This window comes from Chaetodon auriga, chromosome 4 (assembly GCF_051107435.1).
Source record: "Chaetodon auriga isolate fChaAug3 chromosome 4, fChaAug3.hap1, whole genome shotgun sequence".
In the NCBI taxonomy this organism is placed as follows: domain Eukaryota; kingdom Metazoa; phylum Chordata; class Actinopteri; order Chaetodontiformes; family Chaetodontidae; genus Chaetodon; species Chaetodon auriga.
Window position 1 is genome coordinate 14,753,808 of NC_135077.1, and position 288,358 is coordinate 15,042,165.

Consider the following 288,358-nt stretch of genomic DNA (forward strand, 5'->3'; position numbering starts at 1 on the left):
GCACCGCTAACTAGCAAATGGAAACTAGTAGCTACAGCCAAAGATAGCTATAGTGAGCAACAGTTAGAGGTCATTGTGATGATACGTTGCACCCAGTTTGTTTGGAGTGACACATTACACCTTTAAGACACTGATGATTGTAGCTTCTGGTGATATTTCATTGTTTTTACACTTCATGGTTACCCTTAATGGGTTGAATGCATCTGCCCACATAGGCTTACTGCAGACATGTAGTTTATGTGTTGACAAGCAGGGAAACAGATGGCAGGTGGAAAATTATGAATAAGTGTGCTTGCTGACACATATCGCTTCATTCAGTTCAGTTCAAAGAGTCATTGTCACTGAGTATGTAGATATCCACTGTGAAAACGTACTCATTCAGTCAGTGACAATGAGGACTCAGCGTTGCAGATTCAGATGCATGCACACATTTCTATAAACAAACACCGCAAACAAACACAGCTGTCCATTTGTGTGTTGCCCCCCTCATATGTGTGTATGACTGAGCATGTCCATATGTGAATGAGTCAGTGCTTCTTTCTCCGCCAGCACTGATGCAGAGGCCATCACGCTCCCTTTGTCTCCCAGTCCTTGCTGGCTGTAGAAGGAGGACGCCGACGTGCCAGACCGCGCACATGCTTGGCGCCTCCACACAGCTCATCTTTAAGCACTTTCTCCCATTGTTTCTCCCTCCTGCTCCATGCTGAATGTGGCATCGGTATGTGAGAGTTATGTTAAGCCAGAGCTGGAGAAGGAGGAGGTAGGGGCGGTAATTGCATGTTGCATTGTGCAGCCTCCTCCTTTTTCTGCCCTCAATGGCCTCTTATCGTGCAGCACACCACTGACAGAGAGGAAACACACGTATAGTCATTCCTCTGATTAATTGGCTCTCTACGGCCCACCAGTTCACTCTCTATGGCCTAATTACGTTTTTTTTTTCCTTTTTTTATGGGAATCAAATTAAATTGAGAGACCTCTTATCTTGTTATTGCACTGTAAATTCTATCAAGTGGTCACACGTGGCTCGTCGGTGATGTGTGTCTGTGTATGTGTGTTCAGTCTGACGTACCTTTAGTATTTCTCCAAAGAAACTATAGCAGCAAGAACTGCTCTTGACCCTGTTGCTTCTTCTCAATTGTCCACTTTGGTATACAAACTGAAGAATCTGAAAGCAAAACAAAACAAACAAACAATTAAAATTATACCCTTATTACTAAACTATGACCAGCACACTTTTCTAAAGGGGGTAATTTTGTGGTTATCACATTATGTTCTAATCCACTGTTGGAGCTGCAAAGTCACAGATGGTTGGATCGGAGCTGGTTTTGTAAATTAGCTTGTGGGTTGGATTCTTTATCTTAAATTATTCTTCAGAGGAAAATATTTTTAAGAGGCATTCGAGGCAATTAATCCTCATTATGAGTCTGTTAGAAGCTCGAGTTGACCAGCCTGACTTGAGTCAATAATGCAAGAATGACATTTCTGTTTGTGTCGGATCACTGGTTACTGAAACTGTGTGGCATTTAACATTCAGTGCTGACAAGAGCTGATTGAACATTTCCTTGTTAAATGTCCTAATTAGGAGGTGTTGGAGCTGACTGCAGGTGGGCTCTCCTGACGTGGCAGGTACAATCACTGCTGATGGCGCTTTTTCGTATATGCTGTGAAGTCTGCCAACATAGATACTTCATACACACAGAAAGCACTGAGGAGCAGATGTGGAGCAACAGTGAGAACAAGAGGAAGCTCTTGAAGACCCCACAGCTGGTCAACATCGGATGACATGCAACAGCTGGTGGCTGACTTCTATCTCTCTGTGCGTCACAGTGTGAGAGGTCCTTTTGAACTAGTGATGTGCTGTTAGTGAACGAGTCGGCCACTTGAAGTGAACACTGGGAGGGGGCTTTTAGAATTTTCCTTATTTCAAGAGTTTTTGAGTTGTGATCCTTGAACCATTTAAAGATACAATAACGAGAACAGGAACAATAAATACCAACAGCAGATAAGCAAATGCTTTTAAGGTTGATGTAACATTGAGGCAACTCACCGATGACGTCTCTCGATGTCTGTCAATAACACACGGTGTGGTAACATCAACAAAGGTCCAGATGATTCACTGCAGGAAAAATATTTAGTCCAAAAACATGATAATAATCCACAGAAGGATGTTTTCTCCTTTCAAATTAGATTCTGAAGTTATGGAGGCAGCAAACACTAATTGTGCAGCTACTTTGTCCAAGAAATGTAACAGAATTTTTCATCACTTTAAATGTGACACACAGTAATGTGTTCCATTTGTATTAAAAGTTACTTAAAAGAGCTCTGGGGAGAGAGTTAACAGTTAAGAGCGTGTTTCCTGTGAATCCCTCTAGTGAGAGCAGCAAGCGAATGGTGGACTCTGCCACTAAAGGCGCTTGCAGACAGTATGTGGTCACCGTGATGCCGATGTCCAGCAGGCTGCTGCTCAGTTGCTCTGGCTCCCAGCTACTGTGCATCCAATCCTCCCATCCTGCACACCAGAGGCTGCTACTGTCAACTATCCACCTGGCATAAGCTCTTCACACAGCTAAGTGTTTGTAATAGATTGTAATAGAGAAAATAGTTAAAAATATGCCACTAAGGTCATATGGTATTAGAATATATATTAATCAGATAAAGATTAAAACTCGTAAGAATTAATGTAAGAATTCTGACCTTTCCCCTCCTGTTTTTGATATCTACATGTTAATCAGCAACTCTCTTAAAATAGGTGTATTCCTTCAGCTCCTAATTATGTTGAGAACTATCCATATTACCAAGTAATGTAGACAATTATCAGCCCTAAAAAGTTTTGCTTTCCTTAAAACACTTTTAAAATGTTTCTTCACTTGTTTTGAGAAGATACAAATTCATCAACTTAATAACTTAATAAACTTAATAAAATGGACAAAAATGGATTTTTTTAATTTATTTTTTTGGTGTCGTCAAATTATATTTTCAGGCCAGGCAGTGTATTAAAAACTAAATGCTCTTTTGGAATCACTTCCATCCATGCTATTGGTCCAGAAGGCTTAAGCACGATTGATATGGAGAAGTTTTACCACCAGCAACACCCACTTCACAGTCATCCATTTATGCATTCATCTATCAATTAACCCATTGATCCCTCTTTCCCCTCATTTAGCAAAGAACTGACAGGTCCATTATACCTGGCTTCATCTATCAGCCATCCTCACCAGCCTTATTTCTATTCACATTCTTCTCTCAGGTGTTGGATCACTCTGCCTGAGGGTCTCAGCCTGATTCCTGGTCATTTTCTATTGACCAGCCTCTCATTAAAGACTGCTGAATTAGTTTGGACACCCACACTTGGGAGCCTGTTGTTTGCTTACATGCTGCCTTTGATTAGAGTATATTGCAGATGCCCAGATGTGTGAGTCTCAGGTGTGAGGTCTGCTTCATGCTTATTCTGAGCTGGACTAATTCTGAGCTGTAGGATGGCTTGGCACAAACTCAAGCAGTGCCTTAAAGTGTGTGTGTGTGTGTGTGTCAGAGTGTCTGCAGAAGCTTGCTCTCCATGCATAACAGGATTGGCCTTGCTGGCGGAATTTTTTAAATGACTTAACTCAACCAGCGCTGAGCCTTTTCATGTCCTACAACCAGAGAAATATTTTGTTGTGTTTACTCAGTTGTGAGTGCAGGGCAGCTGGTTGTAGGTGAACCTCCATCGCCAGTTAACTACATCACCTCTTATCTATGACAAAAAACCCCACCTGTCGCTCTAGCAGTATTGGCAGGAGACCTAGTGCTTCTTTCAAACTCACCTAGTACAGATGTCTTGCTTTACCAGACCTACATGTGCTTTCACAACATATTTGCACTGTGCTTATTTAAGAGCGTGTCTGCCACAAGGCAATTTCTTTCTCTAATAGGTTAAAAAACATGCTCAGAGTTCAAGTCAGAGTCAGGAGGAATACACCAAAACTGCACAGAACTCATGCAGAGGTTTCTTCTCAGGCTCGTCCACATGTACAAGTATTTTTTCTTCTTTTTTTAAAACCTAACTTTTCTATGTTTCAGCTTTTTCATCCACAAACAAGCTCACACTGTTGTCATGCAGACAGGGAAAACAGAGTTTTGGCTTGTGATGACAGAGTGTGCACCATTATCTCCTTTGTTTACATGAGGTAATTTTGTGCAGTGGCGGATGTGGCTAAGATAGTGCTGGTGCTAAATTTGCTAACAGGACTTTTGTATATTACAGTTAATCTTCTACTATAAAGAAGAACAGAGGTGCCAGTCACTGCCACATAATCCAACACTACCACAATACAGATCTCTAGTTTTATACCTTCAGTTACAGGTAGCCTACCGCTAATTGTTTTTTTGCAGGCTTCTCATTGGCCAACATGGCATAGAGTTATATCGCTGCCTGCTGGTTTGGCATGCTTTTCACAGCACTTAAATTGTGTTTTTGTGTTTTAATATGGACTGAGATTTTCTTAAAGCAGTGTTTGCGTCAACAAGATTTAGTTTTTTTGAGGGAGAAGGTGGAAAAATACTTGCGGAGTAGATCTCAGCGTATTGTATGATGATACAAATTATGTTTTTGTGAACTTTGCTATCATGTAGATTGTTAGCTTTACTACTTGTTGTTAATGACAGGTTTATCACAGCAGATCACCTATGCTAAGTTAAACTGATAAAATGGTAGTATAGAAGTCCAGTTCTTTAAGACTGAGTCAAGAAAAGTGTTTCTTCAAAATAGCAGAAACACTGAAGAAAAATGTCCTTCTCTGAGCAGAATGCCATTGTCACCAGCCTCTGTGCAGCACTTTCCATTGTGCGCCAGCTGTGGCCAAAAAACCACCAACAAACAAACAAAAGAACACAACCCTGATGGATTGCTTTACAGCACAAAACTGGAGGAGGTTGTTTTAGTCGTGCTAGCACCATAGCTCAAGAGGCGGCAATGTTGGTCTGTCCCTTGATCCACCACTGTGGACAGAGATACCAGGATAACTATTGGGTGGACTGAGCAACATAACATGGGTGCAGGTAATACAGGAGTAGTTCGCTTTCTGGAGCTTTAGGCAAAATATAATTAAACTGCACTGTGTAGTCTGCTGTGCACACTGCACTCGATGGGCATTTGGAGGCGTCAGGCAACATACACAATGCAGAGAGAATAAAGGGATTGAACCACGGCTCATTTTTGCCCCAGGGCTCCCCACTGTTTTAATTCAGTCATGCTTACAAATGTAAACGTGTTCTCATTCAGACCAAAGACAGGAACTATATAGGTGTGACTACATGCTTGAGTTTGCAGATGTGATTTCTAATAACCTCTATACATATTCCTTGTTGGTGCCACATGTCTGCTGGAGGATTTATGAGAAAAGTTCCACTGCTTTGTTATCCAGCACGAGGAAATGAGCAGAAAATAGAGTTAGAATTAATTTCTATGGGGTTTATGTGATAGCAAAGCTGTGTCAAATATATTTCACTAATGGCGTTTCTCTCGGAGTTGGCAGCTCCTCACTGTAATGGCCCAGGCCTGAGTGAGATCAGAGGAGAAAATAAGAGATGAAAGGGAGAAAGTGGCAGCAGAGGGATGAGTGGAGGTGCTTAATGCAGATTGATTGAGATTGAGTGTAACTGAGGTTGGATGGATGGACGGACGGATGGGTGGGGGGTTGTCAAAGAGAACGTGTATGGATGCACAAAGTAACGAAGTAGAAAGTTAGGTTAGGTGATTTTCCTGCATTAAAGTGTGTGTTGGTGCTGCCATGCTAGCAGCTTTGTGAGGCTGTACAGTCTCAGTGCTAATACCGTTATGTTTAGCAGGTTCAGTATTTGCATCTACAGAATAGCATACTTACAATTGCCAGATGGGAATGTTATTAGTTTTGCAGCTATTTGGTCATAAAGTATTGGACAAATTAAAATTTTGACTTGATGATGGTGCTACATATAAGGTTTGGATCACTAAAGTTGTCTCAATGCATCCCGTGGAGGACATAAATGTGTGTACCAAATTTCATGGTTATCCATCCAATTGCTGGTTTAACATTTCACTTAACACCACAAATGTTAACTTTCTGGTGGTCGGAGAGGAAAAATCAAGTGGTCACCCAAGTCAGGCTTCATCCTCTGGACATCATGCATACATGATTTCATGGCAATCATCCAGTAGGAAGATCTGACACTGCCATCCCTTGAGTTGGTTAAAACATTTTATTAGAAGAAGATGAATTTTCCTCATCAAATCTTTTACCACAGAACGATCACATTGCTTTGGAGATAAGAGAGAACAAATTAACATCATGCAGCCAGAAATAGTGAATTTTGGTGTTTGAAAATCCCTGATAACAACTAGATCAAAGATGAATCAAATGTGCAGTATTATTATAGCTTTGTGATTAACTTTTCTGGGTCAAAGCTTTAATGTTTGTGAAGTAAAATGATTTACAGCATTCCTGAAAAACTGCTTCCATTCATCTGACAGCACCAACATCCAGCAACCAAAACAAGCTGCAGGGTTGTTTTTTTAAATCCAGCAGACTTTCCAGAGTTTTTTTTTTTTTTTTTTTGTGGATGGAAAAAGAAGATTAAATATGAAGCAGTAATAGCAGAGCCCAGATCTGTTGTTTACAATGTACAAATATTTGTCAAGGAGATTATTTCCCAGGATCCCCTCAGACTAAGTACAGCAGAAAAGACAGCAGGGATTTCTTATTGTGTTTGGACAGAATTTCTTTGCTGAGCTGCAACGAAATAACGCTGGAGGTAAAAACAGACATGTGAGCGCTTTCATTTTCATCTAGTGAGCGAGGAATTTTATATTAAAGAATCAAAAGCTTGCGTGACTTTTCACACACAGTAATTGCTGTAGATCCATAAACGCCTCAGAAGTCACACTTTCAATGCATGTTAACTGAACTGCGGCTTTGATCCAGCCCAGAGAGGAAAACAGCAACCATTAGTTCACAGAGTTATCATGTAGCTCCTGTTAAAGGGAAAACTAACAGACAAACAGTTTCTGCATTTGGGTAAAGATGCCAAACAGCAGTGTGTGGATGCTTTACTCCTGCAGGTTTTTTTTGTGGATAAGAAAGGAGCCACAACTCAATTAGCTGATTGGGCCACACAGGTGTATCTCATATATGCCATGCTATAGATGATCATTAAAAGTAAACTAACGTTAATACAATCTTAGTTGGACAGTTACATCATATTTAGTCGCCATTTTTAGACACGATCTTAGTCTTAGTTTAGTCAGTTCTCCATATTTGTTGAACAGTACAATCACAATATAATGAAGAATACTGTCTGGCAAACTACATTTTGTCATTTTTTTTTTCATGTAAATAGACAAAAACTCAGATTTAGGATGTATTAAAGCTGCAACAATCAATCAATTAATCAGTTGAATGAGAGAAAATTAATCAGCAGCTATTTTGTGAATCAACTGAGTCCATATATTTTCTGGTTTCAGTCTCTCTAATGTGAGAATTTGCTGCTTTTCTTTTTGCTTTTAAGATGGTTAAACAAATATTTTGGAGTTTTCATTTGAAGATGCCACTTTGATTTTTGTATATTCGTGAAGCTCATATTTCACTATTTTCTGACATGTTATAGGCAAACACAATTATGTGACTAATCCAGAAAACATTGACACATTAGACTTAGTTGGAGTCCTAGTATCTATTGCCCTACAAGGACAAATCCAGCAGTAACAGAAATTTAAATGATGAAAGTATTTGCTGCATATCTGCTGCAGATCAACATTTATGAAACTGTGGGTGCAACTTAGACAAAGATGGCAAAGTCAAAGTTGCAAGCCTTCAAAGTTGCGGTCACAGTTCACCAACACCACCACATGTAAAACAGAGGCCATACCACAGCAGTGCAAAGGTGAGGTGTATCTAAATACAACCACGATAACAACTTTAGCAACAGTAAGACTATCATCCATAGCCGGCTTGAAAGGCTGACTGAAGCTGAAGACCTTTAGGGTGGAAGAGTGACAAAATCCACTCACACTGGAGCTCTGCAGTTTGAGAGGAATTGTCCAGAACAATGTTTTCTGTCATATCCACATAAATCTATGTTAGATAGCATCTTGTTTGACAGGCAGGAACATTTCATTTACCTGTTGCCACTTGCCGGTGATATGAGCTCAAATTCCTCGTCTGTAACTGGGTACAAAGAAATTGGACAGATCTTCTTCAAAGCAGCAACAAGTCTAACACTGCACCACATCATTTGTGTTTAAATCGACCATTAGCAACATTTATCTGCGCCTCTGATCCTGCATACAGGGAAAATGAAGCTGTGTAAAAAAAGAAAGACAGGTTAAACATGAAGTACACAAAACTGGTTAAAGTAAATTTCGCATTTCTTTAAGGACTGCTTGTCTAAATGGTTTGGGCTCTTCTTCCTCAGCACCATTGTTGGCTGTATGAATGCCAGTTTGTTGAGAGTCGAGCTCTACACCACTTCAAGGTAGACAGCTTATCAAAACAAATGAAAGTGCAGTTGTAGGAACTTCAACAAATGTTGAAAAAGAGGACCGAAAAAACAAAACACTTACCTGCTTCAGGGCAAAACATGTAATGCAAAGTGAGGCATAGGGGAACAACTTTAAGAGGAAATTTTCTGTTACATTAATGCATGAAAAATAAATGAAGTTAAATCCTCAGTCTAAATTATTCATTCAGATCAATTTAATTTAACAAGCTATTGCTACCAACTCTGCATCCTGCCATTCCACAGGGGACACTGCTTTACAAGATTAATAACACTTTTGAACCGTGAATGAAGAAGGAAGTTTGGACTCACATTAAGCTTTGACACAACCTTGAAGGAAAAACTTCAGGAGTCAGAGATCGAAAAGCTATCTCACTTTTATATGACACTAGAATGACATTTAGGAAAACAGAAAAATAAAAAACCCACATGCATTTTGGAGAAAGAAAATCGGGCTGGAAAGATGGAGGGAAAAAGAGAAAACACACTCTCTAACACGCTGGAATACATGAATACATCATCATCCTTTCAGTGACCTTTGAATCTCGGTGACATTTTATTCTAATACATGAATTCATAAATATAATCTTCTCTCACCATATTCTCTACCTATATGAGTCTCATACATCTAACTGTACATCTACTGTAGCATATTGCATATCTCGAATAGAGGGGCAGTCGTCAATAGTCATTTAATACTCCAGCTTCCCTGCGGAAGGGAGATAATATAAGTGAATGAGAATAAGGAGGCAATGAAGACGAAGTGGGGAAGGAGATGAAGACTGAGATTTCTTCTGTCTCATCTCCAACAACAGAAACATCCTGCAGTGTTTGGACATTGACATCTTTGTATGATATGTATGACTGTTTGGGTATGTGTGCTTAACGTGTACTGTATGTATGTGCTTCAGTGTGTCGTGCATGTGATGCTGTGTGTGAGTGCATATAGGTCCACCTGAGGTCTACCTGCTCTGGATTTACTTACAATACTGTGACACAAGTATATGATATGATGGTTCATCACAATTTGTCAAACTGTCTGACAAACAAGTGCTCAAAGTTACTAGTTACACTCATCTGGATCACATTGCTTGCCGTAGTCTAGGTTTTTTCTAAACTCTTGCTACACTCAAACAGACCTGAGTCAAATAATCATTTGGGTTTAATGCTGCGAACAAAAACGATGAATCCTGTGAGTTGTCTGAATTCCTGAAAATCTGACAGCACGTTGAATGTACAAGAACCCCACCCAGGGTCTCGCAGACATACTGCATGCTGGGCAACCTCGAGAGTATTATCGGGTGCTTTAGCCTACTCTGGGCCATTCAACGATGACAGAAGGTTTTAAAGGCAGTTTGATGTCATTCAGTTTGCATTGAAGCTCCAGACTGACTCCAGAGCAGCCCGTGTACCGTGAAGCTAATGTGCTTTGAGCTAAAAGCTAATGCTAGCATAGCAACACGGTCACAATGACAATGCTAATGTATAGCATGTAGGGTTCATTGTCTTAGTGTCACATGTTACTATGCTAACATGGGCTAATTAGCACTAAACATAAAGTCCAGTGGCCTATTGCACAAGTTACTCATAGTTCTGTCTTTAGTTTGGGTTCAAAGTCCATACGGGAAATGCCAACTGCTACTTTATGGAGCAGTTTAAACATACTAGGGGCTAACTAAGCTGGAAACGTTTCAGCTGGTGCAAACCTTCAAAATAAAAACTAAACTCCTAAGTTAAAAATTACATTCAAACTAGACTACATTTGAACTTACGCATAGCTGCATGGTACAACCCAGTGCAGTTGAAGCTGGCAGAAATGTCATTCGTTCTGCAGAAGAAACTAAAACATTGACACGGTGAAGGTGCTGGAGGAAAAAGTAAGGCGCCGTTAAAGTTCAAACAAATCATGCAGATAAGTGAAAACTTTGACCTGTTGTAACTGCTGGGCAGTTATCACGTTAGCAGGAATTTTCTTCTTTTCATCCTATGATTCATTGAGTACTACTGGATGACATCAATCTGTCTTCTTCCATCTTTTAAGCATTTAATGTACCTCTTATATCAATTGTACACCCCCTGCCCTGCAAAGTATATTTTTTGATCTGTTGGAATCGTTACAACCCATTTGACATGTTCTATAAGCAAAAGGTGCAGGTGCTGAGAGAGTCTTTGATGTGTTGGGTGTTTTAGTTTAGTTTAGCTCTTTTTAGTTTAAATCTGTTAAATGCAGTTTTTAGTAAATTTTAAATGATTTTCTGAGCATTCAGATTTATAGTTTTACAAGTCAGTGTTCATTTCAGTGACATATCTGTCTTACACGTATCTGTTATGAGAATCAGAAAAGTCTTTAAAAGTGTCTTGAAGGTACATCTGTTACTTTCAAACAGCATGTTAGGTAGCAAGATTATATGCCAATTTGGCCCAGGTCTGCACTCTGTACATTTTAGCCCTTTCATGGGTATGTAGAAAGCACAGAGCCCACTCTGACAGTGGCCAATGCTCCCACCAACAACCCACATATATTCTCAGCAGCAGTCACATATCCATTCTTCTATTCAAAGAGGTCCTAGTCAATTTTCAGACTAGCCAGTGAGCCAGTATTTTAAGACCAAGACAAGCAAAGGATGCTTGCTTGTCTCCTCACAAACGGAGACAAATGTGTCTACATTCACGCAACTTCAATACATTGAAGCTGAAACAGAACACAGAAAATATGCAACCTTTCGATTTTCTGTTACCCAACAAATCCGCTAAAGAGGAAAAAAGGTTGGTCGATGCTACTGTTAGCGATGGTTATTACAAAAAACAAAAAAAAAAAAAAAAAAACTGTACAAAGTTCAGTTCTTCCTCAAAAGAAGCTTCAGAGTTTGCCATCTGTCCAATGTTGATGACACTGTTTTTGCACAAAGGTTGAGGGCACGTTGGGTCAAGCCAGTTCCGATTTGGAAATTAAATTTTTTTTTTAGCAGTTTCATTTAAATAACATCAGCTTATAATATTCAGGCCTGTCTCTCTAATGGATTTCCAAATATACTGTATTTCAGGAGGTTCAAATGTAAAGCCCAGGACTGCCACATCTTTCAAGGCTGGATGCTAAAAGGCTGAGCGCCTTGTCATTAAGGTCCTTTCAAAAAGCATCCACATATCCTGTGGAAAAGCAAGGGTGTCAGAACTCAGAAGCAAGTGTAATCTTTTGAGAAATGACTGATCCCGAGCAGCCAGATCCGAGGAGGAAAGAGGGAGGACAGACGCTTCAAAGACGAGAGAGAATTTCAAAATGGGGTTCACAGGACATGTACTGTATTAAAAGTCTCTCCCTGCTCTGTCCAAGGTCCAGAAATGCAAATGTTAAAGACTTCCACTACAGAGAGGCAACAAGTGTTTCATCTATTTTTCCTGGAGCTTGTGTCTGTGGGTCGGCTGCTGCTTTTCATGCTGAAGCCTGTGATATCACTGTCCTCCCCGTCATTTCTCGCCCTTCCCTCCGTCCAAGGGTTGGACAAGTAACCATGGGTATCTATGCCATAGAAGTGGCGTCCATCTTTACTCCGGGTGGATAGGTTGGTTTGGTCCAGTGAGCCTGTGCTGTTACATTTCTTCACGAGGGGGGGTGCCAGAGAGCCTGGGGTGAGCAGCGATGTCAGCGAGAGGCTGGTCAGTGTTTCTGACAAGTGTTCGCTGTCGAGGGTCTGACGGCAGCCATCTGCACCCGCCCCCGTGCCCACTTCCTCATCTGAAGGATCCATGGAGTCCTGTCGGGGGCAGCCGGGGCTGGTGCTGCCACCGCCGCAGCTGCTCTGACTCCTCTGGTGCCCCCTGGTGGCCTGGAGGTTAAAAGTAGTACTGCGTCTCTTTAGTACAGGATGGTCCTGGTCTCCCGTTTCCGGTCCCTGGGGGTGTAAAGGGTAGCTGGGGAGGGGGCAGAGGAGAGGCACGGGAAGATCAAGATCTCGAGGTGGGGAGATGCTGAAGCTGAGCCCTTCCTCGAGAGTGGTCTGCAGGCTGCCCTCTGAACTGCCTGTGGCAAGGGAGGAGTCACTATGGGACGGGTGCTGCGCAAAGAGGAGGGAGGTGGTGAAAAAAAATGAAAGGAAGCAATTAGCCTTCAGAAGGACCAACCAAGGACCAAGGTTGTAGATTGACTCAAAGCCCCCAAAATACAGTATGAAAAATTAACTGAGGTTTGTAGCTGCTGTTCAAAGCTCTGAACACCCATGTTTTCACTTATTCTGGTGAATCAGACCTCTTCTTAGGCTTACACAGCAGAAATATACTGGTTACTGGTAAGTTGTCCCACCTTAACAGGGGCAAGAGAAGACCTGTGTGGTTGACCCACAGGCCTTTCATACAGCGCTGCCCCATAAATTGAAAGTATTAACTTGCTTCACTGGCATGGCAGAAAGGCTGAAATGTCCAATTTTGACGATATTTGACTGGGTTGAGTAATTGTCTCATATTTTCCAGGGGCTGTGCTGACTTTGCCCTATCAGCGCAGCCTGTCAATGCAGTCATTGTTGAAGTTTTTTAATTAAACAGCACCTTAACAGTTCAAACAGAGATAAGAGTTTAAACTGGAACTTGGAAACATGGAAGAAAAGGGCAGACTTTAACCTTATATAAAAGGAAACATAAACTAAATTTTAAATTAGGTTTAAGATATTGGTAGAATAGAACTGTAAAGTTCATCCTGATTGGTCCAACCCACCTAATTTTCCATTAGCTTTTCTTTCATGTTACATGGGCAGGAGGGTATTAGTCATTGTTCTTAATCCACGCTGCTCACAGTACAGACGACCACAGGGGAGAGAAAGAGATTATGGTAAAGGACAAAATTGAGGGACTGGCAGAAAAGAACCAAAAGATAAAGGATGGAGAGAAGACACATAGAAAGAAAGAACACCAGAGAAAAATGGCAAGAAATGAAAGAAATGCAAGAAAAGGGAAAGACGAGAACGTGAACGTGAGCCAAGAACAACAGTGTTCACAGAGCCGGTATCAGGCTCAGGGCTGGCCAGGCTAATTAGCTGAGTGCCGCAGAGCATTACTGTAGCAGCTGAGGATCACAGAAGCACTCAGACACGAGCTAAACAAACCGAACAGGTAGAGGAGACAGAAAGAAAAATCAGTCTCCATGGTTACACAGGGACAAGAACTAAAATAAGGGTCTTTTCACTCTTGTTTGTTTCAAGCAGGAGCCAACAGTGGGGAGGTGTTAGTTTCAGTAGCAATCTGATCCTCGCTTTAATTTTAACTAAATAACTTCACCAGTTTCACACGACAGTAGGACATCAGTGGCAGGGGGGTAGGTGTCGTGCATATGTTCACAATTGGGCAGTGCAATGATTTGTGTATATTCAGTTCGGATCAGCTGGTGAAGCTGTTCTGAAGTCTTTAGTTTCTGAATGATAAACCACACAAGTAGCTGAGTGACGTCTGATCAAATCGCTCGTCGGTGAAGTTCTGATAATGAAACTGTTGCCACCTTCTGCCAAAAGGATGCTAAAATACATCATTTAAAATAAAGATTTATGGTCAGTTATTAGTATTTTTGTTACTATGCATGCATCAGGCCTCCAGATTGCTATATTTGGGCTTACAAGCTCATTCTTATGCCTCATTTGACAAATCCCATCTGACTGCGTGAAGTGTTTTTGATGCATGACAACTTCAGTTCACTGCATGTTCTCATAGGAATTATCTATTTACTCTGTTCCATCAAGTCTCTGATGTGTTGCACAGAGAGACTGATGTCAGGTCCTTATTCATCTATCCATCCATTCATCCATCCATCCATCCAGACACACATGAGTCCATTCATCTGTCCATAATACCTGTGAGCTCAGAGGCCTGCTGTTCTCTCTGGGTGAGCGGAGGGAGGCCCAAGAGGCTGGAGAGGCCAACCTGGACGGCCCTCTGTCCCCTGGACTAACACCGTGCCCAGGACTGCCTGGATGAGCCGCAGCAGCTGGGTGGAAAAAGTCTGCAGGTAGGTGGAAGACGGGTGAAGACCCGCCACCACCTCCACTGCAACTTCCTCCATCTCCATCTGAGAAGAGAGGGTTGTTGTTTAATAGAGCTTTGCCAGTGCTGATGGTTCTAGTTTTGTTGTAAGACTTTCTTGTACAAGCATGTTTATAAGCCACTTCAGTAGAACTAGACTGGTTTAGGTCTTACCAAACAAGTCAAGACTACTTTGTTTCCCTTTGGCAGTTCTGTTCAGACAGAGAAAGTACTTCTTGTGACGTTCCTCAAGGTTGAGTCCTGGCCTCATTCTTTTCTGTCTTTAAGTGCTGCCATTAGGTTTTTCTTCTGCAAACATTAGTGGGGTTTCCATGGCTGCACAGATGACGCACAACTCTGTATCTCTGCTTGACCTGATGCTACGAGCCCTATTGGCAATCTCATAAATGGCATTTCAAAAATTAGTGATTGGATGGCTCAAAGTTTTCTTTAGCTAAATGAGGTACAGGAAGTTTGTTTCTGCAACATCATTTCATCTTAGTGCATCAATGTCAAGAATCTGTGGCTAAGAATCTGGGAATTGAAATGAAAGCACACATTTGGACCCTTTTACCACTTCAAGAACATTTTCACATCGTCATACCAACTCTTTATTAGGACAACTGGGGAAAACTATTTAATGCTTGTGCTTACAATCAGTTCACAGGCCTGCACTGCAGCCTGGATCCTCAGCAAAACTAATATAAAAAAAATAATAGATAATGACTCTCGCTCTCATTATTTCTTATCAAGACAATTCCATCATCTTGGAATGAAGGTCTGAAACTCGAACATTTTGGTCAAAATTAGACCTCCTGTGCTCAAACGAAGAACAGCAGAATCATCAGAATCATCAGAATCATCAGAACAAGACTCAGTACTTTGGTTTTTACTTAGACATAAAAGGTGAGCTATAGAGCAACTATTCCATCCTCCAAACTGATAAAATTTAGGAAATTAAATCACAGTTTGAAGAGTCATGTAATATTTTTTTTGGATATTTATTTGCTGTCCGTAAACATACCATTAAATAACTGCTTCATGTCTTTAAGGACATCGTGTCTATAGCAGTCTGTGTTGTACGCGGTTGGACAGTCCCCCTGAACTGACTTTGCCTTACACTGCTCCATCTGTTCCAATGATGATGGTCATGTGACAGAGGACAATGAGCGATTAGCGCACCATAACATATCATTCATCAACATCTATGTGTCTGTGTCACCACTGGCATCATAAATCACTTCTGCTCTTACAGTGGAAGTCAATCAACTATGTGGAATATGAGACACCTCCTTGTGTGTCTGTGTCGGCTCCGGAGACGTTCAGAAACAACTTCATCTGATTTAAACGATACCAGCAATGTCACGTCAAAGTCATGGCTTAATGAAATTGTGGTGGTTAAATACCAGTGAGGGTCACAAACAACACCGATAAGGATAATAAGGAACGCTGATGAAAGGCAACCCTGTGAGGAATATTTTAATATCACTGTAATGAGTGAGATTCGTTTAAAGAATTTTGCTGCTGTTGGATTAAAAAATGAATGACAAAAAGCAAATTATAATAAAAAGCAATATGTAATCATTGAAATTTTTATTATTCTATTTTAGGACAAAAGCTCAAGAGTCACTAAACAACAACGGAAACTCTTAAAATATAAAACACCAAAAAGGAACCTGCCTTGTTTTTATGATTCATAGTGACTTTGACTGCACAGATTATTGTATTTACATTACTATTATTATTGTGTTTTATGAAATCAGTTGTTCTCAAACTGGTCTAAGAAGCTGAATGAATATGATTTACTTTGGGAATATTACATATTTTATTATTTAGGTGTGAGAACTTGTTAATTTCAGGACCCGTCATAGACTCTTTCGCTCTGGATGAGTATCTCAGGTGCTGTACAACCATCATGTGTAACTCTTGTACCTGTGCAATATCCCGGGCTCGGCTGCTCCAACGAGGGAGTGTTCAGCTCAGGTTGGACGTCCATCTCAAACAACTCCTGGACCCCCTCCTCGCTCCCTGAGCTGGAGGGACGAAGCCCTCTGTAGCCCTCCTGGGTGGGCAATTCCCCCGAACTATGGGAGTCACTGCTGCCCCTCTGACAGTGTGATGCATTATGGGATAACAAAGAGAGAAACTGAAGATAAGAGGAGCGAGTGAGGGAGAGACTAAGAGATGCAGAGAGAATAAGCGTGATATCCAGGTGCACTGATGCTCACTCCAACAAGAACCATATCAAACTGAAGCCTTTCATTTCCCCTTGTCATAATGGAAATCTGAGTACAATTTGTTTCCAATTTCAAAAAGCTCCCTTTTCATGTCCCTTCCTTTATCAATCTATACAAGTCTGATTAATACTGGATGTCGTAAAAAGAAAGTAACAGCAGGCTTCAAAGCTTCAAATTGCCTGGCTGTTGTTGATGGTTGTAAAGTGGATCAAATGAACGGGCCTTCAATAACACAGTGATGAAACAGGCCAGGTGGAACCGCTCTGAGCTGAGAGAGAAGTGTTCATGGCAAGATATGAAAGACGTGCGCACACAAACACGCACGCACGCACGCACGCACACTCACCCCAGCATGCCCACATCAAGAGCACATAGGGAGGCAAGTGTTTTAATCAGCCAGTAAAGCATGTAAACAGTAATTAATGATGATTAGCAAGATGGAAGGGGTGCGATGACATGAGCTATGACTCCCAGAAGCTCCAAATACAAATAAATGTGTGTGTGTGTGTGTGTGTGTGTGTGTGTGTGTGTGTGTGTGCCTTTAATGCCCGGCTGACATATATAAAAGTGTTTAAAGATGCTGTAATATTCATTGGTTGATATTACAGTCCCACACATATAGATAGTTTGCATCCTTGTACATACACATATGTAGTGTATGTAGGCATTGATATGCTGCTACCGTATAACAGCCTCTGCTTTCAGGCTTTCCATAAGCTTTCTGAATCTGGCTGCCAGGATTTGCTCCCCTTAAGACACTAGACCACCTGTGAGGGCCAACACTTAGCTGGGTGATAAAGTCTGGCTCACAGTTAGAGTTCCAGTTAATCCCAAAGGTGTTGGATGGGGCTGAGGTCTGGGCTCTGCGCAGGGCAGTCATGGTCTTCCAAACAAAACTGGAAAAAGCATTTCTTTATGGACCTGGCTGTGTGCATAGGGGCACTGTCATAATGAAAAACGAAACGGCCTTCTTCAAACTGTTGCCACAAAGCTGGGAACAGAAAATTGCCTGAAATATCATTATATGGTGTCGCCTTGAGATTTCCCTTCACTGGAACTAAGACACGTAGTCTAAAGCATGAAATACCACCCATGACTTCAGGAACACAGAAGCATGTAAACAGGGATGCCTGCATACTGATGGCCATATGGCAAAATGTATCCAAACCATTGATGTTTAATGCAGTTTTCACATGTATTTATTTACAGTTTGCTTTAAATCATTCATTTGGACAGTGGAGTTTTGTGTGTGTATGAGTGTGTGTTTTGTCACCAGGCATGCGTATGTCAGAGTAAAATCCATATGTGTGAAATGGCACATTCATATGTGTGAACGTGTGTTTCTGTGTGTTTCTCTGTGTGTGCGTGTGTGTGAATGAGTACCTGGCTGTCTCTGACCAGTAGCTGGTAGCTGCTGTGTTCGTCCAGGCTGAGGTCATCAGGTAGCGCCAGAGACGACGACTTGTCTGACAGCTGCTCTGACATTAGCGACGCCTGCTCCACCTCCGCCAGTTGGATCTGTGCGACAAACACACAGAGCACACGGTCAAGCTGAATCTACAGTGGTGAACGCTACAAAACCCAAACAGTATGAATACAGACCATGAAAGCGGGGCCTCACGACCCTTCTGCCTTTTTGGGTTTCCAGCAGGTGGTGTCAGAAATGTTAGCACAGGGTAACTGGGATAACTGGCCTGTGGCAGCCAAAACTGACCAGTACAAAACACTTTTATCAAGTCAGACAAATCTGCACTACATTTAAGATAACTGAGGGCTTTTATTGCTTTTTTCCTTGTTTTTGGGAGATGAGTTTTTGCAGTGAACACATTGCTACTGAGTTTGAATAAGAGGAAGGCTGTTTGAGATGTCCAAATACAAGGTGCGACTTAGAATATATATTGATGCCCTATTTTCTTAATTTCAGCATTGCATAATTATTAGTATTATCTAATAACTGTATTTTATTTTTTCCACCAATCTGTAAAATCATGGAAGATTTTAAGATAAACAGTAACAGGGCAGAGGGAAAAGGGATAAAGAAGAAAAAAGGACCTCTCCTTTGTTCTCTTTTCTTCTTAAGTCCTTCTTTATATTAGCTGAGAGGAGAACAAGATGACTGCAGTGTATAAGAAATTAAGACCACATTACATTAGAGCATATTTGCATTTTAGCCAACCTCCATGCACGTCCATACATTTTATTCACACCAGCAAATATCCTGCTAGTGAGGTCCTGGCTCAGGCAGTATATGTTCATAGATGGTCGTGCCAGAAGAAAAACAGCCACCCAGGTAGATCACACCTCTTCACTAGCATCCAAAACACATCAACAATAAGCTGCTGTGACTCATAAAATGACCCCCACGCACGGCTACGGATGGAAATATGCAATCTGCACATGTATCAGGTAGAAATCATGGAATCACCTCAGCCCGGTGCCGAAATTGCCTTTAGTTTTTATGTGTGACTGATGTTTTCACATGTCTGCGTGCGTCATGACCAAATGTTGATCAGCCAGGTTTGGAGTGTAAATTGTTTGGCAATGAAATGTGTGATTGGACCTCTCAGAGAGACATTGTATGATAGTATGAGGCAGAGCAAATGTCTGAACAGTCTTAGAGGCTGCAGAAATGAATACGGAGTGAATTCTGACAGCTAAGTCCTGCACTGTTGGACACAGCTGTTTCTAGAAAATAAAATCTGGGTATTAACTGCATCTGATTTCACTGTGAATGAAGTGAAATCGTGCAAAATGGGATGATCAGACTATTAAAAAGCCATCTGAAGTGTTCATATCATGAATTGATTTCATCAGCTAGTCGTCAGCATCTTTCATTGATACGTGTTTGGATGAAGGTAGCGCGCATATTGCACAGCGTCACTGAAAGGAAGGACAATGTCCACAGGAATGTGCTTTTTTTTTCCAATTTATTCAAAAAGCACAGCAATTCCAGAGCTATAAAAATACTATTACAACACTGTACAGCATCTTGATTGCAATGCAACACCAATCTGCACAGCGATTGCAAGTATATCGACCTTCCTATCACCTTGCTGCGCTCTACTGGGAAAAATGGTTTTAAGGGTTATTCACATTCATCTGAGCAGGTTTTTATCTCAATCTTGGGCATATAGATTGCATGTGGAAGATGTTTGCAGATTCAATTTTAAATGATTACAGCTTCTAGTATGGTGACTATATTGAATAATTTATGTTGATTTTCTTCATTATGGAGCAGAAATTACCACAGCGAGAGTATCACCTTGCTCAGAGAACAAATACAATCAGAGTGTAACAATAATTTAGCTGTTATGTTGGTATTGTGACCATAAAAAAAAGAAAGAATAAGTTAACACTTTCTGTCTGGGGATACATACACAAACACATAAATAGATATCATTTTCTCGTGAACTGAACCATAAACAACCCGGGGAAATGGAGGATGATGTGGATTCACTGAGATGTTTGATCTTACATTGACTGGAGGATACAGATGTATGCATTTGTGGGATTTACACACACACACACACACACACACAAACACACACACACAAACACACACACACACACACACACACCGGCTTCCCACGAGTGAAGACTTATGTGTGAACAGTAGAGTTCAGTAGAGCCAAACAGAGACACTGCAACCAGGCATTAAAACCAGGTCTCTGGGCAAGTGCCTTTTCAATTACTGAGCTCCTGTATCTTTAATGACTTCTTTAAAAAACTGTACATTTAGTTTAGACTGAATTGGCACAAAGGTATGAAGTACCTTTAGCTATTAAATACATATTTGCAAGTCTTACCTTGCATGTACTTGCACCCTAATGTCCAAATGTGACGTGTTTGCTGATGCATACGCTGCATGTTTGTTGGTGGATGTGAGTACAGGCAACAAAAATGGCAGTTGTGAGCTTCAAACATTGCTCTCTTTGTCTATGTGTGTATAAGCATACCCAAAAAATGTTTAGTTGCTCTAGATAATAGAGCTTGGTGTGATTGACAGCTTCGAGCTGCCTCAGGTTGATCCCACCTACTGTTATTTGAGTACTGTGAGCTACAAGGTGAAACAACACATAGATGATAAAAGGCGAGAAGAGGGAAGAAAGTACAACAAAGAGATGTAAATCTAGACAGTTAAAAACACGACTGGCATCGCACTACTTAGCAGAAATAAATCTGTTGTCTGATCATGGGCAAAAATGTTTAAAAAAGCGGAAATTAAAGCACAGCGCTCATTGGTAGAAAAAAAAACACCCTTCATTAACATGGAGACACGACTAAAAACAAAAGCTTTCTAGCCAGAATGAAAGAGACAGAAGGGTGTGTGCGTGAGTGTGTTTGTGTGTACGACCTCACTGACCTCTTGCGGGTGGCTCTTACAGTCCTTGCAGACAGGAGGAGAGCAGTAGTGGTGGAAAACTGACCCGGAGAGGTTGTCAATCATGTCCCCTTCCAACGAGTCCTTAATCAGCAGAGACACACTGTCCAGCCACTGGCTCTCCTGCAAAACACACACACGCACACACACAGTCGTGTTTCCATCATTTGTGGAGACATTACATAGACTTACATTCATTTCCTGGAGACTAAACTAAAATTTAATGATTTACATTATGGGGACCTGCAATTTGTCCCCACAAGTAAGGCAAGTCCCAACATTGTGACTGTGTAAACAGAGTTATGTCCCCACAACTTGAGTAATACATGGCCACACACAGACACACAAACACACTGCATTGACCTTTTGGTCTGTTTGTAATTAGCACAGAGTATCAGTATCTTTGATTAGAATTCCACAGGAGATCCTGCACATTCACTGCGCACAGCTAACGTGCTACAGATGCATCACACTTATTAACCCAATGGAAGCAGAGGATTCAGGCACACATCGTACAGCTGAAGAAACTTTGTCGCTCTGTTTTTCTTCTCTTTCATTATTAGTATTGCAACATGTCATAAAAAAACACATTGAGAGGACATTATTTAAGGGAATAATCGAACATTTTGGGGAATATGCAGATTGTCTTTCTGTCAGAGAGTGAGATGAGAAGATCAATATCAATCTCATGCCTTTATCACAGAATGTATCTGCATCTAGAACTACAAACTGTCATTTTTACCTTTCTTTGATGTTACTGGAAAATACAGGTTGAACAAATAAAATAATGTGTTAGTGTGCTTTAAAGGTTTTCACCAGGCTTGCTGTTTCCACCTCCATCCAGTCTTTATGCTAAGCTAGGCTAACCATGTCCCAGCTGCAGCTCTGTACTTAACACAGAAATGACACTGGTTTCAATCTTCTCTGGAAGACTGAAAATTAGACATAAAACATAAAAATACAAAACTGTAATAACACACATGAGAGTGGCATCAATAAGCAACTAACTGCCAGCAAGGAAGCGAATAAGCGTATTTCCCAAAATGTATTACTACTACAAAATGGAAAGTTATCTACACCCAACCACAAACAAACAAACAAACAAACAAACAAACAAAAAATCTGATATGCCTCAATGTCTTGTACAACATCTGTAATACAGACAAAACCTTGTGTTGTTTAATTAACCACAATCTGTTGGACCTGGTGTGATTCTCATTCGCCGCTGACAGGCCCAAACACATATCGATGACTTTTGCCTGCTTTAAGCCGAGCCAGAGGGGCAGATGAATGTCAGTGCGGTGAGATTAATTGCATGATCCCTTTAAAAATAAAAACTGCTTTAGGCGAGCTGTAGCTGGCTTTGAATTCCCTCTGAGTGGCACTGGAGAGCCTGAAGTAATTGGCAGACCGCTGTGTAAAGGATGTTTTGAAGAAAAACAGACGAGAAATCAGGGAAAGGTCTTAAGGGTTGAATGTGGACAATAAATGAAGAGCCGTTAAAAAGACATGACATGAGCGTCCAAGCTGTGTGTCTCTGTTTTCACTCCGGCTTCTCTATGCTGAACTATCCGCCACCCTGGGCGCCTCTTTCTAGAAGTTTTGGGTCTGGATCTGCCTCCTCCAGGAGATTTCCAGGCCTCTATGGCGGACAGGAGGTTGCGTGGCCCAGGTTTGTTTGGAGACACCTGAAGTTGCTCAATACAATCTGTCTAAAATTATGTTATCCTGACATCTATTGAATTGCAAGAGGGATGCATTCGACCTCTTCCAGGTTTCTTCTATTTTTTTCCCGTTAAATGTTCTTTTGTCTGGAGAGTTTTTCCTTTTCTAAATCTGGGGTTTCGGTAAATTTGTGATTTGTGATATTGATCTATATAAATAAAATCGGCTTGACTTTACTGTTCAGATCTTTTTTTAAACTGACTGATTGACTGAATCTGTCTTCTGCAGTGAGCCTCAAAAGATGTCACGACTCATGACAGTGACTATGCAAGCTGCACCGGAAAACACGGGAAAAACAAACAGGTTTTTGTTCATTTTCTCAGCAAAAGAGATCCATGAACCACCGCTGTGGGCTATCAGTCTTGAGCTGTGGTCACTTCACAGCTTAAGACTGATAGCCCACAGCGGTGGTCTGCAGTGGGGAAAAGTAATACACCAGCAGCCAAAAAACACAGACACTTTCTTTTGAGGTAAAGCTGGAATAAATGCAGCCTAAATGTCTCCAATAAACCCTTATTTCATGAGCTCATTGTGAGTTCACACCCACTCTTATACAACATATACAATAGAATGGGTGCAGTGGGTGGGGAGCGTAATAACTTTACTGTTTGTCTTTGCTTTCACTTTTAAATAAGTCTGGTTATCCTGAGGGTTTATTGAATATTTGTCTGATTGTCTGACTACTTAAGTTTTTTGCCCATCCGACGCCTCTTCAGTGACTTTTCTGTGTAGCATCAATAACCAAAATGACTCAAATATTGGAATAAATTGGAATTATTAAGTTGTGGTCACTTAATTGTTTTAACTGTGAAAAGTTGGACATAAAGTATTTCATAATCTTTGCACAATGTTAAAGGTTGCACGCTGATTGATGTTTTAATAATGTACTGTATAATTTTCGGATGGTGCTGCGTGCATTATTCATCATTTTGAATGACAGGAAATGTCGTTGGAAGCAGGTAAAGGTGAGGTACAAAGCAGAATTGGGGTATTTCAGGTGTCATTTTAGTTACTTCGTTGCTAATTAGCTGTTGAATTTCCCTTTGAAGTCAAGAAGCCGCATGAAGGTGGAGGTCCACAGAACACATGAAGGGCTCTCTTTCTCTTCCTGCTCTTACTTTAAATATTGTTGGTTTCTCAGCTTACTATCCTCTTTCTCTCATTACACACATTGCATTTTTCCATGTCAGCTCAGCTCACCTTCTCCTGCTGCCATGTCTAAAGTTTAAATTGCTTGTTCCTCGCAGTTCCTGCTCTTTCCTACTCTTTCTCTCCATGTGAGAGTTACTGCCGAAGGGTGTGAGGTGAAGAGGGCGGCCACAGTCGATAGTTAGACCTCGGCGGCACAGATGAATGTACTATACGCACACACATACACATTGTTTCAAGTGTCGGGAGATGCACAGCGAGGGGTGAGGCAGCCTGATTGATTGGCTGAACTGGAGGCCTTGGCTGTGGTAAATGGTGCCCATGACCCTGTTTGATTCACTGCACTGCCATCTGGTTTCTTTCATACAGATACACTCTCTTTCCAGATGTTCCTCTTTATTTATTTATATGTTTTAGTCCCGCAAACTCTTTACATGATGATCTGAAGACATTTTAGTGTCTATCTATTTCCAGGTCATAATAACTGCCAAGCCTTTCAGTATTTTACCTCCTGCACACTCCTGTTATATACGTGTTATTCCGACAAAATTCAGAAGATCATCTTCATCTGTATCCAGAAGCTATTAACTTGTTGCTTGACCCATGGTCTAACTTAGCAGCACTTACCATATCTTTGAAATCTGTTAACAGGCTTTTTCTAACAGCAAACAAACCCAACGCACAACCTCTCTGGTGGAGGTACAGCAATAAAAATGATGAATGATTATAAATGCCTTTAATAAAACAATCATACTAAGATTCAAGGTCCATTAGTGGCTGCTCTGGAGATTTTGACTGTATCACACAAATTTTCTCAGCAGATGGATTTTATATTCTAAATGCTAGTTAATAAGGTTCTATATGCTTGCGTACCTATATTACCTTACCCTGTTCTTGGATCGGGAGATTAAGTTAAAGTTTTTTTAGTTCCCCAGTTGCTGCTTATTAACATTACCACAACTGTGCTGCTATTCTTGGATATTAAAGTCTCATTTTGCATGCAACATTTATGGTTTGGAAATCATCGTTGTGGAGCAACACATTAACATTATATGACTTTCAGTCAGTGAAATTGCATGGACAAAGACACACACACCCAGCTTGGCACAGCAGAGAGTGTGGAATGACGATAATTATGTACACTCAGAGCCTACAGGTTGATGCCGGGGTGGAGGTAGGTCCAACCATCTCTGCTCAGCTTTGAACAGCAGCAGCAGTGAGTGATTGTGGCAACAGGCGTGCGAACAGCTGAAGTACACCGTCATGATGAAAAAGTGCATTGGAGATGTTCCAGTGAATACACTGCTTGATGGTAGCACTGGCTGAACTAGCTTGCAGGCTTTGTTTCATTTATGTGCCACCGATTATTGTTCACACTACATGGGACACATAGGAGCAGCAGCACAGAGGCAGCAGCTGAAGTCTTCCTTCAGTGTCCACTTTGAACCTGTTCAGCCAAAATATTGCTGCCTAAAAGAGGATACTTCCAGTCAGAGATACATACATAGTTGTGAGTGACATGAGAGACATCATGCATCTAGTATGTGAGGTGCAGCATGGAGTAAAGATAGAAATCTGTAGTGTGTCTGTTCCTGCCTACTGTGCACTGTATATAAACACACAGTGGCAGTATGCCAGTTTGTTTGTGTAACGGATGGATTTGACCTGCATTACATGGAGGGAAGACTAATGAGGGACAGGTGAAAGTAATTTGCAACCACAAGGGCAGGAAGGAGATAAAGACAGGAAGGAGATAAAACACAACACATGAGGAGGAACTTTTAAAAGTAACATTACCCATCACTACTCCCTGAGATGAGGACGTGAAGTGCTCTACTGCCTCTTAACTGATCACAGTTCTCTGTGTTTAAGTACTTTCATACTAAGTTTTTATACTTCTTTTGTAAACTTATTTTCCATCATGCTTGTCTTGATTCCGGATTTGCTGGCTTCTTTGGGAGAAAACATCTAAATCTCAGTGTGAATGCTCATAAAAATAGGCCAAACACTGTGTTAACAAAGCCATTTGCTGGCTAATCAGAAAAGAGACTTAAAATACAATGGATATGGGGTGACACGTGAAAAGAGTTCCACCTCTTTCTCATCTCTCTTTTTACTCCCCTTCAGGTTAAAAATACCAGTAGGCTGACAGACAATGAGCTATAAGCACAATGAGACTGTGGCGGAGCCTGCCACCCACTCACAATCTCCCTGTGTCTTCCAACCCTTCCAACATCAGCCTCCCTCTCTTCTCTCCTCTCTCACCCATTGATTCAGTGTCATTCTTTAAGATGGATGACAGAATTAATTTCCCTAGGTCTGAAACAAAGTACAGAAGATTACTGAGGTTCATTAGGGCCACATACGCAGTTAGAAATGTACCAGGGCTTAGTGGCGAAAAAGAATACAAACAACAACAAATAATCCCAGAAGAAATCGACATTAGCTAAAGGGGTGGACACACATTACAATTGTTGGGCTGATTATAGTTATGATATTATGACAAGTGTTCTGACAAAGTTCATCTGAGTCTCTCTCAGTTTTAGATGGTGTTGGTGGGGGAATAAATCCGTACAGTCTGTGTGGCAGTAATGCATTTTTTAGCCACTTGGTGGCAGCAGAACACAATACTGACATATTAAGGCTATAATAGCAAAAATATTTGTAAACTATTGCCGATAAACACACAGAACAATTCATTTGGAGTCGTCTTTCTAGCCACTTGAAGAACTGTCCAATATTCACTCTCCTTTGACCTCTGTTTTGATCTACATTTATCTCTAAGGAAAATATATGAAACAGCTGCTTGCTGCAGCTTGAAGAGCCAAAAATCAAAACGATCCAAAATAGAAAGTGTGCAATTAGATCTAATCTAACCTTTTACAATCCAGTTCATCAGGTTTCAGTATAGAGGCAATTAGCCTGCTGATCTTGCAGCTACTATAATCAATGCTGAATATATATTGAACCAATGATCTAATGTTAAAGTTGCTTGCTAATAAAGAGGAAACCTCAGAGAGTTATCACTTCACTTTGCAGTTCATCTCAGCTCCATGAGGCATTTCAGCAGCTCATTGTTCTGTTTTTTCCAGCCCACAACTTGATCACTTTCTCTGTTCCCATCAACTTGTTTTCAGCTTCAATAGGCAGCTGTTGTCAGTGAAAACGCTCTGACACCTGCCCAAACAGCAGACAGACAACATCAGGGACTATTTGGTGAACGTAGTGGAGGATTTAGCAGCTAAAGAGACTGATATTTCCCTCAGGAGCTGATAGAGAGCAGAGTAGGTATTAGAGTTATGTTCATCAGTGGGACACAGATAAGACTCCAAAGGAATGCTAATGTCGTTCCATGTCTGCTGAATGGGTGATATCATGCAGCTGTTTGCTAAAAAAAACCTGTCAGTGTTCAAGGAACAGCTTGTTACTGCTGCCCCGAAGTGGCCATGAAATCAGTTAAAGCCAGTTTAAGCTCACATCACTGTTAGAAAGTTCATCCACCTCCAGCTCTCCCAGCAGTTTAGTCCTTATTTCTAATGTTACAAAATCATAGTATCTCAAAGTGCTACCCCTGAATATGACATGAAATGCATATTGTAATCATCTGCCAGCTCATTTCAATACTTTCAATAATCTGCATTTCATAAACTGCTCAGATGCTGTGTCAAACTGCACCCCCCTTGCAGGCATCAAGCTACCAGTTGCATGGCAACAAATGGTAACTCATGGTCATCAATGCTTGTACTGTTAAAGTTAGCAATGTTAGTGGACAACAGAGTTTAATTTGGAAGTGATATGGACAAGCAACCACAGAAAAAAAAAAAAAAAAAAAAAAAAAAAAACATGTAAGAAAAGGAGGTTCCAGGAAAAATGGATCAACACTGACCACTAATGAACAGGTGACTTTAATGTTAAACACCATTAAGTTATGTTGGTGGTAATGTTTGGGGTTTCTTGCCTCTTTGTGTTTCTAGAACAAGCTGAGCTTTAACACGACAGATGAACTTTGTCTGTTGAAAATGTCAGACCATATGAGAAAATTATTCGCATTAGTCCAGACTGGCCCTCTGTTGTTATGGCTTTCTAAGTATAAAGCAGAGCTGGCAATCAGGAGCCAACACCCAGCTCCTTCTATTTCCACTAATCAGTGTTTATGGGGTCATTTCTAATGAGCCACCTTGCAGTTCACTTGTCACCTGCCCAAACACATTAAAGTGAAGGAGCAGACCCTCCACCGTAGACTCGTCTGCTGCAGCCACACCTCCAGACTCTCCTCAGAACCACTCAGGCAGTCAGCTGCAGCAGAGCAGTCGGTCACTCAATAAGCTCACACAGTTTGTCAATCACTCAGCCACTTGATTACTGACTTGCTGCAGCTTGTTGTCGCTTGCTGTCCTCTCATTTTCTCTCTCCCCTTCCCTTGCTCTCACTTGTCATTTATATTTATTCTATTTTCCCTGTCTCCATTTCCAGATTTTTCCTTTCCGCTGCCTCTCTTGTGTTTCTGCCTTTGTTTGTTTATTTACTTGTTTCTTTCCGCCTCGGCAAGCGTACTTCTAAAAATACCTGTTCTCATCTGCAGGTGCTATAATTTTATGTGAGTGTGATTATAGATGGAGCTTGTACTGACTTGCTGGCTGAGATGCAGCAATCAGGGAGCTGACGAATGAGAGGCACCGCCGCCACTGCCCGCACTCATGGTATTTTTAGATCGGTGGGGACAGCGGCCATTTCATATCTTTGCACGTGTGTGTGCATGTGAGGCCTCTGCAGAAGTTTAAGGGTTGTGTGGCATGTTCATGTGAAGTGTGCAGAAGTCATCAGCATCTTGTCTTCGCACAAGTACGGCTGTGGCGTTTCATGAATGAAAACATCTCAGATGCTGAGCAGACCCCAACTGTTGATGAAATCCTGACATAAACAGCACATACAAGCCAATCATGTATTGTTTAGTTTAGCACATAATATATCCACAGCCTGTTTTGGGCCTCATGCAAGAATATTTTTGCCATCTTATCCTAAACTTCTTTTTTTCTGTGTGATTTGTTCATTCAAGCGTTCCAAGTCAGAGTCCCCAAACTCTCTTAACTGCACAGACTTGTCATAAATAATGTTACTTCTTTCAACACCATCACTGCCACCTCTTCAAGACGACGTGCGTGCTTGTCAGATAGTTTGCATAAATGGCAGCACCCCCTCCCAAACACACACACACACACACACACACACACACACACACACACACACACACACACCTAAGCTACATATCACAGCTGCATCAACAGCACTTATTTCGAAGTCCTAACAATCGTTATCAAAGTTATATAAAGGCTTGACACAAACTTTTCAACTAAAGTTTTCCCAGTTTACAATATAAACATGCAGCGGCACGTGTTCTGACGAAAAGCAGACAGAGAGCCCACATTACTCCTGATCTTAAAATCCTTACATGGGTTGCCTGTCTGTTTCAGAATTCACTTTTTGGCTTCTAAATCACTGAATTGCTTTGTCCTGTCCTATCTGTCCGACATGGTTGAGACATATGTGCCTGCTGGGTCGCTTAGATCCTCTGACTCAAACCTGTTGACTGAACTAAAAGGCACAGACAGGCAGCCTTTGTTAATTAAGCCCTGAAACTCTGGAGCAGCCCCCCTGAAGGTCTTAGAGGTTCTAAATCTGCTTTCTCCTGAAGGGTCTTTTCTTTTTTACCTGTTTTATGTGAAGCATTTAGTGTAATTACTATTAATATGGCTCCAGTGAAAAAGAAAAAAAAAGTGCATGTCAGGTACAATAACAATGAAATACCAGTTATACTAATTTCACAGTGATCACCATCATCAAAGGGTTTACATAAAACTTTTCTTTAAAAAAGAAATATTGCAATTTGCATGTTAGCAACATGCAGAAACAAACTATATTGCTTAACTCTTTTCTGCATTATCAAAAGAGGAAGTGGGGCTGTATCAGCAATATCTGCTCTCCTGAGTGGCTGAAGGTCCACGTACCTGCGCAGGAGAAAAGAGCCGACATCGACTGTGTGCATGTCCCTCATGAGCTGTACCACCACCTCCTCCTTCTCGTAGCGGTGTGATCACCCCGCTGCCTGAACACCCGACCGTCCCCGCTGTAATTATACCAGATGCTCCTCCACCCACACCGGCCCCGCTTGCAGGGCCACCTGTGGCCCCCGCGATGGCACCGATGCCCCCCATCATGCAGCAGAGGCCTCCCTGAGCCAGCTCCAGCTCGATCTCGGCGTCCATCTCGGCGTCCTCCTGCGCCTCCTTGTTGGAGTCGTCCAGATGCTTCATGAGCACGGCCACCACCACGTTTATGAGGACAAACTGAGCCGTGAGCACAAAGGACACGAAATACATCGGGGAGATGAACTGTAGTCCAGCATGGCAGCCGTAGTCGCTGCCTGGACCATCCTGAGGTGGGCACTCCCTCAGTGTGTCCTGGAGGGTGGTGGGGTTTTGGGAGAGTGTTGGGGTGAGGAAGACAGGAGGGATCAGACAGAAGAGGAGGAGGAAAACCAGAAAAAGGTAGAGGGGCAGATTCATTAGCAGAAGAAGAGTTTATTGTAAGTGAACAGAGAACAGCTGGACCTGATAATGTTCATCATAGACTGAAGGTGCCCCGTGGACAAAGTTCCAAGTTTACATCCAATGTTCCTCACCAAAACACGCCGGTCTCTTTGCTTTAAAACAGCTGAGCCAATCACAGTGACGCATGAAGACGACAGGTCATGATTCAAATGGGAGATTTAGCAACACATCTGTCCCGCTGCCTTCAGGTGGTGCCATTTTATTCAGTCCCAGTAAGTCACGACAGTGTGATAATGAGTCACCATGCACAATACCAGGACCCCGAATAAAAGGCAGCTAAATGGAATTCAGCTATTAGCAGTTTTATTTACACCTGTGCTTTTCCTGCTGTGACAAGTCAAAATGTTCTGCATCAAAAAGGCCTGTTTCACAAAACTGAGTGAAGAATAGAAGATCCTCACATTGATTTCACACTGAATTCTGTCCGGCGACTCATCAATGAATAAACACATTGTTTCTGAACTAATGAAAGAAAACCTAAAGCAAAGATTAGGACTTGTAAAAGGGTTGAAACTGCTAGTGTGTTTGTTTCGTGAGAATCGGAATAGTTTTACGGGAATAATCTGATGAGTAATTCCTTTATGTTCAATAAAGGAGACTCAGACTCAAACACTGAAGCTTTTAATGAGCACGCTGTCAGACCCACAATCCGGCTTGTTGAAAGCTTGAGGGCTGACAGATTTTCCTGTCCATCTTCCTTTCGTCAACAGTCAGTCACTCTTTCTAAGAGCCTAATCAGCACTGATTAACTTAACCTCAGAAATGGGCTGTGATAAAATTTTAAGAGCTCCAGGTACTTGAGAGTGATTAGAGTGAGAGATGAGAGAATGACGAGGGGGATCAAATATGCAGATTACTGTGAGTGGAAATTTGAATCTTTATTCATCCATGGAAGGTTTTTGTTGAGTGCACATTTACGATTTCAGCACCATCTTTGCTAAAGGACATGCTCATTACTCACTCATGTCTCCTTCCTAAATATCATCTGGTCCGGGGACCTTCAATTACAGTTCTTTTTGGCCTGAGTCTGTGCTGAGATTGGTGTAAAATAGGTTTGGGCTGCTCAAAAAACAGCTTGCATGCATGTCTAGACTCTTAAGAGCAGCTTTGGAGTGCCCCCTGATTGACTCTGATCTCAGAAAATGTGTGCTGTCTCCACTGGAGGAGATGAGGTGACAATGAGAAAAAGTGAAACCTGATCATCTTAGTTGATTACATACAAATGTCAAGAGACAAGAGCGATACAATGTCACTCTGCAGCTATAAACTGAAGTACCTTCATGATGCCATTCCAGTTGTCACCGGTGGAAACCTGAAAGAGCGTGAGGAAGGCCATGCCGAAGTTTTCAAAGGTGGCATGCCGGCTCATTCCTTCACAGGGGTAGTCAGCGTTACACACTGATGAGAAAAGACAGAGGGGAAAGGAAGAGTTTACAGAGATCACAACGTTAAATTGGTTTCTTTGATCAAAATAGTTGTGAAAAAGTTCCCCTCAGTAGACAATCTGAGGGAGGATAAGGGAGGGATGCCACCCGTTTTGTCAACAAAATGACCAAAATACATCCACCTTGTTAACCTGCCATCCTCCCTCTCTATCTCCTAACAGCAGAGAGAGCGAAGGGGCAGAGGGGCTCTTTGGTTGAGCGTGTTAGTCTATTTAATCCTTTATCTGACTGTGGTTTGTGCAGGTTAGACTCTATGGCCTCGACCACGGCTCTGAAATATCAGCTGGGCTGCGTATTGATAAATCTGTGGAGCTGTCCATGGTGCTGAAGTAGCAGACAGATTTCTAATTGCGCCTTTTCTCTCAGATTCCGCCCTTCTGTCAGTTTCATCTTGGATCTATAATATTCTCTGTACTATATACTATAAATGCTCAGGTCTAAGGTATATTGTAGCCTGTATACTCCATAACTATCATGATTAATATGACAAGTAGTAGAGTGTAGTTGCAGAAGAGCAAGAGGATCATAGAGACACACTGCTGCCTGTTGTACTCCCATAATATTCCGAAAATATTTCTATGATTACTCAGTAGCCATATCTTGCAAACAAACTTCATGAATGAGTAAAGAACTGGAGCGCACTGAGTCACAGCCTGTAAGACCATTATGTCTGCCACACACGCCAAAAGCCACATGGACTCACAGTTCTGGTAAAGCGTCTTCAGGTTCCAGAGTTTGGTGGCAAAGAGCAATGGAAACCAACATAAATCACGTCTCTGTAACCTTTACTACACATACTGGACTTGTGTACACGACAAATTGTGTTTCATTTTCATTCTGGTGTTCACTGAATACTTTGCCTGATTGATAAAAAATTTCACATTGCCTGATTTTAACGCAAGGTTTGTCCTTTTCTTAATTTACTTCACAACAATACAGAGGAATAAAACTATTTTTAAGATAGAGATTTTAACACATTATTACAAGTCTTGAGAAGAAGTTTCGTATTTCCTTCATTTGACCAGTCAACAACGAACTGGAAAGCTACTTTCCTGTTCAGGTCCAACAGAGGGATGGCTAAAGAAAAAACACAACACTGAAGAGCCACATGGTGCTGTGATCGCTAGTGGAAGTGCTCGAAAAGCAGCTAATTTGACAAGGAATTTGTTGGGAGCAGAGCAGACTTACCCAGCTCTCCAAACAGCTCCACTCCCAGAGCTGCGTAGATGAAGAACAGCAGCATGAAGAGCAGGCCAAGGTTTCCCACCTGTCACACAGAAAGGAACATCGTGTGAACAGAGGTAACTCATGCAGTTGCTTTCACTCTATTAAATCAGGTTCGTTCTATTGGTATGTGCAGTTACGTTGGCTCATATTTTGTATACATTCCAGCAGCTTAACCCTTCCTACTGCTGTTCCTTCTGTATCTTTGAAGTGTCAGTTAAATAGCACAAAGTAAACTTTTGTGCGGCTCACCACATCACACACAACATGATCTCAACATTTGTTACTGTCCTTCGCACCCAAAATAAACAGATTCCAGTATTTTCCCCCATCAGTTCATTATCTCTTGAAGGCGTTCACAGCATTTACTGGTGGTGTAATTGGACACCAGAGGCAGGTTTCATTGAAGATGTCACAAACCACAACCTGTGTAGCTGCTAAACAATTCATGTTGCGTCAGATCTTCTGTGAAAAGAGTCTCCCACTGTGCTGCCCACCAGACAACAATCTGAACAGGAAGCTTTTACATTTCAGGGAATATGAAAACAGGCTTATTTTGTGATAGATGTTCATGCATTTTTGAAATGCTGCATTAGTTTTTGAATGTTTGTTTTTGGCTTAGAGGTCAACAGGCTCATCCAGGATCCTGCAAAGATCTCAGCCAATCAGAAATAGTTGCAAACAGCAAAACTGGGGGTTAACACAATCCCTCCCTGCCTCAAATCAGGGATAATCACTCTATTACACGGTTTGGGGGAAATTTTACTTTCTGGCTTCTTAACAGGCTTGAATCCATCCGTGTAAGAGTCAACGCGTTCACAGATAGAGATATGCAATGCAAATGAGTAAAGGACTCCCCGGGGTGCTATAGCAGGCAATAAGCAGAATGCCATTAGCTAAGTCACCTCACAGGGAAGGCAATGAAGTGCATTTGAATACATGATTGTAGAATTTCATTAGATAAACAAATACAGTGCGAGAGCGAACTGGCAAAGAATAAGACACACAGGTTTTTATTGGAGGACAGCGTGAGCGAGGAGACAGGGAGAGAGGGAGAAGTGGGGATGTTTGGAGAGGTAAGGCAAAGCCTGAGGACAGCGTTCTCACTCTCCCCGGTCGTGCATGTTGCTGTTTCCTGGTGGATATTAAAAGCAAGGATTTGGCCTGAAGCAGTTAGCAGCTTGTAACTTAAGCTCATCTGATGTCTTCAGATCCCTCGAGCAGAAAGCAAAAGCACACCGTAGGGATGAGGACGCTGTGGCGTAAGAAACACCTTGCTGGATGCTATGAAGCATTAGAGCCGGCAACTAGGCAACAGAAGCCTGCGAGAAACACAGAGCAGACTTTGATATTTATACCTTTGGTTTCCATAGAGAACAATGGCTTTACCAAACATGCTCTTCTCTGCACTTAGACTAATGAGACCTCGACTCGGTCATCTGCATCATGGCAGGAAACTTTTTTAGTTACAACTGCGCTGTGAATTTGGCACATAATGTGACACAAGTCAGGCTGACATACAGAAGGGTATTAGCCCCATCTCAAACTGAAAAAGTCTTCAGAGAGTGTGGGGATAAAATGTTCTCAGGGAAAGCAGGACTGTGACTTTTTCCCCGACAGCGAACAACAGGAACAGAGACACCATTCAGTCTTTATTCATCTGAGGAGAAAGAGCATCCTCATACTGTGTGTGCTCCAACAAGAGTTAGGTTATCAGAAAAAAGAAAAAGGAAGAGGTCCCTGCGACCATGAGTAATTCAGATGTCAGAATGCAAGTTATTTATACGTTTCTATGTTCTCAAATGGTAACTTTTTCAATCCACAGCATTAAAATGTGTCTCATAATTTCTTTTCATCTTACCTTTATTTGTTTATAGTGAGGTTCAGTGAGGTTTTGCACGATTATAGATAACAGAGATAGTACTTTGAAAAGCAGTGAATCTACCTTTAAACCTTTAAAGACACGCAGCGTATCTACCCGTTTACATCTCAAACATTTTAACCTACAGAGCGTCTCAGCAGAGAAACATTACGAGAAACCGATTAACAGGTGAGAGCGCCAGCACCGTGACAGCAGCAACTGTGCTGTGTAACTACAGCAAAGGTGATACTGCGGGACTGTTGAGCAGCCATTAAGGCACCACAGACACTTTTTTTTTTTTCAAAGCACAAGATATCCATGTTCCAAATGTCTTTCTAATTAGATAAAAAACATTTGTCGCCTCCTATTGACCTGTGATGCCCTGTGTGTGTGTGCTGCACCTCCAGTGACGCCCTATTAGCTTGATGTATATTTTTGTTGTGGTCTAAACTTTCACCGCAAAAAAAAAAAAAAAAAAAGCCAACAAAGGCAATAAAATCTGTTCCAACGAGAGAGCAGGGACTGGAAAGAAAACAATTTAAAGTGGATGTAAAAAAAAAAATGGGACTATTGATTTTGAGGCCTCACTAAAGCCGGGGAGATTTCGGTGACTCTAATGTTACGTTGCTGTGTGTGTCTGCATCTGTTTGTGTTAATGCGTATATCTGTGTGTACATATTTTTCTGGGCAAATATCAGGAAGGCAAAAATCCTCCCTGGGTGAGCCAGGGCATTGATAAGGCAGCAGAACTGAAAAAAGAAACTTCTGGCTGCACATGACTCACTCCTTTACAAATGTCGTTAATAAAGAGCTGTTTTTAAAGAGAACAGCCAGTCCAGATCAATTAGTGTATTTTTGTCTTGTTCCTTCACATTAAAAAGAGATTTGGAGCTCACAATGTCAGGAAGTCAAACAGAGGCATAAGTTCAGTTACATCTCAACTACTGCTACTTTTCAGTATCCATCAAAAGATAAAGAATATGTATGTATGTATGTATATAGAGACAGGAGACGCAGAGATGAATAATGATATCATTTTATCTTCTTTTATTTCTGCAGATTTTGGTCCTGTATTCTCATTTTGAATAATCTGCTGTATTTTATCTCTGCATGCATCATTTTTAAAAATGCTCCACTCTGTTTTGAGGCACTACTAGAAAATTTGAAGTAACTCTCTAAAACATTTACAGCTTAGTTGCAGCTCAACACAGCGTTACATCAAGAAACTATCAGACATAAAGTTTGATGAATGGAGCTCTTTGATGCTGTTGTGGTGCATCTATGTGCAGTTTGTTGCCTGTATGGTTTCTTTTTGACTCTGTACTGTAAACTGCAGCGAGCAGCTGGCCGCAGTGACCTCACAGCCTCCTGTCATCAGAGTGAGGTTGCCTGGTAAGAAACGCTGTGCAGCTACATCCCATAACTCACCAATAAACAATAAACTGGCATAAAGAAGTCTGCTTATGCATTTTGTCCACGAATCCCAAAAGCAAAACCGACAATAAAAACCATCATATTGATAACTTATTCGTCTGTGTCACAGACCTTCACTGTTTTCTGACTATAGCGACTGTAGTTCACTCTGGTCCCGGTGCCTGAAGCACCACATCCACACCTGAAAATAGCCCCCAGTGGATTCACTATTTACTCCTGTTTGAGCAACGTCTCTTAAATACCACAGCGCCAAGATGTTTTAGGATGGTATTTAGCTTTTTGTGTTGAAATGAAAGTATGTATTTGTGACCCTTTCTTAAACATTCATGTCTACAGTGGGAGTTAATGGGCTTGTGGCTGGTGATGGACTGACGCATTGTTGATCTTTTTATGGCATTTGTTGACAATAGAAAAAAAAAAACAACCTCAACCCTTAATGCACCCACTGAAAGCACCACATTTGAGCATTTGTACATACTAATGGCAGAGGGTATGTCATCTCTGGTAGGCTGTACAGGAGTAATGTTTTGTTATTACAGAACACCCAAAGCCACTTATGATAAGTTGGGCAATTTGTCAAAGCAGATGTGCCAAAGATACATCATCATTCACCTGACAAAAATCCTTTCTGGAACTAACTGGTCTATACTTAATCTGTCTTTCCTATTAAATACAGCTCCTGCTTCAGGCGTAGGAAACACAGCTAATTAATAACTGAACTGATGGAGGCAGACAAAGACAAAGTGACAGTGATGGAAAGATGTCCAGCTGCAGCAGCACTCAGAGCACAAGAGGAGGAGGGAAATAAGGCTGTTGTGGAAAATGTTGTGACTGTTCCATGATTTCACTAAGCAGTTTGTGAAAAAACAAAAATATATTTTCCAGTGTGTTGATGTTCCTTTCAGACAAATTCAGAAGGGGTAATGTGACTAATGTATGGGATTCCAGGCTGAATACTGCTCTCAAAAATCCAGTATTCCAGATATTCCCGGACAAGCAAAAACTTTGAATATATGAATCTGAGTAAAGGCTAATGAACAAAAAGTCTTCTTATGCACCGAGGGAGCAGAACTTTTTATCTGCTCTTCTCACCAACAGCAGTGGGAGTTAAAAATCTTAAATTAATGCCGCAAAGGTCTTTATATTTGCTGAATAAATGAGAGGAACAGTGGAAATTTAGCAAGGTGTCGTGCAGTTGGGGGCAAAAATGTAGTCATAACCCGACTTCCTGAAAGTCATAATTCTCAGGGAGCCTCCATTGATGCCGATCGTTTATCATTCCACAAATGTTAATTAACTCCTGTGTGTCCTTGTGATAAGCTGGAGGAGGGTGTGTGTGTGTGTGTGTGTATGTGTGTGTGTGTGTGTGTGTGTGTGTGTGATGACACATACCTGAGGCAGAGCCTGGACCACTGTGTCTAGCAGAGCTCTCATCCCGGTTGCCATTTTCAACAACTTCAAGACTGGAAAGAGATGGCAGGGTGAGAAAATGATAGCATCCACACACACAGTACGCCCGTGTGTGTGTGTGTGTGTGTGTGTGTGTGTGCGCTACTTTAGACATAAGTGTTGGGGTGATAAACAACAGGCAATATCTACAGAGGGAGAGAAAGTGAAACAAAGGACAGGAAGACAAAAGACACCACAGAGATAGAAGGGAACGATCAAGACAGATAAGAGGTCGGCAGAGAACGGGGAGAAGAGAGATAACGAACGGTCGATAGATGGAACAGGTTCCCGACTCTCCATTAGAGACCCTGCACAATTCCCTGCAGTCCTGTTTCAGGAGGAACATGGCTAACGATGCGGAGGGGAAAAAAAAAAACACAGTCATATTCTGATGGGAAACAGCCGCTCAGACAGTAAAGCCTCCTGGGAGATGGCCCTCTGTCAGGATGGTTGGTGGTGGTTATATATGTGTGTGTGTGCGAGAGAGAGAGAGAGAGGAGGTGGTACATGGCTAGAGCAACTCTAAATCATTAGCCAGCGCTGTATATCTTCTATAAGAGTCTTCCCTCCAAATGCCTTGGTGACATCGTTTGTGCGAGTGTTGGTTCCTGGGCTGAACGTGAATCCCTGCAGCCGTGCAGGCGAGTGAAAGAGAAGCAAGCAAGAGAAATTGAAATTAGAATTTACTTTATTTCTTTATTGTTTGAATGAGGTTTCGTAATAACCTCTGCACTTGGACTGCGTCTAAACATTATGTCTCACATTTGTCTAAATTGTAAACAGCCTCGTTGAACAGATCTGCAGGGGTTGTTGAGACTTCGTGGAAACCCAAACATTTGTAGTTCCTGAGTGTATTTCCTCGGGCTCCGTCGTTCCAGATCACAGAGCTCCATTAGAGTCTCTATAGGTGACACTTCTCTTTTTCCAGCCATTGTGGCAACAACCTCTTAAGGTTAACTACCCACTTGCCCCTCACTTATATTCCATTGTAGCACAGCAGATTTATCTGAAATACTGCAGATACTGAACTTTGCAGTGGTTGTTGAATCTATGGGTCTTTGACTTAAACAATAGCAGATCACTTCGTATTTGTCGCCAACCATGATCGTTTTTGCTGGTTGAAATGATGCCTGTTGCTACCATTTGTAGCTTTTATCAGCTATGGCCAGCGAGCAACCTGTTGGTGATTCATTCATAAGACACAGAAGTAAAGAAGCAGCATTGTTGTTATATTGCAGGGTAAAGATTAACCTTAGCACCACGGTAGATTTATGCTTTCAGTGTTTGTATTTTCAAAAGGAACGCTTTTACAAGAGAAAATGGTTTGAAGATGAGGAATAATTGATATCATACCGCCGTCTAACACTACGTAACCTTTAAACCCACATTATCATACAGTTGGCAATGCTCTTGCCTTGCCGTAGAGGAATACATGCATGGAACTGCTTATTACATTAAAACCATTCACCCAGCATTGAATCTCTCCTTCTGTTTGGTGTGATTTCAAATTTTAACCCCGTGACAGAACCAGATGATTGAGAGCCATGTTGACATTCTTTCCCACAGCCACATAAGTTAGTTAACATTCAGGCAGAGCGCTAAAAATGTTATGAGAGGAGAGGAAAGACTATAAGTCATCAGCAGCCCTCACACTCATCATCAAATACCTCACCTGCTTGTTAATTACCATCGTCTGCTGTTTAATCAGCATATTACCCGTGGGTCCACTCAACGGTCCCTGGGCAGTATTATGGAGGGCAGAGGGCGATGGTAAGAGGGCGAGGCTTAAGTGAGATTGATGTAATTAGCCTTTATCCTCTGCAGTGTGAAGTTAAAAGGAATTGCTGCAGCCCTGATAGCTAGTCCTGTAATTTCCTCCGAATAATAAGAACAAAGGTGCTGAATCAGAGCCATATTCAACAGGAGAGAGACTGACAGATAGAAGTGGAATATCAGTTTTACTTTTATTCAACGGGAATTAAGACAACAATAGGACTGTAAATGAGGTGCGAGAGGAAAAGTTTTTTAATGCTTGAGTTTCAACGAGCCTTGCCTCCATCATTAATCCATCATGAGTTTTGCTGAAGTTTTATTTAGCCAAACCTCTTAAAATTCTTCGTGTTAGCATACATTTTCACAGCAGTAAGTCCGTGAACAGCAGCTTGGGCTTAGAAAAAAAAAAATAATGTTCTCTCTGAATACCTGTAATTGATTCTACTTTGCCATTTTTTTTCATTCAGTGTGAAGCTCAATACTTCCTGCTAATGTTTCGCATTAAATGTTTCAAGGAGAGGGAGAGATTGAGTCCACTGACTGCTGCAACGCTTTTAATGCAAATTATTTGTGCAGGAAGTGCTGAGTTTCAGCAGCTTGACACTGACTGAAAAATGGCACAATGGAAGCAACTGGAATCAGTCAGTAAAAGAGAGCAGTTAAATCAGTTAAATTATTTGTGAATTAAGTATATTTTTAACGTATCCTAATAAGTGGTGAACATAAAAGTGGTGTCGAGCATGTACTAATAGTGTAAAGATATGAAAAAAAAAGGGGGAAGGTGACTAATATCAATGAAGGAACATACCATGGTGGCATGTAAGAATTTGTCTGTTTGTGTGTGTGTGTGTGTGTGTGTTTGTGCGTGTGTGTATGTATGTACCTCGTGCTATCCTGAGAACCCTCATGATCCTGATGATGGTGGGGTTGATGGGGAGGGACGCGTTGATTTCAATCTCCTCCAGGGTGATGCCCATCACTGACAGCAGCACAATGGCCAGATCCAACTGGTTCCATCTAAACGCACACACACACACACACACGTGATGTTTTCATCACTTGTGGGGACATTACATAGACTTACATTCATTTCCTGGAGACTTACCCTAACCCTAACCCTAACCCTAACCACTATCTGCCTATTCCTAACCCTATACCTAACCTAACCTTACCTAACCCTAACCCTATCCTCAGTCTTCACCCTAAAATGTAATGATTTAACTTGTGGGGACCTGTGTTTTGTCCCCACATGTGACTGTGTAAACAGAGTTTTGTCCCCACAGTGTGAGTAATACATGGGCACGCACACACGCACACACACGCCAAAGTGGCAGTACATGGCTTAGGACTTCATGGCTACACACATCAGCATCTGTGTTATGTTAATTTTCCAATGAATATTAATCTTCTACATCAACTTTATGCTTAATTTGCATGTTTCTCCCACGAGTGGCTTGGGTAACAGACCACCATTTCCTAAAGGCCTGCTCCTGTCATGAATATTTATGATAATACTAGAAGAACAGCTTCAATACTGTGCAGACCTTGCAGCTGCAGAAACATTATTTCCTGTTTGTCTCCTGTCATTTCAGGGCTGAGCAACAAGCTGCATGTTGAAGTGCTTGGATGTGATCTTGTTCTGATCAGCATCAGATGCAGCTTTTTTTAATTAATACAGTGGTCGTATTTTTTGATGAGATAAAGCAAGTTTTTTAATCTTCATGGACTTGTTTAAAAGCTCACACTGGTCTGCACCCCACTGTGTGTGAGGGTTCATCATCACAGCCAATAATTGTGTCAATATACTCTGTAACACTTCTTTATGCCAGTTTATTTTCTGAGTATCACTCGTTATATTGTCATTTTCTCTGAATATGCACTAAATACTACTAATGACATTAATTCAGCTAAGTGAGTACTAAATTGTGATAGAAAGGGACCCACTCGATGCACTTGACCAGGCTGCAGCATCTGCAGAACTGTGCACAGCACACCACACTCTTATTACTGATCTTGTTGACTGTATATTTCAGTTATCGCAAATTCTAGGCTGAGCAGCCCACAAAAACAACTTTTTAAAGTACAACAACACAGATTTCACCTGACCCAAGGCTATACTTTGTGAGACATAGAAAGGAAAGTGAGGAAGACCTGTCAACTGTCAAATCTACCCTTGGTCAATACCTCATTTTAGCCATACCGCAGTGCAACCTCCTGGTTCGGAAGGCAGTTATACTTCCTTAAATACATGTCTGACATTTTTTTTTTTTTTTAATCCAGTGAAGTTTCTTTCATTTTTCACTCAGTTCAGTGCAAAATTGCAGCCCGGGGTATGTTCCTCCACAGTTAATATGTCTCGTCCTAGATAATATCTCAGTTTCAGAGCAGCAGAACTGGCACACAACTGGCTCACAGGCTGTAAACATACACAAAACGGGGTCGCCTAATAAAGCCAGAGTTTTCCAAAACCATACAAGAGTGTGATGGCAAGAAAACACAAAGGGATAGAGAGGCAAAGGTAGAAATTACAGTGAAAGATAGAGGGAATAACACGACTAAAACTGTTTCTGTTGACATAAAGAGAGGCAGACAAAGAGGAAGGGACAGAGAGACAGAAACAGTGAGACAGGCAAAGAGCATTAAGATAGCTCGGAAGATGTATTTTGCAAAGGAGGGGGGCAGAAATAACCAATAGCAATTTCCTCCAGCACGCCCACAATTCTAAAAATGGATCGGAAGCTGCAATAATAAAATCTACATAGTAGGGTATCTCAACCAATATTCACCATCACCATCACAGCTGCTCCGTAAGCCTGTGCACATGGCAGGGAGAGGACCCCCTTATTGGATTATCATGGGGTTGGGAGTAGATATTGAAATCTATTAAAATTCAAGCGTTTCTGCACCTGTACAGCCTGAACGTGAGCCATTTATTTAGTCTAAAACACGGGAAAACCAGCATCTATAGGAGCTCTTTTTAAAACAGTAGTACTACGTGTAACTCTGTAAGTAATGTCATCACCACTTTGTTGAGGAGCACTGTAGCGTGCAGAGAGAAAATCATATATTTCCAAATCTTGATGTAATCATTCGCTTTCGTCACGCTTCAACAATCTTTGGTGTTATCAGAGATCCCAGTGTGCTCATAAACAAATCACTTTCATTATCCATCCATCAGAAGAACCAACCCTGTCTCTTAATAATTAGGTTTATGCACGACTAATTTGAACATCCAATACCTTTTTAAAGTTACGAGGAGCATATTTTCTGTCAACATGAGGAAAGTCACAAAATGTTGATGCCAAATGCATCTGCAAAATGTTCACTGGCAATGCTTTTCATTTGTGTTCACACATCATCCAGTCTCGCAATGCAATATTTGCTGTCTTCTCACGGTTATGATTGAACACTCTCAGCAGTGATTGCCGAAACACAAGAAGTCAACACTGATTCTGGTTGCTTTCTTAACCGAAACCATGATCTTTGCATATATTGAAGTTCTTCGGTTGCCTAAATTCATGGACTAAGGATGAGAACTCCAGTGTGAGGAAATCATTTGCAATACAAATGATTAGACAAACATAATTACCAGGCGACAGGGTTGACGGAGCAGTAGTTCCACTCCGACTGTCTCGATATTCATCGTTAGAGATGCTGAAGGATTCAAGTTTGATTCTCCTTGAATATGTGATTTTGTTTTTTCTGTCAATTCTCAGAACTCATGTCCATAAAGTAGAAAACAGTTGTAACATAGTACATTTAAGATTAACGTATATACCTAACAAATGGGGGGTTAAGTGTGTGAGGATTGTGCTAACAAAGGTATTAGAAGTTCCATAAAGCTCTTCATTACAAGTACATACAGTCTCAGTACAGCTGGAAGTGTCCTCTTTGTACCTGTCCTTGAAGAAGCGTCTAAAGCCGAAGGCCACCAGCTTCAGAGAGGCTTCAATCACAAAGGTGGAGGTGAAGAAGTAGTTGCAGTACTTGAGTGTAGTCTCAAGAGACTGAGGTAGAACAGGGACAAAACAGGGGACAGAAATAAGAAAGCTGAGAGACGAAGAGAGAAGATAACGTAAGTAGAGACGAGACGTGTTGTTCGGTGAATCTGCTCTGTCAATGTGAGAAAAGCATTTTGCCAATCAATCTCTTTTAATAAAACAAAGCTTAATTGAGACAGACAACTACATTGTGTCAGACTCTGGGGAGGAAATGAGAACTTTTTTTTTTCTTAACTACACTGGTATCAATGATTGTGAGACTCAAAATGCACATCAAACCTGATTATCATTGCAGCCCAATTGAGAAAGGACAAAAACTATGTGGTAATCTAACAAACACAACCAGAATGAAGAGTTTACACATGGTCTGCTGATGTTCTACAGTCCCTGAAGCTGAATATGAAGCCGCAGCCAATCCAAAATGCCTTTACATTTTCTTTTTAAACAAGGGAGATATGTGTTAATTACTGAGCTTTAAGGGTGCTAGCAAGTAGAATATTTTACCTCGGACAGAGCTAAGCTAACTGTTTTCTCTCTTCATGCTAAGCTAAGCTAACTGGCTGCTGGCTATAGCTTTGTCGTTAGCTAACAGACGTGAGAGTGGCACCGACATTCTGATCGAACATTGACAAGAATAAGTTGTAATAATGTTGAACTGGTTCTTTAATTACCTGAACATACTTTAGCTTAACAAAGTAGACAGTGTGACTGTGACTAATTTACACATTTACACACAGTATATTGTGGTCTACATTTGTAATAATCATGTGGGGAAAACACTGAAATCATGAGAAGAAGATATGTGATGTTTCTTTTAAGATATTGAATCTAACCAGACTGTTTTCTCGTTGGATTACTGAAGGTGTAGAATTCTTTCAAAGCAGACAAAATGAATCTTATTGGTTGGCTTTTGCAAAATCCTCTATGTGTGAAGTCAAACAGTGATAGTTTCTTAGAGCCCTGAGACACATTAGAGCAAATCTGATGTTTAAACAAAAGCAGTGTTTTAGCTAGTTATCTTACTGTTCTGTTTTCACTGGGCTTCAGTCCAGTGTTACATCGCTAATAAAACCTGCAGCCTGACGTGTGGGTGGCAGCTTTGAACATCACTGGCAGCTCAAATAGTTGCTAAAGTGTCAGTATTGATAAAAGCTGGCTTAAACAGGTAAAGATAGCTGAAAATAATGAGCTGTGTAAGTTGTCTGCATGCAGCTTGCCACTGCTAATATGTTCCACCTCCAGCTCAGGCATAATGTTGTTAAAGATCAATGAAGTTCAGTTCGACACTGAGACCCAGCGGAAAGTTTGAGGAGAAACAATGAGCACCTACTAGAATTAATAATTATGTATGAAATAAGTTTTAATTTTATTTCAATGTTCTGGAGGTAGTAGGGGACGTCACCTACATTTAATAACTGTTTGATTTACCATTTTGTATCTGGTGGCACCGCTGCTAAGACGTGGGCTCATGCAGAACGGAAGACAAATTTTCCAGTGAGGACAGTAAAGCATCAGAATCAGGATGTAGCTGTGTGTTTCACTGCTGTCAAACTACAAGCCTGCTTTTTTTTTTTTTTTTGCTTTTTTTCATCTCAAACTTCATTTTCTGAGAAAGATTTTTACATAACTAATACCCCAATCTGCCAGACGGTTTGTATTCCAGCACGTGGATAAATGTTTTGGTTGTTGGCTGTTTTTGCTGCTGATTCAGAGCAGCAGGTTGGCAGACTGCCTCTGGGAGTGCCCACTTAAGAAAAAAAAAAAAAAAAACTCTGCCCAGATGGTGCATCACCACCTACTCAGAAGCCCTTGAACAAGTCTGCTGTATCTGTCTCACTCTAACACCCACGCCCCGACCATCCCTCCATCCCCATCGAGAAGCGTGGTCACCTGTGGCTGGCTGTAGTGCTCCAGAGACATGGTGATGACGTTGATACAGATGATGAAGGTGATGACCAGGTCCAGGTAGTGGCTGGTGCACAGAGTGTGGATTGCCAGCCGGGCTGGACCGTATGACGCATAGTAGGGCAGCTTCTGGGCCTCTGGAGAGAGAGAAAGTAAAGAAGAACGAGACAGAGGAAGAGAAAAAGGAAAAACAAGGGAGAAAGGATGGTGAGAAAAAATGTTGTTGAAAGCATAGACAGATGGAAATAGAGGGGTAGAGGGAGATAAATGGGGAAGTGAAAGCAAAGAATCAGAGGAAACAAAAAAAGACAGGAATAACAGAGGAAAAATGAACAAAGCAAGGGGAGGAAATGTAGAACAAAAGAAAATTAGATATGGAAAAGAGAAACCGATATTTGGATTAAATAACGAGAGGAGTGAGGAAGAAGTGCAAAAAGAGCGATTCATTTAGGCCGAAAGAGATGAAAAAGGACGGACAGAGCGGATGAAGAAACAGCAGAGCAGCAGATAAAACTGTGAGACAATACGAGGAGAAAGTTTGATAAACGGAGCGTGAGGTTAAGTTGTTTTAAATGAATTGAAATTATGACTCAGTCAGGGTCAAATCTTTGAGGATGTGTAATATAAAACATCAAATTAAAAGTCCTGGACATTTGCCATTTGGATTGCAGCGTCTTTCCAAAGTCGAGTCAAGGATGACTTCTTGTTTTACTGCTGGATCACCTTTTACTCTGAAGTCCTAAACTAATATTTCTGAGAGCAGAAATTGTTTTTAATATATTTGGATATTGTATATTTAATCTATTCCTGTTTTCCTCTTCTTCACTCTTCCGCTCTTGATTTATCGATTTCCTCCGTTCTCATGAGGCTATTCCTCTTTTCCACGAGGGTCACATTTCTCCATCGACCATTCTTCCCTCCACTCATTATTAGCTCTCCTCTTCAACACCTGAGTGCCTATGTGCCCATCTCCCTCCCTCCCATCTATCCTTATTTTCCTTGACTCCTTCCATCTATCCTCCTTTTCACCTCCTCTTTGCTTCCTCCTCTCTTTTCTTTTTCTTTTCTCCCCTGGGTCTTACTTCTCCTCTTCTTCTCCATGCGACGCTGGCGTTTCTCCTCTCGCCTCCTGGCCTCCTCCACCTCCTGGTGCTGGCGGCACTTGTGGAAGTTCTCCACCACTACGCCCACGAACATGTTGAGGACGAAGAAGCTGACGATCAGGAGGAAGGAGATGAAGTAGAGCAGCATCCATGGGTTGTTGTTGGTCACCGGCTGGAGGAGAGGAAGAGTTGGGAGAACAAGGTCAAGAGGAATGAGAGGAGAACAGAGAAAAGGAGATGAGACAAGGGCCTACTGGGAAAATGGTTGAGTAGCTGAAGGGGAGATAAAAGGGAGGCCTGGCAGAAGTCTTTCTGGGAAAGAAAATGGTGAAAGAGTGATGAAGCAGAGAGAAAAAAATAAGCAGGGTAACTAAGAGAAGCAGAAAAGGGAAGAAAGGATAATGGAGAAGAGGAAAAACTGATGAAAAAATCTGAAAGTGAAGAGAAAACAGACGAGTGGATGTACAAGATGTGTATGGCAGCGTGGGTCAGAAATATAGAAGAAGCCTGGAGGAAACTCAAGGTAGCAACAGCCACCACCAGAAACCTCCAAGCCAACAAACAGCGCGTTCATCTTATTTAATGGCACTCAGTGGAGCGTGAATGTGAAGAAGCAGAAGTTTGTTTTATATCTTCAACTTATAAAAGTGAAATATTAGTAGACCACAAAAACAATATGACGTGGTCGTGTGAGCTGGGATATTCAATATGTTTTTTTTGTTTTTTGTTTGGCATTTTATGTCTTTATTAGATAAACAGGCCTGAAAATATAACAGGAAATGAATGAAGAGAGAGAAGCAGTTGCAGTTCATACACATTGACCTACTTCCATATCAATATTAAGGCGGCCTTTAGATGCTGAACCATTTAAATCTGAGTTAGTACAAAAAAAAACCCTTAACACAACACAATGCAATGAAAACAGTGATTAACTGAGAGAGACTAACACTGCAGCGTTGTATCATTTCTTTTGTTGTAAAAATGTGAAAGCAGAGTCTCCACAAGATTTATATGTTTTGATATTGACACTAATAACTACAAAATAATGGCCCAGCCTCGCTAGAACTCAACACTGAGCATGTGTTCGATGGTCCAGGGTTTAAACCCAGAGTGGAGTTTTTGTATCCCTCCCACGTCTGCTTTGAGTTCAGGATACACCTTTAAAGCAAAGCTTTCAGTACGTCTTTTTCAGAAATGCTTTTCAGTATTATTAAAGATACAGAAATCCTAAGGCTGATGAGGAAATATAATTATATCTGACAGATGAAGTTCGAATATCAGGTAATTCTCTGCAAAATTCAGTATTATTTTATCATTGTTAAATGGTTAAATGTAATAACCAGTGAGTGACAGGAGCTCATCCATTTCTGTCCAGTTTTGAGACATATGAAATATTAATATAAGCCTCTCACAGTCTTCCAATTAACCAAGCCACACTACAGCCAGAACAGTCCAAAAATCCTGGAGCTGCCGCTGGTGAAAAGGATGACAGGGGATCAGAGGAAAAGGCAGGAAAGAGAGACGGTGTGAAGAGAAGATTGGGATGATTGGGGATAGAGGTAGTTATTACAGGGAGTCATCACAAAACAAAAATCAAGTTCGGGTGCAGTAAAACCGGAGATGAGAGTCAGATTTTCAATTTGGAGGAGCGTTTAGTGTTGAAAGCGCAGGGTGGAGTGCAAATGGGATTAGTCATTCAGAGCCATGTCGGACTGCAGGGAGGTATCTCCCCGAGGCGGAGACTGATTCACCCAGAATGAGGCCCTTTCTTTAGTACATTCCCTAATAGATTTTCAAATAAAATCAATTCTAAAGGGCGTCTGTTCACTTTCTAGACACTTCAGAAGATTAGTTTGCATCATGTCATTGGACTTTGATGCCATGTGTGGGAATGTGCGCATGATTTGTGAGGTTTAAGGGAAGTTTACTGAAATTTAAAACTTCTCTGAAGCACTCCATTATGCACTGTTTTACAATCACTAAAACCATTCTCAGTTGTTGTTGTTGTTTCAGTGCACTGAGGCCTCTTTGTTCTTGAGCCTACACCAAGTTTGGACGAGTCTATCTGAGATGCATGGATCCAACCCTGGCAACCAGGCGCTCCCCTCGCCCACCCAAGGAGAGTGACTGCAGTTTTTCTAATATGGGCAGCGTAGCTCTGTTTTAAGCTTCACGTTTGATGGTATGATGGAACATGATATCATCAGACAGGTTGCTGCAGAATCCACAATTCTATGAATAGTGCTCTGAAATGATATAAGGGGATCTGAGTTGATCCTTCATCAAAACCTAATTTTCCTTTTCAGGGTGTTGGGGCCCATTATTATGTCATATTTTAATGATATTGCTCAAATATGAGATAACAGTGGACATTTTCAGCCAGTCTTTTCTGGATGGACTGTGTTGTACACAATAGCTGCATCAAGGATGAAAAAAAAAAAGAGTTCAAACCCAGCCTTATTTGTCATCTCTGCACAGCTGACATACAGCAGGAAGTGGGTGTGAATGTCGGATTGTCAATTTCTGAAGGTCACAGACAATGTCGGACACAACCCCTCTACAATCTGACATTGGAAAGGAGTTTACTGTATGGAGCTATTCAACTATATAGTGGCATCTTAAAGGGATGATATCCAGCAAACCTCCACCAGCTGTAATCTTAGACCACCAACTGTAAAAATATGGTGTGCAGAGTGGAGTTAGTTGAGGTGGCTAGTTGAGAGTCAGCCTGGAGTAGCATGCTGACACATACTGTGTGTTCTACAGTGTAATTACACAAGTTTGTACCAGTGCTGTGTATGCCTGCAGTATGTCTTTGTTATTACCTGCTGGTCTATTCCCACTGCATCCAGTCCATGGTACATGATGTTGACCCAGCCGTCTTTTGAGGCCAACACAAACAGGGACATTAGAGCCTGCAGGAGACAAACACACAAACATTCAAAAATCCACAAAACTTTATTTACATCTGGATGATGCTGCTGATGATATCAGTGTGATAAAGTGCTTCCAATACAACGACAAAATAACAACATAACAGTTCATAAATACACAATTTACTTCATACTCAAAACTGCTTAAATTGTGTATCTGAGCGTTTAGTGACAGCATGGGAACTGGCCTGCGGGCCATGTGCGGCCTGCCAGACTGTTTGATCAGGCCCACGGGACAATTTGTAAATACAAAAAAATCCTCTGGACAGCCATTATTTTTTTCTGTGATAACAAAAAGTAGACTAGCTTCCAGGTGGTCCCTGAACGTAACCCGCTTGTAGTCATTATGTGTCATTGATGACAAACCATGAAGAAACGCACCCTGAAGACATGCAGTCTGGCGAAGATTTGGAAAAGAAAGACGTGGAATCTCGTGCTCTCAGAGAGAAATGGACAAATGATTATTTTTTGTTGGAAGCCAAAGGTAAGCCACTGTTCCCGAGCTAGACTTTATGGATGAGGTCAAGTGGACAAATGGTGGAGTTTTGATGCCCAACAAGCAGATTTCAAACCACTTTCTGACAGAGACCATTATCTGGAATAATTCACAGAGATGAAGGAAAACCTGACTTGGAAACTCAATGATAGCAAGTGTCTGTGTGACTTTGGCCTACATGGTGGACATTACCAATAACCTCTCAGAGCAGAACCTCAAGCTCCAGCCAGCTTCTCAGCTCTGTGCTTCCACATGTGAAATCATCTGAAGTGAAATTAAACTGCGACGGGTACAACTGCATTTTCCTGCTCTGCACGAACAAAAGCCTGCTGTGACATCAGAATATTTGTTGTGAAAACTCTTTCAGGACATGAAAAGTAAAGAAACGGAAACGAACATATTTTCTTTTTAAAGTGGAACCAGCTGATGTGCCTGACAACCACCAACATGAAACCGTTGAGAGGCAAATCGAGGACGAGCTCATCATCACTACAATCAGATGCCTCGTCAAAGAGAAGCAGTTCCAGCTGCGGCATGAGAGGTTAGTGTGATATGTGTTCAATAATTGGCCCTCGAAGGATGTTAGAAAAATGGAAATGACCTTTGAAGGGAAAAAGGTTCCCAAGCCTTGATCTACACTATCACTCTCTTACTTTATCTGTTCGCTTGTCAATTATTATGTCATTATGTCATTACTTTAATGCTAAGTGCTCATTGGTGTTGTGTTTGGTCAAACCAGCAAGGCAGTTCTTTGTTTATTTGTTCCAAACAAGCAGCCGAACTTCAAAGCGTTCCTGTGTGCTGGAGGACTATTTTACTTTTATGTTGAACTCCTATTAGTGATTTCAGTTAGTAAGAAGGGACATAAATCTATACGGAAAAACACACTTACTAATATCAGCTGTGGCAAAGTTTTTATTTGTTGGCGTGTTAGCAAGCCATTCTCACGTCATCACACACAGACGTTTGGTTGAGACCCCCTTTGGCGTCACTTTTTCCTTTTAGTGTCATTTTTCAACATGCAGGATAGTCCAACAGACCTCTACAGACAGCCCGTTCTCATGCCCAACATGTCACATGCCGTGGCATAAAGAGCAAGAAAAGTCCACCTCCAGAGGAAGTCGACATGGTTGGATGGATCAACATAAGGGCTTTCACCCAGGAGACCGGGGTTTGTGTCCTGTGTGAAACCAAAAGTAAAAGCTGATTTTTTTTTTTGTAAGTAACAGCGTCTGTAGCTCAATGGACGTATTGTTTGTCTGTAACCTTTTCCTTAACCCAAGCAAGCAGGTGCCTAAACTTAACCAAAGCGCGACCATTTCACAACGTTAACCACGTGTTTATGACTGTTTTCAGCAAGCTTTGTTTTAGAAGTCCAATAGGACATGGCTAACAGGACGTTGCATATCTATTAGCTAACTTGACCACAGAGGCCTGTACGTTGAAAATGATGCTAAAGAGGTACCCAGTGCCTTTAACAGTGACACCGAGGGGTCCTGACCCAGCGTCCACATGTGACAAGTCGGAAGTAAGAATGCGTTGCTGCTACAGTATGACTTAACTCAACCTTTTCCAAAAGAAGGAAAAGCACATTTTAAATAACTTTCTTCATAAATATTTGAAAATATAGCTTTTCTCACCACTTAGAAAAATTCCTTTTGTAATAGCCTGCGTGTTGTTTACTATCCATCATGCCTCTTTTTTCTACATGTCATAGGAGAAATTATACAGTGGGCCACTCATTATTATACTCATTATTATTTTTAATAGTATGTGCACCATTGTTTGTGTTTACATTCAGGATGAATAAGTTCAAAACAATGTGTTTTCCCTGTCTTGTACCTGTCCAAGGTTGTCAAAGTTGTATTTGTGGTGAACCCATCGATAGTTGGCAGCCAGACAGTCGGACCTGTTAGTGATGTTCTTCACGTCAAAGCCCACACAGTAGTAGAACTTTCCTTTAAAGAGCTGGGAAGGAAAGCACACACAGAGAGAGCCATGAGAGACAGAGGCACAACAAAGACACAACCTGATGAAGCCCTGACAACACTTGTGGGGAGCCACTTCTTTCACGCAGCTTTTGAAGCAATTTCATAATTAGCATCTGTAACCAGCGTGCGGATGAAGACCCCAGCAGCACTTGATATCAACAGTGTGTTTTTTCTTCAGAGGGAAGATGTTTTTAATTCTCAATCATATTGAACACATCAAAGAGGGGAGTGAGTAAAATAATGCATAGGTACGGGTGCAGGCAGGATAATAACACAAAGTGATTTGAGGAAGAACAGGATGGAACTGACAGCTTGATGCACAAGAAAATAAGGGGCTGCGCGGACTAAATAAAAATGGGAAAAGCAAGTAAGTTGTAAGTTTTCAAGACTCATGAACTCATCTGTAAATAGGGTAAAAAGTATAAGTAACTAATGATATAGCCCGTGGTACAGATATTGTTAATACCGGCGGACTGAGGATTGTAGTTTTATGAGCCATATCTGACAGTACAGCGGAGGAGACTGAGGGGAGATTTTAACGAGATTATTATAATTTTTTTTCTTGTTTTGTTCTTCATGATTTCTAAATTGATTTAGGGTTACCTCTATCTGTGCTCCTGAGTCTGTTACTTAATAAAAAAAAATTCATTCCACAACATACAGATGTACAGTACAATTTTACCTAAAAGGAAAGGATTGATAAGGTTGTGGATGATTGTGCAATGTGCCAGGATATGTGGAGAGCAAACCTTAGTCTTCTCAACTCAGTCTGTTCTTTGCTTTTGGGAGGAAAATAACAAACCACTGTTTGATTTTGCAAGCTGATGTGATAGCAGGCGGTGATTTGAGGGAGGATGACGGGGGATGCCATCCCCTTCCACCCCCCGCTCTCCATCCTCTCATAGCAGAGAGAGTGCCAGGACAGAGGGTTGGCTGAATATGTTAGTCTAGTCTCTCTGACTCACTGATGACTTTATCTAACTGGGGTTTGGAGTTCGAAGTTAAAATGGCATTGATGAATCCATGGTGCTGTCCGTGGTGCTGAAGTAGCAGACAGACTTCTAATTGCACCTTTTTTCCTCTAAATCATGCCCATCTGTCACCTTCATCATGGATATGTGCTATTTTCTAAACTCTATGCTATATTGTGGTCTATATACTTAGTAGTATTATAGTAGTCTTAGTAGTAGAGTAGTGACTGTCAAATCAGTGACTGTGTGCTACCAGTATACCTGCTCCTGTTGGATTCTTCTCTAATTAGCCCTCTTAGTCGTGCTGTGAGAACATGATTTCTTTGCGGGTGCACGCAGGGCCACACAGGCTCATCTCATTGTCTTCACTGTTCAAGCTTAATCTTCCATCGCTTGGTTTTATTTTTTGTTCTAGTTGGAAAATTAAGAGTAAAACTATGCCTCAGGAAGCATTTTTTTCACCCACTTAATTCTCATGTGAGTAAAAGCTTAGCAGGGCCAAGGTGAGGGAAGGGTTGCAATGTTATATCATTTTATAGTTGCAATAGTTTGACCAGCTCAGGTCCAACTAAAACTCTTGCAGTGAGCCCTCATAAATTCTTCATGGCCTGTGAGATTCCCTGATTAATAAAAGAGGGAGACAAAGGTGGAGAGCATATGAATTCATATTTAATGATGTTTACCTGAACACCAAGAATGCCAAAGATGATGAAGAAGGCACAGCAGATGAGGACGATGTTGCCGATGGGCTTGAGGGACGTGATGAGGGTCTCGACTACCAGCTTCAGTCCTGGAGCCCTGCTGATCACCCTGGAGGACGGAGGGGGAGAGAGGGAAAGAGAAAGACGAGTAAATGGCACTTTCAAAGAATTCACAGTTGAAGAAGCTAAAAAATGTAAACTTACAGAACGCTTTTATAAAAAGAAATGTGAGTCATCAACCTGAAAAGCTGCAATGAAAAGGGCAACTGTGTGCTTCACTTTGATGCAGGAGACACAGTTTAAGCAACACTTCCCTGTAATAAGTTCAGTTTTATATGGTGTTTTAAGTACTAACACTGCAGTATCAACACAGTTTAAACAGAGATTAAATAGAGAATAGATTAAATAGTGTGTAATTTGAACTCTTTGAACATTAGTTCACCTGCTGCTTCCATCCCAGCTATTTTCTTACTGTCAGATAATATTAGACACTAAATGGTTAAAGATCCCCTCCACACATGTATTAAGACATACATAAAACTGTCCAGTGTATCTGACGTGGTTTTTGGAGAGTACAAGTATAACACAAATACCTTTAAAGTCGCACCCTCTCTTTCTCCATCATGAAAATGTTCATTTCACAAGTTTTTCTCACTTTTATTTCACTGTAAAGTCCATTCTCACTGTATGCGCACTGGAGGCTTCAGGTTGACACATCACAGTTGGTCTTGCTGAATATTGGACCAGGATTGGCTTCCAAACTATTTGTAATGTCTCGAATCATGCTAGTATACCCGCCTAAATTAGCACTAAGAAAATTTACAGTCAGCAATGTCAAATTCTGCACATACATCTTTCTGCACAGTCCAGCTCAAATATTCAACTGTCAGAAAAGATAATTAAAGAGACATTTGATTTGAGCAAGACTTTAAAAATGTACAATCCAAAAAGTTTGGAGAACGCTGTCTAAACCACATATAATCAATACAGTAACATGGATAGAAAACCAATGGCCAAAATATGTACTGTTTGCCACTGTTTCCGGTCTTTATGCTAAGCTAAGCTAACCATCAAAAGAGAAGGAGAGCATTTGCTTTAAGAAACAATCCAAACAAATGATGCCCTCCTAACCTGAGGGGGCGTAGCGTCCTGAGCAACCTGAGAACACGGAGGACCCCCAGGATCTTAGCTCCACCCGCCATTGACACCACGATGTCAATGAGAGACACAAATACGAGGAAACCGTCCAGAATGTTCCAGCTGCTCCTTAGATAGGCTTTCTCCCCCAGGTACAGACCCATGGACACCACCTGGAGAGATGAAGGGAGAGAGACGAAAAATCCCACACGGGTAATGAAACAGTGGCCAGAAGGCAGGCATGCAAGCTCGCATACAGACACACACACACACATGGAAATGCACACGCACCCACTTTGATATTCAGATTTCTTATTTAGCTTCTCAAACAGGTATTTCATTTCATGTATGCTCCTTTCTAGAGGAGAGGAGACGAGTGGAGAGAAGAGACAAGACCAGGAGGAGAGAAGAGAGGTGAGGAGGCATGAAAGTAAAATTTATTGGAGGATGAGAGGTGTCTGATTGAAAGAAGGAGGTGTTAAATCCAAAAGAGTTACATTTCTAAGCAGGTGGAAGGAGGAGAGGAGAAGAAGAAAGACAAGCAACAGCTCCTAAACCCCAATGAGGCAGCGACTGTTCAAAAAGAAGAGGAGAGGGGAGGAAAAAGACGATTAAAAAGGAAGCATGTCTACTGTAATTTCAGGCGGCAGTGGAAATCTTCTACACTGGAGACATTCAAATGAAGCTCTGCTCACAGCAAAATCAAAGTGCTGTGGATTTGTCTGTGCAGGTACGCAGCCTTTATTTTGACACAGAGTTTTGTTAACTATACTGTAACTGAGGGAGACGTCGATGATTAAAAGACGAACAATTCAAGAAAAAGCTTTACTCTGTTTAAATTTCAGTTAAGACATACAGTGTTTTGGACTGCTGACACTGCACTGTGCCCAAAATCCTCTTAAAGCAGACACAGTGTGGACTCTCAAGCAGCCAGGCCACACGCGACAAAGCACTGTGAAGGTGTGTGTTGTTGTGATTAGAGTTGCAAACATTACAGCTGCACATATTTCTGTTTTAGATTTATAGTCTGTCACCCTCTGGTTACAGCTGGATGGGAGGTCTCGCTCACTAGGTGAGGCTTAATGGTGAGGGAGGAGGAGGAGGATAGTCAGGAAAGAAAAGGAGGGTACAGGTGAGGTGAGGTGAGGTGAGGGAGATCAATAATTTTGTGGAAACAGCGAGACAGCTATCGGAAGGAGGAATGAGAGGTGGAAGAAGAGGCTCACGGGCAAAAATAGAAAATTTCGAAAATCACAAAGTTGGTGAGGTTGGAGGGAAAAGTCGCACAGCAGATGTTTCGACATCGTTTGACGCCTGCCATGTGCTTTCATGGCAATAACAACTTGGTGTGGCTGTCATGTCGAAACAGCGCTTTCAAAAGTGCACCGGGTTCGTCTGCCTTGTTTGGCAGAAAATGCCACCAGAGAGATACGTGGAACGATGAAACATTGTGGAAAAGGCGGAATAAGTGATGGTGTTTGTGCGCCTGTTTGGGAACGCCACACATACACAACAACGACGGCACGCTGCTTCAAAATAAGACACTGAAAATGCAACAAATACTCTCCTCCTGTGGGCTTGAAAAGAGGCTCTCAAACTGTGCAGCACGCTCCCTCATGAGCTGCAGTCGGCTTGGATTCACACCAGTTATGATAGATTCCAATGGTGACCCAGAGTTGTTATCGGAAACTTGGCAAACTGTTTGAAAACGTCCGCTGAGACTTCTGAAATCACTCCTGCAGAATAATCCACTTCTCTGTTGTTACTCTGTACTCTCAGTGCTGCCAGCCTCTAATATTCAAGAAATGGCCCTGCAGAGCTGGAGAGCCCCTGCAGTTGTAGAAACAGCAGTTACTGAAGAACAGTTTAGATGTATGCCTCCACGAGTTTCAATGACAGTCTGTGTGTGTGACTACATTATACCCAGAGCCATAGAGAGAAAGGATGAGAGTTAACCCCCTCTTTCAATGGCGCTGGTTATACCTAACAACAACTTTTTTACTGTTACTGTTTTGATAACTGCCTGTAGCGGTTAACTTAATGTTGTTAAGTTACTGTTGGCGAGATACCTTCAATGAATAATGTCATCCTGTCCTTTGTAGCACTCGGGGAAGTACAGTAACTATAACTTGGAGTAGCTGGCAAGCTTTGGCATGAACTCTTTTATCAATGATATAGTGGTTTAGATCTCATTCATTCACTGTTCCGTGTGCATGAAAACTCGTTAGATTTCAGTGGCACAATTTCAACCGCAGATCTTCAATACATAAAACAATTTTGCTTTTCATGTGAGCAGTGTGTTTCTGGCCTACATTCAGTCAATTGAATGTCATTTACTGAAGGATAAGTAACAATAATGATGGCTATTCTTTGGGCGTGGCTCATGTTGTGGGGAAAACTTAATAAACTGTAATATTGCTGTGTTGTAAATAAAGTTTAAAAAAGAAACTGGTGGTGCATGTGTAGAAAAAAAGAACAATGAAGCTACTTCCAGAGGAGTTTTGTAGATGTCGTATTAGCTGATCCTATGTCCTGATCACGTCATGTCATTCAGACAACTTTTACAAGGAGTGAGATTGGAAAAACATTCACATCAGCCAAGGTCGGGTCCTCAGTCCATGCAGTAATATCCTTTATACGATCATGCGTTCACAAAGTGGTGATCCTCGCTCCATTCTTGCTTGATGCCCCTTTTCACACTCAATCATGATACTATCACCTGTCACTAATGAACCTGTTTACATGTGGAATGTTCCAAACAGGTGTTTTTGGATCATTCCACATCTTTCTCAGTCTTTAGTTGCTCCTTTCCCAACTTGTTTGAAACGTGTTGCTGCTACAAATTCAGAATAAGCAGATATTTACCAAAATCAGTTAACCTGACAAGGTAAAATGTTAAATATATATGTTGTCTTTGTTGAGAATGTCAAAAAGGATCATATTCTGTCTTACAGTTTGTGTACACCGTATAGGCATTCTTTTTAAGGTTCAATCAAAATTGACTCTTTGTACTCTAGAAATACTTGTAGAAAACTCCTGTACTGTATGCTGGAAACCTTCAGCACCATATCCCACAGACACCACCACTGTCATCACAGTAACTCAAAGTGAGTGACGGCAGCAGCAGCAGCAGCAGCGGAAGCATGATAACAGGCACTGCCATGCCAACTGTTGTCAGGGCATTCTAACGCTATAGTAATGTAGGATGACAAAGACGGAAAATGTAGAGAAATGAAGAAATGAACAGAGAAAATGAAAGGGCAGGCAGATGAAGGGAAAGAGGGATGAGGAAAGGAAAAGATGGCGACTGTAAGTATCGGAATACTAACTGAAGTAGTCAGCTTGCAGAATTCCGCACAGCTCTGTTTAGGAACAGACGAGCCTTGTTTTGACAGCTAACATAGTCCAAAACTTTAAGTGTAAGAAAACATTTCATCTGTCGTCGCTGTTTACATCTACACAGCAGCGAGTCACTGTCACATCCTATACGACAGGTCTTTTGTCATGTCTGACACGCGGGATAGTGAGCTATAATACGTCTGCTGTGTTATTAATAGCAGCCGGCTATACTGAAGCACCTCTGGGACTATTGGAATGCCGTAAGGCCTCCATTAAGCAGATCAAATATCGCCATGATAAAACATGATCCATGGGAAATCTATAGCAGGTTGGTGCCAGCGCTCTCATCAAAGCCCGCTCCTCTCCTCTCACACTACCAGCTGTCCTTCGGCTGACAGTGCGACTATGTCACATTAAATTCCAATTCAAATTACATTCAAACTCCATTTGCAATATCACTTAGCAGAAAATATGGCAATTATTGTACTTGTCGCCTCAGCGTTATTTTTGGAATCTGATGCTGGAGATTTTTTTTTTTTTTTTAAGATCACATCGCTGTACATTGACTTGAAAATTACCATAATGGATCTCTGATGGGCTTCAAATCTTTCCAAGTCTCCTTCCAATATTCCAACACTACTTTGTAGCCAGAATGCTATAATACTGTAATGACTTTGGGTGATGTGTCTGACTGAGTCTTCATATTTGTTTATGTCAACCAGACAAATTTGATCTTTTCAGCCAACTTCTTCGATGGCTGAGTGGGGCTGAGTGGGGCTGATTGTGGCTGGGTTTTGGCCACCCTGGCCTGTGGGCTGGCACCAGAAAGCCAAATGTGAGCTGGCTCTGACCCATACAGTATAAGGCTGCTAGATTTGACTAACTTTCTGGGTAGCTCAAGTGGGCTGAGAATCAGCTCAGTTTAGCCAATCTTACCTCCTAGAAATTCCATGCACTTTTTGCACTACTTCGTAACACTGTCTCGTGGCACCTATGTCCAGTTGGACCAGAAAGTTGCATTGGGGCACTTTTTGTTCTTGTTCTCTCCCATCTAGAACCTTGCTTGTGTTGTATGAAAATCTCATATGTACATCGCTTTGGATACGCTCATTTGGCCGACACGCTCTGTATGATTGTGTCTTTGCAGATTATGCTCAGAAAAAGTGCAGGCATACTTGAGTCAGGCTGTTGTTTGGTCAAATTACTAAGTATTAAGAGTGTTTATGTCACACCTCTTTAAACATGTTTACCTGAGTGAGTAGTAATTAGTATTTACGCTTCATTTAATTATTACATTTAACATTTTGAATTTATTAGCTTTGCTCATTGAAAAGGTGGTGGTGGTGGTGGTACACACATATCACCCAGTAAATGACATGAGTTTGGCTACATGTTAATTATTATATTTAAAGCTGTTATGAGGGCAAATTTGCTGAGAGTTCATATCTTTATCTTTAGCATCATCACTCCTCCTGTAGCAGATATCAGCTGCCCAGCGCAATCACAGTTTTGCAGCACAACACAAAGCAGCTCTAGAGTCTTTCTCTCAAAGGCACTCGCTTTATAGAAGCGAAGCGCACGAGTCATTTTCACTGGTCAGACTTTCTCAGTTCGACGTGAAGTCTTAATGGAAGAGTTCTTACCAGCTAACACTAGCTGTGAAGCCTTTGGAGTGCGCTTCAGAAAATGGCATTCATTGTGCTCATCTCTCCAATCTGCACGTCTCATGCTCAGTAATGCCTCGTAAAGCTAAAAGCCAAGGTCTCAGACTCTGTTCTGACTGCGTTTCTCTCAACTTCTGTCGCAAAGCTCCTCAGTAAGTGATATGAAGCCATTTTAAAGAAAAAAAGCATCCAAGTATTTGAAGCTGTTACTATATTTGCAAGTTCTGCCTCAGCCTTAAGCTAATTGCTGTTTCATGACAGTCCCACAGCTGAATAACAATGCTGAGGTAAGAAATGGACCGAGTGAAATGGGAAAATGTAGAGCTGACACTCTTTACTCCAGTGTGATGAAAAAATTGCATAGTGTGAATTTAAATTAGATATGATGACAGTGTAAGCACATAGAGTAGAGCAACAGAATGAATGCCAAAGTGCTAGTATGAAACTCTGTCTGTCAGGCCTGCTCAGATCTTCTAACACTCATCAATTTTACTGGGAAAAATACACAATGTGACATGAACAAGCCAACTCTCAACAAGTTTGTGTGTGTTTGAATGTATGTGTGTGTGAGAGAGAGAGAGAGAGAGAGAGAGAGGGGGAGGGGTGGGAAGATCTACCCGATCTACACCCCCCTCGTTGCTTCTAATTAGAGGCCGACGTTCAAGGTCAGATTCACTGTGTGCAGGTAAGACTGTTTACACTGCTCATGTATGGGTGTATCTGTGTGTGCGTGTGTGTGCGTGAACAGGAAATGAGAACAGGCCATATCTGTGATGATGGTGTGCGTCTCTGAGAGGAAACTCCGTTTAATTAGTGCTCTTCAGAGTGAGATCAGACTGACCAGGTGGGAACGGCAGATTAAGAGCAAAGAAGAGGAGAGGGAAGGAAGGAGGGGGAGACACAGCGAGAACACGATCATGTTGGCACAAAGCAAAAACAAAAAGCGCTGCAGGAGATCATTACCTCACCTGCCATGAATGAATTCGTTAGTGTTTTGGTCCTGACATTGTTTAACCAAGTCATACATTCACAAAGGGCGTAGCTGCTTTTTTCTCAGCTCATCGCGTGAATGTGTGCAGCGTTTAGTTAACAGATGACAGAATGAAAATAATCTGTTATTTATGCCGTGAGAAACTAAATCACTTACAGGGTAATTCACCTGACATTTCAAGAGAGGAACTGTGTTTAAAACTGCGTTCAAATTGTGAGAGAAAGCAGCCAGAGAGGTGAACAGCAGGAAGATTATTATGAAGCTAAAATAGTACTGAATGACTGACAGTTTGACAAAATTACTGGAGCATTAAGAGGAAGTAAATGGGGAAGTAAAAAAAAGCATACAGCAATGAAGTAAGTGGGTCTGCAAACAAGCAAATATTAAGAACTCTTAGTAAGCAGTAATTAATTAAACAAGCAAGTAAACTGTAAATTAATAAGAAATTGAATAAGTCAGTGAGTAAGCTATTACGTAAGTTACTAATTATAGACGTCAGTGTGTAAACAAGTGATCAATCAAGCAAGTAAAGTTTATTTTGGCAGCCTTCCTTCCTGAGAAACATCACAAAATGACTCACAATGAGGACATAAAAATGCTAAAAGATAAATAAATAAAGGCAAATGTAAACTCCTCACATCCTGAGTGCAAAGACAGAGAGAGATCCAAAGTTTAGAGGCACAGACTGCGTGAGTCTGAAGGCTCGAGTGAGGAACAGCTAACGAGCCCTGATCAGAAAACCATCTATTGGTGATACTGCTGTAGTATTTAATACAGTAATTGATGTAAGTGGTCACATGAACGTGCAGCGCTCTGAAAGTGATTGCTTTATTATGACTTCAGAGCTGTCTCCAAACAGTGCATCAAAGTTACGGGTAAAACACACCTCTGTCAAATAAATTGTGGGTTAATGGGCAACAAACAACGTGCTGGAAGGCTGTTTATGTCTGACTGGGACATGAGCAACTTTTACAACAGCATTAAGATGAAGTACCATCAGGACTGCGAGGGCTGTGGTTTACATGGTATACACGTGTACCACTCTAGGTCATTCCTTGGGTTCTGTGAGATTTTAGGGTTACATGTGTAGGTTACGATGCTTTCAGAAGTTTTTCCTGGGCTTGTGCTTGTTCAGGAGCCATTAATGCTGTGGGCCTATAAGCCCACTGAGACATTATATGTGATATCTGGCCATAAAACCAAACTATCATGACTTGATAAGAATATTAATGAATGAATAATAATTGCTTTTTCCTTTTATTGTACTTAACTTTTTGTTAGGCTTGTCAGCTTTAAACCTTGTCACTGAGGACATTATTTGTAGATGCGGACTCCGTCTATGTTGCTGTCACAAGTATAATAAGACAAATGAGTCTGTGTGTGTGTGTGCGTGTGTTGGGGTTTTGACAACACAAACAACTGCGGCTGAGATAAAGCTCATGTGCAAATTCAAGCAGAAGATTAGTCCCCTGATTTTGTGTAAGTTCACTGACAGGACAAACACTTCATAACAGAGCGACGGCAACAGTCACACCTTCGATTCCACTGTGAGTGGAAGTTTGTGCTGCCGTACCGAAACTGATGTGCTGTTTGAGATAAGAAAAATGAGCCTCAGACGAGTGCTGGGACCAGGATTTTGTGTGCAAATGAGGCAGGGCACAGATAACAATGGAGCAAGGCTTATTAAATTACAAATGGAGGGACAAAAGAGCAGAGAGAATGATAAGATGCATGAATATGAAATGAATCAAATGAGCGGCGCAGAGGAGATAAAGCAAATGAGAATGTGAGTGATCTGAAGTCTGATCGAAGGAGTAAATAAAGATGCAAAGAAGGAGATGAAGTCACAGAAGAGGATAAATAACAAACTGAGCAAGGTTCAGCCGGGGGCCAGATGCATATGTGTGCATATGTGTGAACTCTGTACCACCGCAGCACCAAGATGATCTACATTTGGAATTTCTGGAATTTGCCCTCGCGGGGCAAATAAAGGAATATTGAATTTCATTGTGCTACACATGTTTTCATTATCTTCATTATTCCTGGTCATAAATAAATCACTATAGGGTTTCTACCAATGCAGAAAATGCCTGGAGACACAAAGCCCTCAATAATGGATGATGCCTTGTCTTCTGGACAGCAGATTAGTGGATTAAAAGGAGTGTGCGTGTGTGTGTGTGTGTGTGTGTGCGCGCGCTTGTGCATAAGTGCGCGTGTTAATCAATGGGAAGTCCAGGAGCAGCTAAAGGCCAGCTGAAGAGAGATAGCCTTCTAATTAACTGCATTATCCAGCTGCCCATCGCTAATGGGACATGTGCAACTGATTAAACGGCAAGTTGCAGAGTTTTCAAGAAATGGGGAGTAGAGGAGGGACTGAAAAAGGGATGGGAGGAGAAAATAACAGCTTGACATGAAAAGAGAAGAGAGATAAGTAAGACGAAGAGGAGAAGAAAGTAGGAAAAGGGAGGGGAGAGGTTAAAGAGAGAGAGAGAAACGTAAATCAGATATGAGAGGAAAGCAGTGGACAGGAGCAAGAAGAGGAGGTGAAGACATGAGAAAAATGATGTGCAGAAGGATGGGAGTTTTAAAAAGGAGCAGAAAGGGTAGCAGGAGAGGAATGAAGAGAGGGAGACGAGATATGGTCTGATGATGAGGTAGATGAAGTCCACTCAGGAGTGGCGAGGAGGAAAAGAACAATGGGGAAGGAATGCAAAAGAGAGGAGACAGATGAGGAGACAAAAGGAGATTGAAGAGAGTAAAGAAAGTCGAAGAGAGCGACAGAAGAAAGGAGGAGAAGGGGAAAGACATTTTACCTTGACAGTCATCTCCGCAACAAAGATGGCGGTGAAGATGTAGTTGGAAATTGTGAGAAACACCCTTTCCTGTAAGAAAAGGAGAAGAGGACAGAAACAGAGAGAGAGGTTAAAGAAGGAGGGGGAGATGAGACGAAGGAGAGACGGAAAGAAGTGGCAGAAACACGGCCTGAAAACAAAGTTCACGGACTTCAGTGTTTTTGCTATTAAATTAAAATTACATCTTTTTGGCTAATTCAAATGCCAAATTTCAAGGAGCTGCTATGCGTTAATTTGAACGCTTTAGATCACTTGCTTTGTCAAGTGCCTTCCATTCAGTGTTCTGCTGCTGCTTGATTGCAGGAAAGTGGCTTGATGCCAGACTCCAATCAGAGCTTGGAGCAAGGAAGGCAAAGTGGCATTTTAAAGTAGATTAATTCAATTAATCTAAATAACTGCTGGTTTATTAATCGTTTGTATAATTATTTCATTCTAAATGAGCAACAGCTTGTTTACAAGAAAGAGAATACATTAAAAATCGGTCATTATTACAACCACAATCAGACACTGAGCCTGTTCTCATATTCAATTTTTGACCCTGAAACAGCGTGATAGGAAATAAAAACCAAAGTCCAGAATCAAGATTTAGCTCTAAAGTTTTAGAATATGTCGATTTTGTTGATAAAGAAAAACCCTATATGTACATATAACTCTGTAAAATCATTTCTAACACTGTTTAAATGGTCCAGTGTGTAGAATTTGTTTGAATCTGTTGTTGTTACCAGACTGCCTTGCAGTATCTTCGGCCTCTCCAGGGCCACTGTGATGCAGTTGAGAAAGATGAAGGCCAGGACCACGTAGTCAAAGAGCTTATGGGCGATGATGGATTGGCAGAGGAGTCTGAACCTGACAGGGAAAAGAAGATATGAGGAGGATGTAAGATTTGTTCAGGTATTGCTTATAAGGACATATGTTCATGTGCAAATGTGTTAAAACAGCAAAGAGTTTACTCCAAGCAAACTGTCTTACAGGCAGCCAGAAAGCATACAGGACCTACGGGTGAAAGGGAATATCGCTTACTGTTGAGATCTGATATTCTGCAGTGACTCCTCTGTTGAAAGCTTTGTACGATTAAATGAACCAACAGCACAAACAGCTCCATCCTGTCTACCAGACAGACTGTAATCCTTTTAGTTTTGCTACCAACATCGTTAACCCCACAGGATGAGAAGATAAACCTCTCTCAAATAAATAAACATCTTGTCAGCTATTGTATTTCCTGCTTACATGCTGTGGTTCACTCGTAGTTGGGCAGTGTGAATGAGAATTAAAGTCCAACCTTTTTTTTTTTTTTCCCAATTAATGGAGAAAAAATTCTATTATATAAATTCATATGACTTTTTTGGGCTTTTCTCTAAAGTTTTTTGTGAAATGTTGAATATTTTCTCTCTCCTGGCCTCTTACAATTACTCAAATGAAACAATCTGACAGGTTTTAAGCAGAGAAACTGCTCACCGGACACACATATAGCGTTCACAAGTACCACTGGTGCTGGGACTTTAACATCCACAGACACCTGCAGTGTTGTCGCACAGCTGCTAAATACAGTAAGCACCTCCTGAGTGAAGCCCTCAACCATCTCAGCTCATCTGGCAGCTACAGAGGGAACAGACTATACCTACTGCAGCACCAGCTCCCTAGGTGAGGAAATCGATGTTTTAATCTGACTGCTTTTCCTCCAGACCTGGCAACCCTGTCCCTTTATCTATTGATTCAAATCTGGCAACCCTGTCCCCTGAGATCGATCATGACCAGCGGCATCACTGGCGTAGGCACTTATCCCTCTTGAGACACAACTTCTGTTGTTTCTCCTTTTGTTTCTTTGTCTGCTTCCCTCGCTTTAGAGCAAGCACACATATGCTGACACACACACACACACACACACACACACACACACACAATCAAGCATACATAGCACACTGAGGCATAAACATGGCATAGAGGTGCATATGCTCACACGCTCCCACATGCACATATGCAAAGTCATCCACAAACACATGCATGAACGCTACCAGCGATATGGTCTGACGCTAGCACACACACACACACACACACACACACACACACACACACACACACACACACACACACACACACACACACACACACACACACACACACACACACCGCCAACACACACAGCCCTTGCTTGACAGATGGCACCTGCCAGCATGCCAAAACACAGCCCTGGGTTCTGGCTTCCCTTAAGTGGCTATCAGCACGCAGGGAATAGGGTGAGCGAGCGAGTGGATGACTGAGTGATTTTTCTTTCATGTTGCTTTCAGGGAAGTTTCTACCAGCAATGCATTGACGGCTGGGAGACAACATAATAACACTGACAAACACTGACACGCACACAACTTGGAGCCCAGAGTGAATAACGCCATCGAAAAGGAAAGAAAAAAATGCTCTGGAGGAAGCACACAGTGATATCACTTTAACAAGCTATTTGTGAAACCTGAAGACAGCAGTTTTCTCTGTATGAACAGACAAATGGTTTGACTGTGCAGCTCACTGTTCTTCCACATTATCAGGACAGACCTGGTAATGTTCACTAATCTTTGTTTTCAGGGCCATTGGTCTTACTTGTCGACTCGTCTTTCCACACTCGGTTTCTCTGCGATTCAGTGCTGCCCGATAGAAACACTTTGGAAACCATCACACAGGCAGACACATCCGGAAAGATGGTGCTCACTTTGTTTTCTCGCTGAAAGGTTAACCTGTGTTACAAATTTTCACCATTGTCAAGTGGACCAAGGTTTTAGATAAAGGTCAGTGGATTTTACATGACAGTCGCTTGTTGGAGAGCATATGGAGTCTGCACTCATGAGGGCATCAGCATCTCTATATCTAAAGCCCTCAAAAACCTGATTAGTGCACTGAAGTAAATAGCATCAAGAAAGAGAAATATAAAAGTCTCCTATGTGAAATAGCCAACCATAACTGTCTAACTTTGTCTTAGATGCTCTCAGGCTTTGGTGCCTCATTCCAGATGTTTTGGATCTGGATCTTCAGCCTCCAGGAGGATCTTTCTCTCTCTCTCTCTCTCTCTCTCTCTCTCTCTCCCTCTCTCTCTCTCTCTCTAAGCTATATTTTCCTTTCTTCTCTTCATGTAAATGGTGTGATTGAGCTTTCCCTCTTGTGTGTTTGCATTGTCTGTCTTCTTCCTAGGTCTCCATGCTGGAGACGAGGTCAAGTGGCTCATGTCTGTTTTGCAACCCCTGGAAGTTGCTCCATGTTTTCCAGGATCCATATTCTTGGCATAGGTTTACAGCCTTTCTATAATTTGTCATCATCATTGTACCACTGTATTTTATCTATTGCAAGTCTGTCTTTCCTGGGAGAGGATCCCTCCTCTGCTGCTCTACCTTCTTTCATTTTTTCTCCTGTGAAAGTTTAAGGGTTTGATTTTCAAGGCAGTCATATGCTGCACAGATTGTGAAGCCCCTTGAGGCAAATTTGTGACATTGAGCTATATAAATAAAATTGGCATGACGACCAAAGTCTGAATGACATCTAACTTTGACCAAGTAAATATGACTCTGTAAGTAGAGGAGTAATTCACAACCAACATTAGTAGGATAAAGGTAACTGGATTTCACAGCAGTCACAGCATTCCTATATTCAGACTGGAAATGGGTTCATAGTTTGGGTCATGCTGCATCCCATGAGACAGTATATGAAAATGGACAACATCATAAGTGAATGCATCTTCTGCATGTGTGCCCTCAGTGGAAACTCTCCACCACAGCTAAAGTGTACCATATTCCCCAAACCCGAAAACCATTAATCTCCAATGAAGGACGTCCTCTTTATTTTTGAATGCTAATTTTCAGTAGTTTTCACTGAAGTTGTCAACTCACTTGTTCTGTGGGGAGAACATGTAGACGGACCAATCCTCTCTGGTTTCGCACCAGTCTGGCTTGTACACTTCCATCATCTTTTGGATACGGAAACACAAACTCTGGAGGAGAGAATCAGTGATATACATCATCAATTCTGTGTTTACATTCCTGTAATTCAGCTTGCTCGAGCATCATTATCCCTGTTCTATCCATACCATAAATACTGTTATAATGATTGAAAATGATCATCCAGAATTAGAGGATCTCTAGCATGCTTAAAAATGTCATAAAGTGACTGCCAAGTCACTGCAGAGGTTAGAAAAACCAATAGTGCTGTCTCATTTCTACACCAACTCCCACAATGATTATGGTTTATGTTTTTTTCAGTATTGCTTTGGCTTATCTAGGAACCATTAAGAATTCCCCATTCATCCACTGCTAACAGCATCCTTGAGTAGAACCATAAAGCTCCTCTCTCACTTTGAAACAGAAACAACAACAACAAAAAGGCACTTTTTTTTTTGCTTTTTTAGCATCTCTCCTAAAGCTAAAGTATCTTCTGTAGCACCTTGTCGCTATAGAGTCAACGGAATAAAGTGCTGCAACGTCCTCTTTAGAGGTGATAATCATTGGTTTCATTCATTTCATTGGTTTATTGTTGCTCTTATGGCATTTCTTTTTTATTGACTTGACTCACATAATCTGTCTCTTCTTCAAGGTCTGCTCTGTCTTTGCGAGCATTGACTTGAGGGAAAACCTCAGCCATCAGCGTGTGGGGACCTGGTGTCTTGCCGTTACAGTCTCGGTGGTCCATTCCTAAAACACTACCAGCCCCAGACCCCCCAGTGATGGATCCCCCTGCCCCAGAACCACATCTCCTCCCAGGCTCGGGGTGGACAGGGGGAAGGCCTGGGGGCTGTCCGCCTGCCCGAAGCAGCTCTGGGAGCTCCAGGGAAAGAGCACGTCGATCCCTCCTCGCAGCAAAGTGCCTGGAGAGGAACAAAGGAGGTGGAGGTGGATGATGAGGGGGTAGAGGATGTTGGGAGTGGGATGAGTGGGAGAGAAGGGACTCCTGCTCGGCGGCATAGGTGTAGGAGTGGGGGGAGTGGGTGCTGTGTACACGGAGGCTGCCTCCCACCAGAGGAGCCCCACCAAACCCGTAGCTCCTTCGGCCCAGACTGTTTGAGCTAGACCTGCAGAACCCAAAAGATCGGAAGTGCAATTAAAAGGTATCTAATATTGATGAACATTTTATTAAGTGTCAATAGGAAGAATCAACATGATTCTACAGATCGAGAGTTTAGTCATGAAGTTAATAAAGGCATGACATGACAGCACAGGTTTAATGTTTCCATGTTGGTAACAAAGGCTCAATAAGGTATTAAGGATCCATTAAAGCAATAGCTGAAATCAATCTTTGAAAATAAATCCAATGGTCTACCTGCGGCTCCAAGCAGACTGTGGATGGAATGGGCGCCCCCAGTTGTGGTAGTTGGGATTGCGACCGTGACGCTAGAAAAGACACACAGCAGTTCACGGTAATTATCAGCAGTTTGCATCTAGTAAAACTAGATGACTGTGTGCTTTAAACAAAACAGCTTTGAACGGCTTGTCTTTAAACTCATCAAAAGTGAATCCTCCTTCACTTGCTCGTCAGAAATGCTCTTAAGCAAGCATCTCCCACCTGCTCCAGTGGAGCTGCTTAGCGACTGCCAGCAGAAGAGTGGATGTGCAAAGGAGGACCGGTGTGTTCATATGGAGCTATAGGGATAAGTGTCACATTGCCTTCAGTCTCTGACCTGCTGTCATTCCATTCATCTGTTCACCTGCTCAGCCAGTACTTTTCCACTCTCGCTCCCCTTGCCAGCCACACCTACCTGCCCACTCACCCGATACTCATTCCCAATCAGCACAGTGTTTAAACTTCCCTCCCACACTCACTCATTGCCAGATTGTTCTTTGCTTCCATGCAAGACTCTCCAGCATGAACTGTTGGACTGATCTCTCACTGCCGAACCTGCCTACCTTGGAATATGTCTGCTCTCCTGTTCCTCGGTAAATACCTCAGCCTTCTGCCCCCAATCATGAGGTTTGCTGTGCACTTCCTGGTTCCTGTTTGCCTGTGCTTGGTTGGTGTTTGCCTCATCAAACGTTTTGAGAGACTTTGAATCTACCTAAAAAGACTGAACGGAATGGGTTTCCTCTGCTCACATGGTTCTTTGCAGCTCTTTTCTGTTTCCGCCAAGTCTGAGACTAAAGTTGGTACAAGCTATTTCTTTGGTCTGGTGGCACTGCATCTGGGTCCTAAACACTGTTACCTGTTACAGTAACTGGAAAAGATCATGCCTGCTACTGCAGGTTAAACAAATGTCAATAAATAAATAACTGACTGAACATATGAAATATAAACCGGGCATTTCAAATGAGACTGCAGTGCACTCAGCAGGCTGTCATCGAGTTTAATACGCAAACCCATGGAGTGCCAGTTCCACTTAGAGGTACATAACTAGTTCTGTTTGTTTCCGCATGTCTAATTCCGTCAGCGTGACAGACCTAATTATATGTTTTACCCTTGGAAAGGCACATGCCACCAGTCACAGCATGAGTCGAAGCCGCGTACCAAAGAATCTATGCATTTGTCTCGACAAACTGTAGTGAAGTGTGCACACTAGCTGTTAAATAATGCTTCGGTCCACACAGAACTGCACTGCAGATCGCTCAAGAGGAACATTCAGTGTGTGTGTGTGTGTGTGTGTGTGTGTGTGTGTGTGTGTGTGTGTGTGTGTGTCTTAGAAATTCAAACATTACTGTCAAGACAATTTGTTCCATGCTACACGGCAACAGCTGATACTAATGCACTGCATATTATGTAGTCAGGCTCATTCTTTGCTGCCAAACATGCCATAACTACAGAACCTTTCTCTTCTATTTAATGTAATCAGATGTCAGTGGCTATATAAAATCACAGTCTCATTACATCAAACCAGCAAACCAACAGTTTATCTCCAAATATCTCATACACCTCTGCACCAGTGCAATGTGTTACTGAGCATACGGCTTTTATTTCCAGTCAGTGAATACTGTTGAATAGTGTTATTGATTTCTGTTTAGGTACTGGACAGTTCTGCTGACACGGAACTGAGGATAACCATTGCACTGAAAACAAATTCCACCGATCCAGGTTGTGTGGCCGGTAAACATAAATGGGATTCTTAGAGAGAGTTCAAAAAAGTCACAAAATGTATACCGTATACCTTAAGTGCCAAATAAATATACAATAATTTCCTTTGGTCGAACCTTATTAGTCAACTGGATGATTTTACATTATTTTTTATTTGTTTGTTGATCTGCAGTTCATTTCATTTTATTTTATAGTGTTCAAAAACAGATATTTAACTCTGCTGTGTTCTTTCTTTTCCCAGTTTTTTATGCATCATCACCTAGATGTCTAAGACATGCAGAAAAACAGCCACAACGAAACTGCACACCCATTAGGCTGATTGTGACTTGATTGTGCTTCAACAGAATGCATCACTGGTCCTGAATTTTTTCCAATCAGCCCAATCAGCAGTGTCTGATTCACTGCAGACAGTGACACAAACAAAGCAAAACTGACTCACAGTTCTGACTCAAAGTGTGAGTTCATCAACGTAGGCCAAACGGCCCCAGAGCTGCTGATGAGACTTCAGCAAAATGTCAGTAAAAGTGACAGCACTCATAAGCATCCTTCTTCCATGCTTATTATTGTGTTACTTTTGCTCCAAGTGGTGTTACTGGTGCCTTCTGATATCAACTAACTTGTGCTCCGAGAGAAGAGGAGGAGACCTCACAGTGAAGTGGATCTTCCACACGCACTGTGTTTAACATTATAACCTCTGAGGTAAGAGCGTCGCTAAACTACGGCTTATCGTCTCTCGAGTTTCCACTCCCCTCTATCTTCCTGTCACTGCATCACCTTTCCTGTCTCTCTCTGTCACCATCTCTCTGCTCTGTTTTCGCCTCTATACTTTTCTCAGTTTCTCTGCGATTGAATAGAAGAGGGGAATAGTCAACTAATATGAGGTGCTGTGGCAGCTGGATGCTGAGCCAAACCTTGTAGAACTCTATCTCAAAAGGTTTTGGTTCAGAGACAATCTGTTGTAATCCTGTGTTTCAGTGACAGAATAAAAGCGTTCTGTTTGGAACTTCAATCCATGCCAACCTCTGGCTTCAGAAGTAGCCCTCCTGTTAGCCTTTGACTCACGCTAATTTCATGTGTGAGGACAGAGTGGTTTATACTAGTTTGGTAAAAACAATTTAATTTTATCTTGAGGTAATCTGCCATGCTTGTTATTGTATTTGTGAAGCAAAAGCTATTGAAATGTGCCCACTGAATTTGGTCATGGCCGCCTAAGAATAGTTGCTGATTTTTCTTTTGATGCATGTTTTGCTTTTCAACTTCATTACATACAATTGACTTACATTTTAACATATACCTATGTTGTTTATGCAAGGAAAAGACAGAGTAGTAGTGCTAATATTAAAGGAGTTTTCAGTGTGTTTTGTCACAAAGTTTATGTTCTACCATGCAAAACCTGCCTTTGAAACTAAACTTTTAGATTGATTAATACGTTTTTATTTTTTTCTCCATTACAGGCAGCTGCCAATGTAGAATTATCAGCAGCATTTTCCTATTTTCATTAGTTTTCTTATCGTTAAAGTCTAATGCTGCTCTCGAGTGAATAGCATGTAAATGGGAAGCTTGTGGGATTTCAGTCAACGGCAAACTTTTTCACTAAGAGGCCACCAAATGCAGATCAGTTTCACAGAATCTGTCTTGATTCTGTTCGCCATGACTGCTTTGTCTGAAGTTAGATTTTTTTTGGCAGACACACTTACTAAATCTCATGAGAATGGTTGGCAGTGATGAACACAACATTTGAAGTGAACAGGCTGACATCATTTTGGTCCTTTCCCTTAATATTAACTGATATGTCTACAAATGCACATATGTTCGTGGAGAAGAATATGACTACATACCAGAGAGAGCGAGCGTCTCTCCAGGCTGCTCTTGCCCAGGCTCATCACACTGCTCTTCCTGGACTCGATGGTGAAGCTACGCCTCTCTGAGGAGTAGGATCCTCTGGACCCTGAAAGACCACCCAGCTCCAGGTGGCCATTGGGTGTCAGTGTGCAGATCCTTGGGTCTAGAGGTAGTTGAGAGAAAGCAGTAAGTTTTTTGTTAGTTTATGTTTATTCTCAAGACAACCAAAGGTAATACCTCTGCACAGTGCAAGTGGACGGACAGTAAAATACCTTGTTGCATTTCCACCTATGAACACTGCAGGGTCTCATCTTTTGCTTACACTGCACTGCAGAGATCACATCTCCTCTGCAGCAGTAGCCCACTCATACTGTATTGAAGTGATTCCCCCCGTCTCTGAACTCATGTTTAATCCTCTCTGAACTGCATTGTTTACTGGGTCTGTGCAGGATATCTGTATGTCTCATTGTGAGCTCTGGATAAAGATAGAGCTCATTCATATTTCAAGACAGCTGGCTATTCTCCGAGTTTTAGCAAGTTTGCAAGCCTTTGGCACATAGTTCTGTCATCCTTTTGGTTTTGGGTAGAACACATCTTCTTGAAAAAGCCTCACTGGAAAAAAAGACTACTGGCCTGAATGTGAGAGAGGATTTAGCTACTTAAAATCTTAAAACCACTGATTTAAAATAGAAGCGTGTTGTAAATTATGCACCCGAAACAAATTATATATTTGCAAACTGCGCTTTGAATACACTTAACTTCCACATTTGGTTAATAATGGTGCTGAAAAATTGGAAAAATGAAATGGAATAAATGAAAAATTACTGAGATAATAAGATAGAACGACAGGTGGAGTGATGCGGGCGTTGTGCCAGACCTTTGCAGAGAAGAGGGAACAAAGCTTTCAATTTACCAGTCGACCTACGTTTCAACCCTCACCTATGGTCATGAGCTTTGGGTAGTGACTGAAAGAATACGATTGTAGATACAAGCAGCTGGTCAGGTGGCTGAGCTTGACCTTACAGATAGGGTAAAGAGCTCAGACATCCGGAGGGAGCCACTGCTCCTCCACGTGGAGAGGAGCCAGCTGAGGTGGTTCGGGCATCTGATCAGGATGCCTCCTGGGTGGCTTCCTTTGGAGGCTTTCCAGGCACGTCCAACTGGGAGTGGACCCCGGGGTACATCCAGAACACACAGGAGAGATTATATATCTCATCTGGCTTGGGAACGCCCGGGCATCCCCCAGGAGGAGCAGAAAAACGACATCTGGGCTACCTCTTTTTGCCATGAAATATACAATAAACAATTTCCCCTCGGGGATCAATAAAGTATTTCTGATTCTGATTCTGATGACCCGGCTATCTTAAGACACAGGGTCAGCAATTCAAAACAACTCAAGCTGTTGTCGGATAAAACTTCCTTAAAAAATATACTAAGGGGAAACAGCTCACCGGATAACTTTATAGAGTCGTGTTTCTCGCTCTCGTCAAAGTTGGAAGAGGAGCGGTCGTCGTCTGAATAAGAACGATTGGCATCACCCTGGACACAAAAAGGACGTCAGAGACAGAGGAGACAAGAGAAAAAGGAGACAGGGATTTACACAGGGCTTATGCTAAAGGGGACTCTCAAACCATACTCTAACAGGTTTTGACTCAGGACCTCTGATCTCCTGTGTGACATCAGTCAAAGCAACAGACTGCTGTCTCACAGCAGCTGACACACATATCTGAGGTTATCAAGGCGAGTCAGATCTGTGTCATATCTTAAGATTAAATACTCATACAGTACTCTAGTAACCCCGCAGGTTCGGTTAAAACCAATGAAATGTCCACTTTGGCTGTCACAATGGGAAACTCTGGAGTGAATTAGCTCAGTAATTTTAAGTGTGTAGCAGCAGTGAACAGAGTGTAGATGAGGGGAAGAAGGTGAGTGTGCCGGAGGGGGACAGAACGACAGCAAGTGGAGAGAGAGAGAGAGAGAGAGAGAGAGAGAGAGAGAGAGAGAGAGAGAGAATGCAAGGCAGAGATACAAAAAGACTGATGGCCGTGTTTTGTTTTGGCATTTCAAAATAATCAATCATAAGGCTTGGGATTTGTGTCAGTGTGTCCCCTTCAACTCACACATCATAACTACACGGCATGAATACGGTAATGCTTTGATCTGTGTACGAAAACTCAACTGGATTACTGAACTGCACAACAATTTTCCAATGATACAGCTGTGAGTTTGACAGTTGATGGCAGACTGACAGCTGCATTTTACAATGCTTTCCGCTGAGATGGATGCTTCAGAAATTACACGGTTCTGTTCAATACACAGTTATTATTTTTTGACTGCTGATACATCCACTGATAAATCCCAATTGTGACCAATATTGCAATTATTATTTCTACAGTAGAAACTTGATTTTAGACCCTTTGAAACTTTTTTTCCCTGGCTTTCACCTCCTATGGAGCTTATAGGATAGTCAATACAAGCTTGGCATGCTATAAATCATTTTCAGAATACGTTAGGCTAAGCAGAAGTAGCACTAATACACAGGATCTAAAACTATTTATTGAAAAAAAGAAAATTGGAAGGATTTACTACATAGCAAGTATTTAACATATCGTTAGCCTCATAGCATAATTGCCTAAGTCATTTTTTGGCCAAATTGAGATATCTGCCTAAATCTACTCTCTTGACACTGCTGCTTCATCCTGCCTTATCGCCTATGTCCTCAGCAGTTAATTGGTGGTCTAACAGAATAGCTGACTATCAAAACCACTAGTTGACACTATGCATTATTATTATAGACTAATTGTTCATATTTGGCTTTTGCTCAATGCATAATAAAGTAGTGGCATTGCATCTACAGCAGATATGAAGCTGGGGGCGCTGTAGGTAATTGTTGCAGCCAAGTCATAGTTGTCATGCAAAATTTAAATAATGTGCGGTGTGCAGCAAGAGCAAGAGGCGGAAAGAAACATGGCTGCGCGTCCAAATGCTCGGCTACAATCAACAGTGTGGAAACACATTCCCAGCTATCCCTGCAAAAATGTGGTCGCGTTGTTACTGCAATCAAAGGTCAGACAAGTTTGCCAAGAGTTTAGTAAAATCAAATCGTCTTATTTGTAAGCAGCGTCTCAGAGCCAATTGAGGACTCCGCTATTGCACCTACCTCACGGCTGTTCCCACCCACACAAGTTAACCTTTGGTGGTTGTATTTGAGACTTACGTGATGAGAATTGATCATTGTTACTGGGTGGAAAAAAATATATCTCCCACGATAAATTGACTACTTGACTGCTTCTTGAGAGTTGATGACGACTAAAAGGCAGCAGTCATGAATGCCTGACAGTGAATGGATAGAAGAATCCGTTAGTCTTCCAATAATATATGGAGCATCAAAGTCATGTTACATTAGCTTTATTATCATTACAAGTTCCTGTTTGCACAGACAACAATCACCTGGGTTACTTTTGATACTGAAAAAAATGTCCAAATTTGATCAACATGAGCCAGAATCTGAAGTTAAAAGGAACATCTTTTGTATGTGGTTTCCAAGTGGATTTATGGATGTTCTTCCTTGAATTTACTGTATATGGAGACACCTTCACTGGAAAAAGGAAATCCACATAACACAAAATGATGTGTGTGATGTCTGGGCATTCTGCGCTGACTGAGTTATGACTCTGACAACAAGGGGTGCAATTTAGCACAACTCGTGGCTGTGAAAACAAATCTCTCTCTGGCACAGTCTATCCATCTATCAATGAGATCACTGGGCATAAATATGACTGATAAACTGACTTTTCCATTTTTCTCTGACTGGGAAATACGCGCCTTGTTTAACTTTGTCCTTGAAATGACAAATTTTGAAATGCGCCTCAAACAGTTCAATTATCAATACGATCTAGCTCCATAACATGTCATTTTGTGTGTAAGGGGGCAGAAGCACACATAAAAAATAAAAAAACAACACTATGTCATAACTCACTTCTCTATTGTGGCCCTCACAAAAACTCTCTACACAGACAAGACCTTCCCATTCACTATTCAGCACTGAAGGATAATGACATGAATGCAATTGAAAGACCACATGAGTCTAGTGGTTTGTTTGTAAGCATTTGCTGTATTTGAGTATTTCGGAGTGTTTCATTATTAGCAACTCTCTCCTTGTCAGTGTGTTCAGTGCTGTGATTATGAAAATCCACAGGACACAGGAGCCCTGGCTTATTTTTGCTGTGAAGGTCACTGCCAAAGGTTAAAGTCTTTAGTCTTGGAGAAACACAGACAGATGGATGTCGGCTGTCCATAGCAGAGGACGCTGTGCGCAGAATGAAAGGATGGATGGATTGAGACAAGCTAAACATAGAAGAACTGTCAAAGTTCGAAGGTTTATGTTAATCACAGTCCACTGTAAGAATCTTTCAACATATTAAATTTACAGGCCACGGTTTGTTAAATAATAATCAGTTATCACATTAGAAATTTGGCACTTGTTTGGAGTAAATTATTCAACGATTTTGAGGTAAGAGCTTGTTAATTTGCGGGACATCCTTGTCTGCTATTAGATGGCAAAACATTGATAATATGAAATATATCACCTCTCCAGATGCAGCTGGAACCCATTAATATTCTTAAAGGGATCATAATACATAAAATCAGCAAACCTGGTCTGGGCTTACATCCTACGGCTGGAAGCCATGTGCCATGTGTGCTCTTACCTCAGCCTGAAAGCCTTCAACCAAGATGGCCACCAGCAGGTTGAAGAGGACGTAGTTTCCAAAGGTCATGAGGGCCACGAAGTAAAGAGCAGCAAGTGGTGAAGTGGCTGCCATACCATTGTACAATACAACATTCCAGTCCTCCTGTGTCAGAATCTGACAGGTTTACATAGATAAACACACACATACAGGGCATTAATAGTAAGAGTTAAACTTCCATAAAAATAAATGCAGAAATGTATTGAATCTTAAGAAATATGTGCAAGTCATCTGCATATATAGAGAAATGGACATCATAGGTAGTTATGTACAGATGTGTGCTAGTGTGCTTGTGTGCATTCCTATCCAATTAGTGATAAGTTGATTACCTGGAAAACAGTGACAATAGCCCAGAGCAGGGAGTCAAAGTTCTTCCTGTCTGGTACTGTGTCACCAGTCTCTGTCTTGAGACTGAACTTACAGCCAAAGATGTGCATCCCCAGGATACTGCAATACAACAGCAGAGCCTCTGATGATGTTAACATCCTGTACACACTGAAAATGTATCATCTGTTTTACCCAACTGAGAATTAATGTGGATCTTTACAGTTTTTTTTTTTTCAGGCACATTGAACAAAATCAACTTTTCTCTTTATCTCAACTGCTTCTTATGGTATAAATGCTACCTTTTATATGCAGCTCTGTGTGATATCAGTTGTTGTTGTGCCCTGACTGCAACTAAACACTTTATTGCTAGGATAATGGACATAAATTTAAATGTTTGACTGTGACTGAACCCTAAAGCCCAGGTGTCATCTACTCCAATGATCTTGTTGCCACTCTAAAGTACCACACTAAACATTTCACAGTAATGCAAGGGTGTTTAATTTGCAATTAATTGCACAGAATTTATAGGTGAAAGTTATATATAATAATCCCTTGCAGGGTACCCAGGAGCCTTACAATATCAATGGTGAATTCCTTTCAAATTAACAATTGTGAAATGTGCCTGTTGTAACCAGCACCTGAGAACAGCATTGTCATGGATAATGTTTCTAAAATTTGTTTTAGCAACCAGACCATTAACATGGAGTTAAATTGACAAAGCAAACATGACATGAGCAAAAGCTAATGGTGCAACGTAGCTGGGATGTGACATTAGATTACATTTACACACACCACCTCAAAAATGACACCAACCCACAGAGAACACACCTATCATAACAGCAGCTCGTTACAAAAGTAAAACAATATTAACATAGGTGCTTGCACTTACAACTTGACCCTGTATGCATATGTCTAAACACTCAAATACAGATTAACTCAGGGTCAATTCTTACCTTACAAAGCAAAATTACAAGAACTGGCTTGATTAGAAAGGCAAGGTGAGAGGGAAGGGAGAAAAGACATTGAGGACTGAGGCCATTGATCACTTGCTAAAAGACCTTTTAGGCCTTCAGAGTGCTGCTGTGTCAGTTCTTGAGAGCCTACAAATGTCTGCTTGTTATGTTGCTCCAGTTCTTTAAGTGTCTGCTTGTTAAATTCTTACCAGATCTTCAAGTGTCTGCTCGTTATTTTGCACCCAGGGTTAATGGCTGCAATGGAACTGTGCCCTTCTGTGTTTCAATGGCAGCTGTTAAGCAGGTGCACAGAACTCGAAAAAAGACAGAAGCCAGCACATACAAACACACATAAAAGCAGAGGATGAAACAATGATCTCTCTCTCTTTCTCTCAGTCTTCCCCCTGAAAAAAAAGAAATGGTCTCCATGCCTCGGTACAGTCGTCAGGTAAAAAGTAGCAGGGGAGGCACAGACAGACTGTCTTGTCATCTGTGATCTGCATCAGTATGAGACACCGCCGATATCGTTATACAGCACGTATACCTATAACCTTACCTGAAGATGAAGATGAAGAGCATTAGCAGCATGCAGAAGGTGGCTACATTGTCCATGGTCTTCATGAGGACCACCAATTGTCTCCTCAAAGCTGGCATGAACCTTACAAGCTTCAGAACCCTCAGCAGTCTGAAGGTCCTCAGCACAGACAAACCACCGTCAGACTGGCCGACAATCTCACATACACTGAAAAGAGAAACAGACAACCAAGCAATGGAAGAGAAAGAATGTTAATAAATTTACATTTTTATTTATGTGCACATAAAAAGTCATAGATTAAAAATGTCTTATTTACTCTACCAACCAGTGATACAACATCATAGAGATTCAACATAGGAAAGGAAAGGATTTCAAAGGTGTTATGATTCCCAAACCTACCACCAGACAAAAAAGTTGCTATTATGAAGAAAACAATCATTCTGTCATGTGATGAGACACAAACTCCAGTCTCCTGCATGAAAGTCAACTGCATGCCCATCCACCATCCAAACCTCCACACCTTCACCATCCACCCCACCATATATAAGGCTCATTACTTCACGGCTTCACTTTACTAATTCCTGGGATACTGGGCTGCCATTCCGCTTGTTGTCTGTTCATAGGTCAGGAGTTTTACATTTTCTGACAGCAGCTAGCAACAACAACTACAGAAAAACACATAGGTAGCCTCGGCAGCAACTGCCCGAATGGCTGGAAAAAAGAGTTCTTCAACAGAAAGAAAAATGCAAAACTGACTTCAAATTTCATTTGAAGAAAGACAAATGTAAGGATCAGAGAATCAAAGGACAGTGAAGTGTAGTGGCCCTACTGGCTGACATGTAATTATGTCCTCCATGCAATCAGTGGTATCAGAGTCCATAATTGCCATAAGCCATGACATACATTCATTTGGACATTGGATGGTCATTAGTTGTAATGTTCAATAAAGTTGTTGAATAAATGTAAGAACAGGTTGACAAGATGAAATGAGCTGAATTCATCACAAATTCTCGGGCAACATAAGGAATTCTTGGTTTATCTTGCAGTAATGAATGCGTCCACTTAAGAGGTTACTTACGTTTTGGACATTATAAATCAAGCTTAAATACTTAATGACTTTCTTAATTGCCATTTGCTTCCTCAGAACAACAACAGAAGTTTTATCTTTCCTTTGAGTTCTGGTAGGTATTTATCATCAGCAGAGAACCATTCCCCGGTGGAAAAGCTGGATTTCAAGAAGTTCGTCCTCTAATGGAGGTGCTTATCAAAGGCTCCACTCAGCACATGAAAATAGCATCAAAATAGCATCAGCTCAGCTTTGGAAAAGATTGAATGGGGACACTTTTACAGAGCAGCTCTGTATGAATAGCTGAAGACATTCAGATATGTGACGAGACGGAAATTGGTAGTGAGGCGAGAGATAAGAAGACAGATGTAGATATGTTCAATCAACAATCTTCTGTGACAGGCTGCACATTTGATCTTGTTCAGTTTTAGTCACTTTGATGTGTATTTGATCTCAGGATTATAATAGGGATCACAGACAAAGGCGCTCAGCCAGATGAATTGGAAAAAAACGCTGGCAGATCAAAGGCAGAGCCACTCACCTGAAGCTCCAGGCACACACAACAAAAGACGCAGCCTGTTTGCTGCTGTCTGACGCTTCGGCATCCAAAAACACACAGGTGGTACATTTCAACCAATGTACGACGCACATGACAATTTGACAGAGTGACATGAAAAATTTCAGACGCATCTCTTTCCAGAAAAGCCTGGCAGACCAAAAAAGTATGCTACCTCAATTACACCAGTCAATAATTCAGACACATTATGTTTTGTCCTCCAAAAGCTTTGTCTTTTGTTTCCCCCCGTCTCTGTCACAATACCGTATATTCAGGATATTTATGTCACGTAATTACCTGATGATGACGATGACTCCATCGAAGACATTGTAGGGGTTTCTCAGGTAGTTGAAGGAGCCAAATGCAGTGATTTTAAGGATCATCTCCAAGGAGAACATGCTGGTGAAGACGATGTTGCAGATCTCCAGAACATTAGTGAGCTCCTCTGGCTGACAAATAAAAAGAGGAGACATTGGATGATTAAAAAGAAAAGAATGACGAAAACATACCAGAGAGAGTATGCTAACATGTAAGCATGTCAGCTAACATTTAAAATGCTGCTATATTGACATGCTTAAGATCAGCATGTTGGCATACATAGAGTTAGTATAGAGAACATAGCTAACATTGCATGTTAACAATAACATTTAAGCTTGTTGGCTAAAATGTGAACATATGCTAGAAGGGATTTTGTCATTAATTTGTGAGGTAGCTGGCCGTGATGTAAAGTGTTGGACAGGTGAAAAGTTCCACCTGTTGGTGGTGCCGGATGAAAAGTCACAGGTGTTGGACAAACAGACCAGCCTGTCGGTTGATCAGTTAGCCATTCTTAAGGCCTACAGCTATGCTTTTAAGCACAAGCATAACTAATTATAATTAGGAATTAAGCTAAATTGGAAATACAGGAGAAAAAAGTGCAGGCAGACAGCTAACAGAACAAAAACAGAACACAGGTGAGAGAAAGGGAAATAAGGAGTAAGAGACTGATACAAGAGGAAATGAGAAGCAGTACAACAAAAAGGGGGAAATTAAGTGTGAATGTGGACATTATCTGCAGGAACATCACGGCCCCTTCTGTCATATATCCACAAATAACAAGCAGTCGCAGTCAATCAATACTTTGAGAAAATAAAGCGATCATCTAGCATCATTTACACACACTCCCCTAGAGTGCACATGTACAACACACACGCACGCACGCACACACACAGCAAGAATAAAATGCTTGGAAACAAACAGAAAGATGTATATACATTCAGTCCTTGAAGTAACACCATCAAACCAATTGTTAATTGTCAGTGACAATTAGAAATTAGCACATGAACACTAATTTCACTCAGTCTTGGTAATTCGTGAACATTGGCAGGAATGGTTGGACATATTTATTTTTTGCCTTTCACTGTATGCCTTTACAATATATTTCAGTTTCTTTCACTTGCTGTCAGTTTCACGTTGTTAATGTGCATCAATGTCTGTCTTTTCAGCTGTCTCTGACACTGTTGGAGTTCCTCTCTCTCTCTGTCTGGCTTTGCTCAATATAAGGAAGAACACACATTAACACATACATACACACACACAGACACACACGCACGCACACACACAGACACACACACACACACACACACACACAAAGAGCTAAATTTGGCACAATCATGATTTCCAGCACATCACTATTCCACAGAGCTCCTCTGTATTTTCAGCGATGACGCTTCTGACATTTTACCACCCTGGAATCAATGAGCAATGTGTGTTTTGCATTTACATGTCTATCTGTGCGCATGAGTGTGTCTGTTTGTTCTGCTGCATGTATATATGTGTGTGTGTGTGTGTGTGTGTGTGTGTGTGTGTGTTTGTCAGTACTAATGAGTGTTTAGCTGTGTGAAAACACGGACTAATGATGCGTGCCCACCAGTGTCGGTAACGATGTGATGGCTGACCGCTGTTTGCAGACCAGCCAAACAGTGTCGACAGCCCCTGGAGATCCATTACTGCAGTCTCATTACTGCAGACCTGGGAACAGATCTAAAGACTTGCGTTTTCTGGTCTGCTGTTGTATGAAATGAAATAAGAAGAGTGGGGGTATGAGATCACACTGAGGACTCACGGTTGACTTAGAAAAGTGAGCAGCATGTTCAACCTCAGCAGCTTGATGTGAAACAAAACCTAGAAATACAGTTAATGCTAGAGTCTAAAAGGGTAATGGTGAACAAAACTACTGTGTGTATGATTCCAGCATTCCAGCACACCTAACGTACAACAATAACCTAAAATGTGTATCAAGAGTAATTTGGCTGGCACAAAATTAGCACTGGCATGGTTTTTAAAATGCAGATGGAGAAAGGTAATTCTGCCTCCCGAGTAGCACATTTAAAAACATTAATTAATCAGTGCCCATACAAAGGAATAAGTGGGGTTCACCTGAGTTGCTCTGAACTGATTAGTAACAAACTTAACTGATATTTTTAGGTCGGCTTAAGTGAATGTATTCTAGCTTGCTACTCTTCCAGCATTAGATGTGAAAATCAGCCATATTAGCCAATATGTCAAGTCAACGTTTATTACATCCCAATATCACAAAACATGCCTCAAAATGCTGTACATGTTCTGTACAGCACATAAACAAAAACACAGAATGAGTGGACACGACTAATAAAACTGTTTTCCAACCATTGATGGAGGGTAAAAAGATGGTTGATCTGGTTAACACAGAGCCACATAGAAGACAGCGTCTGGCCAGATTCTCAATATTTAATGCTAATCACTCTTTATGCTAATGATGCTTTATTGATTGTCTGGACATAAAGTCATTTGTTCCTGCATGCACTGCGACTGTGTGTACTATTCAAAGGCAGTAGGTTAAGGCACCAGGAAGAACCACAAATCTGATAATTAGCATTGTTGGAGAAGGTAGCTTCATGGCCAGAGGAGTTGGCTGTACTAGCAGAGTTACCGGTTATCTCTGGGACTAACACTGCTCACAGATACTGAGGCTGATAGTCGGGGATATTTGCCACTGGGAGAGTTGGAGAAGCTGGGCGAGGGGTGCCTTTTGAATGATGCTGTAATTTGTTTGGCAATGAGAGCATGAGAAAATGGGAAAACTGGGCCATTGGTGACCTCAGCTAGAGGAGCAAAGTGGTTGAAGAGCTGAAGAGAGTTATTTCTCCATTGGGATTGTAAAGGGAAAGGGATTACTTCTTCCTGCTTTTCACAACCATTACCCAGAAGAAGCAACTGGAAGGGCGGGGCTACTGTCACCCCCCCAACGGGGAAAGACAACCTGGCTGTTTTAGATAGGCTAAATGAGAGGAGAGCTGTGTTTGTCATTGTAAAAGATCCATGATGAGAAGCTCAATAGGCTGCAGCTCAGTTTATATGTCTGCCACAGCTGATGTCAAAATCATTCTTCAGAGGGAAATTTGGACAGTTCAGAACAGGATTGTCAAAGTAGGTAAGGAGGTTTAATCAGGTCATGCTGTTGTGGAAATAAATATATCTATTTAGCTCACAGACTCACAGTCAGTGCCAGCAAGGAAAAGGTGTATAATGTACTGCAGTATGTTGCAGGCAGTCAGGCGAGTGAGATGATCTGGAGGTTGAAAGCGTGTGAAATTACTTTGTTATTTGCGTTGATGTAGCTGTAGCAATCAGGCAAAAAAACCATCATAAAATGAAATAAGATGCTGTGGTCCACATGGAGAGTGTTTTCTGAGGCAACCCTCACCAGCAACAGGCCCAGACAGGCCTGGCTGACATGATGCAGCTCTTGATAAACACACGTGTATGGTTTCAATCAGTATGCTTTGTAGTCAGATTCAGATTCAGAATCAGAATCAGAATCAGAATCAGAATCAGAATCACTTTATTGATCCCAGAGGGGAAATTGTTTAAGTCTGTCTGGCAGTCTGAGGAGGTGTGAAGAGGGCTCACACAGGAGGATGGGGGGGTAAAAAGGTAAGAAGGGGTGTCCTTCAGGATTTTTTTTACCGGGAGCTGAAATATCCAAGAAGTGTCCTCCACTCAAACCACTGAACGAAACAGGTCCCCCTTCAAAAACAGCCTTTCACTAAGTCTGTTTGGGGGCGGCTGCAAACTGAGCTGTTGCCATTATTTCCTCAGCATGTATAAGTGAAAAAAAACAAAAACAAAACTATTTTGTTGTTTAGTAATAGCACATTCCTGTGATGGTCTCATTTGTGGACAATTTTATTAACTTTTTGTAACAAGCTGAGCCTTTTCAATGTTTTCACTACTCCAATGCTTTTAGCGTCTGATGCACGATGAGTCTGACCCCTGTTAGTGCTACACCTTTTCACCCGTCTCATTTAACATTCCTGTGATAGCTAACAATCCAAAGCCACTGCTGTAGTATCATGCATAAATATCAATATTCTAATAATGAAAATCACAACACCTAAATTCTTCTAATGTCTCTCCCTGTGTCAGTTCTGAAAACACTGTGTTTCTTATCAAATCTCTTAAATAAAAGCTGTTACATGTTTCAACCTTAACTTTGATTATTAACGCTCAATGCAGATAATGCTTTTTTTAAGGCTTCTCCCACTGGCTGTTGATTGTTCAAGAACTGGATGGTTGCATTTATCCACAACATGTTTTATAGATGCAAGCTTTCAGTAACTGCTAAATTCAAATCCCTGTGGATTGTTCTCATTTTCCAATCTAAGACATACAACTTTTTTCTGTGTTGATTTATTGTCCTCCAAAACCCACTTAAGATTTTGTTTTTGAATCCTCTGGCTTACTTCCACTCATGATTACCAAATAGGTTTGGTTTCTGTTGTGATTTTAATTTGCCTGTGGGAAACACAAAAACACAAAGAATCTGAAACTAAAATACGTGGGTGTTGTTGAATATTTTGACTGAAACCATGGTATCCCCTGCCATATCAATCCAGTAATTTGCTTCTGTTTCAATCTTGACATTTTGGCAGAGAAAGACAATCATTTAACAGTGTTGTTTGATCTTTATCCATCCCTGTCAAATCTCCAAAGTGCCCATCACACTGCTGCATTATTAATTCCCAAACAGCTGTTACATTCTCTGAAGTGTCTTCTCACTGGAGCAAACCATCCTGTTCGATGGGGGATATAGTCGTGTACTTTCAGTAACTCTCATGATGCCACTGTAGCATCTAATGTCCCTTCAGACAATGACTGAGTGCTCCAATAATCCCAAGAATGATAATCATATTTGTGATGTGGACAACAATTTGAGGTACACTTGGCACTGATGGAAATCATTTAAACTACTGTAATTATATGAAAGAACTTTCAATATCTGAAACATTTCATCTCAGAAGGTCAGAACAGTTTCCTTTTAAAACTATTACTGTAGCTAATAATGTAGGCTCAATCAAATCATCTGTGCATGTGTCCCTATTGACTGCACCCGGCCCCCTTTGTTACTATTGTTAAACCTGCTTTGTATTCGGCACAAAACTCAGTTTACAATAATAACTGTGGCAGATTTAGTGCTTGAAATTCAAAGTACACACCAAGTGTAGCTAGCTAGGTAATTAAATTAGCATGAGCTCAACAAGTTGGTTGGAATTGCTGTCCCTGGCCAACTTTTCAATGATCCCAACGAACACATTTTAAAAGAACAATCTTGCACAAGGGGTCTTAAATATGCACTTGATGGCTACATGCATCATATTGGGCGAAAAGACTGAGAGCAAGGTTAAAGCTACAGCTCAGCTACTGAGATCAGACCATCATAAATTCAAACATAACCCTGTTTGGCTGCTTCGTGTACAAACTTGTTCGTGTTTTCAAATCATAGGTCTTCACTTCCAACATGACGAGAGTTAAGGTTTTCAGGATGAAGATGATAACTATCCAATGCATTTTGTAAACCTAACACTATCTTGGTTATGTTGGTCAGGGTTGCTGCAGTGCAGCTTTCTCAAATACAACAAAGTGCAGGACAGAGACGCTAACATCACTCTAAACTCTGATAGCATCCAGGAGAGGTTTCCACACAGTGGGGTAATACTACACAGTTCACTCCAGTCATGATTTTCTAATTCTTTACAGGCAACCTGTAACTAACTACAAAGCATGTCGTACTAACAATTGTAGCTTATGTATGAGCAAATAAACAGCAGAAAACTTAATATATTCATTACACTTTTGCTCTTGTGTGACAAGAGGAAGCAGACAAAGTTTGTTGTTACTATAAAATGTGTGCGGAAGACATCTCAATACATCTAACACTTACTTCTGTGGAAAAAACACACTCTCCAAATTATGTCTGGTTGCCTGCCAAAGTCCCTGGTGGCCTAATTCTCACCTGCTACAACCCAGAAACTTAAAATAAGAAAAAAAAAAAAAAAAAAAAGCTGTCGGCTAGCATTTCCCCGTGCTGGAAATCTGTTGTTCCCACACCCACAGGCCTATAGACCTAAAGCTGTAGCGAGACAGGTGGAAGCACCTCTCTACAGGGTGAGGATCTGAGCGATAAGGCAGATTCAGCCTTGGATACCACTGTTCAAACAGACGGAGGCATGACTCCAGTTTGCTAAACAGGCGGTGGAACCACAGACATTCCAGCTCGCTATTTCCTCCCCATTAAAGGAGCAAAATCTCTGTCTGCCTCTCTCGTTCTGTCTCCCTCTATTTTTAGCCGCCCCTGAGATGAGAGACGACCCACCACTGTGGCGGTGGCAGGCGTGAGTGGGCGACGGTATAGCAAGAGCGAGAAATATTGATAGAAAGACAAAGAGTGTACGAAGCAGAGCAACAGAAACAGACAGGAAATGGGGAAAAAAGTTGAAGTTAAAAGAAAGCATGAGGCATCATTCTTTATTGGTTGGAGATCTTAGTGAGTGTGATCTGAACCAAAAGTGTTATAATGTTCAGGTGGGTCTACCTATAGCCTGCTACCTAACCTGGGTGGGTTCACCCTGTTGGCTGGAGAATCACATTACACAGGCAGATGAAGGAAAAGCCATGTAAGAAAGAGGGGTGGATATACACAAGAAAGAATATAGAGAGTTGACATTGCGGAGGAGTGTGGACATTGAGTGACAGGGAAATGAGACACTAAAAGAGACTCAGGCTGAAAACTACATGGTTGTTGGTTCACTCTAAAACAACTGTAGGTAGAAAGAGAGGCTACAGCTTGTGCATCTGCAGAGTATTAATGAGGCAAATCATTTATTTTAACTCTTATGGATTCCTCCATTCATCAATTTACATTGTTAACTTGCTAGTACTTGCTAATAGGGTCACAGTAAGTAAAGATAAACACACGCACACTCATAATCAACAAGACAAATACTGCAATATATTAATTCCAACATTATCGCTAATGGAGGAAACCTCCCTCCAAGCACTGTTAGATTGTTGTTCCTAAATTTGTAAAGGAGAGAGTAGCTAAGGATGTTTCTAATTGGGTTCTCATTATTTTTCCACTCCTCAGGAGTTGTTGACAGAATAAAATCACACAACTGATGAAAATCAAAAGTTGGAACTAAATGTTTCGTAGTTACAAGCAAGCAACTCCAATCAAGAAATGCCCAACACTGTTCCCAATGATCTCTACACTAATTTTCCACAAAACAAAAGTTGTTAAAATCAGTTGCCCCATGTTTTTGCTTTCTTTCTGTTGGATTAATGGTTTGTTATAATTATTTCATGGCAAGGTCATGACTTATTCCTGAATTCTGACACCAAATCACACGGTAATATTTCAACACAAGGAGCCACATATAAGAAACAGCAGGTTGGACACTTCTGGAAAACTGTGATGGATCTCATTTAAAACAGCTACTTTTGATGTGCCGTTAGTTATTACATTGTGTTTCTATAGACAACAATTTGTGCTTTTTTTGTGAGGATGAACACTTCTGTGACACTGAAAATAATTGTTTAAACATGAATAAACGGACAGCTGTGGAAAAGAGACAATCTGACAGTGACAGAGGTGGAGCAGAAATGAAACAGGCAGAAAAATAAATGACCAAAATAATAAAATAAGGAAAATGATGACCAAGGACAGTTATGCAACACAGAGCGGAGCTGCGGCTGTCTGTACCTGCTCATGGTGCTCGATGCCCATGCTGATGGTGTTGATCAGGATGGCAATCATGATGCCTCGGTTGAAGTATTTGCTCTCCACGATCCCCCACAGCTTCATCCTCATGTCGTGCCACAGCTCCCTGCATCGCTTCTTTGGACTGCAGCCTCCATGTCTCCCTGGACCCTGGCCTTTCTTACCCTTCTCTTTACCACCAGGTTGCACCCCTTCCCTGTCCGTTTCCTCCACAGCTCCCTCGTCTTCTTCATCGTTTGCACTGCGACCTGGTCCCACGCCATCAGTGAGCGACAGGGCTGCGGCGCACTGAGGACAGCTGTCGGTGGCAGTGGTGGAGGCGAGGGCCATGGGGGAGGCGGGGGAGGTGTGGTCAGGTTTATTATGGTGGGGACAATGTGCACCTGAAATGGTGCAAATGGAGGGTGTCAAAGGGTAGTGTGTAAAGCATGCATCAAAATACAGCTGAATATTTTTACAGTTACACACCATGCCTCCTCATTGCTCTCCTCTCACGTCCTCCCTTTCCATTGGCTTTCCTCTCCCTCCCCATTTCTCCTCCTCTACCTCTTCCGACGCCCCTGAAGCCACGTGGTTTGCCCCGCAGGGTGTTGAAGAAGGCAACAGTTTGCCTCCTGGCCTTGCGGATGACGTGGCAGACCAGCTGAAAGAGCTCCTCGTAGCAGTCCCCGGGTTCACTGGCCAGGGTGGAGGAGGAGGAACACTGTGCTCGCTGCTCCTGCATCAGCTGGTGCTCCCTCTGCTTGGTCTCTGAGAACTGGGTGGCGATGACCACGAGACACAGGTTGATCATGAAGAAGGAACCCACCTGGGAGGATGAGAGCCATATGTGGAAATTGAGTTTTTAAGATTGATGTGGCAAAGCTTAGACTCAGACAGGAGTATAATCCTGGAACCTCATGTGATTTAGGGATATATCCCACAGGTTCCCTGGATTTGTCTCTTTTATCAGTGACACATACACTGTAACCTAGGCTAAGAACAGTAGTGTCGAGCTGCAAGGTAGTGGAAGCTCTTTGGGGCAGGCCTGGTTCAGAGTTCAAGTCCCATTCATTTCCTTCGGAGAGTGGCTGTTACATGACTCACAGTTGGAGTACTTCCACAGACTGGTTGAATCACCAGAACAAAAGATGATGTGTTGAAAAGTATCTGGTCATTCGCTAAAAGAAATAATGGTACAGACCTACAGTATGTATATAAAAGTGTGAGATTATCAGTCAGCTGTGACTGCCAATATGCATTCCAGGGGGAAACAGCGCTTACAATTTTATTACATGAGCTGCTAATGGTTTACCTTGCAAGACAGCTGGATTCACAAGATCACGCAAGATGTCCAGCTTCTAGTTATGTGCTTGTGGCAAAACGGCAGGTGATTCAGACCAATCAGAGGCACTAATGGCAGCCCCAGCCGGGCGTTGTTTTCATTTGAAAGCAAAGAACAGCACTGAAGGCTTTTCTTCATGGAAAAGATGTTTTCATCTTCTCCTGACTCGCTTTAGCTAAATCCCCACTACAACATCATCTGGTTCATTGATCTGCTTTGTACAAGTTAGCCCTAATAGATGGTGACAGACCAATGGTTCTTCCAATCAGCTGCCAAGCATTTTTTGAAAGTGTCAGCCCTTCTCCAAACATTTTCCAAGGACAGTTTCCCAGATGGTTCTGTCTATCAAACCATCTGGTGCGTCACGTTAGCTAACGGTGGACAGAAGCTAAAAACTATGCTAAACTGACCATACAGCCTTGTTTCATCTCATACTGCAACAATGACGTGTTTGGAATGTGGTACAGCTCTGATTTGTACCTCTGACTAGCTTATTCGCCATAGCAGTAGAAGCCAAGGCTCATGGGCATTTAGAGTGATTATATCAAAATAACATAAAAACATATCTCAGAACAGAGGTTGGAATAAGTAAAATTGATGATCAAATGAAAAAAAAAAAAAAAAAAAAATCCTCCCACTCTGCAACTATACGGCCTAAATAATTCTCACCCAGAACAGGAAAAAAACACAGAAAACCAGAGCAATCTTTTAATTAATTGCTGATATAATTAATTAATGCTACTTTACACAGAGGTAATGTTATCAGATGACCTTGGTTTTAGGAGTAATATGGTTGGGGATCTGCACTGAAATTTTCACCTTACAAATTAAACACATTATGAATTCCAGTGGGGGGGATATAGCGCAAGTTTACTTAATTGTATTGTGACAGCTTGAATCCAAGTTGCCTGCATGTGTTAATTAGCACCAGAGACCACCTTACTCCTAATCACATGCAGGTCAGACATGTAGATCTCACCACAGCATGGTGAGATCTACAGAACTTACATAGCATACACCAGACCTGAATGTCACTTTATTTACTACCCAGTAGTATACCTAGTTCAGGCTGTCAAGATGTGGTGTCTGATGCTGGTTCATTTTTACTTAATTCCACCCAAAAAAGTTTCGGAGCACTTTAGAAAATTGACATTTGTTTCAAAACTTCCATGTAGCTCTGCAGTTTCTTTGCACAACCCGAAGCGTTAATTTTGAAGGGAGAGTGAATATCTAACACTGCACATAAGAGTGAAAAGCTACCACCACGGGGCCAACTCCATGTTATCTAAGCTTGTGGAAAGGACTTATGGTAGGAAGAGTGACGGATGACTGCATGGGCAAATGAAACCTGGCCTTGAGCCTAGTTGTACTTGATTGACAATAAAATTGCTGTTAGCAAGAGAAAGCCTTGTGAGATTTAAGTATAAAAGAGCAATATTGAACAGCTATCAAAGACAGACAAGGAAGAAAGAATCCATTCTTTTTGCCCCATTCTCTCATTCATAGTCTCTTTCTATGACTGTTAAACTCACACTAGGATATCTTCAACATAAAGCTGATCTTATGCTGCAATGCTAATTAAAATTAACCATGTGTAAGGTCAGCTAATTTCTAATACAGCAATTGCTTACACTTTTGACAATGTGAAGATGAAATATATTTTTAGAAGTGTGTCAGAATGCTGGGCGGTATGCTGTGTTTGATGTTTGAGGCTCACTTTCATTACAAGAGGCAGCAGGTGAAACGGATATAGAAGGAGAGAGAAAAAGAGAGAAGAAAAGGGGGCAAGGTCACGCCGAGAAGTAGAGCCGATGAGGAAAAAGAAGAAGAGAAAGAAGAGGAGAGAGAAAGCGTGAAAGCAGAGAGGAGGGTGAAGTCGAACGGTCTCTAGGCTCTGATCAATAGTGATTGTGAAGCCTGATAACCCCCTTCTGCTCTACATCTGAACCACTGTGACAAAGAGTGTGGAAGAGCTGGATAAAAAGCGTGTGGAAGCGGATGAGTGTGTGTGCACGTTTTGTGTGTGGAGCTGCTCTTTATTGATCCAGTGCAGAGATTTGTGGTTAGACTAGCTGGTCTTTCATGCCAACTCTCTGGACTTGCAGACCAAAAGGGAGGCAGTGGGTCCCAGCACCCGTTCAGCACCCTCGCTGATCCCATCAAATATTTATGCTCACACCCTGCTGGAGCCACTGAAATACAATTAGATTAGTGTGTGGGGCTGTGTGTGTAGCTTTAGTGTCTGCAGCAGAGTGACACAATGACAATGTGTGTATGTGTGGATTACAGTGAGTGGATGCAGTGTGAGTGTACTGTATGTGTGTGTGAGAGAGTTTGAGGCTAAAAAAGAGAAACTGAGACAAGCCGTGAAAAGAATTACTGTGAATATAATACCAAAGCTCTGATAATTAATATTTTTTTAACAAGGAATGTCAAAGGCATTGCATGCAGTGTCAAACCCAGAGGGAGTTACATCAGCTCTGCAGAGCCTTTGAGCCTCTTTTAGCTCATTATTTCATCTTTACGGCACATTTTTGTTTGGTTAGGTGCGATCATCAATCCAGTGTCCTGCAACGAAAGGCTGATGTTTTCATTAGACTGCAGACAGACAAATTGAACAACTAGCTGGTGAAGAAGAGATGCTAAAAGACCAAGGCTAAAAGAAGAGTGGATATTGGTATTAATGTCCTCAAAGGGGTTTTCCAAAAGAATATGCCACAAGACAACACAGTATTTAGAGTAATGCCTGGATGGGAGGACCAAGAAATACTTTTCAAATATATTATTTACAGCTGCCTTAAAACTATTCAATGGCTAAAACCAGATCTTCCCACTTACAATATGTGGATCCAAACTATATGGGACCTTTGTCAGAAGGGGCAAATTACACACAGGCTCCAAAAACCCATATTGATTAAACTATGGAGTCCTGTCAGTTATTAGTCAGTGGCGCTCAGCCCTGCTATCCAGCTCTTTCACACCCTCTAGATACATTTATCACATAGCTCACACGTAACACACATCTTTTTCCAGCGTGGCCTGAGTATCACCTGGGTGTTACTTTTTCTAAGGTATTTTCGAGAGGACAATTAATAGTATCATTTTCTTTTTTTTCTTCCTGTTCCTCTGGATGGCTGTCTTTATGCACGTATATTTGGGAGTGGCTATTTAAGCCAGTGTTGTGCCCCTAAGTTGCAAAATAAATAAAATAAAATGAGATAAAATGAAAAATAGTGGCGCTTTAAGCTATTTGCATGGACAGTGAGAATACTTAGAGGCTCGGGAATAACCACTATGTGGTTTAGCTCTTATATTGGAGAAAAAAATGTTTGTCATTATATCCGCTGCATCTGCAGGATGCGCAGCACAAAGCATGGTTATATGAAAGTAAAATAGTTTATTATTCAGGTCTGATACGTGGACGCTGACAGTGCTTAAGAAATAAAAAACACAACCTGTTCATATCACAGTGACTGGGAAAATGTTCCAACAGCAGGTGAAGCAGCAGCTCTACCCTGACCACACACAAACACTGCAATCCAATGAAAAGACAGCACATGGAAACAATCGATCAGCTCAATGTTATGTGTTAACTGTGTTAAATGTTAACTATCTTACTCATGACAGATTGTTTAGCAATGTAGTTAAGCCCCCAGTGAAGTACTGTTTATGGCTTACAAATGCAGCAAATGTGACTTCAGCTTCATTTCACTTATGTGTTTCATCATTTATTACAAAAGTAAGTTCCTATAAATTGCAAAATTGATCTAAATTGAATTTTGAAGATTATAAAGTTCTTAAACATATACCACAGTCACATTACAGGATCTCTGGGTGCTACTGTCTCACTAATCAGATATCTCACAAATGTCTTTTTGTGTGCGACCGGGCAATAAAGATACAGAGATACAGATCAGATCAGCTAAACCACAGACAAATTTTGCTTCCATTTAATACGCCGAAACACAGCAACACGTGGGGATATTACATGAGATAAACGATCAGGTGTCTGTATCCATATCCACGAATGGGCTAATGTTAATACCACGTCTAAGGGAGGGTAAAGGGGGCTTACACAGTGTCAAATCAAAAGGCTTATCACACTGTGCGGCTCTGTAACAAAACAGGTTGAGGCTGGCATTTCCGGATGTTAAACCTTAATTCCACAGGGCCAAGATATTTTCCGTGGAAAGCCTTTAATTCCACCGAGTCCTCTGGTGTAAACTGCTCTACACGACGGTAATAAGCAAAACAGCATCTCTCAAACTCTCTCCATCTTTATCTGGCTTTTTTCATCTGTCTCTCCATCTGTCACACTCTCTCCATCGCTCATCACTGTTTTCATCTAGCTCCCTCATATCACTCACTCTTCATCCCACTCTCTCTCCCCCCCCCCCCCCCCTCTCTCAATTCAATTCAATTTAACACACTTGATCTGCATGAATGTTGCGCGAGTGAAATCGTCAAAGCATCTACACATGACCTGAACCTCTCTCGCCCCCTCTCTCTCTCTCTCTCTCTGCCTCTCCTTCTGTGTGTCTCGGTTGCTGTCGCTCGCTGTCTTCCGTCTCTCCACGCTCAGCGTCGTGCAGTATTAAAGGAAGCATAATTAAAAGTGTCCTCATCTGTCCGCTAGTGAGATGAGGACAAGTGGGGATATGAACAGAACTTTTAACATGTGAACAGTAACGCTTAAATCACTTTCCTGCATGAAGTCTGTTTGTGAGACAAGCCTTACAAAGCCGACATGAGCCCGACAGTGAAATCTCCACTCTGTGGGGAAAAGCGACAGATATGAAACAACTGCAGGGAGTGAAATCCTGCCATGATGCTACAGCGCCACAACAGCTTTAAGCATAATGAATGAGAACATATTCATCTAGAGAAACTTTAAACAGTGGTGATTTCCTTCCTCGTTGACATGTTGTTCAAGCATTTATGGTAAAGTGGACAGACATGAGGGCACATTTTTGTTGAAATTACAGCAACTGAATTGATTTTGAGGCTGAATCTGTAGGATGGTCCTTCAAATGTTTATGTTTTAACACAGTGTCCACACTATTTTTGAATCTGGGTTTTAATATCTTGGGTTTCTCAGTGAGGTGATTAGTTGTGTCAGATTTGAAGATTTTATACATGTTACATCGGATACTGGATGCTGGACAGGGCTTTCTCATTTTAATTAGACATAAATCCTTTATTCGAGATATAACACCGTTATTCATGTTAGCACTAATATTAGCTGCTGAGCCATAGTGATGAATTCACCAGTGATTTTTATATCTTGTACGGACATCATGACAAGACACTGACGCATGTCCAACATTTCTAGCTTTTAGCTGTCAATCCAAAAAAAAAGAGAGAAACACCTCTGGTCATTTACTGAAGACGGTGATCAGGAAGTGGTCTGCTAACCATCCCAGAGTTCACGTTCTATCTTCTATCCCTACACTGTCTTTAAATCCAGATTAAAGACTTTATGTTTCTTTCTGTTTTAATCTTTTTAATTTACCTTTAAAATGGTTTCTGTCCTCTTTATTTGTACTTTAATATTTTATGCTGTGTCATAGTTTTATTGCACCATGTAAAGATCGGCCTTTGTTTCTGAAATGTGTTGCACAGTATATGTAAACTTCGCCTTCCTTAATACTAAATGATTTTAATTCTGAAGGCTGGGGGACGGAGGGACATATTGTATGACATACTGTTAAAGCTGATGCTGTGATCAGTGTGTCTGCTCCAACCATGTGAGCCTGGAGGACATGCTGAGGGATTCGCTCTAATTAATAACATTTCATTTAAGATCAAAGAGGGGGACCAACATGTGGTCGCTTCCTCTCTCCCGTCCTCCAATCCTCTCTCTGATTTCATGCAGACACTCCAGTCGATCATCGGCCTTCTGGTTTCTTCTCGTTATTGATCCATCCATCCCTTTCCCATCCCTCCTCCACTCCTTCCCACTTCATCACCCTCACTCTGAAGCTCACTCGCCATCTTCCTCCTTGCTTTTCCTCTCTCCTCAATTCCCTTCCATCCCTCTATTTTCTCTTCCATTTCATCATCCGCCTCTTACTCTCCACCAACCCTTACTACAATTATTTCCTTCCGTCCTCTCCTCCTCCTCCTGCCACCCCTCCTCAGTGATGTTTTTGCATCAAAAGGCAAGTACTATATCATGAATTGTCTGTAGAGAGGCAATTTTAGGGGCTTGATGAAGAGTTGAGTGGGGATATAATGTCCAAAGGCAAAGCTGGAAAAGTCTGTGGGAAAGTGTCCTTTTTCATATGAGTGTGTGTGTCAATAAATGTATTTTCTCATATAACTGGTAACTACTTTTAAGACTGTGTTGCTGCATAAGAAGGGATGACAGCTGGACTACTGAGTGGGTCGTGGCATTAAGATGTCTGCCAAGCCAGCAGGGCCAGTCACAGCACTTTAGCATAAGCAGATGCAACACACATTAGATATAAACTGCGGGGTACTTGCTCTTTGGTTGGGTGAGAGCAGGAGTTAAAGGTGGCTTAAAGGTAAGGTCGAAACCTGATTGAACAACGCACCGGGCTCACCCAACATTTGGCACCTTTTACTGTGTATTGATAACTGGAAGCGTGTGCCTGTTTGCAAGAGTATGTGTGTGTGTTCCTGTGTGACTGTGAATAATGAGTCGAGTGACAGATACATGAATGATGCGCAGCAAGAAAGGGGAGATGAAATGAAGGCAGGAGGGGAGTGGATGAAGGAAGCCAGGAGGGGGTAGAGATGAGAGGAAGGAAAGAGGCGAAGGAAGGGAAGGAAGGGTTTGAAGGCAAGGATTGATAGAGGGCAGAAGGAGGTGAGAATGGCAGGAGCAGAGATTGACAGATGTAGAGAGTAAAAGGAGGAGGAGTGAAGGAGTAAGAGGGAGGCAAGAGGAGAGGAGAGGCAGAGCTTGTGTCTGAATCTAAAAGCAGGCAATTAAAAGTTTAATAAAAAGACAAGACAGCCCCTGGGTTGGGGAAGTAACCGGGACTGGCAGTCACACTGCATTATGATAACACTTTCACACACACACACACACACACACACACACACACACACACACACACGTACTCTCTGACAGGCCGAAAAAGAAATATACTGAGGGGAACATGCATCAACGCTCGCTCACAAAAGCATATACACCCACTGCGGCACACATACAGACAGAGGCTAAAGGACTGGAATTAAAAAGTGTTTTATCGGAACAAAAGGGGGATTCTTGAGGGATTTCGGCTCAGCTTTCGCTCTGACAATGACAGCATCGCATGTGTGTTTCTGTACCTGTGTGTGCATAGGTATGTAGGGGAGAGAGAGAGAGAGAGACGTGTGTATTAGACCTCAGTGTTATCTTTCTTCAACTTTAAGGGGGATTGCATATAATAATATGATTTCATCACATTAATGAGCAAAAAAAGGAGGAGTTTCGTCTGATGTCATGCCAACACATCCCTGTTTGTATTATGTAGATATCTGAAAATATCAGTATTACAGCCTTACAGTGATAATGATTTCAACCATATCACCCAGCCTTACGTGTGTGTGAGTGTGACTTACAATAATCAGTAGAATGAAGTAGATGAAGTTGTAGAAGGAATGAGCATCCATCACATAGTACATGATCTCCACCCAGCCCTCCAGAGTGATCACCTGCAGTGAAGGTGAAAGGTGACAGTGAATAAACAATAAGAGTATTCACAGGAGGTCTCCTGTAAAAGGAGCAGTCTCACAGTTAGAAGACCACTCTCATGTCTGTCCATTAACAGCCTGTAAGCTCCTTACTGGAGTCTCCACTGGTTGCCTTGTCCGACACATAACTCCTCATAAAACAGCGACTTAGTGTTTTTACAAGTTGGTTTATGTATGGGTTCAACAAATGCAATATAATGAGTTAATTAGTGAACTTTCGAGGTGTTGTGACATTTGGACAGAGCCAGGCTGGCTGTTTCCTCCTGTTTCCAGTCTTTGTGCTAAGCTAAGCTAAGCTAAGCTAAGCTAAGCTGTTGCTGGCCACAACCTTACATTTGACAAACAGACATGACAGTGTTATTGATCTTCTTTTAACTTTCTGTAAGAAATTGAATAAATCTTTCCCACTTTAAGATCAGTGCAATACATGCACATGCATGTATCACCAAGCAAACAAGGACATATGGAAAAGGAAGGAAAGGATACATGGACATGCTATGAATGTGAAATTTTACCAGCTCCTTAATTTGTCCTGGTTTTTGTAACCAGTATCTATCTGATCTGCATTCATGATAACTTCCAAAGCTTATTTAATATGAACTTTTTGTATTCACCTACTCATTTGAGTTGCTGCTGTCTGTGAAATGATTGCTGGATGTACCGTCAGGTTCTTATTCCATGAAGCTAGAGGTATAGTTGCTGCCTAGATGCTGCCAAGTTTACCAGAATTCTCACCTGGAAGATGACAATCCAGGCATAGGCGATGTTGTCAAAGTTGATAGCTCCTTTGTGGGGGTTGCTGTGCCCAGTATGACACCGGGTGTAGTACCGGTTCCAGTTGACACATAGCCCTGCCACACTGACGCTCCCATTGTTCAGAGGCTCGGGGCTCAGGCCCAGCGACTGGCGGTAGAGGGCGTCGTCTTTGTCCAGGCAGCAGGCCCTGCCTCCCTCGCGGCGGGCCGGGACGTCAGAGCAGGACATGATGCCGTTGTCAACCGGCAGGGAGCAGATGAAGGGTCGCTCATCATCCTCGTCAGCCATGTAGTAGGGCCGAGGTAGACTGATACCCGTCGCCCTGAAAGTGTTAAAGGAGAAAGTGGTGAGTACAAAAGTAACGATTCGTAGTATGTGAAGTACGTAAATCTCAGTCTAATAAATATTTTCTTGCTAGGAACACTAGAAAAAGTGAGGGCACATTTGGAAATCTATAATATTTGAGATGAGAAATTCTCAAAGACCAGTCATCTTACTGCTTTGCCTTGTTTTAAACAGTGACTCATACTAAAGGCCATGGAAAAGGTCTGTGATATAGTGCAATTTGAAGCCGGGCGTAAACTGACTGCGCCTGATGAGTAACCGGTAAAATCTGAAAATCAATTTTAAACCTGGCCAGTGCAGATATGCCGTGAATAGAGTTATGTAATTTGGTTTGGTTGCTACAAGAGCCTTTCTGACACACGGGAAACCTGAGACAGAAGAAAGAATAAAAACACTTCCAAAATATTTGCTATTTTTGTTCCATTCTTGATATTTGAATCCATTTCCACAATAACACAGAGGTTTGTAGTAAGACATGCCATCAAAAAGAAGTGTGTGTGTGTGTGTGTGTGTGTGTGTGTGTGCTTGCGTGTGTGTGTGTGTGTGCGCGCACACACATTCATGCTAACTTATTTTGAGAATTTCACACAGACAAAAAAAAACTCCTGTCCTTCAAGGCTATTTCCAACACTTGTGTGGTGTGAGATCAGAACAGAAAGCATAATGGCCACAGAGAGAGAGATGAGTGGATGAAAGGGTGGAGAGAAAGAGCAGGAGTGAGAGACAGACGCTGAGAGTGATGATTATGTTTGTGATGGTAAAATTGAAAGAAATCGACACCAGAATAAAAGCACTGATGGAGACACACCAAGCTAACAGCAGCTGCCATTGTGTATGTCTGACCATTTCCTGTAGTATTTGAGCTGTGTCCGGCATCATTGGCTGTATTCTTCACATATTTGTTGTGGTCAGATGGATTGTATATAGCGACAGCAGTCTGTGAGAGCTGCCTGACTGACAGCCAAGCGAATCATTTGATTTCAGCCACTTAATGTGCTATCAGCTTCTACCCCTTTTCTTCCTCCAGTAACAATGGCAGGCTGAAAAACACACGTTTGTTCTGTTTGTCTTTCTGTGATATTCTGTTTTGTCTGCAAATGCTGGTGAGTTTATTCCCTTTGACACTGGCACAGGCAGACCAGTGGTCAGCTGGCTTGTCAGCTGTAGTTTTGGAAAGTATACCCTTCAAAGAAGAGCCGAATGTGAGGCAGCATCAAGCATCACAGGGTGTTTGATCTGTTGATTATTGCCAAAATTATGTTGTTGCAGTTGACTTGAATCGGCGTTTTTACAATGACCCAGAAGCAGCGCATGACTTTACTACGAAAAATGAGCTCCAGTGAGAGCTGCAGGTCCAGTTTTTGCCCTGGGAGATATTGGAAGTGAAAGGGAGGGACACAGATACACATTGAAGCCAGGAATAAAGTAAGACAACTGAATGAAGTCAAGAAGGAAGCAATGAGGGGAAGCAAAAACAAAGGGAATGAAGCAAGACAAGAAGAAAAAGAAAAGACAATAGAGTTAAAAGGAAGGAAAAGAGATCAAAACTGAATCAATAACTGGAAGACTGAAGCTAAGACCAGGAAGAGAAGAACAGTATGCGTGAGTAAAAAAGAAAGAGAGAGACTGTAAAGGTGTTTGCCTTGTCATTACAAAAAGAGCAAGGCAGGCGCTACAGACAGAGAACAGCAAAGCTCTGTGTGTTCTCACTGTAATCTGAGAGTAGGTCGCTATTTAAAGGGCAGACCGCAGAAAGAGATACAGATGAATGCAGACGCTGGTTAGCAATTACATGTGACCCGGTATTTGAGACGGCTCGATAACAGCAGCATCGTGAATACCACCCTGCCTCTCAGTCTGTGTCTTCGTCACACTCCTTGTAAGTCTGTCACTGACTGTACTGAACAGAACCTTCAGTTAAGTTTACGAAGTAGCTCTGGATATTTCTGACCAGGCGTGTATTACCTCATCTTTTTTCCCCACACATCAGTCCTCATTTCCATCATATCTATTGATTCTGGTCTGAATCTCCTCAGTTGCATCATCTGATCTTGGTTGCAACTATATTGGCTCATGGGGCTTAACCCAAATATGCCACAAGCATGTCTGTGGACTTTATATTACAGAAATAGTTTGATATTTTAGGAGTTTTTGCAGTTCTTGAGTTACATGAGAAGATTGATATGATTCACATCTATTCAGTAAGCTTTACTTTGCTCAGAGGTAAAAGACTCCACTAGTAAAAAGTAAAAAGGCCCATATCCAAGTAAAAGTACTCATTGTGCAGTAAAACGATCATTCTCAGTGTTTTACTATTATATCAGCTGTTTTTGTATTGATGTTACTGCTGCATTAATGTGTATGTTGCACTTTACTGCTGTAGATGCTTATGGCTGAGCTGTTTCAGACTACTTTGTGCACTGCTGGGCTGTATAATCTACAGCAACTATCTTATACTTATAGTATAAAAGTGCAGTACTTGAGCAAATGTGCTTTCCACCGCTGACTATCATCCACCTTTGCAACTCCACTAAGCCTTTTTACCTCCCTGTTTTGGCTTCACAGAACATTTGTCCCTATTTCCACCAGGCGGATGGATAAAGTTTGCAGTTAGTCAGCTGGTGACACCTCAGCCGCGACAGCTGAGAGCAGCTGTGAAAGGCCGGGCTGTGGGTTGTCAGCTTGTTGTGGGGTTCCTCTGCTTCTGCCCCTAAATTGCCCCTAAATATCAATTACTGCAGCTTGAAGTTGAACCTTTATGGACAAAAACAGCTTTAGCGACAAACAACTTTGTGCCAATACAACATTTAGTGGAGAGTGTACACCCAAGCACACTATTTAAACCACATTCAACAGATCTGCAGGAAGAGGACGCAGCAGCTTTTTGCCCACAACACTGTTGTCGTCTTCTCTTCCTCTAAGTGCTGAGGTCTTGTTTTAGTCTCATTAACTGTGCACTTTGTTAAAAAAGACTCTTTTTTTAATGTCTGATCACTTTTTTATTGGTTTTTCTTTATTCCTGAGGGTGCAGTTAAATGACAAGCACCCTTGCCAATGTCTTTGCTGGCCAAGCAAAGCTGGCTACCTAAACCAAACACAAGGCCAAACAGGAAGGCGAAAACGTTTCTGGATTTACTGAGTCCCTTAATTACAAGTATGTGCTGTATGTATGTTATTTGTAGATTTATAAATGTGCTGCCATCTTTTTGTCTGTAGTATGAAGAATAACACAGCTAATTTGTGAGGCATGCTACGTACTTTTGAGATTCCTTGTTGTGTCACATGAATCTCAGGTGGCTGATGAGGTCAGTTTATCAAACAAAGTAAAAACAGAGGATGAAATAACCAATTGCTACTTTCTATGATAGTGAATCAGAAAACTTGGCTCCTTTCTGTGAGCGTTTATGACTCTTCTTCCCTGGATTTGCTATCCTGTCCCACACACAGGACGGCAAATAAAAACTTGCAAATGTTTTTATTAGCAAGGGATTTTAGTTGGTGGAGAAAGTAACAAATTAGTTTTTATGTTACCCAGGACGACCAAGCAGTATGGTGAAATTGCTGCTTTTTTGAGACTTGTTCAGCTCATCACGGCAGGTGGGAGATAAGTCAGACATTCTTTGTAATTGCCACTTTAAGGCGATATTTGGTTTATCAATGAGAAGACTCTGCATCTGACGTAACATGAGCCTTGCAAAAATAAAAATAAAGTCAAACTCCTCTCTATTCATCTCTATATTTCTAGTTGTGTTCTCCCGTTGAGCCCCCCTGCTCAGCACTCTGATTTCAAACATGAGCTCAGCAAAGTTCTGGTTTCTTTTATTTGTTTGCAGAAAGAAACTGCGCTTCAGCGCGTCCCTGCATGAACGAACGTGAGTTCCCAGATATCATTTCCCATTAATCATCGTGGGCTCCTTTTGTTTGTACCTTTCAGATGCCTGGGAACAGCAAATATACATAAAAAAAAAAAAAGTGACCGTCCTCCCACTTGTTCTACTCAACTTCTCATCGCTCACTCCACCCACGGATCTCCAGAGATTCCCTCTGCCAACATCCAGCGACAGCGGGTTTCACAGCCTAGCTCATTATCAGATTGGACATCGGCCGTGTGTCTCCGTATACTGAGGTGATTACGTTTGCTACCAGATAGTGTCAGACAGCAGTCTTTGCACACATGATGAGATGCTGGACTCCTGACAGCAGAGACACCGGCCAGAGGTGTGTGCCCTTTTTCTGGGAAACACTGATTTACAGCTGTCACACATGCTTTGCATCAGCTTTGTGGCAGAAAAAAAAAAAAGTCTGCTTGTGTGCCTGTTTTACCACCATTGGATGACATGACTGAAATTAACTCAGGTGGGTCAGGACATCCCGTGATTACATCCCGTCTCCATCTCATCTCTGAATTGGTTACCATGGTGATGGCCTTCCCCAAAGACTCTCATCAGATCATTATTTTCTCTCTGGGCTCGGCAGCGCGAGCCGCCGTCCAGCCCACTCCTCAGTGCAACCAAACGGGCCTAATCAAAAGCTTGGCTCCTGATTTGGTCTCCCCGGGCTCTCGCTCACCACCGACCGGAAGCCATTTCCTGGCTGAGCTCTGTGTATTCACAGTGGTATTAGCTGTACTCTTAATCATAGAGATATTTGGGAACAAACAACACCTGTTAATCTTCCTAATTCAGACCTCCCTTTTTTTTTTTGGATGTTATCAGGGGACATGAAGAGTCATTACCGACTGGTGATTTTTTATTTTTTTCTGCAAATGTTGAAGAAATTCATAGAAATGTTGGCCATCACCATCTTGGTTTTTCAGAAGTGAACATTTTTGGAAGAGAGGGTGGAGCTGGGGAGCATACACATTGCTACACCTCTGTCCTGATTGGATCTGACTAAGAACCAAGGACACGCTGTGGTCGGGACTTATCAACCACAACATAGCTACACCCCAAAACATACCCTGCTTTATCATCTATTTCACTCTAAATGGGACCACAATTTACATGATGTCCAAAAAACTAGTGAGTCATCAAGCGAAGTTGAAATTCTTCAAATATGGAGAACACATTTCCTAACGGAGCTGATTTTACTCTTTTGTAAAACAGCTTTTTATAGTTGAATGTACAAACACTGAGTTTCTTCATTTATGCTAAATATAAGAATGGTTGTAAAGATGCTGCTGAGCACTTATGAGGATGAATGTCATGTATTGTTTTCCCATGGGGACAGCAAAGCATATCTTATCTGATCTTTGGAGAATGCCATTCTGTAGTTCGGGAAACTTTTGCAAAAGCTTGCCAAGTCACTTAAATTGTTGATCAAATTGGAGTTTTGGCATAAAAATGATAAATCACTCAACCTTAACATCACGTCATATCTCATCTATTAAGTTATCTTGTGAGTGAACTGTGGTGTGGTGTTCATGGAGCGTGAGAATGTGATCAAAACCAGCTGTGTGAAATCACCAAACGATGCACAATTTTTTCAGGTAGAAACTGAAGGACATTGACGTTGGATTGACAGTTTTTGTTTCTGCTGCTGTGCACAAACAGATGCAGTTCACAATCTAAAACACAGAAATATGTGTGATGGCTGTGCAGTTGAAGAGCACAGACAGAGAGTGTATCGGTAGCTGCCCAAAATCAACAACAGCAACTGCGCTCCTCTGATTTTGAAAGGACATGACAGAAGAGTAATTGAGGTTCAGACACTTCCACCAAAATAAACAGCCCACAGCCACTGAGACAGAGAACATTAATCCTGGAAATACCATGCAATACAATCACAACAATGACACACCAAAAGATTTCACCGCAAAGAAAGGGAAGGAGGACAAATGGAGAGGTGAAAAGATATCAAAAAATAAAAAGTGAAGTGCATCCAATTGTCAAACTGTAAAGGTTAGAGGTAGCAGGAGCTAAAGGTACAGTACAAATAGTTCGTGTTATTAGCATTCTAAAGCTAAGACCTTTTCCAAAACCCAGACCCTGCCGTGTGTATCAGTGGGGCAGTTTCTGTTTGTATGTGTGCATGCATAAATGTGCACCTTAGGAAGTGTGTGTGTGTCTGTGTGTGTTTCAGGTGAGTGGATGAACGAGGGCATCTGTGTGACCGAGTGCGTACCCGGCAGGGGATGATTTGCCACACACACAGCTAATTGCTAATATATATGAAGATGAGGAGAAGATATTGAGAACAGTGTGGAAAAAACAAAATGTTTCCTTGAAAGAACACAAGAAAACGGGTCAGTGGGTCCAACTCGTCTTCTCAAAAGAGTCGACAGGGGCGAGAACATTTTTTTTTCACAGCACAGTTTGGGATCTGCGCCCTGTAGAGAGACTGAAAACGCAAGGCAAGGAAATCTTTTGAAAGGATGCAAAAAATAAGTGGAAAAAAGTGGAATATCAAACACATGAATGATTCTGTCTGACATTGTGAAGCTGATGAAGTATTAATGAGATATCAAGAGTAAAGTAGAAGAGGTAATAACTGGCAGTCTTTCATTGCAAATGTAGATTTAAGTGAAGAATAATAAGAAGAAATAAGACTTTGATGTTTGCTCTGATTATTGCAGTTAGCCTGAACCTGCAGGCTGTGCTGCCTGTCGGAGCCATTTAACTAACAGTGTTAGGCCTACTATACGCAGCAATATTAAACCATTCTAAAACACTGTTAATGAGTTGTGTTCACTGACCTTTCTTCTGAAGTAATTTTTGTTTTCTGTCATATTGCTTTTCTTTCTCATTCCTGTCTTTAGTCTCTTTTATTTTGCCAAACTATGTCCCTGTATCTTATTGCATCAACGTTAAAATAATATTAGTGCTTTCACAGAGGTTGAGATGAGAGGTTAAAAGTGATGGGAGGGTGGGGGAGGCGGGGGAGAGAGAGAGAGAGAGAGAGAGAGAGAGAGAGAGAGAGAGAGAGAGAGAGAGAGCCTTCATTTCCCTCTATTGTAATATCAATAAATTGAGTAGATGATGTTATTAATTTTCTAGAGTCACACTGAGGGAGGGCAGATAATGAGAGGAGAGGTAACAGACCCATGTAAACACACACACAACGTAAAACGCTCATGTAAAAGCACGTGCCGCGGCCAGTGTGCTCTCAATGTACATCACTTACTTTCTCATCTGCCACAACAGGTACACATTCACACAAGTTCTAGAGCATGAATTTTAACAAAGAAGTTTTGGCACCAGCTGTCTTCTTTCAGCTGTAGCATGCTAGTTAGCTTAGCTGCCTGATCTGTACCAGAAACTCGTGTGAAAATGCGGCTCCTGGGATCATCTGATCCCTGTGGATATGCAACCAAACTTGATCTTAGGGAATGCAGAATTAAGCATATGGTCAAAGTGCATGAGTAATAATATGCCAAATGTCATATTTGCATTTTTAGGAAATCTGTTGTATCTGCAATTCGTTTTTTTTTAATGTTGTGTTGTTGACAATATGACAGTATTTGAGTGCCTTTAATGATACAGTAAGGATTATGGACAATTAGCCGGGGTTGAATGTTTCAGTTTTTCAGAAAAAGTGACAAAAAATTGTGTTTTCTCCATTTGTTTTGTTTTCCATGCTGTTCAAAAACATGCTGAATTGTGACCCTGAAACCAAAGTACATACAGAACTGCGAATTTTGTGTACTGTTAAACCGTCAGTATGCAGTATGATGGAAACACTAGTGTGCAGATATGACACCCACTCAGACAGGCAGATAAACTATGAAGCTGACAGACCAACACGTCACAGATCTTCGAGCACCACATTGTCTCACACTTGGTTTCTCTCTCGTGCTCTCTTGTTCACACGCTGACACACACACACACACACACACACACACACACACACACACTGACAAACATGCGCACACACACAGCAGGCGGTGACTCACAGTGTGAAGTTCTCCTCCGGGTAGCAGCGGTTCCTCAGCAGACCCGCCCACAGCTGCACTCCGATGATGCCGAAGATGAAGAAGACAAAGAAGCAGAGGAGGAGGACGTTACCCAGCATGGGCAGAGTGTCCAGCAGCAGGTTCACGAGGATACGCATGCCTGAGGATACAAACATAAAAACACTTACACTGTGACACATGCCGAGACACTTTAAAGCACATGGTGGGTTGACCATCTCAAGTAGTGTCACTTGTCACCTGGTCAGAAGTGAGTCCAGCAGGCCTGGACACTGTAGGACAGGGACCTGAACTTGAAACTGCATCTACATGGTTTTTTTTTTTTTAAACAGTTAACAGGAACACAGCTGGTCTACTCACACATCATCTTTCCTCGGAGGCAACCGAAATGGTAGAAATACATCTGTATAATTTGTGTGCACACACCTTTAAGATCCCCTCCTTTCCACCTAACTGCATCTCTCTCCTTCACACAAACATGTTCTAGCTCATCCCTCCCACACTTTTGCTCATGCAGAAATGAAAACATTATACTGGCATTTCCATACAAGCCGTCATATTATCATAATTAGCTAATCAATCCCCAATCACCACACTAATTGTGATCCCACGGCCCATTGCTTTGCCTCTGATCTGTCTAAGGAAGCTAAACCAGAGGTTAAATTCTATCTGTAAAATAGAGTGAGGATTGATGAAGCATTTAGTTGACTAATCAAGGATAAGTGGGCAGGCGGTCCTCAGACCTTCTCCCAGGGGTCTTGGCAAATAACATAATGATTTAAGAAGATTTTTCAGTCTGAAGAAGCAGAAGACAAAGAAGCTGCAAGGCCTTGAACAGCCAAAATATCTGCTGGTGCAAGGCAAGATTTTGCGTTTTTGTTGGGAAAAATGTAAGATGCTGTATGAACACAGAGAAACTCCAACATGATCTTTGGTGAACAGTATGCTGAACTCAGTCTGCATTCTAGTTGTAAATATTTAATGATTTAAGGGCATGAAATTCATCAAACTGTTAGCTCTCACTGCAGGGAAAAATAATTACAAAAGGTGCCCAGAAAAGCATTTTACCTTGATCAATTTCTATTAATGGCCTTATTTTTGTTTTGTGCGATTACCCGCATTAACGACACAAAAGGCCATTAAAATCATGCTAAATTACAAACTGAACTTTTGTCTATTGGAACTGACGTCTAGCGCTGGCAGTGTGTCAGACATTACACATCACATAACCTGATTTCCTTTGAGAAAGTTGAAACAGATCAGTCTCTTTTCCTCGCAACGAAGTCTGTTTGAAGTCAGGAGAAGTTTATAGTGTTAAAATATTAATAATTAATAAAAAGTGATGACTTCATGTATTGTTTCGAAATGCAAAGAAGTTACTCATAAAAAGGGGAGAAGGAAACAACAAGGGGAAATGTTAAAAATGGCAAAAGAGACATATGAAAATGAAGCAGGGATAAAACAGGACATAAAATGGACACTGTACAACAGCTTGAGATGTGATTAAAAGATGAGAAGATTCAAAATTGTCCCCTTGAGGAAGCAGCGAAATAATCTGATGAAGGCCCTTTTACCGAAACGTCATTAACAAATTGTCCCGATTGCAAGTGTAGAGGACAGTGTGTGGGAGTCTTTTGTTTTGTCCCTCGGGGAAGTAAAATTAAAGTCACTTTCACTGGAACGGTAGCATTAGTCTGACCATATTACCAAGTGTTGAGAGCAACAAATGTTTGTTTTACAGAAAAGGGAACTTAGATCATTTTAATCATTGAGAGCAGACTGCAGACGGAGGGAGGGCGGCGTGAGGAGCAAAGAAAAAGGAAATGAGCCGAGTGCAAACTACGTTAGAAGTGAGAATAAACAGAATATAAATCAAAAGAGAAGGGTGGCAGAGAGAGAATGTGCTGAGGTCCGTTACCTTGACTGCTAATACAGCCTTCTCCTGGGGGGGTTGTAGGTAATGTAGTAAACAGGCCCAGTCCTTTAAGCTGTGGCCAGTGGGAACCAGGCCTGGATAATTTCCATTAGCGTCCCATTAACTGACTCCTCTGTTCACTTCACACATCCTCTATTGAATGTGTGTGTGTGTGTGCGTGTGTGTGTGTGTGTGCGATCAGTCAGTACGTGCCTACAAGTGTGTGTATGCAACTATTTGTGGCTTTGCATATTGCCTGTGCGGTGTGTGTGCATAACGCTGGCGTGTGTGCACGAGCGAAGCGCTCTGTGGCTGTGTTTGTGTCTCTTCTGCAGCATGGAGATTGAATTACCCCTGAGATGAGCTCTGTGCTAAATTGTCTTTAATAAAGGAGAGAATTGCTTCTTTAGTCATCCAACAAATAAAGACGAGTGAAATAACAGGCTTCCGGAAGCTGGCGAGGGCGCAGCACACGACCGTGTTGGTTATTAAGCGACCTTTTCATTGTGTGGCCGCTGCAGCTTCGCAAAATGACTTGATACTTTCATATTTATGCTCGTGACTGTCCTGTCAATACTCGATGAAGCATAGGTGAGTGGTTCCAATAGAGCTTTCGTGGGCCGACCCTTTCAGCAGACAAACGCTGATGTTAGGTAAAGATTGTGTTTAGTGAGAAGGTAAAAGCTTTTTTCACACGGTAGGAAAAAAGCAGGTTTAAATAATGAAATCAATGATGGCTGAATTCCATTTAGCTGCTTTGGTTCCAGGGCCCTGCTGTTACTCATGCTTTGCTCACTGCCACACTGTCGTGCCTTACTGGGACACTGAAATATAACATCATTAATGTTATTAGTAACGCCTGTACTTTTGTCCACTGTGAAAAACGTGCCTGCTAATATTCTGTATCTTCTGTTTAGGTAGCCTAGTTAAGAAGTAATCACCATGAGCCTCAGATTTGTCTGCATTAAGGGCTGACTCACTGAAACGACCAAATTACTGGAAACGTCTTGAAGGTACAGTAGATGGGACCATTATGGCTTCAAGTGGGGTGTGTGTCTGGGTGCTGCTACCTCCCTTAAACTCAAGGTCTGAGGGAAATTGCAACATTGGGATTTATGCAGCAGTTTATGAAAGTTGAAGAAAATTTATGGTTGTGTGTGTATGAGTGTTGGGATAGTGCTGTAAAAACAAATAGGTGCAATGGTCGCATCGCCTCTTCTTTGTCTCTAGGATCTAATCATCTCCCTGCTCTCATCCGATCTTCCACTCTCCGGCTCTCCGTCCTCGCTGTCCCTCGCTCATTTTATTTCTATTCATCCGGCGACTCCCTCCATGCCTTGCACTTGTCTCCTCGGCTCTATCTATCATCGTAATAGCCTGCTCATCTGAGTCCCCCCGCATCTCTCCTCTCATCATCCCTCTCTTCCTCTCGTCCATCTTGGCCTAGCCTTCATGGAGCTGGATAATCCCCTTTCCCCTCCCTCGTTTGTCTCTCTTTGTGTCTCTTTTTTTCCTCGTCTCACACGCTTCGTCTTCTTTTTTATCCTTCCTTAACCCAAATGCTGTGTCCTTATTGAAACGTAGCTGAATGAACCGTAAAGAAAACATCAATGTCGTGCAAGGGGATCTAAGTGTTTGGTAACTTTCTTCTGCTGCCTCTTTTCTTGCTTATTTCTAAGCTCTGTTACATACAGACCAATACAACAGATTCACATTCTTAATGACAAAAAGGAGGCTTAGTGGATAGATTAGTCACCCCTGCTCGTAGATTTGCCAGATTACATAGTTTAGACTTACAATTCATTACTGTTTCTGTTTTCAACCCAACAGAGAGCTGTACAAAATAACCAACACTGGGGCTAATTAAGTCCACTTTGTGCAAAAACATTGAAAGCCATTAGGGATGTAAAGAAAGTTTGAAACACAAAGCTCTGCAGTGGAACATTTTCTGTAGTGTCTGTAGTGCTATCGTTGAATGTTTGCTTTTATGCACCGAGGACTGAAAACTTAACGAGATTTAACTTTTCACGTTATGACATCTGGTGACTGAAGCCTTTAGCAGATGTGCAGGAAATAACAAAACAGTGATTTCCAACGTGAAAAGTTTTGTCATCGTGATTAACAAAAACAGCATCACAATAGTTAAAATGACGGAGAAAGAGTTATTATTCCTGTGGTGACAAGACACTAATCAAGAAAACAAAGGCGCAGGTGCTTTGAACAAACTACCAAAGCTGTTCATTTTCATGTGAGGATAAAAAATGACATGCGTGTGTGAACAAAACATAGCAACAAAAAATGAGACAAGATAAAGTTTCCTGATGTGACGCCGTTGTCGGCAGGACAGGCCTATATGCGTTACTTAATTGTCATTAAACACGCATAAATAAAGGCATTTTGGCTGAGACTTTATATTAAGGCACACGTATTCACCAATAACTCGTTTCTTGTTAGCAAGCACATTAATAGCACATTGGCTCTTTAGGGATTATGGTTGTTCATGCCTTATTCTGGGGTTTAGAGGGTTAGGTTATTAAGATCATAATTCATGTACAACAACTTCCTTACTTACTCACAATAAACAGTAATTAGGAGGTTACTTAGAAACCGGCCCTGATTGAATGATTTAAAGCAGAAAACAGAAAAATCACAGAGAGAAAGAAATAATAAAAACAGATAACGGAATCTACTTCATCGGAGGCACAAAAATAATGACGACTGGATACCAACACACTGATCACTATGCTGGATATGATAACAAGAAAATAGAGATGTCCTTGACTCTGAGCATATCAGCGGCCTCCCTGTGGAAACATGTATGTTTAAGTGCTCTCCATGTGTGCATACTCATACATGTTCTGTGTAAAGATGTGCCAAACATAGCAATGAACGTGCATTTCTGTGAGCAACCTAACTCACTGCTGCTGCTTCCAGAGAAGAAAAAATTGGTCGGATAGTTTATGTTGCAGATTTATGAGCAGTGGGAGGTTCAGCAATTATACTTATAAAAGAAGCAAAACAACATTAACTTCAAGCACCAGCATATCGGATTCAGAGAGTACTCGTGGCTTCTTCAAATGATTGCCTGCGAGGCATAATTTAGACACATAAAGCACAAAAGCGACTAGAAGCAAGCTCTGATCGTTGCCATCAAAAAGGACGGAGGCTAAGAGACACTCTCGGAGCCGAAGTGACGGGCTCGGGGCGCTCAAAACACTTCAGCGACGTCGCTTCAGAATGGGTTCGGGAGCGGAGGAGATTTTGTCAAAATTAGAACAGTTCAGGGTGGATGGAATTACTTTGAAGGAATTTAAATATCCCTGTGCGCCGGCTGAACAGAGATGAAATGTGACCTCAGTTAGGCCTTTTTTTATTCTTTGCATTTTCATTCATCAGAGGCACAACTGCACCTGTAAAGCACCGGGCCAGCTCACTGAAACAACAGCTACACAATCAGAATTACATAATTACAGCCAAGACAAACACACATTTGGGCTCCGTTTGGCAACCAGGCTGGTGTCGTCATATACGGCGCAGCAGTCACAGCAGTGCTGGTTTCATGTGGCCCCTTTGAAGTGCAATCTGCACAGCGACAATTCAGAATTGTTCAGGTTGTTCAACAAAGGATTTAAAAGCATTCAAAGAAAATCAATCAAGGAGTTTTAAAACATTCTGCAACATTTTCCAGTCGAAGAGCACAGAATACCTAAAAACCTTATTCCCACTCTGTGTGCAAACATTCGGCACAGACCATTCGTGTTCTGTGAAATCCAAAATACACAGATAAAATGGGAACAGCCCAAGAATTGCCTTGTATATTAAAGTATACCAGTGTGTGCATTGTGTCGCTCGCATAAATCATTTCAACTGTTTGCTTTTGAGTCTGACCCAAAGCAAACACAGAGAGAAGCCCCCTGGATTAGCTATTGTAGCTGACTGCACAGGGATCGGCTTTCAGGGCATCTTGCCAGTGGACAACCAGCTGCTCACTCATGTGCACATGCTGGTTTGTTTACACAAGGGAAAGTAAAGTCTGGGAAAGTTTGTGATAGTTGGTGAATAAAAAAAATACACTGATTTCCTGTACGACATGCAGCCAGGGGACTACATTACACCGAGTGCCCATTCAGATCCTCATTATAAGCCTTTTGCTTACCTCTGCTTTGAAACACAAAGGTCTCTTTGATGCCACGGTGGCCAAATCAAACCAGTAACCATTGCATTGTAGACTAAATCTGATGTACTGGCTGAATCCATTTGTGTTATTTATCTTGAGTGTCTTCTGCTGACGCATTCTGGAGCCTTCAGACCTCTCACATCATCTAGGACAGTTTGCTTACTATCCCCAAAACTAAACATGAAGAGGCAGCGATTCATCTTTAAGCACCACTCATCTGGAACAAACTCCCAGAAAACTCCACCTCTCAGACTTTTCTGTTTGCCGCTGCCTTTCATTAAATTAAATTAAATGTGGGATTATTTATTTGTCCTGTAGTTGTGCTGTATTTTTTATTCTCCTGTTTCGCCAGCAGTGTTTTATTTCACCTTATTTCTATCTTATATCCTATTTAATTGTGTCTTTTCATATTGCACTGTGTCTCTTTTTATATCTTATCTTAGTTCTTAGTTAGTACTTCTGATACAGGCTGTAGTTTGTTACATTATGGCAAAGTGCACATGAAAAAATGTAAAAGTAACTTGATAAGTTTTACACTGCAGTGGTTGAACATCATCTAATCAGCTTCAAATCAAATCCTTCTCCCTCCCCCAGCTTGTTGCCATCTAATCTGAACGTGTTCACAGTCGAGGTATTCTTGGCTCGGTGATTCATAATCAGCACCTCGGACAGCGACCAAGCTTAGCCGGCTCTGGCTGGTCTAGCAGGCAGCTGTCCATGGTGCTGAATGAGAGCCACAAACAGCATTACATGAATGAACATCTCTCACTTTTCAAATAAATAATCTTTATGTTTTTTTTTTTTTTTCTTGAGCATGAAAAATCAGTTGATGACATCAGTTTGGGGACGGGCTCTTTGCCAAACTTAGAGATGAACACACAGCTATAGTCGTCTGTCATGTGCAGTTCACTCCCTCCTGTTGGCTTAAAATTGTATTATAATACATTTAATTCAATTCACATGCAGGAAAACACAGCCTGAAACGGTGTTCGAACTTACTTGGCACCCTGTTGATTGCTTTGAGAGGTCGCAGTACCCTCACTGTTCTGATGGCAGTGAAGTTGATGTTCTGCAGGTCCAGCGAGTATTCAACCATCCTGGAAAACACACAAAAAATACAGAAAAACTCATTAACATCACACTTCCAGATGTGCCCAGTCTACAAGGGGTATCGAAGGCAAGGAAAAGAAACCTATGTAATCATCACTGAGGAGGATCTGAACTTACAAGTTGTATTGATTTAATATCGTCCTCCCTCCACGTTTGTTCCTATTAAAAAGCCTAAATTGAAGCACACACACCCTCACACAGTCGGGGTCCTGCTGTGCCGAGCCTAATATGAATTAATGAGCTGGAATTGTGCACCTAATAAAGCGAGACAGTCAAAGAAACGGGTCAGTGGCAGACGCCGTAACATTAGCTGACTGCGCTTGCAAAAAGAAACAGCTTCTCCGTCTTTAAATGCACCACAGGACAGCACAGCCATTGATTAGTTTGCAGCTGTACATGAATATTAATGAATTCAAGTGTTATTGCTTTACCTGACAAAGTAAGTACAGAGTGATGCAGTGGTATTAAAAAGCATCATTCTTAACACAGATGTACAAGTGCAGCAGACCTCCAGCATCCCTGAAACTGGATATACCTTTTAGCACATGTAGTGAAAGCACCAAATTGTATCCTATTGGTTTGCAGGTGCGCTCAAGCATGAGAGGCGTGGGATTAAACCTGCAACCTTCTGAGATGAAAGCAAAGCCTTCTGAAGGAGCAGGGATTGCAGGTGGGGGGAGTAAACACTCTCGAAGTAAGACTAGGTGTGGAAAAATGGAGGCAGAGAACAGAAGCAGAGAGGGAGTATTTTGCTATTTGACCTATTTCTGACAAATTCATGACAGGGAAAGCCTACTTTCCCTGAAGAATAGCAAGACAGAGAGACAGAAGGAGAGAGAGCACTGATAGAAAGAGAGAAGAGGAAACAAAGGGATGACAGGAGATGGATACAGCATGAGATAAGGACGGATAGATCAGAATCCAACGTGAGTAAAGCTCCACGGGATGATTAAGTGCAATATAATGATGGCAATAAAGTGAGATTGAGAGAGGAAGAGGGAGCCTGAAGGTTTTATCAAGTGTTGGAGATAATTACAACGCTGGGAACAGAGAGACAGAGACAGGAGAGCAGTATGCACATACCTCACTGAGCAGAAGAAAGCTGCTCTCAGGCTGGGGGAGGGAGGGCTGGTGTCAAGTTGTTGGAAAAAGAAAATTACTGAGAAACTGAGGCAAGTTTCAGGTATTTTCACCAATATTCTTCTATATTCCAGTCCTCCATAATAAAAAGCTCATTTCAGTGAGAGGTTGAAAAGCCTATCAGATGATTTTTCAAGAGTTTAAAAAGCGGCACCCAATTATATGCTTTTGACCTTTCAACCTACACTTCTGGAGATGAGCATCCAAAAAAAAAAAAAAAAAAAAAAGTTGGACAGCAACAATGAATCAGATAGTAACATAGAAATCCTCCAGTTTTCCAGTGTTCCAGAGAGAGTTTCACAGTTTGATTGGAATCCTGCAGGGTTTCAAAGTTGGAAAACAGGTTATGCAAGGATGGAACTCAGGAGGTTGGAAAACTGGGAAAGCACAGGCATGGTGAAGTTTGGGGAAATGTAAGGACCGCCAACTTCAATTCAATGCCAAGTTGTAAGAGCAGAGGTGTTTCCAGAGCTGTACTTTGTTTAGAAGCTGGGAAAACTTGACCCGGCCAAATTTCAAAGCTGAAACCTGCAGTCGCACCGTGCCTCCAGTTTAGCTCAAAGGTGAAACTCGACACGGAACAGTTTGCTTTATTATTTACAGTCCAGCAAGCAAACCTCAGTCCAGCGACCAAACCTGTGCACATGCTTCAAAGCATCCGTAAGGTGTGGATCTAACTCAGTGAGCCATGAAATACGAATCTCCCCTCTCGCAAGCGTATCACCGTAACCTTGGTGTGACAGGAGCAGGCGAAGCCCCGATTCTGCCGCAGCTCCCCCACAAATCAGACAAATCCGCGCCAGTAAAACACGCCGACCGTAAGGTTGGAGTTCACAGAGTGCCTGGATGCTGTCATATCTGTGAGAGATCGCAGAGGTGGGCTCCCTGGTGTGTGGCCATGATCTAATTTGACAGGTGGTTTTCGATGAAAGGAGCAGAGATCAGAGCAAACACGTCCTCCACTTCAGCAGTAAAAAAAGAGTGTTGCATTTGGGAGCTTAAGTCAGAGCACAAGGTGGAAAGAGGGCAGGTGCAACAACAGAGCAAGATATGAATGGCCTTAATAGAAAATGAAGAGGAAAGGGAACGTTTAAAAGTTGAAAAAAAAGTAAATAGAACTATTCATTTTGGAAAAAAATGAAGAAAGACTGAAAGAAAGACTGAAAGAGAAGGTGAACACGCAGTAACTTGGTACATGAGTGGGTGCAGACCGTGGCGTAGTCCTGTCAGAAATCAGCCAGAGTCCCATACTGCATCTATTTTATTTGTTCGTTAATGATCAGAATCTACACTTTGTAGCTACATGATGATGGTACATTGCTGGTAATATATAGGTAGCGTGTGTGTGTGTGTGTGTGTGGATGGGAAGATACTGTATGCGCTAACAGTTTGGCGAGTACCCTGAGAGAAAGGACAAAAACAAAAGGACTGAGAGTGAGTACAACTGCACTGCGATACTTCTATAGCTGCTGTTTCAAACACTGTGTGTTGACAGGGCAGGTGCTTGGGTGCACATTTGTGTGTGTGTGTGTGTGTGTGTGTGTGTGTGTGTGTGTGTGTGTGTGTGGTGGCAAACGTAATGGGGATTTGTCATTTTGAGCAATTTTCTGCTGCAATTTTAGATAAGACTGCTCATTTTGGTGACAAGCACACACAAGATTACACAAAAGCAACACGTAAACAAACAAATGTACTTGAGCACACAATGACATACACACACAAATGCAAAGAAACAGTCTATTACACACGCAGGCCCAATAACACACGCGCACAGAAAAAGCATTAGCCCTGTTTTGCACACACTGAGCAGATGTACAGATGATAACCTCGGTGTCACACCCGTTCACACGCACACGAACACACCGAGGAGGGAAAGTGCTCGGGGCAGACTCTGGGCTCTCACAAAGCTGTGTCAAATCAGAGGAGAGAGGCCACACACACACTCTCTCTCACACACACACACACACACACACACAGACACTTCCTGCCTTTCTCACACTGATACACACTCACGCACGCTCCTGAAGAGTGTAATTATGTTAGCTGTGAACCTACACACACTCTTACAGTACGTGCACATGCAGACAGCGACTCTTAGACACTTTTACACACACACGCATGCACGCACACACACACAAACTAAATTTAGTGTCTGTCTGTGTTTGAGTTAGGACTGCTCTCCACCCAAACACTTCATGAATATTTGAAAGGAGGAACTAGATTACTTTTGTTCCTAAGCGACGTTAGAGGGGGAAATGTGGATTTATAAGCGCTTCTTAAACATCCCCCCTCTCTTTTTTGTTTTTTCCCCCTCTGGTGCATCTTCTCTTGAGGGAGCTGCTCTGTTTCCGCCGTTTACTTTACCCCAAAAAAGTGCTGTTACAAGTTCTCTCAGGAGCCACCAGAGATGAACAGCGGGGAAGCTTTGAATATTGAAGACATTACAGGACTTGTGAACACATCTTTGTTGGATGGACCAATTCCAAATCAAATGCCAAAGTGAAATTTATTCATTGAATTTACTTGGCATTATTTCTTTTTCCTTTTAAGAACGAAATTGTAATGGTCTGAATGGCCCAAAGGGTCAGTTAATTCAGCTGCTCTCCCAAAAACAAAGACTGCTAATGCACATGACTGATAATCAGAGTTTCAGGTCAATTGTGCCTATAGTGAGGTTGTTCATCACTAAAAAACGACCCACTCATTACTTCCACAGGTGAGATTACTCAAACAGAAAAAGACATCGGAGGTTTCTCTCATTTAAAGTCACAGGTTATTTTTTCTCCTCTCAGTCACTCAGTACACTGAAGAATCCAAGTAGATTTGGACATTAAAGTCAAAGTGGGGACGAAGGTCATGTGTCTGGGTGCGCTGGGAGCCCCACTCCAAAGCACTCTCAGTATTTTTTCTTAATTTCAGTGAAATGAACTACGTGTTCCCAGCAGTGTTAATTATTTTGACATGGCGCAGTGATCTTGAAAAGCCACATTCACATCAGTCAGTGTCAAACACTGCACTCCATCTTTAGAGTGTGCTACAAATAATGGCTGTTTCTTAATGAGTACAATCCCAAGAGACAGAAAAATGACACTCTTGGCTGCAATTTTTCACAAAAATAACTTCTGTAGTTTTTGACTTAATTTTAAATGAGCTTAACCCACAGTTTGAATAGATCATGCCATGTGTTTGCACATAGAGCAGGTATGTATTTAGGTACAGCTGCGCTTTGAACTGAATGCTAATGTCACCATGCTAACATGCTAACAATGACAATCTTGCAGTTGTTCAGCATGTTTCTCATGTTCACCAATTTAGGTGTGTGAGCATGCTAACATTTGCTTATTATCAGTAAACACGAAGTGCAGCTAAGGCTCATGGGAATGTCATTTGTCAGTTTTGCAGGTGAGTCAAGTCAGGTGATCATTAATGTTTATTTTTCAATGTTTATTTTATTTTTATATTTAATCTAACTCTTAGTTCAATTAACAGAAGTATTAACTGCATTGCTTCCCATGACAACATTTCCCCCCTCGCCTACGGATTCTGCATTCATATCCAGATACCTGTTTACAGAGATTATGCAGACACTTAGAACACTTCCACGCACAGACATTACAGTTTACCAGCATTAACAGCAAAAGTTCATCAGTTTTCAGTGCAATTAGGTGCAACATATATTAGGGAAATGCTATTTAATGGGTGATCCAGGCCAGGTATGGCTTTGGAAAACAAAATAATGCAGCTAAGTGGATACTTTCAGACCATTTCACTGGCTGTAAACTGGCCTACCAGGCAAAAATAAACTAATATGGCAATTACCAGAAAGCACTAAATGTTTCATTTTCTGCCAACAGTCCAGGCCCAGCTCCCCCTGGAGAAGATGGCATCAATTATTAAAATAAGATTAATGGATGCAGTAGATCTTCTCTCCCAGAAGAGGTTTGAAAGTCAGAGAAGATAGAGGGCCACGCACATGCACACAGACAAGTGAGCACACAGGACACACACTCATTTACAACAGCTCTGAAGTACTACTCTCCCTCTCACCTCCTCTCTCCCCCCCTCCTGCTTTAGCCTTTCCTCCAGGTTTTCCACCACACAAGCTCTCCCTTAAAAATCTTCCTTCATTGCTTAAATTCCATCTCCACTTTTGTTCTTTTACGTCTTCATCCTCTTTATTTCCTCTCTATGTCTGTTTTGTTTTGTCCTCTGTGTGTTTTGTTTTCCATTCTCACATTCCTACAGTGTGCTGTCCGGTGTCAGAGCTCTAGTGAGCTACTGTTACACCTCCAGCTGCGGACAGATGCTCATACACATGTCCGTGTGTGTGTGTGTGTGTGTGTGTGTGTGTGTGCGTGTGAGTTTTATATGGACATGTGAATATCTTGTCAAGATGAAAGCCAGCTCTGTGCTGAAACTGTTGTGGTCACATTACTCATTTCTCTTTCCCCATCAAAGGTGCCCACTGTCTTTTCAATGATACGTAGCAGCTGGAGCGAGCAAACATGAGAGCACATTCGGTCACTTATAGAATAACAATGGCGAGGTGCTAATGTCTGCCCAAAAAAAGCCATTAGATGTGTTGCTTGGCTGCTTTAAAAAGGTTCAAAGAGTGTTAAACCTTCTACTGTAGCGACTGCATGCTGTGTATGTAACTTAGAGAAACTGTGATTTAACGAGAAGTTAGCACATGTACTGGAGCTGTTACTGACGTCAGCCAAGCCGTTCGCAGGTCTAGCTCTCGTTGATTAGTTGACATTCTTGTACAAACTGCCGTCACAACGCTTTACCCCCTGCTTCCAGGGCTTGTGCTAAAATAAGATGAACATGTACCAGACCTGAACTCATTGTCCTCATGAAACGATCTGAGATTACAATGACCAATGTCTAAATCTCGCTGTCGCAGTAGGAGAAGATCATGTTTTCCCCCACTATCAGAGAGAAAAACAACACAGAAATAATGCCGTTTACATGTAGAATATGCTTTTTGATGCAGTGTACATTTTAAGGATGGGTGGCCTTAAGTCTTCACTGAAGCTCTGACCCTGTCTGTGTGCTCTTCCAGTTATGCTACTCAGTCAAAGTGCATCCATCATCAAAGTGAATGCACGACATCCATGGGGCATTTTCAGAAGATGTAAGGGAAGTATTCCATACTCAAGGGGACAGCCTCTAAGTAGTAAGGCACATCATTTTCATAGAAATGAATTTTATGACTCACTCCTGATGGTTTTATATATATAACATCCAGTTCATTTAAGCCCTTTTAAAACCATGCCAGGTTTATCGGTAAGTACCTGGTAAAGGTACTTGTATAACATATAAAAGCTTCTTTGACTTCATTCAAAGAAATGACCCTCAGAAATTGGACTAAACATCTGAAGAGTCATTGTACTGACAAGGGAAAAAACAAAATCACGAATATGTATGTATATTCTACATTAGCTGTATGACATCACAATTTCATCATAATCAGCACACACATCTGTATAGACAGTTGCTGCTATATGATACCAGACTGATTCCCAGGCTTCATTTACTATACACTTAGTGTCAAATACGATTCAGGATCATTAACTCATTAAACTCATGCCTCATCTTCCAATTACAGTAATCACAGTAAGTGCATATGGCAACATGTGCACCCAAACACACACTGCGCAGTAAATGGAGCAGTCCATATACTGCATGTCCATCATCCATCGCTCTAAATACGCAGTGTTCGTATTCACGGTGTATGGACACAACAAAATCTGTTCTGCGTAACATAAACTGTTTGTACTATTTGCTACTTTTATGCTTCTCATTTACCATATGCTATAATTAAATACATGTAAACTGTGCAATTACAACGTGCTACATGTAAGCAACGTTAATATGGTTGTGCTATTATAATGTCATGTGCAAATACCCCTTTGTGCAACATGTTACAATATTATCTACTCCCTGACTTGTGCATTATTTGTACTCATACATAGCTTTGCAGGGTTTTAATTTTTTATTTACCTAATGTTTTTTTACACTGTCATATTGTCTCATTCGTAGTCTAGTATAATGCTGCCCTTGCACTGAGTTTACTGCATTATAACTGCATAATCAAAACAGCTCATTCATACGTCTGCACCAAAAAGAAACAAGAGGATCATGGATTTGATGAGACATCGACAAAATGCTCAGCAACTCCTTTGTGGAGCAGTAAAGTGTCTTGTCCATAAAGGATTTGCTGGCATTTGTCCTTCTCAATGAGGCTGCAGACTGTTCTGTTTTACTGAGTAATGACTCGATGATAGAGTGCCTGATTCAGCACTACAGCAGCACAAGTCCTTTCTCTACAGAGCTGGCAGGACGGTAGATTCACTAAAAACAATGAGGTTGCGGCAGCATTTGCTATGTGAATCAAAAGTGATGTACTGACTCAAAGGTTTTGTCAAGGTGAGAGTGGTACAGTGCAGTCAGATACAAACCCCTTTATGTACCAAGAGAGTTCACCTGTATCATATTAGTAGCCACCCTGGTCCCATTTTCATTGATTCTGACAATGGGAGATTTTAGTCATATTAAATTAGAGAGGACATCTGAAGTAAAAGCAGCAAGTGAAGGTCAACACTACAGAAAACAAACACTAAAACAGAGCTCCAGTGTGAGACCACAGTCAAACTGTGGCTTAGTGGATGGATGGATGGATGGATGGATGGATGGATGGATGGATGGATGGACAGACGGACAGACGGACAGACGGACGGATGGATGGATCAAAGTGGTCTGACAAGTTTCTACATTAAACGTGATTCCATTGACGTAGATTGTAAGAACTCAAGCTGCTTTCTATGAAATTGTGTCTTCTCTCAAATATCTTTCAATTCTAAACAGTAAATTAAATGTTCTGTTTCAAAATCAGATTTGCAGATGATACTTTGGTGTCATCGTCATTCATTTAACTTCAAGAACAAGGCCGCTTCCATCCAATATTTCAGACACCTATAAGAACAGACAGCACTTATTTCTGTCAGGACAGGAGAACATTTGATATATGTCTAAATATAGTTCTGCCAACGCAGATTGAGATCTATTATGGTCTCCCATCTGCTCTGCTTACCGGCACAAAGTTTGGCAGCTCAGAGTATAAAAGAAAGGCAGATATATTGTACTGAGAGCATATGTTTGATACAAATGCAAGCACATGCACATATATTTTTAGATATATTTGTATTCAAAACAATACCTGAACAGAGATAAACAGATGGCACGGACCAAAAAAAAAAAAAAAAAAATCACAGAGACACTGACACACACAGACAGACACACACATTTAGTTAGACATGACAACATGACATGAGTGTCACACTCAAGCAGTAATTCCTTTGAAATCTCTTCTTACAACCAAAGAGACACTTAAATTAAACCAGTTGTTTGTTTTACGACGTCTAAATGTCAAACCAGATGTCTATATTCATTCTGAGAAATGTAGGACTTCTTAGAAACAAATACAACCAACATTAGTGAGACTGAGATGTTTCATACTGTGTGTTGTACTTGTGGAATTTCTGGAAATGGCAAATGAGCAAGTGAAAAAACAAATAAAGCCTGCAGCTGTAAAAAAGCCACTAATTAAATAAGAAGCAGTTATGCTATCCTTAGTTTGACGTGAGATGGATGATTTTATCATCACCTCAGTATACAGGACTGTTACAAAGGTGCTACAAAAAATGATCAACGCTTTGGGTTAATTATTCACAGATGTTTTTTTTATTATTATTATTCGGAGCATTTTAAAAAAAATGATTTTAAAATGATTTTATTGCCTGAAGGAACTGACTGAAGGCTGATCAAAAGCATAAGCAGTAGCTGAATATTGTGGGTTTTGGACAAACATAAGAGGACCACGTTTACTTTAAAGTGCAGTGAACAGCAGGAAACTGAAAACTGTTGCTTTATTCTGTAGCGAGAAGAAATACGGTTTTATTATGACTATCTAAAATCGTGTAATAAGATTTAAGGTGGCTGTGAAAGCTGATAAATCCTTCCTGCCTTCAGGACCAATTCACATGACAAATGCTCTTACTGCAACTCTGCAAAAAAAAAAAGCCTATTTTACCAGGCAAGATTAAATTATGCGTGCAACACAGGATCATGTGCCACTCCGGTGACGCTCTCAGCATCTGCGCAGCATCGCCCATCAGGAGCCAATCGTGCAACCAGCATTTATGGCTGTAACAATAGTGGCCCTACAGCAAGCTATCGGCAGCATCAGATTGCCCACCGAACAGTGGAGGTTGATAAGATGGGTGACGCTCTGAGCAACAGAGGACACTGTCCCGGCTGTCACTCTTACACTCGGTTTGATAAGAACGCGTCTAAAGCACAAATGTGTAAATTTATGAGCCCTGACATTTCTCCATTAATACGCTTTGATGTCCTTTTCTTTCTGTATTATAGTGCTTGTATTTTTCATTCATGCTCTCTCAACACATCAGCGTGTCTTTACCTCCTCCTCCGCTGAGTGTTGGAGACAGATAGAGGGCGTGAAAGGAGAGAGGTGGAGCTGCGAAAATGAATGGATCCTGGGAGAGGAGGTGTAAAGCCGGGCCTGCGCTCGCAGATAGCCTCTCCGACACTTCCCCAGATGACAGACAACACACAAAGGGATGCACGTGCATGTTTAAATATACAGGAGGCACACGTATGCGCTCGCATACACAATGCATCATGACGGGCCAGATTCCAGTTTGAGTTATCCAAACATTTCTGAAGCAGAGTCGCTTTGTGGTGGAAAAAATAAGAAAAAGAGGATGAAAAACTGGTTGTCAAGCTGAAATGGATGAAGCTATAACAGTTTTCTCAAAGCAGGGTTAGAGACTGAAGGTCATACATTGGAAATGGAGAAAACTGTGAAACTTGTAGCTAAAAACAATGAAAAAATAGAGCTTTACTGAATCCAGATAAGGCACTTGCTGAAGCTGACCTTCAAAAGCATAAACAAGCAAACCCAGAGATTCATAGCCAAGATGGTCAACTCTAACCTGCTTCCTTTTAAAGATCATTGGTCATTTCTGAGTCACTTTCCTTCACGCATTTAATTTACTGTTCATTTTGACGAGAATGCGTTCATTCATGACTGCCACTTAACTTGTTCTTCCACTATTCACATAGAAGTGACTCCAAGCCAAGGTCTTCTTTGCCTCCGGTGCAGTTTCACATCCAAAAATGCTTCTACAACTAAACCACCAATCTCCTCCTGCAGGCAAGGCAACAGCCCTACGCTGGCAGGAGCCAGCAGTAAAAAACCGAGGGCAGAAAAGACAAACTCGTATCACTCTCGTGCCTCTTTGTGGTTCGCTGTCCTTTCTTTCTTTCTGCTCCTCCCTGTCCGCTCTGCCGCAGGCCAACACAATGCTGCAGCGGTCCAACAAATTAAGATCAGCGCCACTCATTAGAAGTAATGTTATTACTGTGACCGAGAGCCACGAGCAGCTGTACATATAATCACCGCACATCACCGGGATTTGAACACTGAGAGACAGATATCCTACGGCGCTGGTTTCATTGTGCCATTATCATCTCAGCTGTAGCTTTGTCTGGTCAAAACAAATTACGTTTTTATGCTCCATATGTTTACCTTTCACATTTTTTAGATTGTATCTAAATGTTTTTGACCCATATTGGCAACGCATCCGAAACGACAGAATAGGTCGATTGCCAATGACTCTCATGGAGAGTACCAGTGAGAGGTGTACTGGACCGTCATCGTCATGTGTTTAACACTGTGAAATGGTTTGGTTTGGTTAGGCTTCGGAAAAGATCACGGTTTGGGTTAAAACTGTTACTGTTATGTGTGTTCGGCCCATCCATCCACCCCACATTCCTCCACATTCACACTTTCTTGGTCTTTATACTACTGACTTCCTCCTTTGCTCCCGTCATGGTTACTACAGCCACTTGAAGTCGCAGCCTGACGTTAAACGTAAATATGGGTCGTAATAAACTTCTTCCACAAATGACCTATACAGCTGTTTCTGGTGAGGACGGGCTGATATTCAGTGCTGTACTGCTGTACAAGAAGCCGAAACAAAATATGAGGCAATCCTGCAGATAAATAAAAGAAAGACGATCTCTAAACATATATTATAATGTATAATTTACAGGTGCAGCCTGGTTTCTGCAAACACATCCAGCATCACTTGTCTAATGCTTTGTAAGATAAGATAAGATATTCCTTTATTAGTCCCACAGTGAATTCAGTTAGTCTTTTGAATGTTTAATATCACCCATTCCAACTAATTATTGTAGCAGAGGTCTGCAGACAAAAATTACATTCAAATAAATACTGAGCGTAAACAGTGCCTGTCCACTTTCTAAGAATTTAAGCATAATGTCGCTAATTAGTAGGCATGGAAACGACTGTATCTAGTGAACATCTAAACCAATGGAATACAAATACCATTTGTTTCTTAATGCGCAGCACAATACAATACCAGTGCAATATGTCAGGCTTTCAGTTGGAGCTCTGCTTGTCAAAATTGAAACTGCCTAACAAATAAGCTCTCAGTAGGGGGTTGTGCCTGGGGGAGAAGTCGCTCAAAAAGCAAGCTTCTGGTTTAACACTTTGGACACCTGCCTTCTCTGCACCAGGCAGGCACACACAGAAACATCACGTTCACACGTACAATCTAACTGTGAGCAGGGGTCTGGTTCAGCAGAACAGGCAAGCTAAGCAGAGCCTGGTGTGGAACTCACGCTGCTCCTAATCCCTTTCCTGCAGCTCGCCTACTGTTTGTGTTTGCAGCACACTAGTTCCCAGGGGTGCAACGTTTTATCACACCCCCCTCCATGCAGCTACACGCACTGCATGTGGTGGATGTAAGACTGGGGAATAATTGGTGGTGGTGGCGGTTCCTCGCAGGAACGCACGCTCTGAGCATTGGGGTTTGACGCACAGAGACGAGGCAACAGATCTCCGCGGCTGCTGCTTAAAGGATGGTGGCTGAGGGAAAGTCGAGGAGAAAAAGGGCGAGGAAAGACATGCGAGCTAAAACGCTGGGATCAGAGTCGAGGAAATGTAGCAGATAAAAGCAAGATGGTGGCAGCAGTAGCTTCTGTGGCCTAAGGGGTGGGAGAATGCGCTGGTGTCTGTTGGAATTTATGGAAAATCTAGAGAAAGCAGGGCAGTAACAGGGAATGAAAAATATTGGTCTTCCCTTGAGGGGAAAAAAAAGAAGAAGGGAAGAGAATGGAACTGAAAAGTAAAATGTGTAAAATAGAAAAATGCAAGTTAAGTTAAAAATAGTGAAAAACTACAGGGGGAGCAGTGGAAAGGAAAACTTAATAATTCATCAAAGGATGTAACAGAAATACAGAAATCTTAAGTACAAACGTTTAAAACAATTATTTGAATATCAATTAAAAATTAACATACTGCTTTCATGTTCACATCAGGACCTCTTGATATGTTGCAGAGGGCATTGTGGGAAGAGAAAAGATACTTATATCATGCAGTGTAGTTTATAGCGCAGTTTGTGTTGCAGACATTTTTGCAAGCAGATGTGTTTCGGCAAGCATCTTCATGTAGAGGTGTTAAAGGAAGACATTTTTTTAGTTTAATCTGGCTATTAGCATTTTCAGATGCTTTTCACAGTAGAGTTGACGTGCACTCCAGGGTTGTTTTGGCATGAGGGCAGGGAGCAGTGCTTGCACAGTAACACAAAGTTACACCCTGGTATGTATTCATGCTTGTTCTTTGGGATTTTCATAAAGCCTTGAGACGTCCACTAAAACCAAAGATACAGGGGTACTTTATTCCACTGTTTACACACCAATTAGCTCATTAGCAGTAATATCATGCAGCTGCAGTCTGAGTCTGAAAACAGCTGTTTTTTGTAGATCTAGAGGAGCTGTTGAGTCAGACAATCAGCATGTAAGTCTTGTCTTTGTTCTGGCAACCAGGATGAAAGCAAAATGGAACATGCCATTAATGCTCCCCAGGTACCACATGTACCAGTAGCATGGTAAAAACATTGGAATAATCATAAGTAGGCTTGCAGCCATTTGCAGCTAACAGATGGATGCAAATGCATTAAAACTCTAAGTACAAACTTGAGGAGTGGAGTTTGGGGCTTTTTGTGTATATACTATAAATTTGGCCCATTTGATGAGCAGATGATGACTAAAATCGTTTGAAACTTTGGTACTCTTGATAACTACTAATTGTTCCTGTCAAAGTCAGTTATGAAGTTTGGAAAGTCTCCATCATGATGGAAAATGCCTCTTTTTAAAAGCTTCAGACAAAGATGTGAATTAATGCAGCATCCCAACCTGGGGGTGTCATCTCCTTTAAAGAGGCTCTGCTCAGCGATCGCGGGGGGCTCTACTCTGCATGCTGAGAGCACATAAATGATAGGATACAACTTGATTGTTTTGAGTCATCAAATCATGTTAATTACTTTAATTTGTATGTGCCAAGAGATAATGGTGGCACTCCAGCTTTGGTTTGGAAAAATCTGTTTCTTGCCAAAGATTTTTCTCTATTTTCTTTTTTTCTTTAATTTTTTATATAGTGAAATTGCAAGTTAAACTAAAAGCCTATAATGAGTGATGAGCTTTTGCATTGTCCAGTGAAGGAGTTACTGTCAGCTTCTCTGGATTCCCGGTTACTTGTCTTGTCGCAGAACTAAAAGGCAACAGTATTTCCCCCTGAGTCTAGACCTGCTGAACTGAACTACAGGTGTGAAAGCCACCTTAATGTGTTTTGGCAGGAGTTGCAATACTACAGACACAGACTGTAACTTCCAAACAAACATTTGCATTCCTTTGAAATCCGAACTCGCATTTAGAAATAGAGATTTCCAGTCCTTGTCCTCATCAAGACATAAGACATCAAATGATTCCAAAATGGCAGAGCATCACTCAAGAAAGTGAAACAAGATGTTCAAAGGAAAGTGAAAGCACTAAAAGCAATGCACTGCCATCAAAACAGACTGCAACAGGTGGCCGTAACAGGTGCTCCGAACAAGACGGTGAGATAGGGACTCTATCAGCTACAGCTATCAGCTGAAAGCACAGCTGAGTGATCTTATTTCACCATCCAAAGGTTTCGGCTCATATTCGTTAAGTCAGCAGTAACAGCATGACCATGTGCAAAGAGATGATGGGTAATTTCAGGGCAATAATTAAATTACATCATGGTGATTAGCTCAGCCGAATTACATTATCATTGTGTTATTGTCAACCATGTCCCAGGTGAAAGCCAGTGACTATCATCACGTTAATATTTAATGTCATATTACATATTTAACACTGACATGATTGGCCATGCATGGCAGCACAGTCGACCATGAAGTGTCGGGGAAAAAAAGCAGAGCTAAAAAATGAGATTTGGAGCCTGGCCTTTTAAAAACACTCACAATAAACCATAATTAAACATTTGAACTTTTAACGAATTCAAACGAGCTTTGTATGGAAGCTGTAATTATATAGAAAAACACATTACTGGCAAAGAATGAGCTTCTGTTCACATTGAATCCAACATATGAGTTTGATAAACAAGAATTGTTTTCACACTGTGCTGTATTTCACTCAGCTTTGCAAGACTTGTGTTTGGAACAGAACCTGCCATTGTTCACACTCATGAGAGTTCTCTGATGTGCAAAAAGGATAAAATATAAAGGGAACAAGAGCTCCTCACCCTGCCATGACGATGAAGAAATCCAGTCGGTTCCATGTGTCCCCGAGGTAACAGCGCGGACCAAAGATTCCCAGGGCGACCATCTTTATAACCATCTCCATAGCGAAGAAGATGTAGATGAATGCATCAAAAGCCTGACAGAAAGGAGACAAAGCGACAGAGTGTCAAGAATGAGAAATAAAGAAAATGCCATTCACAAGAGATGTGAGATGAATCAAAGGGGTCGCAACAAGGAAAAACAAAATTCTGCTCTTATTCTCCAAACTTTTCTCTCATATCTTCATTGATCTATTGGCTTCTAAATACTAATACTCAATATTCAAATTGACATGTTGAGGGAACAGCTCACAACGCTTTGGCATTCATCCTGTGGTGAGAAGGTGCAAGAAGACATCGCTTTGTGTTACACAATTTATAGTATCATGTGATTGTTAGTGCAGGTTCCCTTATTTAAAAACAAAAGCTGAAATACTTTGACACCTTGAAATAAATGTGTTAAGATTGGGTCTGCAACAGCAAGTGTAAAAACACCACATGGTGCAATGTGGCTCAGGTCAGAAGTCGAGGTCAGTGAGTCCACCCTTCCTGCTGTCAACAACATCACGAAGGATGGAGAAAATGCTGTTTGTTTGACTCATCTTCATCAAATGAGCATTCAAATGCCAAGATGGGCGCATTAGATCACCTCAGGATTACTCCAGCAATATGATGGCGGTTGAATCCACACTTCCACACTTAACTGGTGCATACCTGTGAAGTGTGGAGCGACAGGAGCCGTCCAAATCCTCAAGTGATCAAGTTTGTGAGGAGCCTCAAGTGCACATCCAGCTGACATTTTGTGGACTACAACAGAGTCTGTTTCGGGTGCAGACCTCATTAGATTCTGTCTTTCCTTAAGAAATAGATATATAAATGTTTTCAGTTGGTTTATATAGTGGTGCTTGACACTGCACACCAATTTGTGTGATTCCATTCAGAAACAAGATTAATTATAACGTCGTTATTGATCAGTGCCTACAGTACAGCCTTTCTGGCACTAGATTAATTGTCATTTTTCAAGCAAACTTTCACTGGCTCCAGCATCTCAAATCTGATAATTAGATGTTTTTCTTTGTCACATATGACACCAAACTGAATGTCTTAGGTTTTAGATTGTTGGTCGGCTTAAACGGGCAAACTGAAGAACCCACCTCGGGATCTGGAAGATTATTATGCGCATACCTCTCTATTTGCTGACATTTTACAGACTAAACACTTGATCAATACAGCAAGCACAGTGAGTAAAGGCAGTAAGCACTTCGGTATGAAAAGCAAGGGTCAAGACAGCAAGTCCAGAAGGTGGAGATTTGGATTCAGCCAATTACTTGAGCTCAGATTCCAGGACATCGACCCAATGGCACCTTGGGGATGGAGTGGGTGATACCCTGATGTGTTTCCAGCACAAATTCAGGTTGTAACGAGGTAAACTGTGATCCAGCACCTGGAAACTTTAGGACACAGCTTTCACTCACCCTCTCTCTTCCCTCCCCTTCTATCCCAGCCTTGTCACCCTCCCTGGCTTCTCTTAGTCCTTGTCCTCCATGTTTCCTTCCACACGTCCCTACCAATCACTTACTTCCATCTCTCTGCTCACATCTGTTGTATTTATCTTCTCTCTCCCCTCTTTCAGATCTCCATCAGTCTGTCCTAACCTCCTCTGTATTATTAAACCTTTATTTTTTTTTTTACCTCACCCTCCCTCACCCTTCTCCCCAGTTGAGCAGTTTGCCCTAAACGGTGGGGTAATGGAAAATAATTTGTTTGAACAGTAATCAGAGATAAGCCCCACATCGACATTCCCCCACCTCACTTGCAGCTTTAATCACGCATCTAATTAAAGGAGGAGAGAAAAAAAACTCCAAATAAATCAAAGATGTCAGCCTGCTAATGCGTGTTATTGCTGTTGTGAGCAAAAAGCCTAGATTAGCTGCTGTTCTTTTCTGTGTATAGAGGGGGATTAGAGATGCACTGACGCGCTTGGCGTTGCCTGTAATTTGATTTTCAGAGGGAAGTACTGTAGGCAACATGATCTGAAGCTGAACCATCGATGTGAATCTTTGTTTTGTCATTATCTCGCCTCTGAGAAGAAGCATCCTACTCAGCAGTCCTGAAGGTGTGCAGAGATGCCAGACTGGCCTACTAATGTAGAGGAACGGCCCAAGTTTGCAACCTTGACCTTTGTCAAACCAGAAAGATGGACAAGGGCTACCTTTTGTAAAGTTCGCTGAACCAAGGGAGAGCAAAACTCCACCAAATGCCAAAAAACATTCCTCCTCTGACATTTCCACATCTCTTTTTCTTATTTCTCTCACTCTATTTTGCTATTTCTGCCAGTCTTCTCATCTCTGGTTTTTCTATCTCTAAACTTCTGTCATTATACATCTCTGTTTTTCTCTTGTTTGGTGCACACCTTCTATCTGTCTCTATTTTGTTCTTAGCTTTTCAGTATATTCGTCCTGATTCAGCTGATACTGCACGATAATCATTTTTTCCATTAACAAACAAGAGCACATTAGCGATTTGAGCTGAATGCTAAAATCAGCATGCTAACACGCTCAATGAGAAACACTAATTTGCTGATGTTTAGCATGTAAAATGTTTACCATGTTCACCATCTTAGCTTAATGAATCCTCATGCTAACATTTGCTAATTAACACTAGACATAAAGTATAGTTGAGGCTGATGGGAACATCATTAGTTCTGCAGGTATTTGGTCATAAACCAAAGTATTGGAAAAATTGTGAGTGCCATCAGAATGGCTAAGAATACTTAATTAGCATCTCTTTAATTTGTTTTTTAAAGATGTGACCCAGATATGTCCTGAGCTGAACACTTGACAGTTGTAAATAATTTCATTGCTCTCTAGTGGACAAACGATTGAATGGTGACAGTTTCTAAATGACATCAATCATATCTTTGACATTTCTGTACTCCGATTTTTCATTAGTTATCGACAGACATACACGCCAATAGTGATATTTCTGTAATGAATACAGCGCAAGTATTGACCAGTATGTCAACATCATCAGTCAGGCTGTCACTGGCAAAGTAAATTAATCAGGAAATCAAGAATCACATGCATATCCATGATTCATTTGTAATATTGGGTAACAGTTATCTGCATAAAAGACAAAAAAGTCTCTCTCCCAATTTTTCTTTGATGGAGGATGTATCATATAAAAAGTAGCACTTCATGATTGACTTCATTGATTCAACAAGAAGTCATCACTCTGTCGCTTGGATTAAAAATGAAAAAGGTTGCTAGGGAACAAAGATGACTACAGTGTCACAGAATCATCACCTATGCTGCTTTGAAGACTGCTGTAAATTCATAAAATGCCCCTGTAATGCGTCTATGACACTGTGGAGGCTTTGACCTTTCTAGGGCAGGATTTGGAAGTGGAGGTCACAAAAGGGAAAACATACCTTTTGATATTTTATACGCCTTAAACTGTGCATGACTACAAACTGGTGTTCCACATCTATCTATTCAAATGGCAAAACATTGTGACATAAAAAAAGAGTCTCAGATCTTCCACATCTTCAAAGTATTTTTCAATCCAACTTAGCAAGTTATCAGATCAAAGAATTCTGCTAGTATAAAAGACACTTTAAGACACAAGTGTATCAGCCTTGGTAGGTTTGTGTCCAAGCTCAAGCATTTATTTCAACTTGAAATTTGTGATGAGGGACGTTATTTGCATGTGGTTCTGTTTCTAGGGGCTTATCACTGATTCTGTTACATTTCCTAATCAGTCAGATGAAAACACTGCTGTCTCTGCACAACAACTTGCCATGTCTATGAGGATTCTCAGCCATCCAGGTCACAGGATAGCTAGAAGGAAGTCAAATGCAAATGAAATTTCTGTTTGGTCTTGAGGATGTTTCAACACACATCCAGGAGGTGTTAGAGCTGGATAAAGCCTTCAATTTTTGTTGCCTCCGACTCTTATAGAACAAACTAAGACGCACAATGCAGAGAGAACCTGGCCTTCAGTTATCATCCGAACAATCATTTTCGCATTTCATCCATCCACCTAAAAGTGGCATACGAGCTGATGAAATAACTAGCAAAGCCTCCACAGTCTTTAAGTCCACATTTGTTAGAGCTTATAGATTCTGCTGGCGAGGGCACCATTGAAATCGTGGTATTGAACAACGGATTTTCTGAGAGGAGTGTATTGACTGTGGCGCTGCAGCCCACTAAATCCATGCTGATATTGAATGGGGGTCTATAGATACTTGGAGGAGAAATTCTCTTAGGTCCAACTCACCAGCCACCTCCCCCAGGGAGCCGAATCAATCTGCCGTGCGTGTTGGTTGTTATATGATGAGTGTGGTGCCTTGTGTGTGTGTGTGTGTGTTTTTGTGAGAATGTGAAAAACAGGACAGCGGGGTGATTCAACAAGCGCTTTCACACCATCAGACCGAAGACATACGTGCACATGCTCGTGCACAGATGTTACACCCACTCAGGCCACCTTTGACATAAGTGAGAAGGGATTCAGTGCCTTGCCAGATGACGGGGAAAGTTGCCGAGGTGCCGTGCGTGAGAAAGGCATGCCCGCTCCATCATAAAGACCACATGCTAGCAATCAGTCACTGCAAAGAGTTACAAGCCTCAGCACGGAAGGGAGAAGGCGAGGGGAGAGTGAGATGAGAGCAGATTGATAGGAAGCAAAACAGAGAGGAAGAGAGAGAGGGAGGGCGTGTGTGTGCATGTGAATTAGTGTTTGCATGTGTGCACTTTCTATGAGCACACTCTTTGTGCTCTGCTTCTAGGAACGTGAAAGCATGTATGTCTGTGGATGCATCTGTTCCCACACATGCTATGCACTGCTGTCTTTGAGTGCTCATTTAGCATGTCTCCTTTTGTGGGGGTTATACATAAAATGTACGTCTGAGAATAAGTGCATGTGTGCAGGTTTGCCAACATATGTTTGTAAGGGCTTTTGTACAGCATGTATGTAGAGCTTCTGATCAAATATATATGATCTTGTGTAACTAAGTACACTTTATTTATAGAGCACTGTAAAGAAAAACAAGTGCTTCAGAGAAGGGAAAAAGAAAAGTCCTCAGGCACACTAGCAGGTGTTATAATGCTTGTTGTAAAGAAGGTTGCATTGTGTAAATAAAAGTTGAGGTCCAAAGTTAACTTGGTTCCATGGCAGTGGTGGTGAAGTAAATACATTAGCCAGAAGGTGGTGTCACCATAAATATCAATAACTAGCTAACTAGTTAGCTGCGGAAAATGTCCCTCTTCACTGGATGAACAGTACAGTGCATTACTTGTTCAAAGAAAAACTTCAATAAATGCAATAAAATACTACAGAGCAGTTTCAAGCCCTTGCAGAGCTGATCGAGCTGTGCAACTGAGGTGCCACTACTGAGGGCCGGATGTCTCAATTGGGTCTTTTTCACTTACTTCCATTTTTACTTCTCTTCCTTGCTCCTTACATAGAAGGAACTAAGACCAAGTAAGCAGTGACACTTGCAGGTATGCTAATGATACCATGGTGACAGTGGCAAAGAATAAGAGCCAAGTGATTACCAAATTTATTAGTTTTCATCCTCTGAGGGCTAGTTTCATGCAAATCCAACCACGAGCGATAGAGAAGTTTCACACACAGACTGGCGGTGCCACCTCTATATGGCTTGTGTAAAAACATCAAACCGATAATGTGCAAGCCACAAAATCCTGTGTAGTTATCACCATGAAGAAGAGGTTTGAGGTGCTTCATCAAGAACGTGCAGAGATTTGGCCTCTGCATCACTTTGGGGGAGGCAGCTGGAAATCTGAGCAGTAACAATGGCAACAGTATGATCACAGCGAATGTGTTTGTGTGTGCTGGTATGTGCGTGTCAGTGTGTACCTGAAGTATCTGGCATCGGTCTGAGGAGCAATCGATGTTCTCACAGGGCTGGTACATCCCCAGGGTCATACAGTTCAGCAAGATCACCATAATACTCACGCGTTCGAACCAGGTAGAAACATGGGCTGTTAAGGAGAATAAAACTCAGAGTGACACAGAACAGGACACAGTATAAGAGGACAGAGAACCAATGACTTTTCTGTCATTATTTCTTAATTCAGTGTCATTTCAAACTGATGTGAGCATGACCGCGACACTCTGTATTCAATAATGATGACAGAAAGTGGTGAGAATGAACAAAAAACAGATCCTGAATGACTGTGAATGTGACACCATACAGTTCATCTTCTTTTTTACTCCACAAGGTCAAATCTCTCCAACAGGCCTCTTTCCTGTCAGTACTCTAACATACAAAAGAGCCCTCGAAGTTATCATTACTGTGAAACTGCAGTGACTGCAACAAACCAGAGCTACATAAGGTGAAGCCCTCAGGGTCCAATTCAGGCACAAAATGTTATAGTTTTAAGATTACGGCCTTGACTTTTAGGGCCTGTCATGATTGTTCTTCGGCCGCTGCTCTCTGAATGTGCAGACCTTAAGAGCAGCTATAGCAGAGGATGCATCGTTCGCATTAGCAATGAAAAACAGAATAATATGTTTACAATGTGCACGCTATTAAACAAGCAATTTCCCAGTTTAGTGTATCACTCCCTAGACACTCACTCATACACTCCCAAAGAAACCCAAATTATAAAGCTAAACAAACTCTAATAGATGCTATGTACATTTCCCAGAATTTAATTCTACCACAATCTACCGTCCTTGAGCGAGGCACTAAGACCCAACTAGTTCAGTGGTTACTATGAGTTAATCCCATGTTATTCAGCTCGGAATGACTAGAGAAATGCTGCAGAACAAATGTCAGACAATATCTGGGGTGTGTGCCAAATGTTTTGAGTGCCACGGCATGAGCAGTAAAGGTTAACGGAGTGAGCAGAACATGCAAAACCCAGCTGCATGCCGAAGAATAACCACAGAAACAAAGCAACAGAGTGTGACGGAATGATTGAATATGCATTCTTGGTGTGTTGAGGGAGCGAGCACGCTGCTTGGCTAACAAGCCTGTGAAGGAGGATGAGCTGTAATAGCCCAGGAGGTCCAATCCCTACCCGAGGCAATACAGCACAGGATGCTGAAATTCTCCCCCAGCAGCCTACGACACAGTACAGGAGCAGCCTCAGCAAGAAATGAGGAATCCGTTCTTCTCTCAGTGAAGCACACCACAGGTTTGAACAGACAGAATTCCCAGAAAAGATAAAAATTTCAACATGTTTCTCTTGGCCCTGCCTGAACCCTCCCCAAAAGACATGGACTACTGTGGATATCACAGCATGGATAAAGATAGGCTATGAGTGGGCAAAACACATGCAGTCACATAAACACACAGACAGAGCCTCGCACACATGCACACAAACACCCACTCATCGTCACACACGAGCAGAAAAGCACGCATACGCGAATATGCACGTGCAAACTAACCGACGTGTTCAAAAACATAAACGCTCACACTCACCCACCCACACGTGAGCACTCATTTCACACGCGCACGCACACACACACACACAGTTGTGCACATTAAGTCTCAGACTGAATCCACATGAAATCAATGTGTGTCAGCTGATGGGGACCATTTAAACAGAAATATTCAGCACCGCAGGGAGGCATGGTTAATATTGATGTCCCGCACACTAATAGCTGTAAAGCAGACATGTGATACAAGGTAAAGAGGCAAGATTTGTCATTTAATATTTGTTCGTCCGACCTCACAGAGTGTAATGCCAAACTGACATCACATATCTTTCATTTGTGTAAGGATTCTGTTGAACACAAGCCGCATGTGTAGAAAACATCTCAGACTTTGGTCTTTTGTACCTGTAGGAGTTAGAATAGCAGGATAATAGTGGGGCCGGAGTAGACTTTTGGCTGAAAATGGGTGCATTTGATAAAGATGACCTAAATATAAAGCACATTCTCAATTCAAAGCTGCTTTAAAAGTTTTGGGAGTCTCAATAATAAAACATGTATATATATTGTTCATTCTCAGCCTACTGTCGCTGATACTCAACACTCAACATGAGGAATTTGGCTTGTTTAGGTAGCGGAAGGCTTTAATTTTTTAAGGCTTTAAAAAAGTTTTAAGTTAATTAAAATTAAATTAAAATTGATCAGATAACAGGGAGAGATTTTAATGGAAATATGAGATATACTTAAAAAAAAAAGAGAAATAAAGGCCTGCTTCTAGTTTCAGTTGAGCTAAAACATTCTGGGATTAGATGAATTTTGCTTGTTTAAATGTATATGACATAAACACAGTGTCATATAATGATATTTCTCACTTATATGTTATTAAATCAATTCTGGGTTCACTTGCAAATGATCCACATATTCAAATAATGTCTTTATTCCTCGGGCAGGCTCTACACACACGTACACTTTTGCCTCTTCAGCTATTATCTGTAGCTAGCCCTTCTTAATGAGGACAGAGATATCATCCGCAGGTGTCACCGAGCTCATGGTGAGATCCTCCAGGCTGCGCCGGCGAACACACCACCTCGAAGGCGCAGTCTTTCCAGGCAAATACACACTTTAATTTGAAAAGCATGGCTGGATAAAACTGCAGGTCAGCGCTTTCTTATTTCCCAGTCTAAGTAATGATGACAGCCTTTGGGCTAATGCTATAAGGATTATCTTGGGGTTATTTCCACTGCCAAAATGCATTCTTAAAAACAGCCTCTGTGAGTTGCCCTGCTCTTCAGCTTAGCTTCTCACGCACGCTGCCTATACATGAGCTGCTTTTAACAATGTGCAAGTGTCTGTCTGTCTCTCTCCACTTCTGAAAAATGAGTCAATTAGTGTAGGTGCCTTGGAGGAGGCTCTGTATCTTTTTTTTTTTTTTTCTGCCTCACACAGACACGCGCACACATACTGCACATTAACACAGCAACTGGATGGAGAGTGAGGTGGAATTCAAAGCGCAAAGCTCTATTACAGACAGGCTGCTCGGAGAAGATTAACTCAGAAATTGTTTTATAGAACTGTTTCACCTCCGGAATTTTTTAACCTTCTTTTCTTTTTTCTTTACCAGGGATCGCAAAGTAGGTTGCTGTTTTTCAGCATGCTCTGCTTCACATTCATGCAGCGGCTGTCACTCACCGCTGGAAGCTGCTGGGAACACCTACAGTATCACAATGAGGGCCACTGCGCAGCGCCATTATCATTGTTGGAAGTACAGTTTGACAGATAGGGCTTTCTGATAGCTCCCTGATGGATTTTCATGTCAAAAATATAGTATTTAGGGCTTTGCCTGATAGACATTTTGTCATTGGTAAAGTGAAAAGCTTCTAAAAGAGCATTTGAGCAATATTGGCACACATTAACCCTTCAATAAAATCCATATGAATGGAAATGTGAGAGTGTGGCATGTGTTTTGAGTCATATATAACACAATAATTTGCAGTGGTCAACACACTGGCTATTATTATTATTATACATATGTACTGCATGTTTACTGTCAAAGACCTCAGTTAAAGATGCTAGAATATTGACTGTAAAGGTGGCAGAACATTTTATGGCTCTAACTAATGAATATTTTCACTCTTTGATTCATCTGGAAAGAATCTGTTGAACCAAAGCCCAACAGGGAAAAATGGCCAGTGTGTTCGACTAACAGTCCAAACCTCAAATACATTCAATTTGCAGTAATACACTGAAAAGCATGAGGCATGTTTTCAGCCCTAAAACAGCCCAGAGTGAACACCTGCAGAGTAAAGGTAGGACAGAGTTTGATCCGGAGCTTCGGAGCTCAGATTCAGTCACGTCATACAGCTGGCAGGAAACAAATCCAAGATTTTTAAAGGCCAGATAAAATTCTGTGGCACTGGAGACCATTCCCCAACAGATCTGGATGTGTGGAAAGCATCAGCGTGACAGAGCTGGAAAGAGCTGGGAGGCTGAAAGTGCGAGGCAGCGGGAGCTAAATGAATTCTTAATACCTCACTGCATGGCGTCACTCTTTCTAACCCTTTCTCCATGTCTCTCTGCCTTTTCTCTCTCCCACCTTCCCTCTCTTGTTTTTATTGTATCCGAAGAGACACGCAGGAGGCAAACGACCTCCGGTTTCCATGGCAACCGATCGACTATCAAATGAAATAAATAGTCACAAAGGGAGGGAGGGGAGAAGGGGAGAGAGGGAGAGAGAGTCAAGTTATTTTGGTTCAGGGCTTTTGGTTTCTTTAAGTGAAACCCCCATCATGTCATCACTGACTGCGTAAATGTCTCTACCTAATGACACAGGAGCAGCTCTGTTAGCGATTTAAGATAGAGACATTTAGCAAATATGATGATCCACCATGGAGGAATAAATAAGAGTTCAGACAGAAACCTTAGAGTCCAGTGTGAGTGAGACTGGAATAAAAATCTTGAAATATCAAAATATATTGGAGAGAAACATGAGAAAATGCTCTCCAGTGCTCCCTCAACGAGCAAGCGAGGCACCGGACATACAGCTGAGTGTAGCCTGCTCGCTGCTCAATGCTTAAGACTGTATGAATGTGAAGGAGGATTTCAGTATGATTATGTGCTTTATGTCCACAAGTGGGTGAGGAAGATCAATACCACTATGATATCTATATGTTAAGTTAGCTGGGGTTAGGAGGTTTTTGGCTCAGCTTGGCATACGTGGGGGAAAGCATCAGTTATATTAGAGGTGGAGAGTATTTCTTCATTGCTCAGCAGCTTTGACAAGAGTCCTATTACAACATATGGTTCGTTGATCTGATTCGTTTAAGATGACCTGTGATGGACGGTGATAGACAGATGGTTCATCCAATCACCTGCCAACTATTTTTTTTTAAAAGTGCCTGCCTTTTCCAAACACTTTCCAAGGACGACTTCCCAGATGGTTCTGTGCAACAAACCATCTGGCGTGTCAGGTTAAAACTTCCCCCAAAATTGTCATTTTTAGATTTCTGTTCATGCAAAGGTTAAACAGACAAGAGAGGCTGAAGCAAAGACGGCTTCCGAGTTTCACATTGGGCAGAGCCAGACTAGCTGTTTCCTCCTGTCTCTAAATGTAATGCTAAGCTAAACACGTCTACTTATCACACAAACAATAAAATGTTGAACCGTTCCTTTAAGCTAATGTAAAGCAATGATGAACTAGTTCAAACTGTTGCTGAGCAGGTTTGAAGTGGTATAAACTCATCATAATCTGATGGGAATTTATAACCTACACATTTACATCACCTCAAACTGCTCCTTCTATCTTCTCCTCCATCACTCTATAGTGTTCAGAGAGGTTGGCAGGTCATTTTCTTTCCTGGAATTTTCCATCAGGGGCACTTCGATCCAGTACAGCTGACTGGATAAAGGGAGGATGGAGTGTTTTGTGTGTGTGTCCTTGTGTGTGTGTGTGTGTGTGTGTGTGTGTGTGAGGGGAGGTGATGGTGTGTCCGTGTGTGTGTGTGTGTGTTGGACAGCAGTAAATGTCATGGGATATCACACAGTAATGCTTCACGGCATCTCATGTCAGCTCTCCTTTTCCCTAAGCTGTCAGGTCAGGAGAGTGCGCGCACATACACACATACACACGCGCACACACACTCAGACACATGGATGGTAAAGGTTAGGTGGATAATTGTCAGGATGACAGTAACAAATTAAGCTATTACTTGTTCTGTGAATCACTGCTGATCAGCCTGCTGCCAAACCGTCATTTATGACTTTTGTCTTCACTCTCAATTAGACTGAAACTTATGTTTGGTTAAAGGTGTGATATGAACCTTTTTAATGATGAGTCATTAACTCACCAACTCCGCAACATTAGTGTAATAACTATTAAAAAATGAGACCATCGCTCACAACACTGGCAGCCTCTGGTTTGTCTGACTAATGCTGACTGTGTGCTACAGTGAGCTGCATACCGCCGTCCACATGTCCCTTACATTAAAACAAGGGTACACACAGTGAATCCCGAAATCACCACCAGGTAATAACTTGCTTTAAAATATCAGAGCAACAAGGATCGGGTTAACTAGCTCCAACATTAAGTGGCTGCAATCAGGTTGTCAGAATCCGACGACTGGCTGAAAGTGACATGCTGTGAACATGCCTGCATTATATATTTATAGATTTATGGGAAAATATTTGAACTGAAGGCCAGCGGGAGAGAAAGGTAAAATACGAGTGAATTCTGGGAAAAATAGGAGGGTTGACAGGTCTGAGGCGTTATTCTCTTCACCTGCCAGAAATACCTTTGAGTGAGGGGCACAAATGCTAACAAGTTAGCTCTCCAGTGAAAAATGAATGACAATGTATGTGATGATTTCACAGCCTGTCCTCACCACAAAAATACCCATACTCAACTGGCCCATATTCAAGTTTGTTAGGCGACATCTAGTGACCGAAGTAATTACGATGGGAGCAAAGGAAGAAGTCGGGTGACACAGCATAAAAAGCAAGAAAGTTGTCACATGGAGAAGACGGAGTAGATGGATTCACACAAACACTGGACTTTAACAACACGTAACATGTGACAACAAAGGTCTAGTACGCTGGTATTATGGTGAAATCCTGTTAGTGCAAGTTGAAAAGGTTTAAGAAGAGAAAAATGAGGATCTGGAATAAAATAACAGAAACAGGAACTCCTAAGTTTAAAGTATCCCACAAATGCATGCACTACCCTCTAACTAACCCTCTTTCGAACTAAATCCTGTTTATTTTTGCCATACGATGTAGTTTAAAATTAATGCTAACTTATCTGGTGCGAATGCTCAGCTGGCTGAGAAGTGCTTTTATTGTGTCTTTGTGGAAACTATTGTCTTAATCTTAACAAATACAGTGCTTTACAGAAGAGCCGCGTCAGAGGTCTGAGATCAGAGATCAGCCGAAGGCCAGTCGCTGTTTACTTCTGGGATCGTGAAACTGGTTCCTCAGATTGAAAAGGCCCTGCTACAGGGTCTCAAACTGGCTCTGAAACTCTAACAGATCCTCAAAAAGACTACCCGATTCAATAAATGATGAAGCTTTAGTCATGGAAAACACTTTTAAGAATTACTCAACTTTCCACCTCCTCAAGTCTCTGACTTGTCTTTCTGTCTGTGTCTCCCACTCTCTTCCTCTCCCAGATGGCCAGTGTACAGCTGCCATAGGATTCCTTAAGACAAGCTCTGCCCTGTTGCTGTGGTAACCAGCGCTGACAAAAATATTAGGAAGCCTCTGTTGGGTGTGCATAAGTGCATGTGTGCGTTTGTGTTTGTGTGTGTGTGCATTTGCATTGTGAAAAACACACGTTTCGGCCACTTAAACGATCAGCTCATCGGTCGATATCTTGATTTAGGATCGATTCTGGAAGAATGTGCTACCCGATTAAGTCTCAATTAGCTGCTATTCCTCCAAGACCACAGCTTGGTTTAATAACATGTTATCACTCTTTCTGGAGAGGAAGATGCCACTTAAGATTGAACCCATTTAGCACAACTAGCCCAAAACTGTGCACACACATGTCCACACACATACACACACACACACAGAGAAGGTGGATAAATGATTGTGTTGACATTATCAGTGTTCTTGATTTAATTTAGCAGTCCATCGCCTCCTGGAAATAGACTGAGGTAGAAAAACTGCAGCGACAGGGACGACCGAAGGCATGGAAAGGGATAGATTAAGTTCTACTGGTCCACTAACAGCTGCCAACTCAGGTGCCGCTTCGCAGTGATGATGAGATACGAGGAATGGAGGTAGCGGGGAAATACCCAGTGTGTAATTACAGATAGACGTCTGCATGCAGGACAAGAAAAGACACAAGCGTGCACACAGAGTCTTCCTTTAGACCATCTGTTGCGCGGCGGATTTTCTGTGCTTTCTGACCCGCTGTCTTTTTTTTCCCTCTCCCTCTCTCGCTCTCTCTCGCTCTCTGTGATGTAGCATGGTGGTAATATGATGCGAATGTTAAGTGTGTAGGTTTCCTCTCCTGCCCACGACCACTGTTACACACTATTTCTATCCTCCGGCGCTGCCAGGCTTGTGTAACTGAGAGCAAAAACCAGAGGAACAGACTGACCAACCAATTACGCAATACAACTACTGATAGAGCTAAAAAATAGTGGAGCCAGTGGGATTAAACACATACAACACAATAACAAGTCATACAAAAGTTTACTAAACCTTAGCTGCTTTCATTTTGACTGCAGAGGACATGGCTACATAATCGGGCAAAGTCATGAGACAACTCACTGGTCAAAAGCAGAAAACGTGTGTGTTTTGTAAACTGTGGGCAGCAGCAGCCAACAGCAGACACATAAGCCTGTAGATTCACAGCTAGCAGGGCCAGCCGGCACGGCCACAGCAGTGTGTGTTCTCCCGGTCCACGTCGCCGGGCTGGATGCTTCGATTTTGATGTGGGTGCGTTATGAATATTCAGCTTTGACTGCAGCTGTAGCACCTGGCACACGAATATTATTTGATTTATATTATAATGGCTTTGAAATGTTAAAGTGAACTAGTGGTCCAGATTTTTTTTTTTTTTTTATGTTTCAGTGCTCGTCGTTAGCCTTCTCCAGCAACATATTGCTTTCATTTTTCATGCTGAATAATATTACACACCTGATGCTGCCTTCATGAAAGGTATTAGGCATAATCAGAAACAAATTTCACGTGTGGGCTTTTTATTTTCATGCACATGGGATTGGAATTGGCTACATGAGAGCTTAATGAAATGAGAGATGGTGTAGTGGGCATGTTGGTTGTTTTGAGATTACGGAGGGCATGTTTCTCCTCTGATTTCTGTCAGCAGCCGTAGATAAATAAAGGTTCATCTGGAGGCTGATGAGTTTCAGTTGTGAACTGAGGTTTTACAGATAATGTTCTGCTAAACTGCGACAGTATATTCTGCAAATCAATTATATCTGGTGCTGCCTGATCTGTCGTATTCTGCTAATCAGATTTTCTGTTCAAAGCTGTGTTAGTAGTGTCACGCATTTCTGAGACATTGACCTAATAACACAATATTCATAGCTTGTGGTGAAGCAAGGTCTACCTGCTGCTGTCTTTTTTGTTCTGGGAGAAAAATAATTCAGATCTCAATAACTATCAAGTTAAGCCTTAAAACATCCTTGAGGAAGTCAAGTCTCATAGCGATGAGATGAAAGAAAATGTGAATGAATGCTGGTTTCCACTACGTCTCTGCGATTAGTCGAAGCTGGTTCACGACAAGAAGTGGGTGGCGCCAACTCTCCAGTCGGAAAATAGTTATACCACTACAGAAGAAGAGGGTGCAGGCAGTTAGAAGAGCGCCAGTCAAACCTCAAAGTGGGAAAAAATGTAGAAAGCATGACAGAAATATGAGATTTGTGTTTGTTTTATGTATCACTGTGAGGAAGCTGACATCAGATCTGTGTGGATTGAAGAAGAGACCTTTTAATGTGCGTAAACAACTTCTTCTCCTGCTCTCAGAGCAGAAACAGCTGGTCAGTGGTGACTTATTTGAAAAAGGCATCACATTAACTCTTTTTCAAAAAAGGCATAAAGCACCTCAAGCGAACGTAAAAACTTTTAGCAAAACTGAGGAAGTTCTTTCAAATGTCTCCGTTTCCATCAACCTTTTCTAATGCTGCACTTGAAACACAGCTAATGAGTGTCCTCCGCATTTCTCTTTTGTTTGCCATCATCATAATTTGGCTGAGACATAACAAGGTGACACATTAATATTCATGGTCTTAACCACAGGAACAAAGTGCGGTATCTGCAGGGACGAGTATCACTTTCAGCAGGGACTACACGCTCCCCAAATTGAGACGCTAATTTCGGTTCACAGAACAAAGGTACACAAACATGCACTTGTACACACACAACACATTAATGGATGCCAGTCAACGGTTCCCAAGATAACAGCGTGCAGCTAGCAATCATTGGAGGCGGGTGTTAATGACAGACTAATGACTGTCATTTACCAAACTTGGGAGAATGTCTTCATTTTGACAGTTTTTCATTCTTCGTCTGTGTTGAAATGTGTCCTCTCTTAAACTGTATTTCCATAGAATGAACACTTGTTTCCTTACAAATAAAGCTCATTTTATTTTTTATGTCATTTACCAATCAGTAGTGCAGTCTAAAGTCTTATCTGTCCAAATATACGCTTGAACACATGTGCTGCAGTGTTTCTTCACTGCAGAGAGGAAGGCTTTGGAAATTAAAAGTGTGTTGCCCCCTTTAGCTTGAGAAGGTAATGGAAGATTTCCTCTCTATACTCATGTTCTCACACACCTAAGTTTGGATTAATGAAATACCTTCAGAGGAAAATGTAACAGCATCTAGATTCTGCTTTTTAATCTACATACCAGGAGCTGTGTTTTTGCGACCTAGTGCACGATATTGATCCTCCTCCATTGTCTAAGTGTCTGTATTCTGAGTGAGAAAATTCTGCACTTTCTAGTCTCTTTAAAAATTCCCACGATGGAACAATAAAAGCAGAATCCTTGGCATGAACACTACGCTACACATTACAGCCGTGCAACCATTCACCTGTCAGCGATACGCAGAGTGATGATTCATAAGTCTCGAATTTTATTGAGTGTCTATTATATAGGTAACAGTGAATGATAAAACACAGACAGACAGACAGACAGACAGACAGACAGACAGACAGACAGGTAGGTGGGTTAGACCTCTGGTCAGGTTGAATTTGGTGGCAGTACGCTGGAAATCATGCACAGTCACCAAAGTTAATGGACCAGAAAGAATAATAAAAGCATCAGTTTAATAGGTGCAGCAGAAGAATGGGGAAGAGGTCATTAAAGCACAGTCTGTGCACGCACGCACACACACACACACACACTCTGTCCTGAGAGGAGGTTTAATCAGGTAAAACACCGGTGTGCACCCTTAACAAGTCACAAATTTTGACTGCCATGGTGGTTTATGGTAAGTTCAAACTGCACATACACACAAAAAGGGCATAAAGGTCAGCAAACTCTGTCGACTAGTTTTCATTTATTTTCCCTTCAATATCAGCTCAGTAACTACAGCATTAGGTTAAAATTGGCTTGCATCAGGGAAACATGGTCATGATAAATACAGAATTTTTAAGGTGGGTAACAAAGGTGCTTGATTTAGTCAGGGGAAACTTTGTGGTCTTGGTAACATAAGAACTACCGCTGGGACTGTCCATTGGAGCAGCATGCACATGATTAAAAGGACATACTATATCTACCGTTCTGTTGTACTTGTACTTGACATTTGGTTTTGTGCTACTCTTTGTGGGCTGTTCGTGTACTACAGCTGTACTGCAGATGCAAATTTCCCCTGGAGATAAATCAAGTATCTGTCAATCAAGATGGGGCACATGTTTCAGTCTCCCGTGCCCAGTGAAGGACTAAGTTCATCTATCCACCATGTATTGATGCAGTGCAAAGGGGACAGGCGTGGACAATGAGCTGTTTTAAACTTTAGAAAAAGTCTATTTAGTTCTTAGTTTACGGGAAATGCACGCAGCTTTGTGATAAACAGCAGAAAGCTCAGACTGTTCTTCTGGACTATTACTACTACCAACTTCATGTTGTATCCCTCCTTCCCTCTGCTACTCTTTGTCCCACATGAAGTCACAAACATATAAAAATACCAACATTTATTACATGACAGCTTTTCCACCAGCATTATTCCAATAAATCATTGTTTCAATAAAGCATTTTGATTTTTTTTAACTATATAAAGTGAAAGTGAAAGTCTTTATGCTCTGAGGATAGCCAGGCAGGATCTTACAATAACACACACACACACTAACACACTCACATATCCAGGTCTGAGAGAACCCATAACCAACACAGGGTTAGACCACCTGACTCCTGTACATCACCATGGCGACACAGACGGCTGCGAGGTGTAGGAAAGCAAAAGCGAGTGATGAAAGGATTGAGAGTAGACAGGAGCAAGTAAAACCAGGTGAAAAAACAAAAGAGGTGAAAAGACACACACACACACACACACACACACACACACACACACACACACACACACACGCACGCACGCACGCACGCACGCACGCACGCACGAACACGCACACACACTCACACATCCAATCCCATGTTCAAGAACCTGCTGTGCTAATTACTGGTTCTGCAGTTCTCTGAAGGCTGCTGCTCACCTTAGATGACCCCTTACCTATTCACACACAAACACACACACACACACACACACACACACACACACACACACACACAGGTGCTGTACAGCCTCTACCCATCTCAACAGGATCCATTGTGTTATTTCAGCACCCGCAGGCTCAGTGGGCGATGCCAAGCTGACAATAATATGTATTGGCTGCAACCAGCATGAAAGCAGAGCAGCAATACATGACATCAGCAACACAGTGTCGTATGGAGTGTGTGTGTGTGTGTGTGTGTGTGTGTGTGTGTGTGTGTGCGTGTGTGTGTTGATGAGGGGCGTGGGGTTAAATGCAAAGATGACATGACACACGGGGAGGAGCTGTAACTTAAATCTGTGGGAACATCATCTCTCTGTGATGTCACTACTTGCTGTTGGTTTAGTTGTTACTGTAGCTGTTAATGAGACATTGGTGCACTGATCATTCACAGAGTACGAGTGGGACATGCAGCCTCCACTTGCTTTCAAACTGTGATTTCTTGACTTGGCACTGGGTTTGGTTTTGCTGAAATTTATGGCACAGAACTAGAGGAGTGTGCAGTTTTGTGACTTTGACCATCTGGCTAATGTGAAATTTATCTCCTTCAGCAACAGTCTAATGTCAAGTCCAACTAAATGTAATTATTACATAGCAGTAGTGAGATGTCAAGATACGTAGGTGGTTGGTTCTTTTTTTTAATTAGGCCTAATAGGTATGTAAATAATATGTGAGCTTTATGCAAAAGTAAACCACTAAAAGACTTCACATGTAATCCATCACCGCAGGAGGGGAAACATTCAATTAAAGAACCTGAAGAGTTCACTAAGGCAGCTTATTCACAGACAAAGCTCAGTGCTCAGCTCAGCGCTGACAAAATCTCAAAGGAATACACAAAAAAATCCAGCCAAACCACATCTATGCATCTTCAATCAATGGCATCCAACTGATGGCGCAGAGAACTATTGATGCGACAATTGAATTATTGATAGCTTCTTCTGAACAAATGGCCTAAATATTATAGATGGCAGAAGACGGCAAGAGACCGAGGCAAAAATAGGATAAACTAATCGATGAAATTGTGATTAAGTGGATGAAATGTTAAAAAAAAAAAAGGTGGCTATGATGGTAAACAGAGGAATTTTTTTTCTTGCCTCTATCAGACCTGGAGGTAAAGGAGGGTCATGGGTGACAGAAGACATAAAGGACCATTGATCCAACCTGCAAAATGTACACATGATGATAGGGGAACACTTAGAGATTGATTTTTGAAATGAAAGAGCTGAATATTTATGTTTATGCCCTTTGGCCATTGCGAGAAACTGAAAGCTTTAGCTTTGATAATGTCAGTGTCCTTTTAGTGCCTGGTGCCATAAAGAAATCGACGATTCAAACCCACCGACATGAAATTTACAATGCAGTAGAGAGGAAGAGGCTTCCATCAAAATAAATATGTTTAAGAGGCTAATTAGCACTGTTGCTTTTAAAAAGATACCACTCTACATTACCAGTTTAAAATTGTAATTTTTTCTTATCTCTACCTTTCTTTCTCTCTCTAGCGCACTCCAAGCCACCCTCCACTCACACCAGTGCGACTCAGCAAATTAAACCCAAAAGCACCTGTGCTCTGTTCCATGGCCCTTGGAAATTTTATTAAGCAATCTCATTTGTCCTTGCCATCGCCAATACTGGCTCTAACTGCTGTAAGAAGTGAGACTTAAAGATGTAACAGATCGGTTAAGTGGTGAGAGGTTGACCATTAAAATGAATTGCAGCTTCTGCTGTGGAACAAATTGTCCAGTCAGTGAAATGGGATCCGCCAATGCTGTGAAAAAGGACAGTGTGGAGCGTGCAGAATATATTGCACGAAGGTGTTCATCCTCAAGCAACTTGTCTCCATTTTGGAAAGAAATTGCTGTTTGCAATTCAGCAGCTTTCATTTGAAAACTGAGTTATTATTTTCACAAATGCACAACTGTTTCGCAGAGAGACAGAATGACACATAACTTTGCTCGTATCACACATTAAATGGAGGATTTTATGATGCATTCAATCATTTTCTCTGACTGAACTGAATCTACTGAGTAATAACTTCCCCCTCTCTGTATAATACCACTGAACGTGTCAGCACCTTTGGTTGTTTTTTCAGGATGCTGGCCAATTTCTACTTTCTGATACATTCATAATTAAGGGTTTGCAGCTATTTGTGCAGTTAATTACCACTTAAATGTAGTTACATTACAGCTTAAGGAAAAGGAGGGTGAAGGTTTTACAGCTTCTGGTTAATATAATGATAAATCAGAGACCCTGTGCAGACATGTTCTGCATGACTTAATGAACAATCATATCTTACTGTATACATCTCTTACAAAGCAGGAGTTTTAACCTTTCATTGGTTATATTCTTTCATCGGCTATAGTGACTTTAACGCTACAAAACGAGATGAGTTGGAACACTTGAGATAATTCCAGTCTATTATGGCTGAGTAATGATAAGGGAGTGATTACAGCCAAACAAAATACCAGTGTAGTTTGATGGCCTTAATGCCTAATAACAGGCCTTTATCTCAGAATGCAAACAATGGCGACACTCAATGGACACTCAATGGACACAAACAAAGCGCCAAGAGGAAGAGAGACAGACACACCAAGAGAGGGGTGTGTTTCTCAGAATGAGGGTGAGGGCAATACTTTTTAGTGTATGTGACATAATTCAGAGACCAATTAATGTTATAGATCATGTTATAGAGCGTTTTTGTTAATTTTCTTTATATTAGGTGTAATTATGTGCAGCCTTTAAACTGGCGACAGCATTGACTGTTTATTGTTGAACTACACACGCGCATTTCTATTTTCTCCCCCATTTCTTTCTTCATATTCTGTCTCCCCAAACGATGTCAAAGCTGTGTTCCTTGCAACAGAGCCTTTTTTAACTGTGGAGAACAAAGCAGCAGCAGCAGATGACAGCTTTTATGAATGGAGACGTAACATAGTAGTAGTAGTAAGTTTAACCAATCAGCTCCTTTAAAAGAAAATATGTGTATTTTTCTGGTGAGAATTGGCAAAAAAAAAAAAAAAAAAGTGTGAGCTTTAAGTATTTTACACCTGAATTGCACACAAACACAGCAGAAACACACACACACGCGCGCACACACGCACAGGATTTCATCACTTTTGGGGATATTACCTAGACCCGTGTTTCCCAGCCACTGTGCCACATAAGTGTGCCGTGAGATATCATCAGGTGTGCTGTGGAAGATTACCCAGTTTCTTCCTGTGTGTCTTTCTTCAATTCCTGCAAGAATATCAGCTTTGTGTTCAACTAAACAGGCCCAGGTTTCACACTGAGTAAGTAAATTGAGTAAACTGAGACTAGATTTTCATTCTATTTCAATAAATATACTTTTGTGACAGTTTTGTTTGGTGGTGTGCCTTGTGATTTTTCTGATGTAAAATATGTATCGTGGCTCAAAAAGGTTGGGAAACACTGACTTACATTCATTTCCTAGAGACTTACCCGAACTGTATGCAGTCATGCATGATCGCATACAGTTCGGGTGACACATATGACTGCTCTTATTGTGTCTGTCCCGCCCACACAACTGAATGTAAAAGCATCATAAAAACATAGCTTTTGGTACACAGATATTCTCTCTCTCTCACACACACACACACACACACACACACACACACACACACACTACTACACACATCAACAGGGGGATTTCCTCACGAATCCTACTACCTGTCTGCAGCACTCTGCTCTGTCAATATGGGGCAACAGACATTGGAGGAGAGGGAGGGCAGGAGGAAGGGAGAGAAAGGAAAATAAAACAGGTTAAAAAAAGAGAGAGAGAAGTAATATGTAGACAAATAATACATCTTATCAGAGCTAAACTGGCTAAGGAAGAGGGCCTTGGCTTGAATGGGGCTTTTAAGTATTTTTGGCTGCAATTTTTGCTTGGGAACTCCAACTGTGTCTGTTCAGTTATGTAGAAATTTAAAACAACAGCGATAAAAGAAGTAGGAAAAAAGCAGGGGAATGGTAACAAGAAGCTGTCCAGCGGAAGAAAGGATAAAGAAAAGAAGAGAAGGGAAAATGAGGAGGAATAATTTGAACATGCAAATATAGAAAATGTGACTAATACTATATTTAAATTTAAATATAAATTGGAATATTGAATACATGAAGGGATAGAGGGAGTAAAAGAGAAGAGGAAAGGACAGGTCCTTGAATGCAGCCTTTCCACCAGTTTGACAGGTAGGTACAGTGACATTAGCATAGTGATTAACAGTGACATTAGCATAATGATTAATAGCAGCATTTGCATAAGCACCACAGCTGGGGAAGCATGGGAGAGAGCCAAAGAAAGACAGCAATAGAAAGGGGGAGTAAGAAAATGATGAGGAGTGGCAGAAGAAACTGGAGAGCATAGAAAAAAAATAAATAAATAAATATATATATATATATGTGTGTGTGTGTGTAGAGAAAATGTGATGGATGAAGACAGAAGATGTCTTCTTTCACCTGCGCTGACAGCTTCAGCACTTTCCATTCCAACATGTCTTCATACATGCTACATGTCCAGTTATGAAAGGAGTGTCCCAAAGAGGGAGACTGGCTGTCAGTTCTATTCCCCCTGGCATCACATCCACAACCCGTGTCCATTTCTATAGGTGGAAGCAGACCACTGCATACATGCCCTCTGACAAAGCTAACAGAGCCAAACCTTCCAGAGTGTAGACTGAAAATAGTCCAATAAAAGACAGTTGAGTCTTTGGGTGGCCTGAATCTGATTTAGGGTCATTTCCTGGATTCCACTGTTGGTTAATACAAAGGGACATACATAGATAAAGACCCATGCTGTCACAAGTGCAGAGTGCATTAGTTCACATGTAGTAAAATGTAAACATGTATAACCAGCATTGTGATGAAAGTGCTCATCTCCTCATCCACACTGAAGACAAACTCATTGATTGTGTCTCTGTGTGGATTCATAAACTAGAGATGCAAATACATTGGAACATCCCCTGCTTTAGCAAGACAGTGCAGCAAACAGATAACCCGGTCATGACGTGCAGAAAGCATCGCAAGCTGAAGTTCAGGTGGCACTGAGTAGCTGGCGCTGCCGCCTCCACTGTCTTCGATGTAGACTATGCTTCCGTGGTCAGCTGCAAGGAGAAGGTGGGCGGCTGCCGCTCTTCGTGAACGCGCACGGCTCTTTGCCACGGCATTCAGAGTTTATGATGGTTCAACTTTTTCAGCTCACTGGCTGTGTGGCCATGGCAACAACAGAAACTACAGCGAGGGAAACGCCACAGGAGCTATACAGCCTCAAAGTCTGACGACTCTGTCCGGGACAATGAACAGCCTTTACGACACAAGTTGGCAAAACTTGAATTAATATTAGAAATAATTTCCTCCATTTTAAGCTATAACCTGCTCCATTAAGATGTATGATGAGATTACATTGAGTTGATTGCAGCAGCCAGTGATATATGGTACAGGCTGGTAGGATCACAGGTAGCCACAAGCTGCTGTGTTCGCTTTGCATCCTGCTGCCGTAGATTTAAAAAACAGACCGCTGAGGCAATGACTCATTATCTAAAAGCACCTTTACGGTTCTCCAAAGATACACGTAAACATCTCTGTGGGTCTTTACAGAGAAGCATCTAATGTGTAGCCATAGGTCACCAAGGTTCAAAAAGGAGCAGATGGTCATAAATTTCAAATCAATAACACATTGTGTGGGCCTTAGTGTCTAATTCCTGTCAGGAACACCAAACAGTAAAGAAAAACCAATGTTACTGTGCACTTAAAGACCATACAACCATAACAGCCATGTGGACATTTCCACATAAACGCTGGGCATGTGCACTTCTGTGCAGCCAGAGGAAGTGTGTTCCATCCTTAACGGCCCAACGTGAAGCAAAAATCCTGCAGGATGCAACAAAAACCAAAGTATCAACCCAAAGCAGATGGAGGCGACACAGACTTCTGCCAAGAGCAGCAGCAATGCTCGTGCCATCTTACAGTGCCCTGCCAGGACTACTCAGGTCTGGTCAAGATAAGTTTGTTCATATGCTGTAGACCGCAGTTATAGCCTCAAAGGCCTTCACAGGTCAATTTTTACTGCCCCGGAAAAAAGTATATATGCCAAGTGGGCAAATTATCAGAACACCAGGGCGGCCATTAAGATGCTGCTGGTTCAGATTACGCAGTGTACAAATGCTGGCTCCTTCACAAAGAATGGGAGCGGGCTCTACCTCCAACCTCACACTTCTGTAACCAAAACCAAAACTTACTAATCTGCCCAGCTTGGCAGAACACTTCCCCTGCCGAGCACTGCTCAGCAAGCGGTACCTTCAGACATCATGAAAGGCGACACTTGCAGCCACTGCCAGGAAACTAATTTCCCAGTTTAAACCGATGTCGAGCAGATGCTTGTATAGCATTTAGCTGCATTAATCCAATGATCATCCAATCATAACTCAAAAGGTATTTCACAGCTATTATCTTGTGTTTAATGGTTAGTCCAGAACTGTCGATTTGCATTAAATGCAGCTGAGTCTCATTTTCTTGTTGCAGGGCACTGGAAAAGCTGATATGGTAGAATATCCAATACCCAGCCTGACCTGTAGGCCCACCCCTCCACACAGACAGCCTATTAATTACTTAAAATAATAGTTCATGTAATGAATGCACCCTACACTTGAAATCCGTATCATTTTAGTAGCAAGACCTTGTCCACATGGCCCGTGATGGGCATTAGAAGCTAACCTGCAAATGATGAGTGGGCTTAACAGGATACTAATTAGAAGTATCACTCCAGCAGAGTAGATGAGTAAAGGTAAAACATCAAAGGGGTATCTTGAGCTTTTTTTTTTTTTTTTTAATATGGCTGTGTGTGCATGTATTTGTGAATGTGAGAGTTTGTGTCAGAGTGTGTGTATGTGCAATAATGCCAGTGGCACTGAGGGCCACATGTGTTGGTCCAGAGGAGATTGAAAGTGAATTGGAAGCTATTAATCTGACCTTCCCTTGCTATCAGGTCTGGAGCAGAATATAAATTCACTCCCCATGCTCTGTTTCTCTCTGCACAGCCTGCCTCTCTTCTCTCCTCTCTCTGTGTCTTTATTACTGCCTGTATCTCCCTCCTGTCCGTCCTTCTCTCCAGTCCACAGGTACAGGTTTAGATGTGGAGAGCAGCATTTCACATCTCAGCCTTTGAAATGATCTCTATTGTTTCCTTCGCCCATGCTGCTCTGATTATCCCTTCCCTATTTGAATGAACTCGGCTGTGCCTGTGAGCTGGTTAACGTGATACTTGCAGCTCTGCGCTACGCTGTACTTTCACTTTCAGCCCAGCATCAGTGGAAACACACAGATGTGGATACGATGACAGAACTCCCTGTTGGAAACAGCTTTGTTGTACAAAGTAGGGAAGAGAAACCACAGAGCGTGACAAGTTTGCCTTGACGTTTCACTTCTTATGCAACTTTGCAGTCGATTCAGCATGGGAAATGTACAATTTAGCAAAAACAAATAGCAATTTTATGGGATGGTAAGACTGCTGGCAGTGCCTCAGTTTGAATATGTGACACTGTGTACACCTAGAAAAATCAGTTCGGAATAAAGTATTTTCCTGAGCCACTTTTGTCCTGGTTCTTTGATTCAGTAAACTGAGTTTACAAGTGCTCTCCTACTGCCACTTTCAATATAGCACAACAGGGAGGAGTGCCTTTGGGCAGCGACATGGTTAAGATTCAATAAGATAAAGCTTTTGTTGTAGCTAGCTGCCACCGCGAAACTGCTTTTTGCTGCCTTCACTTTATTGTTTTGAAAGTTACCATAGCTGATTTGTGGCACTGACCCTCCTACCTAAAACCAACCTTGCAGTACTTGCGCATCTCTTTCAAAGAAAACTGGGGACTGCTGAAGGAAGTTAAATATCTCATAAACCGAGAAATGCAAAAATGTTCTTAGCAGCTGACCAAAAGGTGAAGCCAAACGGTGAGTGAATGATGGACTGACATTTAAGAGGCAGACAGAAAGACAACTCCATAGGAAGCCATACTGTGCAGCCACCCACAGAAACTGGTCGATCGGCCCCTTGTTGCTCCTAAGTGCGTGCTTTAGTATAAAAATGGTTTTAATCAGCAGCAAAAACATATTTTTAGACCATCTACAACTGGTCTGTAACATATGTTATGTGACCCTTTAAGTGGAAAATACAGTATTTCTCCACACTGACAGCAAATAAGTACTGTATATAATTTTTTTTACAATGTTTATTATTACTTTAAATGTGTGTTTTCATTGTGTATTTTGTGTACTTTCAATTCCGCAGTAATCAATATGCTGTAGGTATATTCTGAATGCATTCCTATTATGTTCATGGCAGAGTAAATGTAAATGACTTGTATGTTTAGCAGACTTCAGTGGTATTTTCACAATATATAAAATTGCACTAAACTAATTGTTAAAAGTTATTTATTAGATTTCTGCAATTACATGAAGACACCAGTGGAGTTGGATCACTAGAACTATAACAGCAAACTTTTCACTTTTCACATCAAAGCGAGTCATTTGAGTTCATCCCAGTTAAAATATTGTGTTGAAGAGCAGTAACAACAGTGTTTTTGTAGGCCACTGAAGGACATTACATTAACATTATTCCTGTGATAACTAGTGTTATGCAGCAACCCAGACATATTCCCGGGTTAAGATATTCATAGTTTTGCTGTTACAGCCACAATGTTCTCCCAATTGTGCGGGCTGTTATTTCACGACTTGGCAAAAAGGCCCTTTATGATAAGCACACTTTCAATCAAAGTTTATACACTTATGCCCACTTAAACCCAAGCGGAGCAGAAATACATCAGTGGTGTTGATGAGAAAACTTCAAGCATATACTTTAAAAAGTAGCACAGCTCAATTTGCAGACCGGAATATTAACCTAATATCAAGACAAACAGCAAAAGAGTGCATTTAATGTTGCTGAATGTATTGTACATTTTTAATAAAAAGCACTAAGTACACATATTAAAGCACACTTTGATACTTAAAGTATAATTAAAAATGATGTACCATTTCGGTATCTGATGGAATACAAAAATACATGAAAAATATGCACTCAGTTGCCAGTTTATTAGGTACACCTCGCTAAAGCTACAATCAGTGACATCTGCCTTCTGTATAAGAGCTCTGTTGTGTCTCAAAAATAACTCCAGGAAGGTGGATTTGCCTTTTTTTCCCTCACAAGGACAGAATGAAACAAGTGTGAATTGACATTTTGAGTGTTTGTTAGAGTGGATGGCAGGCAAAGGGAAAGACCTGCGCAGTGATACAAAAATGAGCAGATGAGTAACACGTGAGCCGACCAGCCACAGTAAGCGGCAAAGACGAGAAAATGGAAAAATTATGTCACACAATAAGTGCAGAACGGCAAGAGTTTGATCAGTCTATCAGTGCAGATAGCCAGAGGCGCTCTTTTTTTTTTTTTTTTTTAATGATGACTGCCAACTGTCCCACTCTGCCTCACTGAGGCTTCTCTCTGCCTCTGCGAAGGATTTAACACAATGAAAACTACAAATGATTTACTGTCTGGAAGGGAAGAGGTGAAGAAGAGTGACAGTGAAGGGGGACGAGGGGAGGGAGGGGACAGCTTAGCCAGCAGCTTCACAACTCCTTAAACCCTAATAACTGCCTGAGAACTCCTCTTTTTCCTTAAAACTCTGTCTACTTTTCTCTTTTAAGACCTTTTCCACACCACGCTCTTTCAGCCTTCTTTCTATTAGCTCTTCAGCTTGAACTGTATCTTTTCTGACTGTGCCCATATACCTCTCATTCCATGGAAACCCCCTCTTTCAAGTCACAGTCCTTGATTTTGTTCGAGGGCCCTCTCGCTACAGTTCACTCAACCATAAAGTTATATTTTCAATTTCCACCCGTATCACTATAGCTTTATTGACTGTTCTCAGCCTTAGCCATCTTGACTGTCAGGGGCTGAACAGAGTTGTGGAGCTAAAAAGAAAACCTTGTAATGACATGTTTTTCTTGTTTGTTTTGTTTTACTGCTTGTGTCTTGTGAAGCCACAATTAACTGCAGTGAACAAAACATCTCTAATGGTCCAATTTATTGTAGTTTAACCAGCCGGTATCATGATGACATACAGTATCAGGGACATGTACAATGGACACTTTGGTTAATAAATTGAGTGACTGCAGCAGAGACATCATAATCAACAGCAATTAGTCTCGCATAGCCAGACCTCCACACTTCATTTCAGCCCTGGAGAAGGGTCTGGATGAACCCATTATCATTCTGGAATAGGGGGGGGGGGGGAACGCTCTGGCTTGTTTGCATTTCTTTAAACCAATCACAGTCATCTTGGTCAGGGCTTCACAAGGATACAGCAACGGTGCCCTTGCAAGCCCTGAAACTAAAATGGCTAATTGCTTGCAAAAGAACCAGGTAAGCCTTTCTTGTTGCACAAAATCTTTGGATCGATTCAGGATGTCTGTTGCTGCCTCGAAGCTTGTTGTTTCGTGTAGCAACAGGGACTTAAATAATGGTGGCAGGGAGGAGGTCAATTCTATGAAAATAAGGCAAAGGCTGGATAGGAATAGTATTAAGAGTACGTCCAAGAAGTATGCCTTCTTTCAAATACTCCCACACAATTCTGAACTGTACTGGTGTGATGTTGGACAGCAGCGTCTTAATTCCTTCCTCCCTTTAATTGGTGAAGTAGATTAAAGAGTTTATTTATTCTCACTTAAGTTCCCCTACTGTACTCCATTTTCACCAAAAAACTGCCAATATCCCTCCTGAGTGAAATGAAGCACATCCACACGCACGCATGCAGGTTCAGAGAGTGGACTGAATATATTCATGCACACAAAGAGGATTTTGCTTGTGGATCAATCCACCGCTCCACTCGATCTGAACTTGCAATGTGACAAAGTGGACCCGGTCAATACAAGCCTTTTCATTTTAGGGAAGTAACAAGGACACACACACACACACACACACACACACACACACACACACGTATATATACACACATACAGAGAAGCACAAACCCCAATAATCACTCATATTTCCTCCAACAGTTACAGTGATTTGACTGAAAGCTCAGTGCTGGTAAAGTGTAAATCAGCAGCTGTGCCAAAGACAGACTTAGAGGTTAGCGTCACTCAGCATGAGAACATATTCACGCTTTTCAAGACCTAAATCAAACACAACTACACTATAAGTCTATAGCCAAACCCCATTAGCAGCACAGTGAGGCTACAACACTTGGCCACCACAATAAACTACAACTGCAAATCACAATGAGCCTGCTAAGCCTTAATGTGCCATCAAGAAGCATTTCACCATGCTGTGTCATTAGTAAGTATATATCAATGGTGGAATGGAGCTATAGGTACATTTACTCAAGAACTGTACTTAAGTAAAAATTCAGCATATTTGTATATTTGTACTTTTATATTCTGAATGATGAGATGTTACTTTATGGGTTGAGAAAATCCTCCCACTTCTTAAGATGAGTAAACTCTGCAAAAAGCCTGTTGGATTGGCTGGAAAATGCTTTGTCACAAAGCTGAAAACAGGCTGTTTCTCTGAGATACGTGGTGGACAGCAGCACTACAAACATATGATGATCTTCTAGAATATGATGCATTGCTGTAGATTAAACTACCCAACAGTGACAAAAAGTAGTTAAAATGAGCTTAGCTTTGAACATCTACAGCAGTAAATTGGAGCATACACATTAATGCAACAGTAATATTAATGCTAAATATTATAGGGACCAATTGTCTGCACAATTTACTTTTTTCGAACACTGAACTCTTACTTCTACTAGAGTATTTTCACAGTGCAGTATCAGTACTTTTGCTGAAGTAAAGGATCTGAATACTTCTCCCACCAGTCGTATATATCCTGTCATAATGCAAAGCGTTAAACATGTTCAGATTTTGATCTGTTGGTGTAACAAAGTGGAAAAATATCATTCAATTAAATATTCATTCTCTTGGCGCCACAACTGTCCAACTAACAAACTGACCTGATCTCACCATTCTTAGCGCCAGGCTGCTAGTGTAGCTAAAAATAGTGGGCTACCATTACTGTGGTAGGAATATCAACAACCTGGACAACTGAAAAATGTGTTTTTCAGATCACATTAGCTTCCACAGCACCCCACGGTTAGCAAAGCAGCAGTAAAACATCAAAAGCAGCATTGAAAGCCTGAAACACTGAACCACAGTTTTGCATTGCACTCGATCTGATTTGAGAATACGGGGCTTTAAAGCCTGCCAGGCTCTGTGTTTTGAGTCCAGATGAACACCCCTCTGTTGAGATCATATTCTCTGTGACATACATCTCTGACTTGCGCATAATCACCATAATTGCACCACAGGACTGTAACAGAACCTGTGTTTGTTCCTGGCAGTCAGTCTTTTCACGACACATGAGCTTAGTTAGTGGAGAAAATGATGCTTAATTCACATGTGAGCCTTTCAAGATTGCACAGGAGGCAGGACTGGAATACGCGTAACAGAGACAGAGGATGGCAGAGAGAGAGAGACTGAAAGACAGAATGAAAACACAAAGCCAAATGTTTTTCTCTGACTTCAGAGATTTTCCTCAGGAAGATGTATCATTTAGACCTGAACGTATGGCTTGCCTCTTAAGCAACTCTCCAACTCCATTTCTTTTTGCCTCTTTCTCTCTAGCTGGTTATAATTCACGTCAGGACCAACCTGAAGCTGATGTGATGCCTGCTTAATGGAAGCTAAGAAAGCAGAGTGTCGACAAACAGAACATTTATCTCAATCTCACTCTTTCCTAAGTGTCTGAATATACGCACACACATTCAGACTACACTTCCTGCATCCCTTCTCCCACATTTATATGTCTCTTAAACCTAATCTGGTGATAGAAGCAAAGTAGAAAGAAGGAAAGTCTGTGTGTATTTCCATCATTATATATTTCTTCCATTTGGCTCCCTCTCACTGCATCTGTTTTCCCTTTATTTCTCTGTCTCTGCTCTTTCCCTTATCATTTTCCTTCACTCTCCATCTCTGCTTCAATGAGCTTCAACCAGCCAGTCATATCTCTGCTCTTCCACGCACTCATCCTCACTCTTTATGCTCAGCAGTGTTACTACTCGCAGATAAATAACTCTGGCGAGTCTGCATATGTCTGAGTCACGCATGACTTCAATGTAAGCGCTGCTCTTGAGGAGCTTGATAAGCGCCGTCTGCTGAACCTGGGGCAGCTAACACTGTGCAATGCCTTCACTGTAATCTAGCTCTCCTGTCATGTCTTATAAGAGGCACTGCAACAGTTTGTGCTTGTGTGTGTCTGTGTGCATGCACTGGTGTGACAGAAGACGCAAACATAAAGGCATGAGTCCTACAGATTGAGGATGAAAGTATTTCTTTCATAACCTAAAGTAGAGCAAACCTTTTTTAACAGCAACCTGTGACCTGTTTCTTAATGTTTTCTTTGTAGCCTGGAAGTGGAAGGATGCTGAACGATTAGATGGTGGATTATGATATTAAAAGACGCCACACCATTGAAGATAATCCACACGCTCGACTGTGATCATTCGCGGTGTAAAAAGGATATGGGCTGGAGACCATGCGGATGCACCAGCTGCGGGGACAGGTCGTCTGCTTGAGGCAGAAGAAGACCACAGGGACCAGCTCGGGGTAGGGCACAACTAACACACTGGTATCACTGCTGCCATCATCGTCGTCGTCGTCATCATCTTCATCGTCCCCATCACACTCCATCACTCCCTCCTCCTCCTCCTTCTCAATCCTCTCTTCCTGAATTATTCCTTCCTCCTCTATTTCCTCCTCTTTCTCCTCCTTTTCCTCGGGACACGGGCGGTGGTACGGGGAGGGCCTGCGGGGGGAGGAGGAAGTGATGGCATCATGGCTATCGCCCCTGGCTATGGCTGTTGTCACCCTGGAGATCGCTGCCGCCGACGGTGTCGTTGCTGTTGAAGTTGCAACGCTGGGGCCCTCCTCCTCCTCGCTTGTCATGGCAACGCAACGGTCTGAGATGACAGACAGAGAGAAGACACACAGAGACAGAGAATAATTTAAATTTACAACCACTTTATGGACTTCAAGTTACAAATCAATTCACAAAGCAGCAGTTCGTGGATCAGGATAGACAAAAGTGAGTTTACATAACCTCCACGACAGACAGAAAACACCAGGAGTTGGCAGGAGTGGAGTGCAAACAATGGTTACACACTTCTACACCTCCTGCCTCAGACTACCGTGCGTCTCCTTTACAGGACAGACAGCCTGACTGAATTATTATTCATGGTTCTGACGTCCTCTGATGAAATCAACATGAATACCAGTCGATGATGATACCCATGCTGTCGGTTTGGCGATATCAACAGACAAAGTTAAAGACAACAGAAGGTTTCCACACAGTCAGCTGTGACAGAGACACAGCTGGTTACTCTGCCGAGTGACAGCCAGCTCCACCTCCATGGTCACCTGCACTGTGAAGGAATGCGGCCACATTCACAATATGGTTGCTCTCATTTACTTTGAATATTTTTGTCTTTCTGTTATCAGACAACAGAGCAAGTGGAATTGTTATGTAATTATCTGATAATTACTACCCAGTAATGGTAACAGTGTCTGACAAATTCTGGATTGAATAGAGGTTATTGACCACATCTCTGCTGTGTATGTTGACAGCAACAGAAAGTCATCTAAACTCTACTGGCAGACCGCCCCTGACCCTCACTGGACAGGCTTACATTGTCGTTTTGCAAAATGATGACCAGACACACTGAAACACCAAGCCAGAGACTTAAGACTTACACACTTTGGAAATCATTTTGGAACAATCTCAAATTCTGGGCAAGAAAAATGCTGTTTTAGTCTGGAGGGAGGGCTGACATGGAGAGAAAAAGATGCGTTTGCAAATAATATGGGCATACTTAAAGACTTTTATTGTGTGAAAAAAGAAAGAAAGACTATCTGCCCTCACACAAATCAGCATAATAAAGTAAGAATTCTGACTGTTTTAAGATTAGAGACAATCCAATGTCATTGACTTGAGGCGTTGCACTTAACTTAAAGACGATTAAACAAGGCACCCAGACAACGTTATGCATTACTTCTCAGATATTTCTTTCAAATCTGCTCACTGGCAGAAACAAGATACGGAGATAGAAAGGGAGCCCAAATGAGAAGTTGTAAAGACAGAAAGCGACAAACTGCCGAAAAGTTGGGAAGAGAAATAACAGAGTAAGGAGAAAGAATGTTAGGAGGGAGAGTTGAGTGGTTTAGTCAGAGGCTTAGTGTGAGAGGAATCAATACTGTGGAGCTACAGAGAGAATAGAAGGAGCAGAAGTCCTGATATGACTGACTGGCACCTGCCCATGGATTTCCAATGAGTGAGCGGAGCGCACAATTCCTAAGAAAAGCTCCTGAAAGCTCATGTTCACTTCAGTCATAGATGAGGTCCCTGAAGCAGACTGTGTTCTTTTGAGTTACAGGATAGTCATTTTTAGGACTACAAAAGAAGAGAAAATGACTTGGACGAAACAAAAAAATCTAAATCTGCGTTCCCTTCTTACACAAATCAGTTTGACAGTGGTCAAAGAATTGCGTCATCAACTCAAAAGCAAAGCTGAAGCCATTCCTATCCAAACAAGATGCCGAAAAACTTGTTGATGCATTTATTTCAAGTAGATCAGAATATTGTAATGCTCTTTTTACCGTCCACAGCAATTCATTAATAAACTACAAGCACATCACCTGAGTTTGACCTCACCTGCACTGGCTCCCTGTGTCTTTTATATTTTATTGCTCTTATGCCTTCCTTTGTTTTATTTCTATCTTTTACATATCTTATTGTTCTCAGCATACTTCTTGTTACTTGCTGCCTCTTCTGTTTGCTATTCATTGGATTGCTTGGTTTTATCGTGTATTATTTGCACTTTGAGCTATGCTCCTTCTGGCACTTTGAGCTGTCGCCACTATATGAAAGTGCTATATAACTAAAGTTATTATTATCATTAGGGACTGAACAAGGAGTTCTTAGTGCAATAAATCTCAGCACCTAGCAGAGTATTCATCAAGTCACTGGTAAGATAACATAAAATATTATAGAACCCCGGGGAGAAATTTAGTTGTTGCCACAGCAGCAGAGAAACAGAATCCCTGCAAGGAAAGTAAAAGACCACTACTAGAAAATAAAAGTAAGTAATGTATGGAGAGAGAAAAACACATGCAACAATTGTAGATATATGTAAACTCATGCTGCTGATTAAAATCACAGTCCTGTCATGCATGTTGGGAAATATGCTTATTTGCTTTCTTGCAGAGAGAGAGAGCTGAGAGAAGATTGGTACCAGAAAGCAAATACGTTTATTTCCCTGAAGCATTCTTTTGAAACCACCAACTGTGGGTGATCAACAGTGAGCAAGACTATTAACTTTTCTTGTTTTCACAGTTTAGAGTTTCTGATTCCACGCAGCTGAAAACAGGATTTCATTGTGTTCAAGAACTTTTTCGTGCTCAGTGCTTGTTGTATTTAAAATTGTGCATCTTGATTTTGTTAATTGTGCATGACAGTTTGTTTCATAGCGATACTTGCAGAGGGAAGCAGCATTGCAACAGCTGGCCGCGATGCAGAACCACAGAAGCACTCATCAGCGGAGTCTTGTGCTCATAGAGTTGGATGAATTGGACAGAAATTGAAAATGCAAACAAGCTGGAAGGGAGATGAACTTCTCAGCATGGATATTAGGTGCATGATTCATACTGACTCTATTAAACTCTATAGAGTCTATGAAAAAGCCCGACCGGAGCACTCCCTGGGACCCTACATCTGCAAGCCTTTCGGGAAAGTGAGTCATATTTCTCCAATAATGAACTATTCTCCGAAGTTCTTTGGGGCCCAAAAGCCTCTGACACCTTATATGTGGAAATCCTGTGATTTTGCCTTTTCATAAGGTTCCCAAGTTTGAGGCATGCAGTTGGACCCTGCGATGCAATGTGCTTAGTGCTGCCACTGGTCATCAATACATTAGTAGTGCTATGATATGAAAACTCATCAGTCAGCATTAAATACTGAAAATGAACACTTTACGCCATTCAACATCATGATGCTTGGTGTCACAGCCTTGATTAATACAGAAGCATTATCTGCTAATGCTAGGCTGTGACCAGCAAAGTTCACCTCCAGATGTTAGGGTGTCAGTGTTTTGTTTTCTTTGTTTTTCAAATGGTAACCCTGGCATAATGTGCTCAGTGTTTTCCCAACAATTCAAATAGTGGCATATGCTGCAAAACAAACAACGAACTGTTCAGCATTAACGGTGTTATGTCCAGTGGCTGCACATCCAGAGGCTTTGCAGGATACTATAACATACAGAAACAGAAGGACGGTATTCAGCGAATATAAAATGTGACGGGAGAATGGCAGACAATAAACCTTGAGTACAGACAAAGTGCATCTGGCAGCCTTTTCCTAATAAAAGTCCTATTCCTATTAAAATGCAAAGTGCAGGATTTGGTGACACATTATTGCTCATTAGGGCCAGTGGGACACGCAAGCTGCTGTTTACCGTCTGCAGCAACACATTGCTTTGGCTTCACTGCTGGGTTTGCAGCTGTGGTGACTTGTCCTTCACAGCAGAAGCAAGTAAGGCGCTTTGTATTGTGAATGTGTCCAGAAGTTTCCAACTCCTGCACCTTTGTTAAGGAGTTAATATTTACTCCTTTTTAGGTGCACTGGGACTTTAACATGCATGATTGCTCTGTGGATTCCCAGTCTCTGGATGGTGGATAGACTGGATAATGCTCTGGTTTTCTGCATATCTCTGCCTCCCTGCAGACTGGCTGGTGACGACAGTTTGACACAATGACTCTGTATCTGAAAGAGATACTTGACATATAGTTTGGTGCTTGTTTTGTTGGTTTTTATCTTCTTTGATAGATCACAGACCATCAACAATCAATGAAACACAATCAGGTGAAGAGGAGAGAGGAAATTTTGGCTGTAGCCAGATAGCCAGGTGTGACTAATGAAAGAGAACTGGCCATATCGATCAAGATAGCAATACAATGCAATTTCAAAATAATTCTAAGCATCTTCCAGCCTGTTGAGGAAACTGACTGACACTTGAAAAAGAACTTAAATGGAAAAGAGAAATTCTAGTCGATGCTTCATCCAGGTGATAATTCATGAGTAACTCAGACAAAGGGAGAAAAACGTGGGAATCAGTTTCCATCAAATATTTTCACATGTGCTCTAGCTTCAGACATGCTTGAATTGACTAAACTTGTACCTCTGGGAACAAAAAGGGATACGTTTGAGCAGCAGTGAACCCTTAGCAAAAGAAAGTTCATGGTCAGTCAAATGTTAATGATCAAATTCCACAATCATTAACCCCGGGGTGAGGTTCAGTGACGACGTGATGTATGATGGGGCATGGCTCCTATTAATCTGTCAAAGACATAATAAGAACACAGGCTCTAACATAAAGATAATGATTTCAGCCTTGAAAACAGAAAAAAACACAGCCTAAATGAGATTAAATGCTACTTTGGCAGAACAGCGGGACTAATGTCCCTTTGATTATCATGGAATAATCCCATGCCCCTTGGTGTGTTACTGGTTTATTCAGAACAAATGTCAGCAGATTCCCAAAAGTCAAGGGCGAAGCAAAACTATTATAATAGTAAATCATACAGAGAAAGAGAACACACACTTCAACATCCAGTGACCTGAAAAACGAACAATTAATTCTGAAGAACAGTGCTGTCTATGTGCATGTGTGCCACCTTGTTAAATTTGAACTAATGGTCCATGTTACTGAATCACACTGTTGAATAATAGCAGTGATTTCACCAGGACAGCAGACAGCGGCTGTTACACAATGTTTTATTCCACCCTTCACTTACAACAGCAAGTAAATTACACCTAATTGCAATGGCGGGACAAACTAATCATTCAAGTCACACATAAGTCTCAGCACTAAACTCCTAAATTTTAAGTTTTGAGGGATAAACAAGCCACGCATTTGTAAAGCAGTTTAAAAATTGTGAGCTAAGAAAAGGAAAACTAGCAATAGCTGGCAAATGTATCACGAGTGAGTATGGCTGTATGGATGGTAAGCTGCTGATTTACTGGCTATCATGCTCTGTGGACAGCAAAGCTAATTTTCTGCCCTGAATGTGTTGGGTTGGTACTCAGCTAAAAGGCAATAAAACAACACAGCCATCTCCTAGATGGCGTGGTTAACTTTTAGTGGCACATATGTGTGATTAACGATATGTGTCAGGCTGCAGGTTGACCTCTAGTGATCACCTGTCAGCAGGCGGCTCATATATCACAGGCTTGTGCTAAGCTAAGGGTCACAATGAACAGTACCACTTGCCATAATCTCACACACACACACACACACATACACACACACACACACACAAACACAAACAAGTCTGTACAGTGTATTAAAATAGTACTAAAAAGATTTTCCTTCACGTACTTTTCATTTATTTTAATTTGAGCTACAATCAGGCTAATGCATAAGAGGTACAGTATGGACTGTATACTGCACACATGCGCAGCTTCCTGGCAATGCTCAGGACAATTTAAGTAATTGGCTTAGTGTGTTTATATTTAATGAACATATGCAACATTTCACAACCATGCATGTGCACTGAAAGTCCTGCAGTATGAGTGGTTCCTTTGAGTCCACAGTCAGGTTTTTAATCAGCCTCAGATCACCAAGTTGTGTTGTTTTACTTTTCTGAACATTTAAGAGAAACATTTAAGCAGTGACAAATGAATGAGCCATTAAGATGAGCAGTCAAAAAAAGTTTAGATTAGGTTTTAAGCTCATTCAAGCAAAGATGACAAAGCATCTCTTCTCGAATTTATAGACATCTTGACACTGTGATGAATTTCACTGTATTTACCCCATCTCCAACTGATGATGCTGTTTTCTGAGTGCAGCTGTTTTGATTGCTACCTTATTCTAACCAATCCCCGTAAAAGGTGATGGGCTGTGAAGACTTTTCAGCATGGTGGCAGCATAGTCTTGAGGAGCGGTATGATTCAGTTTTATCCCATCCATGTCTCCCATATCCCATTCACAACAGGAAGTCAACCAGCCTGGCCAGTAGAAGTCTAAGATGCACTTTGGTCTCCACCAGATCAGCTGGAGAAGGACTGTAGGGAGAATGCTCTATGGGAACAAAAATCCAGAAGTGCAAGGAAGCCTGTGAGTGCTTGTTCCATTTGCTTCCAGTGAGCGACTTTCATAGAAATCAATGGGGTGCCATCCTTGAACGCGAGAAAAAAACTTTCCATCTCAATAAAACACTCTATGAAATGGGTGGGTTGTGTTACATCAGTTAAAATATTTTAAGGTGGTCTGGGTTATTACCTTCAACCTATTTCTTGCCCCGTTTTTGTGGATCTTCAATTCAAAAGACAAGATGTCTGCCTCATCCTGTGCTGTAAAAACTGAGCTTCTCCTGGTCGGTCACAACCTCAATTAACCCGGCAGAAAGTTTGACGTTCACCTCGCACTATAACATCTCCATTTGATCTAAAAGCTAAACACCTCACAGCACCTCAGTGACTCCGTAGACTAGAGGAAATCTGACATACACCAAGCAAATAGCTGATGGCGAAAGGACAGAAGACGAAAGTGAGGACTGAGCACAAACTCACATGCAAACATGGATAAACCTTGATGCACACACAGTTTGCAGAAGTCATTAGCCTCAAAGCCAGCTTGTAACTAATGATAAAGTGATGCACTGTAATAGAAAATACAAAGAAAATGGCCAGATAACCTACATATTCACATACTGACATACATCTACACACACACTTTTAGCTAGCGGTTACAGTGTCGGAGGCTAACGGCTAGCTAACTAGGCATGGCGCTGATGTGTTTTGATGTGACACAGATCCTCATTAGCAAGCTCCAGACTGTGCTGAAGGCTTAATGGTCCATAGGCTCACTTAGACACGAGCATTCTTTCACACACACCCAGACGTGTGCGCGCGCGCGCACACACACACACACACACGGTTAAAATTATTATGATATACAAACTCATCAGGACCAAACTGTAACACATAAATGGGTAGACAGATGCATGAACACACTCAAAAAGACAGATACACACTCGTTAAGACTGTACCCTCGTACCACACAGCCTCAAACAAGCCCACAAATCCAACTGCAGGCACCAAAAAGCAAACACGGAAGGCTCTTAATGATCTTGGCTAACTCAGATGAAAGGCTTTAGCAGCCCCAGTACAGCCCCTACTATCCCCCATTGACATTTCCTTCAGTTAACAACACAACCTGTTTGCTCATCGACTTTCCCATAGAGACACAAACACTGACAAACGAGTGCTTATCCCCATTCACGCCAAACATTCCCACTTGCTCAGTACAGAAATGTATTTTTAAGCAACTGAAGAGGGAGCACAGCAAGGGGAGCAGAGTAAGGGGTTCAATTCCCCGTGGGAATCTGCAAGTGGAGCAAGGCACTGCAAATCCAATAAGCATTAAAAAAAAATAGAAGAAATTACCTGTTACCTGATGTTTCTCCTGCAACATTTTCATGTCCCCTGTACTTAACAGTAACCAGAAGATGGCAAGGAGGCTTAAAAAGGACACATGAGACTATCTGAACTCGATTTGTTGCTTGTCTTGCTTGATTAGCTCTCCCAGCTGAGTGAATATGCAGTGATTTCTTTTGTTCCCGACAGCTGATTTATCAATCTCCTGAGACTTGTATGTGAGACCTTTAATTATCTAAACTGCATGAAGGTTGTAGTACTATTCAAATAGTTTTGTGGCATAGCCAAACACATTTGTTGTGCTCTAAGGAAATTATTACTTGTTTACAAAATGTTCACTCAAGTCCCATTTAAAAGTTTGTATAAATACTCACTATTTCAGGCAATTTTCAACCTAATTAGACTATTTTGACTAACAAATGAGCGCCAGTGAGAGTGACTGCTGGAAATTGCTTGTTAATGCATTGTTTGCACACAGTAAGGGGCCACGCGAATGCTCTGCTCATATATTCGAAATGCGTAATTTAAATCTTCTTTGGAAAACACAAAAAAAGGAAAACACAGAGAAACAAGTTTCTCCTGTATCCTTAAATATCCGTCTATCCACTGATCCATCTGTGTAACCATAGAGAGACCCTTATAAGCTATAGGTGAAATCTGTTTCAATGTGCCACACCTGATCCCTGAGTCCCTGTGAACCACAACATGAAACATCAATCTTAAAATCTGAGTTATTCAAAGTCATAATGATGCTAGAGTCTGGACTGATGTTTGGCTGAAGCCAAATGAAATGGAGGATAGTTGAGCAGATAATGGTTTGGGTTTAAGGTGTATGGTTGGTCTATCTCTGGTTCTACTTCCTGGTTGCAGTGCTGTCCATCTTTGGACAACACAGGCCAGTTAGGAGAGTGGTAGTAACCACCATAGCACAGTTAAACAACCAACTTATCATGTGTCCTCCTGAAGACTGTTGTGCATGCCTTAAAAAACAGAAAAGACTTGCTAAAAGGAGCAATTTTTGCAAGATAGAACCAAAGTCCTCTGTGGTTTCACCACTGAAGAACTCTTCAGGAGGAGCGAGCAGGAATTCAGCAGCTTGCTGAAAGCTACATTATAGCTGCTGACGAAAGGAATATAAAATGCTTTCAATGCAGCAAGAAACGTCTATTCACTTGGAAATATATGGCATACGTTGGTAAAGCAATCCAAGATGTGTCCAACAACAACGTAAAGCACTCGTTTTATCCACAGATGCTGCACTGAATTCAACCACTGTGGCAGAACGAGCAGCTGTGAGTTGAACATATCTGTTGTGGGTCATAACTCTTGTCAGCTGACTACAGTATGTCTTGATGCTGGATTCCACACAAGCCAGCTGGCTCCCATCCATAAACTGCAATCAGCTCATCCCTCCGTCTTTTTAAAAAAAAAAAAAAAAAAGAGAAGAAGAGAAAGAAAATGAAACGCTGCTGAGTACTAAGAAGTTGTCTGGCTACCGTGGCTGTGCTGGGAAGGAATCATTTCTGTGCTGGCTCTACCTCAGCAACATTTCAAATGAGAAGCACGTGCGATGGCCACTGGGCATGTGCTTTTCAGGGAGAAACTGTTGCCAGTTTTCAGTGATTTCAGGGTTTCAGTGATTGGCTCAAAGCATCTTGATTATATTGCAAGGAACTTGTGCTGATGTGTGCATGCATGTGTGCAGGTATGCCAACTCTGGAGGTGTTGATGAGTCTGCAGTTGGCAGGACTTGAAGCTATGTGTGGTTTCTGTAAGCGTGTGGCAAAATGTTTGTGTTTTACCACTTTAACGTGACGAAATCCATCTGTGTGCCCATCTATGACCAGTTTAAGCAGTTAGGGGATCCCAGGACAAAAAGTATTTTTTGGGTCCCTGCAGGCCCTCTAACCCCAACCCAGCGGACTCTGCAAATTGTGTATGCACCATGGGTTTAACTCCCTTGGCACATTTGCATTAAATATTTCCATTACTTTACACCTCTAAAATGTACTCACTTGCTCCCAATATCCCTCTAAGTACAGTGCACACAGCGAACTAGGCTTGGTAGCTTTAAAATTATGCAGGACCAGCAAAAGCTGATGCAGTTTGCTGTGGCATTGTATTAAAATTCAAAATTTACAAATTACTCATGTACTAATAATCAGTGACACACATTCAACCTGGGACTTTTGGACCCCACGGGCAGTTGCCTGTTTTGGCTGTAGATGACCTTTAAAGTGCCCCTGCAGGTCTGGGTGGCTTTCTTTCTTGCTTATATTCTTCTACGTATTCTCTCATCCCGTGACATAGAACACAAGACCTTAACATCATTCACGTAAAAGATATTCAGGTAAGCAATCTGAAGTATTACACTGCAAATGTGTGGTGACTGGAAAGTGACATGAAACCAATGAATTACTCACTGTCCAAATAGTTCAACAGATCAGGTATGTGGGCAGCATTCTAGCACTGACACAGAGCAAAGGTTCCTTGGTGTAATTTATTTGGCTTTTATATTTGCACCCAATTGTTTCCACCTGGTTAATCTTCTTAATATTTGCTATATCTAATATTGTTTCTTTCAAAGTCCCACAGTGTGTAGGTTGTAATAGAGATGACACTTCTTTAAAATGAGCTGGCATTTTCATAAGCTGAGGAAATACCCTGGTGCTCCATACACGACAGCTAACCGAATTAGCCTTTAATTGATAGGGGAGTTATCACATAAACCTGGTAGAGACAAAGATGAAGGCCAACAAGGGTTGAGGGGGAATTAATTTGTGGAGCTGATGTTATTTACTGTCACTGTATGATGAGGAGGATGACCAGAGGGAGGGAGAGATGAGAGGATGAGAATGTAAGCAGGGTGAGTGCAAGAGATAAATAATCATTTAAATTGAAATTTCTCTCAATAGCTGCTCAGGAAGCATGAAAAATCTCAGTGATTGAGATAAACCTGAGGGGGCGAGGGCAAAGATACAATTTCTTTTTGTGGTTAAGCAAGCTAAATTGAAGCCCACTGGGGGAAAAAAAAAAAAAAATAAAAAAAAAAATCATAAAGATGAACAGCCTTTGCGTTTCCTGCTGTTTCCACTTTTCACATTCAGTGGTTCCAACACGTAGTCTGTGCAGTAGATAATATACCTACACCTTGATATAGGCTCGTGGATACACGCACACATACACACAAATACAAACCGAATCCAATTTGCCACGGCACGCGGCACACAAAACACATGCTGTCTCGTTATTGCCCTTTACCCCCTGTCTCTTATACATATAGAGCAGCAAGCAGTGCACACACACTTCCCTACATGTACTCAATTATAACTGAGCAAACACATGCAAATGTGTAAAGGTCTATCCTATACTGAAATCAAAATCATCAAAAACTGGTTAGGCAATCCATTACGAATCATCTTATGGGCTAAAAGCCTTGATTTGCAGTGAGGAGTAGATGCTTTCTTTTTTATATGCCAATAAAACATACTTCTTTGGTATTGCCACTGATACTGACCTTATTAAGATGGTCAGGTATTGGTTTACTGTAATGGCCACTAAAGGTTCACAATCATCAAAGACTAAGATAGCGACAGCATCTTCATAAGCTGTAACCAGTTGCCTAAAATATTATTTCAAGCAATGCATTAATTATCAGAAATAGTTGCCAAATAACTTCCTGTCACATCGCGTAATCCCAGGGTTTATGAACACGAGTCTTCATGTGCAAGCACACTGAATATGTGATATGTAGATGTAACATACTGTGAGTACAAAACGCCTGAATATTTAGCAAGCAAATGTCAGCAGTGTGTCTTCAGCAGTGATGCAACACTGGAGTTAGAAAACCAGTATTAGAAAAATAATTGAATATTGAATGCAATGTATTGTAAATGTGATACAATACATTATATTGATTTGACAGACGCTTTTGCCCAAAGCAACTTACAATGAATGCATTAACCTTCGCAGGAACACGTTCAAGATGTCGTTAAAGTATGCATGTGCGTCCTTCCCAAACACACAACCAAGAGTGCATTCAATACTATAATTAATTAAGATGTTTTTTTGTTTTTTGATTTTCAGCGAGCACCCAAAGAAACACATTTAGCACTGCATCTAGTAGCAACCTTATAACTGAGACCAAAAAGAGTGCTTGCAGTGCAGTGCTGTAAAGGTCCAACCGAAACAATCAGACCATTGTAGTCTTTTGAAAGTCCAGCTGACAAAATCCATTACTGGCCACATCTTGAATGACAGGAAATGGAGTTACGGATGAAGAGAATTCACTTCACCGCCCTCCTGCTGTATGAAGAATGGACATTTTGGTTAATTAAAGAGACTGAGAGGGATTTACTTTATTTAATTTACATTATGAACTGCAGTCTCTCACCTGCAAACCAGCAGCACTGCTTCTCCATCCACTGTCTAATGATCTCCACAGTCGTCACCACCCACCCGTTCTCTGTAATTAACCTCCTCTGCTTCCCAGGTCTGTCCTCACCCTTACCAACATGAATCTGACTGAGCTGAGTGCGTCTGTGTGACACCGAGCTCAATAAAACTGCTCATCAACACTGTGCTGCACAGAACAGCAGTGGCTGCGCAGAAAACACTGAGGTCCACATTTAAATCGGAGTTGCAGCTCAGAACACCAAACTATCATTAGCCTTCAGTGTCGAGCCAAATAAATAGAAGACATGAACGCAAATGTCCATTGTATTAAAGAATTTCATTTGGTTGAGTGATATCATTGTCACTGCAGGCAGCTTGTTTCAAATACCCCAAGAAACACTTAAGCTTGTAAGGCACATAACTCTTTTGATCATTGTTGCTAGGCAGTAACAGTATTATTGTGTATCTGTACAATTCCTGGTTTGTTCTGTACAGCCACACTGCCACTGATTATCTCATCCTTCTGGTTTTTCCCAAATACACTCCTGTTTGCTACTACTGCAGGCGTAAAACACATGTATCTCAAATACAGTATAATACAGATACAGCAATAGTTAAAGCTAGTAGTGATAGCTAACAAGGGGCTGCAAATTGATACTCATGTAAAAGATTGCCTCAAATTAATTCTTTCAATGGACTCAGCCCACTCTCTTGCTCTCTTTATGGCTTCTGTAATTAACAGACTCATTCAGCAGGTAGTCTTCATTCAGTTAGCCAAACATTATAACGGACAGGGATGAAAAAGAGGAGAGGAAACAGAGAGAGAGAGAGAGAGAGAGAGGAGGATGGAGGCGAGCAGGAGCAGGGGGGACAGTGTGAGTGAGGATGGAGAAAGATGTCTTGTCAAATCGGGGTGTACTGACATGGGAAATGCTACAGGGTGCTGACACAAGCACCAGTCTGCTCAGGGGGCAAACAGTGGGGCTTCAACGATAGCAGAGAACTGCAGCAAATGGGGTGACTGGTTGAGAGCCCGTTGAATTATTCAGCTCCTTGTTCAACTTTTCAACAGCACTGTTTTAGCCTGTCTGCATCCTCCTTTGACTGGGACAGGTACCTGGAGGTGTGTGTGTGTGTGTGTGTGTAGGTGTGTGTGTGTTTGCACTTTCATGAATGGAGGAAAAGTCGACTCAGCAAACTGTTTTTTTCTTTTTCTTTTCAGTGTTCAGTGCCTTGCTCAAGGGTAAAACCTGCCTGCTTGTTTTGTCACGAGGCAGAGCTGTTCATTGGAGCTTCTATGCCTCCCTTGTCCAGCTTCGTTTGTGTGTTCTCTGAAGTGCCCGGGGCTCTCCTTCAGGCCATCTCTCCATGTCCTTAAGCAGACTGGCTGCATTTTCACTGATTCAGGCGTCTTGTAATGACAGCACTGACAGGTCAAACAAACGCTCATCTGGACTTACTGAGTCCATTAATGATGGAGAGAGAAAGAGATGAGGAATCAAAGTAGAACAGGGCAAGAGGGAGAAACGATGAAAGATTGAACTTAGGTGGAGAGAAAAAATGACAGAGCTAAAAGGAACAAAGAGAGAGAAATAGAAAGAATGGGTTGAAGTTTGAGGCGTCCTGCTTTAAAATAAGGTTTTATTCCCAAAGTCAGCTCTTCAAGGTTCACATTAGCCTGAAGAAAGCTTCTGTGTTCATGAAGAGGATTGCACAAAGACATGCTAACATTCTGATGTTTAGGTATAATGTTTACAGTGTTCACCACGTTTAGCATGTTAGCATGCTAACATATGCTATCCAGCACTAAACACAAAGCACAGACATGGGAATGTCACTTTTCACTAAAAATCAGAAATGTCAACCTCATGGTGGCAGTAGAGTAAAAGTCAGGGGATCAGCAAAGTTTTTAGGATACAAGGCCTGCCAATGCAAATGCACAAAATTTGGGGCCACTCTGTCTTTTAGGTGTTGAGATATTTCTTAAAGTAAAAACTCCAACTCAAATCAGTGTGCTTCATTTTTTGGGAACCATGAATGTCTGTGCAAAACTTAACCCAGACAAATATCAATAATCGACCAACATAGAAACAGGTTTGTGGATTTGGGCCACATAAATCGCACATTGAACATGACTTCCATCTTCGTTCTTTCGCACACTGACAGATACAGAGACAGGAACAAAACATCCTGTTTGGCCTGCGTGGAAAAGAATTTTATTTAAGTTTCACAGAGAGCAGCATCTTTAACAGAGGTCTGTTAAGCAGAAGCATTTCTTGGATGGTTTGGAGTACAGTGGGCGTACGTGACAGCTGCATATAAATAGGTTTTTAGCATATTAATGCCGTGGATAAGAAAATCTAAATGTGTACCAAAGAAACAAAAGGACAAAGGATGCACTGATCCAGCTTTTTCTCTCCCGATGCCAATGCCAATACCTCAACTCTGGGTATCTTCCAATCTTCCAAGTTACCAGTGCTGTCATTTTCCCAGCTGTACACATTACATACCTCACTGAGATTGAAATAATTCATGTGTGAGGTAACATGAGGCCAGGGAATACTGTGGCACTCCAATTCTGGGGCCTGCCAAAACTGAATGATTAAATGTACTGTTGCAGATAGGAAAAGCACAGATTTTTTTAAATGACACTGATCAATCATGGCATGGCTGCTACTCGATCCGCTTGATAAGTCCGGTATCAACACCAATATGAATCCAAAATATCATGTTGGTTCAGCCCTACAGAAAACCATCAGAGCCATATGGTAGATTTCAACAACAGGAACAATAAGAAGCTCTTAGGACAGAATATTCAGATGGCCAACAGACACCAGTTTCACAGACAATATTAAATTGGGTGGAATACAGAAAATGTGCTTGAGGGTTGGCCTGGTGACAGCTCCAGGAGGAAGTTCGCAGGGGTCACCAAAAATCAATGGGTTTGATCCTGTTGGGAGTTTGATGTGTGCAGCAAATGTTCTGAGTTCACAAGTCAGGGATCAAGGAATGGGATGATTTGGAAATGTAAGGGCTTGGCTGATGGTGGTGTCAGAGCAAAGGTCATGAGAGACAATGTAATCAATGGGTATCTTCATCTAAGCATGTCAAATTTTACGCCAATGAAGCCAGTAATTTCCAATATGCTGGTCAGAGACAAAGAAAACCAGTGAAATGGGTGGGTCATGATGGAAAGTCATAAAAGTCATTAGCTCTTCAGGACCATCACAAAACATAAATAAACCATTAAGTGCATGGCGTCAGTAACTGGACCTAACTTTGTTTTGACTTTACCCCTAAAATCTGTGTGGATACAATACAACTGACTGACGATGACCAGTTAAAATGAATGTTAATCAGGCTACAACAAAAATATGACAATAAATATTTTTCTGTTTTGATTCACACCACAGAAACTGAACTATTATTATTATTATATCATTTTCGATGTATTGTAAACTTTGAGTTTAATGAAACGTGTGAATCGCATTACTTCAATGAGTTCTTGTTTAAGTGTCCTTACCAACCAGTGATACTGTAAAGCATTGATTCTGATTTATTTAAACAAACAGCTCTACTACTTAATCTTCTATATTAAAAGGGCTGAGCCACCCACCTTACCTAGAACTAAGAGTATCCAGCAATGCAAATAGTTTTGGTTTAATTTGCCTTCAAGCAGACGTCTCAGAGATGGATATTTCGGCACTTACGCAAATATAACCAAAAACTAACTGCATGACTAGATAACACAGGGGTAAGTGAGGAAATCTAGTTTTTTGTTTGTTTTTTTTTTAAATCTCTTTCTAATACCTATAACCAAACCAAACCTATAACCAAACCTTTGAATGATCAGGCAGGTCCTGTGAAGTTGTTTAAATGTGAAAATATGAGCGTGAATGCTGGGCATCTTTTTGCAATAGTGCTTTTGGTGCTTTTAAAGCAATGGTGAAAATCATGCAGGACCATTCAATACTCAATGATGACACGTAATGTGACAATTTGGGATAGATTATGTGTGCAGATGCCATTCAGACCCAGTGTTATGCCAGCTTCATCGAAGAAAGGGGGATGAAACCTTCATTAAAATGAGCTGAGAAGATGAAAATGACTTTGCAAACTTGCACACTTTAGGGACTTGTGAATTGCATAAATGCATAGATTTTGGTTTATGGAAATCCAGAAGGGCATCAGGTGTATGTGTGTTTATCTGTGTTGGCATGTTTGCACTGTGCATAGTGTGTGTAACTCCATTTGTGTGCGTGGGTGTGCAGTATTATCAGTGTGGTTCTCAGTGTGTCCTCCATTACTCTAGATGTGAGGGTGTGACAGTACGAGACCAATAGGATCTATGGCTGGTAAAAATAGACTGTGAAGCAGCTGTAGCGCTCTGTAGGCTGGTACTAACACAATCTGTCTGTAGTCACACTATCAGTCTGCACTGCTGAGGGATTCAGGAAGCTGGGCCCATAAATCACACTTTTACTTCCTGGGTTAAAGGATCCACAGATACAGCAGAGCTGTTAGGTGAAGTGTAAATATACGCAACCTAGTTAGTGTGAGTGATGCATCACTGTCACTGACTGGGAGAACTGGGAGGCGAGCAGCGTTTAATGGCTGCAAATCGCAGAGTGCCTTAAATTCAATATTTTGTATGGATACAAATTTGGCTCAGTGAACACACGAGAGATAACCTCCACGCTTTGAAGAAGATGATTGAACTGAGTACGATAACATTTTAAAAGGTGTTTGGTACAGAGCCTGACTAACCTGAGAGGAGGAAAATACCTGATGTGTTCCTTCAAATTAATAATTTGTAGCCTCAGCTTACTGAATTGTGCCCTCACATTACTTGATCCATTGCCTAAAAGTATTATCAATAGCTTGTTGGATAGACTGGAGCTGGTTGGGAACTATAGGGAGGCACAGCCAGTGTGATAGAAGCAGTGTTAAAGATCCATTGTTCAGGATTTAGGGGGATCTATTGGCAGAAATATAATGTAACATTCATAGTTTCATTAGAGTATAATCACCTGAAAATAGGAATACTTGTGTTTTTGTTACCTGAGACTGAGCTCTTTATTTGTACAGAGGGAGCAGAACTTCTTCCATGGAGTCCGCCATGTTGCAACATGTTTCTACAGTCGCTCAGGACAGACAAACCAAACATTGGCTTTTAGACGGGGCCTTTCAGGTTTTTTGCACCCACTGTCGAGGAGAGGAGGAGGTGAGGGGTGTTCAGTTGGTTCAATCTGCAACCTCACTGCTAGACGCCACTAAATCCTACCTCATAGTTTATCATTTGCTGGCAGTAATATGATTGTCTCTGTCCTTGCATTACTTTCTTTGTCAATGACCAACATAGTGACTGTGTACTCAATGAGAAAATGTTTAAATGGACATTGCAAAATAAATGAATAAAGAAATAAAACTTGACATGCTGATGATTTACTTGTCAGCATTTGTAGTGAAATTAGTGATATGTTGATTGTGTATTATTTTAATGCGATGCAAATACATTCCACAAAAAAAAAAAAAAAAAATCTAATTCATTTTCACAATCTGGCTTGGTTTTTTTAATGAGGAACATTAATTAGGGGACATTTAACTCATAAATGACATGACACTCTCTATTTACATCTTTCCTTGGTATGGAAAGAAAACTGTTTTAATTACTTTTTAAGTCCTGTTGAGATCACAAATCTCTTCTTCAAAGGGAGCCCTCGCCAAGACAGTCGCGTTGCAAGCATTAAAAAACACAAAAAATAAAACATACAGTATCAACTGGCATCACAGCGTTTCAAACGACATACATGCAAACATTAAAAGCACAAAAACAAAACATACTGTATGAGCTTATAGATCATATGTCTAAGAAGGCAGGAAGAAGATGATCAAGCTAAGGAGGCGATTAAAACTTCCAACTGAAATTGCCACCAAAGTGGGATCAGCCTATCCAGCAGCAGATCTGTCTGCAAGTGGTTTCAGGCTGCAGGGACAGAGAACATGTTTTATGTCTGTGTGGTACATTATTAATATTTTGGTAGTTTCCCAATAAAATTGAAGGTAGTACTCCATCACTGCAATCACAGTGGAAAAACAAACAGCATGAGTCACAAAGTATTTGCAGATTACGGTAATGTTTATTTGCTCAAACGGGGCTGAATAAAACCAAATAACTGCTTAAGCATTTCAAACTGATTATGCAAATTTATTTTGGTATAAGAAGTAATTTCTGCTGTTAATTCTACTGAAGTAAAACATACAGAATACTGTGAAAGAACTGTTTGCTTTCTTACCAGCGATTTAAAAAGGCAACTTTCGGAAAATCTAGTCTTATACTTGCTAATCGAGGCGTTTTGTTCAAAGACAGTCTGGGTCTGTAATTAGCCATAATGAACACGTGAAATGGAGTCAACGGCTAATTGCTGTATAATAAAGAAAACAGTCTACAGTAACACATCCACTATGTGAAAAATGGTCCATATTTATGAAATAGAAGTGTGAGATAATTAGCAAAGGGTACTTGTTAAGGGGATGTGGTAGCTTAGCTTCTTGGTTGAAAAATGTCACTACTTCAACACATTCTGCAGCATTATAATGAAGTATAAAACAAAACTGAGATGTGTACATCGTGATTTGTTAAGCTAGAGGAAGACAGCAGTTTGAATGCTATTATGACTTTAAGATGAATCAACAGCCTCATAAGACTAAAAGTCAGTAGCCATGCTAGCTTCTCTATGAGGCTGCACTTCAACACAGCAGTGCTTTGAGCTGATACTAATAGTAGTATTTACACTGCAAACACAATGTTTTGGCAGATCTTACATCCTGCTAACATTTGCTAATTAGCACTACACACAAACTAGCTGATGATGACAGAAGCATAGTTACTTCTACCTGTATTTAGGAGGAAACCAAATACTTGAACATCATAAAAATTTGAATTTTTCCTTTGGGCACCATCCGAAACAAATTTCATGGCAATCTCTGAGATTGGTGTTGAGATATTTTAGTGGTGGACCAACCCACTGACAGAATGCCATAGCCAAGAAAGAGAAGATAAAGAATCTCTGAGATAAATGAAAATTGCAGTCTCGCCTTTGACAGAAACATAAGTAATTATTGGTTTCTTCTTCTTCTTTCATTTTAAAAATACCAGCCTTTCAGCCTGTGAACAAGCAGGCCATCCTCTGCTATAACAAATGACAGCTCATCACATCAGTGAGTCACCATCCCCACCAGGGCTTCTCTAATGGCTTGGATTCAGTCCCTAGCACATCAGTCAAAGAGAACAAAAGGGGACGCCGCTAACACCTTGCAGCCACAGCCTTGAGACTAATGAATCAACAGCAGCTAAATATCGACAGAAGGACATACAAACACATGCAACGGTGTGAAGAGAGGGAGGTCACGGGGCAGAGTGGGAGGTTAGAGATGGGGGGTGGGGGGGCATAAAAGATGGCGGCAAGAATGAAAGCAGGAGGAGGTTTAGAGCAAGGTGAGCGAATCCAAAGAGGATGAGATTGTGGATGTGAGATTTGTGTGTATGTGAGAGTGAAAGAGAGAGCGAACGGGGGGGGGGGGGGGGGGGGGGTGCAATGATGGATGGGAAGAGAGGGGAGGGTGCATGGGGGTGATGTGACAGATATCCAGTGAGTAACGGTGGGCTTGGGGCAAAATAACTTCTTGCTAGATTACACAGGGGGGGTCCTGAGTGTGTGACTGCGTGTGAGTGAGTATGCATCACAGAAGCAGTGGAATATACTGTACACATGCAGATTCCTGTATGTACTGTATGTCTGAGGTTCTGTGTGTGTGTGTGTGTGTGTGTGCGTGTGTGCGTGTGTGCGTGTGTGTGTGCGTGTGTGTGCGTGTGTGTGCGTGTGTGTGTGGGAAAGATGTGTGTCAGTGCAAGGAACCATGCAGAGACAAGCGGCACCAGCCAGCAGAGAGAAAAAGAAAGGATGACAACCACACTCCTGAGAGTAAGACGAGAGAGAGATGAGTGGGCTGAGGGAAAAAAAAGGAGTGAGGAAGAAGAAGATGAAGAGGGCAAGGGGGAGGATAAAACAACTGCAAACAGATAAAGAGGTGTCCCAAGGTGAGTTATAAAGAGAGGAACCAACAAGACACAAGAACAGAGGGACAGGGACAGGGACACACACACACATGCACACACGCACGCACGCACGCACGCACGCACATACACACACACACACAGCTGAGCTCGAACACATAATGATGTATTGACACAAGCAGGCTGGAGGTGAGATTCTCTGCACCTTTGCCACAGCAACTAATCCTTCAACATACTCAGACACGCTGGGTCATCATACTACATCACTGAACTAAAGAAGGAGAGGGGAGAGAGGAGGGAGGGAGGAAGGGAGGGAGGAAGGGAGGGAGGAGAATTAGATGTGCCCTCATGTGTGCACAAAGAAGGAAAAGAAGGTTAGTGTGACAGGGATACAGTCAGAGTAGACTGACAGAGGCGAGATGAGGTGACTAGGCTGCTTTTCATATTTGACATGTGATGTTTGAATGGAAACCAGATTATTCAGCTCCCTGTATGATTCTAATAACATCCACATTTCTGATTGTCTGTGATGGTTTGTATGTCTGACAGGGGAGAAGGACTGAAAGTGAATAAATCACGCTACGCTGTCTTTGCCACTTCTGGCTTATCGCATGTCAACACTCCGGAGCATATGAATTGCTGGTGGCAAGAATTGTGTAAACAAGCAAGGCGCCACTTCATGTTTGCTCATCTGTAATCCCTGAGGCAAGGGTCATACAGAAAGAGGAATTCCAAAAACGGCTCTTACGCACTTCTCCACAGACATTCACTGCATCCACACCTGGCAAAGACAACTTTCCAAACACGACACTGCATCACCTACAGTTTGTATTTGTTTATTTTTTTGGCAAATAACTGCAAAACTTCCAGGTGAATATTACCCTCTTTTGCAGACAGTTAAAAATGTTCACCTTCTGACTCACCACAACACCACTTCTTATACCACAAGGCCTTGAAATATGATTCACACTTCCCATAGAAAATAAACAGGAGTGAACCACTAGCAGAGTACTACAGCTATTTGGGTTTCTCAAAAATCGCATGAAGGCAGAAGGTGTTTACGTGTGCCACACATGTGCCTGGATACTCCAAAAACCAGATTATAACTGGGAAACTGCATCCCAGAGTCAAGGAATTCTGCAATCATGAGGACATCAGCAAGAAATTAATGAAGACAGGAAGGGCAAGCAGGGAGGGAGAGGAAAATTATGCAAGTGTACGAAGAAAATGAGGAGCTGTTGACAGACACTCAGGAACCAAGGAAGGAAGTCGCAGTGAAGAGAAGAATAGGAAGGGTGTGGGTGAATATACAGGAGATGAAACTAGGAAAGGAAGGAAGTGATGAAGACAGGGAGGACAGTCTGTAGGAGTTAAAAGGAAAGTCAGCTGGGGCAGTTAGACCTTCGTTAGGAAGCAAGGAAGAAAGGAGGCCAGGGAGTCAGGGAAGTGAGCAACTAGCCGGGGAAGAAAGCAACAGGGCAAGAAAGAAACAACAAGGAGTAAGACAGGAGGAGGCCAGAAGATTGGGAGGTGAAGTAGAAAGGAAGAAGCCAGACAGGAAACTAGAGCATCACTACAGAAGAGACAATGGCAGACTGAACCGTGACCACATTCAACACCAAGACGTGTCCTTTGCTCTTCATCTCTCCTGCACCTGCCGCTCGGCCACGCAGTGCAGGACAGTGTGTTCTTCGGCTCAGAGGGAATCTGTACAGCTCTGCACTAACAGTGTTTATTAAATAAAAACACTCTGCTTGATATGAGGATTATAGGATTCACACTCCACACTCCCATAAACAGGCTGCAGAGTTCTTAGGCATAAAGTCAAAAAAGCAGTGCTGATAAATACACACACTGCACTGCACACGAGCACACACCCACTCACGTTCAGCGCTATAATCGGCTGCATCCTTTATTAGGCTCTGTCAAGACTTTTAGCCCCACAGCCCACATGCAGGCAACATGCAAACACATACACATGTATGAGCACATACACAGAGCATTCACATTGTGTAACATGCCGGTTTTATGTAAGCGTGTCGCACACCCACTCCCTGGGAGTTGACACTTTGCAGTGCACAGAGGTAAAGAGGAGGGAGGGAGAAAGAAAGAGATGAAGGGAAACCATGACAGAGGGAGGTGCAGAAATGGAGAACATTGAGAAATGTGGTCCAGCAGCACAAATTCAACCAAGATTTTCCAGCTTCTTTTTCAACCAGGACATCCAGTATGTGAGAATGCATGAATGCACTGTACAATCAGATATCAAGTAATAATGCCAAGGTTATAATGCAAAAACTGCTGCTCAGACTGTGTAAGTTAGAGCATCTTTAGCTTCTGTAATGCGACATATTTCAGAGAGAAGTAGCGTATTCAGGCCGGAGATGTATTCCAAGTGGGATTTTGATTTCATCGCTAAAAAGCAGCTGTGTCAACAGGCATGAAGTGTCTGGAGAGCCGCAGTGATTCAAGGCTTAAATCACCTGCTATAGAGGACTGTCCGCCTCCACCCATGCATGCCTCATCTGCACTGCTACACCAGCAGGTGGGGTTGAGAGAAAAAAAGAATATATTTGTCCAAAAGATTGGAGGGGTTTTATGTGAGGTGACCTCAGCTGAGGGGTCACAAGAAGTCACATTTAATTACATCCAGTTATGTTTACGTCCCCAAAGGCAGGATGAGTGAATAAGCAGAAGAAGGAGGTCCTAAAGAAGCTCCTCACTCACCAAATAGCAAGATGGCAACGTACTTTGTTGGTAGTCCAGGTCAGACCGTGATTCCATCTCCGTCTAGCTAATAACAACCGTTGATATCACTCATCTCGTCACCCAGTATGTGGTTATCACAGTGAGGTTGTTTTGGTCCAAACCTGAGTGCGATTGCTGTGTTCAGATCTCCCCGAATGACTTGTGGGAAAACAAAACAGAGTCCAATTCGACCACAGCAAATACCACAGGTCTGAAAACGTCCTTAAAGTAAGAAAGGAAGCAGCCATTAGTGGCAGCCCTAAATGAATATACTGTTCATGTGTATACAGACATTGTCCTCGCCCCTTTCTTTCCATTTGTTCATACAGCTAGGTGCTCCTGGTAGTGTGGTGGATGAATTTCATTGCCTCACAGCAGGAAGGTTGCTTTTTGTGTAGAGTTTGCAGGTTTCCTGGGTTGCCTATGTGTTCATTTCCACTCATTGTCTGGAGATTTAAAATTGCCTTTAGGTGTGTGCACGAGTGTGCTTATCTGCCTACGTGGTAGCCCTGCTGAGAGTTCCTACGTGTCTTCCACCCATCACAGCATGGGAAACCAAATGAATGAATGCACTACGGTCTGAGTGATCCGTCTAACACCAACAGGCATATTCAAATACTCCCCTTCAGTTTGATGGAGCAGAAAATGCGAGCCGATTGCATCATCCGTTTTCCGCCAAGCAGGGTGTTAGGTTTCCTTCCATCTGCTCCCAGTGAAATATGTGATGTTCCACCATCCATCAGCACAGATTCTCATTTAGCCGGGACGCTTCTGCTCAAGCTGTGCGACAGTGTGCCCGGAAAAGACGTCTAAGGTAACACAACATGTGTAAACAGTTACAAAGCATGCTCAGTGTCTCGGCCCATCTCCTTTACCGAGTGGAAATTCAGAAGGGGAATTTCACATCGTCGCTAGGACTTTGTGTCTGGGAGCTTCGCTTTCAGACACATGCTGTATTTCACAAGAGGGGTCAGAGGTCAGACGCAGTGAAGTGAGGCATCCCTGGAGCAGGTTCAGCATCTTAGTCACAGAAGTTTTAATAAGGAAGAAGCATCTGTTTTGTTTTTTTGGAGGGATGAAACTCTTGATCTTCCAGCTATTCCAGACAGTTTTCTGCCACTTCTATGGTTTGCTTCTATACTTCCTTGAAAATAACTAATTCATTATGACTGCTTTCAATAGACGTTGGTTGGGTTTATGCTCTAAAAGTTGCTCAGAGAAGAGTTTCCCATGGTTTAAATGTTATTTCAGAGGAGTGCATATTGAATCTTTCAATGATTCCAATGATATGATGGAGTAATCGTTTGTGTTATAGCTGTTCAGTGATGCTTTCCTTTTATTTACCTTGAATCCGTTACGATTTTCATTTCATTTTTGAGTATCCAAACTGAATTTCTCATGAGCAGGTTCAACTGACCATGTGAAAAAACAGAGCCCTTTTACTCATTTGAATGGAGACAGTTCATCCAGAGTCTCTGGCACAACAACTCAGGGTCATTCAGCAAGATGTGCTGCAGCAAATGTTGAACATTCCTGGTGAAGTACTTCATAATGTGAGCATCATATTGTCGACACTAAAGATAAAATTGTTGCCACTTTCCAGAGTGGTAAAATCCTGTCTGTGAGTATAACAAACCGTTGTTCAGTGTTACGGCATCTGATAAGCATCCAAATTCATTAATCTGTTAAAGTGCAGCTGCCTACAGTGTTTTAATGCAGACCTGTTTTTGGTCTGAACCTCCACTTAGTGCCCAGTGGTGCTCACTAGAGGTAGAGTATGCATTGGGCGTGCTGGCCCAGAGGACAAAGGACAACTGCAGCAGAATTCTGTGGTTTGGCCTTTACCGCAACATTATTATGTGCAACCACAGTGCATGCTGATCCCCCTTCAGATTGGTGTACAATATTACACCACACAGGCACCAAACTGCAGCAACCGATCGTCTTTCAAAATGGCCTCGGTTGATTCACCGAATCTTACTCAACTGTTGACTCAAAGGAAATGGACATAGAGATGTCGACCACAACATGGTTACTGATCTGTAAATATGTAATATATTAATGAATGAGCAAATTAAAAGGTACAGAAGACAACAAGAGCAATCAAGAGGCAGAAGTCACTCCACACTACAGCCAATTACAACAAGCTCACCATGCAAGACATGCTGCCATAGGAAAAGGTCACCACAAACATGCATGCAATGGGGATGTGTGATGGATGCCTTCTACAGCTGTTTGTGTTTCCCTTAGGTTTCATGCAGAATTGCTGGTGGACAGCAGGACACAAAGCCAGGACCTCTCTGCTTCTGTCCGTTTCCCTTTGAATCCAGTATGACTGTTGATCTGAATTAAAGAAAGATTAATAATACTACCGGGTTTGACATTGACTGTGGCCCGATGCTGGGAGGAAGTGAGGGAGCAAGACAGATCATGTGTGAGGCAGAGGCACAGCGCTGAAAGCCAGTGTTAAAACGGCCCCGGAGCCAAATTATCAAAGGCGGTAGTACTGATAAGCTCCAACGTTAGCAGCTCTTTCATCGGTACTTTTCAACATTTTGGTGTAATTTATTATCACGCTGCAGCATCTCCCCCCCGCTCTGTGTGTCGGGGCTAAGCTCCTCCAACAACAGCTGATACTGTCAGTGCAATAAAACCCCAGCAAATAAAAAGCCAATACGTTATCAACACACCAGTTCAGCAAGCTGAACATGTAAACATGCAGAAAAGCGATCTTTCAATCTGCCGTCCGCAGTCTCTCATTCACCACTGCTGTTGTACACAAGCACAGCGGCGAACAGCAAACTGTTGCAAACAAGCTAAAAGAAAAGCTGTCTGCATGCAGTCTAGCTGTTCAGCTTTGTTTGCGGCGTATCTTAAAATCTGACAAATTCTTGTAAATGCAGCTGCTGGCTGAGACAAGCTGTACCTACAGGCAGTGAATCACATCAGCAGATGGAGGAGGAAGGCCTGAAACTGATCGTCCTTGTTCTTCATTCTTTCTAAACATCACTCAGTGTTGTGATGTCAGGAATATTATTTATTTTATTGATGTCTCGGATTTGTTTAGTGACTTTGTTGTTGTAAACGAGACTCTTGCTGCTCTAGAAGCAGCATTTAGTTATATTTAAAAAAAGAAATAATTTCTAAAACTAATGTGAATTTAGTTTTTTCAAAGTAACATATTTATACAGATTGACAAAGGAACATGTGAAGAGTTACAGAGAGGAATGACATGAAAGACGCGAAAAACATCTGTGATATTGTACAAATGCGAGCGTTTGTGCGCTTCCGTCTGAATTAAAGCGCTGCACCATCATTAAAGAGGGGACGCATTCACCTGCTCTCTTTCAAAGCCCTCCTTCTCTTCTCATCACTCCCCTTATTCCAGCATTTTCCCATTTCTCTCGCTGCTTTCCATTTTCTCTGTTCCTGTTCACCTTTATTGCTCTCTGAAGCTACAGCATAATGGCTCCTCGATCTTCTTTCAATTTTGTTTTCCTGCCTTTCATTTCAGTCACTTTCTCTTTTTCATTTTCCTTTTTCTATTTCGATGTGTTTATCCTCTATCAGTTTTTGCCTCTTTTCTTCTGCTTTCATTGGCCGCCTCCCTGTGATTTTATGGTCTCTCTTTTGAAGCCTGTCCAATGTTCAGTGCGTCAGATCAAGCTGAACACTGTTTTCTCAGTGCTTCACCGTAGTCCTTTAAAACCTGGGTTTGTGACCCCTCCACAGGGAGTTGCAAGAGCAGTTTGAGGGGTCGCAACATGTCGTGAAACAAATCTACTGTCCACAAAAAGCTTTGGATTTTTATCCGTAGCTTTTGCACCATGTGTTGCCATATTCTGATCAACCCTATCACAAGACAAGAGCATGAATGTTGGATGATTCTGCAAAAAAAACATACAGAAACCACTTCCTGCATTGGCATTGGATGTAAATTCTGAGGTGAAGAATTGTGAGAATTTTGAGGTAGAGACATCATCCATTGGTGGACATGCTTGACAAATAGGCCCATAGTTTTAGAGTTCCAAACATCTCACAGCTGTAAACCCTCACAGCCCAAATTAAGGACCTTAACGATACATTTAATCTGGCAAAAGACAAAGGTGACAAAGCCACAGAGGCAATAACTGAGGAAGAGAAAGCTCTCTGCCTCGACACTTAATGGAAGAAAACACTGCTGACCTGCTTTACTAACTGTTTTAAAGCTCTGTAAAGCAGAGGGGAGCTGCAGAGTCAGGAGATAATTCTCTGTCAGTGAATCACTATAACCAGCCCCTTTCACACTGTTTTCACATTATCATTTAATTCGTTTCCATTAGAAAATTATTGATTATAACTGCTTTAAAGATTGCTATTAAGTCAGAGTAGAGAGCCATTATTGTCAATTTGAGATGTGTTTGCAGTCACCAGGAAACATACGTGCACCCCCTCTCATCCCTCTTTGTCTCAAGGGAAACTTGAAGGGAGCCTGATACACGCTGGCACTTCAGAAGCTCCTCTTACTTAACAGCCATCCACTTGAAGAGTGATTGCTCCAATATCTCCCTCCTCTCTTTCCTCGCCCGCAGTAGCACATATGTTCCAGTTTTCCTTAAGAGTGCTTTTCCTTTTTTCCCCAGACTTCAATAAAAACTGAGATGATTTAGATTTGCTTTGTGCCCGTTCACCTCCAGGGGGTGACTCCTAATACGTCTTTACCTTTTGTGTGGTGCCACTTTCATGTCAAACCTGAAGTCTTTGCATAGTTCAACAGCAGCTTCACTCTCAAGAATCTACAGTCGACAAAAATGTCAAAATAGAAATTTTCTTTGGGCACAAGAGCTCTACTGAGGGATGAACGATATGCCAAAAAAGACAAAAAAAAAAAAAAAATCAAATTGCAACCATTTTGACAGATTTAGTGATTGCTTTTTGAGGAAAATTTTAATGGGAATGGTCATTTCTGAATTTAATTCTCACTGGAACAAACAGTTTGCTCTCTGATGTCTAAAGAGTATCATTTGTAGCACCGGCCATCTACGTAGCACCACAGTGCTTCAGTACAGTATGCTGCAACACCTTTACCTTTATCAGAAAGCTCTGTACTGCAATTTTGATTCATTGGTCAACCTATTAATAATTCAATCTTTTAATATAAAAAGGCAGACTACCATAAAATTTGCTGAGCAAATTCACGCTGTCAGCAATATAACCGTTTTGATTTAACAATCCCATTGGCCTCGTTCTGAAAAGAACAAACTTTCCAATTCAAAAATTGGAAAGAAAACTAGAAAAATTCAACAAACTGGAAGACTATTAACACAATAATATATGAATGTACTTGTTTATACCTGCAATCATTTGTTTAAATTAAGTCAATCAGCTTTAGCTTATTCCTCGAAAATTATGAGCTAAATCATCTCTTCGCTGATTTTATATGGCTGTTTAACATTGTAATATATTAAAAACCACCCTGGAAGCGTTAAGTCATTTCAGGCTGCACTGCCAATAAAACATTGTTGAATTTGCCAGACTATGATGGGGAGAAGAGAGGAGGTAGATGTGAGGGGTATGAGCAGATGGAGAGTACACAGACTGAGCAAGAAATAAAAAAAAAAAAAAAAGGAACCAACAATCAAGGTAAGAAAGAAGGTGAGTTTGATTAAAACGAGACAATAAAAAGAAATACAGGATCCAACTGATCAAAAGCATCTCCCCGAGCCTCACTTCTCTTTTTGTGGTGAATCAACAAAACGCTTCAAAGCCAATCACCGCTCTTTGACTGCGATGAGGTTCACTTGTTGTTCTGATCAGCGATTGTTCGCGATCGCAGCAGGTTCATCAACTCACAATTGCAATAAGATAAAGGCGTCCTGAAAATCACGAATTATCTTGATTTTCTAGTGACATTTGAGAAGTGAGAGATGAGTCACTTACTGCTTAACACGGCCAATTATCTACACATGAGGTGATCAAATCATCTGTACTTGCTGGGAGCACACACACACAATTAAGGGAAGGCTTGCATGAAGGGATTTGGAATGCTGCTGGGGTCACGTCAGTCACATTTTGGTTGCAATTAGGAGCGTCACAGAAAGATTATGCAAAATCTGTATTTGTGCAGATTTTCTAAATGTTTAGTGTCAAATCAGTTACATAAAGCCTGATGCAATTCTGATCCTTTTAAACAGCTCTCTGCGCACCAGATCTTGCAGTTCTTCTGCTGTTTTTGGTTGATGAGAAGTACTGGAGGTGAAAATATCTTGTCCACATCCTGACAAACTTTCCTGTCACAGTAGTTGTAGACCAACAGTGCTCTCCGAAGATATTTCAGTAGACTAGTATGTCAAGATGAACCGACATGTGTCAGGAAAAAGATTTAAGATGCAGTTACATCAGTGCACAACTGATGATGAGCTGAACCACGTACACACATTAATCTCAAAAAGGACGCTATAAATATATGAAAATAATCACCACTACGACATGTCACAACTGAAAACTGCACATGAGCTATCTGCTGCGTAGCTGCAGGCCAAAATACGCTGTCACAGATATTTTCAATACTTGTCTCGAGTCCAGAAAGACTTCACTGCTTCTGAAGAATCACAAGGCTGCAAATATTTTACTTCCATGGAAAGTTTGCATGATTATTCCTGGGCTGAATTATAATATTCAACCTTCATTATTTATTGTCAAGACCCAAGGTTGTAAAACTTATTTTAAACTTCCACTGTTTGTTTTTATACTTTTTAAGCTATGCATCCATGTTTAACACTCTGTAACTAGCCCAAACCAAATGCAGTATTACTGAAATAAACAAGCGGAGAAGGGAACAAAATCCGTATTATTTTAACTTATTTTACTGTCGTCAAGCTGAAGCTGTATCTATTTTGCAACGATGGCGAGAAGCATTTAACTTTTTCGACAGATTTGATGTCACTGATGAGCCACCAGCAGGCGAGTCTCTGCTCTGGATGATGTTGGATCATATCTGACATTCAAACGCCTCTGCTCGAGCTTGATGCAACAGTCTGTGGGAGTGGAACTATGCAGGAGCCATTGATTACCTCGTGGGTGTGCTAGCAGACATATTTTGCTTCGGAAAAAAAAAATTAGAGTAAGTCTTTACTGCTACACATTTCGGCAGTTTATTATTGATGTAAATCTTCAGACACAGCAGCAAAAGAATAACAATAAGAAAAGAGCAGGGCAGAATGAACGTTGGCTCAGTGGGACAGTTTAACTCGTGTGCTTCTTATCACCACCTGAACACAGGCGGGGAAAACTCTCATCATTTTCTATAATTTGCTTGTTATGCCTGAGCACACCTCGTCACTTTTATCCCTGTGCAGGACTTGCAAAGGGAGACAAGTGCAGCAGAAGCTACTGATGTGTTACAATCATTGTTTTTATGAATTTCACCCATTTTTAGTAGTAGAGCAAGAATAAGTGAACAAGGTGAGTCTTCTCAACATACTCAGGTATGAGCACCTATGAGCTTTGTATACCACGTCTAATTAGCCACACATCATTTCATATATTCACCTGTCAGTTGTTTGGGAATTATTGTTGTGCACTATTAAGCCGTGCAGTCAAATACATTGTAGTGATCTTGCATTATGAAAGTATACTTGGTGAGGATAGCAAAGGAAGTGGCCCACAGGCCAGTCACACATCTCATGCTCTGGGTTATGTCTTAAGTCCTAGCTTAAATGACACGTCAGTTGTTTAAAGTATTTCTGACAACATCCTGCCGTATCCCTTCATTCCACTTGCAGATGGTTAACCCTGGTGGTTAACCTGCACAAATTCTGCAAACGAGACTTAACCCTCTGCGACAGTATTGTTGAAGACAAACGGAGCAGTTCAGCCTCCAACTACAGTTTGACTTTTCAGAAAGTTCGAATCAAGCAGCAACCAAATGTTGTGTGTTAAATAATAATGGTATAAATCCATGTTTCATCCTCTGCTGCCTATACCTAGGTTACATTTCCTCCAATTATTCTGCAGCGTATGGCAGAATATTACTAATGCTTTCTTTGGTTTGGGTATCTCAAACATTTGGTTAAATTCAGGAAAAGATGGTGGTTTTGGTTACAAATTAAACAAAGGTCAAGCGTTTTCATAGTTCAATTAAATGTTGACTTGAATATTTAACCAAAAAACACATTTTTTCCCCAACCTATGCAGTGCAATTCTTAAAATAAAACCAGTAATATCTTTGAATATTCTGAATACAAAAGCTAAAAATGTGAATGCAGAAGGATAATTTCCAATAGGAAATTAACCCCTGGAAAGATGCATTGCTTTGAAGTCCTATTATTCTCCATCAACTCTAATGAGCCAACTACCTTGACTTGAAGCTACTACTTTGTCATCTGCATTTCATCATTTCTCAGGCTTTAATTAACACAACAAAGGGCTCCACGTCCCTCGATGGCTGCACTCAGAGGGGAAATTCCTCCTCAGTGAAGCCAATGAAGCCACATAATGGGCAGCAAACATAAAAGGCGTCAAAGATTATGCTTACATTTTCTTATTTCAGCCAAGCACTGAGGTAAGAGACATGAGGAAAAATACTGAACACTGGTATCGAGTGCATAAACATTTTACACAGGGAATTACGCTGGAATCTTTTGATATGGATTCTTTTTACAGCAAAAAATAAGTTAGCCATGCATTATTTATGCTGTTTTGTGTTATTCAACAGTACTCAGTTGTCCTATTTGTGTATACCTATAGAAACTACAGACACACATTTCAATGTTCTTGTTATATAAAAAGAATACATTTTTCTAAAAAATAAAAATGTAGTTTTCATGAATGTATAGTTGAGACATTCCCTGAAATAAGAGGGCAAAATACTGCCAATAAAAAGACAAAACATTCAAAATTAGGCCCTCGCTCTTTGTAAACCAAAACAAAAACATCAAGGCTTAACTTCATTGTCACTTGTTGAAAAGCTTATTACAGTCCACCACTACCCATAATGCCTCTGGCTCCCTCCGTAGATTCAGGCGAAATTGTTTTAATGAACAAGAATAACAATCACAGCAATGACAACAACAGGAGAAACAGAATGGCTGTGACAAAAATGGTAACAAAGTTGCAAACAGCAGCAATTAGAGCAGGAAAAAGAAGAAGGCTAGCATCGCTAATTATGATCCTCGGCACTGTCCAGCTTTGAATAGGCTAAAGAAAAGAGGGAAGGAGGGCGGAAGTCAGCCTCTCTTCCTCCTTCGGCCCAAAACCAATATGACAGCTAGATCCAATGAGCCAGAACCAGCCAAACTCTTGGAGACGTGGGTCTGGGTGTGTCTTTGTGTGCGTCCCCCTGGCCTAGCTGCTAGACTCGCCATGGCCGATTTCCTTGTAATGTTCCTTCTTCCAGCCACTGCTTAATAGGCCAGCTGCCAGCCGCTGTAAGCGCTCCATGGGGAACAAAAGAGCAAAAAACTGGTGCACTGGCCAGAGCACAGATAAAAGAAGCTGATGTGGATTTGGCTGATGGAAATTTTCCATAAGAGGGCTTTGATTTCACTGTCAGCAGTCCCCAGTGAGGTTAAGTTAGAGCCATGGAGCAAGCAGTGGAATTCTCACCTCATCCCAGCTTCTGTGTGTGTGTTTTTAAGGTGATGTGAGGGTCCAGGTGTGAGCATACTGCACACATGAGGGCATGCAAGAGTGAGTAAAACCAAGGAACAAAGCAAACAGTTGAATCTAACTTCACTGTGGTGTGTGTGTGTGTGTGTGTGTGTGTGTGTGTGTGTGTGTGTGTGTGTGCGTGTGTGTGTGTGTGTACATGAATGTGTGTGTGCATGATGGATCATTGTCAAAGAGATGAAGAGGGTCAACCTCTTCCATCTGGAGTGTGACATCCCAGCTCATCCCCGTCCCCCTCCTCTTCTTGTTGCTCTGTGCTACCATTCATCCTAATGGCAGTCTTTCTCATTCACTCTCTACGTCGACCCAACTCTCTCTTATGTCTTTACTCTCCAACTGCCTGGCGGAGCACCTCAGGACTGCGGTGACTGCTGGCAGTTTTTGTGACTTTCCTCTAAAGAAGTTTGATATTTGCTTAAACACACCACAGTGGTGTCATTATACTTCAACAGGCTGACAACTTGGCTTGTTGGGGAGCCAAGTTAGACAAAACAGACAAAACAGACAAAACACAAGTGATGCTTTCACACAGTTTTCTGTTTCTGACCCTCCTATACAAGTGTTCTTTAGATCAAAAGGCCAAAAATCTCACATCTCTAATTTAGCCTCCTTATTTTAGCAACTTCAACAGCTGAAAATTAGTTCACTACAAAACTTGAACCATTTGTTCAAACTGCATCTTTTTGACAGAAATGTCACAAAATGTGTAGAATCAAGTGATTTTGGAGCTTTATGGAGGTGAAATATTAAATTGCTGTTGTACTCGTTTGATTCATCAAAACGGATCACAACAATACCCATAACTGTAGTTGATTTTCTGATATTGTTGCGCAATTGCTTCCATTTTTCAGCTTTTAAGTGTGTCATTAATATATCACACTCGCTGTATGAACTCCAGACCTGCAAACTCACTTCTTAGGCAAGCAGATATTTTGTTCACAATGCAGCTACAAGCCACCAAACAACACCTTGCTACATTTGCCTACGCTCAATAAAAGGGAGAAGACATATTGTGCATGAAAAGTCCAAAGAGCTTTTTCAATTAAAGATACAAGTACAGCAAATGTATTTTCATCTACATGAGACAAACCTATTTGTTGCTGTTATGAATCAGTTCCATGATTTTAGAGAAAAGTTTTCTAGGGCTGCTACCAATGATTATTTTCATTGGGGCTTTACTCAAATAACTGCTGAATTGTCTGTAAAATGTCCAGAACTTTTACCAGAACTTTAACAGAACGGTGGGTGACAAATTCAAAAGCCTGGTTCTGTCTGAACAGTACCAAAATGCAAAGATGCTCAGGTTGCTATTCTACTAACCGGAAACCAGAGAATACTCGTCATTTTAGCTCAAACATTTCTCAAACAAGTGCTTGATTATCAAAATAGTAGCTGAAAGTGGGCAGAATGGGCTTAAAACCTGGCAACAGTGACACCAGAGAAAAGCAAATGACAGGATTTGCTGAACCAAACCATCCCTGAACCAACCACCGAAAAACAGTCAAAACCTGAATCACTCTCTGGTCTGCAGAGCCTCTGCGGAAAGGCCAGAGGTCGACCCCTTACCATTCAGTCGGCCAACCAGTGGGCCGTAGGAGGATTTCTATTATTTATTTTTCTTCCTGTCTATTGACACAAAGGCTACATTTCCATTTACACTCAAAATAAACGCCAACAGCACACAAACAAGCGCTTTTTAGAATTGACGTAACACAGAGGCAACTCACCGCTGACGTCTCTCAGTGATCCACAGATCGATAACACTCCGACAAAAAAGGTCTGGTAACATCGACAAAGCTCCAGGCGATCCACTGCAGCAAAAATATTTGGTCCAAAACATGATAACAATCCGCAGAAACTTATTTACAAACTTCTGTGAAGGAATACAAACGGGCGCCATCTTGTCTCCAGTTACTCTGTGGAGTCTCAGATTTCAAATGACCCTTGACCAATCACGATCTGCCATTTGAAACCTAGTAACCAAAGAGGCCAATAACAGTCTGGGTTGAACAGAAGGGCCGCCTTCTCTTCTTCCATGTGAAGATCAAGCCAATCACAGCCGAGTTTGAAGATGACTGACATTTTGAATAGGCAATGAAGATCTGAACATGCTGACAAGCCCCTTCAGTGGGTTATTTACAGCCAGACTATTACACACAAATTGAAGGGATAAATGTAATAAATGGCCTCAATAAAAGGATATAGCCAAAATACAGATAAAGATAACTTAAATATGATTATAGATGGCCAAAATTTAGATTTCATGATCATAAATATTGATATTTATATAGATAACTACAGAGTAAATTGCCTTTTTTTGGACAACGCCTAAACATACCATTAGAGAGAACATGAAAACATTCAGCTTCTGTCGTATTGTTATCAGTTGTTTATTAAACTTGGATGAGAACAAGGCTTCATGCTGTGGTCCCGTTGTGATATGTCCCAGACACAGTCATCTGCAGGTATGGGCGTTTCAGGTTTATTTTTACTGGACTGGTGAAGGTAAAAACCGATGTAAGAACATTGACAAACCTAAAGTGTCCCCTGCTCTTTTCTTCTTTTTCATTTGTATTGATGACATTATCTTGGGAAATGTGACAATACACCAGTTTGACTTGTGGTGTATCTGTACTTAATAAAGACACAATAAATCACAGAGAGAAGTACAATATTACTTGATTTACTTATCACGCTGGATTTAAAGTCCTGATGCTGCCAGGGATCTCATTTATGAAATGATTTGGTTGTAACATTAACTTAAGAATACCACTCATGGCATTTAATCAGCAAAAACACTCACAACAGGCTGCGTCGCTTCAACTTAAGCTGTGATAAATGATTCAAAGGTAACCGCAGATTGAAAGTGCAGGGTACTTCAACATCCTTACAGCAAGTGGTGCATAAATCTTACAAAACTTTTTTTGGAAGACAAAAGAAAAAGAAAGCATAGAGTCATTGAGATCTTTTTGCCTTTTAAACTGCAAGCAAACAGCATTTTAAGACAAGTCTCATCATGACCATCACAACAGGTGCAACGTATATGATTTCTAATGGAGTGTACAGCGGTTCAGTAGCACAGATCACTGTCAGTTTATCAGTCATTTTATCAGGCAATATCACAAGTCTCAAACAGTGACAGATGTCACATGTCTGGGTTTGAAATTACTCCATCCCCAGTTCTCAGTGACTCTGTTTTTTGGCTATAAATCGTGCGCCACAGCGTCGCACTGCCTGTGTGCTACATCCGTTTATCCAATATGAAGTGATAAGAGAGAGATCTATAATCGCTGACTGACATGGGTTATCACAGAGACACAGAGGGCGAAAGGTCAATACAGAGAGGAGAGAGAAGATGAGTTAAACAGTGCAGCAGGTGACGAATGGGACGGGAGATGATACAGTAAAGCTGAAAAATATAAAGGAAGGGAGGGAGGAAGAGAGGAAGCTGCAGGGAAACAGAGCGGATCCACGGTGAGGCTACAGTAATAATCCACTCCGTTTTCTCATAAAAAATGCTTTTGCCACTCAGGCCGATGTAACAGTTGTGATTCAAGCAATTTGTAAATGCTTTTACCTCTGCTGGTCAGAGCACACAGTGTCAAGTCTGCGTTTCTCAGAAAACAACCTCTGTCACCCCATAAGTAATGGCACGAACTGAGCAGCAAAAAGCACCACCTGCAGGAGGTCAAACCTGAGCGACATCACAGTGATGGATGCACATTTTAAGACCACTCAAAGTGGAGAAACACAACAACGGCGAGTGCTTAACCCCACAGGTGAGATGAAAAGGAGAAATCTGCCTCTGTCACAGGGAGTCAAGTGTCTCTTACGCCGTGTTTCCAAACCATTATCTGACGAACCTCTGAAATGTCACAACAAATGAAAAAAAGGAAATGCAAATTAGGGCTTTAGAGGGAATAAACTACTCGACGCATAGTTTCGTCAGAAGGAGGCGGTCTAGGCAACATTATACATGGCTGTAATAAACAGAATAGAAGAGGCAGAGGTGGCGAAAAGGCTGCCAAAAAAAACTCAAAGAAAAAGAAGAAGAAAACAGTCACATTGCCCACCGATGAGAGGAAAACGCTGAGAGGTTTTCAGGATTTTTTATTTTTATTTTGGACATTATGGGGATATCCAAGAAGACACAGTGGAAACAGCTTCTTCTTCTTCTTCTTCTTCTTCTTCTCCTTCTTCTTCTTCTTCTTCTTCTTCTTCTTCTTCTCTCAGAGTGGAAACTTTGCTACATCAAAACTTAAAAAAATCTCACACGCATTAAGTCAAAAGAGCATTTTTGAATTTGCCATTTCCATCCAGCTTCTCTATCCAGTACTTTAAAAATACACATTAAATTGCGTTGATGGAAACATGACGTGTCGGCTTAGCTCAAGACTAACTTACTAACTTTAACCTTTCATCACAATACTGCTGACTCTTACAGTGAAGACAAGAAACAGATTAGGGCTGGAAATCACAAAACAAGGAGAACCTGTGGTCGCTGGTCACTGTGAGACCTACCTGCTGCATGCAGGTGCTCAGTAATCAGATCACACCCCTCAGTCCGACCATATTTTGACGGTGTAAATTACAGTCCAGTGAGACAACAGGCTCTGTGAGAGAGCACAGTTTTATGTTGGAATAGATATGTGTGAGCATTTTACAATAATCTGATGTGCATTTTTTAGACCTCTGAAGGCTACTATTCTTTAGTTTGCTGCCATTTTCTGTTTCAATCAGGCATGTTGTCAGATCTTCATTATTTTGGATAAAACACAAACACTGCTAGCAATGATTAGTGCAGAGAGAATTATTCAGGAATTATTGCCATCACTGAAATATCAAAAAATAAAATCTCTGTCAATGGAAAACCACACTGATGAACATGGTTATGGCACTCTAAATCACATTAACAATGAAGTCAAATTGAAATTTAGTGGAATTTACAGCTTGATTTCACATGATTCCCATGATGATTTACACTGCTAACCTATATCAATTTCTCAAATATTGTATGTCAGCCCATCCCCTTTCTCTCATCCCACCTGTACGCTGTGTCTTTGACAGGCACACACGCTCCTGTACAAACTCAGATATTAGATTTCTTCAACAATAATCCAGCTGTGCTCTCAATCCCTCACCCCAGTTTTGGAAACTGAGTTTCTCATTGACGTGATGTTGAAAATCTTTGATTGCTCGAAAGCAAATGGTAATACCCTCACTTAAAGGACAATTTCAGCTTATTCTGACTTCTTTCTGTAGTTTGGTCGATCACTTCTATCAGTTACGATAGTGCTGGGGATACTGCTGAGATCTGAGAACACACTGAGAACAAAGTCACACTGAGCAGAAGTGGTTTATGGAGGTTAGCCAGATTGTAAACCATTTCATTTAGAGGTAAATTGATACATGAGTGCACCTGAAATGTCATAAATATTCCTACAGTAAGTACAGTTAGCAAAATCTAAACCAGGAAGTCAGTCTGTAGCTTCTGTGTAACAATCTTCTTGTTCGTCCTCTCTCTTCTTAATGATTTTGGCTAATATGGAAGCCATTTTGAAACCTATTTTTAGCAATGTCAGCACACTCCCAGGTCTCAGCCATGAACTTCTTTTCATCAAAGGGAACAATGGACAAAACTACCAAAAAACAGATCTAAGTTGCTGCTTTAGGTGCATGTAACCCCTCTAATTGATCCTACACTCCAACAAGAGGAACCTGTTTTCTCTCTAATGAATGGAATTCCTATAACTTAAATTAGAGATAGCAAGGTTGTCGATGGTGTGCAGGTGAAGTGATGCAACAGGTTTACAGATGGTTCAGGAGCAGAAGCAAAAATAACAGGATACAGTGTGCCAGTCGAGGTGGGTGGATTTGGTTTGGTTGCAAAGGCAGAGAGAGAGAAAGAGCCGGAGAGAGAGAGAGAGAGAGAGAGAGAGAGAGAGAGAGAGAGAGAGAGAGAAATAAAATAGAAAGAAAAAAAAAAGGTTTCGAAGGACACAAATTACATGGTTCCAATATAAAATCACTAAATAAAACTAAAATCATGGGCGTTTAGGCTCAAACATGCTCTCTCTGTGTCTCTGTCTCTGTCTGTCTCTGAAGGCCTCGTCTCTTTTGCTTCATGGCTCCCTTGTTTCCTCTCGTTGCTCATCCCTCTCTTCTGTCTATCTCCTGTGCTCGGCTTTGCTTTAATTATCAGCTGGCTGCCACCGACACTGAGTAACCACTCCTGACAGCCAGGTGTGGAATGACAGGGACGCACACGCATTCATGCACCCAGACACACACACACACACGCACACACACACAGACAGAGAGAGACTCACACTTTAGCAGCATGCGTGCAATCATGTGCCTCGATAAACATAAACAATGGGAGACACCAGCAGATATGAACAATGAGACTCTTGCTGTCACACACACACACACACATGCATGAATGCACGCACACACCGTGGTCTCTTAAAAAGAAGTGGTGGGAGCAGCAAACAATGATGGCGATATTGCAGTCTGGTTGGAAATGAGAGAGGGGGCGAGCAAGGATTAATAACAGTTACAGAGGAAATAGAGAGGAGAGGACAGGGAGAAAATATGAGGACGAGGGGAGGCGCATGAGAGCGGAGGGAAAGAGACGAGGATGTGAGAAAATAGAGCTGCACAAGGAGACAGTGAAGTGCGGGTCGAGGAGGAAGATGAGCAGGAGAGGTTGAACAGGTAGAAAGTTAGCAATAGCAAAGTTTGAGCCGCACCAGGGAGTCCTATGCTAATGAGTAAATGACAGAAGCAACACTGGATGTTTGTTCACACGATGAATAACCTATGTTTACGTTTTCCTGACAAGCACCTCATGTAGTTACAGATAATATAAGATAAAAAACTTAATCAATCCTATGTCGGGGAAATGAAATTGTTACAGACAGCAAAGCATAAAAGAGAGACATAGAAAAGAACAAAAAAGACAATAAAAAAGGATACAGAATAAAATCAACTGTAAATATGTACATTATATACAAGAGTATAAGAATACTGTTGTCATAAAAATACTACTGAATTGCACATGAGTCAGATATGGACAATAAATACTGTGTTTTGTACTATTACACAGTAGATTTTTGCATAGATTTAATGATATTAGCAAATGTTAACATAAATAACAGTAGTGTGAAACAGTAGATTTGTGATGTTGTGATGTGAACATCAGTCACATGAATCTTTCTTTAATGATCTTTTGAAGGGATTCGGAAGTCAAACGCTAAGGATGTTGTCCTGCTAATAGATTATGATACCTGTATGCCTCCTGTGTAGCCAACAGGCTTTAGTTGCACCCTATTTGCAGCCTGAATGCAGTTCCACCCCCATCACATTTGTGTTACATTGGCAGCCATCGCTAGTGCCATGCATTTGAGCAAGATTTTCATGTGAAAAGTCACTGCCCTCACAAAGCACTGACATATATTATATGTGGACGTCCAGCTTTATGTTTCAAACTTCTACACAGTAATCATCTCTTACCTTCTCAGGGTCTTTAAGTGCAGTGTGGAATTAGAGAAAAGAAGATAGTAGGCTTCCCTATTCAGGGCTCTACACTAACTTTTCCACTGGTAGCACTGGTGCGACCAACTTTCTCAGTTGGTCGCACCAGCACATGATTTTCCTATAAACTGGGCACATGCCTTGTCATTGGCATAGGTTGGGTTCACATTCAGCCCGTTTTTTTTCATCAGTGCGATCTGGGATTTGCATTGTGTGAACGGGAGTTCCTCTTTCGCTATGTTATAGGCAGTGTTAAACTTAATGACCATTTCGTTCTCTTCTGTTGAGCGATTACTCTCATCCATCCGCTGAAAAAAGTCGGGAGGGGCTCAGTGTTTCGGGTGATGCATTGGTCCCGACAGGTTTTGTGTTTTATGCTGTTGTTGTGTAACTTCACAGTTTCCAGCTTAAACTGTGTCGACCCCGTAACAAATTTAGTGTTGCCTGCAACAGATGGGCCACACTGTCGACACCAGACACACAACGTAGTTCCCCCTTCGTACCGCAACCACGGGTACTGTGTCAGCCAATGTGGTTGAAAGCAGTACTTTTTTTTTTTTTTTTCACCTGCTGCTCGGCCGGTCTCTCCCTGACCTCCTCATCAACAGTAGGCCTACCGTCTGATTCAGCACCTTTTGCTGGCTCTACCTAACCACCAGTCTCCTCCTCTCTCTCCTTATTTAGTTTTTGGAAAAAATCAGCAATAGACCGCTTCATTTTTGAGAATAGCGAAACGCTAGTCTTGGTGTCTTGAAGTTCTGTGCGCTGCGCGTGTACGCGACGGCTTATGTGCACGCGACGGCGGTGTCTCAACAGGAGAGAGTGCAGGTGAAAGGCGGCTGACTAAACCAGTGAAAAAAAGGACGACTTTCAACCACAATGTCTAACATGGAGCCATAAAACTGATGCGCTCACATGAACGCGACCAGATGAAATTCTTACTCACAAACTCTGAAAAAAAGGTCGCATATGCGACCATTTTGGTCACAGTCTCGAGCCCTGCTATTACTGCAGACACAAACATACTGCAGCCAGAGCAAGTAGATGGCACCCATTCACCAGAAGGCTTGTGAAGCTGCAACAGCAGAAACTGAGTCTGAGAAGCCTCCTGCTTCATTTAGATCCCATTTTCTTGTCTCACACACAACACCTAAAACACAGTGAACGTGCAAGCATATTTATCGTAACATCAAAATCAAACCAATCTTGTACACCCAAGCTGTTCTCAAAGACAGAAAATTCCAAGCAGAGATCACTTCACCATTAAAATTGTGTTGTTATATAAAAAAAAAGACCCACAGAGGCCGAATAGGAAAGGAGCCATACGCAATCATTTGTTCGACTTAACTATATAAACAAAGTGCACTGCATCAAAAAAGTATCTCATTGTGACCTTTAATTGGAAAACGTGTGAACTGTTACCCCCCCAAGTGCAGACTAATGGATTAAACTTCTACATGTATGACTGCTATACGTTTGTACGGTTCGTTGCACTGAGACTAACGTTGCCTTGCGTCTGTGCTTCATGTTGTGGTCGCGTTGCATTTGTGTTGCGCTCTGTCCGTGTTGCATTGTGTTCTCGTTGTGTTGCATCAGATGGAAGTGCCAAACTTCAAAGATAATCTGTGGCGAGTTTTTCAAGTTATTCACCACGAAATAATGAGCAGCAAAGTTCACATTGGTTGCTCTCTGGAGTAATGACTCACGTAAAAGTTAGAAAACTATGAGCAGTCCGCATGTGCTATGAGGCTGGAATTGCTTGTATTTCATAGTATCTTTCACTGGGGCAAATATCAGCCAAAACAGCATATACTGTAACTAAACTTGCTCGTATCTGGCTACGACAACTTGTGGGCGTATTGCAGGTTGTCTCAGCTCAGGTTGTGTTTACAGTTTGGCACAGATATCTAAGCTTTGTGCATACTGATGAAGAATGAACAGATGCCTCTCTCCTCTGCTCCACTTCCTCTGAAAAAGAGGACAAACAAAACCACTGGCGCAGCAATGTAGTCCAAGTAACACTTGCCTAACTTAATGTCAAAATGGCAGATGGTGAAAATTTATTATGTCGGAGTGAACAAGAGACGGAGAATGTAGAAGCGACGGAAATTTAGATGAGGAAAACGTAGATGTTTTTAAGGACTGATCTGTTGACTAGTGGTGGTGTTCTCCACCAATTAGCTTCCAGAAATCCTCCAAAGGCACACATACACATGCACAGGTCTAATCAATCCGGTTGATTAAAGCGCTGGTCAGAGACAACTAGTCAATTATTTGAGTGTGTGTGTGTGTGTGTGTGTGTGTGAGATTACCGCAGTGTTCCAGGACCGTAAATGTCAAGCTTTCTTTTACTTTAATCGCTTTGCATGAGTCTTTTTAATCTCATGCCATGCACAAAATATAATATTCAACTCCAAACGCACACACGCACACACACACACACACACACACACACACTCACACACACACACACACACACACACACACACACACAGAGGGAGCTGCAAGGCATTAGTGTGTGGCTGAGTGTGATCCACCCCACAGAGGGACACGGTTCAGTCCCTGCTGCTGCATTGTTATCCAAAGTCTCATAAGCACAAAGGGACACTTGACAAGGGACAAATCACCTTCCTCTTCTAAGGTTTATGTAACAACATTAACCACAAAAAAAGCATTACTCCCACATCGAGCAATCAGCTTCACTTCATGGTACAGGAGGGCAGATGTAGATTTCCCCGGCAGCGCTTCAAACGCTGTGATGTTTTATTTCACCACCTGTTATTCATTATGATCATTTGACTCCCAGACTCATACATGTAGAAACACGTTTGATGAACATTTTTCATCCCTTCAAATTCAGTTCAGTTAAACTAACATTCAGATGGGACAGCCATGTTCAGAGATCCCACCTTTAGTCCTACACCACACCTTCACGTCGATATCTGATCTGAGATTAAAACTCCAATCTAACCTGATCCTAAAGCTAGGCTTAAACCCCTCTTTGTCAGTTTTTACCTCAAAATAGTAGAGAAAAATCAGTTCAACTCAGAGATAATGTCCCAGCATAATACATGAAACTACAAAGTCTTTTTCCAGCTTTTTCCTCAGCAGACTGAGTTGTGTCACCGGATGGAAAGTTTTCACAGTTAAAGACGTTGATTCCTGATTGACAAGTCTGTTTCAATCAGGGCTAGTTCGCCATTTCTTATTACAATATGTAAGCCGGCTGCCTAGAATGGATGAGTTTTACAAAGAAGAATTAAAGATGAAGTAGATTTCTTAGAATCAGAGTTTGATGTTTTTTTCATTACTCCCATCACTGCCTTCATTGCACAATAGTGTTCTATAGAAACTCTTCTAATATGTGGTGACGTGTGTGTGTGTGTGTGTGTGTGTGTTCACTGAAATGACCAAGTTTCATCCCCACTTGGCCATTTTAGTGATGCAGGGAGTGCTGGCTCTGCTGTTGACAGAGTGGTGAAAAGAGGCTGTTAAACTCACATTTGAAGACCAGAGAGGGGCATTTACCCCAAATGTCAGAGAATAATAGGAAGAGGAATACCACTTCACATACACACTCTGAAAATTAAAAAAAAAAAATGAAAAAACAGCACAGAGAGTATGAATTAATGTACATTATGAACTGCTGCTGATATGACGAACACAAAGCTGCTTGTTAAATCAGGTTACAGGTTCAGTGTTGTGCACAAACAATGACTTATTTAATCAATTAATTGATCTAATTAACTGACACAGAAGACAATTATCAGACAAAACAAACAAACTCTCCCTGCTTACAGCTTCTTGGTTAAAGATCAGCTGCGTTTCTCTGGTGCACACCACTGTAAACTGAATGTCTTTGGGTTTTGGACTTCATCTCATGAAAAATTTTTACGGCCAGTTTATAACATTTTCTGAAATTTCATAAACTGCACGACACTATCGAAAACTAATCTTTAGGTTAATTGATAGTTAAGTTTGGTCGATCTGTTGTAAATCAACAAGACTAAGGCTGTACAGTCATGCGTGCAGCTCTGTGAAGTTGAACTGAAGCACAACTGTCCACTTGTTAGCATGCTTCAATGACAATGAGAACATGCTGATGTTTAGCAGAGGCAATGTTTACCATGTTAACCATCATAGTTCAGTATGTGTCAGCATTTGCTAATTCACACTATAAACAAAGTGCTGCTGAGCAGATGGAAATGTCATTAGTTTTGCACATATTTATTCATAAACCATCTCACTGGATCCCATCAAATTCTTGTTGAGACATTCCACTTTAAATCTGCCAAAGGTAGGACCATATCAGTGGGATTCATCCTCTGAGGACGTGACTCTTCATACAAAATCAATTCAGTAATTGTATAGATATGTTTCAGTCTGGACCAAAGTGGTAGACCAAGTGACCAACCAGCAATGCCATCCTGAGAGGCGTTTACTAGACAAAAATAATTTACAACCTTGGGACAAACGGACCAACTTGGTTATTCTCTTTTACCTGAAACCACCAACAAAGATTAACTTTCAACTGTTGTTTGGCTGGAGAGGTTCAGACTTGACAGCTTTGTGTACAAAACAGACAATTTATCATGACCTCATCTGATTTGGGGTATTTGTTTTGCTTTAACCTAATCAATCATGTGCAATAGGGACAAAGTTAGACAAGCGTTCATTAAAACATCGTCTTGCAAGCTGTTGTGTCGCCTTGATTTCTTGGTCAAACGAATTTCTGGACCCTGAATGTTTCTACTATATTTTACTCATAAAACGTCTCATAATGGCGGTAATGACGACAGTAAAAGAACACAAAGAAATAAAAACCACAGTGAGGGAGTCCCATGTCTCCTTGTCATTTGCTCTGTTCATCAGCTGTATTCCCTTACTGCATCTCCTCCACCTGTCAGCCCCCCGGCACTCAATTCTCCTTGCACCACTGGGCTGCACTGACTGTGCGTGTGTGTGTGTGTGTGTGTGTGGGCGCACACACACATGCTGGTGGTCCCAGTCACCTTCCCTGTGAGGATGTTTAAAGCCTTTTGGGATAGTTGGCAGCATAGCAGAGACAACACCTGTGTGTGTTGGTGTGCTATTGTGTGTGGGTGTGTGTGTGCGTCAGCCTCATCTCCAGAGGGCAATAATGATCTGTGGTCAGGGTCAGGGGCCCTGAGTTATGAGAACATATTGATCCCACTGAGCCTCGCTGTGATTGAGGGTTGTTTCTGTGGAGAGTAGCTCCCATAACTGAGCTCTGAGCGCGAGAGGGTGGATGAGAGGAAAAACCGCGCATCTGTCTTCCACAGGTGACGTGGAACACAGCATCATACCAAAGTGCATGCAGTCTAGCAGCACATTGTCTTGTGAACAACCCTGAATTATCCATAAAGACAGCATAGCACTTTGTTTCATCAAGGTTTTCCCCCGGAAATTGATTAGCAGAAGTGATAAGCGAGGTACTTTTCTTAATCATTACTGCAAAGCAAATACACAATGTGATTGATCCATCAATCACCTGCTGAGCTGAACGCGTCAGATCCTGACACATTTCCTCTTAATAGATGAAGATATGAACTGTCTCACTCTTGAGACACATAGACTTTGCTTTGTAATGTAGCACCACTGCTTATTTTTCTTAAAACTTAATAAGCCTGATATTATATCTTATAAAAATTATGTCAACAGAGGTGATCTTTATTTCACATGCGGTGGAGCACCTTGATCATAAAACACTGCAGGAAACCCTGTATCTGACCTGTCTGCAACTAACAATTTTCATTATCAATGAATTCCTGCTTTCTTTTATTCATTGCTTTGTCTGACATGTCAAAAAGGGTGAAAAAACACCATCACTATTTCTTAGAGGTCAAGAGGTGACCTCTCAGAGAGTCCAAGAGTCCAAAGAAACTGAATACAGAGTGAAAAAGAAGCATCCAGAAAGTGAAAAAGCAGCATCCTCACATTTCAGTGTGTCTGTTTTCTTCTTTGTTTTGCCCATAGAACATGTTGTTGAGGTTTGAGAGGTGTAAGCATAGCGATCCCATGCTTACCCATAACACCCTTGCCTGCATGGGTTTACAGAGACATGAATCAAGCTTAAGAGCTGCACAGTTACTAAATCATGAGTATGAGGACTGCTTAACAGGCGAGTGATTAAATTAAATACCAACAAGTAGTAGTGTCAGACTTTGATAAAGTCCAACAGTCACCACCTTTCTGCAAGAGTTCTCAAAACACCTTGAGGCAACTGAGGTCCAAGAAAGCCAAACAGTTGGTTCTCAAACTGAAGGTGCATCTGTCACAAAAACTGCTAAATTATTTAGCATGGCCCAGAAGTAAATAGTCTTTGGCAAAGAGGAAAAGGCAGTTATAAGTCAAAGCTTGCTGACTGGGACAAACTGAGTTTTAGCGGAAAAGTTGCTAAAAGCATGAATGAATTTACAGACTCCAAAACTGAATTGTAGAACTAAATCAACACATCTGTGACACAGACTCGACAAAAACTCGACAGGAAGAGAACACAAACATGGTGTTCACAGCAGGGCTGTCATTCAACATCCAAGGCCGGAGCAAAGTGACCCGTAACCCAGTATCAGGAGCACAAAAGCTGCAGCCTTCAGCAATGGAAAAGTAATATAATTCTCTTTCATCCTTTTCCCTACATCTCAGCAGGTTTACATTTGTAAAAAGCCAGAGGCTGTCCTCAACCCACCGTGAACTGTTACTGTATGTTTAACAGTGTGGTGTATCTGTAATGGAAGAGCCAGCTATCGAGTCATTAAGTCAAAACACTCAACTATGTTCCCAGATGGCATAGTCAGAGATAAAGCCCAGTGCACACAACAAATTCAGCACCGCTCGCATGACCACCACAATGAGGTCAAACATCTCACTCCCTCATAACCACATCTAACATCATTAAATCTTAATGGGAAGGTCTCAAGCCTGGAAAGCCAAGTAGATTTCCATCTCCTTCAATCCCCCAGACAAACTGGAAGCAACCTTCAGCATGACCTGATATGTTCTGACGTAGCTCAGGACCAGTATGACAGCCTTCTGAGGAGATTGACACCGTTCTGAAGAGGGTGGCCAGGTAATGGCATGTTTATCCAATGCATTGTGTATCTGTGGCTGAAAAACTGTGGCACATTGTTCCTGAATCCTGAATGTGGAGTGATTTCTACTCTATTGGATGTGGAGTGTTTCTCCACTTATCTGCATTTAGTTACTGTTGGTAAGCATTTATGCCAATGAGCTTCTACACTAATGACCCCAAGTTAAATTGCCTGTATGTACTGTAAAAAGCCATGAATTTCATTAAAGACAATCAATAAAAAATCAATATTTTAGATTCTGACATAAAGAAAGCATCTTATCCCCAAAATACCCTGTGGAGATTCTTACAATTAGTTATGTTTAAATTCTTTAACAAACATCTGAATCCTTGAGGCATTTATTTCCTTTTAAAACATGTCTTTATAGTCTTCTTCTCTCCTGGCGTTTGCTGCGATATTGCTGTGATTCTCGGCACTTTAACGCCACCAGCTTTTGATCAATAACTGTGTAAAAGTAAGGAAAGGCTAATAGTCCTCTGTCATTAGAACGATGTAGCCAATCATCGAAGTCACTTCTAGTTTAAATTAGCATTACGTTGGGTGATTTCTGCTGTTCGTTTTCTTCTTCATGTGTTATGATTGATAGGAAATGCATTGTTCTACCCATGTGCTTGCAGTTGTGTATGTGTGCCAATATATAGCCCAAGACAAACAAAATGGGAACCCACTCATCAAAACACTGCTCAGTACCATTACATACAAAGCAAACAATCGCTGTAGTCGAGTAGGGACACACAACCACACACACAAAAAAAACCTTGGCTGAACAAACATGATCTGCAGAAGAGGCCAGTGCTAGAGAAGCAGAGAACCAGATTTTTTTTTTAACACACATGAACAGGCATGAACAATCCCAAGGCGACCCTGTTTACCCTTCCTCCAAGACAATATCGAGCTCTGCACCGTAGGTCACACACACCTCCTCAGCCACTAACTGTGATTGGCTCATGGTCATTGGCCTGGGACCCCACCCTCTCGATACCACCACCTTGACCATAGAAATGGGGTCTGGTCAAGTTGATTCAGTGGATAAGGGGATTAGATGAGAAGGAGTGTGGTGGGTGACCTTGGGGAGATGTCCGTTTTTTCTGGGCCTCACTTTCTCGCTGTTGCTCTCTCAAATGTTCACTCTGCCTTTGTGTGGTGATGCTATAGCCTGCATCCTCTGCAGATTGTAAAGTCTGGGTTGTACTCTTCTCCAAGCAGCACATGGTGGGCCCTGTTATTCCTGCTTCAAGTCACAGTGTCAGAATGCAATGTTCTTTCTGGTCTCCACAACAACACCAAAACCAACATCACATTTTGTTCTTTTTTTCCCAAATGATTAATATTTCCTACTGTCTCTCAGAGACTTAAACATGCCTGCTCAGTGTCAGCTTGTTTAAGACACTGCAGCCAGCAGTAAAGGCTAAGTAAACACACATTTTTTTTTTCTCTCTGTTTTTGCAAAGTATCTAGGCAATGTTTCCAGCAGTAAAAAACTAAGCAAAGGGTTCTGCCCTGTTTACAGACAGCCATCAATATACTGGACACCAAAGACAAAGCAAGCAGTGTAACTACAACTGTATAATGTCTTCACTGGTTGTGTCTCTCTTCGCCACACACACAAAACTTCACAGTCTATCTCTCCCTCAGCAGCCGTGTCATCCAGTCATCCAAAGATCATCCAGTTAAAGGGACTACAGCCAGCGTTAAGCCACACTAAAACCACACAAGCCCCACGAGCCACTGGATGCAGCTGAAGTTGCTTTACATGAATGAGCTAAGCCACTTTCTTTTCAGTTTTCAAAACACGTATCCGTTGTGGTCATTTATTCCTGCTACATCTTAGGTGCTTGTAGTATGAGCACAGGCACAAGGATCTAATGCATATAGGATGTGAAATGTCATTGGAACTTACTTTGTATGTATGTTCACACATGCGAAAATAGCCAACAAAGCTCTAAAGCCAGCAATACCATACAAATGAACTAAAAAAACTAATGCAATCTCACAGGCAAGTGGTGCATTGGCCTTGGCTCAACACAGCAATTCACAGGGTGTACCCCAGTGCACCCAGTGCATCATACTTTGAAGGATCCAGACCTTGAATTGCAACACATCTTTGGTTTGACCGTATATATCAACATTTGGTCATATTTCCTAGATCATTTCTTGTCAAGTCCTAAATTCCACCCTCACGTAGAGGGCCAGGATTCCAGGTGGATTGAGTGTGTTGGCAGTAGCACCTACAGCTGTATTCAAGATCCCTTGAGAATGAGCACCAAATTCAATTTCAAATTGAGTATACTGTAGCTGTTAAGGTTTGTTAAAATCATTACTCGTGGGACTATTTCTTTTAATACACTGAGGTACTGATTGGGCCCCACAACTCTCTGACATCACTGGTCATTCCCTTCCAATCCACAGAAGAAAATGTACATATAATGCTTGATTTTATGAGGTGGAAAACAACCTCCGCTTTGAGTGCCCATAGAGAGGTGAATAAAATCGTGGTTTTTGTGTTTCCATTGCCAAAAGCTGTGGTTGGTACCAATAGAACCACTCCATTACTTCCTGTTTTTTCATTGCCCCTCTGTTGAGGTACCTCGCACTCTTCAAGACAGAGCTAGAAATACTGCAGTCCATTGATCGATCAACAGAATTGTAACGTCTTGCATAACAAATGACTCAATCAAATTAATATGATGCTACACTACTGATGTGGTTGGCACAGCTATTGCCATATGGGAACAACCCTGCCTGCATTTAAGAGTACTGCCTGTGGTGGAAATGCAAACAGATCTATGGTTTAGGTACAGGTTTCTAGGGTACTATAATGAAAACTTCATAAAGACATAGTGACCAGGGAGCTAACATGGAAATGTATAGCTGGGACCAATGTCTTCTTAACTGTGTTTATGTGTGACAATTCTTCGTATTACAACAGCCAAATAAATCACATGAACCCACGTGACTATTGTTCCAAGGCTGTGCTCACATCACACTGTGTAGCCCTAAGGGTAAAATAAATCCTGGGAAAGGTGAGATATCAATAACATTTAGAGGTATCAACAATCTTTTGGGATTTAGATGATAGAGGCTGTAATGGTCAGTGTTGTGACTCGAGGTCTAAATCCTTGCACTGGCTGGGAGAATCAAGACAAATGGGCAACATCTATTAATATGTGACTGTCCTTAATAAGCTCTGTTGGTTTGTACCATCATGAAAGCCTCAAAATGCACAGGGGCCACATATACCGGAAAAACTCCCATGTGTGAATGAGTGAAACCATGATGTATTTTTAGCAAAGAAGGTCACCGTGGCTGGTAGTTTTTATTGGTGTCTGGGGTTTTCCAACTAATGCTCTGCTTAAAAATCGTATGGTCAACATATTCAGAGCTGGGAAATATCCAGGACAGTGTGGTTAGTGCTGAGCAGCTCTGCTGAGGCTGATGGGAATTTAGTGCCTTGCTTGAGGCCACCACAACAGTGGTAAGATGAAAGCTTTAGTACCTCTCCCAGCAGTCACAAATCTCTCTGGGGGTTTGCACTGGGCAGCCTTTTGGTCACAAGCTTACTCCTGTAACCTGCAGGCTACAAAAACCAACCATGAGAATGTGAAGCAAGATCATGAATTATCAGCAGAAAACCCAGTTTAGAAGTTCAAGATTTTGATAGAGATGTCATGTTGCTGTCACAAATATTGTCCTTGTTTGATGGACCAAGCATGCACAGGGGAACAAGTAATGAGCCAATTACACCTCTCCTTCTGATCATTCATAACGATGGATTGAAATGTCATCCTCTGGGATTTTAATTGACTTCCTCCTCTTGCATCTTTACTCTTTAATCAGATTTCTCCAGTGGCAATAACTCTCAAACTGTTTTGTTTATTAGGAAGCAAACTGCATTATCTATCTATCTATCTATCTATCTTCCATACCAAGCCTAGCACATACTTCAATTGCTGCACAAATGAATGTATTAGATAAATTAATTTATTCACACACATATTTATATCTGCATGAGTGTCTCATCAGTGCATGAATTCACTCTGCATTAGTTTTACGTCGATATAAAAATACCCTGAAGAAATGATTTCAGATCTAGCCCGCAGCAGTAGAGCTCGTGGATTTGAGAGAAAAGGCAGTGGGTTATTTGAAATCAGTTGAAAGAGCGTCCCCTGTTGCCTGTTTGATCGCCTTGCTCCTGAAAATCCATACAGACATGAGTGCCTAAGATGTGTCGAAACACCCATGCCAGTTTTGCTGTAATCCAAACGAATCGGGATCGTTACCGTCTTCAGCATTCACTTCACACATTTCTGTAGTCCGCATGAAGGGGGGGGTCTAACGCGCCCCCGGACCTGTTGACCCAGAGTCACAAAAAAAAAAAAATGGCGTCGCGTAATTGAAAAGCGCTTTTACTTCTTTTATTCGGATGAATTTGCCTTTCTCTTCAATCATAACAGAGCCTATAACAATCATATGACAGGCACCATACGTAGTGTCCAACGAACACTTCACATTCTTAATTAGCCCATATGATCTCACAGCAAACAGAGCATTCAGACTGGTCTTTGGCATAAGTTGTCCTGTTGCTGTAATGCGTAAACCGAACCTGTTCTGAAAGTCTCATCTCGTTTTGTCGCCCTAAGGCGCATTATGATTTTGTTCACAGCTGGCAGAAAGTGTAAAACTGATGCTGAAAAGTGAATATATGGCATTGAAAAAAAAAACAGAGATTAATGTGTCTATGAGAGGAAACCTTACAGATTTTTGTTTATATTGATGGTTAAATCACTGATCACATTTAGCCAACGCTTCTAACTGTGTTAATGCTTGTTCTGCTCCGATGACATGAGATTTAAAGACCAAGAAATACGGAGAAAAATGTTGCTTTTACCTTTTCAGACATCAAAGAAGAGCGCGTCGACAGTTGCTCAGGAGAAGAAAAAGCCTGGTAATCCGTTAATTGTAAGATCTACTTTCCAAATTCTTCTCCTGTGCTTTCTGTAACTCCAGAGCCTCTGCTGCGTCTCCGCTGGAGAGGTTTGATATCCGAGCGATTTCCCCTTAAACCCAAAGCAAATATCCAGCCAGGAGCATTCCTGTGCTCAAAGCACTCCGGCTGAACGTCTTCCTCTTGAACATTTTCAGTTTTGCGCAGAACTCTGGAAGATAGCAGTTCGAGCAGAGAGGAAAAAAGAAGCTGATGAATTGGACACCTGTGCGCATCAAAAGCGGATCCGACGGTGCGCCTTGGGAATCCACCTGTCTGTCCTGTCCTTCCCTGTCTTTTCTCTTCTTCTATGTTTCACTGAAACATGGGGACTTATATTGATGAGGGGCCCCGAAGCGGCATCCTGGTTGTCCAGGGGAGTGATCGCTCCATCCGCGCACAGTGACGCGCTGCGCCCCGAAGAGTGGAGAGGTTATACTCGACTCCGGCAGGTCTGTGTCGTTGAACCGTCAAAGGGAGAAGGGGGATGGTCGAGGAGGACACGCAGGAGTGACTCCTGGCAAGCCCCTGTGCCCCCCACCCCCCCGTTTCTTGACTCTCAATCAGTGCCCCCCGCGACCCCCGCAAGCTTCCCCTCCTCTGATGAATTCCAGACAAAGCAGATGAACTGAGGGTTATGGATAGTGGCTTTTAAACTACGATCGCGCCGCTTCTCTCCAAACTCGGGGGATTCTTCTGCTGAGACGCAAATGCGTCTTACTGGATCAAAAACTGTGAAGCTCACATTGGCGGAGATAAATCCAGGCGGCGGAGACTACACCTGTCTGTTGCGGTTGTTTGGTGGTTCCCCCGTGCATTTCCAAGCAAGGATGGTGGGTGGGGGGGTATCAACAGTTTGCCAGGTCGCCGCTTGAGCCTACGCACAAAACATCGCCGGTGATTTCATCTCAGCGAAAAACCAGAAACGGGACTGACTGCCTGTGAGCCACTGACCGCTCTCCTGGGATTCCTGGATGACTGATGTGGGTTTTTAGACGATAAGATGATGGAAAGTCATCAGTTAGTAGAGTTACACTGATTTAAGCTACATGGCATGTCTTTGCGTTTATTTCCACAAGCCGCGTCTCCGCCGGTGGATACAGGTGGGAGGCAAAAGGGCCTTTGAGGTGTTGGAAATCAATATTTTAACAGAGCGCGTGTGCGTGCGCGCTTGCCAGAGAGAGAGAGAGAGAGAGAGAGAGAGAGAGAGAGAGAGAGATGCAATAAAGGGGGAGAGAGAGACTGGCTGTGTGGGCAGAGAACAGATTCTCAGACCAGCACCACGGACAGCGGCCGGACAGACAAACTGCGCTCCGATGGCTCTGATCCAGTTTCTAATGTTTCATTCACTGCACAAGCCTTCCTATGGCAAGAAGCATGCGGCCTGGTTACGGCTCAAGTTCGACACTGAGCAGTTAGTCCATCAGGTCTTCCGGGTCGGCCCCGTGTTGGCATGCTGGTATGAGTACGAGCACCCCCTCCTCTCAGCTTCAGCCGCATTATTAACAGAATCCACATCCACGCGTCTCTCCTCGAACTGCTGCTTCTGTTCCTTCAGATCGGAGTCTCTGACAAGTAGTACAAGTAAAAACGCTGTGATAAATGTAACCTAACAAAAATGTAGGCTCACTCAAGACAAGGTCTATGCAACAAATTAGTCACTTCTGTGAAACATCAGCTGGTAAGCATAACAAACAAAATGCATTTCAGACATTTACACAGCCAGCTCCAACCTGGGCTCATTACTGTCTCATGATGACTCAACAAAGCTGTAAATGTCTGAATGGAAAATACAGCAGCTGGTCTGCTGCGATGAATGTGACAAAGGAATGAGTTAGCAGAAATTAATTAGCACAAACATCAGGCTAGGCTGATCTTAGCCATGTTAACATCATGTACAGGCAGTGTTGTGCAAGTTAATGAAGATTGGTAATCTGTTACAGTTACTTACATAATTACTTACTAGAGAAAATAACTTTTGCATAACTTTCAATGTCAGCACATACAGCTATATTATTTTAGCATTGCTGTGGCACAGTGTTGGACAAGATGACCCTTTATGACTGTGGGGATTGGAGTTATTAATGCTCCGGACCACCAGAGGGCAGTCACGACTCGCACTGTAACTTGTAAGATACTTTTATTATCTTAATAGGATTTGTTAGAAGACCCACATCATGCTGAATGTACATGTTAACTGAGCTTTGTTGCAGTAGCTAGTTAATAAATAATAAAGTTTCTTCATACGATGGAAAGCAAGCTCACGCTGCCTGAACTGTCTTGTATCACTGTAAGGCAGTGCCGTTACATCATAAAGCGAAGGCTTCTTTGCTATGATCTGTAGTTACTCAGTATTTTCAGCTGAGACAAAGGAGTGATTAAGATTAAGCCTGAGTCAGTTAGACTACCTGATTATATTGATCTTCTGCTGACACTGGAGGCCTTGGGGTCTTGCCATGAAAAAAACACATAAATACAACTCACCCTGCCAATGCTCTGTACGCAAAATCCTGATACTAAGACTCAAAAAAATCAGAGCCAAGATGCATATTTGTTTGGTGAGCAGTGTACGCTGTGGGAATATCTGACCATCCTTAATCAGAATATAGACTAAGTGAACAAGCTGTGGTAGTCCTGTGGATTATGGATGCTGGTCACCATCTTCTTAATCACCATCATCTTGGCTTTGCACATCACTTGGCCCATCATGGCTGCTGTTGCTGCCTATGAAGCGAGTGTTTGCTTCACTAGAGCTTGCTGAGCTTTGAGGCCGTGGGAATAGCACTAATGGCAAACATTAGCAGCAGTTAATTATTTGCTGGAAGTGTTTATTATAAAAAGTCCTCTCTCCACTTACACTTCACCATGTGACCTGGGTCATTCTGGTTCTCTCGCAGCAAAGGCAGCAGAAATAATAAGGTGAAGAGATCTGTAATCAAGCTAATCAGAAGAAGAAAATCATTTCTTTCCAGTCAGAAATCTTGATTCTTCTCTGGCAGGACCCTCAGATGATTTCCTAGTGTTTCCCCGAGCTCTCTTGTCTGTCTCTTTCTTGTCTGCTTGTGTTTTTGCGTGGTCCTCCTTCCTCGTTCTCCTGGCGCCGGCTGTGCTCATCATACACACCTGTCTGCAGTCAGCTCATCTCCCCTCCCATTCTGCACACCTGCCTCTCATCAGCAGCAGGATCACAGAAAAACTACCAGGCAGATCTTCATGAAACGTGGTGGGAGGCTGTAGCGAGGCGTGCGGTGTGGCAGCTCTGAATCACAGGATGGATACACAAATTATTTTCTCTTTCATCAACGCTGCAAGAACGAGCATTTGGCTTTGGCAGAATAAATGGCAAACATCCTCATCAAGAGCCAGTAGATGGTAGTAAAGTTTAACATTAACTCACAATCCACCACCAGCACTCTTCTGGGTTAGCTGTGTTGTCTCTGTGCTCTTGCCCTTCCAGTTCTCTTTGTGTTTCATGTTACTAACTTGTCCCTTGCAGGATCATTACTTATCTCCCAGTCTTCCCGCTCGTCTGTCTGCCTGCCACGAACCTCTAAGCGTCCACGCTGTCTCTACCTGCCCCTTCACTCCCTCCATGTTCACATCCAGCCACACTCCTCCATCTTCCTCCCTCGATCTGCAGCCGCAACTACTTTCCAGCTGACAACAAAAAAACTCTTTTCCAACCAATCTTGTCTGTGTCCTGTACTTGGGTCCCACCTCTGCTCATAACATTTTAAGGCCATCTTTCTGCTGGAAGTTATGGACCTTTGTCTAATAGCCAAACCGCCATGAAAATTAATGCAGTTAAGCTCTTTTATTTGTCAGAAACCTAACATTTACTCTGACCGAGTCCCTTTTTTTAATGTCACTGTAACCAGTAGTTATGGACACTCGACATGTTTTCCTCTGACTCTAAAGCTGGTTGAAATAAGATTATCGCCTCTTAGCACAAATGCCCATATTTGATCTCTGCAGAGGGGTTGGCATGTTTGTTGATACACCAATAACTGAACAATTAATTCAACAGATTATGTTTTTTTTTTTGTCTGTCATAATCAAATTTCTCTGTTTGGGGACTAAAACTGCCAACTTCTCGGCACTTCAACAAACTCTGCATCTTCTCCCCGGCCTGCTTGCATTTTCTGATGCTCGACACTGAAGGGCAGTGAGTTATGAGCAAACACAGACAGTCAAAACATATTATACTCCACAGCCATAAAGCAAATGACATGTCTGGGGATTGCGCCAGAGATCTGTCCACTGTTGTATTTCTTATGCTGTTTGCAGTAGAGGTTGATAGAAGGGAGATGGACAACTCATTGCAATCTGATATGGTGATTTATTGAGGTTTTGTCATCACAAAAGACAGAATTTAATTGCGCAATATGAACATGATCACACATCTAATCATTTATCATGGGAAGCCCTGCAACTGGGCCAATTACAAACCGCTGTGATCATCGTGGTATCGCTGAAATCTAAAATGATCTAATGAGGGTTAGATTGGTGGTAGCAAAATTAGCATTCTGCGACTCCCTTCAACTCAGACTGAACCCCAAATCATTCCAGGATCAGTTTTACATCCAATAAAAGTTAACTATGCACACCTCTGTCTCATATTACACATAAAAAGGATCCATTCTAATTAAAGATGGAGGGAAAACCTTTTTTTTTCTTTAAATGTTTTACTTAGATTAGATTACAATGCCTATTTTTCATGATAGCAAACAAAAGCAGAACTTCCTTCTCAATATTGCAGCACCCAGAAAAAGATGCTGACATTTCAGGCCTTTGTCTTTCTTGACACAGCACAGATATTCATCTGGAATTTTAATTCATTGTTGAATCTTTCCTGTAACACCAAATAAGGGGCAAAAAAGCAGAAAGCAGGTGATGAATCTCCAGTATAGTGCTAGCACACTCAGGCACATTAAGTCTCTCTCTTTATCTCACACACAGAGACGCACAGCGGAGGTGACAGCGTGGTTTATCAAAATCTTACTGGATTTCACCTTGTCCCCCCACCACTGAAAACAGAACAAGGAAGGTCAAGTGGCCTCCAAGATGCAGGTGAGCAATCCTGCCCCAGAGGCAGAGTGGTTGTTGTGCACCTTGGTCACGTTCCAGCTGTCCGCTCAATGCTCACTTGTCTCTTTTCACATCAGGTCCTCATACATACCGGTGATGGACCACAGGGAAAAGAAGAAGGTAGAGCACTGAAATATGGCAAGCAGCGTGACATGCTAGAACACACCCTGATTGATTTTTATCCTAAGCATTCTGCACACATGCTCGTCCGGGGCAAACTTACAAGGAGAGCAAAAGTAGAATAAGATAAAAGCAACCGATAGCAGTGGCTGTGAAGGTCTGAGTTACAACATCCAGAAAAAGAGATGCACCATCTGAGCTCTGAAGCTCTGTAAGTGAAGGACGGTGAAGAATAAGGTACTCTCTGAACAGGAGATTAGACGCTAACGTGGAGTTTGATGTTTGATTTAGTTAGTACGGAGTATGACTTTGATTCAGCTGAACTGTCTTCTGTTTGGGAGCGATTCTCAGCTTTGCTCTAACCAATCAGCTCCAGGGACGCGTCTGTCACGTTCATCTGACACAGATGCTGCAGTATCAGTTGCTATAGGAGCATTTATTTGAATGATTTTCACCTGAATCAAAGGGAGTGAAAAGAGCTGGTATTTTTTACAACAACCTGTGTGGCTGATCTCATCCACATTGTCACAATTTTTTTTTTCTGGCTCTCAGTCAACAAGTAGTATACTTGTGTATATTAGAAATATAACTTAAGTACAGAAAACTCATTACAACATTACACATTTTTACTGTTTGTGCTTAATGTTAAGTATCTTTGACATAAACTTTTCCAAAAGTGTACTTTTAGTTCTAGTTGTAATGTATTAAAATAAATATACTAATTCTACAATACTTAAAGTGTTATTTCAAAGTAATCATAAAAAGTGTACTTTATTCTAAGTGTTATAAAATGTATTTAAGTGTACTTTGAAAAAAGTGTACAAAATCACAAATACTTAAAATTTAAGTCCTTTGTAAAACACTATTAGCACGCTTAATTAAGTCTTCTTTAATTTCACTTCATTTTAAGTATATTTCCAACACACTGGTGATATAATACAACTGTATTACAGGTGTGTTTTGGATGCACATGAATCATGACTTTCTCTGGTGTACATCAGTACACTTAAGGTTTGTAAGAAGTGTGCAGATGTATATTATATTATTTACATTTCATTTATTATTTAAATCCCCCTCCCCCCAAGGAGAAGTAAGGACCAGCTGTAGTTCATCCTCTGCTAGGTCACCCTTTCACCTTGTGATTATGTGGCTCCTACATTCTGTCAATCCGAGACCTCAACTAGACTAGACTGCTTTGACGCAACCAAGCATTCACTGAGCACAAGGTTCAACAAGAGTCTGCTGTGTCTAAGTATGTTGTTGTACTGAAGACACCAACCTGTAAGGATGCAGCACACTCCATGTTGACAGATGTTGGCTGCAGTTAGCCTGATGGGCCATGGATCAGCGTCAGCAGACGAATGTTTACAGATGAGTCAGTCGCTGCTCTTCAACTGACTTGTGGCTCTGCATCAGTAGAGATGACCTTCATGGAGAAGTGAAGTGTCCTCAACAAATGGACTTACTCATGTCACAAGAAAAAAAAAGAAAAAGAACTTTGAATGAGGTCATACTGACATGGGTCAAAGTCTGCACACAGATGAGGTTTATGGCATTAGTTCAGACAGTCTGAGGTAAACAATCAATCAGACAAAGCTACTTCCTCATATTGTGATCTTTCTGGCATCTAATATTTTGCCCCGGAGCTATTTCTGTATTCCAAACCACGCTGAGAACTTTTTAATGACACAGTACAAATGAGAGTCCCTTCATGAAGCGATCAGTCACAAAATAAACTTTTACAATGCAGTTTTGACCGAAAATCAATGGCCACCGCAAGGACAATTAAGCCGCCCCCAAAAAGGCTTCGGCAAACGCATCAGCGCTTTAAAGGTCAGCTATCATTCTCAAATACTGCACTCACAGTGCAGAACGGTGTTCTGTGCTGTTCCTGGTACAGACGGGCAAGACATATATTTGGATTGAAATGTCTCTTGTACCGCTTCAGGAGTTGAAAACGAAAGCCACCTGAACCTACATGGAATTATGGAGGAGTTGTTTTAGTGGTCTTCCTCACTTCTTTTTTCTGGTGTTGTGCAAGTTTCTGAAACTTGGCAATTAGTTACTAGTTGCTTCTCTCAAAAGTAACTGAATTACTTTACTGAATTTAAAATTTTTGCATTTCTTTAAATTTTCTGCTTCACGTCTCTTATTAATGCACACAAACCTGTGTTATTTATGACACAATGTGAAACAACTGTCAAATATTATCTACCATTGGACCCATTATCACTGTACAGCTAGGAGTTATTACTACTCCTGACCACCAGAGGGCAGCAACAATTAGCATTCCTACTGAGCGATACTTGTCTTGGTTAGACAGTAGGACTTGGTGGAAGCTCACCTTGGTGAATTGTGCAGGTCGGGGTATGGTCACGTGATGTTAAACTGGAAAATTTGGGGAATAGGCTGTTTGCTATCCTCTGCAGTTCTTCTCTACTTTCATGTACGAAAAAACTAACAAGCACCTTTAAAATTCAGAAAATGTAATTGCGTTATCCAATCTGAAAAAATTGATTAGTCACATTTCTAGTTACTGCCAAAAGTAGAGGTCTTACAGTAACACATTACTCCAACACTGGCCTTCTGTCTGTTTTACTTTAGCTGTGGAAGACGGAAGGAAGTGAGACATGAGAGAAGAGGAGGAAAAGGAATTAGTGAGGAAGAGATGACTGAGACAGATAAAGTACTATATTTAAAAAAATAGCTGTTTTATAGAGTTATTTTAAGTTGGCCCGTCGGCAAGATTTTATGTGACCTTAAACTTCTTCATACGATTCGTGCTTTCACATCTTACAAGAGCAGAATTTAAGTAAGAAATATCCCCCAATGAAAGACCCCAAATGGCTGAACTTTTCAGTCATCCATATGTGCCATAGAAATTAAGTTAGTTTCTCTTAATATGCTTATTGATTGTCTTTGACTTTGAAATGCTTAAGCCACATCCTCCCTTCATGCCTTTAGTTGTAATACATCTTTTTCATCATTCCCTCCCTCTTTTCCCATCATCACAGCCCCACAACTCTCTACTCCCTAATCCCCTCATCGATATGCAGAGTCAGAAAGAAAAGATGGTTCTTTTAAAGACACGGTGAGATGCAGATGGAGAAAGAGGATTCTGGTTCCACAGAGCCACAGTGATGACAAGCATCCTACGTGAAAAGACAAAAACAAAAACAGTTGTAAAAGTAATACAGAAAAGAAACAACAACAGGCTGACCCCTGAGGTGGGTCATGTACGTTTACGTTCATCTGCCCTTTAGCTATGCATTTAAAGAAGCTGGCCTCTGATAATCTTTCAAGATAAAAACAACATAAAGTTCAGATTTTTTTTTTTAACTTATTTTTAACTGTCTTACCACAGTTAGCTGTGTATTGTTGAAAGCTGCCAGACACAGAACAGTGACTTTAAATTTTGTCACTGAAAATAAAAATTTTGAAATATCGCATTTGAAAAGCTTGATGGAAACAGAAAAAATTTAAAAAAAAAAAAAAAAAAAAACACCTCTCAATTTCTATTTTCAAGATTAGACAAACTGTTTGGTTTGCAGTGGAAACGTCAAGAAAGTAAAAAGTGTTTCATCCACTTTTGAAACTACTGGATCTTTTATTTTTAAATTGTATATACTGCATAGATTTTAATTGTCCTATATCAACTTTGTAATTTCACACTGCTTTAAAAAGTTGGTATTTAATATTATGGTCTACACTTAAATACCACTTAAATGTTATCATCAGCTTCCTTTGTTTTGAATCCTGCTCATGGCTCTTTGTGTGCTCTACGCTGTCTCATTCAATATCTAAACATCAGCCTTGATGCACTCATAGCAGTTATTAAGTGCACGCTTGTAGATCACTCAGACTATTCATGTCTGAAGCTGAGTGCTGCCGTCATCATCAGTAAATATATCTACAAAAACACCTCAGCTGTGACTGACACTGTCGGAGACTCCACCAGAAAGCTGAGATTACTGTTTCCCTTTACTGCACCTCTTACTGCTGTCCAGCTGTTTCCACCACATATTGTCTGTATCATAAAGCTTGAGACTCATGAGGACCTCTCTCTTTCCCTGCCTGGTCTTTTTCTCTGTCTTCGTCTCCCTCTCCTCTTTCTCCTCCATCTAATGACACTACAGTGAGACCATTAGGTAGATAATTAAATGTGAGCCTCATGCAGCTCCCTGGTTGTCTCTAGTCCCTGATAGTACATGCTGGTCTATGTGAGTGTCTCTGTGTGTGTCTGTACTTTGTCCATCTGTCTATCTGTGTGTTCCTCCAGAGCCCAGTTGCTCTCTCTTGCAGCAGGGGAGGACTATTAGAGGGGACATCACACCGACGGCTTACTGCCCCCCCCCCACACCAGAATTAAAGGGAAATGATGCAGTGTTCCTGTCCTTGGCATAATTTTAATCACCATATGGGGTCCTGGGTAGGTTTGGACCACCTGAAAATTACTGGTTAGTTACATTATTTTTGTAATTTAATGAAGGCAGGCACAATATGCATGATTGCCAGCTCAAGAATGGAGTTTTGCAGGGAGTAGTCTTGTTCCCGTAGACATCTTAATCACCTTAAGACACCGAGGGGACACTAGCCAAGTTTCCATCCAAATGTAGGCAAATCACATGGAGATAGCTGGTGCTGCTAATTCTCCACTCTGGTGCCATTTAACAGTTGCAGAAGAAGAGGACACAACAAAATGGTTAAAGGAGCAGCAGTCACATCTGAGCTGACGGAAAACATAATGGAAATGCAGCATTAACATTTTTTGCATGTATTATTTTGAGGAGTCGAATCATATCTGACGTGTTCGTCTACAGGCTGCTTTCATTCTGTGGAGGGGAAGCTTGCATGATGTTTAAGTTGCGTGCTTCATGTATGTCATGATATATTTGCTGAAAAAGTCTGTTTCCATCGCTGTGAAGGGCAGACATTGAACCTAAACGCAGTACGGCCAACACACAGGAAACCGGGGCAGCAGTGTACCGTGCTGAGTTAGTTTGAAACCCTGGATTTACTCTGTCAGTGCAGGCACTTGACCCGAAGCCACCGAAAGGGTTAGATCGAAGTGAAACACTGTAACAAATTAGCTCTTTTAGCCTTGGTGGGTGAATTGGTCTGTATGCCAACAGACTGGAGAGAATCTGCACGACTGCAACAGGCACACAGTGTCTGGATGCAGGAAAACAGAGAGCAGAGGAGGTCAGGAACAGGCGAGGTTGAAACCAGGAAACCAGTCCAAAGGTGAATGATGGAAAACCTTGCATAATCACAGAGAAGCAATCCAGCAAAGATTCAGTCAAACAGCAGTGCTTATATACTCACTTAATGAGTGACGAGACACAGGTGTGCAGCTCAGGTGAAGGGAGGAGGGTGTGGATGTGACAATGACACTTTATCCGTTTCATCTTAGTCATAGAGTCTTTAGCAATATTTAGATTTATTTATTTATGTATCTATTTATTTTGTTATTTCCAGCATTTCCTCCCTGGTGGATGGAAACAAACTCACCGAATAAGGATTAAATGTCTTTAAATTGCCTGTTTCCATTCTATCATTTCAGGGGTCTTTTTTTTGTTTGTTTGTTTGCTTGTTTTTTGATTTTAGGTTTCAAAGCACTAAACTTCTATCTCCAGCGGTGGAGCAGCTCGGTGGAAAGCTACTGTTGGCCTCACAGATGTGCAGAGAGGTTCAGATAAACTACATGTGGGCTGCAAAACAGAGATGTAAAATCAACTGAGAATACATCACAAATTTACGAGTTGTAAGCTTTAACACAACTGTGTGTGTGTGTGTGTGTGTGGTCACAGATTTCTGTCAGTGATTTGTGACACATTCCTTGGGGGAAAGCGAGCAGCATTCAAAGCAGGCGAGAGGCCTGGTATGGGAGTGCTCTGCTGCTCCAGAGCTCCGCTGCTGCTGGTTAGCGGTTCTGATAATGTGATAGTGTATCTAACAGGCAGATAATCATTTCTCTGATGTGCAGTGTTCCCTTCGTGTATTTGATCTATATCCTATATGTTGTGTGGTTTTTATGAGCGAGGTGGATTAGCCTGCTTCCCTCCATGTTAGGGATGGGTCATGATAACACCACTATCGTCTTGTCTTAAAAACATATGCTCCCTTGTTTTTAACCTGTGTGGGTGTGACGTAGTTAATGTGATGTTGTGGGAAGTAGATCTCTCGGGTATGTAGCCACCGTGAGGTTAAATGCTACAGGGAATAACAGAATAGTCAGTGTGTCCACATAAGCACCTCATAGCACTTAAGGCTGTGCGTTCAACGTCACCGCAACGTCTCGCTACGATCCCTCATCAGACCACTCTGCTTTGATTGTTGCTAGCTTCAATACAGCTAGTTACTCGCTTCAAGCCGGGCTAAATTACTCTAAAGAAACCAGTGTTCTCCCTGCTATGACAAGAGAGGTAAAGCTCATTACCTGTATATCACAAGTTTACAAAAACTATGCACAGTCATTTCAGAGAGAGGCACTCTCATTCTGTGTGTGTGTGTGTGAATATCGAAAATGATTTTTTCTTGAAATGACCATCCCTTCTCTGTATGTGGCATCATGTCACAGGTAGATAAATAGATAGATGGATAGATCAGACCAAAAAGACACACTGTGATGCTTTAATGGATACACACCACATGTAGCTTTACGAAGTCCTGCCGACTGCAGACTCATCAACACCTACAGACTTGGCCTACCTGGACACACACACACAAACACACAGACAGTTAAATGGTGCTTTGCAGCAATGCCGGTGGGCCAAGTGGTGAGGTTGCTCTGCACTCAGCAGCACTGCATTTTTACTGACTGCCAGCCAGTAGCTCAGCACTTCTGTGTGTGTGTGTTGCTGCATGCGCGCTTGTGTGTCATTTAACATCTGTCAACACACACATTATACAGCACACATGTGAGTTGACAGCCAAACATCTGTGTGTTGCCACATTCATCATGCCACATGGAGAGAGTAGTATGTGAGTAGCTGCATTAGTGTGCATACATAATGCCTTTCTTTGTCCAATTTGGAGGAGCTGGACCTGCTCCAAGGACTGCTCCCTGGCTACGTAACCCAGATTAGTGGCCCCTGACTGGGCTGCGGTGGCAGAGAGAGCTGCCTCATCATCTGCGAGCTCCAGGGAAGCTGCAGGCCTCTGAGCTCTCCTAAAAACTCACATTGTACAGCAAAGTGTCTACCCCTCTATCAGCCAGCGAGGAGACTTCGGCCCTTTTGTGCTTTTCATGATACTTTAATGGCCAATTATAATGAGTGCACAGGGTTTGGGTCTGATTTGCTGAGACATCTTGACAGCTGACAATGTGCACAAAACAAGGCCACGGAGTGTCATGTTCATTGTGCTTATCGTTCTGACTGTCTGCTGAAGTCAGAATATGGTCTGATGGCCACGTGCGGAGGCTGCACCGGCATACATAGCAGGATATTGGATACTGGTTGAAAACTCTTTCTATAAATAATCCTCCTAGAAAGTCAAGGTTCAAGATCCTGAAAGTCATTTCTTGGCAGATAACAAAGTCTGTACTTGGTAACTGATAGAATTTGTGGCCAAATAAATAAATAAACTGAATTATCCAACAAAGTTAGATTCTATAAAATGTTCATGAAATAAAACCCCGTTTTTGACACTATTTATGATTGGCTTGGCCAAACCTAGTATTTGGTTTACTGTTCATTGTTCAGCTATTCATGACATGATAGAAAGGCCAATTATTATTGTAAATGGTTACAACAGGTGCTCTTGATGACAGCCAGATCAGTCAGGACTGAAATCTTAAGGATTGTAACTTTAGGCTCAAATTTAAATTGCCTAACTTGAGAAGTTAAGATGGACTCACCAATGTTAGCTCTTCTTCTTCTGCCTCTCCCAGTGCTTAAGAGGTTAGCATCAATGATCACAGCTGGATTAAGTACGGGCACACTGTGGGCAGCCTGGGCATTGAAGTCCACAGAATTCAAGCAATAAGTCAGTCAGTCAGTCAGTCAGTCAGTCAGTGACATGTGCACTTTGTCCATGCAGCGTTCTCATTTTCATATGGAAAAGGCCAAAACTTCCTTTTGTTTCAGTAAGACATTTGAGTTCAAGGACAGTCTGTCAGCAGCATCCACAAGCTGCTGTTTTTGTACGTGACGTGAGTACATCTTGTAATCTTTTCTTACTCCTCACAAGTTTACTTGCTAAAGTTTTCTGGCCGTTTCCCTCTTTCCACAGAAATTTTCTCCTCTTATCTACTTTAACCTTTTACTCTCTTTCTTTCAGCATCGTCACCCTCTCTTTCTGTGGTCTCTCAGTGCTGTAAATGAGCTGACAGAGAGCCTGAAGCGAAGGGACTGAGCACCAAACACCAATCTGGTCCCAGCTCAAATGTCAGCCACTCTTAACACACACACAAACACACAGAAACTTCCTCCTCTCAAGCTCCATTCTTTGACGTTTCTCCTCCTCTTCCTCCCTTCCTCTCTCACCGCTCTTATTCTCTCTCTCTCTCTGCTGACATTTAACAGTCTGCACTCATCTGCTCTGTAATTTCTTCTCTTCTCTGGCAATCTGGCCATCTAAAGTGGGGTTAAGAATGGGAGTTAAAATAGACAGGACGGGGGTCGAGACAAGGGACAAGGATGTTTGCTGGTGCGTTCAAAGCTGCTGCGGCAGTCGTAAAAGACAGCCGATCATTTGAAGGAGCTGAGTGGTCATTATGGGACTGTACTTTAAAGCCAAGACAGCTGTGAGTATATCACATTTGCGTGATACTGTCGTATTCAGGGGCAGTCACAAAAAAATCTGTGAGTAACAGTAGGGTCATGAATAAGCTGGGCTTTTGTTTGCAATGTTTCAATACCAATGCCAGTAGGATACTGAGACAGGACAGAAACCAAAATCTTAACCTGTCTTGATACTTTATTTATCCATTTGTCTTCATTTAGCCAGACGAGTTACAAATGTTAAGAGCAACTGTAAAGTTTGCCAAATAAAAATAGGTAAAATTCATCACATTTAAGTCAGAAACTTTATCATGGTACAAGAAGCAAAGAAGGTTACAAATCTGACGGGGTTAGCTTTTGATAATCAATGGAATTCTTTTTGTTCTTTGTTTCTTGCACTAAAAAAATTGCACTTGAGAAATTCTACGTGTCTTTCTTGAAATAATGGTCTGATCAAAAAAGCTTATCAAATAGCAACTAAAGCACCTACATGACTCAATAGTAGCAAGAGTAAATGAGAAGATTGCGTGATTTTAGTGAACCCTTTAACTGGAAAATGCTAATTCACAGATTCATACACTAAATGGAATTAAAGGTGCTTGCATTATATCGTCAATCAGAATCTAGAATTAAAAAAGAAATGTTTTTTTCCCCACAAAAGATTAGCCATAACTAATTTAACATGAATTAATTCCTAATTAGTGTAACATGTATTTTTGCAGTGACTTTTTAAAGTTAATGTTCCACAAAGAAATATTAAAGATTAAAGTGTGAAGTGTGTTTTGGGGCACTGTTGCCTTTATCAACATATCTCTGACTGGATGTAACACCCAAAGCTTATTTCACACATTTTGTAAAACAAATATGTGAAATATTTTCATGACAGAAATACACTGAAGTACTTCAGTAACAAGCTAAGGTCACAAGTCATAGTTGTGGCATCCTGCTAAAATGCTGCACATTTTAATTTGCAGCTGAGAGGTTTTTTACATGCTCAAAGCAATAACACGGTGCCTTTATCATCACATGTTCTGTACATTATGCTGGACATTCAGCAAAACCTTTGACAGTAAAATGGATGGAAACGGTCTAAATGAAGGAAAAGACAGATGAAATCTTGAGTATTGCCCTTCTGAAATGTTCTTCATGTAATGGCTGATGGCGGTTATTCTGCTGTTTTTCTGTTTTGTCATTTACTTGAAACATGAGCGATTGCTTGATGGATAAAATGTAAAACACGTGTGTGAACCTGCATATAAATGCAGTTTTATCCTTTAGGACCAGTCCTGTATAAAGTGCAGCGGTGGGGTGGAGCAGGGTGGGTCTTGGGGTGGGCATCGGCGCTGTATGATGGGGGGATGAAGGTCCTGTGGGCAGGCCGGCTCCTGTGGACGCACCATCTGTTGCCCCTGGCAAACAAGGGCAACGGTATGACCTGGACTGTACAGACCAATGTGCAAAACATGGCAAGCTGAACACACACAGAGAAAGGTAATGGGTACAGGAGTGAGAGGAATGAATGTTGATGGCAATGATGCATATTTGATCATTAAAATCACGAAGGGACTGAAAGTAATGACGAGAATATAAAATATCTCAGAAGGTAAAGAACATTAAAAAATGATACAGAAGTGAGGACACTGGCAGTCATGATGAGGATGATTTCAAATATGAATTACTGAACTTGCTTTATCTGGCATGATTAAGGTGAAGGAAAGAAATATATGGTTAGTGCCATCAAATATTCAGTAGCTGGTTCTCCATGCTGCACCAGTGTTGAGGCTTTAAGCGATGGTGCTGAGCCCAAAAACAGAAACTAAAAGGGAACCCATCAGCATTTCTGATGTCCTTGACTGAGCAAAAATAACAGTTCAGTAGAGAGTCTCAGACCGAACTGAACTTCTCACTCCACTGATGACCAGTGAGTCTATAACTGATTGATGGTTTAGCTCAGTAAGAACATCTTGATCTGTTCAGTGGTGGTTTGCTCAAAGCATCAATCAAGAAGCCACGAGTGCCCAAACTGTGTGAGTGAGATAGTGAAAAATGTCTGTGTTTGTCTGAGAGTCAGAGAGAAGGGAGAGATAGAGTGTGAGAGAGGATCAAAGACCTGACCCTGTGTGTGTGTGTGTGTGTGTGTGTGTGTGTGTGTGTGTGTGTGACACAGACAGAAGCACATCATCATCAAGGCTGGTGGTTGTCAGACTGGTAGCGGTTGAGAGCAGTGTGCCCACGGTGTGACATCGTTACTCTGTGGAGGATGTGATGGACAGGCTGCCCTGTGTGCAAGTGTTTATATGCATGAGTGTGTGTGTGTGTACATATCTCAACCCCAGTGTTGGTCAAAAGTCTGCATATGTAATCAGGCTGCAGCACTCCACTGACCCCTACTGCCCAGTGTCAGTAGTGTCACAGAGCTTTGCAGCCCCCTCTGTATTCAGCGCATGTATAAAATATTTAATGCTAATCTCCCTCATATTGAATCCCACTTTGTAGAATCCACATCCAAATTATACCAGATTTTTTAAATTATCTCCAGATATCTTCAGCTTCTTTTAATGTAGATGTTCTCTGTCGTGATTGACAGAGAGTTAATGAGGGAAATCAAGAGAGGTTTTTGGCTGGATTCACCTGTGTGGGTCCCTGTAATGTTGTGCATTGAGTTTATATGCACTAAATGATCTCAAGTGCAGGTGCATGAATTTCCATTTTAAGAGGACCCAGCGCAAGACCCTCTTCAGTGTTTTGTTTTCCATTTCTCCTTCATCACCCTGTTACACCGAAGCAGAGAAACAGCACTGAGTGTTAAACTAATCAATTTAACCACTGATTCGAAGGATTTTGTCAACTCAGAGTCAGGTAATATGTGAGTGAGGAGTTCTGTGGACACTTATTTGACTTTCATTTCTTCCTCTCAGTCTCTGATATGGGCGGAGGTGGTGAAATGGCGTGGCCATCATCACAGAGTCTCACTTTATCTGCATGGTGTGCTCTCCTGCTGCTTTTTACCGTTGGAGAAAGTCTTTCAGTGACTGTAGGAGTCACAAATTGTGGAAAATGGGAGCTCTTCTCCTCTGCAGCCTTACTTTATGACTTAGACTGAAAATAAGCACTTTTAGCTCACATAGTGGAACTGTATCCTATAAGCAAACCATATATTAATATACGTAAAATATCAATTATATATAAAGTTTTCCAAAACTTTCTCAGCCTATTTTTGTTAAATTTGGCAAGTTAATGGTTTCGTTTTAGTTGACAATTCTTGATTTATTCTTTATTCTGTGGAAAATCACTATCACTATCACTTAAGACATAATCTAAAAGGACATGGAGAGGTTCTGTTTATGCTTCATTGGGTGTTTGCATGCACAGCAGGGTTTCTGTTATCCTCAGGTCATAATGTCATAAAAAATAATTCCCTCTAAGCACAGTTTGAGTTGTATTAATATAGGCTGAATTAAACTTTCCAATTAAAAAATGAATCTTCATTATGTCATGAATGTGCAGGCTGCAGGCTAACGTATGCGATGAACACTGAGTTGAATACTGCAGCCTGCCTGACCAGCATAATGGCAAACAGCGATGAGCGAGAGGGATCAGACGTGGCAAAACAAGCAAACCTTAACCTTAAACCTACTTTCTGAAACCAAGCAGGTCTAATGACAATGATGCACTTGAGTCTGAGATACAAGGTGAAGTCACACAGAACGGTGATGCTGTGACTCGAGCCAGAAAGACACAAGAATTTCGAGCGCTCAGGGAACGGAAACGTGAATTTCCCTGACTGATGTGCGACACTGTAGGTGTGGCAGAAAAAATGTTTTGCTCACACTGCAAGAAATCAGGGAGGAAGAATTCACCAGAGAAGTGCCGACCATGAGACACTGAAATCTTCCAGGATATTCATTGCAGTGTGGGTTTGACCCAAAGCAGCCACATGCTGGGATCAGACCATACGTGCAACGGGACAGTGTGATGTCACTGCTGCTCAGGCTGCTGCTTCAGCGGACTGTCGTCTTTGTTGTCTTCCCTGGATTCCATATGCTTCGCATCAATGTTTTGTTGTCATTTTGTTTTCAGTGTAGTTGTGGTGGAGCTGCTTTTTCCCATTCCCTTTCATCATGCTCTCCAAGTCAATTTGCTGTGACCCTGCCTGTATGAAATGCATTTGACAGTGAAGAGCAGTTTGTTCATGCTTGGTCTGCCTGATGCTCTGAATGATTTGAGCAGCGCAAAGTGACTTTTAATAAGTCCTCATCTGTCCAGCATGCCTTGCTTGAGATGTTTACACCCACTTTATGAAAAAGTCAGATCATCAATTATATAAATCTTGCTTTTGCTCTGGAGAGCCAGAAACTCATTAGCCTTCCTCTCTCATCCTCTTTTCCCCTCCATATCCTCCTCCTCTCTCTATTCTCTGCTTCAGTATTCTTGCTTTTTCTCTCTCTCTCAACACATAAATCAACAGCTACTCAAACAAGTGTTCAAATTACCCAAACCAGTCATTGGCTCACAGTCTTGTCAAACAGATGGTGATTCATACATGCTCAGCGGTTTTACACACCGAGCCTTTCACCTCTGACTAAAAGGTCATGGTTCTTTGTTGACGCTACATGAAAAATGAAACTGACAGCAGAGAGATGAAAAGTGAAAGTCGATTTCAGATGGAGTGTAAAAGACTGAAGAAGTACAGAAAGAGAGGGAGCAGAGGGCAAATTAAACTTCTAATAAACAATTATTTTAGTCTAATGGAATATTCATTCAGATGCAAATTAAAGAAACATGTAAAGGATAAGAACAGTGATATTCTATACATTTCTCATTGTTGACAGATCCAAATTAAAAGACCAAAACCAACAAAGAATTGATCCTTCTAATAAGTATTGCATGTGTATTCAAAGCCTGATTTAGCTTATTCCCCTGTGCCATCGAGCTCCAGTTTTCCACAAACTATTAGAAGCACATCAGTGATCCGCACTGTTGCACTGGGTGACATGTTCCTTCATTCCCAAGAATACAAGCACAGTAGTTTATTTTGAGTCAGTCCCACATACGCCACCCTGCTGCTGTAAATACTCACAGGTGCTCCAAATGTGTAATGATATTGCAGCTGAAAACAGTCCCCAAAAAGGGTCTATTTTCTCTGTGTGAATCACGTTTGTGCGAAGTCTTTCTGTGCTGCAGTTTCTTGGTACTCTTCAGCTGACATATACACTCATGAAGCTCTAGCCAAAGTCACTATTCTGCTGTATGCTGCTTCAGCCCAGTCTTCTTCAGCTACATCATTTCATCAGCTACCACCACCACCACCACCAGTGTCTGGACTCCATCCATCATCCGTCATAATAAACAATTATCTTCATACACTTGTCTCTCCTCATTGAAATACTAATGTGTCTACAATAATCTGATAAATAAAGTGTCCTACTGCTGTCAGCCGGTTACTGGTGATTCAGCCTAAGGTTGTTTTTTTGGTGGTTTTTCCCCAGATCTATTTATGTATGTATATAAAAAATGGTAAATGTATGCTAGATTATTTGTATGTTTCAAACATATATCAGTGTCTCGCTTCACATTACCGATACAGACATGTGCCTAAATCTAACTCGACCTTAACACAGCAGTCTTTACAAAGAAACGTAAAGTTTGAGTGTAAAGTTTGAGTTGAGCTGAATTACATGATGGAACTAGAAGAATGTAGTCAACACATCAACTAAACACACAGAAAATCAAAGGATAATCGTGCTCGTGAGATTGGCAGTCCACACCCCACTGTCCTCAGCGACTCTGTTCTGCTGAATTATTCAACTCTCAGGCCTGGCAGGGGGTCTCGTGTGTGTGTGCATGCATGAATGCATGTGTGTATGTGTGTTCATCTGTGCAATACCAGCATTTCTTCATCCCTCCGTCTTCTCTCTATCTCCACCTCCACCCACTCTGACCCAGCCTCTGCCTGTGTGCCATCCTCATGAGATGAATATGCATGGTATTGAAATTAGGGTCATTTCAGTGTGTGCTGTAGCAGAAGAACACACATGGGAACTGTTGCCATGGTGATTTTATGCACACTGACCCATCAAGTGAACTGACATACACATATTTTATATTTTATCAAAAAACAGCAAACTTTAAAGTTGAATAAAATAATCAATAATGGAAAATATGAACAGCGTAATTTATTGTACTATATATGCAGTCATGGGACACATAACACTACTGTTACTGTACTTCAGAGCTTTAGCAATAATACATTAAGTTGACCCCCCCGACAGACTCTTTATCAAGTATCCCAGCATATTCGTATGCTCTGAGTCGACTTTACTTGATGGGCTGTTTCACCCCACCTGCAGCACAGCCATTTAAACCTGAAGGAACCATCAGTGTTATGTGCTATGATGCATGGATATGAGCCGCTGATGTATGAGTCCACTGGATGAAGGTGAAGTATGGACATTCATTGACAGAGACAGATTGGTTCTTACCATCATGTCCAGCATAAGGCGGGACACAGAGTGGCATATGTTACGATATTTGCTGATATCACAAAGTCTGTCACAATACCACGATATCTGAGTGTAAAAGCTGCTTGACAGTCAGAAATACGAGCAGTCATTAACAGGTTTTGAACGGTAATAGTCAGGGAGAATTAAAAGAGATGCTCATACAGTCAGTTCCCAGCAGTCCGGCCGGGCTGTCTATAAGAACCAAAGAATCATCCCTCACTCTCTCTCTGCCCGGTTGATTGAGTCTTGCTGTTGTGGTTCTAAATTAAATTTTGCTTGGTCCCAGCACCAGCACAGCCCGAACAGAAGTTGTGACTTGTATCTGGAACTCTGAACTTGCTTTATGCGCGACAAAGTAGGAGTTGAAATAAAATACAGTACTAATGGGCGCTAAATCAGCCTCTCTGGTCATAATGTTAAGTGAAAAAAAGATTCTGGCCCTACATGCTGTTTCCACCTGCTGCTACCTGAGAAGCTGCTACCTGAGTGTTCTGCACACTGCTCTTTGCTAACGTGAAACAGTGTTAGAGTGGGAGCTTGGTGAATCCCTGTTGTATTATTTTGCCAGCTCAGACTGATTCACACCGGTTCATACGCTAATTTTTTCTCACATATGCTGCTAAATGCTTGCACTTTAGAGCCTGGCTGCCGTACCTGAGCAGCGCTGCAACACTAGCAGGCTGAGGTGGTTAAAACCCTGAAGAGTACAGAAAGGATCTGATTTGAGCAATTTTATAAAGCTGTTTGCTGATGTGAAGCTTAAATCTAAAGATTTCATATATTCAAAAACCCACTTGTATGAGTGTAGAGCATAAAAACAAGGTGATGATTACATTGTTGAATAATCTACCTGTATAAGTCAAATAAATGGTATTTTTATTTCATCCGTCTGCTTTCATCAGGGTCCACTGATCATTCAAACTATCATCCAGTTTATTGAAAAGCAGAATTTGACAGTTTTTAATGACTTTGATTTGAAGATCTGAAGTTTGGATTGGAGCGACTGCCTCTGATGGGAAATTATTCATTTCCAATCTGCGCTTGGAGAATGTATCATGCTTCTGTCTGTGGATTGCCAATGTTTTCCTGTCTGATTTATGAATGTTAGAAAGGATTTTGCGGTGCTGAGACATGTCGGTCTTGCTGTTTTCAAACCCTGATATGATATTGTTTTGTCATTTTTGAATTTCAGACAGCTGTTTTGTCTTTTGTCTTTCTTCCTCACTTCCTTTCACTCCCTCTGCCTCTTCAGACTCGGACACAGAGACGGGAGACGAGCAGAGTTCAGTGAAGCAAACCGAATGAATTGTTATGTTTGTTCACAGAATAATTATCATATATCTCTGTGTTTGTGTTGTCAAATACATCTGTCTCTTCAGTCTCTCCCTCTTCCATTTGCACTCACTCAGAGTGCTAACAACCACAGCCATGCGCATAGTCACGCGCACTGAACAGAGTTAGCGGGCCCATTATGAATGAATGGCAGCTCTGTATTGAGCCGTACACGAGTCCTGTCCACCTGTTTAAGCAGAGTTTTATGAGCTTTGTCATGAATCTAGATGGGATATTTCATGGGCTCAGATCATTAAACATAGTCAAAAGCATGTGGTGCACACAGACAAACAAACAAACACACACACACACACACACACACACGCACACACACACACAACAATACCTTGTTTGAATAGATACACCTGTAGCTACTTTGTTTTTTTCATTATGCTGCATAATAGGCTGCATAACAATAGATGCACGTACAACTGTAGGTCACCTTGGCAACAGCAATCAAGAGGCGGACGATTCTTGTGGTACTAAAAAAAAAAAAAAACAGCAACACACACACACACACACACACACACACATACTAACATCTATGAGGGTGCATTGAGTTCATTCATCAAACCTCTCATGGTGGGAATGCTGATTGCTTGGAGCCTGCTTCGCTTTCTAAAGGGGAAAAAAATCACATTTGCTTTTCAGCCCCGTCGCAGGATCAAATCCCCACCGAACGCCACGCGGGGATCTGAGAATTCATAGCAGGTCCACCACTGGGACTGCGAATATCAGAGGGGGAGACTGAGTGTTGGTCATGGCAGAATGTGCTTGCATTGAGACTGCATGCATCTCCGCATCCTCTCACCTTCAACACTTTCTGTTTCTGTCTCTCACTCTTTCGGTTTAGTTTGTCTTCTCTTATTCTTTTTCTTAGCTGCTCCCACATCTGCCCCGCTACTCTCGTTTTCATGCGTTTCTTTTATAAAACACTATACCACCTCCTTCCTACATCCTTCACCGCCATATATTTGTATTCATGACACTTAACTACAGGTGTGATCACAATTTGTTTTCTACAATATGAAACATAGTGGGACAGTGTTATTTGTTGTGTTGGGTTAATTTAGATGAATACACATGAAAGATGGCTTTCAAGGCAGAAGTCTCATGGAGTAGCACATGTCTTGTACTACATTGGTCATCGTCATTTGGAAATCTGCAAGGTCCTTCTGACAAAAAGAAATTTGGTGACGGGGAAATCAAAATACACCATCTAAAAAATATATCCAGTTCCTGTAACTGTAGCCCGCGGGTGGGCCTTTGAAGTGTTTTAATATTGTTTATTGTTATTCTTGTCTATTGACACAAACACTACATTTACATTTATACTCATACTATACACCATTAGAAAACTTAGATACTCATGAATCAATCGCTGCAAACCATTTCAAGATATAGTCACTACAGGAAGAACAATAAAGGCCAACAGTAGACAAAAAACCAATTTTAAAACTGATGCAACATTGAAGAAACTCACCGATTCCGTCCCTCGGTGATCCACAGATCAGTAACACTTCAACAGAAATGTCTGGTAACATCGACAAAGGTTCAGATGGTCCACTGTAAGAAACATATTTAGTCCATAACATGATAATAATCCACAGAAAGATGTTTTCTCCTTTAAAGTTAGAGAGTGATATGGTCATCTTCCGCTTGTCTTCTGTGTTTTCGCCGTTATAACTTACGTACAGATGGCGCCATCTTGGCTGCAGTTCTCTGCAGAATCTTAGGTTTGGCCCAATACTTTCAGAAAGGATAGCTACATTCATATAAAAGGCATTGCATGTCTGATGGCATACACATTTCTAACTTACAAACAGCAGTCACTGTGATTATTTAGCATTTTTGAAAAAATAGCATTACACACAAAGCAGCACTGTGCCCAGGTACAGCCTCACAGAGCTGCCAGTGTCAATATTAAATTTCAATACTAGGCTTTCCAAGCATTACTAAGGGTTCATTTGATAACATCTTTCTCTTCATTCTCGAAAATCCATGTTTTGTCGTGCAGTTGTTTTACATAGTACTGTCATTCCTCTCAGCCCTGCCATTACCTGGTTTGAGCAGGTGAGAGCAATGACAGCAAACTCAAGTAGCATGAAATCACTGCACTGATGGGATACTGCCTTTGGTATTATTGCTCTCACCTGTCAAACCAAACAAATTAAATGATGGTCAGAGCAACTCACAAAAAGTCTTGCAGTGACTTGGTGCTAAAGCAAACTGATTTGGCTCTTCAAGTGCAGAAATGAAAACCCTTCACAATTACAGCGAATTCAGGTGTTACTAAAGACTTGTTTATTATTAACTCTATTAACCACAAATGCGTCTTACATATTTATGAAATTATAAACCTGAGTAATATGCAAGATTTATCAAAATCAACAACAAAGAAAGATGCTGACGCTGTTATTGTAGGGGGCTTGATATACACAACAGCAACAGACCACTTTTTTCCCACCACCTCAAACTGGTGTTAGATGGTGTCCTTGTCTCCTTGAAAAAATGTGCCGTGATGTGGGCAAATAATGTCCATCTGAACGGTGTTTGTGTTATTTAAGACATATTAATTCACTTTACTAAGTGCAAAAAGACGCATCACATGCCTGTCTTGCAAATACAGTATTAATACCTCAGATCCAGTCAAACCCTAATGACTTAACCCTGATTAAAAACAGCCATAATTCATGCCCTGCAATGTCAACCTCTGCATATTAGTGAGACTGGGAAAAATGTGTGTCTGTGCTGAATATCTGAATAGCAAATATTCAGATTTTGTCTTGTACTCTGCTGCCATCATGTGGCAAATACAATCACTACAGCAAGATTGAACCCTTACATTTGACATTGTTACCACAAGTATACTGTAGATGACTTCACCTGTTTAGATATTTGAAACTATGTCTACTACAGTTTATGTCACAGAGGGATTATTAAAGACAAAAAGCTGTAGCGGCAGATATACTGGATTTCTCGGACTGTCCACATCTCCTGCCATGTTCAATTAATGGCAGGTTTTCCACAGGGGTGAGCAGGGAACCTGGAGGATTAAAGTAGTACTTGATTCTGTCACACCTAAATACAGATGAACTGGCAGCTGGACGCTGCACACAAACCACAAGACCCAACCAAACAAGTTCAACAAACAACAAAGGAAGCACTTACTCTACGACAACGACTGTCACCTACTGAAGAAATCTTAAATGTGAATCATTACCACATCATCATCATCACGAGGCAAATTCTATTTGTTGACAGGAACTAAACTTCCTGTTTTGGACACCAATGAAGTGAAGTGGACTGGTGCAATAGATGGAACTTGTACTGCATGTTTGATTCAGAAAAGGGAAGTGCTTCCCTGTTTCTTATGAATGTGCAGTCTGTTTGATCTGAATGATTAGCACTGCTGTGTCAGGTTGTTGATCTCACATTGCACCTTTTTTGTTTTGGTTAATAAATTACGAATTCCCAAAGAGTAGTTAACTAGATCAGCATGAGCAGATTTGACGTAACTTTCATTTTGTTGATATGTTCTTTTTAGATTAAGATGGAAGTAATAGTTTGACAATAAATAAATAAACAAAATCAAGGTCTACTTAATAGCTCTTTCTGTAGCTTTCAGATGTGTTTTCAGTTGGTTTATTTATTGCTTTTAAACTTTCATTGGAGCTTTGGAAAACACCAGCAAGTGTAATTTTTTTTTTTTTTTCCCCAACTCATTTTGTCTGTTATTATTGGTTATTGGTTATTTATATGAACCAATAACAGTGGCTTGTGAATGCTCTACTGCAGTTACTTTCAAACCGTGTATGCAAGTGATAATCCTTTTGTGCACGTCTTGCACCAGTATCTATTTCAGTTTGAGTTCCTGTGACTGTGTGCAAGTGGTCAGCAGTGACGGAGAGTGTTTTCAGTGGCAGCTGAAGTGTGACTGTGCTTCCTGTGAGCCGACAGCAGTTTGTCACCTCTCTTGATAAACTGTACGATCTCAGCTCTGCGGGGAGAACAACACATGCAAGGTGAGTAGCACGATGTTTCTGTCTCTTCCACAAACAGCAGCGGATTGTCATTTTGAACTGTGGCTTACTCCATCCATCCACGTCCCACGAAATACACTGAGTCATGTTGAAGCTTGTGATGGTTTATTGGTTTCATCTGCCAAATTTCTTGGTTTCATCTGCCAAATTTGTCTCTTTAATATGCGTAAAAGTAAAATGAAAGAGGTTGAAAGACAGGTGAAAGCACTTTTTTGTGATGCTTCCAGACCGCACAAACCAGGATGGTGTTCCTGTAGATAACAGAGATAAACAGAAAATATAATAAACAAATGAAAATATGGATAGATTAAGATGTCCAGGCTGGCTGTTTAATCAATCAATAAACTGCTCTTTAATCCCGGTATTTCAAGTCTATACAGTCTATACAGTATACAGTCTAACAGTGGGTATTGGGCTGTTGTTCTGCATAAGATGTAACACCTTTGCCATTCGTCTAACATAGACATAATAAAATACACCACTGTTGTTGCTGAACATGTATCCTAGCTACCAAAATGCCACAGGCAAATTTCCATTTCATGCAAAGTACTGGACAATAAACTTTTCTTATCTTGCCCACCTTTCTTTAGCTGATTCTCCATGGAGGCTACGGCCAAGTATGACTTTGAAGCTACTGTTGATGATGAGCTCAGCTTCAGAAGGGGAGAGCAACTGAAGGTGAAGGAACACACACACACACACACACACGCCAAACATTCACTTTTCAAGTTCTGGATGGCTCCCAACATGAAAAACATTCAAATTACAGACTGTTGGTGTTGTGCTAGCGGCAGGTTATGAAAATGTGTTGTGAAACTGCATCCTGCTGCTCAAATACGAGTTTATTTCCGATTTGCACAGTGATTGCAACGAAATCAATGGTGTTACAAAAAGCAAAGAGAAAGTACGAGTAAATATCCATGCAGTGACCAACAGCTAAAACTGTATATATTCTAAGTGATAAGTATAGTAACAGCATTCAAGTGCAGAGTGCAAATATTTTTCACTTCTCTGTCAAAGTGAATCCAGCAACCCAAGTGTAACAAGTTGTGTGTGTTTTGCAGATGGACAAAGCTTGTGACTCTAACCTCACGTGTTTGCGTCCCTCTTAATTGACAGAGATGCTTATAGATCTGATCCTTCACCCTTAATCACTCATCCAACTAATGAACAGTGTACTCTGATTTGTTGGAACATGCAGTGTATATTAAAAACAATGAAAACATCCAACATGCAAATTCTCTCAATTCTAGTCTTTTCATTTCAGGTGCACATAAAGCTCATTGTGCCCCACATTAAAATGGAATGCAGTAACTTAACGGCACGGTACTTAACTGTACTTAATAAAAAACAGGTCAGAAATACAAGAAAGTACAACAGTAACAATAGAAAAGAGGAAAGATGAAATGCAAGAAAAAACCATTCAGCCACAGACCCAATCCACACACACGCACCCACGCACACATGCAAACTAATCATTAGCCTGACAAAAATAGTTTTTCGTTTACAGTAGTGGTTTTTGTAGGTGGAGGAAGGAAACCGGCACCCAGTATCTTGATGAGATATTTCCTGATCTAAGTCATATCTTTGCCAGTTTTACTAATTGATTTCAACAAAATTCTTCTCTGGATACTTGTTTTAAGCCAACAATGAACACTTTGCTTTGCCTTGTTGTCTTCGCTTTATTGAAGAAAATACAGATACATATGTTCATATTCCTCCAGGGACTGTAACACCCAGGAAAAAATATTTTTTTTGTCCTGTGACCAGCCGATAAATCAGACCAGAGAATCATTAGCTTGACATTGTTGAATAACCTCTATCTGCAGCACAAAATGTGACTATACTTATAGAACTGATTTCATTTCTGTTGTACCTCCGACCCAGTATTATGTTAAAACAATGCTGTGTAGAATATTCATCTTGATTGTGTCCCACTGTTTCAGATTCTGCAGACCACTGGCAACTGGTACAAAGCAGAACTCAATGGAGTGGAGGGGTTTGTACCCCAAAACTTCATTAACATCTATCTGCCCAGGTAAAAGTCTCAGAGAGAGAAGATGAAAGAGAAACAAATGCAGAGACAGACATGATCTATTTAGAGGCTGACAGGCAATTTCACATGAAAGGAAACAACATGAAGCTTCATGAGAAAACGATTTTTGTAGATGAAAATGCTTGATGTTGTTGCCCGAGTTTAAAATGTGTCATCACATCGCCCTCTAAGATAAATGACTCAGAGGGCTTTGTTACACCTGTGAAAGCTAATTTGCTGCCCTCTCCACGACTCCAGCTGGTACCAGGAGGACCTCAGCCGCAGCGACGCTCAGGAGAAGCTGATGTCACAGTCGGTGGGAGACTTCCTCATACGGGGCAGCAAAAACGCAGCCCCGGGTGACTTCTCCATCTCTGTCAGGTGCTTTCACTGTGTGTCTGTATAGCATTAATATTGTCCAGCTAGCTAAGATTTGAGAGTGTAATCTGTGTGGTTGATGACTGCTAACAGTTAAAACTGTTTTTTTTTTTCGTTGATGCCCAACATGTACATACATTTTCAGTATATTGGTGGCAAATTTGATATTGTGTTGGTACCCACAGATACTAGCATTAGCATATACAGAATGATAGGCATTCTAGTATCCAGTTTCAATTTCAGACTTTATTAAATGTAGTCTGCCTGCCACAAAGGCTTTTGCAATTAAACATTTTTCTCAAATAACCATGTTTGGGGCGCACAGGTAGCTCACCTGGAAAAGGGTGTACCGTGCTTAAAGGCTGAGCCCTCACTGCAGCGGTTCAGGCTCAGTTCTAGTCCAGGTTCTTGGCTACATGTCACCGCCTTTCCTGTCTCTCTTCAGCCATCACTATCAAAAATAAAGCAAGATTTGTTTTAGGAGAACTCATAACTATGCCAACAAATGTCTCTCAGTGATCTCGCTGTTTTGTTCTTCTCAGACAACATGTCTCTCTCATCTCATGCCACTTCCACCAGCAGCTGCACTGTCTTCCTGAGAAACTTTTTTGCCTGCAGCAACGTGACAATGAGTGTGTGATGTCATGGCTATAGAGTTAGCTAGAGCTCCTCAGAGTGCCTAAATTCACCCACTGACTGACATTATTTGACTAAATAAATATGCAGCTTCAAGGCTTCCGACAAAGGCTGCCCATTCAGCGACAGTGCAGATGGTTAGGGTTAACATGACGATGAGCAGCAGGTAGACTGATCCGTGCAAATGTGATGCTTTGTAACAAGCAAGACATAAACATTTTGGACAAATGAAAATTGAAATACCTTCGGTTAATTTACCGTTGTTTGGACAAAGAATTTACAAGATTTTGTGGGATTTGATTTCTAAAATGATAGCCTCGGGCCTTTGTCATGTCACTGTTATGGATGCATACACATACCACTGAGAATTCCCAGCTCTGATTGGCTGAAGGCGTGCATTAACTTTTAGTAACCCGACACCTATGACGCCAGTGTTCCTTTGCAGGTCTGAATGAAAGCACCACTATCAAACTGTGGGAAAAGACAGCAACAGGGAGGCTCAGCTAAAGAACTTGGTGATAAGGTTATTTGTGTAACCACCACCAGCCACACCAACAGAAAATATAACTAACGGCTCCGTCAAAGCCATGCAAATTTCAGCTCACGCGTGTTTGATATGTGCAAACATTGTGACGCCCAAAGCAAATAACGGTAGGAGGAGAAAACGCAAAATTTTGGAGATGTGCAGAAGACAAGAGCGAGAGTGAGAGAGAGCTTTGTAAGGTCATATCACGTAGCAGCAGCGCAATTCTCTATTCCTCTGTAATGAATTCCAAGGAGGACTATATGATTATTGGATGATGGTGCAACATGGGACACACACAGGGCCACAACCCATATATACACATGTATACTAGAGCACCTTGGTGCTGTCCATTAATTTCTGTCACATCCTGTGCTTATCCTCATTTGCATGGTGCTTCTGTCTGGCTGTGGTAAGACTGTGAACATGTTTGTTCAGGAACAAGAGAATAAAAAAATGCAGAAGCCTAAATGTGACCTTTTAGAATAAATAAAATAAAAACCTCATATTACACACTCTGTGTACTTTGAGTTTACAGTGTAGTGTAGTACACTGTAAGAGCAGGTGAAAAGACAATCAGTGTTTGTACTCATGTAATACAGGTTTCATTTACAGAGTGAGATGGATATAGAATTTTTAAATATTGTTTTGGGGTCTTAATGACACAAGAAAAGGCATACAAAGAAAAATAAACCATTCTCTGTACTTTACTCCATGTAGACATGCAACAGATGTGCAGCACTTCAAAGTGATGCGGGACAGCAGAGGGCAGTATTATCTCTGGTCAGAAAGGTTTCCCTCTCTCAACAAGCTGGTGGAACATTACAAAGAGCACTCCATCTCCAAGCAGACTGAGATATTCCTACGAGAGACACAGCAGGTAGGAAACCTACTCATGGAGCCCCATGAAAGAAATGTCCACTCACTGTAATACAGTCTGTCGTAGTGAACATTTTCACGTTTAGAACTGTGTTTCAAACAGCAGAAGAAGAAAAAAAAATTTTTGTGTCCCAACAGCAAAGGCGAGACGATTTCTCACCTCTTCCCATTCCTCCACTCTCCGGCTGTCCACTCCCACCTGCCCCTGCACCTGCACCTGCACCTGCAACTGCACCGCGACAGGTACTTAGCAGTACTGTGTTTGTCTCTCTGTGCATACACGGCTAGTACGCGCAGAGTATATGCACGCTCTTTGTTTGAATGACTGTGTTTACGTACTGCGTGTCTTTCTCTATATGTAGGCATAGAAGAAAATAAAAATCAAATCTATTTGAGATTTTCTGGTTATGTGTATTTTGCAGGTGTGTGTGTATATGAAAGCTGGCTACAGTACTTAGATGACTTCGACTGTAAATTTGATCTGTTGTTGGGTATCTCCAAAGTGTCAACGTCTAAGGAGCCAAAAAAAATCCTCTTTAAGCATGTTGATGACATTATCTAATAAATAAAGAAGCATGAAATTGTTCAATTTATCTGGAAACTATGAAAAAAGTGGCGGCTGTGGCGGCTCAGGTGGTGGAGTGGGTTATCCATTAATCACTGGGTTGGCGGTTGGAGCCCCACCTTCACCTGTCCACATGTCAAAGCGTCCTTGGGCAAGACACTCAACCCTAAATTGTTCCTGATGGTCAGACCAGCACTTTGCATGGTAGCTCACTGCCAATTCATCAACCCAACAGCAACAGTATGTGATCGCTTTTGCAACCTCAAGATGACAAAACAGGATTCAGATCATGACTCTGAATGAATTATTGCAACATGAAAAGAAAAGAGCTTAAAAGCAGCTGCAAAAACAAAAGCCCACCATTCTCATTACTTTATTGACCCTTTTTTCATCCTGGTATGACGCTGTCTAGAAATCTCAGCACATAAGAAGCAGAGAGTTAAAATGCAGTTCTAATATCGTACCTGTAAAGTTCAGTGACACTTTGTTTGAGTATCTGTTCGTTGGTCTGTCTGTGTGTCGTCCTGTGCGTCCTCCTCCTCTGTGCCCAGCACAAAGCCTCCTCCACGATGCAGGTCAGAGCTCTGTACAGCTTCCACGCCGAGGAGAAGGACGAGCTGGAGTTCAACGTCGGCGATATCATCAAGGTTCTGGATTGCTCCGACCGGGCCTGGTGGAAAGGCCAGCTGAGGGGCAAGACAGGCCTGTTCCCCTCCAACTACACCCAACCCATCTGAGAGGAACACACCTAGACAGAAACATGATATTACAATAAATACATCATATATCTAATGTTAACTATTGCAACTTTACTGTAATTTACTGTAAGTTACAACCCTGAACTAGCAACAGAAGGCAATAGAACAACTGTTTGGCTTATAAATTTAAAGAATCATCACATAAAGAGTATCTATTGAGGTCAATATCAGAAAATGTGTTTATTAGACATTAATCGTAAAGATGGGGAATTTGAAATAGTGACATCTCCTTTTACAAAGTGACTGAAACACATAACATGTACTGTACTGTAGCTACCTGCTGTAATAACACAACTATCCTTTCTTTTACTCAATTTGGTCTGAATGTTTGATATAAATGAAACCTACAATATACAAGATATGAATGGAACATTTATTTTTGAAGTGTTTTATTTTTAATTTCAAAATAAAGTAAAGATGGACATTATCATTCCAATATACTGAGAGTCCATAATGCTTTTTGAATACAGGAAAAAAAAAAAAAAAACATAGATTATCCATATCTGTCCGATCCAAATATCTGGATTGTTTCCTCTCTTCATTTCTCACCTCTCATCTGTCTGTGACTCTTTTCTTATCATCTCTCCTCTCCTATTTCCTTTCTTCTTCTCTCTACAACCATCTCTTTACTTTTAACCTTGTTCTCTTCTGGCCTTCCATTTCAGTAATTCCCATCTTTTTTTGACTTGTGACCCCTCGAAACAAATCAATGTCTACTTGCAACCACTAGTGGAACAAGTATTCAGATCTTTTAATTCAGCACAAATAGCCATAAAAGTGCAGAAAAGCTGCATTAAGTGAAAGAACAGAGGTAACATGAAGTGAAAAGTGAAGTATTACTAGCATTAATATGTACTTAAACTAAGCTAGAAATAAAAGCACTCATTATGCAGAATATATTATTGCATATTACTGCAATATTGTTACTGATATATTAATGTGTAAACATCAAAAAACATCATTCTTTAGCAGCTGAATGTATGCTGTGTTAATAACTTGACTTGCAAAGTAACTAGTGATCAAATGACACATCCTCATACCCAGAAGACTGAACAGGTCTGTCAAAATGTCATTTACCAGGATTTCACAAGACAAAAGTAAACAAAAGGAAAATTGTGCAACAGAAAACACATGATGCTACATGCATCTATATTTATATCTTTCAGAGAGAGATCCTGCAGAAAGCTCCACACAGGACAGGCCACTTCATGTTTCTGTTACATGACGCAAATTCTAAAACGTCAGTGAACGCAACGCTCCTTGGGTATCATCACACTGAGATAGTGAGGTGTAAAATGACATTTGGATACACTGATTACACGGACAATAGCTGTAGTGTGGCAAGCGTTCGGTTATTAAAATACGATGTACTATCACACCATTTCAAGCCATTTCAAACTCAGAGGTGTGAATCTATGGCCAATTCTTGTCTCACCTGAGCTCCTCTGTTCCGATAAGCCAACGGCAACAGGAAACATTTTACTAACTGACTGACATCAACTGATTAAAAACCTCGTGTTTAATCTTCAGTGGACAGTTAGACAGTCAAACATGGAAATAATCTGAGCGCTGAAACCACGACAGAACCAGCGATCACGTTTCCAAAGACTGACTCCCAGTTAGTCGTTGGTGATGATTTTGCGTCGGAGCCACATCGTTTGAGTCCAGATAAGATTAAATTCATCTTCATTTGACTTGTGAACTGAGCTGTGAGGGCAGCCTCCACCTGTCAGCCCTCTGCGCCCTACGCGTAATGACGCTGGGGGGCTGTGAGCAGTCTGACCTAAAAGGGATTTTTTTTTGTTTGGTTTTTTTTTTCCCCCTCTCAGATTCCTTCATTTGAAGGATTTAAAGGTTAGAAGTTAGCATGGTTAGCATCATGCAGTATTTCACTAGGCAAACTAAAAAAAAAAAAAACGGTAAAGGGCAAGCCAAACAAAAACAAATTTGTATATATTTTGTGACTCATCGGATTTATCTTTAGAATCACAGATTACAGATCACGGTCTCATTCTCACAGCTCTCATCTCCACTTTCCTATTTTCTCCTCTCTTGTTTTTCACTGGTACAATGACTGACCATTCCTCACATATCAGGCGAACTGCTGCTCTTTGTGCTTGTTGTGTGAGAGAATGTGCACAAACGTTTGTCTGTGTGTGTGTGTGTGTGTGTGTGTGTGTAAGTGAGAGAGCGACTTTCCTCACTTTTGCTGAACTATAAGCAAAATATGCTGAATACTTCTTGTATCTGTTAGATGACACCAATCAACATGTCAGTGAACACAAAGATGATTGTGTAAAATGACATTTTGACAGTGAGGGTTAAATAGACGTCTGGATATATTCACTGCATGGACAATAGTAGCCGTGGTGTGCTGAAGTTTGATGGACCATCACACCCATTGGTACCCCACCGCATTCAGCTGGGACCCTTTATATTACTTTGGTCCCTGCCCCTCAGACAGTCCGAGTAAAGACTGTATTTAGTTTGACTTTTAGGCAATAAAGTTAGTTCTTACTGAGATCTAAGAGATTTACAGAGATCTTCGTGCACGTGTGCCACCCTCGATCATCCTAGATGACTCAGCATGGCAAGACATAGACAGGAGCCCTGCTGGAACAGGCCATGAACTGCAGATGTTCAGTGATTCAGCGCTGCAGCTGTTGGGGTGCAGCACCTCTGGCAGCTTCCATGAGGTGAAGGTTTTGCAAAGGGGTGTGTGTGTGTGAGCTTCTTAAAGGTCCAGTATGTAGGATTTAGAAGCATCTGTTAACAGAAATGGAATATTCCAAATTATGATTTCACGTGTGTGTAATCACCTGAAAATAAGAATTACTGTGTTTTCATTACTTTAGACTGAGTCCTTTATATGTACAGAGGGAGCGAGGCCTCTTCCACAGAGTCCACATGTTGCCTCCATGTTTCTACAGACAAACCAAACACTGGCTCAGAAAGGACCTTTTGCATTTTTCAGAAGTCCTGCACACCTAAAAAAGCCTACAGTACAGCTATAGAGTCATTACTTTACTTAATTGCATTAAATGAATTCCTTTCAATCAAAATATCAACTTGAGCCCAACTTCTGCTGATCTTTTCCTCATAAACTTAAATAATATCTGTGTTCATTTACTTGCATAAACTCTGATGTTGGCTTCTTTTTTTCTATTGAATAAAATTCAGCAACAGTTTTTTTTTTTTCTTTATCGTATTTTTCTTGTCAGGACTTGATAAGTGATCCGAAATTTGCATCCATGCAGACCTTTGGAGCCAATGGGCTTTGTGTTGATAAACCTTCATGAGGTGATTGGAGGCTCGACGGCCAACAGGACCGTGTGAACAGATTTAAAAAGGCTCCGCTGTTGCACCAGGAGGGCAGCCATTAGCAGAGATGGGTGGCATGACAGGTCTTCTCCTTTTGCTGTGGGTCGGTGAGTAGACAACTATTGCTCACACTTGTGCTGCTTATTCTAACCATTTGATGGGCTTCCTGACTTCCTGACTGGGTGCCACACCATCTCAGCAGTGTATGTTTTGAAAAAGTGAAGTCAGTACAGAGAAAAATGTGTTACCAGTTGTAAAATAATAAAGTTGTTCTCTACAGCAGCCACTGTTCTAACTCACAGTCACCTGGTGGAGGACTTTCTCTTTCAGGTGTCACAGGGAGCACAGCGGTGGATCTGCAGAAGAGGATCATTGGAGGTCAAATTTGTAACCGTCCTTACCACGTGATAATAACTACTACTCAAAATATCTTTGTGTGTGGTGGCTCTCTGATCAGTGACCGCTGGATTCTGACTGCAGCTCACTGCTGGATATGGTGAGAAAGTGGCTGTTCTTAAAAACTAATATATTTCTCACTCGTGAAGGAACAATCAGTAATGGATTCATAAAGCATTCCAACAATGAAGATGGCATTGCTCACATTCATGTTCAGCAATTATATTCAAATCTGATGTATTTAGTGCAATTCAGTGATGTCCCTTTTTAATCTCTACTTATTTGTAGGCAAATGAATGTAGTTATAGACTGGCATTCACCTCATCCAATAACCATGAGAATCAGAGCACCACCTGTGATGTATGGGGACAACAACCACATGATCCATGACATCATGCTGCTGAGGCTCCCTCAGCAACTTCGGCCTGCGCGTCACATAGCTCTTCCTAACTGTAACAATCCTCTGCGAGTGTGAGTTGTGATTTTTCCTCTTCAGTAAGTCTGAAAGCTCAACTCTTGAGGAACTCCAAATGAGAAGCTCTTGTGAAATTGTTTTGAATGGAAACTTTTTTGTGGTGAAATGAATTTCTGTTTGTGTTTTAAAGTTTTTGTTTTTTTTAAATAAAACTGCAGTTAATAACTGCTTCTTGTTTTTCTTGTTTTCTTTTTTAGAGGTGATGCAGTTCAGATTGCAGGTCATGGAGCCACAACTGTAAATCCTGATTACACTAAAAGTGAGATGCCTCTTGAATGAATCATCTGTATTTCACAGTGTTCTTATTGTATGTATATATAAAAGATGCTTTTTGATTCTGAAACAAATAATCTCTGGTTGTTCAAGGTTTGTTCATTTGTTGGTGGAATCGTTTTGTGTGTTCAAGTTACGTTTATTATGTAGTAAGAATCTCTTTTTCTATTTTCATCAAGGATCTGAGTTTACCCCAGATCTCCGATGTGCAAACATCAGGGCTGACCGCTGTCCATGGCAGGGAGACCCCAACCACCAAGATGGACATCAACACATGTTCTGTGGCCGAACTCCTGGGGTGGATGTGTGTCCTGTGAGTTGGCATGGCTTCTAACCTTTTATCTTTTCTCCAGTAAATACAAGGTTTACTGCTTTAATACACAGTAAATAAGTATTTAAATATATGCAGAAGTCTGTAACAAACGACATACACATCTGTTCCACAGGGTGACTCTGGTGGAGGCGTGGTGTTCCCTGATGCAACTGACCACACTAACAGGATCTATGGTGTCATTTCTACTTCTGGTGAACATGTCTGTGCTGCACCAGTTGGATTCATGGATGTCTGTGGATACATTCAGTGGATCACAGCTACTATTAACGGACCATAGAGATGTCTGATGTGTGTTTAACTGTGAAACTACCTGTCATTTAACAGACATTTCACATTTATTCAGTAAACTGTTGAGTTTCTCGAAATTTGCAGATAATAAATTTACAATTGATTGGTTTATGTTAAACATTCGACTATGATTTGTAAAATCCTTCAAGACAAACAATAAATGTGGTTCTACACCGTGAATACAGTTTGTTGTGTCTGAGTCACAAATGTTGGCAGATTTTTGCTGTTGTAAATAAATATCTACACTTTTTTTAAATCAAAAATGGCAATAATGCAAACATACATTTTCTCAGATATAAATTCAGCTCATTTAAGCTGTAATTACACCGACATTATACAGTCAATGTATCGAGAAACCACAGAGGGATAAGTCAGCTCTTCTTTTAACAACACTGATAACAAACAATTATGAACCTTCTTTTACAAGGTTGTGTTACATCAAATAAAATATAGATGATTCGCAATCAGGATTTAACACCTTGTTGATTTTATGGTTTTAATGTGACAGAAAAAAAGATACGTGAACATATTTCTGCACAATTTAAAGTTCCACTAAAAAATATCTTTAAACCTACAGTAGCCTAACAAGTGGGGCAACAGAAACAACAACACTGACAAATCATGTGTGATTATGGGAAATAGTTGCTGATTTACACGACCAGCAGTTAATGAGCAACATTATCATTAACTTAGAGTTGTGTTTCTGGCCACCTGACGAATGTAAAAGTCCAATATTCACTGTCCTGTTCGCTCTGTGAGGGTGAGAATAGGCTGAATGATGGAGAGGAGCTGCAGGTTCAGGTGATAATTATCTGTAGGTTCAACCCTAACTCTTACCCTTTCATACTGCCACATTGCCCTTCACGCTGTCATTCAATAAATTGTTATCATGATAATGTCTTTATATTTCCAGTTAATTAAATGGGTGATGGTATCACATCTGTTGGTCTTATTGATGCAGTGTGATATTTTTGTTGTTGTGCTAACGAGGATTAGCGACCACTTTGTGCAAGCAAATGTGGATCCACTAAAGAATAAAGAAAACCTTGTTATTAGTGTGGAAAGGGAAGAAAAGAGGAGGGTTGTGTATTTTTATTTTTGAAGTTTGCTTTTTTTTTGTCAGCTTATCTTTTATTTTTTTGGTGGAGGGGGAACAGGGAAAGTCTTTTGCCTTTTCTCACCACTGTTTTGTATTTAAGTTCATCCTTCACTGTGAGATTTGTGTTGGGGAGAATTTGAAAGTGGGCTTTTTATGTACCATGGATGATAAAGGTGTGTTTTGCATTTCGCTGCATGCAGATGAAAACAATAATATCCCTATTATACTCACATTAAGAAATTGTAAAAAAAAAAAAAAAAACTGAACGTGTTGCATCGGTCACTTGCTCATGTCGCTGCACTATAAAACATCAGAAAGGTCATGCCTCATCTGACTGAGATTGCAGCTCAGCTCCTTGTACAGACACTGGTCATCTCTCATCCTAACTGCTGTCACGGCCTTCTGACAGAGTTGCCAGCATGCAGGGTAAAACCTCTGCATGTGGTCAATAATGTGGCAGCACTCCTGGTCTGCAACCAGCCAAAAAGAGGTCATGACACTCCTCTTTTCATTAGTCTCCAGTGGCTTCCTGTTGCTGCTCACATTAAGCTCAAGTCAGGAATGCTTGCCACATGCTTGTTCATACGTGTAGTGATTTCTCATCGTAATCTGGGGTATGATGTATCCATGTCAGTGTACGGAGTAAAAAGAAACCCACAATTCCACAAGCATGAATTATTGCATCAAATGCATCGTGTTGAAATAACTTAACCACTTGGTTCTTGTTGTTCTTTCTGTTTTGCTCTTTACTAATGAAGAAACATAGATAGATTTGCCATTGTGCTGAGAAAGTTCATAAATAGACAAAATACTTTATTTTCTTATTATTTTTGCTGTTCCTCTTCTTCTTCTCTAGAACCTGGTAATTCACCTACTCTCCACTGTGCAGACATTGATGTTGTCATCTGTGATGACCTCAAAAATACTTTGCAGAAACATTTCCAAACGGTTTATCAAGTTAAGGTGTACCAGCACTGGTTCTGTGGCCAAACACCTGGAGTGGATATATGTTTTGTGGGTTAGCATGGCCTCTCTGTGCGCTCTTGCAAATTCTAAATTTTCTGTTGTATTTTAATTTTAAAATAAGTGTTTCAATAAAGGCAAAATTATGTCACAAAAAATATCGTTCTTTCTCACAGGGAGATTCTGGTGGAGGAGAGGTGCACAAAGACAACATTTACGGCGTCTTTTCTTTTCTTGGCGATCCCAATAATGTGTGTCGGAAATGTGCTGCATTCATGGACCTGTGCAATCCAGAATACGCTGCCTGGATCCGTAACACTATTGTCTGAGGGCAAGAAATGTCTACAGTGTGATGCAGTTAACTGTAAAGACTTCCATCATGAAAAATATATGAGATTCCAACTAAACAAGAAATTTTGTGTAAATTCTGTTTTGTTTTAACTCAGAGAAAATGTTTTTGTTGTTATACAAATCGGTAAAAGCGTTCGTAACAGTCTGCTTTTATATTTGGATTTAAAAGTGGAAGTTGCCATCCTGAGACAAGATCATCGATCAGATATCTGTCACTATATTTGTGCCACCTCTCACAAGAGATCCAGGCCCGGTAATTGACTCATTTTAGCAGTCTCTCTACGGCGCGCCAGTATGCTAGTGGCTGTTTATTCCATTTGCACTTGAAGGCAGCATGGGTGTTCTGCCTCGTGCCCCTCCTCACTCCGTCCCGGCCAGGTAAGCAAACTTTCCTGGCGTCACACACAGGTAGATCACCATTAACGGGATCCAACAGGGTGTGCCACAGTTTCTGAGCTCCAGCAGGAGCAGCCACAGCCATGGCCGAATCCCAGCTCATGTGCATGGAGGACGGCCGAATCGGAGCCAAGATCCCGGAGTCCAGACCGGAGTTTTACTACAGCGAGGAGCAGCGCGCGGCCATCGAGGAGCTCCTCAAGAATGGCGACGGCGCCTTCAAAACCCGACTCAAAGACGACAACATGAAAGACTTTCTGTCGGCCAGAGAAGTCAAAGTGTTGACCAGCACCTTCAGCCAGTACGACTCGGGTGATGGCAGCGGGAGCAAGGCGTCGCCGTCCGCGTCCGACGCGGACTCAGGGGTCCATTCCACCTACTGGCCCCAGATGTCGGACACCGAGGTGCCGCCGCTGGATATCGGCTGGCCCAGCGGGGGGTTCTTCAGAGGGGTGACCCGGGTGGCCGTGCACACACACCCGCCTAAAGAAAACGGACCTCACATCAAGGAGGTGGTACGACGGCTCATCCAGGAGGCCACAAAGGTGAGGAGGACAGAGACATGACGGACAAGAGGACATGAGTAGCGCTTCAGCCTAACACTACTACTACTACTACTACTACTACTACTACTACTACTAATGATAATATTATTAATAATAATAATAAACACAATACAATGTGAACAACACTGATAAAATCAGTGCAATTATGACTATACGAAGCAAATCTCAGTTTTTACCCAATTAACTACGGTTCATGTGGAAGGTGTGATGATGATGATGGAGAAACTTGAGATGAAGAAGAAAGATTTGTGAACTCCTGTGATGGAAGATGACAGATTTATGGTGAGCACAGTTGGCTGAATAAGTCAGATGAAGAGCAGAGATCAAATGTGTGTGAGGGATTGAAGAAGTGAAAGAATGTAGTTTATACAGGAAGTTATTATGCTTTTATTACCTGCTTGAATCCTGTAATTTCCTTTGGCCCAGTTCACCTCAGCGGCATTGCATCCATAACTCACACACTCACATACACTATTGTCAGGATGAATTACCACATGTATAAACTGGACATGTAGTTATTGTCTGGAAACACTAAGATGCTGTTGAGGCAGAAATAATGTGATGTATTGAGCTAAACCTCAGTCGATGAGGCCAAATAAGGGACAACAGGTTTTGTTAGTACGCTAGTAAGCAAACCACAAATAAAAGATGTGATAAAAATATACACACAGCAAAGACGATACACATCTTGTTTCGTAATGATGATGGTGTTTGTGACATTTAAAAGCTTGGCAGGTTTGCCAACAAGTTTGTCAAGCTTACCAAAATAATTCAGGGATAGGAAGGGTTCATTGAAGGTCATCTTCTGTTGGAACAATGCTACACTATGTGGCCAAAAGTATGTGGACATGAGGATGTTCAGTGGTTGAACTCGTCTGTTCAAAACCATGGGGCATTTAACAGGGTGTAATTATCTGGTATAATTATCAGTTAATCACGTGCATGGAGGACGGCCTCATCGGAGCCAAGATCCCGTTTCTGATTTTCTTTTGATCGACTCTTCTTCTCCAGTCTGTTGCCACAAAGCTGGCAGCAAACTATCGTCTAAAAACACAAGTTCATCTTGTAGCATTAATATTTCCTTTAATTGGAATGAAGAAGCCCAAACCATGAAAACCAACCCAAGAGGACAAATCAGGATGTGGACAGGGGTGTCCATATACTTTTGGCCATATATTCTACATGTTATAATAATACTAATAATACCTACCTAACACGTTCCCTGCCTTTTTTAACTTTTGCTTGTACAAACTACAAAACCAATCTGCCGTTTTTAAGCATTTCATTCAGTTGCACAAATCCCAGGTGAGGTGAATTCATGCTGTGTGATAAATGCCTCCTCACACAGTAGCTGTGAGCTGAGCTGAGCTGAGCTGAGCTCTGTGTGTTTGACTTGCCCTTCGTCATGTTTACTCAGAGGCTGCCGGAGCTCAGCTGAGTCATCTGTTCCGCCCGCTCACAGTCGCACAGGGACGGGCTCGGGCTCATTGTGCCTCTTAAAAACTGGGTCAAGGACGCGTGTCACATTATGCACTCGCACTGTTTTGATTGGCTTCATTATGTAACTCATTTATTAATTCCCCCTCAGTTTTCTTCCATCTTTCCCTTCCTCCTCACTCTTTGTTTTCTTTTACTTGATCTTGTTCTTATCTTTCCTTCCTGGTTTTAAAGAGTTCACACTCTACCTGCTATACCTGAAGTGCTGATACACGATCACTGGCCCTTTAAAGGCTGCTCTTTTCCTCCCTCCATGCTTCTTGTAAAGAAAGTGATTTACAGCACGCACCTCAGTCTGTACGTATTTATCTTGCTTCCTGGTTGTTCAGCCTTCCAGTTATTGCCTCGTCATGTTGGGCATCAGGCAGTCAGCTAAGTGTTTTGTTTACTAGTTCACTTCCTCTTTTCATGTTGTCCTCCGTATGACAGTAATTGGAACTGGCCACCCGGCTCCCCACATCCCTATCTTCACACTCTTTCTGAAAGGTTTTTCTGTCTCTCTGGTGTTTCTTGAAGTTGTCAGAGACAGAAGCAAACTGAACATGCAGCCGGTTGTTTAGCCTGGTGTCCATCTGTGGAATGTGTCGAACATACCAGCTTTCTTTTGGTGGTTTATTAGGAGGGGAAGGAGCTCATCTTAAAATAATAACAGACACACACACCCGCACACACACACTTGAGATAACATATGTTGAGCAACAAGTTCTCCAGGAACCAACGTGCCTATCTTGGCACGCAGATATCAGTTTTCTTCTAATCGGCTGTTTTTTTTTTTTTTCTCACTTTACTCGGAGGTGATCCTGTCAGAAAGCACTGTCTGCTGTCCACACATGTCCCAGCTTGTCTGTCTGCTGGGTGGTAACTGCAGGCCTTTGTGGCCCCACAGAGGAACATTTGTTGCAAATTAAAAGAGACACTTTTTCCATGACTTTGCTTTTCAGGGAACAGTGGAACAGCTGAGTATTACACATTTCCTAAACCTTCATCATCTGCTTGGACTGAACATGTCCTTACATGTTTGAAAGGACCGTCTCTGTTTTTTATGCCTACTCTTCACATCTCTGATGGACCTAACCCTCAGTGTCTTTCTGAGCGTTTTCTGGGTGAATAAGTGTTCACGTTAACTGTAAAAGGAAGCTTAAAAAAGGCCGAGACGACTCAATGGAGCCTGGCCAATCGCAGCTTGCCATGGCGTCTTTCTCAAATGGTGTGAGCGACGTCACTGCTCCACCTGAGAGCACCAGCAGTGAGTGCTGGTGTTTGTAATCACAGTTTTCTGAATGAAATTGGCTACATGACTGGCAAAATGACCAGAACAGTATGTTTGTTCCATTCATTTGGGAGGAGGGTTAACCGGCCTCTTGACTGACTTAACACTTGTTACGGCTTTTTGTCGTTGACCTTCATCAATTTATGCTGTATATTTAAGAGAATATAACAAAAACTATCATATATAGCTCAGTTGGACACAGTGATTTTAACCCCTGGACTCCTTTGTATTGGTTTTCAGTAACTGTCAGAATTTTGTCGTCATTTTTACAGTTAGATGCAGAAAAGTGTAAAAGTTCACATCTGTTTGGTTTTGCCTGACGCTTCTTATTTTAACTTCTTTTAACCGCTGGCTCATGAATTCCTTTATTTGGTCAAAGCGAAGTGCAAACGTCTCGTAATTCCAACGCTCTGACAGGAGAAAGCAAAGCTGTATGGAAGCACCTCTTAAGACAGAGCCGGATTTAAGAGCCTAAATTCCTCAGCTGATCCCCTTTTGTTGTTGTAAAGCTCAGTCTCTGACTGGAACTCAGCGGAGGGATAAGACAGTGGTTTTGTCTGTTTGGCTGCAAGACCAGCAGCTACGACTCTTCGGTGTGGCCTCAGGGTGAGCGGATCACTGGGTGGCAAAGTGCTTCAGTGAGGCAGATTAGCTTCCTCTGCTGGTTTCTTTGTTCGCTGTCTCAAAAGACATTCTGCTCAAAAGCGTTTCATTGTATTTTCTTTCTTCGCTTTAGAGAGGTAACATGGATGAGTAACAGAGCTGCTTTTGCAGTGGTTACACTGTGTTTTTCTTCCTTTCATCCATGATAAAATCTGACTCAACGGAGAGAAATTTCCTAAAAGTCCTTTGTTTGGTTTGTTTACAAAAGGATTACATAACATGAAGCACGAAGTGAAGTTGTTACATCACGAGTCATATTATCACGTCATTGTTGTATTATCACACAGATAAAGTCTGAACATTTCTAAATCAAAAACATGCTGAAAACTGATTCGTGCCTTTATTTCAAGCTGACTCTCTTACTGTAATGTGTCAGTTACTGGTCTCCCAAGCACAATTGTTAGAATCATCTGTGTTTTTTAAATGCCAAATGAAATTCAATTAAATGTATATTTTTGTTTGTTTTTGCACTTTTCCAAGTCTGGCTTCTCTTTGCGCTCATCAGGCACTAACAGCCCCCCTGCAGCTGTTGTCGCCTCTAAAATAAAACTATTCAACTGTTTGTCTTGCAGGTCATAGCGATAGTGATGGACTTGGTCACTGACCTCCAGATCCTGCAGGACCTGATGGATGCAGCCAACCGTCGCTCCGTGCCCGTCTACATCTTGTTGGATAACCAAGGTGTGCCGCACTTCCTGGATATGTGCTCCAGGCTGCAGATTGGCGCACAGCACCTTCGGGTAAGACGGCACTTACATAGGAGATGAATTTAGAACTGACATTTAGCGAGAGAATGACCCTGGACACATTTTACAGACAGCCACCATAAAATCAAAGAGTCAAAGGTTTCTTATTTTGTTTTATTATACTCACTGTTTACTGCTCTAAGGAAATAATTTGGGCTAGCAGCCAAAGACTCTGGAATTCTGCTGCATAAAAGGCAAACTTTTGGAAGATAACAGATATGAATTTGATGCCATTTCCTATAACAGCATGTCCAAACATTAAAACAAAACTAGTTTGGCATGAAAGTAATGGTATGCTGGTAAAAGCTGCTGTTAGAGGCCAAACAATTGCAGATAAGATGAAAAATGAGATAAAATGACTCTAACACAGATCAGTGCCATCATAAAAGAGGTATCTGTACAGGATAATTGCAGCATGGTGCTGTGGTTCTGATCATACAGATATCCTGATAATCATTCATTTTGCATTTACTGCATTTTAGTTAAGTTTGAACACATTTCTTTAGGTTCTCATTGCCTTAGTTTAGCTTTATTTGACATTACGTGTATACATACATTTGAGCCCTGTCTAAACTACAGTTAAGACTGGCTGCAGTGATGAGAGGCAGCCTGCAGGACTTGTGCTAAACATCAACTGGCCATTTTGGCTGAATTCCTCCAGCAAGTGGAGGGCTGTGGTGCATTGATTTTCAGGGTAGGGGTCCCGACTAACTGTCTCTTCCAACCTTTGGTACAATGTCACCCTGTTGATGTTGCTGGCTGTGTTGATTTTCTGTCCATGGTCTGACTGTGACCCTCTGTGGCTGCAGAACATCAGAGCCAGATCACTTCATGGAGTCGGCTTCGGCTTGTCCTTCGGTAGACTGCCTGGTGCACTCTGTTATAAATACATGCTGGTGGACGGGGACAAAGTCATGTTTGGCTCGTACAGGTGAGGTCTTAAGAATTTAATTGAACTGAAGCTCCGATGTGTAAGGTGTGAACATTTCTGTCTTTGGTGACTATTCAGAAAATCATTCAAAGCACCAATATACACCAAAATTGTCAAAATTTCTTGTAGAAACAAAAGCTTTGAGCTAAATGCTATTTGTCTCTGTCCCAGTTTCTCCTGGTGTACGTCTCGTATGGACCGAAACATGATCACTGTGATGACGGGACAGGTGGTTGACTTCTTCGACCTGGACTTCCGTGAACTTTATGCCATCTCTGAGAAGCTGGACCTCTACAAGGAGTTCCACGTCACGCCACCTAAGATGACTGCGACAATACGCTCCAAATCGGGGTCCATACGGCCGCCTTTACCAGCGACCACATCCCGCTTTCAGGTCAGCTTAGGGGATTCACGGAAAGCTGACATCCAGGTGCCTGCACACAAATACTACAACCCCAAGTACTCGCTGGTGTTTGGCAATGCCCCACGTCCACCGGGGTCTCTGCAGGAGCGCGGACCCAAGAGAGGGTCAGTTCTGGCTGAGGCTCCTGAGGAGACAGACCCGGGAAGGCCAAGGTTGTCCAGCAGTGAGAAGATGAACCGGTTGAGTCTGATGCTGTCAGAAGCCCCGAGCGAAAGCTTCAAGTGGTCCAAAGGAGCCACGCAGAACAAGAAGGGGTTGCCCAACTGGATGCGGAAATTCTCTAAAATGAAATCATCCAGTAAGCTTTCTCTGAACAGCCTGGCGGGCAGTACGTGCCCTTCACCCACAGAAACCAATCGGACTGATGAGAACCAGGATAACTTTGAGGTTACTGTGAAATCATCCAAGCGGAGGAGTAAGAAGCTGTCTAAGGCAGGTCAGAGGACAAACTCTGAGCAAACTGTCAACACTGCACAGGACAACAAGAGTAAGTCAGCAGTAAAGTGGATAAACACAGATCGAATCCAGAATCAAAAAATATCTTTATCGAGTGGTTCCCAACCTGTGGTAAATCTGAGGGGTCATGGGACAGGGAGGCAGATTGAGAGCTCTTGGGCTCAGTCACAATCTGGAGACATAAATCATGTACAACCCTGATTCCAAAGAAGTCGGAGTCAGGGTAGTAACTGTTCACAGTGGGTTATCTTTTAGAAGTGACACACGCCAAGAGGTTTGGAAAGTGCTGATCTAATCCTTCTTTATTTTATAGTTTATAGTTTTTTTTATTTGATATACTCCTCAGTACTGCTGGTTTGGTCCAATATTTAGTCATTTAATGGAAACCTGTTCCTCTATGGATCCTGAGGCATGAATTCTACATAATGTCTCTCACCTCACCAGTTTCTTTTTATAATTATGTTACTATTTTTTTTTCTCACAGGTATTAAGAGTCAACGTCAAGAAAAACAAGCCTGCACGGTGTCATGAGGGGAACCTGCCTGCCCTCAGACCACAGAGCCAAGTAACACATCGTTCAAGTGATTTCTTTAAAACCAGTCACCTTTGATTTTAGATTTTAAGTACTTTATGCAGTGCCTTAACAGAAAGACCAGATGAATGTGAACTCCTTCAAGTACTGAGACATGCAGATTGTACACGCTTGGGGCCAAATGTAAAATCAGTAATCAGAAAGAAAGGTTTGGTGTCATATTTCCTGACTGCATAGTTGTAAAGTGTATATTTGAGAGCAGAGGTGGGCGATACGGCCAGTATCTTCTATCATGGTTATTTTATATCACGGTAAGGGTATATATCACGATACAGTGATGTAAATTCAATTAAGAAATGGTTTAAATTACCATACCGTTCGATCCTTCATCACACTTTTAATTTCTTCCTATATTTGGATCTTCCAAACAAACAAAAACAACTGCCTCTCAGGAGACAGCACGTCAATTTAAAAACCAGTAAAACTGAGAATAAGAGAGATGCAGCAGAGGTGCATTATCACCACCGACTGCCACTCTCAGGTCATGTGAAGCAGCTGCTGCCCAAATCACGTGACCTCGTGAGGCAGCTGGATTGCTTCATTGTGCTGCACATCACAAATACACAGCAGAGACACTAAAGCTGTTTTTTTCATATGAACTCCAGACAGTGTCCACAGAATCAAGTCCATTGTCCCCAGTTGTCCTTTCACATACGTGGCACATTTATCTATGTGAGACGTGTTCTCACCTACAGGAAAGACTCTGCTGGCTTTAGGCGAGTCGAGCATGCAGAAGGAGAAGGACTCATCCGTGAGGAATGTTTTTGCATGGATATCAGTACTACATGAATTCAGACATATGTGCAATGTCAATGAAAGAATAGAGATTAATGTATAGACAAGCAGAAAAGAGTATGAAGCAGCTACACTCATTGCAGTGTCATCAAGACGGCCACTCGCTCGCTGTGTAGCAGGGGGGCAGTGCAAACACTGTGAATAAGGATAAAGAAAGCAGCTGTCTGAGTTTACAAATGAAACACAGCCTGTCAAACATCCAAATGGCCATGAGGCACACAGGCAGACTTAATTCTCCCTGATCAGGAATTATTTGTAACCCACGCCTGTCCTTTAAAAAGGCAAGACTCCACTGCAAAGATGGGCGAGAAGCACTGTGATCACGAGCAACCTGAAACAGGACGTTGTCAGACCGTGGATGATTCTTACTTTTGCACAGAGGAATTATGTTTTTCAGTGAGGTGGTGTTGGGGGTCATTTTGTGTTTACAAGATAGTTCTTCAAACCTTTCTTATTTTTCTATGTTGTCCGTATTTACCTTTTAACGAATCTTACCAATTAAAGAATTTTACAAAGGATTCATTCGATGCCTGTTGGATGCACTGACATGCTGTGGGACCTCGTCTGTTGTGTTTAATAAAAGGTTTCCGACAAGGAAAACTCTAAAAGGTGCCATTAAGATTTTTTTTGTATATATATGTTTGAGTGGTTTAGTGTTTTTAGACTGAAAACTACCAGTTTAATACAGACCTAGTTTTGTGTTAGGTTAGTTGAGGAACTTTATTGTCCACATTGTGTAAAATAGTTTAGGCTTCAAAATAACAGAGGACAGTTGATGAAAACCACCAGGAACATAGTTTCACAAAGAAAATGTTAAAAAAAAAAAAAAAAAGGGGGGGGGGAATGGGAGAAGGGTCACATCTTTGTGAAATCCTGAGGAAGCTATTTGCTTCTGTGCAAACGTGAGAGGCATCGTTTTGATTTGACCGCCACCTAGTGGTGTCTCACAGTCCGACCTCAACACTTCAGCAGGACAGCTGATGGGCTCCTCTTCTCTGGGTCTTTGCTAACGGCCCAGACCTCAGAGAGGAACCACAGGCCTGCGCAGAGCTCACAGCTGAGTAGAGGGGGGGGGTAAAGGAGGAGGGTGGAGATGTGGTGCAACACTGAAACAGGAAGTCAAAGCTGCAGCAGGAACAGGCGTTCTCACACAATGTGACACTAAATTTACTGACACACAGCAGGCATAAAAATATTATTTCCTGTGAGCATTGCATCTAAATGTTTATCCTAAAGCATTGTGACTGTCTTCTCTCATGGGAAATAACTGAAAATTAAATTACGGGTCAGATCTTGTGAGATCATTGCAAGATGAACTGTACAGTTAAACTGATCCAAATGTTAGCAGATATGTTTGCCATTTATTCTTCAGTAGGACACCACAGATCACCTTTTTTCACTGTTCTGAGGTATTTGTCTACCTAGTGATGCAAGATTACATAGTAGAAATATGCAATTCTGCTTTTCTAAGCGTGGCTTTTGCTCAATGAACTGTGAACCCGTTTAGTGTTTCAGAAAGCTTAACTAACGTAGCATCGTGAAAAGATGGTCGGTCACCGCTTTGATAAGCGTCACAGAGGGAATCAACAGTATTTAGGCTGAAAACTTCGTCAGAAAGAGTAATAATGACCCTTTAATGGTGAACTTTGTAGAGCTAGTTTTACTTGTATGTTTCTGGGAGTAAAACTAAATAATATTGAAGATATGCAACTGACCTCTAATTGAATGGGATATTGTAATGCTTTTTACTTTGGCTTTACATAGTCGGGGACCTCAAAAGCACCACGTAGATCCTCTGCTGTGTGCTTCCTTGTGAAGTTTTTGACCACTAGAGCAGCATCTTAATGAGCAGGTTCCCGTATTATTTGTATTTTGCAGATGCCCACAGCAAGCACAGAGATGTCGTAGAACACGCTCTGCTGACTGCAGAGGGCACAGTAATCCACCTTAAGAGTAAACATCCAAAAAAGCGTTTTTGACCCTTGAGGATAAACACCGACTCTTGGTGAAGAACGGTGAGTGAAAATTAATTACAATAAACACAGTACAGGACACTCGTAGTTCAGTTAGTGTGGTCATTTTCAGGTGATGTCTAACCGGATGTAGGTCAAATGTTAAAACCGTTTTTTCAATGTGTCGTTTGGACCTGCTGCAAAACTAGATGAAAACTGAAAACTTTACCTTTTCAACCAAACATAGCCTGCTTTATCCTTGACATCTAATCAATACAACATCAAGAACAAGGTGTAAAATAATGTTTCTGGTATATGAGAAATTATCAAATGAGCCAGAGGAGGCTGTACATAACTGCCACTGAGATTAAATTAGATGATTTTAAAACCTCTATGTGTGATATTGCATTAAACCGCAAAGGTGCTTTCAGTGCTTCACCCCTCAAGAAACACAAACAAGGATGTGAACTGAACACTATACAACACATACAGAGAGACAGTAAATATGAGGAAGTGAGGCGTGGTCTGATGGTTTCACAGTGCATTCAACTGTTAACGCAGCTGTCACTTAAACCACAAACAGGATCCATGTCAACAGGTACCTGAAATACTTTTTATTAAATAATTCATTTGTGACAACATAACAACTACAATACTAAGAATGTGAAACGGTGTCTTTCATATAGAGTCTGCACATTTAATTTACATCAAAGCAGACAGAGGGCATATTGCACTTATAGCACTGTGCTAATAACAGTAGGCGAAACACAAACAAACGCAGGCTTGGTCTGACCAGAACTCATGTTCGTTGTCACTCTATAAAGTACTTGGAATTTTACAACAACCAAAAAATGGATTCCCTAAAATGTTTGAAAATATATCTATTACAAAAAGAAGCATAAGCAGTCATCAGATGACAAGTAAGTGTAACAGCGTATGGTGTAGAGCTCTCTTTCTATGCAAGGCATGATGACCCTCTGCACAGGAGCAAAGCGTTTACTGTCACTACTGTACCAGTACTGTGCTCCTCCCATCCGGACGCCGTTACAGGTCGCTGGCATGGAAGAAACTGAAGCTCAGCAGGAGTTTTGTCCCCTCAGCCAAGACAGAACTGAATAGAACATCCAGACTGTGCTGTACCTGAGTGTGTGTGTTTGTGCATGTAAAGTTTGACAGTGTGTTGGTAGTGGGTGTCTTTTGTTGGATTCATGTGTGCATTTGTCAAATTTGATGTATTCTGCCTGGTCTGATGTATTTGTGTAGTTGTAAATATCCATTTTAGAGCCTACTGAGAACTGATAGGAAGCTGAGAAACGTCTCGTCTTTTTATAGCATGCAGTACACAGAACTGGCAGGAAATCACATGCTTAATTTGTGTTCTTGAGCCAACTATATCTTGTTGAGCAGACAGACATCAACCAAAAATCACCTTCTCAGTAGATATAGTCTATGTAATGTCACCCATAGGTTTCTGCAGAGCATTGTGAGTCCTGGCAGTGCTAAACTCCTGGCTAATCCAAAAATGGTCAGAGCAGTTAGTTATCACTCAAAGTGGCCATGGGTCATGTAAAAATTCAACGCCTGTAACAGGACATTAGGTATAGAGCGCAAACAGGCTATAAACATGTTTGTTTCTGCTCTAAAGTTGGCCATTTTAATATGGGGGTCTATGGGAATTGCTTTCGGTACCCTTGCGATGCCTTCATTTTTCAGCCCTGGAGGTTGCCACTTGGGTAAAAGATAGAGAGTGCATAAATACACAGCCACTTCTTTACAATTCCATAAAGAGCAAAACAGAAATATCCACACACAGCTCAGGCTGCAACATGTTCTGACAAAGATTCAGTTCTGTCAATAAATTCTTTGTATCTTGTCAGACTGAGAGTGAGAGCAACAAAAGTGAGTCAACGTTTTCCCCTTTGACACAGTTTAGTCCAGTCTGTAAAGAGAGAAGTGGAAAGAGAAGTCCCTCTTTTAGCCTGAACAAGCACCGTCAGTGTCTCGTCTCCAGTGTCCTCCCTCAGATGTGTTGCTGGGTGTTAAACACAACTTAAAAGGGGAATGAATCCCACTGTGGCGCAGTACCATAAATGTCCATGTGGGGCGCTGAACAGCTCAGTCCTGAGGAGCTTGGTTTATCACCTTCTTCTTACGGACTGAGACCAAGTCGTAGAATGGATCCTTGGTGATACTAGCTCTGTTTGAAGTAAAGAAGATTATGTTATAGAGATGCTGATGCACGATGTTAGTGTGCGTATGTGTGGGCTTGTATCTATCGACCAGTTTCAGTTTGAAGCCATTGTAGTGAGGAACTGTTATGAACTGTGACATTTTGGGTGGTCCTGACTCCTGAAAAGAATTGGTTGTAGGTTATAACTGCTTCTTCTTTAATGACAGAAGCAGAAGTTAGGTTGGAGGTTTTGCTTTATAGAGAAACTACACCCAGCAAGCAGTAATAACCTTGCTTGCACTGTGTGGTGACTACCATGATGCTCTTCCCACATCCTGTGTGGCACAGCACTCCATAGTACAGTAAAATACGAGATCTGATCACAACTGGATGTGGTCTCCAGCAGAACAGACCACACCTGACTTCACCCAGCTGTTCTGCTCGGTGTGGACAGGCTTAAAACCTTCACCCCACACAGGTAAGTGCTGCAGTCGGGTTACATGTAATACAGCTGAATAATGGTCCTCACAATTATGCACAACACAAACAAACAGGACTGCAGGAATGAGCAGCTGAATGTGTGCATGCATCATTACACAGTGTACTGTCTGGTTATGTATTTGTCGCTATTTGTGTGGACGTTTGCACAATTGCGCACATATAAGTGTGTGTTTGTGTGGTCTGACCTGATGGCCTCGATCCAGGAGTCTCTCTCCTCTGCGCTGGCAGCACAGATGGTGTAGGACTGGTGCTTCCCCTCCACCACTCTGCCGTCAGTCTCTGTTTTGCACGCTTTGATCTTCTGCCCTCGGCTGTTGGGGTTGTACAGCTCCAGACAGTACTAGACGACACCAGAACCATGTGACAATCAATCTATACAGTAGGTCTATCGATTGATCTGACTTTGGGGCTCTGTACATCCACAGACCGCCCCCTAGCCAATACAAAACAAAAGAATTTGCTTTTGTCAGTGTTGAAAGAGGACACAGCTGACAGGATCTTACCGGTTTGCGAGGATACGGCACTTCTCTCACACAGAGGTTCTCTAGAGGGATGATGCCTCTGGGCTCTTTATCCTGCAGACAGATTAAAAAGAGACAGAGTGAGTCAGGCGATGTATCAGGAGGGCAAGGAGGAAGAGCTGAGAGGAAAAATGGCACTGTCACAAAAAGAAGAGAAGCAGAGGACAAGACAAATAACTTTTATTCTCAACACTATGGAGCCAAAACGTACGGAAACTCTACACTGATAAAGAAGAATGTGAGACTCTGAGGGGCCATTATTAACTTTCAGATGAAAAACGTCACTTGCATTTTCGTGTCATGTGGCCAAAAATAGCCTTGACCCATATAACGTCCAAAAAATAACTCATGAGCATTTCCTGATCAGGTTTTCACACCTAGAACTTCTTGGTAGATGCTGCTGTGAATAAAATAAACTAATGTCTACTGTGCTGAAGCTGTGTGCTGTATAAGCCCAAAACACACACCATGACCGCTTTAAGATCACCTGACTGAATGACAGGAGAAAGAAATAAAAATGACAATAAACTTAAGGACTTAAAAGGAGCAGTATGGGAGCCTTACAGTGGTGAACTCAAAGTAGTAGAGGCAGTTGTCAGTCAGGATGAACCATCGCCTCTTCCACGTCTTAACCCGACCTCCTGGAACGCAGAGGAAGCAAAAAATTAAGATCACAGTTGTTTGCTGTGCTGTCAGCGGAAACTGACAAGCGTTCAGAAGTTGTGTAACTTCTGACCAAACTGACCAACATTGTGGGCTGACTGAAGTTAAACTGAAGTGAATACTCCACCATTAGGCCACTGCTTCCTCTGCACTTCCCTGTTTTTAAGCTCATGTAGAAGCTTAGTTATCTATAATGTAGCGTTTAAATCTGTTTAAACTTCCCTAATTTTTCATGAAAGATTATTTTGTAGAGGTGTTTTACCAAGTTTGAGGAGCCAGCCTTCTCTGTCAGGGTTGAAGAAGGTGTGAGTCAGATCATTCCCATCATCCTCTGGGATCTTGAAAGGCTCGTTGCGGATGCTCTCGTACAGTTTCTGTGCAGGGTTAAAAAAGAAAAAAACCCAATGAGGACATAAATTGCCAGATGAAATATCGCTGTCATCATCTCATTATAATTCCATTCACTCAACATGCGTGTGCGTGTGATTCCAGTGAAGAGGGACACTGAATCATCTGTATTGTGTTCACACATCTTTAATCTAACACCAGCCCACGGTCTGACACAGTTAAACATCACTCCTGTCACATAGATCCCACGCCGGGAAAATGTATTTGTACAACGGCAAGAATAAAAAGGAGAGGCAGAAAAAAAGAGGCTCTGCCCTTTATATTCAGAGTAGGAGACATATGGCCTTGTGGAGAGTGGCTCAGTCAGGTGTGACTGACCTGCAGGTGGAAACTGGGCCTGAGAACAACCTGGATGTGGTTACATGTGTGTGTTTCTGTTCCAGATGATGTGTGACAGCGGTGTTATTTTTCCCAAGCAGAGAAAGTGCTGCCTGGTTTCACAAAGTATTAGCTACCTTATTTTTTTTTTTTGGCTAATTGCAACTCGTTTTCACATCAACAGACTAATTACAGAATGATGTGTACAGTAGGTGTAATCTCTTTTTGTGGTCGCTTCCACTCTATAAAAATAAAACTGCATGCTTGGAAAATGAAAACAACGCATTCAGAAATGAAGCCGACACTTCCTGGTTTGCTAAATCGAGCGCAGGGATTCACTTGAATACCCTAAATAATTCTATTCGCCGTATCTGGTGTCCTGAAATGGACACACCTGACACGCTGGATGCATGTGGTGAAAAGCCTGCATCCTGGTAGCTTCACACAAATAGAGCACAGCTGGATACCTACAGTACAGTAGGTACTCATGTGTACGAATTTCAATCACTGCTGTTACTGGAAAAAAGGATCATATTAGTGTAATGTGTAAGTAAGTAATGCAACGCTGGCTTATACTGCAAACAAGTTCTGCTTGTGTATCAAAAGCCTGATATTCCTGTTGTCCTAGAACATAAATGATTTGCTCTGTTGCATTGGGGAACATGGTCCTTCATTCTGATGAACATGGGCACTGAATCCCTCACACAGCATCCTGCTGCCATAAATACTCTCTAGCACACCAGGTGTACTAACCGGTGGCTGAAAACAGTCAGTAATGAAGCTTTATATGCATTAGCTATTTTCAGACATTTGTGTCTTAAGGAACAAATGGGTTTCGGAGATCCAAAGGCAGGGTAGGGAAGTACTGACAGATGGCTGGCTATCACATGGTTGGTTTTTGCTCTTGTCATTTGTTGACAATAGGAAAAAATAGTGGAATAATGTCAGCCTTATCCTTTAAAGTAAGTGGACCTTGTATTGTGAATTGTACCGAGCCATGGGCTGAGTATAGTAATCAAATCTCCAAAGAAAAAAAACATAGATGGCCTGAACTTGAAATTTCAGCTGTTTTAGCACTTGCGTTATCACTTCCTGGTGTCTAGACTGGACACTGTGATTGGCCAGTGGTTCTCACCGAGAGCAGGTCATCGGGTAGATTCTCTCCGTTGTTGATGCCTCTGTTCATGGAGATGAAACGCTCCAGAGTGGTCTTGTCCTTCACACAGGGGTTGTGGAGGCTGGTGTTGAGCATGATGATGGCAAATGACAGGATGTAGCACGTGTCTGGTTTTTAAGAGGAAGTTTCACACACACACATACACACACACACACACACACACACACACACACACACACACAAAGAATAAGAGGAAGCAACATGATGTTCAGAAAGGGTCAAGTGATATAGTTAACATGGAGTCTTTGAAAGGAGAAACATCTGGTAAGAACAAACAGAAAGTCAAACTGAGAGGCGATGTGGTCATTTAAACACGCCCCCTCCTGCACATGCACACACATTTTCACACGCATTCACAAAAAGAGGAGAGAGGAAGTGGACAGATGTATACTTGGTAAAGCTCACCAGTTGACTGGAAGACATGTGTGTTGCAGTCACAGTAGCGTGTGGCGAAGGCCTCCATCATGCGGTCGATCTTCTGGGCTTCACCAGGCAGACGGAAACTCCACAGGAACTGTCTGTCACACACAACACTTTAACATAAACCTCTGTATGTCATGTCTACATGTTTATTTATGTTTGTGACCACCATATGAACTGCAGATGCACCACATCTGGAGTGAGTGTGTGTTTCCCAGTTACAAGCAAGATACAGTGGGACCTTACCTGAACACTTATTTTAATGCAACCTCCTTCTTCATAACATTTAGAGAAAATGATTGTACTCTTTATTTCTCTGGACTGATTTCACAAAAGGCACTCCAGCAATTTAGCACTGCACCTCCATAAAGGTGGAAGACAAGCAAGTCATCACGAAGCCCTTCCACAGCCACAAACGGCTGGTTTTTCAGAGATGAGTAGCGCTCCCCATGACGAGTAATCTGATTGGTGGAGTGCCCCCTTCATGTCTGCATCTAACTCCGACGCAGATGGCAGAGTGTTACTTTCCACTGGTGACATGACATTTCTATGCTAACAGTGCCCCTCTGGTTCTCGGTGAAAGCTCACTGAACGCTCTAGAGTTATGGCTGGTGACACTCCAGTCCAAAGTTCATCTGAGCAGTTACTCATTTTAGTGACCTTTGTAGTACTGAATATTGTCAACGCTGTCTTGATGTATTATTTTTCAGCCTTTGCTCTTATTCCCTCTTTCTTAGCTAGTCTTTGTTTCATTATTTTTCCCGTCTTTCACAAATAAAAGGAAGCACATTCACATTTTAAGTTGGTAAAGTGTTTTGATTGAGGCTCTGATTGTAAGTGAATCTTGAAAAGAGAGTGATGATGATGATGATGAGTGAGAGCACAAGATGGGACAGGAGTGAAGATGAAGGACGCTGACCTGAGGGCCTGCACCAGGTTTAGGTCGGAGAACTCGTGCAGCTCTACGAAGGCCTTCAGGGTCTGGAGGTGGAGCTCCTCCCTGTGGGACAGATGGGGGAGGAAGAGGACGTCATTCACTTTCCTTCTTTCTCTCGTTCCTTCCTTCTGTCTCTCTGTCCTCCTGTTATCACTTGTTTCCTTTTATCCTCCCCTTTCTTCTTCCATCACCTTCTCATTGGTCTTTTTAACATTTCCCTCTCTCTCCATATTCCTTCTCTCATGGCTTCTTTCCCTTCCTCCACCTTTCTTTTTTTCCTCTGCATCTCCTTCATCCTCCTCATCCATTTTCCTTTCTTCCTATTTGCTACTCTGCCATTTTCCTTATTGTCTGTATTTCTATACCTCATCACCTCTCACCTCTGTCTTCCATGCTCATCCTCTTTTTGCTACCGTCTTTCCACTCTACCCTCCTCTTCCTCACCTTTCTCCAAGAAACTCTCCAATGGCTGTCTTGTTGAGTCCCTCCTCTTTGTAGAGGAATTCAGCAATGGACTGAGCACTTCCATCCAGCAGCTTATTCTCCACCAGGTAATTGATGCCCTGCATCACACACACACACACACACACACACACACACACACACACACACAGAGTAGATTGTTTACTGAACATATATATTAGTGCTTCCCCTTGATATCTGTTTATGATTTCTTTAAATGCACCTAATGCATGCACACATGCACGCACGCACGCACGCACGCACGCACGCACACACACACACAGCCTCCTGTGCTGTGGTCAAATGTGCTTAGTTTCAAAATGATCTCATCTCCAGTTGGTAACACCAAGTGATCTCACAGTTTCTGTAATCCCAATTCCTTAAAACCATTTTCTCTTCCTCTTTCACAGGGTTTGGAGATGAAATGGATGCTTAAAAATACATTTGGTATGGAAATAAAAACTCAAATGATCTCTGAAAGCAGTAACCTCTAATGCCCATGTCAACATTGGTAAACATAACATGTCTGCAGAAATAAAGAAACGAGAGCAAATTTTCTGAATATTGAAACTGCTATGAGAGGTTTTTTCATGTCTGTGAAGTTGTGATTCTTTCCCAACACACACCATCAATTCAAGAAAAAACACGAAAATATACCTGATTTTTCTGCTGGTTTATGTTTTCCCTTATCTTTTAAATATATCACACATTCATATGGGCTAGAAAGCTTATTATTTGCCTCTAATGTTGATATAGAAATCTTAACTTATCCAAGTCTTACTGTCAACACAAGAAAATATAAATAAAACAGAAACAAGTTCAAGTCTGTCTGAAAGTCCTCACAAACTAAACCAGCACCTGCAGTTCAGAGTAGACCTATTCCAGTATGCAAAAGCAGTAATGCTTTTACTTTGTATTTGTTGTTGCAAACATTTGTGTCCACAGCAGGACTCAGTTTGACGTGTCACTGAAACCACAGAAACTGTGCTGTGGGCCTGCATCAGTGTCAGTCCACAGATTCACAGCAGATCCAGTGTGGTTAAGTGAGAGGAAGTCCATACAGTGACTCTCAGAAGGGGCTCAGAGACACACCGTGAGATGTGCAAGTTCTTATCAGACCATTCAAGGAGAGCAAGAAGTCATTTGTCACATGCACGCATGTCGGCGCTCACCTTTTTGGGGTCCATGTTGAATTTCTTCTTCCCATTTGAGAACTGTTTGCTCTTCTCTATGGTCTTGCTGCAGGAAAAACAACATTGGATAAAACATTGAATAAAGCATGAGCATTTCTTGAACTAGTTCTTTAAAGTCCTCTCAGAGTAAACACAAAGTAAAATTTTGTGGAACAGCAGGGCGAAAATGGTCAGAAAGCAACTGTGAAACTGAAACATACTGTATGAATAATATTAGAAAAATAAAAAGGGGAGCGGGATAAAACCAACGGCTGGTTTGTAAGGTGGGTGTGGGGTTCTCCCACATTAAAACTCACTTTTCCTCTGCAGACTCAAAGCTGAGTATTTCCGCCATGACGTTGTCGATCTCCATCTTTAACTTCTGGACAGAGCAGGATGACAGAAAAGTCTTTAGCATTTGTTTCATCAAAAATGACTAAATTAAAACAGAGAGTCTGTGTGTGTGTGTGTGTGTGTGTGTGTGTGTGTGTGTATACCTGGATATCATCCAGAAGGTCTTTCTTATGCGTCTTAATGCTCTCAATCTCCATCCTCTCATCTGCTGTAAAATCTGAGGACACTGTACAAAGATTGGAACAACAATGTCAAACAGATTCTCAGGAATTCAGATTCACATCGAACAATCAGGCACATATCAGGAGATTCAGTTACAGTAATGCTGTAATCCACTTTGATGGCCTAATCATCAGCTTCCTTTGAAACATTAGAAGATTTGAAACCAAGCTCTGCCATTTGAATAAGGAGACAATCAGGATTTATCGACCTTTTTTCTTTAGTTTTGAAAGCTTTACGTTTTGTAAATCAAAGGAAATGTGTTCACTGTCGAGGTTTTAACGCCTTCTGTGGGACTTCAGTATGCAGTCACCTTCTTTCTCTCACTTCACAGACAGACTTGTTGTACTGTATCATGATTTGAATAAATCTACATACAGTATCAATGCATTGTATATTTAAAGATTTAACCACAGCATGAGGAAGAGAGGTTTCCCTGGAAGATATGCGAGACAGGTGGTGCGGTTTTCACCTGAAAGACATGTGTCACCGCAAAATCTAACCAAAAATACATTTCTTGAAACACATGAGACGTGAGCATGCAAACACATGGATACATACTGAAACACAGCTAACTGGCTGTGGAGGCCATATTTCTGTCAACCACCATCCTCCTCACTCCCACATTAGAGAAGCTCAGTGAAATACAAAAGTGGTGCACAGTATGAATCATGAAAACTTACACAACCATACAAAGGTTTTCCTTTAGGCTTTGTGGTTTCTTAAGAAATAATACGTGAAGGTTGCTTGGTAACATCAAGCAGCAACCTCTGTGGCTGAAAAATGAACTCAACTGATGCAAAGGATGTGTAATAGTTACCATGGTCACCATCTTAGTCTAGTATGTTATCATACACTATTTAGCACAAACCACAAACTATAGCTGAGGTGAACAGGAATGTAATGAGCTTTGCAGGTAGTTGGTCAAGCTGAACTATTGAAAATTTTGACCTGATGATGGCGCTAGATGAAAAGTGAAGGGACCACCAACGTTTTTACAGTTCATTCTGGGGGGACGCAAGAAATGACATGGCAATCCATTCAATACTTGCTGAGATAGTTCACTCAAAACCACAAATGTCAGCCTCATGGTGGCGCTAGAGAAAAAGTCAAGGGATCGCAGAAATCATTAGGTTTCATCTTCTGGGCCCCAGGAATGTCTGAACCCAATGTCACGGCAATCCTTTCAGGACTTGTACATATTTCAGTAAATGCTAAAAATGTCAAGCTGCTGGTGGCTCGAGGATCACTAAAGTCTGTAGGAGCCATTATCTGGGAACAATAAACGTCTGGTTATATCCATCTCATAGTTATTGAGATATTTCAGTCTGGATCAAAGCGATGGATCGGCCAACAGACATTGTCACCCCTTGAGTCACTAGAATAGATAAAATTTGAATTCTGAGAATGACTTAAGACTCATTTGTCTTACTTTGATCTCTGAATTTGACATTCTTTGGTCTCTGAATCGGACATTCCGCCTCAACATTCATCTGTTTCTCACAGAATTCAAACTTTCCCCTCAGAATTTTGAAAGGAATATCAGAACTACTTCACTTTAAAAATAGTAATAGATAGTACTTGGAATCGGCTCAACGTATTTGTGTTTTTGTCAAAGTAATCATGGCCTTCTAATGCAGATTCATGTGCTAATATTGCTGGTCTGAGGTTTTTTGTTCTACTAGATGGCTTGAAGAAACGACGTCCATATAAGTTAAAATTTTAAATTTGCAAAGGCATCCAATGCATGTTTACGGGTTTGATTTTCCAGCAACAGCAATTGTGAATGTAAAAACAATCTTCAGTCAACTCCCAACTCATCCATGTTGGAGTATCTCACCAGCTCATGAACTCTATTGAACCTCCCTTGATTGGCTTTAACACCGTCACACGTAAGAATGTCATAACCTTGTGGTTAGTTTACTCAGCTGGTGAATTTGTTCCTTCTGGAAAGAAGGATGAGCAAGGTAGAAAATTACATTCCACATACGACAGCAAGCACAGAGCGGTTTCCACAAAACAAAAACAGAAGTAATATAAATGCCATTCTCATCATCAAAGAGTTTTTGGAAGGCCAATCGTGAAACTCGACCTGCGAGTATGAGCTCTGCGGTGCCTCCCTCAGTTGGCATCTGTTTCACACAGTTTGAGACACCAACATGTGGGTAAAAGATTGCAAGTTTTATCCACAGTGAGAAACAACCCTTGTAGAATATATAGTTAACCAGATGGCAGTGACCAACACTTCCTGTCGTGATCAGTGAGCCATTTGGTGTTAATGATCTGAACACAGGACATCCACTTCCCCACCCTTCCTTTACACGTCTTGTGCAACAAAGCTGAGAGTCATCAAACTCTTCATCTACATCACTTAGACTTGGTTTTAATCTAAAAAAAAAACTGTGGACATACCTTAAACAGATTGGTACTGTGACTTTAAAGGTGGGTTGTTTAAACGTCTACCTAAAGATAGGGACTTCTGTTTTTGTATTATTATCAGTGGTGTGTGGTCCTGTGAGCTCTTTGTCAGACTGTCTCTTCCCTGTTTCAGCTGTGCATCGTTTCACCACAGGGTTCAGATGGTGACGAGTGGAACACCAAGAACTGAGCACCAATAATCTAAATATTTAAGAACCACCTGTTGTTCACAGCGCACTGACAGGTCACACCAGAAAGAATGACATTCACTTTTAATGGAGTTTTATATCACAGCTGTTTCTAAACTACAAAGATGACAGAGGGAGGAAATGGAAGTTGTTAACCCAAACAGCTGGGACATTATTTATGATAAAAGGTTTTGTGTTTTTTGTCTGAACCCTACTGGGTTGATAACCACAAACTGGGGCTCTAGTGTTACACATATCAACTAGATGAACATTGACGTGATAGTTACCTCATCATATGCAGGAATAAATTAAAAGACAGTTAACACAGGTGAATAGCATAATACACTATTCCTCAAATTAAAATATCAACACATTTATTGAGACCACAAGAAATGCCAACGAGTGCTGTCTTTGTGGACATCTAAAATATTCTATATATATATATATATATATATATCTATATATACATATATAGAATAAGCAATAAAAGGAGGGAAGAACAGCAAAATAGGTCTTACCCATTTGGAAATCAGTCATTTATATCCAAAAAAAAGAAAAATTAGCAACACCAAAGCAGCTGCATAAAGTTGAGATAAAGATATGCGGACGACCTCAGCACATAATGCAGTCACACTTAAATGAAGCAGATGTTGTTTTCTAACCCCACCTCTTCCCCATACATCACAATGTCAAGCTGGCATCAGCAAATAGACAGAAAGAAAAAAAAAATAGTTGGAACTCCTTCAAAATAAAACCCTGACTGCATGTCCAGGAAGTGAAAAAAAAATCAAGGAGCGTTAGACGGTCCTTTTTTAACATTATCAAGGGGCTTCAAGACCTCTGAAACACAGAACAGAACCTAAGTTATGTTGTTATGAGACTGACGATAAGATTAGAACAAGTAAAATAGGCAGCATCAATGAGAAAACAATAACACATCTTGCTAATTTGCTTGTGCACCTTGAATTTGACATTTTGTAGACCTGAGACTTTGATTGCAACACTGGTAACACAGCCGTCATTGCACAGAGGAGGTGACAGCGGGCGTTTTGAAATTTGGTTGGACAATGACACCGAGTTGCAAAACACAGTTCAGGACAAGAAGTTTTGAAAGTCAGGAATCGCATCAGAAGGTGAGGTAATCTTTGAACTCCTCACACTTCTCAAAACTGCAGTTGATATCAACACCGCTACTGACAAGCTCCAGTTTACTCTCTCTGAACTGCAAAACAGACTCTTTTATTTTGAAGATAAAAATCTTCCTTCTTGTCTAATTGAGGTGGACTAAATCAGGCTGACTTGACGGTTGACAACATTTGGAGCAGAAGTCATGAGTGGTTAACAGGGTGGTTTTGCACGCAGCATCCTGAGCTGTATCTGACTGTAAACTTCTGTTGGTTATTGAAGCTGATGTGGAACATCTGCATATTGACTAAAATATAAAGACAACCTCAATAAAACTCAATATTAGCAATCTGACAACACAGTCAAGACATGGTATGCATGTTACAATAGGGACATTTTCACAATAGAAAAGAATTTAGGGAGACAATATTACACACAGTGTTAAGACAAAGGGGTATTTTAGGAGTTTCTCATGGTTGATCAGACTAATGCATCAGCTGTTTGCCTAAAGAATGAAATATTTTCAAAGATGAAAGTGAAATGTAAATGTGTGAAGGTCGAGTCAAACAGCTCCTCATGGCTGCATATGCTGAGAGTTTCACAGGTGATGATGAAAACGATGCAGACGCGCCATCTAGTGGAATGTCTCAGGTATTGTTTGTTTGATCATGGGTGTGATGTGATGTTCAGAAATCAGAATCAGAAATCAGAAAAAGCTTTATTGCCAAGTACGATGTTACACATACCAGGAATTTGTTTTGGTGAAGTTGGTGCATGACAAATCCTCTAAAATAAGCTATTAAAAAGTAGAAAATGTAACAATATTGGATGTGTTTGCATATTGCTGTGGCTTAGTTTTCATTTTTAACCACTTTAGAAAATAAAATCAGACTTAAACAGACATGAAATAAACTGAAACTAGATTATAAATGTGTGTTTGTTAATATACAAATTGAAATTAAACTACTAGTACAACTAATGCAAATATGCAAAGAGAAAGTTTTAAATAAAGCCTATTGCAACACTGTCTTTTTGCCACATCATCACATTTACACTGTATTTTATACCATTTGCACACTTGCTTTCATAACTTCTGTCATTAAGAGTTAGACAAACACAGCAAAACTGGAAGGAGAGATTGGTGTAAAACTGAAGGAAGACAAACTGAAAAAGACAAAAGAGTCAGCAAAGGGAGGGGAGTGAGGGAGGTGTGTAACAATGTCTAATTGCAGGCTGTTCTGCGTCTCTGAACCTTCTACTCTGAACCTGTTTCTGTCAGTGTGAAGAGCACAGACGAAGCAGAGCAAAGCAGGATGCAGGCTATCAAATGTGTGGTCGTGGGAGACGGGTATGCCATTATTTTACTTCACCTATATAGTTAGAACTTCAGCTGCCTTCAGGTATTGAATCAAGAAGAGTTAGCCCAGGTGATGCATGATGGGGATGGTTGAGGACAAAATGCTGTAATGCAGCAAGTGAAGAGCACAGACTCTTTACTGTGGAAGAAAATCCAAGAAATGCCCAAAGAGTGGCTCATGAGACACAACAAAGGCTTAAATGCACTCTAAGAGAACAAGCCTGGACAGTTTGTCATCTACTACGTCAGAAGAACTAACTCCTCATCCTTGAATCAGGGGCAAAAGGGCTGCTTGTGATGGGGGAAACTGTGGTTTGAAATGCTGCAGTTGTTGCTGCAAGAGAGCAGAAACATTTACAGGTGGCACAGAGGGACTGTATCTCTATTTCTTTGTGTGTTTGAGCTTACTGTTGCAGACTGAATGTGACGCTGTGATTTAAAACTGTAGAGTGGAGAAACAGGGGGAACGACATCTGTAATAACCTGAGACATTTTGGACTGTTTTGGTTAACTTTAGCACATTACACATATATATAAAACAGTGTCTGTGATGGTAAAGTGATGACTTTAAGCCATGATTTGGAGCTGAATACACTCATAAACGAGCCTGTTCTCTGTCTGCCTGCAGCAAACGAGTGAGAAGTGTGATATTGTTACTGAGCCACAAGGGCCACAAAGGGATGTGGAAGAATGGGTCAACAAAATGTGGGATTTTAACAAGTGAGACAGCTACTAGGATAAATGTTGGCTTCTTTTAACCATGACCACAATCATTTCCTGACTATAACCAAGTGCTCATTGATGGAGATGCTCAAATACTGACAAACAGGTTTTTTTGCGAACCAGCGTTTTTCAGTGGCATCACATCAGAACACTCGGCATGTGTTCCCACACATGCGCAATGCATGTGCACGAAATATACAAAACATGGACCAACTGATCAAAAGTCTGATCTTTTGTGTTACTGGAGGCCTAAAACTCCACAGAGAAGCTTTAACAAACAGCAGCCTCTTGGTTGGTCAGTAATCCAAACTCCTAACTTTTAGGAAAACATTGCTCCGCAGAACTAGAGTTCATTTGATGGAATGATGCAGCTCTAACAAAGCACTGAGTCTTGGGTTTGAATATTTCACTCTGTGTAAACATTACAGAGATTGAATAGTTTGAAAAAGCTGGTACAGAATACAAATCTGCTTCAGTCAGACACCCTTAAACGCATGGAACATAAACTGTTCCACCGGTTTGCAGATAGTTATGAAAGTTAATTATAGACCTACACACAGCCTTTTAGAAATAAACTGTGTCAACATATGTCCCATCAGCGGAGGACATAATGTGAGGAATCTGAAGAGAAGACCTGGCAGACAGCTTGGCACTCTGCCCAGCTTTAAACCCATGAACCAGCCTGGTCTCATGCCAAAGCCAGTGATAGACCTGCCAAACTAGTAGAGGATAGCGTGTCAGTGTCGTGTATTGCCTCGCCTTGTCATGAAAACTACACATGTATAGGACTTTCATGAGGGAGACCTGGGTTTGATTGGGTTCATGGGTTTAAAACACACTGCAACCATCACCATCACCACCACCGTATTTCTTTTTTGAATAAACTGATAATCTGACATGAGGTTGGAAGAAACGCTTTGAAAAGGGAAAAGACAACGTTTCTGCCAACAAACACTGGGAGCCTTAAACAACATGAAGCACAGGCTTGATTTCTCCTTTAAAAATACATCCATGTTTATTCTGTGTAATCACAGCATCTGTCATTGCTATTATAACATTCATACTTCTCCCATGTCTTTTTTTTTTTTTTTTTTAACCACACCGCCAATACAAAGGCAAGGAGAAAACACAAACAAAGCATTAGCAGACAGTTTGGCACGCTTCCTAGTTAAAGACCTGTTAACCAGCTTGGTCTCATGCCAAAGCATGTAATAGACCTGTCGAGCTAGCAGAGGACAGCATGCCAGAGTCAGTGTCTCGCCTCACCTAGTCATGCAAACTATGCATCCACAGGACTGTCACAATGGAGACTTGGGTTGCATTCCAATCATCACTGTTGATTGTTCGAAGGAAGTAGTTATTTTAAACCAAACCATCATGTTTTCTAAAACCTGACCGACTTGAAGATGGTGGTGTGAGTGACTTCTGCAATGTGCTGCACTGTAATGAACGTGCTATTGGATGTAAAGCTTTCTCACTTCTCAAGTGTGATATGCACTATAATTAGTCTGACAGCTCACTCATCTCTCCTCTTCTTTTCTATAGCTGTTTCCTAATTCCATTCTACACACTAAATGAGTGAATAACACTGAATTACACACTCAAGGATGATCATTTCTGTGTGTGCTGATGATCTTAAGTGGGTTGTAGTACAAGGAATAACCCCTTCAAAAAAAGTTTCAGTGTGACTGATGTGCGTTACTGCATGTCTTGCACAATTACGTGTCTGTACAAAATGGACATGTATGGTGATTTCTTGTATAATCGCAAACATTTATGTATTGCATAGACTATATACTGTTGTTAATATGGAATTGGGACAAAGGAGACATCTCCTGATAAAGTCCTGCCCACCTCCTGTCTTTCCTTCCATCATCCACTCTAATAGCCTGAAACATTGTCATTGCTGTTGGTATAGTCCTTTAATAATGTCTCACTGTGTGTGTTTTTACTTGTGTGATTTAGAGCGGTGGGAAAAACGTGTCTTCTCATCAGCTACACAACCAATGCCTTCCCCGGGGAGTACATTCCTACTGTGTGAGTACGACACACCCAGACACTCGCTCTCTCTTCAAAGGGTCATGAAAACACATAAAGTACATGACATGTACAAGAAGACAAATATGTTGCATAGGCACACAGTCAAATATAGGTGACACACACACACACACACACACACACACACACACACACACACACACACACACACACACTCGAATATTCACTCCGAAAAGGATCAAACTATTCTATTTTTTGTTCATTACGTCCATAAACTGGAAAACCATTACAATGAGACACATACAACTTAAACATTATTTCAAAATAAACATCTTCTCAAAGATCCACATGCCTACATATGAGAAAATAAAACATTTAAATAATGTCCTCTACATGTTGTTGAATGGCAGTAAATGTGCAGACATCTGATGGTGTTTAACGCTGACAGGTTTGGCAGCAGCAGCACTTTAGAAAACACACTTCTTCCTAAAAGCTGTATCGGTAAAGAAGTTAACAGGTAAATAGAGGACGAAAAAGTGAATGAGCAGCTTTTCTTTTTTTTTTTTTCTAAACCAACTGAAGGCGTGAGATTGCTGTGAATATGACCACATACATGACAGGGAAGCAGGATGTTGCCAAAACAGTTGAGCGTGTCCATCACAGTTGCATAAGGAAGAACTGAAATGATCAAAATATGACCTACGTCTGTACCTCTGATGTTTTTTTATTCACAATCACAGGGTCAATATTGAACCTGGCCGTAATTGGATATGTTTTTCATGTTTCATGTGTAGCAAGTGTACATACAGTGATTCCAAAGAGACGTTTAGGAGCTCAAACACGCTCAAAACTCTGAAAATGATAAGTGAACTTCAGGAGAAGCCCCTCAACGTTGCCCCCCATCAACATCCTTAAAAAAAATGTGTTTCCACTGTGGAAACCTTAAGCTTTCCGGGATCCACTATCTCCCAGGACCCACAGTGGACTTCAAACGTAGCCTCAATCATGAAGAAGGCGCAACAGAGTACGTGTTTCCTGTGTCAGCCCAGAAAGTCCCACCTGTCTCAATCCAGTTGTTCTATGCTCATGCATCATCAACTGGTTTGGGTCTCCCACCAAACAGGGCAAGAACAGACTGCAATGAACTACAAGGACTGCTGAGAAAACAACTGGTGCCAACCTGCCCTCCATTCTGGACATATACACCTCCAGACTGAGAAAACGGGCAGGAAGCATCAATGCAGACATCCTTCACACAACCTGTTCACTCACTAAACGCTGACCAGACACAAAACCAGCTTCTTCCCACAAGCTGTCACCCTGATGAACAGTTACCGAGTCATGCAGTGTCATTAACTTTTAACATACATTAATCACTCACTGTCACTGTCTACAGTTACTGTTTCAGTGTGACCACACAGGGGCAGTCCTGCTTGAATATTAAAATCATGGGGGGGGGGGTTATTTCCAGTGACGGAAGAAATACTCCTATCTTTTACTACAGTAAAAGTAAATAGCAGTATCAAGTAGCAATACCAATACCACTGTAAAAATACCACAAGTGACAGTCTTGTGATCAAAATCCAGAAGCATAATCGGCAAACTGTACTGAAAATAACAAAAGTTGGCAACAATGTATGATATGTTACAAGTTTGTCTTAAGAATTCTACGTAAGCCATCTGCAACATGATGAGTTACTGTAGTATTCAGACAAAATGTACAAAGAGCAATGTTTCCCTCTGACTCACTGACTTACTGACTGATCGCTGACTGTCCCCCCATAGATTTGACAACTACTCAGCTTCTGTGACGGTGGATGGAAGGCCAATCACCCTGGGCCTCTGGGATACAGCCGGACAGGCAGACTACGACAGGCTTCGTCCACTGTCCTACCCTCAGACGGTATAAACAACCGAACTAACAAAGACCAAAAAAATCCACAGAGATTTTCATTGAAAATATTTTGAACCTTATGTGAAATTTGACTATGATTAAATACAAGTATGACATAGAAAAGGAACAAAACTATATAGACTATATACAGTATATACCTACATAGAAATAAAAACAATTACAGTATGACCAACATGATTGCAATGGTTAAGATTATTAAGGGTGAGAGATGTTTGCAACCAACTGTAAATATATTCTAACTGGGTTTGATCAAAAAACAATGTTCATCTTGCTGAGAATAGTCTAGAGCATTCATTCTCGACCTTGGAAATTGTTTGACAAAAATGTCTTTATCACGCGGTCTACTAATCACATCTTGTGGCCTTCACCAGCAGATGGCGTTCACTCGGTAGTCATGAAGATGGTTTAGTTGCTAGTGTTGGGTATCATTCTGTTCCAGGTGTAAGATAACAAGCATTTCACCATAAACTACATAAACTTTTAAAAGACATAGCCTTAATCTCTGTGTGTTCAAATCTACCATCTAATCTCGCCTCTCTCATCTCACTGTGTATCCATCTAGGATGTTTTCCTGATCTGTTTCTCCCTGGTGAGCCCAACGTCCTTTGGGAACGTCAAAACAAAGGTAGTTTGGTCTCTGCAGTACATCATCATTTGTAACTTTTTATATGTCCTCAAAATAAACAGTCGCCTACTTTTACACATATATATTTTTTAGATGATTAACTCAATCAACAGTGGGTTATATTAACAGAAGGAAGCTGCTGCCTCTTCGGCCACAGTTGGTTTGAATCAGATGGTTGGTCGGCGGTTTGCATGTGTGTGCAAGACAAAAAAAAAACCAAACAAACAGAAGAGCAAGAAAAGAATCAGGGATTGCAGAAATTATTCCTGTGTAAAACAGACTGAGGACACATGTGCCTGCATGATATGATATTGATTATTTTTCCTCTTGAAAAGAGCAGCAGATTGCATATGTTGCAAACCTTTCATGTACAGCACACTCATCTCAAGGGCTTTCTAAGTTTTTCATGCATTCTTCATTTCCTGCCTTATGATGACGGAAGAATGAGTGGTGCAACAAAAGCAAGTCTTAAAACTCAAGTCATTGAAGACATGTCCAAGTCATGTCTCAATTCATTCAAGACAAGTCCAACAGAAATCTTGAGTCATTCATGATGAGTCAGTGTCAAGTCTACAGTCCTTCAGAGCAAGTCTCGAGTCAAATCTCAAGTCAATCAAGACAGTTAAGCTGGAAAGCTTTCAGAATACACCTCAGGACAGGCCTCAAGTCAGCTGAGACAAGCCCAGTTCGAGCATCAAATCAAGTGTGTCAAATGTGTCACTTATCAGAATAAGTCCAAGTCAAGTCTCAAGTAATTTTGGGGCAATTCCAAATCAGGTCACAAGTCACAGCTTAGTCAAAATGCTGGTCCTTTAGGAATGATGGCCGTTAAAATGACATGGCATCTGTGTTAATAGTGTTTTTACACTATCATTTTCTATGTAAGTCAAGTGCAGTCTTTAGGGAGTACGTTCTCAAGTCCCATAGCAGTCAAGACTAAGTCAAGTAACAACTTCATTTTTTTCTTAACTAAGTTAAGTTTAAAGTCTAAACTGGTATAATGTCAAAAGGAATACACACTTGATAAGTGAGGTTCAAAAACTTCCATAAGAGAATTTCCCTATTGGCTGTGACCAAAATATCATGTCAGAATTTAATTTAGATTTACTTCAATGAGACTTCAGAAGAAGGTGAAGCTGCTGAAGGTGAAGGAGACTCAAGGAATCCGGGAAATTTGTATTACACGGTGGTTTAAAAATTCAACTACACACAGCAAGACATTGAAAAATGACCGACTCAAAGATATATGAAGAAGACTACACCACTAAGCAGGTTGGAGAGATCAGAGGGAAAGGTGCAAGGAAAGAGAAAATAGTGGCCACCTGGGTAAATGATGGTGGATGGGGAGAGGATGAAATAGGCAAAGAGAGCAAGAGGAAGAAGAGGGAAAGGGAGATATGAAATGAGAAGGGAGAAGAAAATGAGAGATCAGAGGGAAAGGTGCAAGGAAAGAGAAAATAGTGACCACCTGGGTGAGAGAATGAGGAAAGAATTTTGAGAACTGTAAAGAAGAGAGGAGGAGAGTGGAGGCAGCCAGGACAGGTCTGAAAATGAAAACCTCACTGAAGTTGTTTGGATGTTGGGGCTGGAACAATGTGGAGCCTAACACCAACCATATTTCCATATCACCTGCTTGCATTTTAAATCACATTTCATGATCATTTTAGAAACCAGGCTGACTCCATCATTCACCTTTTTGTACATCCTCACTTCCAACTTTCTGCTCTTGTCTCGCTTCACCACATGTTGTTTTCTTCATCTCTGACACTTACCTTCACTTGGTGTCTTCACCTGTCTCTCCTCTCATTTTGGTTGCTTTCAACTCTGTCCTCTTCCAGTGGTACCCTGAGACTGGCCATCACTGCCCCTCCACACCCACCATCCTGGTGGGCACCAAGCTGGATCTAAGGGACGAAAAGGAGACCATTGCAAAGCTGAAGGAAAAGAATTTGGCACCAATCACTCAAGCTCAGGGCCAGGCTCTGGCTCAAGAGATTGGTGAGTAATGCTCATGGGGTTCTCCCAGGTCCTGTATAACAGAAATGTGTAGCGTCCTAGACTGATGAAGGCTTGAAATAAAGCGGTACCCATGGCTCACTATGTGATATGACCCAGGCTACTGTTGTAAAAATAAATGAAAATGTGATCAATGAATCATACTTGATTCATGCGTTGCTTTCTGTGAATGCTGCCATTACTGTGGTGGTTTACCAACTGATTAAATAACTACATGTTACCACCTGGGAAGTCATCCCTAGACACTCTTTGGCACTTTCAAAAAATACCACAATGAACCACCTTACTGTATCAAGGGCTTCAGCCAATCAGATCAAGGAACCATATGACGTAGTAGAAGACAGAAACTCTTGCCAATGCCAGCTAGGAGAAGAGTGAAAACATCTCTTCCATTAAGGAAAGCCTCCACTGCCATTCGCTGCTCTCCTTTCAGTAAATACTCTGCAGTTCTGATGTAACTGATTCTATAGCAGGCTCTATGCTGACCTCTTGCGGAGCTGCCACTGTTTTTGAATGAACAGTGATCACGTATGATCTCATGATCTTGCAAATCCAGCTGCCTTGCAAGGTGACAAACACAGAAAATTACCACCTGACTCTATTTGCCGTAGCTCTACAAAGCATTGTAGCATCCTTCAGTTCATTGTTTCGGTTTTATGGTCAACAACTTCAGAGTTTATGTTCAGTCTTATGGCTCTCATTAACCTTGTTTCCTGTCACAGCAGGTAGCTGCTTCTAATGATGTTAAAATCCATAATATTAAGATTTTATTCCCAAAATTTCAAATTTGCCTCCACTTTTGGAATGATTTACAAACGCATAGTCAGATATTCATGGTTTTGTTGATCCTCTGGTGGAATTCTGTCACAAAGTAGCTGTATGGAAAAAACAGCTAAATTTGGTTGAGAGGCTGAGGCCCGGTAGTTTAGAGGCTTTTCCATCACTGTATTTCAACATACATGTTCTGTGGGATGTCGTGCATACCGTATCTCTGTACAAAAAGGGCAATTAACCCTCACTGGATACACACAGCGTTAATGCACAGATTTATAATTTCAACTTGCTTACTTCAGCCTACCTCCCTTGGTCTTACTTTTCTGGATGTAGTTTTATTGATGTGTGTTATTCTGTTTCCTTGCTTGTACATATAGAGGCAGATAAGTACCTAGAGTGCTCGGCCTTGACCCAGGATGGTCTGAAGACTGTGTTTGATGAGGCCATTCGGACCGTGCTCTGCCCTGATAAACCTGTCAAAAAGAAGAAGGGATGCTCACTGTTGTAAATGGTAAGACTGGTGTAAACACAGAGGAAGAGGAGGAGAATGGTCAAACAAAGAGAGAGTAGAACGAGGGTAGTGAACGAGCGAGGGGGAGTTGGAGGGGTCACGATGTCTGATTCATTTGCTTCTCCTGGATCTTAAGCCTGAATTCATCCCACACAACTTGTGACGAGTCTTGATCACATACTGTGCAGCAAGAATTGGCTTATCAGTAGCATATCATTCAAAGGCTCCCTCTTTAACAAGGATACAGTTTCAAGCAAGTCAAATAGAATAGAGACACTCTGCAAGAAAAGACTAAGACAAAAAGAGCAAGAATCAGATGGACCGCTGTCTGAGAATACACAGAATAAAGACAAATTCTTCCAAAGTCATTTCACAATTGGGTGCATAAATGTGAAAAGTTCCTATTACAGTACTTATTACAGTAATTATTTCAAGGAAATAATTACTTAGAAACTTAGAAATCTTAGAAATCTTCAAGGCAGATTTCTAAGTTGCCAGGAAGACACACACATAATGCAGTAAAATAGGAAATACTGCGTACATAAACAACCAACAGAAAATGAATCTAAGGGAAAAAAAGGAGCTAATATTGAACTCTTATCTTTTTATGAATTACCATAATAATTGCAGGCCTGAAAACATCCTGCTGGCATTTCCATATGCAAAGGTACAGAGACAAGTTCAAGACGTGCTAAAGAGGAATAATCACAACAGAACTGTCACGTCTTTGCTTAAAGAACTGTTTTGGTTCTTGATGTTGCAGAAGAAATGATTTTTCTTGGATGTCCCACATGCACTGCCATTTCAATCCATGTCCCTGTTAATGATGCTGTTGCAGATTCATGTGGGCTTCATTGTTTTTGATTCTTGCAGGACGAGAAAGACGAGAGAGAGATCCAGACTGTTGACGCTGCGATAAAAGACAATTTCCAAGTTCTGTTATGTTTCTCACAGAAAATGACAACTAGATTTCGATGAGTTGAAAAAAAAAATGCTTTTGCAGTTAAAACGTGGAATGTCTGAATACCAATTTTTCAGAATAAATCTACATGTGGATGCAACAGACTGCCCATGTTCACACAGTATAGATTCACCCTGTTGGCTTAAATGTGCACACCACACTATATCCCATTGTCCTTTTGGGACCAGCAATATATACAGATGTCTTGTGCAGCCTTAAATAATAATAGCAATAATAATAATAGGAACCTTGATAAAACACAAGGATCAGGAATGTAGTTTTTACATGAGCAGGGAGCTGAAAAATGCTGTGTTTGGACAAAAGTTATTGACAAATGAAGGATTTGTTGTGATATCAAAATAAAACACATTTGATCAAGCAAAATATCTGCAGAGAAAATGTCATTTGTGAAATGCTGTCGTATTTTGTAAAATGCCATTGTGTTGCTTTCTGAAATGCTGCTGCGCTTTGACCCTCAGGGCCACCGTCATGTGAAACTCAAGGATCACTTCACAAGTCGGTAGGATTCATTGTCTGGGGATGGTGAATGTTTGGTTACAACAATTCATAGCAATCCATCTCACATTTATTGAGGTATTTCAGTCCGAATCAAAGTGGTGGATCGACCGCCAGCCATGCTGCAAGGACAGCTGACGTAAGAATTCTGAGGATAAATTTGGATTGATAAAAAAAATGATGTCAGTTCCAATTTATTCTCTTTAAACTGCAAAATAGACAATTTTATTTTGGAGATAAAAATGATCTTATTTCTTGTCTAATTGAGGTGGACTAAGTCAGGCTGACTTGACGGTTGATAACATTTGGAGCAGAAGTCATGAGTGGTTAACAGGGTGGTTTTGCACACAGCATATGCTGAGAGTTTCACACGTGATGATGAAAACCATGCAGAAGTGCCATCTAGTGGAATGTCTCAGGTATTGTTTGTATGATCATGGGTGTGATGTGATGTTGGATGTGTTTGCATATTACTGTGGCTTAGCTTTCATTTTTCACCACTTTACAAATTAGAATCAGACTAAAAGTGCGTGAATTAAACTGAAACCATACTATAAATGTGTGTGTGAAGATTCTAATCTGTCCAGGTCATGGCACTTCTGAGTGCTTGAAGTTCTAGAAAAGGAAGTCTAGTTGCCTTTGTAAGGCGCTTAGAAACACTCTGCTACTACTACACCTAAATTTTGAATAAATTATACATGTGTGCGTGTGTGTGTGTGCGTAGGCGGGTGTGTGTGTGTGTGGGGGGGGGGGGGGGGGGGGGTAACGGTAATGGATATGTTTGCATATTTAAGTGGTTTATTTTCCATGAATTTGTCTTCTTAATAACTTTACAAATCAAAATAAAACTTAAATTTAAGATAAACTACAAACGTGTGTGTGTTTGTGTGGTTCTATGTTGTGTGTGTGTGTGGGTGTGTGTGTGTGCATACACATGCATGATTGCAAAACACACAAGCAAACAAAAGAGGAAGTTTTAAATAAAGCCCAGTGTTATTGTTACTGCATCTTCCCCCTTTCAAAACACTCCCCAACAATTTCACAGCACTCGTCCATTGCAACAGTGTCTTTTTCCACATCATTCATCACATCTATACCTTTTATACATTTGATATCATTTGCACACTTGCTTGCATAAGTTCTGTTGTTTAGAAGAAGACAAACACAACAACACCGGAAGGAGAGATTGGTGCAAAAATGAAGGAAGAGAGACAGAAAAAAGAGGCAGTGAAGGGAGGGGAGTGAGGGAGGTG

General features: G+C 41.5%; 6 protein-coding genes across 6 annotated transcripts; 4 read left to right on the forward strand and 2 right to left on the reverse strand.

Moving 5' to 3' along the window:
- Positions 1-8,733: 8,733 nt before the first annotated feature.
- Positions 8,734-213,754, reverse strand: cacna1ib (calcium voltage-gated channel subunit alpha1 Ib). Its single transcript, XM_076727506.1, has 38 exons — positions 213,187-213,754; positions 160,818-161,253; positions 134,983-135,094; positions 129,070-129,203; positions 114,141-114,238; positions 107,032-107,191; positions 98,775-99,117; positions 97,908-98,000; positions 89,480-89,819; positions 88,994-89,394; positions 81,232-81,383; positions 79,334-79,519; positions 77,827-77,944; positions 77,459-77,614; positions 74,201-74,288; positions 72,746-72,912; positions 69,168-69,238; positions 68,424-68,919; positions 67,745-67,845; positions 64,604-64,727; positions 63,843-63,911; positions 55,030-55,208; positions 53,881-54,007; positions 52,078-52,203; positions 49,632-49,721; positions 46,786-46,978; positions 45,689-45,840; positions 43,695-43,804; positions 40,681-40,814; positions 37,968-38,038; positions 33,245-33,323; positions 31,888-32,009; positions 30,009-30,461; positions 21,112-21,252; positions 18,132-18,266; positions 16,444-16,618; positions 14,343-14,557; positions 8,734-12,563 (listed from the first exon to the last, which is right to left on the reverse strand). The coding sequence occupies exons 2-38, from the start codon at positions 161,237-161,239 to the stop codon at positions 11,895-11,897; spliced, it is 7,002 nt and encodes a 2,333-aa protein (XP_076583621.1). The 5' UTR covers positions 161,240-161,253; positions 213,187-213,754; the 3' UTR covers positions 8,734-11,894.
- A 25,218-nt stretch (positions 213,755-238,972) lies between these two features.
- Positions 238,973-245,236, forward strand: grap2b (GRB2 related adaptor protein 2b). Its single transcript, XM_076728835.1, has 7 exons — positions 238,973-239,076; positions 239,685-239,772; positions 241,041-241,132; positions 241,388-241,510; positions 243,387-243,546; positions 243,684-243,788; positions 244,662-245,236. Exons 2-7 carry the CDS (start codon positions 239,695-239,697, stop codon positions 244,845-244,847), a joined length of 744 nt encoding a protein of 247 aa, XP_076584950.1. The 5' UTR covers positions 238,973-239,076; positions 239,685-239,694; the 3' UTR covers positions 244,848-245,236.
- Positions 245,237-248,256: 3,020 nt separating this feature from the next.
- Positions 248,257-249,944, forward strand: LOC143318951 (beta-fibrinogenase brevinase-like). Its single transcript, XM_076727498.1, has 6 exons — positions 248,257-248,296; positions 248,520-248,685; positions 248,874-249,056; positions 249,258-249,319; positions 249,513-249,646; positions 249,780-249,944. The coding sequence occupies exons 1-6, from the start codon at positions 248,257-248,259 to the stop codon at positions 249,942-249,944; spliced, it is 750 nt and encodes a 249-aa protein (XP_076583613.1).
- A 2,817-nt stretch (positions 249,945-252,761) lies between these two features.
- On the forward strand, positions 252,762-260,824 carry fam83fb (family with sequence similarity 83 member Fb). Its single transcript, XM_076728913.1, has 5 exons — positions 252,762-253,309; positions 257,333-257,500; positions 258,316-258,437; positions 258,609-259,348; positions 259,802-260,824. Exons 1-5 carry the CDS (start codon positions 252,848-252,850, stop codon positions 259,846-259,848), a joined length of 1,539 nt encoding a protein of 512 aa, XP_076585028.1. The 5' UTR covers positions 252,762-252,847; the 3' UTR covers positions 259,849-260,824.
- Positions 260,825-263,979: 3,155 nt separating this feature from the next.
- Positions 263,980-275,236, reverse strand: cyth4b (cytohesin 4b). The gene is made up of 13 exons (XM_076727744.1): positions 275,103-275,236; positions 271,903-271,985; positions 271,723-271,787; positions 271,406-271,472; positions 270,216-270,334; positions 269,754-269,834; positions 268,820-268,932; positions 268,373-268,521; positions 266,774-266,885; positions 266,413-266,489; positions 265,831-265,902; positions 265,513-265,667; positions 263,980-264,853 (listed from the first exon to the last, which is right to left on the reverse strand). Exons 1-13 carry the CDS (start codon positions 275,119-275,121, stop codon positions 264,772-264,774), a joined length of 1,194 nt encoding a protein of 397 aa, XP_076583859.1. The 5' UTR covers positions 275,122-275,236; the 3' UTR covers positions 263,980-264,771.
- Positions 275,237-277,004: 1,768 nt separating this feature from the next.
- On the forward strand, positions 277,005-285,625 carry LOC143319120 (ras-related C3 botulinum toxin substrate 2-like). Its single transcript, XM_076727745.1, has 6 exons — positions 277,005-277,057; positions 279,755-279,826; positions 281,573-281,690; positions 282,265-282,327; positions 284,166-284,325; positions 285,495-285,625. Exons 1-6 carry the CDS (start codon positions 277,023-277,025, stop codon positions 285,623-285,625), a joined length of 579 nt encoding a protein of 192 aa, XP_076583860.1. The 5' UTR covers positions 277,005-277,022.
- Positions 285,626-288,358: the final 2,733 nt, after the last annotated feature.

Excerpts from the sequence above, each read along its gene's own strand:
- cacna1ib (XM_076727506.1), bottom strand. The coding sequence starts at position 161,239 with ATGACAAGCGAGGAGGAGGAGGGCCCCAGCGTTGCAACTTCAACAGCA. Across the intron at positions 129,204-134,982 it reads ACCGATGCCAGATACTTCAG|GCTTTTGATGCATTCATCTA; the intron begins GTACACACTGAC and ends CCTTTCTGTCAG. Across the intron at positions 89,820-97,907 it reads ACTTCATTCTACTGATTATT|GTGGGTTCCTTCTTCATGAT; the intron begins GTAAGTCACACT and ends TCATCCTCCCAG.
- grap2b (XM_076728835.1), top strand. The coding sequence starts at position 239,695 with ATGGAGGCTACGGCCAAGTATGACTTTGAAGCTACTGTTGATGATGAG. Across the intron at positions 243,547-243,683 it reads TCCTACGAGAGACACAGCAG|CAAAGGCGAGACGATTTCTC; the intron begins GTAGGAAACCTA and ends GTGTCCCAACAG. Across the intron at positions 243,789-244,661 it reads CTGCAACTGCACCGCGACAG|CACAAAGCCTCCTCCACGAT; the intron begins GTACTTAGCAGT and ends CTCTGTGCCCAG.
- LOC143318951 (XM_076727498.1), top strand. The coding sequence starts at position 248,257 with ATGGGTGGCATGACAGGTCTTCTCCTTTTGCTGTGGGTCG. Across the intron at positions 248,297-248,519 it reads TCTCCTTTTGCTGTGGGTCG|GTGTCACAGGGAGCACAGCG; the intron begins GTGAGTAGACAA and ends TTTCTCTTTCAG. Across the intron at positions 248,686-248,873 it reads GCAGCTCACTGCTGGATATG|GCAAATGAATGTAGTTATAG; the intron begins GTGAGAAAGTGG and ends ACTTATTTGTAG.
- fam83fb (XM_076728913.1), top strand. The coding sequence starts at position 252,848 with ATGGCCGAATCCCAGCTCATGTGCATGGAGGACGGCCGAATCGGAGCC. Across the intron at positions 253,310-257,332 it reads TCATCCAGGAGGCCACAAAG|GTCATAGCGATAGTGATGGA; the intron begins GTGAGGAGGACA and ends TTTGTCTTGCAG. Across the intron at positions 257,501-258,315 it reads TTGGCGCACAGCACCTTCGG|AACATCAGAGCCAGATCACT; the intron begins GTAAGACGGCAC and ends CTGTGGCTGCAG.
- cyth4b (XM_076727744.1), bottom strand. Across the intron at positions 271,473-271,722 it reads TTTGAGTCTGCAGAGGAAAA|CAAGACCATAGAGAAGAGCA; the intron begins GTGAGTTTTAAT and ends TTTTTCCTGCAG. Across the intron at positions 270,335-271,405 it reads TCAACATGGACCCCAAAAAG|GGCATCAATTACCTGGTGGA; the intron begins GTGAGCGCCGAC and ends TGTGTGATGCAG.
- LOC143319120 (XM_076727745.1), top strand. The coding sequence starts at position 277,023 with ATGCAGGCTATCAAATGTGTGGTCGTGGGAGACGG. Across the intron at positions 277,058-279,754 it reads TGTGTGGTCGTGGGAGACGG|AGCGGTGGGAAAAACGTGTC; the intron begins GTATGCCATTAT and ends TGTGTGATTTAG. Across the intron at positions 281,691-282,264 it reads CACTGTCCTACCCTCAGACG|GATGTTTTCCTGATCTGTTT; the intron begins GTATAAACAACC and ends GTATCCATCTAG.